The sequence below is a fragment of the Lynx rufus genome, unplaced genomic scaffold, assembly GCF_022079265.1.
Source record: "Lynx rufus isolate CCGP_SWC_20201006 ecotype Redwood Valley unplaced genomic scaffold, mLynRuf1.p SCAF_22, whole genome shotgun sequence".
NCBI classification, from domain to species: Eukaryota; Metazoa; Chordata; class Mammalia; order Carnivora; family Felidae; genus Lynx; species Lynx rufus.
Window position 1 is genome coordinate 8,474,627 of NW_025814837.1, and position 288,358 is coordinate 8,762,984.

Sequence of the window (288,358 nt, forward strand, 5' to 3'; positions counted from 1 at the left end):
TGGATTAAAAATAATAATAATAATAATAATAATAATAATGAATGGGGTAGTGACCTGTATACACGTGGACAGAAATTTTCCAAAGCTGGGAATGGCAACTTAATCTGTAAAAGACATGCTGATGAGCCACTCTGCTGGGACGTGACCTCCCCTTTCTGGGAAATGCAAGTAAATAATCCCAGAGAGAAAAGATAATCTGTTCCAAAGTAAAATAAATTATCACGATATAAACCACTGAGTTACTCAATTTGTTGCTGCTGACGCCGTTTGGCTTTTCCGTGTTGAAAAGGGATACTGCATCTTTCACCAGCTCTTACCGCACAACCAGGCAAGCCACACAGAGTTTGGAGGGACCTATGCAGTCGTCGTGGCAGAAGGCCCCACAGCCTTTGCACACGATCATGGCTTTCAGCCGGCAAGAGCATTTCAGTTCCAACTCATCCGCGTTGCTGCTGTCGGCAAAGTTCTGCACGGGCATCTGAGCATTCTGACCAGGCAGGCCCGTGGCAGGACTGGAGCCACTTCCCAAAATCCCAATGGACTTTTCAATTGCAGATGCCGCCCTTTTGAAGCTCGTGCTACCAAAGTGTATTGTTGGATAATTTCCACAGAGCTGCTGTTGTTGCTGCACCTGCATTTTCTGAGCAGCTAATTGGGTAAAAGGCTTTTGTGGCTCAGAAAGCAAATAGGAAGAGAAATCTGCATTTTTTAGCGCAAATGCTTTTAACTGTTCTTTCATTTCATTCTGGTCATAGGAAACTTGTTTCATGCCCAGTTCACAGCTGCTGCTTAAACCTTCCTCAAAAGAAAGAGGTTCCGATTTTATATTGCTACATATGCCCGTGGACTGTGGCCAACTAAGTCGCTTAGTGGTTTCCATGGCAACCGGCGGTTGCTTCGGATCGGAGGGGACTTCTGCATTCGGAAGAGGTGGAGGTAGCGGAGGTGGCGGTGGGGGAGGCGGGGGCAAAGCCAAGGGTGGGGGGGGCGGCGGGGGCGGGGGCGGGGGATGCACCAGTGCTTTGTTCGGCATGGAGTGCACGGCCCCTCCCACGTCATCGCCTTCTTTAATGGGCACGTTGGGGGATATCATGTTGGCTAACCTCAGCTGGTGAGGTGCTGAAGAAAGGCCAACCTCTCCCAACCCCTTTTGTTCGAGATGCCTATTGAAGGCGAACGCGTTACAGCCCACTGGGGTCTTGGCAGAGGCCTGTAATAGCGCGGCGCTGGGGACGGGGCCCCGGGCAGCCATGGGCATTTGGTAAAACTGCTGCCGGTGTGCGATGCCAGCCTCGGGGTGGAAGCTGCCATTCTTATCGACGTGAAATAGGTTCTGCTGGAAGCTACACGAGGGGAGCAGCCGCTTTTGCTGTTTGACCTCAGGGCTGTGAACAATTCTGTTCTGCATGGAGTGCTTGTTCAGCCACTCTTGCTTAAAAGGCTGGCCGTGTCCTAGCTGGTTCATGCCCGAATTGATGACACAAGGCACCCCTTTAACATCTGGCTCCACCAACAACTTCCCTGGCTCACATTTAACTTGCGTATGTTCCCCCACAGTCCTGGCGACTCTCTTTTTGGGGTGGTTTTCTCGCTTTCTCATTTGCAGCGGTGCAAGGGTCCCTGCCAGGTAGCCCTTCCCGTCTGGATTTGGAGAGCTGGACGGCATTTCTACAATGTTCCTCTCTGGTGCCGTTTTACCTGCTGAGGTAGTTTGAAGAGGCAGAGGAAGTCTGTTGATTTCGAGCTTGGCTCCCAATCGGGGCTGAGGCAACACTTTTTCCAAAGGCAGGTTGCCCTGGAGCAACTGTGTCACCAGTGGATTGTTAGCCTCCACGGATGAGAGACGGCAGCCGGAGCTCCCTGCGCTGGGGACTCTTTTCAGGGGGTCCACAGCCAAGGAGATGGCCTCTTCCATGGGGCCGGAGGTGGAGGCCTTCACGTTTTGTGCCTGCGGCACACCAGGGGCGACCTCTGCGGCTGGAGGAGGCAGCTCAGGGCCGGGGAAGTCTTCGGTGTCCATTCTAAAGCCCTTGTCCACTTCATGAGGTTCAGACTTCACCGGGAGAGGGACATTTGTCATGAGATTCCTGGGGTGAAGTTCTGACATGTGTGAGTAGCCAGCGTGTTCGCTTTTGATAGGCTTTGGACAGCTCTGCTCCAGGTAGTCTTTCTGTTTACTTGAACCAGAGTGACTAACCAGAGGCTGCCCTGGGCCCCTCATCCCCTCCTCAGTCCAGCAAATCCGGTTGCCTGGGTTGTACTGATTGCTACAGGTGGTGTCTGTTTCACTCTGGAAAGTGGCTGGGCCCCGTGCCTGCTCAGCAAAGCTATTACTAGGAGCAGTCGCCTCATTTAACTTATCTGGAACAACAAGGGGTCCTTCTCGGAGACCTGAACAGGCCGCCTGCATCGGTTTACAGTCTTGCTTTGCCGCGGGAGCAGCAAGGAAACTGGAAGTGTGATCTACGCCTTCGTTTGCAACTGGCTCAGGCCTGCTGATGACAGATACCTGAGGACATGCCACGGGCTGGACGGAGGCTTCTGTCCTCACTGACCTGCCCTGGAGGTCCAAGCTGGCTTCCGCGCTGTCGACGGAGACGGTCAGAGACAACGTGGAGGTCAGCGTGGTGCTGTGGTCAACGATGACTTTACATGGAATCGATCTGTTTATGGCTGCTGGTGCAAAGCCCCCCGGAGGCTGCTGAGGTTTCCCAGAACTGTCTGCCCTGTTTCGAAGCCCTGAATTTTTGTCCAAGCTTTCGGTGCTCAACTTGGGAGGACTCTCGTAAGAGTTTATTGTTAGCATGCTTCCAGTAAACATTGCGACATGTGGCCGTGCAGCCAGAGCGTCTGTGACTGCTACCGACTCCCTGCAGCCGAGGGCGGCTCTCACAGTGGTACCCAAGGGTCCGGGGGCCTGTTCTTCACTCCCAGGCATGGCTATCTTCTCAGAAGGGTATCTGCTATTAACTCCCGCTGGGGGAATCAAGACAGAGCTAGTGGACAGATGGCTGGGCAAGTTATTCCCGATGGAGGGAGTTGGCACAGAGGTGTACTGACTGGAGACTAAGTTACTAGCACTGCTGCTGGACAGTGGCGCCGGCTTGTCATCCATGGGGCTCGATCCACGGCAGCCCTCTGTCGTGAGGGGGATAGGAGTGCTTTCGATGCATTTTGGTATGATGGCTATGCACGGAGTGTCAGTTCCCTGGATGGTTTTTAACATGCTTCTATTACAAGCAGAAATCGTAGTGTTTGCACTGTCCACAGACATTAGAACGGAGGATTTATCAACAGAACTCACAAAGGGATGTTCTTTAACTGCTCCCGACATAGCAGTGCTGCAAACAGACACGGGGACAGAATTTTTATTAAAAAGCATGGGCACACTGCTATTTTCAGAAGAGGTAGATGAAACAATTTTCTCAGATAAATGCGACACAGGTACATTTTCGTCAGAGCTATGCACAGATAAGTCAGTGGCAGTTTCTGGAAGTTTAGCTGGGTTAAGAGACTGCTGCAATACAGTGCTGGTCTCCCGGAGGTGCGCGGACTTGTTGCTAGGAGATCTGCAGTTTGGATTGACAATAATCACGCCAGTAGACCCTTCGATTTTTGTTTCAGGGGCAGAAGAGACTTCTAAGCTGGGAGGCCCATCCTTTGAGCCGAGCACAGGCAACCGGGACTCTTTAGTGTTCTGGAACAGGTGAGCTCGGGCTTGATGCTTTGCAAAGAGCTTCGCCTTTGTCTGCTCTTTGATGTGTGCCAGGGTTCTCGCCTTTCCACCCTCTCCTGGGCTCCCCATGGCTCCGGAGACGATGCTGGCCGCGGCAGCCACAGCAGCGGCTGCCGCGGCCTCTCGCTGGGCCCTTGCCTGCTGGGCCCGGGCCTTGATATCTGCAAGGGTCCTGGCTCCTGTGTTCCTCCCACCGCCGACCGATGTGCTAGGGGATGCGCGAGACTCTGGTTTGGAGACTGGCTGGCTCTTGATAATAAAAGGTGGCCCAATTTTGGAAAGCTGGATCTACGGAAAGGGGAGAATGGAAAGATAAAGCGTTTGGTACAGGATCACAGAGGAGGCATGAGGAATGTGATAATGCAAGAGGAAAGAGGAGCTGCATTCTCTCTTAATGTGGCACCAACTACACCTAAATCCCTGAATGGGCCTTCAGGGTATAAAGCAACAATAAATGTAGCATGAACGTGAAATTAAAATTTCTAATCTCTGTTTTTCATCTACAGAAACATCAACCGGTGACTTCATTTGGTATGGAAATGAAACATCTTCTTAATGCCTCATATAAATGGAAACAAAAACCATGCTTCTTAAAATGAGGTTAGCTAAAAAAGACTTAGAGATATTTAGCTTTTAAATTATCTTCCTTGCTGGCATAGCAAACTGGGACCTTAACTCTACATGAGTTGTCCTCTTAATGTGACACAGAGAAAAAAGCCCTTAGCCAAGAGGTCAGCAGACTAGAATTTTCATCCTGGCTTCACTCAAAGGAAATCCGTGATCTTAGGCAACTCACCGTGTACCTCAGTTTCTCCAAGGACCTCCCTGAACCAGAGACCCTGTGGTTTTTAGGTACTCCCACTCCACCTAGCATGCCGCCTCATACATGTGTAATAAGCACACAATAAGAGTTTGCAAACTCATTTGTAAAATGAGACTAGTTATTTCTGGTCTATTTCCTTCACAGGGCTCTTAGAAAGATGGAATGAGACTGTATCTGTGTGAGTGCTCTGCTTTCCAGAGGGATTTGAAAGCATTATCTTTTCATGAAAGCAAGGGTGACTCTGGTTTTCTGCCTCTAAAAGCAACTATGGGTTGGGCAGTTTCTTCTGATACTGGTAATCCTCAATTTGCTGAATTCCATAAATATCCCAACCCACAGTGACCACCCCCTCATGCTAATGAAAGAGACTCAGTCATCACCAAATTCACAAGGCACAAGGCCCAACACCCAACATCTCATAGCAATGGCTGGGATGCGCCAGTCACTAAAAACATCCTTAGAGTCACAGATTTGTAGAGCTAGAAGGGTTCTGGTTAAGGCACCTCATTGTACAGTTGAAAAACTGAGCCCGTGGAGGCTGCCCTGGCGTCATATAACTAGTGAGTGATAGTGAGAGTCTTCGTGCTCCCCATTCAGGGCTGTTGACAGTACTGTGCTTCCCTTGGTTTTGCCTCTCTGGACAAAGCTTTTCCTAGAACACTTATCTCTCTTCTTTTTTTTTTTTTTTTTTTTTTAATTTTTCAACGTTTTTTATTTATTTTTGGGACAGAGAGAGACAGAGCATGAACGGGGGAGGGACCGAGAGAGAGAGAGACACAGAATCGGAAACAGGCTCCAGGCTCTGAGCCATCAGCCCAGAGCCTGACGCGGGGCTCGAACTCACGGACCGCGAGATCGTGACCTGGCTGAAGTCGGATGCTTAACCGACTGCGCCACCCAGGCGCCCCCACTTATCTCTCTTCTTAACACATGTGTATTTACACTATAAACCCCTGACACTTACTAGAGGATCCTTTCAGTCTCCAATTATGCTTTGGAACTTTGGTAGAAGAAATTATCTTACTGAGCTACTTATTTCTCATTTTCCACCTCGCGAGGTCTCTCTTCTAATCCAAAGGCTCCAAAGGAGGGGGGGGGAATGAATTTAGAGAGGAGATTTTGTTTTTTACTTTTAAATATTTCCTTCATTTAAAAAAAACAAAACAAAACAAAACAAACCTAAAAACATTAAAAAACAATTAAGCCTGGATATACTGAAGAGCTCAAGGTTGAACAAACATCAAATATACTTATGGTATCTATCTTTACATAAAGTGTATATTACATTGAAAACAAGCTTTTCACAAGAAAAATTAGCCTGCTGTGTTTAAAAATATTTCCTATGAAAAGTTTGCTTATATTTTTTCCCACTGCTTCAGAAATTAAAATGCACAGTAGAGTTTTAATTGCAGCTTAATGTTCATCTTTCACATCTCTAGAACCTTATTTAATAGGTGTTACTTTATTAAATAGAATAACTACAGCTACACTCTTCGAAGTCAGCCTTATGGATATCATGAGTCACATACAAAAAATAGATGTCAGGTTAGAGCAAAATAAAGAGAAAGAGATTAAGAGAAACAAAGCTAGAATATGTTTATAATTCTAGACCAAACCTATGGTGCAATAATCCATTTTATTGTAAGACAATATAAATGGGCTGAGATGAAAGCACCAAATAAATAGAGATTATATTGGGTAAGATTTTTTTTTATTATTATTAAACAGAGTGTTTCTTTTGAATTAACCTCAATTTTCAGTTTATTTAGGCAGAGTCAATTTATATAAAAGGCTTGTTTTCTCACCTTTAATTCCTACCTGGGATCAAAAGAAAATATATAAATAGGAATGCCTGACTACAGGCTTTATTATTTGTAAAGTTAAATACTTCTTTACTCTCTTGAAAATAAAAATAAATAAATAAATAAATAAATAAATAGGATCTGTATACCTCTACATCTACAGCATTTTCCCTCAGGGTGTGTTAAGCAATTTCACTGAGTTATTGAAGAAATATTTAATGAGGTTCTTCCATATGTCAGGTCCTTTCTGCTAGGCAATGGTGGTGGTCAATGTTTGCTGGAAAATAAACCGATTACCTATACCTTCACCTCCTTAGTGCACGCTTCTGACTTTTGACTACTTTCCATAGTCCTACTGGACTTTTCTAGGACACTGAAGTATCTTTCAACTTGCCCCAACTGTATGCAGGTCTCTGTCCTATGCCTTGGAGTCTCCGAAAGACCCTGTATCTCATGGCCTATAGGTTCCTCCGGGCCCTGTTCTCCCTCCTCATTTCTTTTTCCTTAGATGCTGAGGTCTAAGTACATATATGTGTGTATCTAAAATTATCATATGAGCTCAGCGCACAGCCTTAAAAAAGATCATTTAATATTAGACTGGTGTTGGAGTATTAGACTGTAAACTGCTACAGAAAACCTGGAGGGAAGAAAACCTTATTTAAAATTAGAAAACTAAGCATCTAAATAGGAAAAGCCTATCTATGGAATTGTCTTCATTGTTATTATTATTATTCCATACCTTGAGAGGTGGAACCCTGGGCTCCTCTCTGGGGGGCTGCTCTTTCTCAGGGGGGCTGCTGGACGATATGTTCCGCACTGACTGATCATCTTCTATCCTAGCCCTCTTTTCCTTACAGATTCCAAAACTGTGCTGCTCTGCTGTTTTCCTCTTTGATATCTCGGATTCTCTACTTTCATTTCTTATCCCGTCGGGTGACTTGGAAGGCTCGGACAACTTGGAAGAATGCAAGGTCTCCAATCGGTTCTGTGAGCTTCCTTGCTTATGGGTTTTATTTCTAGAGCCTTCTGAAAAGGAAGCCTTATCCACTGATGAGACATACTGTTTGTCCTGTAATTTAGCTGATGGAAGCTCGTTTCCCTTACTCTCTGTCTCTTCAGAAAAGACCGGTAACTCCAATGGTGAAGATGCCCCTTTCTTCTCTGTTCTTTGCAGGACATTATGATTTTTAACTTTTATCATTTCTATAGAAGGAAGTTCTGGAATCGAAGCAGGATAGGGCTTCTCAGTTTCAACGTGTGATTTACAAGGCTGCTGACTCAGAGTCTTACTGTGCAATTCTTCAGATGGAAATGCTTCAGGAGAAATGGAAGAACCCATATTGACGGGTTCAGGAGTATTTGATAGAGTCCTCTGTTGAGAGAGAAGGCTCTCGCCCAGGGGCTTGGCAGGGGCAGAGCCTTCATCTTTTTGTGGGGAGAGTGGTTCTTCAGAGATGGAAGGGGACTTTCTTTGCTGATGCACCATTCTGTCATTCATGGAAGAATTAGAAATTGGAGATGTTTCTGAAGGAAGAGGCAAACTGGATATAAAAGTGGTCTCAGATGTGAGAAGCATGGAAGACACTGAAGACGTTTCTGAGGTCAAAGGTAAATCCGACATGGGTGACGTTTCTGATGTTAAAGGTAAATTTGATACCGGGGATGCTTCGGATGTTAAAGGTAAATTGGACATGAGAGATGCCTCTGATATCTCAGGTGAAGTGGATACTGGAGATATTTCTGACATCAAAGATGCATGAAGGTTTTCATCAGGGGGGTTTCTCTGGTTATATTTGTCTGCATTTTCAGTGCTGGACACCTCAGAACAAAACGTTGTCTCAAGGGAGGCTGGAGTACATGATTCTTCTGAAGTGGATTGGGTTTCCCCTCCTGGGGATGTCAGGCTGGTACAGGCTCCCTCTGGGCTCTCGGAAGAGAAGGAAGTTTCAGAGATGCAAGCATTTTCAGAAAGCTGTTCATCAGGCTCACTCTGTAACTCCATATCTATGGCAATTCCTTCACTGGGAAATTGGCCTTCTAAAGAAGACGACCCTGTCTTTATTTTTGGAGTATTGGTCTCTACTGCAGCTTCTGGCTCCTTATGTTCTGTGTCACTGACATGAGTCACAGATGAAGTGGAAGGAACGAGAGAATCACAGACCTCTAGTTGATCAATAACAACCGACATTTCTTCCTGGGGAGATTCTGATTTCTCTTCCACTTTAACTTCAATATGAGGCAAAGTTTCTAAAACATCATTCATCATAACACAGGATTCCAAGTTATCTTCAGGAGGTGCTACCTGGGGCTCTTCGTGAGAGTTGGCTGGACTTTCAGACCCCTCAGAAAATTCAGGTATCGTCTTATGATTTTCATCCTGACATTCGCAGATACTAGTCTCTACCTCTTCAGCAATTTCCTCCTGAATCACAGATTCTTCAGGGATCAAGATATCTTCTGATTCCGATTCTGCCATTATGTCTTTACCTACATCTACCATAGCACAGAATTCCGGCTCTGGTGAAGTTGGACTTTTCATGCTTTTTGGCTGTTGCTCTTCCAAGGGAGTCTGTGCAGAAAGACCTGGGAGGCCAGTGGGTCCACATGAAGAACTACTTTCAGCACCATCATTGTTTGGTCCAGAAGTAAGCTTTATTGAGTCCTCTCTTGACATGCCCAACCTGAACAGAAATTAGAAATATTAAATTACTGCCCAACCACAAAACACGAAAGGGACAACTTGGAGATATGTATAGAGTATTCAACGGAAGTAAATGAATCAAATTGATTTTATAATCACTAAATAATACGCTTCATTTATGTAAACTGGTTGATGATGACTTAGTTTTTCTACTGCTTTTATAATCGTAACTAAAATAAACTCTCCTTCTGGTTAAGAAATGTATTATGCATTTTTATATTTATTTACCTATTTATCTACCAACTTATTTATTTTTGGTATAGATTTTTATTCTGTAAGTAAGGAGATACGAACTTTGCCAAGTGTTGGTAAAAGGAATAAAAAAAATGTACTACAAAAGATTAGAAAATATTGGACAGAAAAGCAAAAAAATGTTTAAGATCTAAAATTTAAAAAAAATTTTTAACATTTATTTATTATTGAGAAACAGAGAGAGACAGAACATGAGCATGGGAGGGGCAGAGAGAAGGGGAGAAAGAATCCAAAGCAGGCTCCAGGCTCTGAGCTGTCTGCACAGAGCCTGATGAAGGGCTCAAACTCACAAACTGTGAGATCATGACCTGAGCCGAAGTTGGACACTTGACCAATGAGCCACCCAGGCATTCCAGATCTAATTTCTTTCTTATCAGAAAGTAGCAATTCTAATTGAAAGCAGCACAGTCTTCAAAGGATGCAACATAAGCAAATAAGATCAATGGAAGATGGGTATGGTGTAAAATCTTGAAATTGAAATGATTTCCAAAGATTAACTTCTCTTAAACCAATGTAAGAGGTGTTACCTTATTTTAGCCTCTAAGTGTCTAACTTAAAAATAATATGGGGGGGGGCGCCTGGGTGGCTCAGTCGGTTGAGTGTCCGACTTCGGCTCAGGTCATGATCTCACAATCTGTGAGTTCGAGCCCCAGGTCAGGCTCTGTGCTAACAGCTCAGAGCCTGGAGCCTGATTTGGATTATGTGTCTCCCTCTCTCTCTGCCCCTCCCCCGCTCGTGCCCTGTCTCTCTCTGTCAAAAATAAACAAACATTAAAAAAAAAATATGGAAATTTCACTAAAAATAACAAACATATCTGGGGTCGACAAAGTTGATTCTACTAGGTTACATTTGTATGAGGCAATTTTGTATGAGGCAAAATTCTTTCATGTGATCACTTTCTGTAAAGATATTCCAGAGAAGATAGCAAAGAGTATCAAGAAAAAATCCAATCTGATATTCATGTCATAAGGAAAGTTCATCAGAGTTACAAAGATATTGTAAATCACTATTTCCTGTCATACTAAGTCATACTAAGTATACCATACTCAGTTATACTAAGTTAATGCACTAAGTTACGATGTCAGCCTCACATGGTAGAGAAATATGCTGTTCTAAATGAAGTTAAATTAGACTACAGAAAATTACAAAGATAAGCAGAAGACAGAACACTTCTCTCTTCTGGGGAAAACATATTTGAGCGAAGAAATACAGCTATAATGGTATCGAGACAGGAATATACCTCAGTGAAATCTTCTTCAACTGCTTAGCAAAATCCTCAAAATGAAAGGGAAATAAAGTTGAATACATTTTTTGGGGTGTCACTGCCTTCTTTACTAAAATTCAGAAGGTCTTAAAAGAAGACAGAAGATAGTACCCTCAAAGTTAGTCTCTTTTCTTTCAACTTTCCCTGAGATGGGTTCAAAGTAAGCTCTAATTTATAACTATCCTACACTGAGAGGAACAGAACAACTACATTACAGATAAATTTAAAGCAGAATAATCAACTAGAAATAAGGTCCCTTGGGGCTAGGCCAAGCATCGATAGTAGGTTAGGTGTAGAATATACAGTATCCATCCACTGGCAGCCAAATTTCTGCTAGTTGGTTGATAAGGATATAATACATGTATTAACTTGTATTAAATATAGTTAACATTAGTAAATATCATATATGTATATAATATATGCATATGTATATATGGAAAACAGCACCGTACAAAATATGCCTATGTCAACATTTTATTATTTTCTCGAAAAAAATAGATTTAAGATGGTACAAGGCATAGCAGGTTGATCTTCACAGTATAGCACATAACACCACAAAGGAAAACACTGAAGTCCAGAAATATAGACTGCAAATCAACAGACCGATGCCCATAATTCTCACTTAGCATATATATGGCTGATCTCTAACTAAAGAAAATACAGAACAGTACTCTGTTATAAGGAGAGTAAGTCAGTAAGAAACAAAATAAACAGCTCAAAGAGCTGAAAACCAAAGTAGACAAATCTTAACCAGAGGGGAGTTTGGATGGCAACGTTCCTGGGAACACTTAAAGCAGGGAAAAGGCACAGGTCAACCGAAAATTATCTGACACTAGGAGAAATAATCCCTCACATACTGGGGGAGTGTAGGTAATCTACAAGTGACCAAATTAGAAAGGCAGTCAATGAAATGTCCAAAATACACCTGTTAATCCAATGTGTAATCAAAGATAGAAAAAGACAAGGAAGAAGTTCAGTGACGTAAGCGGACAGAAACTCTATGGATGAACTACAGCAAGAAAAGGGTCAAATAAAAGAACTGTTTGTATTCAGAACTCCGGGATGATGACAGGGACCCACGCTTACTTACAGTATTGTAGCTGTCACTCCCCAGGGCATATGCATGAGAGTCTGAAAGCCCCCCAAATTTTATGTAAAAAATATATATGTGTGTGAATTTTTCTGAGAAGGAATTGCAGCATTAAGACACTGAGCAAATTACTGAACCACACTGTGTAAACCTGGGAAAAATAGTTTCATTGCATCTCAATTTCCTAAACCCATTTTTAACGTAAGAATAATAATGGTATCCATCTTATAGGACTGTTGGGCGGGTTAAGCGACATATTCTCTGAAAAGCTGTTAGAAACGTATCAGAGCCCAGCATGCTCAATGACGACCCGGATGAAGGAGAGCTCTCTGTAACACATGGTGCCTCGGGTACAGGCCGCCTGAGGACAGAGCCTAGGCAGCCCTACAAACGTCCGCACCTCAGTGTCTGGCACAGATGAGATGTTGGAACAATTTTTGCTGCATTCAAAAAAAGAAAAAAAAAAAAGAGGGCCCGACACTCAACAACAACTAAGGACCAGTGCTTTGGAGGTAACTGGCTCGGTTATCTTTTGCCAGCACTGGAAAGGATGCTTTCAACATTTCCTTTGTCGACAAAAGGTGAGGAAGCCTCCTGAATGGACTTCAGGGTCATCCTCCAGGGTGCTTAATCCCGCTCGGCACCAGCATGACCTGGAGAGCGCCTAAAGATGCATATTCCTGGGCTCAACTCCTGGAGACTCCCAATCATTATGTCTGGCATGGGTCCTGGAAAACTGTATCTATTTTTAAAAGCCCCAACGAGAGGGTGCCTGGGTGGTTCAGTCAGTTTTGTGTCCAACTCTTGATTCTGGCTCAGGTCACGATCTCACGGTGTGAGATCCAAACCCACTCCACGCTGACAGCAGGGAGCCTGCTTGAGATTCTCCCCTTCTCCTCGCCTCTCCTATGTGCTCTCTCTGTCCCCCTCTCAAAATAAACATAACATGACACAACACGGCACAGCACAGGACAACACAACACAACACAACGTAACATCTCCAATGAGGACTTTGATGCAGCCAAGCTTGAGCAATATGCTGGTGACAAAATACGAAGGCATAGAAGTAGTCTGCTGCATTTTTAATTTTTGAGAAAACACATGAATTATGTCCTGTTAGTTCTGTTTATAAATTTTTTTTTTCAACGTTTATTCATTTTTGGGACAGAGAGAGACAGAGCATGAACGGGGGAGGGGCAGAGAGAGAGGGAGACACAGAATCGGAAACAGGCTCCAGGCTCCGAGCCATCAGCCCAGAGCCTGACGCGGGGCTCGAACTCACAGACCGCGAGATCATGACCTGGCTGAAGTCGGCCGCTTAACCAACTGCGCCACCCAGGCGCCCCCTGTTAGTTCTGTTTAAATATGTATACGTGTCCATGGTTCTAGGAGAGCAAGTGAACACAAGCCTTCCTCCTTGAGGGTACTGCTAGTTAGGACACTCCACCAATGCTAGCCTCCTCTGAGTAAGCAGGCTGTTAATCATGGGATTACTTTTCTTTTTTGTTAAATGTTTTTTTTTTAACGTTTATTTATTTTTGAGACAGAGAGAGAGACAGAGCATGAACGGGGGAGGGGCAGAGAGAGAGGGAGACACAGAATTGGAAGCAGGCTCCAGGCTCTGAGCCATCAGCCCAGAGCCCGACGCGGGGCTCGAACTCAAGGACCGCGAGATCGCGAGATCGCGAGATCGCAACCTGAGCTGAAGTCGGACGCTTAACCGACTGAGCCACCCAGGCGCCCCATGGGATTTCTTTTCAAGAAGAGCACTCAGACGAGCCTCTTGACATCGTTCTCCCTGTTTACAGGGGGAAGTTTATGAAATTAGATCAAATGGTACGGATTTTGTTACTTGCCACCGCCTCAGTATCATTTACACAAAACGACAACTCTTAAGCATTAATTGTGCATATGGGAGTTCAAGCACAAATTCCTTTCTAAGGAGGATTTAAGGTCACTGTCCACTGTCAGCTCCTAAATCCTTCCTCCTCCCTTAGGGACCCTATGGTCTCGGAGGCTCTAATTCTGCTCCAGTAAGATATGTCCCTTCTAAATGTGAGGCAGAGGCAAAGCTACTTTCAATTTAATTCAGTCACTACCACACTTCCATGTGGCTTATTTTAAAAAGAAATGCACACACAGAAAAATAATAAACTAAAAGCTGATTACACTGAAAAAGGAAGATGGACAGAGTGAAGAGTAATACCTCAGGCTGTCCCCCAGAACAAGGACTAAACACGTGTATATGCACAGTCAACATTTTAGGAAAAAATGTGAGAATTGAATGTGTCTAAAACTATTTATCTCTGAAGTATCTGTTAATGAATATGCTTGGATTAAAAACAGGAGATTTTTACTAAAATCTAGTTAAGAAAGCCATAACGGACTTCTATCAGATTTCATGTGCAATTTTCAGTCCGAAATGAATTTTCATGGACAGGTTATAAACCCTTGAAAATGCATTTTTTAAAACTTTAAGTGCTGATACGCTGCTATAATTTTACCTGCGATTTCTTACACTGAGGGACTATTGCCTTTTATGGCAGCCTTATTAAGCTTTACAGCTTTTCGTGTGCCATGTGAAGCAGAGAATTACACTTTCATTTCCTTCAGAGAGAAATGAGAAAAAAATGCTCTCGTACTTACTTTTCTCCATAAAACCTTTCAAAGAATTTTTCTTTCCAAGGTTCTGTTTTCTTTTCCTTCTCAATTTCTTGCCTTATCCGCAACTGCATTTCTGGAGTAAACTCTCCTAGAAAGAAAATGTTTATGTATGGAGTAAGAGTGGCCATAGCTTCTGCCAATTAATAAAGAAAACACGTAATTAATTTGAGTAAACTTTTATGGATGTTGAAAAGTAAAAGGCTTAGTACTGATAATATTTCTACAGCTTCTCTTTTTATGAACATCGCTCAAATAGTCATTTAGCCCCAGATGAACTTTAAAACCCTCAGCAAATATACTGTATGGTAGGGGCTGCGGATGAAATAGCGTATATTCAGTGCCCTTAATGAAATCAGTCTGGTGGGAGAAAAGGCACACAAATTGACTATAATATAATGTCGAAAGCCCTGTATGGGCCATAAGAACAAAGGTAGAAGAAAAGGCACTTAATTCTGCCTGAATCGATTAGGGAAGACCACATACAGGAAATGGCTCTTGAGTTAGCTTCTGAAGGATGACCAAGCTTTTATAAAGTAATTAACTCACAAAGCACAGAGATATGAACATGTGTATTTATGTTCTTTTGAGTGGCCAATTGTAAGCAGAATGTAGGAGTAGGAGGAAATGAAATGGGAAAGGTAGGCTGAGGCCAATTAGCAAATACATGGTTTAAAGAGAGTTCTAGGGGCGCCTGGGTGGCTCAGACAGTTGAGCATCTGACTTGGTTCAGGTCATGATCTCACAGCTTGTGAGTTTGAGCCCCGCATTAGGCTCTGTGCTGACAGCTCAGAGCCTGGAGCCTGCTTCAGATTCTGTGTCTCCCTCTCTCTCTGCCCTTCCCCTGCTCATACTCTGTGTCTCTCTAAACATTAAAAAAGTTGAAAATAAATAAATCGAGTTCTACATTTTCCCTACAAGTGACAGAGGGAGGCCCTGATGGCATTCACTCGGGGAGAAATATGGCCAAATTAGTGGCTTAGAGACAAGATGAAGACACAAGAGAACTCCAGCCAGGAGGCTGTCGAACAGCACAGAGGAGAGGCAGAGAGGACAGTCAGGCCAGCGGCTGTGGGAATGCTCAAGGGGATTCAGATTCACAACACAATTAACAGTTCATGACCAAGTCAGCGTGGGGAGAAGAAGAGGACCAAAGAGATCATCAAGTTTCAAAGTGAGGAGCTCTGAGGACAGTGGTGACATTAGTAGAGATGGGGAACAAAAGGGACAGCAGATGGTAAAGGGAGGATGGTGAGGTTAATATTGGCATTATGGTTTTAAGGTGCATGCTATCGGCTAGGGTGATCCAGCAGGCATGTGGAATAGAACACAGGATTAGGAAAGAGGAGCCAAAGCCAGAAGGTTTTTGGCATATATGGGCCATACACCATGGTGGGGAAGGAGGCTGGTTAGCAGATGTGCACAGCCCCAAGAGAAAACACCAGAGAAGAAAATGGCAGAGACATCAACATGCACCATCAGACGGAAGGGCACAGCTCCCGTAGGAGGCTGAGGGATGGCTTTCAGCCATGTGGCCGCAGGAAACAATTTAAAATATATTATGAACATCTCAGGTACATGGTTTCAACTTGGATGAGGTTAAAAAAAAAAGAGAGAGAGAGATTGCAGAAGGAACGTGAAATGTCAATACTAAGAAGAGGACACTGCCTTTGCCATTATAAAGCCCTTAATATTCTCCAGGAGGGATTATTTCGGTTGCCACACCCACCTAGAACAATGTGAGCAGTTTAGGGAGTAGAAATGTGGAAGCACTGGTTATTTTGAGTCTTTCAAGAAGCTTAATGACTAACAGAAGAATAAGGTGAAGCGGTAGTTTTAGGGGAAGAGAGTATTAAACGAAGATTCTTTAGGCTCTAGGACATTAAGAGAATACATAATGCCTCAAACAAGCGATTAAAATTCCCATTCCAAAGAGAGTCGAGCTACATCAAAAATTGTTGTTCTGTTCCAGATAACCTCACGTTTCCTTCAAAAACATCAGACATCAAAAATGCCAAGTATAACAAAGAATTAGTGAAGCCATTTGGAACAGATCAGGAGTTTTTACTAAATTCAAGTTTACTTCAGGGGGAGAAAAAGGCTCGGAAATCAGAGAAAGGCGTGAAGCTCGGTACAGTGTGTGTACTCAAACATGTCAAATAATAATGGAAAAGAGAAATTTACCTTCTGCCAGTCGCTGTTTCCATCCTTGTGCTGCATATGCAAAGAATTCATTATTCAGAGCTGAAGAACTGAGGCGTAAAATTCCATCACTTCCCATCTAGGAAATAAGCCGAAGAAAACAAGATGCCATCAAGAATAACTCAAAACAAAAGTACACAGGAAAGAAGAGAAAACTGAGGGTGGGGCATGAGAGAAATAGCGCGGGGTAGAAGGGAGGACAGGAACCTTGCAGAAGGTGAATCTCCTGGTAGGAAAAGTGCACTCTACATCGACTATTATATTGACAAAAATACATGAAGTTAAAGGAACTCTTTATAAGGCATTTCCATCACAGGTGGTGAGTATAACCACCGATCCCGATGTGTGGCATTTCATCAAAAACAGTTTTATACCTTTTATCATTTCAATATGCCTTAAATGGTACCACATTAAAAATCAACATGTTTATACCTTTAGACTGTGTTTATAAATTAAGTTTTCTAAAATCTGTGGAGGCTAAAGAAATCCAATCTGGTCACCTGGACTCTTTTGCCGGCTGAGGTTTAGACAACAAAAAGTTCTTTTTTTTTTTTTTTTTTAAATTTTTTTTTTTCAACGTTTATTTATTTTTGGGACAGAGAGAGACAGAGCATGAACGGGGGAGGGGCAGAGAGAGAGGGAGACACAGAATCGGAAAGAGGCTCCAGGCTCTGAGCCATCAGCCCAGAGCCTGACGCGGGGCTCGAACTCACGGACCGCGAGATCGTGACCTGGCTGAAGTCGGACGCTTAACCGGCTGCGCCACCCAGGCGCCCCACAACAAAAAGTTCTAAAACATTAAAACAAATACACCCACACTGTCAGATATACCCCGCCCCTCTCTTCTCTCCAACTGGGAAGCACACACACAAAAAAACAGGTAAATAGTAAAGTGTAAAATAGGGGCAACTTTATGCTACTAACCTTTTTCCTCAAACATACTCCTCCTTTTAAAATTCACATGTAGAAGGGATTCGGATAAGCATCATCAAACTGGATGCTTTTACCTTTCCAATTATTTACTGCACCTTCCGTGTGCATGTAGTCTGCTTGCTGACACAGAGAATGAAAGAATCGGCCATTGCCCTTGGCTGGCCGCCCAAGTGGTTGAGGAGTAAAGATGGAACAGTGTTAACCATTAGGTGGGTGGGAATTAAGAAGGGCAAACAATAAAAGCTGAGGGATGACATCTAGGTGGACAAGAATGGTTAGGAAGAATGTGATGCCAGAGGCAAAACCGGTGCAGAGTCTTGCAAGATAGGATCTGAACAGAATGGTTTCAGAAATAAAGCACGTAGTGCTACTGTCACCGTGACCAACAGCTAGCTCTACTGCAGAGGCAGGACATCACAGACAACCGTAACGGGACCACGTAAGAAGGTGCGAGGTGCTTCAGCCTGCTGGTCAAAGGCCTGGCAAACTGTAGCTCCAATTCGATTTTCAAAGATTTCCTCTTATGGCCATAACACACTTCACGTGTACTAAGCCCCAATTGTCACTGCCACCTGAAAGCGTGCCCAGAGATTTCTCGTCCCCATGTTTGTTTGTTCGTGGCCTTTTCCACACTCCATGTTCACCCCTGAAATACCACCCCTTTTTAAAAATTTCACTCAAATGACACCTTCATGAATGTGTCAGCTGAAGCATCGTTCAGGAGCAAAGCAGAACACTGAATCTCAAAGTAAATATTATATAACTACTCTAAATTGGATAACAGTAGATCGAATTCAGAAGAGAGACACTGTGAATAAACATGAGGGATGTTGAATGCTGCCATCACGACATCCACAGGGAACCGCGGAGCTGACATTCTGAGTTTCTTCATCTAAGAAGATACTGATAACCATGCTAAAATATTCAATACACTTCACAAATCTCAGGGAAGACTCCATTCATTCATTGAACTATTGTTTACTCACTCACAGCTCCTTCAGCCTTTGTCAACAGACGCTTATTAAGCCACTCACGTGAACCCATGTACCTGGCTCTTGTATACAGTGGCAGCAGAGAAAAAGCCCCCGCCCGTGTGTCGAATATGTTTTACATATAGCAGATACTTCGGGTCCCCGTGTATCTCTTCCACCTGCCTGAGTTCAGCGTGGCTGTAATACAGTTATATCACCAAGCCAGTATCCCACCTCAATGTCCTCCCACAGCCCCAAGATCCGAATGGGTAAGTTACCCAGCCTTCCCATCTTCTGACTGGACAATTCTAGGACTCTGGCTTCTGGAATGCCGTATATATGCATGAACTGATGGATACCGTTTGGTCTTGTGCTCTCAGCAGCTGGACTACATGGGCCTGGGAACCAGGCACAAGACTGTGCCAAACCCTGTAAAATTAAAAGTCCGTGCTCCCGGGGGAGAATCATTTCTACTATGTCAGGGTTTCTCAGCCTTAGGCACTACTATCACTTAGGTCTGGAGACTCCTTTATTGTGGTAGCTGCCCTGCGTGTTATAGGCTGGTGAACAGCATCCCTGGCCTCTACCCACCAGATACCAGTAGCAATTGTGACAAATTTAAGTGTCTTCCAACATTACCAAACGTCCCTCAGAGGCAAACTCATCCCCAGGTAAGAATCATCGCACTATTGGACACGGGCTCCACTTGAGCCAAAACTCTGCCTGGTTACTTTGTGTCTCTCAGGTATCAGCGGGCAAGGGGAGGACTTACTGGACAGGTGGGATAATCAGCCCTAACCATCACGAGGGAGGGGGACCGCTGCCATAGTGTGGGGGTGGAGAGAAGGATGTGGGGGGGAATGCTGGAGATTCCCTGGGACATATGTTGGCGCTTCTGTGTCTGGTGGTAACAGTGAACGTGGATTATAGCAAGGACAGTCAGAATAGGAAAGGCAGCCAAGGGCTCAGACTCCTCGAGGATGGCAGTTGGGGCCACTGAGCCAGGCAAACTAGCAGAATTACTGGCCGAGTGTAAGGAAATTCAGAAATGGGTGTCAGAGAAGGGAAATGATAAGCTTCAATTACAGCCTTAAGACCAGCTTGAGACCAGTGGAGCCTGCAGCCGGTCCGCTAACCCCCTGGTCAAAAGTCTTGGTCTGCCCCCGCTCCCCGCCCCCACACCAAAGTATGAGCAGCCACTAATTAAAGTGACAGAGTGAACTTAACATGAACCACAAGGTCTGAGTGGTGCAGAGGTAGACCAGATGGGACATTTGTGATTCCACATCTAGCCTACAGGAATAATAATATCTGGGGCAACAAAGTGCACTTGCCCGGCTCATGCCTACAAAACTCTAGGACTTTCTCGGATGCAGATACAACCTGGAAATGCAAATCCTGGTCCTTGGGGCAACTCCCAATCTATGAGAGACGAGGGTTTGTCATGGTGAAAGGTCCTGCTTTCCTGCAGTGCTGGGACAGTTTTGGGACTCGTTCTACACATTTTCCTAGAAAGTCCTCCATAGAACCGAGACCTGGTCATCTGGAGGGTTTTTCCTCTCCTTGTCTTCGCATCATCTAATCCCTGGCTTCTACTTCCAAACTGACTATACTTAAGTTCTTATTCCAGGCTCCACTTTTGGAGGGAAGGGGCAGGGGAGGATCCTAAGTAAGACTGAATCCGAGGGGTTTGGGCTTTATCCTCTAGGTGGAAATGGTCCAGTCAATGTACCATATAAGGTAAACCTGAGCCTTGAGGCAGGGGTTGAATCAGCACGGTGCCTCAGGCTAGTGGCCTCCAGATCCAAGTTAGCCCCTTGACATACCCCTGTATATTAATTGCCTTTTTGGTGTGTGCCACAACGGGAGAAAGGTCTAAAGCACTGTTCTAGGTAACGAGAACTACCATTAAAAAGGTCTAAGCCTAGGAAAAGCCCCCAAAGATTTGTGCTTAAAATGATAATTCTGTTACCTTTAAAAAGGATGAAATGGAGAGGAATGTAGAGATGCAAAGGCATCGCTAGAAGGTAATGGAATCCTTGCATAAAAGATAATAAAAGAAAGGCAAATGTGAGATATTCAGGACTGGGTGTAGGGCTTCAGGACTGAGCAGGTAAAGGCAGCAGATGCCAAACGGGGTCAGTATGCTTCCTGGAAATGGGGTGGATGAAACGGCAGCTAAGCTTCAGAACAAGTCTTCAGGCAGTGCTATGAAAGAGGTCTGGCAAAGCCCAAAGGATGAAGAGAAAGTCCATCAGAATGATACCTCTAAGAATCCTGAAATGTTCTGTGAATATTGACTCTGAATGTCTGTGCATGGTTTGGGAGCCTTGAGAAAAAACTTCACTTAGGAAGACTAAAAGGGAAGAGGTTTTCTTATTGTGCAGATTTTAAATAGGACTAGTAGGTGGAAGGCAAGTCCCCTGAAGAGGTAAAGAAATTTACTTGCTATGAAGTGCATTTATAGAAGGTACAATGAACAGGTTCAAATTTTTCTAAATTTGAAGACATGCATGGTGCCTCATCACCTTCTATAGCCCATGCAATGCCTAGGTTGCCTAGATGGAAGGTACTCAAATAAATGTTTATTGCCCGCCTTGCTTTGTGTAATCAAAGATTTAAAATTTAACTCTGGTAGCTGATATGCAGGATTTTAGTTGTGTGTATTTCCCAGGCCAAGGGCATGATTAGTTATTAATTGAAATTTCGGCATAATTTTAAGACACAAAGAAATACCAGATCCAGATTAGCTCTGACAGAGTCTCGAGATTTCAGCGCATGAGGATGTGAGGCAGTGTGAAATAAACACATTCAAAAATATGGAAGCCAGCCCTGAAGGAAAATGTTTTTCTTTTAAAACAGAAAAATAATATTAACTGCCAGACTTCCAGCCTGTATGAGACAGTGCAATTAAACACTAGGGCTAAATTGGACCCAGGAAATACAAGCCAATAAAACTTTTAAAATACACTATTAATTTTATGGCCTTTAAGAAATACTGTCCAAAAGACATAACATTTTAATGAGCTGGAACAATAAACATTTCTGAAAGGTTTACTTATTTATTTATTGCTGAGCTATAAATTCTTGTTTTTCGGAATACCCACACTAGAAATGCTCATTCTAAAATCTCCCTCAACCCTCTCATAATGAAGTGTCTAACTAAGCTGTTGATAAATTATGCTTCCTTTTTAATTAGGAGGGGAAAAAAAACTTTGAACATTTTAGTTGTTACAGAGGAAAATAAATATTAGTAAAGGGAAATGCATTCATGCAGAGATCGTTTCACAAAGGTTTAAACTTCTTATTGGTGAGTGTATCATTTGCCTTTGATATTGATTTTAACAACACCCATTTTGTGGGGTGGATGTCAGTGGAATTCAGAGGGTTAAAATGCCAATGCTACTTGCACACTATCCAGTTTTTGAAGTTTGACACATTTTAATTCTGTACATGGATACATCTATGTTTAATGATAATCCTTTAAATGTCTAATACATTCTGTATCACTTTTTTCTTATTTTAGGTTTCTTGTAAGTGATTCAGAATGCATGATATGTGGGCTGCAAAGTGGAACAGTGAGAGATGTGTCGGGAGAGTTAGAAAATAGCCAGACAATAATGGGACACCGAGATATACTAAGCAATGTGGATTTCATTCTACAGACAATGGGTGGCCATTCAAAGTGAAGCCACATCATGCTGAGTGCACCCAGGTAAGCAGGCTGCTGACTGAGATGGGGTGTTCAGGATGGGCCTCTCAAATGCTCACGATTGGTACGGGATGTTCACAGAGGCACCTGGAAGCAGCAAGGAAGCAGTCATGCAGCCATGTGGGGAAGAGTGCGCTAAGTGAACGGGCCCAGAGACCTGGAAACATGCTGGGGAGTAGAGGGACAGGAGCTGCATGGACAGAAACACGCTGGGCATCAGACCCAGCGTACTGACTGGCGTTTCCCCAACGTGAGCTGGAAAGCCTTGGAGGGATTCTGGTCTGAGGAATGGGAAGTTCTGGCATTTCAAAAGGATAGCTCTACTGCTGTGTTTAAAAAAGACTTTAGAGTAGTGCCATCCAACAGCAATAAAAATGTCAGCCACATGTGTGATTTCAATTTTCTAGTAACCACACTGAAACAATAAAAAGAAACGTGAAATTAATTCTCATACTACCTTTTATTCAACCCAAACTATCCAAAATGTTACTGTTTCAATTTATAATCAGTATGAATTCTGATATTTTTCATTGTTTTTGCATAATAATTCTTCAATATCAAGTGTATATTTTAAAACACCTCAGTCCAGGGGCGCCTGGGTGGCTCAGTCGGTTAAGCGGCCGACTTCGGCTCAGGTCATGATCTCGCGGCCCGTGAGTTCGAGCCCCGCGTCGGGCTCTGTGCTGACAGCTCAGAGCCTGGAGCCTGTTTCAGATTCTGTGTCTCCCTCTCTCTGACCCTCCCCTGTTCATGCTCTGTCTCTCTCTGTCTCAAAAATAAATAAATGTTAAAAAAAAATTAAAAAAAAATAATAAAATAAAACACCTCAGTCCAGATTGGCCATATTTCTGTTGCTCATCAGCCCCTGGTGGCTGCTGGCAGCTACTGTATGGGACAACGCAGTTTTAGACGATAGAGGCTTCTCAAGACACACGTATGTAGTTACTGTGATAATCCAGAAAAAGATGACAGTAGCTTGCACTAGGGTGGCAACAGGAGAAATGATGAGAAATGCTTGAGTATGATTATATCCTGACTCAGGATCAACTCAGTTTCAACTCAGGTTGAACCCACAGAAGTTGATGATGGATTGGATGTGTGGTAGGAGGGAAAGAGAACAGGCAAGGATGCCAACAAAGACTTTTTCTTTGACTTTGTCAATCACGATTATGAAATTTTCTATTTACTGAAAGGAAGAAGACAGGGGAGCCTGGGTTGCTCGGTTGAGCTTCCGACTTCGGCTCAGGTCACGACCTCACGGTCTGTGAGTTCAAGCCCCGCGTTGGGCTCCGTGCTGACACCTCAGAGCATGGAGCCTGCTCCGGATTCTGTGTGTCCCTCCCTCACTCACATTCTGTCTCTTTCTCAAAAATAAACATTAAAAAAAGAGAGAGAGAGAAGAAAATGAGAAGAGGTTTGGTTTTAAACCAATTAAGGCTGAGATGCTGATTACAATTCCAAGCAGATACGATCTATCATTCTGCATACAGTGTAGGGGATGCCCTGAACATAGGCAAGTTTAGGGACAGGGACTCCTCTGTCAAGAATCATCAAGAGAATGCCAAGGTATAAATGATGAACTCTTAAGACTGTCAGGGAATGGGGGTGCCTGGGTGGCTCAGTCAGCTGAGCTTCCGACTTCGGCTCAGGTCATGATCTCACGGTCCGTGAGTTCAAGCCCCGTGTCGGGCTCTGTGCTGACAGCTCAGAGCCTGGAGCCTGCTTCAGACTCTGTGTCTCCCCCTCTCTCTGACCCTCCCCCATCCATGTTCTGTATCTCTCTGTCTCAAAAATAAAATAAAACATTTAAAAAAATTAAAAAAAAAAAGACTGTCAGGGAATGGAAGTAAAGAGAAGGGACCTGTTCAAGAAAAAGGTATAGGGACCAGACTAACGGAGCTGAGTGCATATGCAGTGGGTGGTAAATGAGACAAAGGTGTAAATGAGGAGTTCCAGGCATAAGTCCTGGATAATCTCGTGGATGGTGGTAGCAGAAATCAGGACAGGAAAAGGCACATGGAAGAGCAGTATTCTGGACAAAGAAATGACGGTTTTTGCTCTGGATATGCTGATATAAGGATATCTTGAAGGCATCTGAGTAAAGGTATCTAATCAATAACCAAGACTTAGAGAAAGAAGCTCAATGGCAAGGGATGAATCAAACAAAGAAAACTAAGAATTCTTAGCAAAGAACGTGCATTTGAAAACATGGATATGGATGAGACCATGCAAGAAGAATTTACCAAAAGAAAGAAAAAAAATTAAAAAAAAGGGGACTTTAAAGCAGAGACCTAGGAACACTAATCTAGAAGGAATGGGCAGAAAACATAGATCTTGCTACAAAAGCTGAGCAAAAGCTGTCGGGGGAGGAGGAAAATCAGAACAAGGGGCAGAGAGGCAAGGGAAGAAAGGGATCCGTACTGTGCATGTGCTAGTATTTACCAAGCCGTGTAGAATTATTTAGGTCAACAGTATGTGCAGCAGACTATAGAAGTTGCTGTGTCCAATAAAAAATTCCACAGAGTCTTTAGAGCAAAGACAAGCCAGGTAGAGGGAGACCAAACAGAAGACAAACGCCAACAGCCAAAGAGTGATGAGCAGACGAAGTATATAAGTTGTCATCACTGATCCTCTTATACCTGATCAAGCACCCAGGGCTCTTGTACTATGTATCCAGTAAGAATTAAAGTCAGTGTATTCATGGTCTCTAAAGGGTAATTTTTCATTTTTTACCTTATCATCTAATAGGATTCAGGTGACTCAGGAGACTCCAAACGCTCAAGGTTTATCCATAAGGGAAGATGTAATTCTTATGCATGAAGTTAGACATAAAAATGAAAGAAGGTTGCCGAGAGAGAGTGTCAGTAAGGGGAAGAGGACCAACGACAGACTAAGGACAATTTGGCCAGTAACTCTGGAATGCTATTTCCAAAACTGCATTAAGATAATATTCCCCAAACTGTATTTTGCAAAATAGGAATTTTAATAGGTAATTTTAATTCTAATGGGTAATCCATCTAAAAGGAAATGGATTCTGCCATCCAATAAATATGGCTTGTATTTACTAAATGTGATTAAATAGTTTTCTTTACCAAAAGTATTTTCTAATATACTATAATTTATTTTAAACACCCAAGAATATATCTATCATGCAGTCTTTCCCCAGTTTTTTAACCCTGTAATCCTCTGACAGAACAATGATCAATATCTCATGGAACAAGTATTCTCCAGAACATAATTTGGGAAATGATGCATTAAGAGTTGTAAGTCAGTCAGGAGCAATCAAATGAAATAAACCTAAGCACAATGAATTTACACAGAATAGATACTAAATCCCTGTTGAATAAACAAAAATTTCTCTCAGATCTGGACACAGGATAATTTTTGTTACATTGCAGAAATCACATGTCCAAAGTAAATAAATAAAATAGTGAAGATAAAACTGGAGAATATTATGCTAAGTGAAATAAGTCAGGCAAAGACAAATATCTGATTTCACTTACACGTGGAATTAAAAACAAAACAATAACAACAACAACAACAAAAAACCCACGCTCTTAAATCCAAACTGGTGGTTGCCAGAAGAGAGGTGGGTGGGGGATGGGTGAAATAGGTAAAGGGGAGTAAGAGGTACAAACTTGCAGTTATAAAAGAAATAAATCACCGCGATGAAATGCAAAGTATAGGGAACATAGTTAATATTGTAACAATGCTGTATGGTAACAGAGGGTGACTATACACATTGTGGTGACACTGAATAATGTACAGAATTGCTGAATCACTATGTTGTAGACCTGAAACAAATATAGCACTGTATGTCAACTGTACTTCAATCATAAAACAGAGGAGCAGCTAAGCAATGTTTTTTAAAGTAGTGAACACTTACAAAGAATGTAACGGATGATGTAATAAGCTTTAGACTATAGGCCTAAACAACTTCAAGTTCAAAGCCCACTTCAGGAAAACAACCATTTGGCATTTCGTTATAAAAAACACATCAGAATTTAAGTAAATACAACAACTTTTCTTTTAAAAAATAGAGATTGTGATTTTAAAGTTGTAACCAAGATGATTTGGAATTACATGGAGGTTAAAGAAGAAAGAATATCATACCAGGTCCATCCTCTTTCCACCTAATTCAATTTCCACATAGAATTAAGCTTAAACAAAAAGGAAATCTAGAGAGAATAGATTACCTCAAAAAAAAAATCAACATTTAGACAGAAAAGTAGGAGGCTTTTGTGTCATCACTGTTATGACAGGGCTTTAAAGGTGATTTTATCATAAAAGCCTCTCTTCTAAACTAAACTGATGCCTTTTCTATTACTTGCTACTCAGGGGATCACTGCTGAGAACCAGGACAAAAAGGACAAGGGAAGAAGTTCAGCATGGAAGGGCTTGGGGGATGGAAGCTCCCCCCTACTCTGAACGAGGCCAGGAGTAAGGCTTAACTAGAATGAAGTTCTTCAAGCAGAGGAATACAAAGGGAGTACATAGCACCAGTTAATTATTCAATGAGATTTTTGTGTACATAAATTGCAAAGGGCTTTGAAACTAAAGATTATAGGATGGCGTAATGGTAACTAATCCTGTGGGAACTGCTTACTGCCTTCTCATTAACAAATGCACAGAAACATATATGCATCTGAATCTGTGTATCTGTATCTCTACGAGTATATATGTGTATCCATGCATATACATATATGCATATAGGTGTGTGTTTGTTGGGTGTATACCATACACACCCAACAAACACAAAATTTTCTCCTTCCTCTGGAAACACAATTTGTAAGCATTCCAACCACTTGGCTAAGATAATGGTCCTCTTTTAAATTCTAAGAGAAAAGTTGTATCTCCCAGCAGATGACCTCCCAAGTCTCTAAGTCCACGGAGGAAATGTTCAATCAGAGGTTGTAAGGCCATCCCCTAGAGTACGACATGTTTGCAAGCAGTTTCTCGAGACCCAAGTAATGGGAAAAAGGAATTCCTTAGCAATAAGAGAAAAATAAAAATTTTCTCATAATTACTGCATATACAACCAGGAAAACCACATTTTTTGAGGGGAAATATATGAAGAAAGAATCTTTATATTGATTCTTAAAAGTTTTCCATCATTGAGTTTTAATTACTATACTTACATGGGAAATGTCTTAATCTTCCATACAATATTATTAACAACAATAATCATTTTCTAATGACTTTATTCTACGTTTTTACATACTGCCACCTTTTCTAAGAATCATCCCATTTTCAGATTTTAAAGGGAGGAACCTCTTTTCAAAATGCTATACTGTCTTTAATGTTTTAGCAGTTTGCTCAGAAGAAATAGAGCCTGTGATGAAACAGGTGAGAATAAATGAAATAAAGATGTCTGATGGCAAAAATAAAGTCACTGACAGATTAAGCTTTGTTCAACTTCTCAAAACTAGAGAAGTATGTTTTCATGTTTATATGGTTCATCTCTTTTATTTAATTTTGTGGATAATTGGGACAATTTGACAGGGCTTGATGAGAAATTATTTCTTTATACAAATGCAGATAAATAAAATTGGAACAAGTTTTATCATACGTGAGAATGTGTACATGTCTTAAAGGAGGATCTCTCTTATAACTGTATTTTCATCAACGTTCCTTCTGTGGGCAGGAAATAAAGAAAACTTCCAAGGTATCCAACCATGAAACAGAATACTAATGCTTTATTTAGTGAAAATCAAGCTCATGTTCTTGTATAGATAAAATAAGCTTATGTCATAATGTAGTAGGAAGCAATGACTCACTGTTTCTACTGGTAATACACTGAACAGCTGTGTTTAAGTGACTATCTATTAGTCACTCATTTCTTTAACAAACATTTCATAAGCATCTACTACGTGCCAGGAACCATGAAGTGGACAGCTTCTGCTGCCACAAAAGCCTAGCTCCTAGAGTGAGACAAGAAATGGTAAAGTCCCTTTCAATAGTATAGGACCCAGAGAAGAAAAAAACGCTATGAGAACCCCTAGGCCTGGGTATCTGGGATGTTTTTAATTCCCCCTTTGTAATCTGTTAATATTCATGCCCGAAGGTACCTCTTTCCTCCTCTCTATAGTTTAACAATGGCTCTCAATCCACTTTTGGTCAATAATAATAACTAAAATCAACAATTATAATAACTGTCACTAATTTCATACCTACAACAAATCCTGAGGGTAGGTAAGTGGTGAAGCAGGACTTAATCCCCCAAAATGATACCTCTTTATATCATATGGCTTCCTTTAATTAACATGCAGGCATTCATTCTTCCACTCAAAATCTTCATATGCTAGGTGCTAGAAATACACCAATAAAAAACATATGGTCCCGGGGCGCCTGGGTGGCTCAGTCGGTTGGGCGTCCGACTTCGGCTCAGGTCATGATCTCACGGTCCGTGAGTTCGAGCCCCGCGTTGGGCTCTGTGCTGACAGCTCAGAGCCTGGAGCCTGTTTCAGATTCTGTGTCTCCCTCTCTCTCTCTCTCTGACCTTCCCCCATTCATGCTCTGTCTCTCTCTGTCTCAAAAATGAATAAACGTAAAAAAAAAAATTAAAAAAAAATATATATGGTCCCTGTCCTATAAAGTTATAACAACAAACTGTGTTAAGATTCCTGAAGGAAAAATCATAAATACTCTAAAAGAATGTTCTAGGTGCAATTGTATGCAGGTAGGATTCTCTGAAGTATTGCTATCTAAGCAGAGATGTTTAAATGAAGGATGCAGAGGAATGAGCTCTGAGGTGAGTAACGTAGAAGTCCAACAAAATATTAGCAAACTGAATTTAAAAATACACTAAAAGGATCATAAACTGCAATCAAGCGGGCTTTATTCCTGGGATGCAATGATGGTTCAATATCTGCAAAGCAATCAATGTGAGAGACCACATTAACAAAGAATGAAAACTATAGGATCATTTTATTTTTTTTAAGTTTATTCATTCATTTTGAGAGACACAGAGATAGTGCGAATGGGAAAAGGGCAGAGAAAGAGGGAGAGAGAGAAAATTCCAAGCAGTTTCTCGCTGTCAGCGCAGCGCCCAAAGTGGGGCTCAAACTCACGAAACTATGAGATCATGACCTGAGCTGAAACCAAGAGTCAGGTGCTTAACCAACTGAGCCATCCAGGTGCCCCTGATCGTTTTAATAAATACATAAAAATCATATGACAAAATTCAACATCCATTTATGACGAAAACTCTCAACAAAGTGGGTGTAAAGGGAAAGTACTTCAACGTAATAAATACCATATATGACAAACCCACAGTTAACATACTCAATGCTGAAAAGGTAAAAGCCTTTCCTCTAAGATCAAGACAAGAATGCCCACACTCATCATTTTTATTTAACACAGTACTGGAAATCCTAGTCACAACAATTAGGCAAAATTAAAAAAAAAAAAAAAAAGGTAAGAAAAGTCATCCACATTGGAAAGAAAGAAAGTAAAACTGTCACTATTTGTAGATGACATGATTCCACAGATAGAAAACCAAAAACTCCACCAAAAAAGATGAGAAGAGGTACTAAATGAATTAAATAAAGTAGCAGGATACAAAATCTATATACAGAAATCTGTGACATTTTAATACACTGATAATGAATTATCAGAAAGAAAAATTAAGGAAACAATCTCATTTACACCTGACTCGAAAAGAATAAAATACCTGGGAATAAATTTAACCCAGGAGGTAAAAGACCTGTACACTGTAAACTGTAACACTGATAAAGGAAACTGAAGGAGACACAAATAAATGGAGAGATATTCCATGCTCATAGATTGGAAGAATTAATACTATTTAAATGTCCATACTACCCAAAGCAATATAGATTTAATGTAGTCCCTATCAACATGGCAGTGGCATTTTTAATAGGACTGGGGCAAATAATTTTAAAATTTGTATGAAACCAAAAAAGATCCCAAATAACCAAAGCAATCTTGAGAAAGAAGAATTAAGCAGGATGTATTCATGCTCCCAGATTTCAAAACACACTACAGAGCTACAGTAATCAAAACAGTATGGTATTAGTATAAACAGACATACAGATCAATGGAATACAATTGAGAGCCCAAAATTAAGCCAACACATATATGGACAATTAATTTACAATAAAGGAACCAAGAACATACAACGGCAAAAGGACAATCTCTTCAATAAATGATGTTGGGAAAACTAGACAGCCATGTGTAAAAGAATGAAACTAGACCACTATATTGTACCATACACAAAAAATTAACTTAAAATGAATTAAAGGTGTGAATTTAAGACCCCAAACCATAAAATTCCTAGAAAAAAACATAGGAGGTAAGCTGCTTGACACCAGCCTTATCAATAGTTTTGTGGATCTGACTCCAATGGCAAGGAAAAGAAAAGTAAAAAAAAAAAAAAAAAAACAAAATACAACAAAAACAAATAAAACCCTTACAAACAATGGTTTGTGTTTACATCAAACAAAAGTTTCCGCATGGTGAAAAAAACATCATCACAACAAAAAGACAACCTACTAAATGGGAGATTTTGCAAGTGATATCTCTCACAGGGCTTTAATATCCAAAATATATGACGAATTCATACAAGTCAACAATAACAAAATAACAACAACCCGATGAAAAAATTGGCAGAGGACCTGAATAGACATTTTTCTAAGAAAGACATACAAACGGCCAACAGGCACATGAATAGGTACTCAACATCACTCATCATAAGGGAAATACAAATCAAAACCACGATGAGATATCATCTCACACCTGTTAGAATGGCTATTATTAAAAAGAGAAGAAATAACAAATGTCCACAAGGATGTAGAGAAAAGAAAACCCGCATGCACTGTTGGTGGGAATGTAAGTTGTTACAGCCACTAGGGAAAACAATATGAAGGTTCCTCAAAAACTTAAGAATAGAACTACACTACGATCCAGATGTTCCACTTCTGAATGTCTATCAGAGGAATACAAAAATACTATTTAAAAAGAGATATAGACCCCTATTGTTTACTGAAGCATTGTTTACAATAGCCAAGACATGGAAACAACAGAAGTGTTCATCAATGCATGATAAAGATATGGTGTGTGTGTGTATATATGTATATGTGTGTGTATATATATATATATATATATACACACACACACACACACACACACACACACACAGACATTAAAATATTACTCAGCCATTAAAAAAAGGTTAAATCTTGTCATTTGCAACAATACGGATGGACCTTAAAGGTATTATGCAAAGAGAAAGAAGTCAGATGGTTAAAGAAATACCAAATGATTTCACTCATGTGGAATCTAACAAAACAAAACAAATGAACAAACAAAACAAAAACAAACTCATAGACACAGAGAACAAATTGGTAGTTACCATAAGCAAATGAGGTGGAGGTGGGTGAAATGCATGAAGGGGGTCAACTGTGTGATGATGGATGGTAACTGGACTTTGTGACCATCACTTTGTAGTACACATGAAAATATCAAGTTATACTGCTGTATGCCTGAAACTTATATAAAGTACCAATTTTATGTCGAGAGAGAGAGTGAGAGAGAGAAGCCACCAAACTCTGAAAAGGGAGGTAAAGAACCATGTTATAAAGGAAAATGGAGTAAATGGTGGTAGCTGAAGGAGTATGTGACACCCAGATTTGTTGCTATTGTTTTTGCCTGTTTACCCCCCCCCTTTTTTTGATGGATAGTCTTAGCTGACAAGGTCCACCTCTCTACAGTTTAGTTTCATCACATGTAAACTAAGAATTACCAACTCTTTACTTCAAAGAGCTTTTGTGATTATTAGCTCAATAAATATATGCATAATGCTTTGAACAGTGCTGGTTTAGGGAAAGAGGTCAAGAAGTGGAGCTGTAATACTAATCATCATTATTTAGTAGAAGGTATGGCAGACACACCCTAGGGTACCCTAGTGAGTCACACCTTTGTATAATCCCCTTCCCTTGAGTATGGTAAGAACCTGCAATTTGCTTCTTGCCAATTGAAAACAGAAAAGATGATGGGCTGTCACCCTCTTGATTATGTTACATACAACTCCATCTTAACCAACAGAGGCAGAAACACTCTCCTGCTGGCCTCAAAGAAGCAAACAACCATGTTGTGAATTGCCTATGGAGAGAGGTGACCTCAAGAGCTGGGGGCTTCAACCCTACAGCTGTAAGGAAGTGAATTCTGCCAGCAACCTAAATGAGCGGGGAAGAGGATTTCAAGCTGCAAATGGGAATGCAGCTAGCCAAGACCCTGGTTTCAGGCTGAACAGGGAAATCAGCTAAGCTGTGCACAGACTCCTGACCCATGGAAACTGTTGGGTAATAAATATGCGCTATTTCAAGCTGCTGAATTTGTGGTATTCTGTTACACAGCACAGAGAACTAATACAGGGGAGGTGAGGAAAATTTTTTTGATTGCTTCTTTATCAGTTGAGAGAAAATTATCTATTGGTGTGTGTGTGCGTGTGTGTGTGTGTGTGTGTGTGTCTGTCTTGGGGATAGGAGGAGAGAACACAGGAATAAAAGGATTATCAAAGATAATGGAATATAAGAGCAGACTGATCTCCATGAGGGCAGTGATTTGCATGCCATGACGGAGTACGTGCCTAGTAAATATTATTGAATGAACTACTTTGTTGCAGTTTAATTCTATTTATTACTTGATGCATCTATATGAAACCCTATCCAGTCTTTGGATCAGGCAGTGCCCACAAGACACTTTTGTTAGGATGTATAGACAACTGATTTTGTAAGGAACATACAGGTAGCAGAAGATACTTTGTTACTCTTTAATATAAAGTAACAAGGAGGAAAAAAGGCGGACAAAGGATTTCAGTTTTTGCCTAGGGATCATCAACACTACCATTATGTTAATGTAACATAACATTCCAAAGTGTGAACAATTTATCTCTTCAAATTAAATCAATCTGTTGTATGCAAACCAGAAAATGGAAGCCAAGTAGGCTTTAAACTGTGTGTATAACCTGGCTCCTCTCCTATCACCCTAGAAATTAAAAAAAATCTGATATATGGAGACCTTTTTGCTGGTATTCTCCTTAGGTAAGTAACCCAGCATGCCACAGTGGAAAGAGGGCAGGCTGGGTTTAAAGTTAGAAAATTGAGCTGCTGATCCCAGCTCTGCTTTTTTATAGCCACCTGAAGATGCTCCAGTTTTGTAATAGCTTTGAGTCTCTGTTTGTCTCATTATTCAAATGGGAAAATCAAACACACTTGCAAAGCTGTTATATGAATTCCAAGTAATAATTTTAAAGAACCCAATATACTACCTAGTGAGTAGTGAAAGTGTAAGACACTACATATGAAACATGAGAATTTAAAAGATTTTGTAATTTATAATAATGCCAACCGTTGTTTATACGGTGCTTAGTTTGTGATCTTTCAAATCGTGGAATTCTCAAGTATGTCCTCTTAAGTTTACATCACCTGAACACAGATACCGTGATATCTAAGAAACAACATTTGGAGGGGACTATCTACTCTGAAACTAGGCATCACAGCTGGAGAGGCATAGGCTTTGCTGCCTTACTGCTAGTTGGTCACATGACTTCTATTACCTCCCTGAAAACTCAGCAACTTAGCCAGGAGCAAAATCAGTTCTACTACCCACGCCACAGCTGATTGGCCATGAGACCAGTACATGGCCAGACAAAGCTGTCACAGAGGAACACAGTATGACTTCAGATAATCACCTTCTCCTTGTTTAAGGGAAAGAGATAAGGTCGGAAATACCAGAAGATATCCTTAAGAAGAATAAAGATACCCCAAAATGATAGAGCAAAAGAGATGAGAGGTTTAACTCCCTCTTCCTCCCCTGCAATTAAAGTTCCCCTTGCCCCCCATGGATCTCTATTTCTTGCAACCTGAGAAAGGCCAAACTAACATAACTAGAAAGTATTACACTGAGTAATCTATTAAACATTTTCCACTTTGAAGAGAGTGTGCAGTTCATTGGAGAAGGAAATTCCATTTGCAAAAACAGCCAAAGACCATGAAAAAAGTTGGACTGCAATGCAAATTAATAACGAGCCAGCAGCTCAACTTAAAGCACACTGTAAGAGTACAGTTTCATACAGATAAGGCTCTAAATCAGCTTTTAAATTTTCCTAACAACCAAACATGCCACCTAAATCACATGGACACCAAGCATCTAGATGAAAATCCTAAGACACACAACTCTCCTGTTGTTAGTAATAGAGAATGTCTGCCCGTCACCTAAAATTTGACATACTTATGTCACGGATTAGTGACATACATGCTAAATCTTCATTCCTTTATTTCTTCACTTCCCAAAAGACATTCTATGATAGCAATCCATGAGATGTTTCTAGGGAAATAAGAGATTTTATCACCAATTAAGTTTGAGAAGCATTGTTTAACACCAAGTTCAACAATTTTATCCACTACCGAGCTTTGGAGCCTTTACTATGCAAATGAGTAAAGCATTTCTCAGACTCCTGTAAAGCCAGAGCTACAGCTCTCTACTGGATAATTCTGTGGAACTGAAGTTCTACTGATTGTGTTCACTACAGGAAATGTTGCTTTACAGTAACAAGGCAACTACTGTGGCAACTACAGCAAGTTAGAGCACTGGAGAATCACAAAGCTAGACTCTACTTTATTACTCTATTCCTGAACTGACACATCTTTATAAATTCCAATTTAACGAACTCTCAATCTGTTGTCAAAGGCCAGAATACGAAATGACCTTTGTGAACTACATCCTCGCCATTTTTACAAAAATGCCATTGAAACATTATTCAAATGCTGTTTGGCACTTGCTCCATGTAAACCAATGACTCCTTTTTCAAAAAAAGAGGTCTGTCTATATGACTTTCTGTGCTTGTCTTTTGCCTTTGATCTCAGAAATCTTTAAAATAAGCTGTGTGCTCAAATTCACGGACTTCACTCAAGACATGCTCAGTAATGGCCACACTGTATTCCCTTTATGCTCAATAACGACCCTACCGTACCCCCTCTCTTTATTAGCTGCCATGCATCTCTTTACCTGTATCTCAAACATTTCACTTTTTAATCCTATGTATCCCGATACTTTTTAAATGTAAAGAGATCATAAAAAGTGAAACCAGTTTTAACATTCTTTATTTTCCTGTAAACATTTCATAAATACCAAGAAATATATTAACCTTCCTAAAACTACACATAAAAACAGAAACGTCATTGCTAATGACAACAATATTACTCACACAAAGATAATGTTTCAGGAATTAATCACATGTATTTTTGATAACTGTTAAGTCCACAGTGGGTCTACTCCCTGCAGAAAAATCATCTTTCCTCCAATTACTACGGCTTGAGAGATAATAGAAAGCAGAGCTGAATGCGATCAAATGTCTACATGATACATATGTAAAAGGTTGATGTGACAAGCAGAGAGATAATATTCCAGCTGATGCACAGGCCTCCTGTGAGGTTTTTTTAATACATTAATGCACAAGGCAGACCCGTATGTGCCAGATTGGTCTCACAATGTCAGGAATGAATTTGCAGGGTTTTTAGAGAATTTTCTGGTTCAAAAGCAGGAAACAGGACAAAAATCTGGACAGAAGAGACAGCTTAAGAAGTCTTGGTAAGTTCATGCAAATTTAATTTTTTAAATGTACACATGTGCACAAGCTAGTTAGCTCCGTGAACTCATGCAGGTCTGTAACATGGTACTTAGCACCAGCATATGGACACCATGAAGAGCTTCACTGGGAAGCAGGAATAAGTAAAAAAGTGTTGTACTCAACTTCTTCCCGGTTAAGTAACTTTGCCAATTATAAATCTTAACTAGACCAGTCATCAAAATGGACAAGGATCTTGAAAAGGTCCCTACCAAGAAATGGATTCAACACTAATGAGAAAATTAAAGCAAACCAAAATACAGTAGAGCTAACACAGGTCCTTCTGGTATCTACCTACTAACTCAGGAAACAAGTTGTGGTCTAAAGCCAAGTTGGGTAAAACCTGGAAAGAATAAAAAGGATGCCTGCTTCTCAAGGGAAATATGTAAGCAATAAGAAATACCCTTGGCCCACTTTAGAGTCAGAACTAACCATATGTCCTTGGGCAAGTTGCTGTAACCATTTGGAACTCATATAAAAGGTCTGTAAAATGAAGTGATTAAAATAAAAGATCGCTAATGTTTTTTCCAGACCCAATGCTCTACGGCACAGGTAGAGCAAAGGGGGGAAAAAAATGACAGTAATCCCAAAGATCAAGCCCAAAGAAGCAACAGTTAAAACAGGGTAAAATGGGGGTGGGAGAAAGTAGGTGCCTACAAGTGCAATGAGTGTTGTGATGCTATGAGCTGGTGGCCACATGTACCGAAGGTAATCTGAACACTTGAAGGTGGCTGTACTAAAACATGTGAACCCACCCTGCTGAGATGCAAAAGATTAGGGTGCGCATGTGTGTCAAGGACTGAAAGAGCAAAAGGCAGGATGAGTTTCTGGGGGAGAAACCTTATAAAAACAAGACATGCCACTTGAAGCGTATGTGTTGTGGGGGGAGGAGTATTTTTAACAATTATGGGGGGGCGTTGCTGGTCTTTAGCGGTCAGAGAGGAAAGATACAGAGGCCGCGTTGTGCGCGCACGGTCACACACACAATGGGGAATTTCCCTGTGCTCCACAGGCCTTACAAATGACTTAAGAGAGCATGTAAGTGTGGAAAACTTCCTATACAACTGCTAGGATGATCCAAGATTAGACTATCATTGCATCTTGCTGCATGGATTTTAATATATACTGTATTTTCTTTCTAGGAATGTACCTAGCATGTATGTTGAGGGAATACAGAAATCGTTGTGTTCAAAGCTTTTATAGAAGTTGTTCATGGAAAAATGCGCTGCTAGAGTTAACTCCCATTTTCTAGACGACCTATCAGTCTCCACCCACAGCTACAGCCACCACAGCCATCCCACATGTGTGTGTAGTAATCCTACTCCCCACCATGGCTGCACGGATGCTTGTGTCTGACCGCTGATGTACTGGAACATAGAAGGTTTAGTAATCATAATGTCTTTTTTTATTTCTCTCATCTATATGTTACTGTATGTTATTTACATGTTTAAAATGCGTGTGTGGGAAAATTACATATTCTGTGACTTTAAAGGCTGTCAATGGACTTTACAAAATATGTATTTTAGAATAGTGTCACTACCTTCAGAGCTTTCATTCTAAAATTTTTTTAAATGTTTGTTTATTTTTGAGAGAGAGACAGAGACAGAGTGTGAGCACGGGAGGGGCAGAGTGAGAGGGAGACACAGAACCTGAAGCAGGCTCCAGGCTCTGAGCTGTCAGCACAAAGCCCGACGCGGGGCTCAAGCTCAGGAATGGTGAGATCGTGATCTAGGCTGAAGTCAGGTCACTTAACCAACTGAGCCACACAGGCACCCCCAGAGCTTTCATTCTTTAATCACAGGTTTTACATGTTTTGGGTCTATAGTGGCTTTTCTGTATTTGGTAAAAACTACAGATGAAATCGGTAGTTTGTGTGTGACACGCTACTGTCTCCTAAGTATCCATTCTGTGCTTCATTCTCGTTTGTAACAAACACCTCCCACAAGTTTGAGCAGCATTAGCCATAATATTTTGAGATTCTTCTACAGTTCACTGTGACCACAGGATCGAGTTCTCATGTAAAGATGTAAGCAAACGTGATGTGTGCATCTTGTGGGTCACTTCTGTAAGCTCACCTTCCACAATCCTCGAGCTGGAACACACATGTGTGAGCTTCAACTGCGGAATGAGCCACTGTGAGGGCAGAACTATTTAATCACCAGAGGCTAACGAACTGTCTCCTCGTACACTGTTATGTAAGGGGAGAACTGTTACCCTGTTTAAGCTGCCCTTTTTTGGGACTCTTTGTTACAGCAACATAGCTTCTACCTTGACTGATGCATCCCGAAAACAAACAACAGAAAGACAAATTCACATGCACATGCATGCACATGCGCACACACACACACACATACTCACAGGGTAAAATGCGACACAAGACTTCAGAATTTCATAGAACTTAAAGCCTTTCTTGATGCTCTGAGCTAAAAACATGGCAGTGGTTGGGCACAGCTAAAGAGTCTCTTAGGAAAACTAGCTTAAAAAATATCAGAGGAGTTTTTGTTTTGGAGCAGACATAGAGAAACTCATTTCGTCAGCCAGTATCACAATCTATAGGTGAAACATGAGAGCTCTCTGAAATATAAAAGTATGATTCAATGATTGGCTCCTTCCCCAATAACCTAAATTCTTTCAAATCTCTTATCTCTATTTTCAGGCCTGCAAGCAAGAAATCTTAATGAATGCCACAGTGCATTTAGCTGTGTTAATGCAAATACCAAGTAATAATCATTTCGACTCTAAAACTGTAATATAATTCTTCTTTAAATGAAGGAAATTACTCAAATGCCATCATCCATATTCTTTTTCAGTCATTTATAAAGGGTGAGTTTCAAAAGCAAACATCTTACAGCAGACATATGAACTAGAAAACAAAGAGCCAAAGACAAACTTTATGATTAACCACTACAAACGGGCTTTAAAAAGAATACAAGAATTTTATCAAAATAATAGCAACTGTAAGATCAACATTAGTTCTCAAATTTTTGCCAAAACAATATTATGTTTTCTCTTTCTATATCTTTCTTCTATTATCTCATCATAGCAAGTCATAATACCTACAAAATGATCTATTGTCCATAAACTAGAAATTGCAACAGTATGTGGAACTAATGAATTAATTTCATATAGTATGAAAATGGATTGCATATTCTATGACTGTATCACCAGTTTTTCCAGCAACTGCAGGAATGGATAGAATTTTAATCTTTTTGACAGAAGTTTTGCATTGCTGAATGATACTCAAGTGACTAGACAACAAACGTGAGAACGTGGGAGCCCTGAAAAGAATTCTTAGGGAAGCAACACTGTAAAAATGCAGCACTATCTCTGCAAGAGATTCCTGCCCCCAACACAGAGTGATCCAATCATACCATATGCTCTCACCCACAGGACACATATGACCTATGTGCAAACAATCAAGTCAACCACCAAATTTTATTCAAATGATAAAGGGGAGAAATTGCTTTTAAAATTCCGAGCTGTTTAAAAATCAGTTACCAGTGACACAATTCATTATCATAATAACTGAAAAGTGTTTCCATCTAATTAAATAATAACTGTACACTGACAAGGTAGCAATTAGTCATTTGGGAATTCAGAGAGTCGATGGTATGGCTTCTACTTCATAAACAGGAATACAATGGAGTTATGAAAATACTGCATACAATTCAGGAAAGGGAGCCAAACTAAACTTTAGAAGAAAATCATGTGTATTTTGAAAGCCTGTTTAAGGCATATGGCACAATATCAAATTAAAAATTAGATGGGAAGAATACTCACCCAATTATAAAGACAAAAAAAGCAAATGCGAATGCTGAGATTAGAAATTAAAAAATGATGCATTTCGCCAAAAGGAATACAGAAATTATGGCAATAAAATAAATGCTAACATCTGTTTACAAAATAAGACGTAATTTAGTTAATTTAGAAATCAATTCAAGAAAACCATGATATCAACACATTCATCTCAAATGACAAAATTGCTCTGTTGGGCTAAAATACAGGAAACTAAATTGAAAATCTAAATGAAATAATAAATCTGAAAAAATGAAAAACATAACATTTTAAAACAACATTGTGGAAAACAACACAACGATACACATGAAATTTAACTGTGTTTTATATATAAATTTATTTTACCATAACATTTTAAAAATTTTTATGAAAGAAAGGGTTGGTAAAATATTTTTTTCAAAAAAAAATCAAACAAAATTTCCCAAGTATTCAGTAAAAGAAACAGAATCAAAAGTTCAGTGTGGTCAGAACAAAGTGAAATTTCATTTATTTCATTATATAGTTAAAGGCAATAACTTGAGGTACAAATCTCTTATGGCTGAAAGAAAAAAAAGGATAAAATGAACTTTGTTAATCTTCACCAAGAGACCCATATTTAAATGAGCAGGGAATTTTAAATTAGATAAATCAAGGACAAAAATTCCAGGAAATTTTACATTGGTTGGAATCAATACTATTTAAAAAGCCAACTGTAGAGATATATACCTTTAAAAGGACTAAGAGGGAGAATCTACTGTTTGTGTCTTTGAACATACATTCCAAAGCTCATAGGCATCCCTTTCAAAGTGAACTATGATCAGATGAAAGAGAAAAGACTCATTAAAAAAAAATGCTAATTTTGAGAAACATTTTTTGGTCAAGACATTCCAATGGCGGACACAATTTTTTAAACTGAAACTATTGCTAATTACACTTTCCTGGCTGGCCTTCATGAAGTACCCATGAAACAAGGTACAGCAAGGAGAAAAATAACACATTTCAACCAGAACAAAAGCCATGACTCAGCTTTTTAAGTCAGGCCGACCAACCTCAGGACATGGCAGGTGAGGGGTAGTGGTGGGTGTGGAGGTGAATGGGAAGTAATGGAGGGAAGGACAAGCAAGGTGACTCTAGTTGCATGTGTGACAGAACGGATAGGCTTACTGCACAGCCAAATTACGGGAAGAACAGTGGTTTTGTTTGAATTTTTGCAACTTTTTATTGAAGTGTAACATAAATAGAAAGTGAACAAATCACAACTACATAGATTGATTCATTTTCACAAACTCAACACTGTCATGTCACCAGCACCCAGACTGAGAAGCAGAACAGAACACCACTCAGAAGTGCCACCTCCCAGGTCCTCATCCCCAAGGATAATATAACACCATAGATGTGCTCTGCTTGCCTTTGACCTGTGTAGTGATGGAATTAAACAGCACATGCACTTTTCTACGTCAAGGACTCTTGTTCTACGTGTTTCTGCGATTCCTTCATACTCCTACGTGTAGCATTAGACTGTTCATTCTCACTGTGGTAAATTCAAACACTGAAATACTCTACAGAAATGTACCCATTCTGTTGATTGTGGGTATTTCAGTCATTTCCAGGTTTTGACTCTTGTGAACAGTATGGCTGCAATAAACATTTTTGCTCGTGTCTTTTGGTAAATTGTGTGTATGCACACACACACACACACACACACACACACACACACACACAATTCCACTGGCTATAAATGTGGGAATTTAAATGTTCAACCAACTTTAATAAATAGTGTTAAATCATTTTTCAAAGTGGTTGCATACTCCCACCCAAGTGACAGTGCTGTGTGCTTCACTTCTTAATCGATATTTGTCATGACCCATGAAGGGTGCTTTGTCTGTAATATTAGCTATCTTCCTGGGTGTGTCTTTGTACTGTGTCATGGCTCATTTGTGTTCGCTTGATGACTAATGAAGCTGAGCCCCCTTTTTAAATGCTTATGGGCCTTTCTCATAACATACTTTCTGAAGTGCCAACTCATGTTTTTTGCCCAAAGTGATAAAAATTATGAGGACTAACGAGAAAATGTAATGAAATTTTTAGATCACAATCCACCAAATTCAATGTCACCAATGAATGGCAGCCCCAAAGACAAAACAGAAATTTATCAAGATACTAGTATACACAATAGCATGAAAAATATTTTGGGATAAATAAATCCAAATGAAAGATGTATGAGACCTCTCTGCCAGTGGTTCTCAACCTCTCAGCCTTGGGAAACTTGCTCCTAACAAGACATTGGCAATATCTAGAGAAAACTTTTGATTATTAGCACAGGAAGTGGGGGACCTGACTGACATCTGGTAAAGGCCAGGTATGCTGACAAACATCTTACAATGCAGAAGCCAGTCCTCTCCAAGCCTCGCCCTCACCCCCTCCCAACAAAAGATGATCCAGCGCAAAGTATCCTTAGTGCTGAGGTTTTAAAACCCTGCAGTATACTGAAAGCTACAAAAAATTTTCAAAAATTAACAATCTAAGTAAGTGGGGGCAAGAAAGTATACAATGCTTACAGACTGGAAGACTTAACTATTATTCAAATGTCAGAAGGGTATGAGGAAATTCTTGGGAGGTAGTGAATATGTTCATTATCATCACTGTAGTAATTGTTTCATGGATATATACGTTTGCCAAATTTATCGCCTTGGACACTTTCCATGTGTGCAGGTTATGTTATGTTAATTATACTTCAAGGAACTTAAATTTTTAATTCTCACCAAGTCACAATTTACAAAAACTGACTGAATTTAAGAGAAGCTGTATATCTGCTAAAGAAATTGAATCTGTAATTTCAAGTTTTCCACAAAGAGATATCCAGACCTACATAGCTTACAAATTAATTATTCCAAACATTTAAAAAAAGTAACAATAACCTTATACAAACTGTGAATCAAACAGAATACTTATTAAGTGATTTTAAGAGGTCGGCATTACTTTTACCAGCAAAACCTGACAAGGACATTAGCAGAAAGGACTATGGAAGACCAAATGCTCCCTTGATCATAAATGTAAATATCCTCTACAAAATATCAGCCAATTGCGTTTATACATGTGTATTGTTTATTCTAAGAATACAAAGTTTGTTTGATATCTGAAAAGAAATCGGTCATTTACTACATTAACATGATAAAGGAGAAAACAATCATCATCTCAATGCAAAAATATACCCTTTGTGATTAAAACTCAGAAAACTAGGAAAAGAATGAAACCTCCTTAGTATGATAAAAAGCTTCTTTTAAAAACCATTAAGCATTTAGACGCATTAGGCTTCCTGCATAAAGCTGAAACAGTAAAATCTTTGTCCCTGAAGCTGAAAACAAGAAACAGACAGCAGCCAGCACCACTTCTCCTCAACACCCGTACTTAAGATATTATTCAGTCCAACAGTGTAATAAGGACAAGTATTTTAAAAGAATAAATAAATCATGATTATTATAGACAATTGTATACTCAGAATCCAAAAGAAACTACACTTTACAGTTAATGACTTAGCACATTCATTGGGAAAAATCAATACACAAAAGTTTAGGCCCATATTATCGACAAGAAGTAGAATCAATTTAGAACAGTAGCAAAAAATCAGCAGGCATGTAGGAACAAATCTATGGAAAGGTGCACAGGACCTTTCCTAAGGAAACTATCAATGATGATTGAGAGAAATTAGAGAAAACCTAATAATTAGGACAAAGTACATACATGGGTGAGAGGACAGCATGTGGTAAAAGTTTCAATTCTTCCCTAAATCGTTCTCTGCATTCCCTGATCAAAATCCATGCACTTTTATGGAAACTTACACTATTATTCCAAAACTTCTGTGAAAATACAAAGGGCCACTGAGAGCCAATGGAAAAAAAAAAAGTTGGTCAACTGCCTCTACCCGATATTAACCTACCAATAATCAAAATAAGATGATTTGGTGCAAGAAAGGACAAAAGACCAATGTAAAAGAAGTGTCCATAATAGCTGCACAGGTATCCGGTCATTTACTTTTTTTTTTTTTTTTTTAACGTTTATTCATTTTTGAGAGATGGAGAGAAACAGAGGATGAATGGGGGAGGGGCAGAGAGAGAGGGAGACACAGAATCCCAAGCAGGCTCCAGGCTCTGAGCTGTCAGCACAGAGCCCGACACAGGGCTTGAACTCCCAAACCCTGAGGTCATGACCTGAGCTGAAGTCTGATGCTTAACTGACTGGGCCACCCAGGTGCCCCTGGTCACTTATTTCTTTTAAATACAGGTGACATTCCATTGCAGTGGCAGAAAGGATTTTTTTTTTCATGATAAAACATGTTTGGCAAATTGAATATCATAGAAAATAAACCAAACAATCTGTACCTCATCTTCACAGTTATATTCAACTGCAGGCGATCTGTAGATCTAAATCTAAAGGTATCATAAGGACATTTTTCATCATGACACAAAAAGGCTTATTAACAAAAGTCAAAAGATAAGGGTACATTAAAATTAAGAACTTCTCTTCATTAAAGGACATCATCTGGAGAATCAAAAGACAAACCAAAATGTGAGATACCGCCAAGAACAGCCAGAAATCAGTAAGAAAAAGGTGACCCAACAAAAAAGGTGGACTAAGGACTTGAACTGGTAGTTCATGAAAAGGGATACCCAAATACCCAAAACCATTAGTAATCAGAGAAATGGAAATTAAAACCACAAACAAAATTATAAAGACTGACAATATCCCATCATGGTAAAGATGTGAAAGAGCCTGAATGCTTACCTACTCCTGATGGAATTAAGGTAAGCACTTTGGGAAGTTGTTGATTACTATTTTAAAAAGTTGAATACATTTAAACTCTGTAATCCAGTAGTTAGACCCACAGGCATCTACCCCAAAGACTTTTGTACTTCGGTAAACCAAAAACATAGATAAAAAAGTGTGCAGAGCAATACTACTCAAAGCCTCAAACTAAAAACATCCAAATGTCCACCAAGAGAATCAATAAGGAAATTATAATTACCCAGTGACATACTATACAGCAATAAGAATAAATTAATTACTGCTACACATTACAAAAGGTATGAACCTTGCTAACATACTATTGAGCTGAATAAAACAGACGACATACTGAATGACTTCATACAGACACAGTTCAAAATTAGGGGCACCTGGGTGGCTCAGTCGGTTGGGCATCTGATTTTGGCTCAGATCACGATCTCACAGTTTTTGAGTTCGAGCTCCTTGTCAGGCTCTACGCTGACAGCTCAGAGCTTGGAACCTGCTTCGGGTTCTGTGCAGCCTTCCCCCCCCCCCCACCATGCTTTGTCTCTGTCTCTCTCTCAAAAATGAATAAACATTTTGAAAAAATTTAAAAAAAAATAGACAAAACTGATGGGGACAAAAGTCAAGATAGTGGGTTTCTCGGGGTATTAATGGAAGGGGGCAAAAAACAAAATAAAACAAAACAACAACAACAAAAAAGAGTTCTGAAGTACCAGAATACGTTCACTCTTTTTTTAAAAGTCTGTTTGCCAATTCAACGGTGTGCTCATTTTTTTTTAAATTCACAAAATGACACAATTAACATACACACATTTGTGTGCATGCTACACTTCAGCAAAATGTTTACATAAATATAAAAGAATATGTTTTCTTTCCATTACTCCCTCAATTTCAGAAATAGCTGACATACAGAACAGCCAGGATTCCATAAAGAGGGTAACCAAGGAAGACCTGCTACTGATAAAATGAGAAATGACCAAAAGTACATTGGGGGCTTGTTTAGTATAACGTAGGCTTAACATTTTCTATAATTATCTGTAGTTTGGCCTATGTTCAAAAAAATCTAGAGTTCAAACAGTTTTGGTGCTGAAGATGGATCCTTTTATATAAAAGTAAAAGCTTAGAGTAGTTAACTGACCACATTTTTAAATCTAAATAAAGTTGCCAATCACATGTGGCATAAGAAGCATATAGTTTCAGTTATATATATAAAAAAATTGCAGTGTTATCTTCACGTTTTGGAAGTGGATCTCAGCGGTGGGATGGTATCCCAATACTTTTTTATTTCCCAATGAAACACACTCTTAATGGATGTTAAAAAACACAAAGCGGGGGGCACCTAGGTGGTTCAGTCAGTTACACCTTGGGCTCTCAGTTGCAGCTCAGGTCATAATCATAGTTTCTTGGGTTCAAGCCCCACGTGGGGCTCTGGGCTGACAGTGTAGAGCCTGTTTGGGATTCCCTCTCTCTTCTGCTATCTCAACCCCTCCCCTGCTCACACTGTCTCTGTCTCTCTCAAAATAAATAAATAAACTTAATTTTTTTTTTTTTAAACCACAATGGGGGTACCTAGTGGCTCAGTCGCTTAAGCATTTGACTCTGGATTTTGGGTCAGGTCATGATCTCATCGTTCATGGACTCTGAGCTGACGGCATGGAGCCTGCTTGGGATTCTCTTTCTCCCTCTCCCTCTGTCCTCTCTCTCTCTCTCTCTCTCTCTCTCAAAACAAATAAATAAACTTAAAATAAAAAATAAATGGTCGCTTCATATTGTTGCAAAGTAATCTTTAGTAAAATAAAATGTAGGCATATATATTGTAAGATATCCAGAGAGCAAACATATTCCTCATTTCTTAAGAAACAAATGCATATAATGTATTGAAATATATTAATATATCTAAGCTATTCAACATATCAAACAATATCTGAACATTAGTAAGAGTTTATTCAATTCTGTTTCATAGGGTGTTTTTTTTTTTTCTAGCATCCTTCCTTTCCTTTCAATGGAATCTCTGAATAGATAAAACATTGGATGAATAATTTAAATGAGAACACAGAGTACAAAAAGTAACATTCTGGAAACTATCCCAAGAGAAGATTAAAGAAAATGGGGAAATTGAACCACTTGAAGCATTTTCTCAACCGTCCATTAATGCATTCTTTCTTTCTTCCTTTCACTCACCATTTATTTAATGATCTTTGTGTACAAAACACCAGATTGAAATAACCAAAGTTTTGGCACTAAAACACCAATTAATAATAACATATCTATAAAGGCTTGATTACTCTAGGAAGAAAAATAAATGAAACATATATTCTAAGTGTCACTGTCATGTCTGAACTCCCACATTTCAATGGCATACTTCTGTTTTAGAACTTATCATACTATTTTCAAAGATTGTAAATCCTTGAGTACAGGCATCTATTCAATAATTTTATCCTCACTGTCTACCAAAGAAACAGGATACTTAAAAATAGGCTTTATGGGCTGCAAAATGCAATTTTATTGTGACCACTGAAAACCTAATATAAACTAATTACACCATTCTCCAAAGCAAATATAAACTCCCCAAAATCATGAAAAATGATGATAGATTAAAGGTACAATCAAAAGTAATATCCCCCTTCTTTGAGGAAAAAGTCCTTTAAACAAATACTACAGGTAATTAATATAGGTATTAATAATGGTAACTGCCAAGCTCTCTGCACTGTTTGCAGATAATCTATGTTTTAATACAACTCTCTCCTTATAAGCTTCTGTAATATAAAAAAAAAAAGCTTAGCAAAACTGCAACTTCTCACTGAAATATAAATGTGAAATATAATCTAAGATGATAGGAAAAATATAAAACAGGGTTTTTTTGAGGCATCTTTACTCTTAGAAATAAGATGTTAATATGAATTTCATTGAAAATATTTATTACCTACTACGTAATAGCGTATATCAAAATACCCATCCATTATTAATATGTCACTTTTGGAAAAAAAAAAGGGTGGTTTATTTAATGAACAACTTTGGCATACTTGGTAATCCAGCAGAAAAAAGCAATTTGAACCGAGTATTTATTACCATATATAAATATTACATTACAAATCTAGTTAGTAAATTTCCACTTCCAGAATGGTGTTGTGAGTAGCTGTATGAACATGTTTCCCTAGTGAAACAACCATAATAGTGAAAACTATGTTTTAAAAAAAAACTACTTAGGGGCTCCACAGTGACCCATTTGGTTGAGCATCCGACTTCGGCTCAGGTCATGATCTCTCATCCATGGGTTTGAGCCCTGCAATGGGCTCTGTGCTGACAGCTCAGAGCCTGGAGCCTGCCTGGGATTCGGTGTCTCCCCCTCTCTCTGGCCCTCCCCTGCTTGTGCTCTCTCTCTCAAAAAATAAAATGTTAAAAAAATTGTTTTTAATATTTAAAGTTTCTGGAATTTGTCCTAAGAACATATAGCAGATGAAGAAACAGTTACTCAAAACCTCTACGAAATCTTTGTAAACACAGCAAAAGTCTATGCCACTTAAGCCCCAGCACACTCCCTCTACTCAATAGGTTTCTGTGAGGAAATTCCTTTGCAGGTAGTTGTAGCCAAAAAGAGAAATCTCAGCTTCCAGTCAAGGAATGTAGTCTCTCAGAGGAAGGGGCAAGCCAATTTCATTTCTCATGCCCTCTGGCCCTGAGTTGCAGAGGCTAAATTCTTGAGAAGTATAGCCAAGGACTCATGGGGTCTTTTTCAGCACCTTTTCTAGGGTGGTGGCTCTACCACTGGCGTAACAGGCCAATTATAGTGGGGCGCCAAATGCCCTCACTTGGGCTCACCTAGAGGCTGAAGGTTCTATCCCAGCAGAGGCAACGTGACCACAGGCTGCCACACCTACCCAATGCTCTGCTATGAAAGCAGAAAGTCCACACCTGTTCCCAGCTCTGGACCAGTGGCTCTATGACGAGGCAGAGAGGGAGTTCATAAGAACAGAGTCTCCAAGTTGTCCCAAAAGGAACTGATTTTATTTAAAACAGAATGTAGCGGGGATAAAAAGAGACCGTAGGGAAGTTCAAGACAAAGGGTGCTCCTGAAACCAATGGAGGTTTTGCTGGTGAGCAATTAAAGGAGACTGATAGCTCTCTGAGAGCAACAAGCTAAACCAAGGCCAACTAATTTACCGGAGAGAACCAGGGACAGAAGTAGCTAAGAAGAGCCCTCCTGGGGGGCCAAACAAACCTCAAACACTGGTCTAAAAATTATCCCTGCAAAAAGGCTCTAATTTAATTGGATCAGACTCTGGAGAAATTTATGCCCCAGGGCATTGTTGAAAACAATAAAGCAATTAGGCAGCAATTAATGGAACCCAAGGGTTGGGTGTGATACCAAAAGAGACTGTAAAATTTTTGAGCACAGTCTGTATTTACCCATTAATTTTATCCCCCTTGCTTTCCAAGGAAACAGAACTCTTAGAACAGGCTCACAATGTTTATGAATGGCAAACGTAATTTCATTGTGACCATTGAAAACTTAATATAATTATCTCATTCCCCAAAGCAAATACAAACAAACCCCTCAAAATTATGATAAATAATGGTACAATAAAGGTATAAACAAAAGAAATACTCTCCTTCCTTAAGGAAAAACATACCTTAACATAGGTATTTATAATGGTTTAACAGAGAGATCAGGGAACAGGGAACAAGACAAAGAGAACTCCAGCATAACTGAGATCTCCGCCAAGGCTGTGCTCCTTGAGAAGCAATGTCAGAGGCTTCACACTGCAGGGAAAATCAATTTAAATAAAATAATCCAGCCAAGACTCTAAACAAATAAGTAATAAAACAACAACAAAAACATTCCCAGAGATGGGAGTGAGGGATCACTATACAGATTGTAATAGCTTAAAATGTTCAGAGAGAGAGAAGGGCAGGGAGAGGGAAAGGTAGGAGGGGGAGGGAGAGAAGTGCAAAGAAACAGGAATGACCCCCGGAATGGAAAACAACCAAGAAGAAACATTGTGGTGAGAGACCCTGACTTTGGATTCAACAAAAAAAAGGCTTCAAAAGCTTCAAATATTAAAGATAGATATCTTTAAATAACTAAATGAAACTTTAACTAAATTGAGGAAGGTATGATGAAAATGTCTCATCAAATAGAAACACATCTGGGGGCGCCTGGGTGGCTCAGTCGGTTAAGTGGTTAAGCATCTGACCTCAGCTGGGGTCATGATCTCACAGTTCCTGACATTGAGCCCGAGTCAGGCTCTGTGCTGACAGCTTGGAGCCTGGAGCCTGCTTCGGATTCTGTTTCTCCCTCTCTCTCTGCACCTATCTTGCTCATGCTCTCTCTGTCTCTCAAAAAATGAATAAACATTTTAAAAAATTAAAACAAAAAAAGAAAAACATCTGTGAAATAATAATTACGAAACAAACCAGTGAAAAATTCTGGATTGAAAAGTGAAAAAACTACAATGAAGATTTCACTAGAGGGGCTCAACAGGAATTTTGAACAGGCAGAAGAATCAGCAAACTTGAAGACACAGCAATAGAGATTATGTATTCTAAAGAACAGAGTGGAAAAAAACCAAAACACAAAAACAAACCAGAACCTCAAAGAAATGGATAAATACAGTAGGATAAGTACAGAGTCACAGCCAGACACTTCATAGTAACAATGCTGAAAGTCAGAGAAAATTTTGAAAGCAGCAGAAAAATGACTTATGTCCAAAAGGACTACAATGACATTATCAGCTGACTTCTCATCAATCCAAAAATGAAGGAAAAAAACAAACAAACACAACAACATTCGCAATAACATTAAAAAGAATAAAATAGGAAGGGATAAAATGAACAAAAGAAATGTAAAACTTACTCTTTAAATAAAACAAAACAAAGAGTTAAAGAAATTAAAGATCTAAGTAAATGGAAAGACATCCTATGTTGATAGATCAGAAGACTTCATATTAGGATTCCAATACTCTCCAAAGTGAACTACAGATTTAAGACAACTCCTATCAAAATTCTAGTTTCTTTACAGAAAATGACAAGCTCATCCTAAAATTCATATGGAAATTCAGGGTCCCAGAATAGAGAAAACAATATTGAGAAAGAAAAACACAGTTGCAGGAGTCACAATTCTAAAAATAGAAAGGGAAAAGTTTCAAAAAAAAAAAAAAGATTAAAATACTTTGGAGAATATTTTTTCTTTTCATATTGATGTAAAGAATATATTCTTGGGGCGCCTGGGTGGCTCAGTCGGTTAAGCGTCCGACTTCAGCTCAGGTCACGATCTCGCGGTCCGTGGGTTCGAGCCCCGCGTCGGGCTCTGGGCTGATGGCTCAGAGCCTGGAGCCTGTTTCCGATTCTGTGTCTCCCTCTCTCTCTGCCCCTCCCCCGTTCATGCTCTGTCTCTCTGTCTCAAAAATAAATAAAAAACGTTAAAAAAAAATTTAAAGAGAAAACCTCTTAAAAAAAAATATTCTTAAGCTAGACACCAAACTCCATAATTACAAATGAAAATGTAAATGTTTTGCAGAGATACTAATAACTAAAAAAAAAATTAAAAAGACTACAGACGTTTGTGGGAAAATAGGAAAATCTTTCAAACTGCTCTGTCATTATAGCATTTAATTATATGAATACTATGCAGACCCACCTCCCTCCTTCTGGCTTGCTTGTTCATACAGCCCTACTCGGACCATTCTTGACTCCTTATGACCTGCTATCCACTCATCCCTTTGCTTCCACTCAGTCTATTTTTCCTCTTCTTGCATCATTCCCTTCCTTTTCCAGTTGAGATTTTCTGATCACTTGTGTTAAGATTCTTACTCTTATCATTTGGATACACATATGACAAAGGTCCAATCCTTGGCGGACCTTACCATTCTACATCTACTTGTGGTAAAAATTCACTCTTCTAAGAAAACAGGTTTGAAACTTAGGTCTTCAACTCTCGGTCACTTATCACTCTCCAGCTAGCCTACAGTGCTTTTTCAGTGAACTCACTTTCTCACTCTTCAGTGACTTTTCCAAACTCCATTCTCCTCAAGCTTTTTACCTTCCTCCCTGTCCTCATCCTACCCATCACTACCTGTCCATGCTTTTGATTTCTACTTTTGTAGAGGAAAAAAAGAACCCATACTGATCATATAGGAAACACCCATCTTCTTCACCCACTTTCTTCGTCTCTTCCAGTTTTCCGGGAAATGGTGCACTGCCTCCTTTCTAAGGAAAATCTCTCCACTGGTACCTTAATCACTACCTTCTCTTCCCCTGCCTTTTAAGGGGTCACTATAGTAAGTAACCAACTTCCATTTTCATCTTGATTATTTAACAGCTCCCTCTCAACAGGACCTCTATTCCTTTGATAACTAAACATGCTAACTCCTCTCCCAACTGAACAAATAAATCAAATAAACAAAACTCCACCTTTATCTTTAAATTATGCTGTTTCCATTATCCTCATGATTATTCTACTTCATAACCACTTTTTTTAAAAGGCACGTGTCTATATTTTCTCCTTTGCTTCTTTAACTCAATCCTCATTGAACACTGAACTGGCCTTCTTAACTATCAAATAAATGAAACTGGTTCTAAAAGGTATACTAATTAGAATGGAGATATAATCCCCATTCTTAGTAAGTGATATGATTAGCTGGGAAACTCATGAGCATAAAACAAAAAACAATTGAAAGTTATCAAATACTGAGTAATAAGATGGCTAAGAAAAATACAGCTTTCTTATATACCAAACTAAACAACTGTATTATGGAAGAAAAGACCTTGTTTTCAATAGCAATCTTTTAGAAACACATTGGCCTCAATGTACTCAACAAGCAATTCTAAGATCTACTGCTCCACTTCTCTATTCACTTTACGTATAAGGGGGAAGATGGGTGTTCTATCCAAATTCTCTCCTTCCATTCTCTTTGGAAGCCCCTCCAAACTGGTATATCATCCCTACCATGCCTCCAAAATTGCTCCTGTCAAGATTATCAGTGAACTTCATTGATGAAATAAGTTAGTTAACTTTCAATCCTCATCATATTCAATACTTAAGTATCAATAAATCCCATCCTCCTTCTTAAATACTCACTCCCTTGACTTCAGTGATACACACTTGGTATTCAGGTCCCTTACTTCACTGGCTATTACTTGTCAGTCTCCTTTGCTACCTTAATCTCTTTTATTCAGCCATTAAGATGTGGAAATCACAAGCCTTAATCTTGGGCTCTCTTCTCATTCTATTCTATAGTACGTATCACTTATATCCATGGTTTTAATTAACGTCTAGATGTTGGTGGCTCTCAAATTTTTTTTAACTCCAACTTTGAACTCTATTTTAACCTTCACCCTTATACAACCAACTTCTTATTCGAAATTTCCACATAGATCTTTCAAATGCACCTGATACAACATGCTCCACAACTGAAAACATGCTCCTCCAGCCTTACCTACTTCAGTAAAACTCACCATCCAACTGATGGGCTAACAAGACACTGAAGCTGAGATAAGAAACCAAGGCAGTTATTGTTCACAGGAAGTGAACCAGAGCACAACAGAGAGAAAATTCTGGCATTCTTCCGCGGAGTGTTTATCGGTGTGAAAATGTGAGGAAACTACCAGAGGCTAGGCAAGAACTACTTGAAATGAATAGAGATGACAGGGCCCAGTGCTCACAGTGTCTGTTCCCACCTGTCAGTCTGGAAAAACACATGCCTCAGCTATGAGAGGAATTTGCCAAAGATTGAACACTGTTCTGGTTCCACCGAAGGTATCTTAAGGTTTTAAGGCATCAAACTGTTTCCATGTAACCCAACAGATGAGGCTCCCTCAGATGCCTCCTCAGAAGCTTTGTCTACAAAATTATATTCCCAGGGGCTCCGTGAATGTGCACTACTTCCAATGCTAGACGCTAAGCTTGATGAAGGCAGATACACAGCAGTCTCATGTAATATGATAGCCCAAATGGCCATCACATTGCATGGCCCACTGTAAATCTTCAATTAATACTTGTAAAAATTACAAGATTCTCATAAATCTCCTTGAGTTTAATAACAGATGTTGTCAAAATCATTTTTACCCTCTTTTAGTAACACTTATTCTTGTTCTCTGAATTGTCACACTGGGGCTCTTTTTTGAACGGCCGAATCTTTCCTGTGCTGCATTACTGATCCCTATCTTTCCATCCTGACCTCTCGGTCAGCAGGTGTCGGATCAGTATTAGCTGCTGAGATGGTTTCTAGAAGAAACTTTGTTGGATTTGGTCCAATCCCTTTGTTGGACTTGGTACAAAGGGATCAGGGAAAAGGACATGTTTACCCGATTGATGCTTGCTCAAGTACAGGTTTGGCAGATGTGAGGAGTAGGGATTGATTCTTTAATAAAGAACGTCTTAACCATATATTTAAGGATACATCAATGAAGCTAGGCCTCCCTTTAGCTAGCAAAACATCTATTGGACAGAGAACACAAGGCAACCCCCCAGCAAGTACAGACCGGAAACATCATCTGCAGTGGTAGGTTGCTGTTCAGAGACTAAATGCTAGCAAATATACTCAGAAAGCAGGCGTGAGTATAGAGATCTTTGCCTCTGGAAGGCTCCACCCACCCTTTCCTCTTGCCTGACCACTCATTGCTGGTTGTGTCTGAGAGAAATCCACAGCCCCTTTCAGTGAGACCCCACAGAGTGTTCTTCCCCAGGCAACCACTTTCATTTTAGTAATCTCTTAGCCCAATCTTGTCTCACCTTCCTTACCTCCTGCAGACCTTACTCCCGGGTTTTGGCATCTGGATGGCATTCTTCCTCTAGGTTTTGGACTGATAAAGAAATATACTGGGAAAAGCCAGTGTCATTTTAGTGAGAATTTAGAAGCAGCTGAGGGAATTATATAATGTTGCCACCTTAATCTAGAGCCTCAAACATTACTACACTGTTCACTTCCTGCTTACAATTGATTCTTTACTTCGTTACAACGATCTTTAATAAGTTTTCCAGAGGGCACCAATATCTCAGGCAACTACATTTTTTGAATAGGGTTTAATAACTACCAGGAGTTCTAAAGGTGATTTAATGAGTGAAATCCGTTTTCTCCTTTCTACCCTTGAGCCTAATTTAGGGGTGAGTCACTGTAGGACAACCATTTATCACAGTGTGTGGTGATCCAGGTATTAGGATGTCCCTTATTACAAAGACAGGCACTAATGTGCAATCTGCCATCTGCATGACTCCCTTTCTCAAACTCTATTCCCTTGTATGATAAAACAAAGGTAAACTTTTTTACTCTTTGTTCTCATATAAACCGAATTACGTGTTACACGTACACATATTACTTTAAATTTTACATAACAAAAAAGTAATTTTGTAACATTAGATTACAGAATCTAATACTTGATCATCCAGTATGCCAGCGGTAATTGATCACACGTGGCCAAAGATACCCTCTCAGGCCATGAGGGTGCCACTCAGTATCTTATACAAAGGAGGAAGAAAGTGGTTTAATGCATAGAGTAGGATGTTCTCCTGGTTAAATGAGTGTGTTCCTCAACTTCCTTATGCACAGGATTGAAAGAAACTCCATTTGTCAAATTTCCTACTGCATGCAATTGCTTGTACATATGTACTTCAATACAGTTTGCACATTATTTGACATACTTTGAAGCCGACACTGATAAACAGGATTTGATGTTAACTCTCCAGTTAGCTAGGAAATGGATAATATCCAGGTGGAATTACTTCCCTCCATAAGCATAAAGCTCAAATGGCGAGCATGGAAATATCAGGAGTGGCCTGCAAGGATATCTTTGGCCATGTATGATTTACTATCACCAGTAAGTGACTTGGACTAGAAGGAATATTGGATTTCCTAAGTACTTTAAGATATGCTTTCAGAAGCAGGGAAAAAGCCAGTGTCAGTTCCATTAAAATAATTACATCTCAAGTACACACTTACTTTAACCTAAAGGCTAAAGATACTAGTATTTTTTCATATCTTTAATACTTCTGAATTTTTATAATCTGTTAGGTAAATTGACATTTCATTATAAACGCTATTTGTAGAATAAAATAACGGTATAATTTTTAAATCAATATATACAGTACATAGAGCAATCTCTAAGAGGAGCCTGAGTTATTGCAAATGTATGAGCTATTTCCATGGAGGAAAAAGATGGAAAGCCCTTTCCCATTTGCATTTATAAAGGCTGCGTGACTTCTTTAAATATATACACTGATGCCAACAGAGCCATCAGAAATCAATAAATCACATTCTCATGTGCTGTAAAATGTCTGACACACACATTCATTTTCCTAGTCCAAAATTCTCTGCAAAAGGAACTGTGTAAATGTTCCATTTTAGTTTAATGACATTCTCCACAGTTAAAATTACGTGCATTATTGCCAGTGAGTGCAAAAACCTGAAGAGCACAAAGCTAGATAGGATTTTAAAGAGCCTACACAGTACATATCCTTCAGTGGCTAGTCATTTAACAGACCATAGAGACACAGATATGAATGCAGAACAAAATTGGGAGATTAGTAAGGATGGATTGAAATGCTGCAATTACCATTTGGAGAAAAATAATAGGCATAATTTATTTAGAAGCAGTTGGGGAATGGTCTTGTAAGTATTTGGAGAGACAGCCCTAATAGCCCCCAAACCACCAAATGGAGGCAGAGATGAACACCACTTACAAATGATACAGATGACAGAAATGACAACAACCTATTCATCAGTGATGTTCAATTTGAAAGTGTAATAAAAACCTAAATACGACTCCACTTTAGTTGACATTTATTCCGCCAGCTGCTATATATTTTTAAAAGGTCACAGAATGGTTCTATGTAGGTATAGTTTAGGAAGCACAAATTCTTAAAGAAAGGAGGGATCTGCTATGTGTGGTCGAGGAGGTTCTAAAAATTCCCCAACCATATTTTGCAGAGAACTATGCACAAAGCCATGTCTGGCTGCAAACACAATCACTGAACTTATTCAGGTAATATTCCTACATGGGAACTGAATAAAGAACTAGCTACAATTCTACCTGTTTACTAGCACTAACTAATGCTGCCCTCGCCTCTTGGTTTCTCTGCAGTTGATCTCTGACCAAAATGCTATGGCCAAAATATAGCTTTCGACCTATGTGTTTGCCAAAACCTGATCATATTGGAAATGTGTTATTTTGAGATCCTACACCACTTCATTCAACAATATATCTTTCTTCCTTTAAAGCCTTATCTTCCTCTCCCTGAGACCTCGCGACTGGCTCCAGCTCCTCTGACCTTAGCTTCTCTCCATACAGCCTGGACCCCATCATCACCACTCCAACAAGCATATCATATGTCTTCTAAAATCTCTCAGCTCTTTCCATGCGAGCCTTTGAAAATCTCTAATCTCGGCAAAACCCAACTCCTGGCACATCTATTACCAAACTAAATGCATAAATATTTAGCATCGCTGGAATGAACATCCTGAGTAGACCACGTGGATTTCCACTGCCATCTAACCTAAAATGGGGTCTCAATGCTGTTCAGCAAACACTTATGCCCCAGGACGGATCCACAGTACAACCCTTCAGGCTGCTTGCCAAAAGCTCTCCCAAGACCCCTAACCCTCTAGTGTCTGAGCAGGCAAACATACCACCACCCGGCTGAAAACCCCTCACTTCCCACTGTACCCTTCACATTTAGCTATTTCTCCTCTCCTTTCTTCCTGCTTCTCTTCTCTCTGATCTCAGAAATCAGTACTTTTTCCCCCCTTAAACCAGCCTCTTCCCCAATATAGTCCATTCCATCCCATCTATTCTAAAACTTGGTCAATAAATCAAATCCACTTTCTTCTATCTTCAATTTCTCCTATCAACTGCCTCAATTTTTAGGACAAAAACATGTTTAAGCCTACCCTGGCTTTTAAGACATAACAATCTTTTGCTATTCTCCAATGCACAATAAATACTTACTGCCTAAAATATATATATATATATATATATATATATATATATATATATATATATTCAATTCCGCCTTCTCATCCAAATCCAATTACCAAGTCATGATGATTTTATTTCTAAAATGTCTGTGCTGGATTGACTTGTGCACCCCACCCCACCCCCCAATTCCTGTGTCGAAGCGCTAACCTCCAATGTGTCTGTACTTGGAGACAAGGCCTTTAAAGATGAAATTAAGCATAAATGAGGTCATAGGGCAAGGCCCTAATCCAATGTGGCTAATGTCTTTATAAAAAGAGGAAGGGACGCTAGGGATGTGGGCACATAAAGAAAAGGCCATGTGAGGACACAGCAAAAAGGAGCCTCTCTGCAAGCTAAGGCCTCAGGGAAAACCAACCATGTCAGCACCTTGATCTTGGACTTACATCCTCCAGAACTGTGAGAAAATAAATTTCGTTTTTTCAGCCACCCAGTCTGTGGTATTTTGTTATGGTAACAATAGCAAACTAATACAGTGTCTCAGGAATTAGGCCTTTCTTTTTCATTCTTTAATGGCTTTGGCTAAAGCCATTGTTATCAGCCATGTTACACCAGCTTATAAGTGGATTCCCAGCCTATTTTCATTCATTCATTCGAAAAACATTTACTGAACACTTACTATATGCCAGGCACAGTGAATAGAAGAAAGCCACTGTCCTGGGGCTTTTATTCTCATGAGGGAAGACAAATGAACAACTACATAAGCAAGTAATTATTGACTATGGTTAAGTTCTGGGAGGGAAATAATCAGGAAAATAAGTCAGAGAACAACTGAAGAGGACACTTTGGATGGGAGGGAGGATGAAAAAAGCGTCTATGAAGAGAGGACACCAACTGGGTGGATAAGAATTAGCTGGCCTTGCCGAAAGATGCTGTAAAGCATTCCTAGCAGAGCTCTTAGGAAGTACAGGGGTTAGGAACAGGAGGTTTAGGTGTGAGGGTCAGGAAGGAAGACAGAATGGCTAAAGCACAGTCGGGTGGGGAGTGCCAGACCTCTCTCCTCTACTTCATGCTTTATTCCTTCAATGGAGTCCTCTTTTACAGTATACATCTAATAATGTCATGCTCCAAACATAAACCTTGGTATGTCCTACTTTGCTTACTAACACAGGAGGCCTTTTTTTTAAAAAAAAATTTTTTTTTAACGTTTATTTATTTTTGAGACAGAGAGCGAGCGATCATGAACGGGGGAGGGTCAGAGAGAGAGGGAGACACAGAATCCCAAACAGGCTCCAGGCTCTGAGCGGTCAGCACAGAGCCTGATGCGGGGCTCGAACTCACGGACCGCGAGATCATGACCTGAGCCGAAGTCGGCTGCTTAACCGACTGAGCCACCCAGGCGCCCCACAGGAGGCCTTTTTTAAAGATTTGTTCCAACCTTCCCTTCTAACCTCAACTTACCCACCCCGTACCCACCATCTCAAAATACATGTTGACAGAGAGCATATACTTTTCTGCCTGTGTCTGGGTGGGGGGCAAGGAACACCAGGTAGAAGAAAGAGCATGAACTTGGAACAGTCAGACAAATCTGTGTTCAGAATTTGGCTCTCATGTTTTTACTGGGAAGAAGTTGGGTAAATCTTTTTTTTTTCCCCCTCCCTGATCCTTATTTTCACATAGATAAAGTGGGGTTAAAAATACGAATTCTTTGGAGAGTTATAGTAAGGATTACTGATAATTTATGTAGGAGGCTTAGCACTATAAGTAATCAATATTACTACTGGCACATACTGTTTCCTCTATTTGGAAGGCCCACCACACTTCTTTTCCTGGTAAACTTCCTCCATCTTTCCAGATGCAGTCTAGAGGACACATTCTCTTTGAAGCATTCTGCAACGCCCATAAAATTATCTCTTCATTGTTCTCATAACACAATGCATATATTACCACCATGGCACAGTTCTGTAACAACACAGGCTTTTACATCTCTCTCTCACTTCTATAACCATCACTTCTCTCAGGGTTGGAACTGTGACTTATTGTACATTTGTATTATCAGTGCTTACCTGGCACATGATAGGTGTTAAGTAAACATTGGTTGGATGAATGAATGCATAAACTATATATTCCATTCCTTCCCCAAACCACTAGGCTTTGCCTATATACATAATATTCTACTTCTTCAGTAAATCTGTCAGTGAGGAGTCCCAGCAGGCACAGATGGCTAATTCAAGTTAGCATCATTTGAAAACAGGAGATTAAAGAGACTACTTACAAAGAAAGATATGGTCAAGGTGCAAACCACCAAGGATAGTGCAGTAAATGAAACCTAATAATAGGGAGCTGTGTTTGACCTGAAGGGTAACAGGAGAAAGAGTTTATCAGAACTTGGACAGACAGAGGGTTGTATGGAGAAGACCTTCTGATAGGAACTGGTTGATGTTTGCAGACTGTGCTGACCACACAGAGCAGGTACAGGGCTCAATCTCACTCTTCTTCCTTCACCCAAACTCCTGTTGAGGCTCCCTAATAGCTAAACCCAATTAGAATCCATGGGACCTTCTCCTCCCCCCTTACAAGTCATTCAGGCCTGAAACTTAAAACAATATAGGCCTCTGTGCCAGAAAAGCAGAGGGACCCATGATGCTCCAAAGTGGGATCACAGAGCCTATTTGGTGAGGGAGGTATCCACGGAGGGAAGCCTGGAGACGAGGTGCAGAGGCATTGCACAGTGAGGAACACCTGCATGGAGGAGGGGCCCAATATGCAATGTCAGAGGTCAAGCAGGAAGGGGAAGGTGCCCAAGCTGGATGAGTGGATAGGTGGCCTGTCATGGAGTCTGAGCCTGAGTATAGTGAAGGAGACCAACCACATGGAGCTGTATAGAAGCATGGCTACTACCTATAAAGGGATTAGTCAAATATTTAGATATATTAAGGGTAATAAAAACTGGGTTTCTCACTGTGTCAGCTATGGAAAGGGAGAACACTAGAATAAACCATGGGGTATCAGATTAGGACTGGAGGTATTAGTGTAAACTCATGGTTTACAAGATGTACACATACATATAGAAATAAGTGTCAATGGAAATTATGCTATGTTTATATATTCCAAAAGACTCATCCTCTTTCTTCTGTATGATGATCCTTGTCTCCAAGACACAGGAGTAAGGAGGTATTCACACACACACACGTACACACACACATGCACAAACTGTACATGTGCTGTGAGATCCTGATTCCTAAATACCATCGTCCACTAAAGGGAAACATGGCTCCTTGAAGAAAGGGTTATTCCAGTGTCTGGGCAAGAAAAGTATAAGACTGGAACAATGTGATGTGCTTCAAAGTAATGGAGTGATCAGAGGGAATGGAGACATGTCAGAAGACACAGGACTCAGCTTGAACAGGCTCCCAGGGACCAAGTGTGGGACAATTCAAGTGTAGTCATCTACTGAAAAAATAGAAAAGGCTGAACTCATACATATACAAATAAATGAATAAATTGAGAGTCTGAGGAGAAAGGATAGTTACATAATTTAAAAGAGCCTCTTCACAAAATATTATTTAATTACAAAGAAAGAAGAAGTAATTTTGGACTGGAGAAGATTGCAGATAAATTTTAATCAAATGATCAAATGAGCATCATCAATATTGGGACAAATCAAAAATATGTGCCAACTAAGAAGTTCAAGGAGAAGAATACATCATCATTTATCCTATTCCAGAGGTATTCTGAATGTAATCACAAGGAAATAGCACACAAACTCAAATTGGCTTATAATCTCCAAAAGTGTCAAAATCATGAAAGTCAAAGGAAGACTGAATAACTATTCTAGAAATGAGACTAAAGAAACATGACAACTAAATGCACTGACAGATTCTGTACTGGATCTTGCTGCTAAAAACGACATTATTGGGGCAACTGGCTAAATCTGAATACAGCCTAAGAATCAATCACATGGTAAAAATGATCACTGTTAATCTGATCTTGATTGTGTGGATTTTGCTTATGTAAGAGAAATGTCCCTGTTTGTAGAAAATAGAACCTTACCATTATAAAATATTCAAGTAAGGGGATCCTGGATGGATCATCAGATGCAAACTAATTCTCTAATGTATCTTCCAATTTTCTAAAAAGTTTATGATTGTTTAAAACTAAAAAACAATATGGGAGGCATAGGTCCTCCTGATGCAGTAGTTCATCCATGGTTTAGCTTCCTGGAACAAAGCAGGTGAAGAAGGCTGAAAGGTGGATCTAGGTGGACAAAGGAAAGATACCCCAGTTACTCCCCAGTGACCTCCTAATGTCCATTTGACACTGTTGCCTGTATACAACCTGCATGTGATGATCTCTTAAGAATTTGCTATTTTCTGTCCGTTCCCTGGTTCTTTGCCACACTCTTTCTTATCCACATCCTTTCATGAATATAAGTCTTTTATAGAAGACTATATCTCGCAGTCTTATCAAATCCCATAGTTGACACCATAATCTACGTAGATGTTCTATGTAGCTATAATCTAACTCCAACTTCTTCAGTTTTAAAACTTGAATATGGGGGCGCCTGGGTGGCGCAGTCGGTTAAGCGTCCGGCTTCAGCCAGGTCACGATCTCGCGGTCCGGGAGTTCGAGCCCCGCGTCAGGCTCTGGGCTGATGGCTCAGAGCTTGGAGCCTGTTTCTGATTCTGTGTCTCCCTCTCTCTCTGCCCCTCCCCTGTTCATGCTCTGTCTCTCTCTGTCCCAAAAATAAATAAACGTTGAAAAAAAAATTTAAAAAAAAAAAATAAATAAACTTGAATATGTAATTGCTTCTCGACATTTCTTATGTAGAAGCATCTCAACCCAACATGTTAAAACCAAACTCAATACCTATCCCACTACAGTGGGCATTGTTAATGGACTACCAAGATTCTCCTTCACCCCCAACTGCATATCCTCTAACACAACTTCCTAAAAACTAGATTTCTAAAGTGTCCTTAACCTCTCTCACAGTACACCATTTTACTTGAGGAGACAGTGAGCACACGAGGTTCAAGAATAGATCTAGCTGCTTTAAACCAATTTGCATGTTACATTTCCTTAGCTAGAAGTGTTAAGAAGTGTTCATGTTATCTAAGTAGTACCATTAGAGTGAATCTTAGATCTTTTCCTTTAAACACTGGGACAGAAGTATCTTCTCCATGAATATGAACCAAGAGGCAAGTACCCATTTTTTGATTCAGGTAACCATCCTATCACAAAGGGATTAGAATAGTACCAACAACAAAAAAAGACTATTTTTAAAATTAATTCATTAATAATGAAATGGGTTCTGGACAATAAGTGGATCCCAGGACCAACAACCAGAAACCCACTCTAACTTCTATCTTCCAATTACCTCAGTCAATAAATCCCTTTATATTTAAGTCAGTTTGAGTTTGATTTTGTTACTTGCAGTCTAATGTGTGAAGGAGAGTAAAATTAGATATAAAACTAGATGTGAAAATGGTATACAACAACTAGAAGTTAAAAAATACACATGTGTAATTTAGATATGATATAATGTGTGTATATATATGTATATATACGTGTGTGTGTGTGTGTGTGTGTGTGTGTGTGTGTGTTCTAGGATAAGCAGGCCTCTGTAAAAGAGAAAAAAAACTAGAAATATGGAAAAACAAAATACCAGACACATTGGCATAATGACAGTAGGCACTGGCAAGCAAGATAAATGGGAAACCTAGCTTCCATATTTTGGAGACATAATAACTGAATGATCCCCAGCTCTCTACAGTCCAGAGTCAGAGGCTGGTAGGGGCTGCTTCAGGGGAGAAATCTGGTAGAAATCTGGCAAAGGAAGGAAACGAGAAACCTGGGGCTTTCAAATTCTGTAAAAATATGTAAAGACAAGCTTTCGTACAAGCAAAATTGTGAGGTATTTCGCATAATTATAGTACTTTCTACTGAGTTCAAATAAATCTATGTAATCAGATTCTATTCACATTCCTTTTCTACTCATTCTGGCCCAGAAAATGGTGGGATTCATCCCCATTCGGATATTTCTAAGCTGTCGTGAAACAGCACTTTTGGGAGCTTGCTGCATCAGGTCGCCTGCCCCTTTCTGATAGGAGAGAGGGCTCAGCTCACCTCCAACAAGGCACACAGACACAGAACTCTAAATTTCTCAGTATCAAATGTTGATAGGCCCACAGAGCCTTTCTGTCCTCCCAAGTCGCCCTAGATAAAATCTCCAGTTGCCTTCTGGACCTTTTACAACCTTATCCCTCAGGCAATCTGTCATATATTCCTACTTTTGTAGGTTGAAACTATGTCTGGAATTCAGTCCTTTCTTTTCATTTCCAAGGCCAATGCCCAAGGCCAGACCCTTATCTCACATCTCAACTACTGCAATTGTTTCTTACCCAGTCTCTCTTGTCTTATCTTTCTGCCTGTCCTATCCATCATTTACAGGGCTACTAGCTCCTTAGAGAAAATATGGAATGCATTTTATTTACCCCTTTTTTCTCCCCTATGTCCAGGCACAGAAATATTTGCTTAAATTATTCTATGCATCCCATTTCTCATTTGAAAAAAATCTCTGACAGTACCCAGTTTTCAAGAAAAGTTCAAAGAACTTAATACGCAACCACATCATGAGACACTGTAAACCATACTCCCCTTTAGAGGAATATCTCACCCCTCTGCCCCCACAGGGCGGTCCAATCACACTGAACTACTAAATCTCCTCGAACACAAAAGCAGCAAATCTTTATAAATGATAGGCTCTTCCTCTACAAAATTCACTTTCCTTTGGCTATACTTACAAAACACCTATTAGTTTTTCAAGGCTCAACTTAAGTATCCTATCCACCATAAACTCTTCTCCAATACTAGTTTCAGATTAAATGTCATCATCCTCTGTGCCTTCAGAAGACTTTCTTTATACTACTATCTTGATGTTTAAGTTGTTCTGCTACATCATCTGGGCCAGGTTTACCCAGTTACGAGACTTCTTACCTAGTAATGAGCTAAGTCAACTGTATTTCAGCATGAAGTTAGCTGTTATTTCCCCACAAGATTTATTCTAATATCCTCTGTATTTAGCAAAGTGTATATAGTACATAATACATGCTCGGTCAGGACTGCTTGAATAATTTACCAGTGGACTAAATGTGGTATGAGGACAGGTATTGTGCCTTATTCATTGACACTTCTTATAGTGACTAGAAAAAAATGAGGAACAGCAACTGCTGTTACAAGTTGAATAAAATACTGGGCTTAGAATGGTCTTCCGGGTTACCAAAATATTCAACTAAGTCGAGGACAATTTGTCATTTCTTCATTCAAAAAGATTTACTGAGTATCTTTTACACGCTAAATCTTATTCCAGGAGCTGGGGATAGAATGGTAAGCACGAGAAACCACATGCACATTGAGGCAGAGGGAACAGTTCTGCAGCTTAGAGATCAGGCTCTCCCACCACCCCAAAATGAAGTTTTCCTTACCTCCTGAGCTCAGTTCTCAGCCACACAAATTTGAAACCCGTGAGTCATTAGTGCCTCCTCCCTATTTTATCAAGTGTTATTTGACAAAATGTAAAACTGCTACCACTGGAGGATGGTGGTGATGGTGATGATCACATGATCTTCCTCTTTAATTTCAGTGCTATTCTCCAAATCCAAGCCCTCATTTTGCCTTTTTGGAACAACTAAAATTGCTTCCTAACAACTCTTTCCACTTTTATGCTTCCCATCTCTAAATTTCCTTTCAATACTACCAGAACAATTTTCTTAAAAAGCAACAATCTTACTATATTATAGCTGTGCTCAAAAGCCCTCAATGGCTTTGCAAACACAGGGAGAACACTGTTCAGACTCTTTAGCCTCATACTCAAGGAATCTTCCAAAATTGACTTCCAATTTGTCTGTCCAGATTCTTTCGCACTGTTCCTCCAACAATCTAGACTCCCACAAAATTAGCTTCTGATTTTATATCTTTGAACCTTTCACTTGGTACATTTCCATCCACCTTATTCAAATTCTGCCTACATCTCAAGGCCCAATTCAAGGACCTTAAATTTGTCTCTGATTTTTCCCTTCCACATAGGAAAGCTCAATATACTTTGTGCTTTCCCCTCTAAGCACACCTGCTTCTACCTCATATTTTGATTATTCACAAATACAGCCTATGTATCCAACCAAAGCATATTTAATCATTAATAAATACTTCACAGGCACTTACTCACTTTCCATTACTCCAAAGCACCTAAAACATACCATATTGATAGTAAATATTAAACAAATTTCCATGGAACGAAAGCAAACTCTCAAACAGAAATGTACCCAAAATCAAAATAATCTTTTCCTAAATATGAACAATAATCTCCACCAAAAAGATACATTCGAGTGGTAGAAAACCATAGCTCATCACATTTTAAATATATATGAAAGGAGACAGCTAAGTTAGAAGAAAATAGAATCAAATAAAAAGCTAAGAAAATTTATTCAAAGTAATATGGAAATATTGAATCAATCTCACCCATTTCAGTATACGGATGTATCTCTCATTTTGCGATGCAAATACATAAACACACACACACACACACACACACACACACACACACACACACACAATGTCCATCAACTGGAAACTACACATGGTGTCAAAATTTATTGAAATAAGAATCACAAAGAAATTTTTCCTAGTTGCCATTTAATAACTTTTGTGAAATTTAATAAAAGTTTATATGATGAAATATTTTTTCCTTTTCTTCTCTAAGGAAACAGCTTTAGATGATTGATGCCTGCTATTATGGGTCTATATTTGTATTTCCTTATTTTAGAGGCTTTTCAAAATACAAAAATAAACTTAAAGCATTTCCAGTTATACTAAAAAGAAAAAGATAAAAGGTGATTATTTATAGGCAATCATATTCATGATGATAGACTCTCAGAAGGCAACTGCAAACATAAATTTTAAATGCTTTTTGGAAAGAGTTGAGAATAAAAACATTTACATAATTTCTTAGAAACCCTGGCTTTTTATTGCTGCACTTCAATATTCCCTCCAGGCAAAGGAGCAGCTACTTCAAAGATTTATTTGATAATGGAATGTTTGATTTCTTTGTTTCCCCCTTCCAATGTGGAAAGGTCTGTTGTTTTCTCTCTACAGCAATGTGCTGTATTTTAAAATTTGAACTGGCTCTCCGCTGATAATAAAAATGGCTCTGTTTTGGTAAATTAAAGAAACACACCAATGCTAGCAATGAATATATATATTATAAATACACTATATTTTTATAAAATGGTCCATCCATGTATCAGTCATCTTTGATAACAGAACTGCCATTTCACAATAATATATCTAGTGACTAATATCAAATGTCTAAAACTCCTACTTACCTGCCTATCCACTTCTGGGAGCAAAAGCAGGAGGTATTGTTGAAAATGCTGAGGTAAGGAAGCAAACGTATGTTTATTTATTAATGCCCTCAAGTTAGTGTTGACAAGAATAGATCCTGGGGTTTCTATGTCAATGTCCTCAGCTTTGGTCCATTTCAAGTGTCCTGTGATAAACAAGCAAGAGCATTAATTCCCTGTAGATTGGGAAAGACATGCACATGTACGTACACATATATGTACATATCAACCATATTCGATAGTATGTTTAATTCTGTCACTTTTAAAAGTGGCATTTCAGAAAAACTCTCCAAAGCTTCTTTGGGTTCCTGTCTTGTCTTAGTTGTCTTTTATTTTCACAATGTATACTTCACTCCATACCGTCCATATAGTTTTTATAGATGCTACTCAAAGTAGCACCAGGTCTAGATAAGGAAGTATTTTAATTATGGTCTTCCAATTAACCAGAAGTGTAAAATACTGTGGGAGCATAAATGGTAACAACTACAATTTTTATAAATTCTATAAGACCTAGGATTAAGAACGGATCTATTAATTTTAACAGAGATACTGATAGCTAGCTGACAGCTGTGTGATTCCCCATGTATCAGGTGGAACACTAAGCACTGGGTTGTTTCAAAAGATTCCTATTCAGGGTAGTTGGAGGGTAACAATTTAAAAAGTGATTCTTTATAAAAAATACTAGCTTCGAGGTCTAAAGCACCAATGCATTTTGAAGGATACTTTTACAACTCAAGGTACACTGACCTCCAACAGAAGGCTGTGTGTAGAGTTCACAACTCAAAATTATAACATACAAGAAAATAATCCACTGTAAGGAATAGTCAGTTGATGCATCAAACAGAAGAATTGCCACTTTCAGTTACGTGAGTTAAAAGAACACCTTGAATGTGAGTTGTTTTATCAGGGTATGTTTTAAATCAAGGGTCAGCAAATTATGGTCCATGAGCTATATCCAGTCCGATTTTTGTTTTGGTAAATAAAGTTTTACTGGAACACGGTAAATGCCCAATTGTTTAGCTACTGTCGAGGTCTGCCTTTGCACTACAATGCAGAATTGAAGAGCTGTGCCAGAAATAGCATGACCTGTATTTACTCTCTAGCCCTTAACAGAAAAAAAACTGTCAACTCTGGTTTTAAATAATTAGAGACAAAAGACAGAATATAGCCATTATTAATAAACAGGAAACCATGATAAAAGAACAGGCAGCTTTGAAACAGAATCAGACAGAACGTCCAGAAATGAAAATTTAGTTCTTCAGTTAAAAAATGTAATGGACACAATAAAGAATTACTAAATAATTAAAATACAGAGTTGATGAAAATAGCTAGAATGGAGCATAAAAAAATGATGAGTCAAAAAACAGGAGAGTGAAGAAATATGGGGATAGCATAAACAGTCAGAATGAACATCTATAGGAGTTTCAGAACAGTGGACAGAAGACCGGCAATATTTGAAGAGCTAATGACCAAAATTTTTAGAACTGAAAAAATGGCAAGAGTTCTCAGGTAAAGCGATACATCAAATCTCAAGAAGGACAAATACCCACTTTCGTCTGATGTGTTGACATTATAAAACATCGACAATAAAAAGGATATTATAAAACAATTTTAACAAAAATAAATTATGTCCAAAGAGATGACAATAAGAACACAGAAATCTTATGACTAAATAACAGATGGCAGTGGAATATCTTCAAAGGGCCAAGAGAATGTGAGCTACAATCTAGAATTTCATTAATAAGAAAGTCTCTCAAAAATGGCAATGATGGCAATGAGAAAAGAACATTTTTGTATCCAAAATGGAAACTATCCTTTAGAGAATCTCACTAAATAATCAGTAGTGGATATTCTCAACAAATGAAAAATTAAATCGAAGAAGGAATGAACGGGTTGCAGAAACAATGGTAAACTAAAAGACTAATAGATCAGAGCAACTCCAAGTAAATATTAATAGTGAAAAATAATACTAATAATTAGTAAGAGTTAAGTAAAGAAAATAAATAAGTTAAAGAGGAAATAAATTGGAAAATAACTGCATGCAAGATGTGAAGATGTGATTGAAATAAGAGCGCTATCAAACCCTGGCATTATTTGAGAAGGAAGAGGACAATAGCCTAGTTCTTTACTTGGTTAAAATTGTATAGATCTCACAGTTCACAAGTATGAGCCCCGCATCGGGCTCTGTGCTGACAGGTCAGAACCTGGAGATAGTTTCAGATTCTGTGTCTCCTTCCCCCTCTCACGCTCTGTCCCTCTCTTTCAAAAATAAATAAACCGTAAAAAAAAAAAAAAAAAAAAAAAAGAAAAAAAAAAAACTTCTATAGGTAACCACTAGAGGCAATTAAAAAGAATGATAACTTCCAAATAAATGCATGGAAGGAAATCTCAATGAATCAAATGGAAGGCATAAAAGTAGAAAAACAATAAAAATTAAGTCCAACAAAATCAAAATAATATAAATGGATTTTCATACTTGATTTACAAAGTAATGCAATCCACCTATGTGATGCTTACAAGAAATATACTTAATGATCATGAGGAATGGATGAAAATGAAATAAAGACATACTAGCCAGAGACTCAAAACAACAAAATAATACAACAATATTAACATCAGACAAGATACACAAAGGTAGAAAACCTTATTGGGGATGAGAAAGATCACTCCTCAAGTATAAAAGGAATAATTCACTGAGAAGATATAATGACCTTAAATCTGCATCCATTTAAGCAGCACATCATTCAAAAATTAAAACTGAGAGAATTAAAAAGAGAAAGTGCCATTACACAATGCTAGTGAGAAGTCTTAACATCTCCTAGCAGAAACTGAGACATCAGACAAAAAAACTTGTCTTAATACAGAGAACTTTAACAACTCAATAATCAATGTTGAACTAATGAATTTAACATAGGTCACTGCACTGAGCTGTTAGAGAAAGCAATGTTTTGTCAGCACTCAAGGAACAGTAAAACAAACAAACCTGACCTATGAGTCTCCACGAACACTGATGAACAATATAAAACTTCATCTAATTAGGTAGCAATAACACAAACACAGCAACTCTCCAATCCTCCCATACCCATTATTTGGACATTCAAAAGCATACTTTTAAGTATTTCATAAGTAAAAGAAAAACAATTCAATGGAAATTAGAAAAAATTTGGATTCTAAATGACAATGCCAAAATTTGTGAAACACAGCTCGATTTAAAGGTAAATTTTACCAATTATAGAATAGAAAAAGAATTGAAAATTCAAAGTTAAGTGTACAAATGAACTATGCAAAAACTTGAAAAAAAAGGATTACAAAAATAAGAGTATACATTCATGAAACAGAAGGACAATGAAGACCATAAACAACCAAAAAAGGGTTTTATGTCTCGTTTTTTTTTTTTTTTATTAGGCTAATAAAATAGATATACTTCTGGTGAGAGATCAAATAAATAAAGAGGAATGAAAGGTAGGGCCATAAATCTAGATATAGCATACAAGGCAGATATAATGAAAAAGAGGTGTTAAGTGGTATAATACTATGAATTTATCCAATATCTTTGAAGACTATTTTTAAGTTTATAAATACTCAAATTCAAAATAGAAATCCTGAATAAATTTGCAAAACCCTTTAAAAAAATGGATAATTAGGCAACCTCCCCTACCCCACATACACACAAAACACATAAACAGCTCTAAAGATGACTTTTACCAAAACATTAAGGAGCTCTCTTAGCACTTCATTTTGTACATATTCCAGGGAATAGGTAAAGAAACAAAGATTTCCAATTCACTTCATGAAGTTAATATAACCCTTTATTCTAAAATAAGGACAGGGGTGCCTAGATGGCTCAGTCAGTTAAGCATCTGACTCTTGGTTTCAGCTCAGGTCATGATCTCACGGTTCGTGAGTCTGAGCCCTGTGTCAGACTCCACGCTGACAGTGTGGAATCTGCTTGGGATTCTCTCTCTCCCTCTCTGTGCCCCTCCCCTGCTTGCTCGCTCTCTCGCTCTCGCACTCTCTCTCTCAAAATAATAAACTTAAAAAAATAACTGGGCACAGGGGTGGCTCAGTCGGTTGAGCGTCCGACTTTGGCTCAAGTCATGATCTCACAGGTCATGAGTTCGAGCCCCGCATCGGGCTCTGTGCTGACAGCTCAGAGCCTGGAGCCTGCCTCAGATTCTGTGTCTCCCTCTCTCTCTGCCTCTAACCCACTCGAATTCTGTCTCTGTCTCTCTCAAAAATAAACAAACATTAAAAAAAAAAAAAAAGAACAAGGCCAGTATAAGAGAATATTCAGCCAACCCCACTTACAAAGACACAAAAAGGGTACAAAAGTTGTATCATTTAAAAAAAACCTAAAGCAAATCTGACATTTATTTAGTCAAGGAGATAGGTATACAGGTGTCTGCTTTATTCGTACTGTATCTGTATTTTTCTGTATGTTTGGTCTTTCACAATTAAAACAAAAAAAAGTCCACAAGGAGAAAAGAATTAGGGAGACGTTTCTGTTCTCAGCAACGGAGGCAAAAGCAAAACCTAGAGACGAAAAGGGTGACAAATGTAGGAAAGGAGTCTACTTAATTCTCATTTATGGCCTACATATTCTCATATGAAGGAGTTGAAGTCATTTACCAAGAGTGATTCTGACTGGGAGGAAGGTTGGGGAAATGAGAGAATTATAAGACTTTGAACCATGTTATAAGCAATATGAGAAGCAGGACCTTTGTGGTTGGTTATTATTTAGTATGGTTCAAAATCTTTAAGAATATCATTGATGAAAGAAGATTCAGAGAGGTATATAATCTTTTATGACAAACCCAAAAGATCTATTTCAAAGATGTCCAACTAAGCAAGAATATGTTCTATAATTTTGGAACAAAGACAGAGCAGAGAAACTTCTTGCTAAATTTGTAGCCATACAGGATGTTTAATTCCATTTTAATTATCCTCACACACTTACTCTTAATTGGCTTAAGAACAATCCAATTATATCTGATTGTCTTATCTCATTAAAGTTGGTACCTCATCTCCCTACAGCATTCAGAGGAAGAAAAAGATGTCATTTTAGTGTCTAATTCCTGGACACTAGAGACTATCAAGTAGCTGCAGTCTGGAGAAGGAGGGATGAGAAGCATCAGTCGCCAAACTGCCAAAGTGAGAGTCTATGACACACACAAAGATACTAGGCTGGCCGCATGATAAAAATCATGGGGAAATACATCCAATCGGGTCAGGGAAATTCTCTATTATTTTGCCCAAGGGGAGTTCAAAGACCACCAATCTGAGTAAAGGCTGCTGACTGGAGCAGTTGATCAATGGGTAGTCTGTTGGCTTAAAGACTCCTATTTCGAAGAAGGGAACCCACAGAGAACTTATGCATAAAATGCACAGAGACACAGACATAACACTAACCCAGAGGGAAGAGGCACATGCAAGAAGCAGACCAGGGTCTTTCGTTAGAAGAGGCACTGCCCAAAGAAATACAAAAAGTTCAAAATGAAAGAGTTCTTTATTGTCGCAAAGAAATAAGAGAGGAATGATTCTAAAAGAGCACAGAGAATAAAAACAGCCGTTCAAAGAGTCAGTGTAAGGTAGAGGGGATGGAGAGAAATTATCAGAGGACAAAAGCTAATCATCTACAATGTGATTCAATGTAAACTTCACAAATGAGGCAATTGTATAAAAAAGTCTATCGAGTAGCACTGAATCTATTAAAATATAGTACTGACATTAAAAAACTATGGGGATTATTGTTAAAAAACAGAATATAAATGTTAACAATGTTGATGTTTAAAAATAATAAAACTAACAAAAATATGGAGTAGGAGGGACTATAATTATTCCCCTGTCCTTTATACTATATTGTCCGAAATTATAACGAGTAATCAAAAAAATCAGTTTTTCATGGTTTAATATCTTTGGAGACAACTTGTAGCAATGAACGTATCTTGTGGCGATGTTTAGCAATTTTGTTTTTTTGGTTTTATTTCTGTTCTTTTTATTATTCAGCTAAAATTAATTAAATTTAGCACTTTTAATTAAAATGGTTAATACAGTTTTTCTAAGATGATCTCTGGCTGTAGATACACATTAAGCAATGTAAAATCACCTTCTTCCACCAGGTGAGGATAAGAGAAATCTGAGTTACAAGAGGTCCTTCACCCGACTCTGCTGGCACCCTGACCTCAGACTTTCAGCCTCTAGAACTCGAGTTAAGAGGCCAGAGTAGCAGGAGGACTCTATGCTTGCCTCGTAACTTGAACACTGCTAGATAAATAACTGGATCATTCTGAACACCCAGGAAATCTGTCTAAGGACCTACAGAACAAGCTGCATGACCAGGAGGAGAGAAGAGGCCGCATGGCGGAGGGTAGGTGGTGAGGAGATGTGATTTGGGGGAGAAAAGGATCATGGGTACTGCGGAGAGGAGGGAGCCCTGATCACGGAGAGAAGAGACAGAGAAAAAGACAGAGGGAGCATCGCACAGGGGCTCACACAAGGAAAACTTCTCCAATGCCACTGACTGGAAAATGAGAGGGGCTGATTATCTTCAGTGTTTACAACCAGCAGAGCTCCAAGACTGGAGTTTCAGAGTTCTGCACCATGGATGGTATGGAGCCAGCAGGCACTGCAGTGCTTCTGTGGAGAAGGCAGGCAGAAGCCCAGGAGTAGATGATGCGGTCTGAGGATCCCCTGGGACACACTGGGCGAGACGTTTCCCCTTCTTGGAGTGCATCTGGGAGAGGTGGCGTTGCCACACAGGGGACAAAAGAACTGGCAGGCACCATCGTGCTGCCCCATTCATTGGCACAGGCATAGTGATACCTGCTGAGGGTGGCTAAGCTGGACTCGGGCTTTTTGCTGTGCTTTCCTCTGAACTCCAAGCTGCTGCGTGTTGGTGTGACTGCCCTTCTAGGATAAACCAGCATCAGCTCTGCAGTGGCATGACCTTCCCCCAGAGGACCAGCATGGTCTGAGCCACGCTGGATCCCTAAAGTTTGGAGTTTTGAAACTCACCAGCAGGTCTGATAAAACATGGGTTTACTGTGCTGCTAAGCGAGCAGACGGCCCTGACACAAATGTCTCAGGTCGCTGGGACTCACGAGGGGAGACCGTCTGCTCTCCTGTGAGGACTTTTCAGACAGTGGCGGGTGTGAACTCACCGGGGACAATGGAGAGGGCTGGTGCCATTCTTCTCCCCTGCCCATCGGCATGACCGAACGAGAGCGACCAGCCCAGCACCCACAGTGGAGGCCAGAGCCACTTAAACCAAGCCCTGTCCCCCTGCACTCTGCAGGTGCTTCTTTACTAGGGCAAATGAGTGTGAGACACAGAGCAGCAGGTTCCTCCCCCAGAAGACCAGCACAAACTCCTACCAAGCCTGCTCACCACAGTCTGCTGTAAAGCTTCAGCTCTAGTGGCAACAGATTAGGCCTCTTAACAAGCAGACCAGAACACACCTAGTTAAGATCTGGCACATTCTGGACAAGGTCCAAACACTGCCCACTGCAGGCAAGGAGACGTTCTCCAAAGGACTGACCTCAGAGAAAGAGCAGCCCAACCACGGAACATAGCATACACCAGAAACATCTCCTAAAGCACCAGGCCCTGAGAAGTATATGACCTCTTCTTAATGAAGCCATTACTCCCGGGAGCAGGAAACACAGGCTCTCCCAACACAGCGAAGAAGACAAAGGCCTAGACAAAGTGCCAATATTTTTTCCACCTGTGCCAACTCACCATGTTATCGTATCTACTCCATCAGAGAGATACTCAGGGAAATGTTCTCAAAATTTTCATACATAACCACGGTCAAGAACAAAAAATAACCAAGAGAAGATAAAAAAAAAAAAACCCCTAAGTCGCAAGTAATGGCCTCCCATTCTGAGTGATGCATTTCTTTTAAGTTTACTTATTTATTCCGAGAGAGAGAGTGCATGAGAGAAACAGAAAGAGGCGGGGGGGGGGGGGGAGGGAAAGAGAGAGAGAGAGAGAGAGAGAGAGAGAGAGAGAGAGAGAGAGAGAGAGAGAATGAATCCCAAGCAGGCTCTGTGCTGTCAGCACAGAGCTTGAAGTGGGGATTGATCTCACAACTGTGAGGTCATGACCTGAGCCCAAATCAAGAGTCAGACACTTAACTGAGCCACTGGGTGCCCTATGATAAATTTCTCATAAAAGTTTCAACACTGGGGTGCCTGGGTGGCTCAGTTGGTTTGAGCATCTGACTTCAGTTCAGGTCATGATGTCACCGTTCATGAGTTCACGCCTTGCCATTGGGCGCTGTGCTGACAGCCTGGAGCCTGCTTCGGATTCTCTGTCTCCCTCCCTCTCTGCCCTTTCCCTGCTTGCTTATGCATGCTCTCCCTCAAAAACAAACACTAAAAAAAACCCATTTAAAGCAAAAAAGCTTCAACCTCACCATCAGAAGAACTAGAATGACTGAGGGATACTAAAGCTCAATTATTTTTTATTGTGGGCTCCTAACCCTCTCCAGGGAAACTGGCATATGAAGGGACCTGACAGAGGTCTATGGTGCTTTCTTACTGCCGTGTCCTCAGGGAAGCACACCAGAATCCCTTGTGCCCCGGGCTACATGCATGAGCTTCCAAGACCCAGGAGACATCTATACCGGAATAGGGTGACTATCTTGTAGTTTGACTAGTTAAGTAATTGCTAGACAGCAAAGGAAGCACCTAGGGGACAATCAGAAGAACTGTATATCCTGCTAAGGAAATCTCACGATAAGGATGACAATTGAGACTGGATTTGGACTGGATTTACTTTAAGTTAGAACAGACTTACACCGTTTGTTTTAATTCAGAATGATAGCAACAGGAGTTTTATACATTTACTGCCACCTAGAGAAGGCAAAGATAGTTAAAACTAAATGTCTAAAACTGTATGAATTAGAGGTCTAGCTCTGATGGGGAAAACGCTCTTCCTGTCTGGCTGGCTCCTGGGTGTTGGCTGGGTTCATCTTTCCTTGCACTGGTTCTGCAACTCTACAAGAATGACCGGAACCCCACGAGCACAGGACCATTTTTATTGAAGGATATGTAAGTATGCTGAAGCCTGTAGGATGCCTCATTCATCCAAACTTACAAACCCATTCAGCTACTTATAAATAATCCACTCAAACCTTATCCAGCACCTGCTAAACCAGAGGCATATAATGGGTGTGTGAGGACCTCAAAGACAGACATGAAGGTCCCTATTCCCAAGGAATTAACAACTTAGTGGCAAAGAGGGAAGAGCAAAATACAAATAAATATGCCTGAAGAACTATTCAATACTATCCTGATTCTAAAATGCTTCACAGCATGGAGAATCTTTTACTCTGTAAGATTCCTAAAGTCACAGAACATCAAAAATATTTTGTAAAGTTTTTATTTATTTTGAGGGAGAGCCAGCATGCATGAGAGCTGGGAAGGGGCAGAGAGAGAGGGAGAGGAAGAGTCCCAAGCAGGCTCCATGGTGTCAGGGCAGAGCCTGATGCCGGGCTTGAACTCATGAACTGTGAGATCATGACCTGAGCCAAAGCCAGACACTTAATCGACAACTGACTGAGCCACCTAGGCGCCCCCAAAACATTACTTTCTTAAAAAGACGTGGGTCATTGTCTAGAAATGGTTACATTAAGGCTCTTTCTTTTATTTCATTTACATTTTTTCACTGTTTATTTTACAGGAGGCTTCATAGCACTGCTGACTTCACTTGCACAGGATAAGCTATTTCACCCTGTTGGCTGGTTAGTCATCAGTCACCTTTCTTTCCCTGTAATCAGCTTATTTTTGACAGTTTTTTACCTTAATTGACTTAATTTTAAGTGCTATCTTCTTCCTCCATCTGCTTGATTTTACAGGATCAGCCAGGATGTCTTAAGAGTGGCTAGCTTTCGCTTCACGTGTAACTAGTGTAGCTGCATTTGAACACTGACAGCAGACTCATCCTGTCACAGAGTGTCCTGCTGCTCCTCAGTGGGGCCTACAGGTCCAGGGCAAGGGCTAGATGATTTGACATAGATAGCCAACATAATGGTCAAGTCCAGAGCACGGGCTAGATGATCTGACATTCAGATACCCAACATAATGGTCAAGTCCAGGGCATGGGCTAGATGATTTGACATTCAGATACCCAACATAATGGTCAAGTTCAGGGCATGGGCTAGATGATTTGACATAGATAGCCAACATAATGGTCAAGTCCAGAGTACGGGCTAGATGATTTGATATTCAGATACCCAACATAATGGTCAAGTCCAGAGTACGGGCTAGATGATTTGATATTCAGATACCCAACATAATGGTCAAGTCCAGAGTACGGGCTAGATGATTTGATATTCAGATACCCAACATAATGGTCAAGTCCAGAGTACGGGCTAGATGATTTGACATTCAGATACCCAACATAACGGTTTAGACTCTGGAGTTAGCTATGTCTTGGCTTTTATCTTAGCCATGTCATTTACGGGAAGCCTCCTTAACCCTTGGGGCCTCAGCTTCTTCAGCTGAAAAATGAACATAATTCCACTGTACATAACTGAAGGCAGTATTGAATGAGATAACTTCTGTCAAAATACCTAGACCATGGCATTAAATATGGGCAGTGAATATTATTTCACTTCTACATTCTTTCAATGATGTAGCTTCATTATTCTACTACTTTGCAGTCTTAAAAAAAAAGGTTAAAAAGAACTCGGTGGTCTTCTTTATCACCTTTTTAATTTGCTAACAAGCCAGCTGAAAAATTCTGACAACACAATTTTTAACATGTAAGATGTTTACTGCCATGCAGGGCTTCTAGGTAACAATAGCCGGAATACAAGAGATCCTGACTAAAGACCTGAACACCTGACAGGATCCTGATCACCTAATACACACTCCACTTGACTTCCAGTACTGAAGTTAGCTAAGTAATTAAATAGGGTGGCCCCTGTGCCTTGAATTTTCTTAAACTCATGATATGGCATTGGCTTTACTGAGGTTGGTAGCAGGCCATTTTTAACTGAAGGTCACTGACTTTTAAATTACTTAGGATACAATAACATGACTTTTTTTTTTTAGTACATTCTTTACATGTCACTCTCCCAGTGTAGTTTCCTATTTTAGAAACTACTTCTATTAAATTACAAACTTTACAACACCCAAAAGACTAGAAAAAAAAACAAAAAAAACCCCATCAGTATATATGTAACTGAGGTTATACACAAACACATATTCATGCATTGGGGCTACACAAAAATTATAAAATTATTTAGCCTTGGAAATAATGCAAAAGAGGTAATTATACTACATGCCAAGAATGTAAAACAAAAATAAATTCTGCTTCCCCAAAGAGATCTTATCTGAAGATATATAAATCCTATTCAAAGACTTTTTATTGAAAGCAACAGGGTGCCAGGCTGGCTCAGTTGGTAGAGCATGAGACTCTTGATCCTGGGGTCATGAGTTTGAGCCCCATGTTGGGCAGAGAGATTACTTTAAAAAGTAGAAAGAAAGAAAGAAAAAAAGAAAGCAAGCTCCCAGGATTTAGCAAAATTCCTGGTATATATGATTGATAGGCAATCAATAAACCCAGATCAATAAACCTTTCCTACAAAGTTACTAACCTGAACTTTATTCTATATGTAAATATAGAATCAAGTTATAAAGTTAAACACTTGCTTGAATTCTATAAACACATGAACTGCAAATAAGAATTACCCTAAGTTGCCAAGAAAGTAAGTGGCAGAACCAATAAAAAAGTTCAGGTCAGTAACTTTGTAGTTTCTACCAACCATTTCACAAAACATTACAATGATCCAGGTCATTATCGTTACCCTTGCTCAGAGGTGAAATAACTGAAAGAAAGAAGCCATTAGGTCCAGACATCCAACAAGGCAGATTCGGTAGAGAATTACAATGTTCAGCCCCAGATGTGTTTTTTTTTTCATCTTTTTCATTCTCATATTACGTTTTCCCTGAATGCTGCTGTTGAATTCCTAGTGAAAGTTATCAGGAAGGAAATCTGCAGAGGAAAACCCGGTGCTGAGTCTCAGGACCCAGGGACTGTGTCTCCCACACTTGTCGGCAGTTTTACACTGTTTTTCCGACAGGCACTGCTGAATATTTCAAGCAGCACAGATGACAAGCGAGGCAGAGCAGTTTTACTGCAGCAGGACCCCACTGACAATGTGCTCTATGGTTCAATGAACTCTTTACAAAAAGTTGCCTTTTTCCCCCAATACAGTATATCCCAATAAACGGAAACCCGGCTGCAGGAACAAAACATGGCATAGGAGATAAAATCATGACTTGGCAGATAATTTCTTGAATACACAGATCGTTTTAAATCTCCAACCTTTAGCCTCTGCTTCACCCAATAATATCGTGTACAGATTCAGCAATACACTTAAGACCAGTCTGTTGGAACTGTATTTTCTTATTTAGTATCTTTTTTGGTTTAAATAAACTAGAAAGAATTTTAAGTTTCCTTGTTTATCCATTAAAAAAATGTCCTAAGAATTTTCTGTAATTTCACTGAAAAAGATACAAATCTCTAAAACGTGAAATGTCATAGGCTATTGAACACTCACCCAAACCAGACTTTTTTAATCGTTTTAAGTGCTGACTTGTTTGTTTTCCAGTGGGAGATTTTTGCCCATGTTTCATTTCTTTATCTGAACTGTCTGCTTCACCATTTTTAGATTCGGAGCCTAAAAAAGGAAATAGTTATTATGTCATTATCTTCCTCTTGCTGTCCTTGAAAAGAAAAATCTAAAATTGTTTCAAAAACCATAGATATAATCTCCTTTTCTATAAGTTAATTCACTACCTTTGGCCACAATCTGATTCCTCTACTGGATATAAAGAGAAAAGCCCAATAAATCAATCAAACAGAACAAAAAGCAGGAACAGATGGCCTAATAGTGGAGTCAAAAACACGTTCTCTGATCTGATAGCTTTTAAAAGAAACACTCAGATCTTTTGTAAAAACACACGAATAAGCTTCAACAATACTATACCATTTAGAGACCATGCAAGACAGAGACGGAAACATGAAGGCAGAAGAGAGGCTTGAAGAGAAGGAGAGAGCAAACCTCTAGAAATAACTTTATGCTGAAACAGGAACAGAAAATACACACATCAATCTATAATAAATAGAATGGTACATAGCTGATAAAGTGACAGAAGGTAAATTAGAAGAAAAGGTCAGGGCTGCGCTGAGGTGAGAAGAATGTTCCCAGAACACAGAAACTAATAAAGGATGCCCGATTTTGCAGAAGACTGAAAAACAAATTCACACTCACGGAAGAACTGCTTTTGATGGCATTACACACCAGCATGGGGTCCACCATTAAAGTTCAACATTCAAACAAAAGCCAAAGCCACAACAAAAAAATCCACCTAGCAGTCCCACACATTTTCTTACACCTATTGACATCAGCAAATGAAGTCCTTTGATGATGAATGAGCTGGTGCCTTTTATTTTCTTAAGAACAAAATGCCCTGTTAGTTTTGAATCACTGAAAGAGTCAAAAGTATAAAAAAATTAAAATGAAACCTCAAGTAGAAATATTATTCAGTTGCAGAGCAAATCTGTGACATCTCTCACAGTGAGGAAGTCTCCTTCGGGCAGAAACTGGCCAAGCATACAATATTTGAGCTCTTTACCTGAAGGCGAATCCGACTGCTCATCAGACACCTTTAATGGTGTCAAAACAACACGAGGAACAGTCTTGTTTACCATCATTGAGACTCCATTTCTTCTTTTCTGCTGCTGCCTCAAAGCCTACAAAACATGATAATAAAATATAACATAAAAATATAGCCAAAATGATTTCTCATGATTGAATTAAACGGTCCATTTGCCCACCATTAGATTCCACCTCTTAAGAGACTTAAATTCCACAGAGTCACTAATTTATCCTGATCCTTAATGTCATTTTCGTGTCATTTTCCCTCAAAAGCATAAAATCAGGCTTTGGCAAAGGGTATCAACCTGAGAGCATTTTGGGGTATAATTCTGAAAACAAAGCAGCACTTAAAGGTTTGTTCTACCTCGGCAGCGTGGCTTGGGAGCCCATGGAACTTGAAGCCATGGCTCCCAAGTAAAATAAATGTAAAATAAATGTTTCAAGACCAGGATAAAAATATATGTGTCTGCACTTCTCTTGCAGGTGCGTCCTCTCCAGTGCACTGCTCAGTCAATCAAGTTAACACCGAGTGTCATCAGTATGTACAGCAGGTAAGGACTACAGTATTGATGCACTCACTCAGCCGTGGGGAGCGCTGCACAAAATCACTGAACATGGCAGGAATCATTTATTTCTGTGAAGGGAATCAGTCCTAATCTTGGAAACCTTGCAGCACTCGGCTTCTGTCTGCTTGACTTTGGGCATTAACCTTCAGAACACGAACATGACGGCGTTCTGGCAAATCCAGGAAAAAAAAAATTGATACGAGAATAAATCTCTCCAAATGGGAGTGCTTTGTGTTTCATAAATGAATCAACCACAGCGATGATAATGTAATAAAAGACATTTAAAAGTTCTGAAATACAGCTTATCCAGTGGATCGCTTTACACAGAAAATTACCTGTAATAAAAAGGGTATTCAGCACACGAAACTGAAGAGACATTAAATTCCCAGTTACAGGGAGGCTAAAATTCCTCAAAAGGTTAAAAGGCTGACCACAGACAGTCTCAAACATTTTTATTCCTGGCTTCTGTGTCATTTCTACCAATTTTATAACAACTCAGTTACTTGATTAATGTTCTTCGACCAGAAGTTGTCACAACCTCCTAAAATACTGCACCGACTATATATCCCCTGCTGTCAGAAACAATGTCACTGTATTTGCAAAGGGTATTAGTTGAATGTCCAACTTGTAGACCATAAGATTTAGCAATCAAATAATTACAGAAGTGAAAAATTAAACACCACTTAAATGAGAGAAAGCAGATTCAGATGAGATTTAGAACCAGATGGCAAAGCGAGTGGCTGGGGGAGTCTATTACGAACGATACTGTTGGCTATTAGTAACACAAGCAACTTCCCTTCAATTCCTACATCTCCTGAGCTTTTGTCAAATACCAGGCACCATGTGGGGACAAGAGATCAAACCCGAATAAAATGCCCTCCTCCTCACCTTTTGCTTGCTGTCAATAATATATTTAATGAGAACATGTGTGCCATAAAATATTTAGGACATTTACTACTCTTTTTTTCATCAAGGTGTACATAACCACATAAATGTCTATAGCCTGGTGTAAAAGCTCAAAGCCATTTATAGACATTAACCTATCAATCCAATAACAAAACAGAATGAGGCAACACAGTGCCTCAAATTACAATTAAGACCATTTTTGCCTATTACGTAAGACTTCACAAAACAATACCTGTGTACAAAGAATGATTAATTTTTAGGAGTCTATACATCATAGATTTCGACTATTTCCCTTCGCAATCCAAGTGAGTATTTTAAAAAATATTAATTTTATGTTAGGGTGGATAGGTATATATTTGAAAATACTGCTTAAGAAAAAAAAATTAAACATAGGTGCTACCTAGAAACTGGAATCATAAAGTTAAAGATGCCATGTCTTTTCATAGCATTTTTGGTAGATAATAACTAAAGTAATAAACATTTTGTCCTGAGAGGACTCTACTATAGAAAAATTAGCAGCTGGACAGATAGCACACATGACAGAGATGGAGGAGGAGGAGGAGGAGGAGGAGGAGGAGGGAGAGGGGGAGGCAGGAGGAAGAGAACCACCACCACCAGCCACGCCAGCACCACCCAGAGCGTCAAGGTGCAGCCACGGTAGGGATAAAGGAATACTAATCAGTATTGAGACCATTTCAATGATTTTTTTAAATAAATACGTACACAGAAATTTGAATGAATATTTCTTAACACAGTATTTTTAAATACTGAAATGAAACAACGTCTCTCGGTGACCAAAACTAAATGTCCCCCAATTAAAAAAAATTATTTTAAGTGTATTTAAAATATGCACACTTTCCTGTTTTACTTCTGAAAAACATGCATTATATTTGACCCCAAGTAACATTTCTACGGGCAGATAAACAAAAATTGGGGAGTCTTTGTTTACTGCGAGGCCAGTCACAGCAGTGAAGCAGTAGGCTATGAGGCAAACTCAAGGAGTACCACAGTTCAGTTATTAGAAGGAGCATCTTGATCACATTTACTAGATTCATAGTCACTTTAGGCTAACTTGCAGATGCCAATTCACTTCCCAGAAAGCAGGATTTATTTGACTCTGGACACTAAGGACACCTTCCAAGCAGATCAAAATGTGGATGGAGGTAGAGGCAAACCGTGCTAAGTGAGGGATTTGGGATCGTGTGGGCTCCAAACAAGAAAACTCTGGCGCTGGTCATGTCCATGAGGCTGGCTGTAGTACAATGGTTCCTGTATTAATAGTGATCCCTGTTTTCTTGTTGTAGGGTGTTCGTCCTGTAAGTAACGAAGCTAGTCGTTCATGGGTTGTTTGGTTACATAACTCTATTTCCACAACGGTGGGCACATCCACCACTCACACATATGCTGCGTGTCTCCTCACAATCCCTTGAAAAATGTGCAGTACTTTTTTGGAGCACATCGGCTGGGGTGAGACAATGACAGTGGGACACGGAAGTGAGTGGGAAAGCACATATCCCATTGGAAGAGGCAGTAAGTACTCAACAGATGCAACACAACTAGATTTTTAGGTGAGTCTTCCTGTTTTTAAACAATGTACCAGACAAAACAAAGATGACTGAGCTAAACTCGGGCTGAGGGCACCAACCTTCGAGACCTACTATGCACCGATCCCAATGTTCCTCACCTCACCAGATAAATGAGTCTAACCATTGCCCAGCAGAGGGCTTATAATGTGAGGATCTGTAGAGGAACAGGGACTGGCGCGGAGCCATCTTACTGACTGTGTGGTGCACTGGGTAAGGGCAAGGTTGCAGAGGCAGAGAAAGAATTAACTAACCAGCAGAGTAAGGCTGGGTAAATTACTTGGGCAAAATGTCCCTATAAAACAGAGACAATAGTGTTGGTAAGATGTTTTAAATACGAAATCACAGAACAATATTTAACACTATTTGTAGCACATAGTAAATATTCAATAAATGTTAATTATATCTATCTAATTTACTCATTCTGTAATGAATGCATTTTTTGAGGACTTACCGTTGTAGTCCAGTATACGCACTACTGATCCATAGCAATGAATAAGACAAGAACATTTTTGTCTTCATTTTTTCACATTTTAGCAAAAGACTGACAAGGAATCACGGAAAATAAACATCATAGTTTTACACACACACACAAGTACTAAGAAAATTATGCCAGGATGATGAGGGAGAATAACTGGGGTGGGAAGGAAAACCTCTTGGGGGGTGACAGTTGAGAGGAAATCCAAATGACAAGAAGAACCAGCCACGTGAAGATGGCAGAATCTCCAATCAGTTTAAAAAACAGTATTGAGACCCCTATCAGGAAAATTCTTTGGCAGTTCAAGGAATAAATAGCCAGGGTAGCTGGAAAAAAAGACTAGGAAGATTACAGAAATGGAAAAGAATTCCCCGAAATGATTGCCAAGGGTTTATTAGGAACAGGGGATTTATGGCCAAAGCAAAGGCAGCTGTACAACCCCAGTCTCTTCCCACAGCCTACAGTGACCACACTGGTACTTGTGCACTGGAGATGTGAAAGAGGCCTCGCAAAGAGAAAGCACTGGGTGTCTTCCAAGAAATAAGTGCACTCTGCCTTTACGCACTTCTTCGGCATACAACTATAAGGCTCCACTGCATGCAGTACATTGCACCCCACACCTTGGACAAGCTTCCCAGCAGTTCTGAGCATTTTGAGCCCTTTAGGGAAGGGTCCTTTAACACTCCAGTAACACTTCTGCCTCAGATCCTCTGCATGAATTCTTTTCTGTGCATGTACGCTCTTCCCTCAGGCATCTGAATGGTTCATTTCCTCATATACTTGAGTCTACTCATTGCCTTTGCCCATCTGGGCTGCTAGAACAAGATAACACAGACCAGGTAACCTGTAAACAACAGAAATTCATTCTACACAGTCTGGAGGCTAGAGGCCTGAGATCACAGTGCCAGTGTGAACCTGTGAGGGCCCCTCCTTTAGACTATGGGCTTCTCTTTGTATCCTCTTGAGGCAGACAGGGGCTAGGGAACTGTGGTAGGGTCTCTTTTGTAAGAACACTAACCGCGTTTAGGAGGGCACGGCCCTATTGGCCTAAACACTTCCAAAGACCTCATCTTCAAATACCATCAAATCGAAGATTTCAATTTATGAAATGTGGGGGACACAAACATTCAGGTCACAAACTCTTACACTGCATTTCCCACCATATTCTCCAGCCCCAACATCCACTATGCCTTATTCTCCTCCCATGGAAAGTATATTATACTGTGTAATGTCATTTTCTCTTCTCTTCCCAACCTAGAATACAGACTCTACGAAAGACAAGGATTTTCATCTTTTTTTTTGTTCACTAACATATTCCCAGTTACTAGAAGATGATATGGGCTATACTAGGTGTTCAGTAAATATTTACTAAGTATAAATAAAAAACTCATAAAAATAATTTTAATAAAAATAGAAAAGCTCTCATCTATTTCTCTGTAAATTATATTACTGGTTTATTCAAAAGGCAGAGATTGGCATGGAACAATCAAGAAATAACTTTATTTTCCTAATGTTGCCTTCACATGTGTTCTGACCAATTTCCCTTTTCCATTTCTGGACAATACTTTACATACAACATACAGCTTTTCGGGTCATCTTCAAGTATTTACACAGTCTCATTTTTCAGGCTTAAAAATATGAGTTTGACTATAAAGCCTTCTTTCTGCTCTCCCAGATCACACCAATGCTTCGGGTCAAAAACTACCTTAGTTAACAGATTCCTGATTTTACTCTTCCTCCATTTTCTTCCTCTATTTCTGGGCTCCCCAGGATTGGGAGTTGAAAAGGAGGTGAATAATAGGTCAAAGTTGTCTCATCCAGCATTACCACAGTCACAGAATTACAATCTTTGGGGAGGCAGGAGGCCAACTGCTAGATTTAGATGGCATACGTTATCTAGTTATATAGATAACGTTACCTATGTACTTATCATCTAGTTATAACTATATATGTATACACACACACACACACACACACATATACACACACATATAAAAGTGTGTATGTACATATGTATATATGTAGGTGTGTGAATACAAATAAAAATAAACATATAAAATATAAATGAGAAATATATATATATACATATATGCATATATATGTATATACACATACATACATATACATACATATATACATACATACATATAAAATCCCATCCTTCATGAATGTTTCTGTCCGAGTCTTTCTCTCACTTAGACTGTGCTTCCTTTCACCAAGAGAGAGGATGTAGCAGAGCTCTATACACTTTAATAAAATCTCCTTGGTTAATACTCCTCCAAATAAATCTTGAGCTATTTTTTTATATCAACTATTGATCCATGATCAAGGGCCATCTAGGCTTCTTTCACTAAGTCCTTTGAGGTTGTGTCTGGCACCTCTCTTTACAACAGGTATATGTGTATCCCATTGTCCTCAGTTTTGAGCTTTAGCTAAAATTCCAGAAGAACAAGAAAATTCCTGTTTTATACTCTGCTACAAATAAAACAGAAGTTAAATGTAACTTAGTTTATCATTATCTAAATTTGGATATCCCAAAGCCTGGACAATAGAAAGCCACATAATAGATTAAGAAAATGAGACTAGGAGAGTCACTTTAGATGGTGGTGGGACGTTTGTTCTTCACAAGGGTACCCTAAAAGGGAGATTTTATTTTGTGTGATAAATTACAAAAGGTGGCTTTTTCTACTTCACACCAAAGGTCTCAATTAGCTAGAGGCAGCCCTGTTGATCAATCTATAACATTGCATTATTTTGACACTGACATTATGTAATGTCTTAACGTATTAGTCTTGATTCATTTTAGGGGGATGATATCATTGAGGTACTTCCAACTAATCAAGTCTTAGCTATACTTTGAAATGCTAATGGAATATCTCATTGAACAAGTTTAAACCCTGTAATTTTAAAGCCAGGAACACATGTTATCAAAACGTAAGAAGATGGCAAGTGTAAATAAGTCTACTATGAAGGAATATACCTCTCAGCTGTCCACGTATATAATGTCCAACACACCCAAGCTACACAGAGTACATGGCACCAACCAAGTTTAATACTTCCAGGTACTATTCAGTATGGAAAAAAACAAAAAACAAAAAACAGGCTTCAACTTGGAAATGAACTCACTTTCTAAAGTAAGTTCTAAAGGAAAACATAACAGGAAACAAACATAACAGAGCTAAACCAGTCAGGGAAAAGTAAAGATCCTATCATACATCAATTACAATTCTGGCTTTAAGCAAAAGGAAAGAAATCAAAAGATGCTGACTGAGCATCTTTTTCTCTAGAGATGTATTGTGATATTCTCTTGTAAAAAGAGACCCAAAAAAAGCCTTTAAATAAACATTTCATTTTGTAAACAGAAAGGCTTGTCAGATAACTCTAAAAAAAACTGAATGGTTCTCGTTTTTACTCTAATGAAAAATAAAATAAAACCTAAAATCACAGGCTCTGCGCTCACTTGGAATTTGCATAAACCAGTAATGCCTGCTTTATTTTAATAGAGAAACAACACTAACAATGTAACTTAAGAATGCACTGAATGCAATAAGTCCTTTACTGAAAAATGTGAAAATACCACATGCTGTGAATGCTAAAATAATTAGAAATACACACATACAAAACAGCTGGCTGTGTCAGGCACCACCAACTTGCATTGTTGCTAGTATGATAAATGTCAACGCCCATGTTCAGAAACTGCCATCATGCAACATAACCTTTGGAATTTCACAGTAGTGGTCAAACATATAAAGCTAAAGCAAAATACCAAGACTATATCTGCTTTGTGATATGAAGAGGGAAACACTGCCTAAAACTGCCACTTTATGAAAAAATTCTACCACCCTAAATAAATAATGAAGGAACTCAAATAAAACAACAGCAACAGCATAGAAAGGTTCTACTCCCCACCATGTTACATCCCATAACAGACTCATCCTTCCTTAATGTTACATTTGATTCTGCTGTTTAAAAACTTCCAAAATTTAATCTCTCTTAATTATCCTTCTTTAAAATTCAAAATCTAATCATTTCATACTTTTTAAGATCATTACAACTAAAAAAAAAAACAAGGTGGAAAGAAGACAGGGAACAAGGTAATAATCAGCAATCTGCTACTCTCCAGAGGCTTCTATGTTTTATTTGGAATATGCTTATTCAGAAAAAAATAATCTACTGAGATGACAATATATTATTCAGGTAATTGTATCTAACATATGATGCTAACTAACATTTTGATGATTAGAAAGTAAAAGGGACCCAAATGTTTAGGAGCAATGACAATATTCTGTATCAACAGGCAAGGGACATTCTAGCCTCCCTATCGTCCAGCCTATAATTACACTGCAATCCGGAGTGCTGCGAAGTACCAGAGCCACTCTCTATGGCAACATGCTTCAGGTGGGGGTGGTGGTGGGGGCGGAGACAGGGCCTCAGATCTGAGAAATCATGTCTGGCTTAGTTTGCATGAAGGCTTATTTTAAATTATTATTATTTTTTTTGCTACATTTAGTCTTACAAAGCTACTGGGTTTTGTTTATTTTCTTTTTTTCCACCTACTTCTTTCTAAGATTCTACATGGGCCAATATACACTTATATTACTAGAGTCCTACTGACTCAGAATATACTTCTAGTAACAAAAGAGATATATATTTGATATAGTTGAGTGTCTACCATTATAAGTGTTGACGCTGAGCATAAGCAGTCTGTGTTCGAAAATAATATTAATGACTTTGCTGTCTTGCTTTCCTTACATTACACAAATACTGAAGAATGTAAATGTCCTTGGATATCATACTACATACTACATACCATATGCTAAAAGGCAGTATTCGTTAAGAGGGAAGAATCTAAAACTATGATTCTGGGTTCAAATATCATCTCCCAAACTCACTAGTTGGACAATTGTGGGCAAGTTAGCTAAAGTCTCTGGGCCTTATTTTCCTCATTTGAAAAATGGGAATACTAGTACACACATTAAAGGATTTCTATAAGGATTCAATGACATAGTATATATAAAATGCAGAGCATAATGTCTAGAATTCAGAGAAGTAAATATCAGCTAATGTAATTATTATTAGGGTCATTCAGCTGGCCCTGCATTCATGAGATTATGACTTATACATGCATTTATACACACAAGAACATATTCACAAGTAGAGAAAACACATATATATATACATACACATACATACACTTAGAGCGAATTCTATTTGGTCATAGCTATCCAACTATCCAAAAGAAAAGAAAGCTGCAAATTTGCTGAGGCTGCTACAATTTAAAATGCTTCATGTTCAGTCAATTTTTGAAATGCTGTCTTAAGAAATTCAGCAATTACAGGGAATCTGGGCAAAATTCTGCAAGAACAGCTTTTTTCTAAATGTATTTCCAATATGAATTTGATTATTAATCTAACATTAGCATATCTTTTACATATTGTGCCATATTCTCACTGTAGCTAATTTGCTATTTGGTTATATAATATGAAATCTTAAGAAATTAATACTCTTCTAGGACATGAAGAAGCTTACAGGACAGGTTTCTTAAAACAAGGCTTAAATCCTAAGCAAGCAAGTGGCAGTTCCCATGAGCACATGCTCTACAGCAAAACAAAAACACTAACTCAAAGTTAAAAAATGTTTTAGTAATGGCAAAACATGTTCCAGTAATATGAAGCCTAAATGAAGAAAGTAAAAAATAATGGGACATAACAATACATGGATTTGAATCTCTATCTTTACATTCATATACAGGGATGTTTCATAGTGTACATAGTTTTTAAATCGCTGCCCTTCAAAAGTATGACTTTCATTTATGATTGTATCTATGTTTCTTAAGTGCTACAAGTACCAGTATCCAGCTTTGCATCCTTTGTTCTATCCCGGTTAGTATTTTACTATCTGCATCCTATTTGCCGCCTGAATGAGCCTTTTCCCAGACTTCCCTGTCATCCATCCTTTATTTCATCAATTAAAAAGGGATCTCAACACTGAATTCACTTTTGTTCTTTGATTTAAAACATTTCACAAGACAGAAATGGCAAGCTCACCAAAGATTATGTGATGCAACACTAATTACCTTAAATACAATACCAATGAAAGGAAATACTGCAATTTCGATAATTAGTAGAGAATAGAAAAGTAATTTTAAGTCAGTACAAAAATGTTGAGTTTCTTTCCTAAGTGTCCTTGTTTGAAGTAGAGGAGAAGGTACATGGAGACATTCTAAGTCTAGGAGATTGCATATGACTATTAAGAACTTTACTGGTTAGTGAGACTTAAAAAAAATTAACTTTATTTAAAAAACATGATTTCTCGGGGTGCCTGGGTGGCTCAGTCAGTTGGGCATCCGACTTCAGCTCAGGTCATGATCTCACGGTCCGTGAGTTTTAGCCCCGCGTCGGCATCTGTGCTGGCAGCTCAGAGCCTGGAGCCTGCTTCGGATTCTGTGTCTCCCTCTCTCTCTGACCCTCCCCCATTCATGCTCTGTCTCTCTCTGTCTCAAAAATAAATAAACATGAAAAAAAAATTAAAAAAAACAAACATGATTTCTCTTTCCTTGTTATAAATTTATCACTAGAATGATACTTCTCTTCCTAGACTTGGTAAGGGCCTGAAGGAGGTGAGATTGAGGGGGCTGTCACAGAAGGATCAAAACAGGAGTGCCTGGGTGACTCAGTCAGTTAAGCGTCCAACTCTTGATTTCAGCTAAGGTCATGATCCAAGGGTCATGGGATCGAACCTCGTGTAGGGATCCACAATGAACATGGAGTCTGCTTAAGATTCTCTCTCTCCCCCTCCCTCCCTCCCTCCCTTCCTCCCTCTCTCTCTCTCTCTCTCCCTCTCTCTCCCTCTCTCTCTCTCTCTCTCTCCCTCTGCCCTGCTCAGGCTCTCTCTCCCTCTCAAAAAAAAAAAAAAAAAAAAAAAAGGATCAAAATAAAATATGTAAGAGGAAAGCAGTTAAACAAGGGAAAGCCATGAATTTTCACATGAACAGCCACATACATAAGCTTTCCACTTACTGACAGTATTACCATCCTGCAATGTCCCCATCTAACCACAGCATCTCCTCTCCTCTTGCACACACAATTCAGAATCTGCCAGTGTGGCAGCAATAGCTAACATTTACTGAGTGACTATAACGGGTCACTCATTGTACCATGTGCTTTCAACTTCTCACCTCACTTGATCCTCAGGTCATTCCCATGTGAAAGGTACTATTATTTTCCACCATTTTCTAGAGAAGAAAGTCGAGATTCAGGGAAGAAAAGTGTCTTGCCGAGAGTTGCAAGAATTCAGGCCAGGGTATCTCAAAGCCTGGAGGCCAATCTTACAACCATTCCCTCCCATCACCATCTCAGGGCAAGGATGCAGAATTCAAGACTGCTTATGTAATATCAAGATGATACTGCAAAATTAAGCAAACACTCACTGATGGACATTCTTGCTCAAAGTAAGCCACAATTACTGTTTTTCTTATTTGTAACTTAATGCATCTCAGTAACAAGAAAGAAATTATCTATTTATTTTTTTACATCAGCTATCAGTTAGACATGAGACCACAGAGGCATTATTCTCAACATATGCAAAGCATTTATGAACCCAGTATGTTTACTATAAACCTTACTCAAGAAAATCTTAATATAAGTTTTTATGATTCCAAGGACATTTTCCCTCTTCTTTTTTACATCAAAGTTCTCAGCCAAGCCTCTCCTAGTTTTCAGCACAGAGTAAAATTAGTGTTAGAATATTATGGAAGTGGTTGAACGTAGGACACGTCTGTTGCTTTCTGATTGCTGTGTTCTTATCTACTTTGCTTTCTCCACATAACACCTTAAGAAGGTAGAACAAAGAACAAATGCCAGCTCTCTTACCTGTTTAAGAGCCTTTTTGGTGTGTTGTTGAAAGGAAGACACTAACTTGCTCTGCACTGCTGTGTTAGCAAGACTTGAATCTCGAGTGGAAGATGCTTCATCAGTTACCTGCTTTGCACAAACTAGAGACACAGAGAGATAATGATATTACTAATTTGAATTCCTTTTTTTATACCCACTGTAATTAACTCACTTGGAGCTTCTCTCCAATTGAGAATGGATACCTAAAATAAAGCCAAATAGCACAGTAAAAAGAAGAGCATCTAGATTTGAGAGAAGAGATTGGTTAATAACTGTGTGGCCACAGTTTCATGTAACCTCTCTACACCTCCGTTTCCTTACCCACTAATTGATGATAATTTCTATGTCATGGGGCTGTTGTGTGGACGTAAAAAAGAAAAACATAACATGTGCCTCAAGACTTGGGCAATGCATAGTATTTTTGAAGAAACAATGTAAATTAACGAAACTGTTTCAAATCTACCAACCTCCATGTTGTTCTTCAATTTACCAGCCCTCCTTCTACAGACTCTATGGCCTACTGTGACACGTTTACCTTCTCCTATGGGCCAAGACATCTACCATGGAGAAGGAAAAATAAAATCCGAGATTCTGGATGTCAATTTGAGACAACTGTGTTCAGGGAAACCGTGCCCTCTTTAGATTACCACGTAATCTGCCCACTTGTACCAGAGTCAAGCTTTCCTGTCACCTATTCTACAGAGGACATTTACTTCAAAAAGGCTGCAGAAGAGCCAATGTCTTGCTGTCATGGGTGACAAAGGCCCACATTCACTTTCTTCTCTATGATGCCTGGATTATAGCTAGAACTCTTCTTCAGTCCTCAAACCTTCCACCCGAGAGAAAAGGTCAACCACTGAGTAACTTCGGCAGCAGCACGGACGCTGGCCCTTTTCTATGCACAACAGAGGGGAAAGAGTTATTTGGAAAATCAAAGTAAGGAAGCACTGTAATTAGTGGCAGAATGGAGGCATATGTCAAAGGCAGGAGGCAAGAGGAAGTTAGATGGAAAAAAATAACTTGAGAACATATTGGAAAAGCTCAAAATATGACTTTTTAAGGGCACCAGGGTTAACATTAATCCAAGAAAATTTCCAAGGAACAGTAACTTGAGAGGATTCTGACCTGAGCTCTAGAGGCAGGTGGAGGAGTAAAAATTGTTCTAGTCAAAAATGGAAGCATATGCACGTGCATAGTGTTGAGAACACTAAAGCTGCTTTAGATAGACTCAAGCACATGCTGCCTAGAAATTAAAAATGTGGTTCATGAAAGAGAATGTTAGGAAAAAAAAGAATTAGTCAAGTTTTTTTTTAATACAGAAATTAATCAAGGTACTGATTACTAAACAAAATGAACAAGTTTTGGACCATGAAATAATTGTTAGTTATTAATGCCAAGCACTTTACATATGTGATCTCATTTCACCCTTGCCACTTCCTTGCTGCTTCCTTGCAGCAATGGAAAGGCATTGTCTCTGTTTTTGAGAGAGAAAACTAGAGCTTAGAGAGGCTCAACTACTTGTCAATAGTATCACAGCCAACAAAATAGCAGAGATGGGAGCCTGGGCCAGACCCATAGTTTCCCACTTAAAATATTCGGCCTCAAAGCCCCACAACTGATGCAAAAACTTAGTGTCTAAAGAAGTTTAATTTAGTTGCATCCTGTTGAAAGTGCTGTAACAGGAAGTTAATAAGGGCAGGGAGATCAAGTCATTTAGTCACCGACATGAAAAAACATGAGAGCGAACGGCTCAGAGAGTACTAGGGTTGAAGACGCAAAAGGATTTGCCCCTGGATGGAGTCAGAGAAGCCCCTGAATTAAAGATCAGGTGATAGCATATGACATTTTTCCTTAAAACACTCTAAACGTTGTAGTTAAGAAACATTTTAGAACACTGCTTGCATGAACTATGGCTCCTAGGTTTTTCTCCCTGAAATGATCACTTAAATCTTAACACACTGCCAAATCTTACTCAAGAAAGATTAGAAATCAATCATCGGTTTACATTCCAAAGATAAATTGACTTTTATAGTGATTATACACATGGTCTTTTCGATGTTCTGAGGTCTCTATGAAGTGTAACAAACCGGGAACTGAGAGGAATGTGGCCAACAGGCCAAATGATGCCAACTGCACAGGCCTCAAAGCCGAGCCACAAGCAAAGTGGGCATTAACAAATGCGTCTCATTACTTCACGTTCTTAGACTAGTATTTCCACCTAGACAAATGGAAACTTACTGATTAGTTAAAAAGGAGAACAAAACGCAGTCCATGGATTTTAGGGAATTTATGGAAAACAGGAGAATCCTTCTGCATATTGAACATCTACACAAATTTACCAATTTGCTTCTTAGGAAGTACTTTTATTCCTAAGTCTTTCAAAGGTAAACTCCAGTGAAGCAGGATCAAAAAATGACAAATGCTGGGGCACCTGGGTGGCTCAGTTGATTAAGTGTCCAACTCTTGATTTCAGCTCAGGTCATGATCTCTCGGTCATAGGATCGAGCCCCACATGCAAGCTCTACACTGAGCATGCAGCCTGCTTGGAATTCTCTCTCTCCCTCTCTGTCCCTCCCAATGAAAATTTTAAATTTTTTTTAAATGACAAATACCGAATTAGTACGTAATTGAAGCCTGCTATTCCCCTCCTATTCTTCTGACTGCAGCAATAAGCAGTATACAGCTCTCCTTCCTGAGGATGACAGGTACCTTACAACTCACTCTATTTCTCTCTGACCTAGGAAGTCACTGAATATCATGATACCTATTTCAGTATCAGAAAATATATTGCATTGTTGGATTTAAATTCACTACTGCGCTATGTCAATAGTGATTCACATGTATTTTGTGCTTCCAAAAGGAAGATTCTGCTCAACTTAGAGCCCAGAATTTCAGATGGAGGGCAGGGCGATAAAACGAAACAGCATCAAGGAATCCTATGAAGTTTTTTTTCTCAAAATGACTCATTTTCCTTCCACTAAATTCTATTTTGCTCTATCTTCCAGTCCATCCTACACTCGAGAGAAGCATCATGAGGACTCCTTCCTATATAGTTTATTTCCTCCCTGATCCCCTCTTTTGGAACTTGCTCCTATCTCCTGGGACAAAACCATTTTTCCCCTAATTATTTATTTCTAGTAACATAATTATAGAATCTTTAAAAAAGTAAATACAAGGGGGCACCTGGGTGGCTCAGTCGGTTAAGCATCAGCTCAGGTCATGATCTCACAGTCCGTGAGTTCGAGCCCCGCGTCGGGCTCTGTGCTGACAGCTCAGAGCCTGGAGCCTGCTCCAGAGTCTGTGTCTCCCTCTCTCTTTCTGACCCTCCCCTGCTCACGCTGTCTTTGTCTCTGAAAAAATGAATAAACGTTAAAAAAAATTTTTTTAAGTAAATGAAATAGGAAATAAAATCTCTAAGTGAGTGTTCCTTTGGGTTAAAAAAACCAAATACCTTATTTTTAAGGAAAAACATCAAGAATAAAATGAACAAAGACAGGAAAGACTAAAATGCCCAATGCAGTGCATCCATAAGCTCCAAACAATGCACCTGCATGTGTGGTGTGTACGTGCCTGTGTGTGCTGTGTGTGTATATGTGTGCACTGACAAAAACAGATCCTTAGCACGCGCATATGAGGATTTTATTCATTCTTCTTCCATGTATCTGGTGAGGGTGGCTGAATCGAAAAACACTCACTAAGTAGCTGGATTGTGGAGGTTCACGCAGATTCATATTCTGACAAAACACACGGTTTTCACTTTTATTTAATTCTTGCAGCTTTCTTAATAACAGATGTGATAAATAAATAATACAGGGCTCATTTTAAACAGTTGCCTGAATATTTATATAAGGGACTGAGTCTGGCTTATGAAATACAAGCCAAAGAAAAACTAATGTTAAAGGAAGGACCAGGGGAAATCCCTTGTATGTGAAATTATAACAGAAACCAGGAAACTGAAGAATTAGGGCAGATGTTTTATCCAATAAATATCAAACACTGACATGCAGCTTAGAAAGTGATATGTTCTTGGTATTCAAAAACGAATGCAGATTTTTTTCCCCCTAACTTCACTGGCATGATCACAAAATGAATGTCAGGATTTATACCTCAAAACCCTCCAAGACTGCCTGCCCTTCGCATAGGTGGAAAAACCAAAGACAAGAAGACATTTTTTTTAAAGGTACAGAAGTATTATTTCTGTCTACGATTTGCTTGGCTGCCAAAAGTAGGCAAAGCCAAAGACATACTTAAATGCTCATCTGCTGGCTTTAAATTCAAACAGGCAATGAGATTATCAGTATTTGTTCGTCAACCACTTCCAATCTCACTAACACACACATTCCCAAAGCCCTCATTCAAAATATTCTACTTAGGGGGCGCCTGGGTGGCGCAGTGGGTTAAGCGTCCGACTTCAGCCAGGTCATGATCTCACGGTCTGTGAGTTCGAGCCCCGCGTCAGGCTCTGGGCTGATGGCTCAGGGCCTGGAGCCTGTTTCCGATTCTGTGTCTCCCTCTCTCTCTGCCCCTCCCCCGTTCATGCTCTGTCTCTCTCTGTCCCAAAAATAAATAAACGTTGAAAAAAAAATTTTTTTTAAATAAAAAAAAAATATTCTACTTAGAAGGCTCAGGAGCAAAGAGAAAGGGAGGATTACAGGTCATCATGAAATAGTCCTGAAGGCTGGAGAAACTGGTGACTGGCCAGCAAGACTGGATTTCTGACTCTAGAGTCTCCATGCTGTCCTCCTCTCTCCCCTTTGTCATTCACCATTCAACTTGAAAATGAAATTGAATAGAAAATACAGGTTAGAGCTCCTATTTTTAAAGCTGCATGACAGAGAGAAGGTATAGGACATTCTCCCCACAATGTAATTACTAATCCACTGAAAAGGGTACAGGAGGGCTTTGACCTTTAAACCGAGGCCTAAAGAAGGGAGAAAACAGAATGCCACCTTGACTTTGTCTCTCTTTCTAGTTTCACATCTTGTCTGCCTCCCCAACTCCCATCGTCTCGGATCCAGCCAACTGAGACCCTGTGGTATTTCCTGAACACAGTGACTTGCTGTATTTACTGTGCTTGCTCTAATCATTCCTCATTCGAATCCCCTTCTCCATCTCTTTGCCTAGCAAATTCACCTTGGCAGACCAAACTCAAACAGCTTCCCCCAAAGCCTTCCTGACTGTGCCAGTCTCCGAGGTAGGCTTACTCCTCCTTCCTCCATGTTTCCTTGGAACTTAGTGTATGAATTCATGGCATTCACCGCAACTGGTGCTTCTGCCTGCCTCACCACCCACAGCTTCAGCAACTCAGGACTTACTTATGTGCAAAGATAGGCACAGAGCAGCTGATCTATAAAAGTTTATTAAACTAAACTGTGAAATTTGATTTTCATTACATTTATCTAAAGTATTTTTGATGTTAACTTTCAATTATGGCTTTTTAAATTTTTAATGTTTGTTTATTTTTGACAGAGAGACAGACAGACAGCATAAGCGGGGGAGGGGCAGAGAGAGAGGGAGACACAGAATGTGAAGCAGGCTCCAGGCTCCGAGCTGTCAGCACAGAGCCCGACGCGGGGCTCGAACTCACAGACCGTGAGATCATGACCTGAGCCGAAGTCGGACGCTGAACCGACTGAGCCACCCAGGTGCCCCCAATTATGGCTTTTAATAAGAATTCGTGAATGGGGATGTCAGCAAAGCACAGTTTATTGTTATGGAAAAGCATACACAAGAAGTGAATTTTTTTTTTATCTTAGGAAACTGTAATTATCCTAAAGTCAATTAGGGAAAATATGATAAACCAAACCACAAAACATCCTATGAAGGTCAGTGGAAAGTCACATGACCTGCCATTCAATGCAGATAAACTCCCTTCTGCCATCCTTACTTGTTGCCTTATTTTAAAAGGAAAGTCACAGTTTGGAGGTTTTGCATAGTGGAATAAAAATAAAGATAATTTAAAAGTCAAAATTAGAAATCACAATGCTTACTTAAAATGGCAGGAGCTATAGGAGGGCAGAACTACAACACAGACCAGGATCTGTGCACGATACAGTCACTGCAACAAAGACATTAATTGCCGTATCCCACTAAACCACACAGTAAGTAACAGGCTATCAGAGGTAACTGGTGTTCGAAGGTCTAACTCAGGCAGGAAGAAGAGCAGCCTTTGATCCATTCCATTTCTATCAGTTCTCCCTCCAATTACTCCCTTTCAATTTTCTGATCAAACTAGATGCTCTCAAATCAAAACAGTTTTCTGTAGAAATAATCCTGCTATACACTATAAGCTTAATACAGGTTTTATAAATAAACAATTTAAATTGAAGAGCACAGAGTATGTTAGGGATAACACAGTGACACATGGTTAGAATTCAATCACATTTCAAAAGAGAACGAAGTCTTAGAGGAAGCTTATTTATGAATCATTCATTTGGTCGCAAAACTTTTACTGAACACCTTCATGCCAAGCGCTGTTTAAAATGCAGGGGGAAAGCAGTGAATAAAACCCAACACCTGACTCTGAGATGATAAAGCTTTTTAAAAATGTATTTTTTCTAAGAACAAGGATATAAAGATATTAATTCTATGTGAGGAAAACCAAGTGTACGAAAACCTACCAGTGATAACTAAAATTTGTTCTGAAAGATCGGTAAGTAAATAATTCAAAAGTATCCCCACATGACAAGTAATAAAAAAAAGCTTATGTTTGGATTATGTATGGTTTATGTATCATACTTACATTTGAAATTGTTCGTATCAGACGTTCCAGATATACATGGCAACAAAATACATGCCAAAAACTTTTAAATGACTTAATGAGGACCAGGCAAATCCATTTGACCCCCAAGTCACATCCATTTGACTCCATTTCTTTCAGAGAAAAGGTAATTCCTTAATTATTTTTGGATCCAGACTAAGGAGAACTCCCCTCTCTAAAAGCATTCCTTATTGCAAGATGGGTATAGATATCTGGATTTAAACAACTTCCCTCATTGCAATAAAAGACAAAACTCAAAGTGGATGAGTTGCCAAGAAAGGCCAGAAATTAAATAGAGAAACACTAGCAATAAAATAAAGGAAACAGCAATTTTTCCCTAAGAAAATTTCAAGGGAGAAATTGTCTACTAAACACTGTAGGTATTGATACTTGATAATATTTGCACTATCATCTATGAGTAAGATATAGCTAATATAACTGAAATTTTTACTGTATCATTAGCTCAAAAATGCCCTCTCTTTAGTCAGAAGAGGTTTGCAGAAAAGGGAGCAAAATAAAACAAAGGGAACGGTGAATCATATGATAATTACGCTAGCAATGTCTATCAGTGACAACATGCTCCAACAAGATGTAATCAGGCTGATATTATAGGCTGCAAGTGATGTCCCTCTGATATTATGGAACTGGACAGACTGCAGTTTCATTGCAATGTCTGTAAATGGTTCACAGATATTTCGGTTTGCCCTGGACACGACACTGAAGCTCCACAGGTAACTAGGAGGAACATTCGCGCACTGAAGGTACAACTATGGGAATCCCTTCCATGGGCACTCAATTTATCACCAGAGCCTTTCAGTTACACTAATATCTCTGGATATCCATAAAAAAAATATCCTTTATAGTCAAAAGAGAAACTCAAACCAGAAGTAAGGATTTAATAGGAAAAGCACTTCCTATAGGTACTAGCCTTTCACCACCTAATCCATTCCTACCACAGAACCAATATAAATCCCTTTCTCAGAATTAGGGAGAATAATAACACAATGAGCTGCCTGAATGGGGGGGGAAACAGTAGAAGCTATTTCTTTTACACTACACAACACCTGTGATCTTCTACACTGTATAAGGTTCTTGAAACATCTACAAAGAAATACAGCAAAATCCACTTAGGAAATGAGAAATATCAAGAAGCAGGCAGGGAGAATATCATTAAAATGTTGGTACAGGTCAAGGGTAAATGTTTCCTTCACTCGTGGGCATCACGACTAAGTACTTGATACTTTGACACATAAAAGATAACTCCAGTACACAATAAAAAGGGAGCTAGATAAGGCACTGAGGTGGTTTGCTGAGAAATGGTTATACACTGTTGCTTTAAAAAGGAGAGAATGGATAATCTGGCATCAATGAAAAAAAGTACTTTACTCTTTAAAGAATAGGTGCTTTGTTCCTATATACTAATTATAAACTAATAAATCAGAAGCTTCGCTAGTTAATATGAGTAACTGAGGGAATACCTTTAATTCTGGTTTTATTTGAGAGGGAGTTTGCTTTTATTATGAGATCATACTCTCTTTCCAATCTTTATATTATGAAATACTTTTCTCATAGCATGAGAAAAGAAGGGAAAAGTACACTTAAATGGGTCATTTTATCTGCACTTAGAAAACTTCCTTTTCTTCCATGACTCTAGGCTATTAAAAGTGACCAAAATCCATTTATACAGGAACAAAGTCCACAGTTCAAGGGGAAGTATGTAACAAAAAGAAGTCCCTAATGGGTAAAAGAAATGAAAAATAGTATCCATAAGTAATGTTTAAAAGAGCTGGGATAAGTTATTTGGAGGAGATGAAGGGGGTGGGGTCTAGATGATGTTCAGCTGTTCATCATCAGAGAGTTAAAAAAACAACAGAGAATGAGTTTAATTAAAAGCAAAAAAAAAAATCAGCATAAGGAAAAAATTCTTGACTCTAAAGCTTATCAACACAGAGACAAATATAAAGGAGACTGTGAGATTCCTATCCCTCTGGACACTTACTATTAGAATAATGTCTAATTGAATTGACTGGTTTAAGTCAAATGCTGGCTTGAGAGCCAGGCTGCATGAACTTGAAGTCATGAATGCTGTGGGCTGGGATGAAAGAAGGAAGAATAAGAAAGAGGAGGCAGAGGAGGCTTGATATCCTGCCAATGGTCATTTCTGACTGTGAAGAGTATTCTCTTTCCCCCGTATTTCCTTCCATACGTAACTAAAACAATATAATTTTCACATACTTAAGTTTCTCTAGGCCACCAATGTAGAACAGGTGTCTCCAAGAGCTAACAAAGCTGTTGAGGAAAAAGAAATGTGAAAGAGAAGACCAATTAGCTTAACCTAAGAAAAGCAGGAGACCTGGTCCAGTCATTGAAAGCGTCATCTGCAAGATTCCCTCATCTGCCAGATTCATTCTAGGAATGGCTGTCAGGTAGAAATTAATCATGGACACAGAGGCTATCCTATGTAAAACCACACAGGAGCAATCACAGACTAGCTACTGAAAAATCTCCAGAAAGACCCGACCAATACCACCACAAGGAAAAAGACACCACCTACATTAGCAAAATCTTCCAAAGTTGCTCAAGACACTGCCTTCACAGCTCCACCGTCCCCTCATTTTCTTCTCCCCAACCCCTTATATAAAATTGCCACTGATAAACTGTCAGTGTGACTGCTCCCTGAGGGCACCTACAGCTTCATTAGTACACTTCTCACTTCCTCCAGGAAGCTCCTCATCTGTATGTAATTGATGTCTCAACAGAGATCCTATCCACACACTTCAGGCCATCTTAAAGCACTTTTCACTTCTGAAAAAAGACCCCTTAAACTGTGGCCTCTGAGCCAACGAAAACAAAGAGTGAGCTGAATAATGTTTCATTAAGTTAACACAACTCTGCCAAGAATCATACAATCAGAAACCCACTTATAAAGCTGGCCATAAAGAATAATGAAAAAAGACCATATAAAATTCTTCAAATGTTGGAATCATTATTTACTCTGGGATCTAAGGGCTAAAACATAGGATATATGTTCTCTATAATTTTTCCCCTAAATAGAGACTTTTAAAATACTAATTCCCCTGCTAGAGTGCTGCTTCCTCCCTGAAAGCCATTAGGGTTAATAACAAGCAGAACCTTTTTTGATCTCTGTGGATGAAAATTGTACATTCTCCAGTTTTTTCCTTTTAAATAGTAGGATGGTTGCTTTTGATTTTAAACATGCAATATAAATTAGGGCCACGAAAAGAGAAATTCATTTTTTTCTTGTTAATAACAAGTTATAAATAGAAGGTGAAAAGAGTGAAGGCTCTGTAGTGATACGATCATTTCATATAAAATATGTATGGGTTCTGCAGCCAGCAATGCACTGTAAGTCAACTTAATATGTGTGAGCAAACTCATGATACACCAATGTATTATCCTCAGAAAACAACTCAGACACAAATATACCCATAAATCTCTGACTAAAATAGCCCATAAAATTCAAAATATTTTCTTTGGGTGACATAGATCTATACTTATATTGGCATAAATGGTCATGGGTTGTCAACAAAGATATATCAAGTGATTCACCTAAATCACTCTTCAATCTCTATAGCTTAAGCCTGTAAAATCTGAAGAGTTTACCTTCTTGAGTCTGCATGTCTAATTCTTATTAACTCGACAAACTGTTTAGTAGGAGTCAAAGAAACGTAACTATAGTTCTGTGTCTTGTAAATTCTATAATCAATAATATACCACTTTCGCCACTCTGTAAAATTTTCAACAGAACTTTAAAACAAAATACCTTGGCAAAAGATCACCCATTTAATAAGAATGTTTCTCTGGCCAACTGACTGCAAGAGGAGGACTAAAGCATTACTGTTATTATCTCAAATCTAAAGATTCAAATATTACTGGGGCGCCTGGGTGGCGCAGTCGGTTAAGCGTCCGACTTCAGCCAGGTCACGATCTCACGGTCCGTGAGTTCGAGCCCCGCGTCGGGCTCTGTGCTGACGGCTCAGAGCCTGGAGCCTGTTTCCGATTCTGTGTCTCCCTCTCTCTCTGCCCCCCCCCCCCCGTTCATGCTCTGTCTCTCTCTGTCCCAAAAATAAATAAACGTTGAAAAAAAAAATTTGAAAAAAAAAAAAAGATTCAAATATTACTGACTGGAATCAAGCTGCTAAGATTTCTTATTACCACTTTTTGTAAGGGCTTTTTAAAACAAATGCAAATTTAAAATATATTAAAAATACTTAAAAAATATTTCTCTGCTTACCCTCTTTAAAGGTGCAGCGGATGTCAGTTGATCTTTATTAATTTGAAATAACTCTATAATAGCTTATTCTCTGGATTGCCACAAGGCGATGTTACCGATTGATAGTTATTATTCACATCAGCACTTCCGGCTCTTTCATCCCAAAGGAGGAATGAGAGAGGAGAAGAAAAAAACCAGATGGTGGGACCCTCCCCTTTCCCTTCCCCTCTCCCCTCTGCCCTGGCTCCCAGGTCCACACATCCCCACCTTCACTCTCTGATTATATTTTCAAAGTATATTTGTACAGCTGTAAGAAGTGCAGAACTTGCATCCATTCTAACTTCTGGTTCAAATATGTATTAGAAACAGATTCAGCAAGGAAACCACCTGAACTGGCTCAGGACTTTACTATCAATTTGTAAGAAATCATGTGATACCCTACTCCTTAATTTGGATAAGCCAGGGGTTCCTCTTTGTCAAATTCTCAAGTCTATAATCAGAATAGATTTAAACAAATGTTGGAAAAGCAAACTGTAGCAATGACTCCTGGCCATTAGTGTTCCTTGTGATTCCAAGAGAGTTCACAGTGGTTAGAGCCTGGCTTTTGGTGTCACATACATCTACCTGGCTTACCACTTGGATGAGATATTTAACATACCTAAGTTTGTCTTCTCACAGGTGAAAGAAAGAAAGAAAGGAAAGAAAGGAAAGAAAGGAAGGAAGGAAGGAAGGAAGGAAGGAAGGAAGGAAGGAAGGAAGAAAGAAAGAAAAAACAGAGAGAGAGAGAGAGAGAGAGAGAGAGAGAAAGATTCCTTTCCTTCCAAACAAGGAAGGAAGGAAGAGAAAAATAAAAGTAACAGAGCCTAGAAAGATTAATTATCTCATAAGAATGTTGTGAGGATTAAACCATATACATGTAAACAACTTACAGAGGCTGGGTCTTAGAGGCATTCATATTTTCAATATCTAAGTCTGATAAGGTTCGTGGGCTATAAACAGAAGAATATGGTATTTACATGGATAGGAAATATAGTTAAGCTAAAAGAAGCATTTGTGGTTTGCCATAAGATGCAAAAGTGTAAAAGTCAAGGAATATTCAAGGAAATAAGCTGTTTACTGTCCGTTCAGTGATTCCCCAAAGCAATTTCTCTAATGCAACTTCAAAGGAGAAACCAGAAAATCTAGTCTCGGTCACATTAGCTGGAGATGTGTGGGTATGTGTTATTGTGTGAAGTACCTATCCACATTTCAAATTAGGGGAATTTACTCATCCTGCTTTGTTTTGGTTATTGGCTGAGTGCTCTCACCCTGTCTCCACCCCTTTCCAGCCGCTAAAACCCTCCCACTGTTTCTTCTGAAATTCCGAATTAGTCATTTAGCAAAATCTCCCATTAACCTCCATCTCTTCTCAGAATATTCCACTCACATCTTGGATCTACAAAAAAACCTGACTCTCTCCGGTGAACACTGCCACTTTCCCTGGAAGCCTCTCAGGCAGAAGTCCCTCTCTTTTCCATACATCTTGCACTACTGGGACTGGAAATGGGATAGGTGGTCTCCGTTTCCCCTTGCTGCTTATTAGACGCCTCCAGCATGCTATCTCACTCCATCAGGCCATAGTAACAACTACCGCTCCTTCCTGCACTCATCTACCAACTCGTGGGTTACCCCTCTTCATGTTTTGAAGATTTTAACTCCTAAATGTCACACCCTTTCAATGCTAGTTCTAACATAATTGCCTGTTTCAATATCCACACAGATGATTCTCTAATACTTTACACCTGGGCTACCACCAGCCTCTACGTCTTTGTGCAAATAAGAAAAAGCAACATTTCCTCCAAGGAGATCCAGCTCCATCCCATAGCACTAGGCTGAGCAAACAGAGGGCTGCTGAATTTCAGCCACTGATAACGGTCCCTTCAGTCAGGCCACTCTGAAGAGGGCGCACACTGCCTAACCATTCATGACAGCCTTAAACCTAGCCCCCTTCTTTCTTTCCTCTCATCTCAGACATAAATTCCATAATATCGTCCTAACCTCAATTTCGTGCATTCCACTCACATCACCTATCTTTCTAACTCATTTTCTCTAGAACACCAAATCAAACAATCTTATAAGGCCAATCTCTTCATCCAGTTAATAGATCCCATTTCCTCTCATCTAATCAAGCACACGGCCACAGGTCACCTTCCTCATTATCAAATTCTCCTCCTCAACTGGATTCTCCTCATCCTCATCCAGTTGAGGATATCAACTCAATATCCTCATTATCTAGAATAATTAGAATTATTCTAATATTTATCTCTCATATTAAAAAAACTTTATTTTTTTAAAAAATGTATTTATTTATTTTGAGAGAAGGGGGAAAGGGCAGAGAGAAAGGGAGAGAAAATCCCAGCAGGCTCTGCACTGCGGGGCTCAAACTCACAAACTATGGGATCATGACCCGAGCCAAAACCAAGAGCTGGACACTCAACTGACTGAGTTACCCAGGTGCCCCAAAACAACTTTCTTTTGATTTCACTTTCCCTTCTAGCCATTTTCCCATTTCACACCTTCCCTTTATCTCAAAAATCCTTGAAAGAATCATCTTTTGGGGACTCCAATTTCTGTCCTCCTATTCTCTTGAACCCACTCCACTCAGGCTTGCAGTCTCAGCAGTGGACAGAAATTGTCATTGCCAAGTTCATCACCAACCTCACAAAGCTAAATCCAATGGTTATTCTCAGTCTTCACTATAAGCTGATCCATCAAAAGCATTTGGCACATTTAAGGTGCTTCCTCCCCAGAAACACTTTCTTCACTTGGTTTCCAGGACAGACATGTTCTTCTATCCATTTATCTTTAGTCGCATTTGTTGTAATTATTTCCTATAATTTCTCCAAGGTCTTAAAATTCAAGTGCCCGTGAGCTCAGTCTTTGGGCTTCTTCTCTTTTCTATCTGCCTTCAGTTCTTTGGTGATCTCATCTGTTTCTTATCTTTAAATATCATCTATAAACTGACCACTTTTACATGTGTATGTCCAGCAAGATCTTCCCCATGAATTCACGACTGATAAATCCAATTATTTAACACATCCACCTGGGTGTTGAAAATGAAGGTCATACTTAGTATGTCCCAAACTGAGCTCCCTATCAACAATTCTGTCTCCTAAACTAAGTCTCTTGCAGATTTTCCATCTAAGTTAAAGATAATGCTAATTTTTCTACCTGCTCACACTCAAATTTGGGGGTTATCTCCAGCTCCTTTCTTTATTTCATAGCCATACTAATTTTAGCAGCTCCTGTTAGATCTAGCTTTGTATATATCCAGAATCCAATCACTTTCCAGCATATCCACTGCTACTCTTTTTATTCAAACTCTTATCTGATTATGGCAAAAGCTTTCTAACTGGTCTCTGGTTTTTGTCCTTTTTCCCCTATATATATATATATATATATATATATATATATATATATATATATAGCACTAATTACAAATATATATATATTTGTAATTAGTGCTCCTGCTATACTTTAGCTTCTGCTAAAACCTATATGAGCTCATTGCCTCTCTAGCTCAAAACCCTACAAGAGTTGAACATCTAATTCAAAGCAAAAGGCAAGATCAAGGCACCATAATATCTGGCCCCATAACTTCTCTAACTTTGTATCTTACCATCCTCTCCTTTGCTCACCCTGGCCTCCAACCACACTAGGCTCTTGATGTTTTTGGAATATTCCAGGAACTCTCCTGCTTCAAGGCCTCTATAATTGCTGCTTCTTCACCTAGAACTCTTCATCCTTAGATACCTGCTGCCTTCCTTATTCCCCTCAGATCTTTCTCAAATGTACCCCTTTCTTTGACTCTTATCTCATTTATTTTGCCCCATATCACTTTTTTGGAACTGAAGAAGCTATACATTTTACATATTTATTTTGCTTAATGTCTGTATCTCTACCCATCTAAGACCCAGGGGAGGTCTCTTTTTGTTCTTGTTTTTACTGCTGTAACTGCAGTGTTGAAAATAGTCCAGGACACATAGAAGCTCAATAGTTTGAGAGAGAGAGAGAGAAACACAAGTGCCCATTGAAGCCAGTAGTGCAACAAGAGGGATAATCCAGTAAGATTCCCCTTCATCTTTCTGAAGGAGAACAGTTTGCTCCATTTAGCAGCCCTTCCAGAAGGCCAGAAGTTGCTGTGCATCTCTGCCTTGTTCTCTCTGTAACCACAAGGCCCCGTCAAAATTCACAGTACTACCACAACGATAGATAGCATGGGGGTGAGGTGAGTTTTCAAAAGGTGTAAGAATAGGGACCTCAAATTCAGTGAGAGTTGGTTTTCAAAAAAAAAAAAAGTCCACAAAGCTAACTTCAGCCCTTTTATTAAGAATCTGTGTTTCCTACTTTAATTCACAACCTCTGTTGCAGATCAGATAGGCACTGAAGCAAAATCAGTCTCCTGGGGACCATCAGAAATCATACCAACTTACAGGGCAGGAGTGTCCAGTCAGAATACAAAGGGACTATGTGTGGCCGTTAACAAAATGAATGGCTTTGGGCCATTACTGAAATACGATATTTCTGCAAGGATCCTTTAAGATTTGTTTGTGTAAAGATAATTTACTGATTTCTATGAGTCCACCAACAGAGGCTTTAATGACACAGTCTTCCTCTTGAATCATGATCTGGATCCACTTTGTGGGACTAGTGGGTAAGGTAGGAAAAAGTACAGCAGCATTTGTGGAACAAAGATTCGCTAAAACTGCAGTCCAGGAATTATATACACTAATGCAATCATAATGCACATGTCTTGAGAAAGATAAAAATGAATTAACAAGGGCAGAACTCAGAGGCAGAAAATGCCCCCTTAGAATTCTGGAAGGGTTGCTCACTTTTCAAAAGGGTTTCACAAGAACATAACTTATTTGGCCCTTGTTTCATTGTTAGGAATACTAAGATCATCAAACAACTTGTGATCACAGGAAAAAAGAAACACAATCAGAGACAAAACAGCATTCTCTGTCTCACATAAGAATAAAACCACTGGATACCCCCAGTAACACCCTCATCTTACAGGAGAAATATACTGAGAGCACTTGAGAATATTACCCAGAAAAGTCCATACTTTAAAAAATAACTAAAACAAAAAGCAAATAAATGCAAATTTTTCTTAGGTGATAATCTTTTGAATAAAAATTACTTGATGCTGAATCTAAGCAGGTGGTAAAAACGTAGAGAAGAAATTATATCTATAACGGTCAGGAATTCGATCTGTGAATTACTGGACTTCTATGTAATTTCTAAGAGTAAGGTTTATATCTTAAAGTTCATCACACTTACCTCCATTTCCTTCTCCACTGGCATTGGCCTCTGCCATTTCTGCGCCATCCAGTTCAGACTCACAGCCTAAATCCAATGTTCCATCAGCTGGGCATGACGACTCCTCTTTCTATATTATTTTTAAAAAATGATGATTTATGGAGATGTACTGGCAACTGAAAACATTTAAAATACTTTCAGAGTCCTAAAGTATTACTACTGTTACTTATAACTTGGAATTTCAACAGATTTACTTAATGTAAAATCAGTCCTTCAAAAAAAAAAAACTAGGAAAAGCACGCTGCCACAGATGATTTTTTGTAGATAACCTTTTAAAATCTATACAAAAGTGACATATGCTGCTTCCATTTTTTTTTTCAATTCTACATTCCTCCTTATATTAGGAAATGGCTTAACAACTCAGAATTTTACCAGTACATTAAATACCCAGGTACCTACAAAAAGCAACTGAAATAATACAAGTCTTTTTGATTAACCTGGGTTATTTTGTGAAACGCACACAGTGATGAGGGCCTAATGCTTAATGGCTGAGAAAGAACCTTTGCTTCTTTGCCAGGTATAACGTTTAGCATTAAAAACAGCCTTCTCAAAGGAAATTAATGACCTTTAAAGGTAATCCATCATTTATTAAAAACAGTGACTTATTTTTAAAATATAAGAAAAATACGTTGACTTATTATTGTTCCAAGTTACACAACCATTTGGAGACCATCGGCTTTTATCCTCTGGAACTTTGCATCTTAGATAACACTTCTCATTCTAGTTGGGAAGGGGATTACACTAAATTAAGACTCAATTATCTGAGTCTTTTTATGTCATTTCTCTATTCTTCTCACACAACAAGAATGCATTATTTAAAATTCCCTTGATATCACTGTTGTTTTAAAACTGAATGATTAATTTAAATCAGCAACTTTTCAAGAAGGATGGATAAACTTATTTTTATAAAAGACAGAAAGGCACACAGGTGTGAAGTCTGTATATCAACTGATGGTCATTAAGTCAAATAGTTTACGGCAACTGTGATCATCTTAAGCTCTTGGCTGATGCCTCATGGCACTCCTCCATGTAAATTTTTAAGAATCAAGAATTTTAAGGAAGCCACAACTATTTTCCGTTACCATATGTTAGACTGAAACCACAGATATGCTTTCCTTGAAGAAAAATGTCATTGTTTATTCTTAATATGAAGTCACTTTTAAGACATCTGAAAACATTTAAAAGGCATAGGGGTCACTTTTCTACCCTTCACCCAAATCTAATTTTGTTTACCTTCACATGTCTGAGAAAACGCATGATACGCAGTAATAACAGACATAATACGCAGAACAATCCAACTTACTTTGAGAGCATAGAGGCCTGACTTTCCAGGGATTTTGAAGAATGTTCCATCCCCTATTCGAGTGTTAGTGTGAAGCATTGCATTCAGACAGGCTAATGGAGAAGTTCCACTAGAAAATAAAAGTGTGCAAAAATGAAGAGTCTGAGATGCAGTTTCTGTGGTAAAACTGTTCTCAGTCTCTCTCTCAAAAAAAGACCTTCTCACATGCCTTTTTAAAATATCCTTCCAACCCTGAAAACATCTACATTACAATAACAGGCCAGTCCAGTTTTGCCAAAGTTAATCAGATGCATCTGTCTTATAGGCTTCAGGCAAAAAGTCTCCTGAATTGAAATTATGCTTTTTATTCATAAAGCAACCAACACTCTATTTCCAAGAAACCAAAGCCCAAACGTTAATGTGCTGCTATTTTACAAATAATACCACGAAGCCTCAGTTTTTAAATATTACGGGCAACTTGATGGTTGCACTTGAATGATCAAATAAACCAAGTTCAAGGACAGCTCCATCCTATAGGTTGAAAAGCAACAAAAGAATAATAAGAAACCAGGGAAGAACTGATTTGAAATTACAAGTATTTAAGTTACTCACAGGACTGCATTTCTCACACGGCCAAATAAAAATGTCTATCTGTGTTTATACCTCTGATACAGCTTCTACAATGACATCAGTTGCTCAGATTCGTCAATAAAAAAGTATGTGTTTGGGAATTCTACCCAGTTAATAATTATGTTCTGTAGTAAAACTGCAAGTGACTGAATTATGAAAACAGATTTTTTAAAGAAGTCAAACAGAATTAAACTAATAATTAAAAATATCAATGCACATATGTACAAACATTGAAATGTATTCATTATACTTAGAAAGATGTTTATGAACATTATACTTAGAAAGATGTTTATTTTCTGGAGTAGACTTTAGAACCTTTTTTTTATTTGCAAACTAGTATTTTTGCAAACCAGAAGTTAGAGCTAGTATTATTACTTTCATTTGTTAATGTTTCCATTTACATTTTACTTCCTAATATGCTAAAAGATTGATATTTGATTGAACCAATATTGATTAGAAGCCCTACTCCACCCCATTTGTGTCATATGGGTTCTGGATATTTAATCCAAAATATTCTCAGAGAAGAGAACCTCTAGGATATTAAGGTTTTGAAATTTGAATTTCTATGACAGAAACATAGTTTTATGTTACTAAAAGTTTCTAAAAACGAAGACTATTAAATCTGTTACCTACTATGAAAACTCACAATAAAATTAAAAGGCTAAATTTGCCAAGTTGCAACAGCATGTGTGTGTCTGTGTATATACACACACACACACACACATATGTGTGTGTGTGTGTGTGTATTGCATATATTGTGTGTGTGCACATGTGTGTGTGTATTGCATATATTGTATATATTGCATATATATACATCATAGTCATAAAGGTTTATGAGAATTACAATAAGAAGAACACACTCATTTTAGGAAGAGGCTTCTCTTTGCAAACATGTCAGTATGATCCCATTGGATGTGACAGGAAGCAAGAGCCCTAACATAAATTTGGTCATAGAACAATGCAGTGATAACACTAAAGCATACGTGGTAATTCTACTGTGTGCATTTATGTAACATCTTTCCTTGGGAAGCTTCTCCAAGTTTACAGACCGAATTTCATTATTTTTCCTCACAAAAGATTTTTTGCTCATATTTCAAGTGGGCCAGGCATACCTTATACAGTAAAATATATTCATCTCTCCCAGAAATATCTCTGTTCATGAACAAATTCCAGATAAATAATGCTGTACATGTTATACTGAACACTCCAAAATACCTATTTTTGTCATTTTCTCTTTAGATAAAAGCACAGACAAATTGAAGCTGGGAAATTATTACGCCAGATTTGTGGAGTTTTAATTTAGTGAAACTGTCAGAAACACAGACTTTCCGTAGGGACTTGGCAAGAAAATGTTAACACTATAAGTAAAATAGAATCCAATACATAGAAATGAAAAAAAATGCAGACTTTTAAAAATGTAACAATAAAATTGCCCACCTAACAGCAAACCTCACACACATTCTTCTTGCTTTTTCCTAAAGTCCTAACACAGATTTAGAATATGAAAGAATACTACAAATTTAAAGACAAAAAGTGCTAAACAAATGCAATTTAACATCACTATAATTTACATTTTCTTTCTAAGGTGCAGTAAATGAAGATAATTGTAGAAGATAAATTGACTACTAAGTAGCAGTTTAATGCTATGCTTGCTGCAAATGTAAGTGATAAGCACCCAGTTTCATACAAATAATAAGCTCTGTGGAGCATGAATATATTATTAAATTATACTGTTTATTAATTCCATAAAGTAAAGATTTACTATGGAAATATTTAAAAATATGTACTTCACAATCACATGACAGTGTATCCCCAAGTCTCAATGACTACCGTCATTCTCCCAAATCATTCCCAAAATAAACATATGAAATCTGTTTTATTTCAAAACTAAACAACATTTGCATTTTAGAAGAATTAGAAAATATTTTGCAATGAAATGCAAATTTTACAACTCAAATCACTGGCTGATTAGTCACTTAGTTTTAAGCTTACAACCTGCATTTCTTTACAGAAAAAAAAAAAACCCTGTATTAGGTCTATTTAAAAAAAAAAAACAATAAAACATTAGCATCAACTGTTTCATCCAATGCAGAAGAGACATAGGAAAATGCATTTTTAAAAAATCCTTCATACTATTTATTTATTGCTATTAGCCTCAACAACCCCATACAGTCTAGAAATTTGGATTGCTTTTCCTGAAGAAATGAATGTCTTAATGAACTATTACTGAACAGTAGTAAATAAAAGTCTTATTTATGTTTTTATTAATTTCATATTAAAAAAATAAATCTAGCAGGCATGCCTTGGCCTGCTTTGAGGAAAATATATTTATATCCATACATATTTAAATATATTTATATATGTTTATGTATTAATATATATTACAATGACTTACTGTGGGCATGAAAGAAGATAAGGCAAATATATGTTAAAAATGTATTCTTAGATAGCATGAACAACTTCTACATAGCATTTCATATTTGTAATTAACAAAAAAACACATTTCGTTCACAGTTAAGGCAAGCGTTAATTACCTCAGTTGGAACTTTAAAAGTTAAAAACTCTATAATAAAATATGCATGTGTGTATATGATCTGAAATAACAAAACAACATTTTAACAACAAAAAAAAACTCTGAACTTTCAAAAGTTACTTACTTTCTAAAAAGATGAGTTGGAAGAATCGTGATATCCCGAATTATAAAAGGAAAACCAAGAAAAAAGGAAGAAAAGAAAGTTAGTTTTCCAACTTTAAATACAATTCTGCATCTTACCATTTCAATAAAACAGGGGAATATACAAGACACACACTGAACTTGTAGTTTTGGCTGCCAAGGGGGAGGAAAACCTGGGGAGCTGGGGTAGAAGGTGACTCATACTTCCTTCCCTAATGCCTCCACAACGTTTTCATTCTGTCCACAATGCACATGTATTTCTGTATCATAAATATAATTAGAAATAAATAAGAAGGACAGTATTTGTCCCCCGTTCTTTTCTTTCTGCCATTCCCTTTAATTGGGCCCTTTCCTATACACCTGCCAGGGTAGATATACAGCTTATTCTACTTGTTTGTTTTTCTCCCTCGACTGTAGGGTTGTGGAACCCTTCTGGTTTGTTTTCATTTCCCACAACCCCTGAAGCAGAACAGGGGTGGAATTTGGAGGCAGGGGAGCAGGCATAATTTAAACTGTCTAGACATCAAAGAACCCCCAGAGATGCTTTGCAGAGCCCTGGTGCTGTGTGAACTACAGAAAACCCATTGCTTTATCACATCAAATTGCTGACAGAACACATAAAATTTTACTAATAGTGCACACTTAGTGAAGGGAATGGATAGCCTATCTATTTTAATAATTTTAAAAACCACATACACACACACACACGCACACGCACACACACACACACACACACACACACACACACACACACACCCAGGGAATACAACTGGAAGAAACATATACCCAGGGAACACAATTGGAAGAATATTTATAGACATGACAAAGAAAATATCATAATTGTGGTACTCCATTCCTTTATGTATAAAATAATAATGCTATACAATATTTAAGTAACACAACTTTTAGACTATTTTACTAAGTATCTCTTAAAAATGTCAGATAAAAGCTATTCCCAAAAAACATTTTTAATCTAATTTTTCAAATATGGGAGCATTAAAAAATTAACCCTGAACAACGTAAGTCTAAAAACTCAACAAATTCAAGAAGCAGCTGTTAACAGCATTTATTGTGTTATTAACAGTTATGTGCTAAGTACTATTAATATAAATTAATAGAAACAATTATACATTCACTCTCCTTTCAAAAAAATTCTTAATAGCTCCTTTCAAGTACTTCCAGTATTGATGGCTTAAAGAAAATATCTTAACTGTAAAGGCTATATTTTTAAGAGGAAATTATGTGGGCCTCTGGGGTGCAAGTAATATTTTAGCTCTTGATACAGGATCTTTGTGTTCACTATGTGAAAATTAAATTGTTTACTTAGGATTTGTGCATCTAACTATAGTTATACTTCACCAAAATGTTTTTAAAATCATAAAAATGAACAGTTCATTTTTGGATTTGTCTATTCATTTACATATTCAATGGGCAAGTCATTACTAGTGGAGAAGAATAAACAGTGAGTGTTGATGACTCCTTAACACATACAGGCACACTGTACATCTGATAAATCAGTAACCTACATGATTAAAAAAATTCTAGAAAGTCAAGGCCAAACTAACTTCTTACTCTTGAGAAAAATTACTACCAGCCTGGAACTCTTGAAAATGACTGAAAATAAAAACTTAAAAGCTATATACATTACCTAAATAATCCCAGCACATAAAATTTAGCCAAAGAATGACCTAACGCAACCTTGAAATTTGATTTTGAAGACAAAAACAGTGTTCCAAACTCTTATAGTGCCTCTAAGAAAATCACTAATGAACAGTTTTAATCAGCACAGACATGAGATATGTCTTAAAAATATAAAAATAAATAGGAATAACCAATTAACTCGAGAGATGTGTCATAAAAGGAAGATATTTTGCATATTTCCATGTGAAGAATATCCACATGATTTTCAAAATTCAACATGTCTCTATGGTAAAATTAGAAATGCAGCACTGGTACTCTCAGGAGGTAGATATATTGAGGAATGAAATAATTACCAAGTGACATATGTCATGCAATTCTCAAATCTAGAGAAACAATTTCCAAACCTAAGCATGTCTCTGATTGGCCTGAACAATACAAAAAGATATTCTTCTTAGGATAAACAGGAATTTGAACTTAGATCTTTTATTACTTTGGAGACCTTACCCAGCTACCACCAGGTAGACTACAGTGGTTCATACAACCACATTCATTAAAGTGACCTTTTGTTTTAGGAGGCAGGGTTCCCAAAACATTAATACAGGGACAAAAGTATGCCCAGTGTTATTTTAAAATAGTACCTATAAGGAGAAAAAAATAGGCCTCTACAAGTGTCAATTAAAGCCTATAATCCAAATTATAATTTTTAAAGGCCCCCAACTAAAATCTGAGGTGAGGCATCTATAAATCCAGACACTGAATAACAACACAGCACACTATAGCTGGACGTTGACAACTGTCTCTCCCCATGCCATGTTACCACTGCTATACCAGGAGAGACAACAGAGCACAAGGAGTAAGGCTGGGGCTTCTGGAGCCTGTCAGCTTGAATTCAATGGAGGCTAGACCATTTACTAGCTGTGCGACTTTAGAATTGACCACTCTGGGTCTCAGGTTCCTCAACTACAGAATGTGGTAACAGGAGTCACTATTTCATAGGGGATTATTCTGAAGGAGCAATGACTTAAAACATGTAAAACACTTAGAAATGTGTCTGGCATACTGTAAGTGTTCAAAAGATTGTGAACTATCATTTTTATGAATACTCCTCCTCCTCAAAGAGACCAACATCGAGAGGTACACAAGATGGCAAATGGAAAGAATTTAAATATTTTGTAACTTGTCTGAAGAACTGGTTCAGGTTAAGATTTGGTCTAATTTCACTTTCATTTCATTAGCAAAAATAAGTGAAGACGTGGAATGCATAAACTCCAACCCCATCGCCTTTCACATGTGAATAACAGTGAAAATAAGATCTGCAATAAAGGTAGTAGGGAAAGAACAATAATAATAAATATCTGTTATTACAGTTACCATTTACTGAGCATTTCGGATGTGACTGGGCTTTCACAACTATTATTTATATTCCATGTAGCCACCATGAGAGGTAAGCATGATTTCCAGTTTCGCAGATATAACTGAGGCTGAGATGTGAAAAATCTTACTGCAGTCAAATAACAACTAAGTGATACAGCTGAAATCCAAATTCTATTCTGATTCCAAAGCCCATGCTTTTTCCACTCTCCCACATTCTTCTCCCCACAGTTGCCTCCTCCACTTAATTAACCCTGGATACTAAAAAAGAAAATTTAGCACTTGAAGGAAACACACAAAGAAAAGCCAGATGCTGGCAAATGATAAACGTGGTTGGTTCCATCCTCACTCAATGCCACCTATAGCAATGACGCCCTCTGGGTAGATTCCATTATTCTAAGAACTAGGCTGCAGAAGATGACATCGCCGTTCATCTTCCTTAGGTAATGCTACCTCCGCAAATTAAAGAAGAAAGAACTTTGAGAGAATATGGTAGAGAATTCAGGTCCATGACTGAGAGGACTCTGTAGAATTGGATCATTAAAGAATAACACAATCCGTTAATTGAATAAACATTTATTGAGCACGTTATATATGTCAAGTTAATCTTGAAATAAATTTGCACTCTGACAGCGCTTTGCACATAAAAGAAATGCAGACTGAGCTCAGCTGAATTCTCTGAATACATACAAAATGACAAGGGATTTAGGAGAAAGGAGCCTTGAGGCATGTGGCACGACAGGAGGAAAATCATTTCAAATTTAAATGTTATCCTTAGTTTATTCCAAGAAGATGACTGAGATGGGTTCATGTGCCAATTTCTTATGTCACCAACTCTAATGCAGGGGCAACCAACCCATGGGCACTGGTGGCTCTTCAAGACTTTATACTATTTCTCCGTTACCACAATCTCAAAGAGAATATTTTCAATTAGGCCGAAAAGTATATCTTTCAAAACAAAATGGTGAACTTCATACATTAAAAAACAGACATTACTTCTATTTGGTATGATAAATTAGTTTAAATAATGATTTAAATTTCTATATTCTACGTGTACTCTTCCTCCTCTCCCAACTCGTTAGCAATGGCTAATACTACAGCATTTCTGAATGTGTTCTGTAGGATTTTAGTCCCAAGTGCTGTGCCCAAAGACTGTCATATGAATTTTGGAAAAGCAGCATACTGTATGCTTTGCAAACTCACCAAATACATTATTATATAATAAAGTCTGTGAAAAAAAATCCTCCTTAACTCAAGAAACCTCCTTAACTCAGTGTTGCCTAAGCATAAGCAATAAAAAAAAATCCCACCATAGTATTTAGCAACATACCCTATTATAGTATGCCAAGAAATATACTTGGGAAAATGCTATACTATATTTATGACTAGGATCATTAGAAAAATCTACCTAGCAGTTGTAACTCCCAGGAATGTTTAATTTTATTAGCTGAATGCTTAAAATCTTATTTTAAAGGTATACAAAACATGTGTTACTCTGTGGAAAAAACAATGCACTGTGATGAGTATTTTTCACTGTGTATACTTGTAAAATTGAAAAACATATCCAGGGACTTGAAATAGCATTGAATAATATAACGGAAAGTACTATATATTTGCAGTATTACCCAACATAAATATCATCTTACTCATCCTCCCACTGGAGATCTTCCTCCTGATCCTCTATTTCTCTCACTATCCTCCTCATCACACAGGACTGAAGCATTTCTCAGACCCCTCAAATTATTGTGCCTCAACAAAGTTCATCTCTCAATTTCCCTTTTCACTTCCTCGCATCCTAATTCATGCAGTGTTTGCGTCACCGGTGGACAGTGCTACAGCTCCCCTAGCTCTGCCTTCAACATCTCCCTGCTCCCACGCAGCCTACCCACTGGTGCCAAAGCAAGGCTTCTATTCAATTAACAAACAAAAACACTGCTTAGACTCCTCAGGCAAGGCCACACACTGGATTTTATTTATTTAATTTTAAAAACGGTGGTTTCAGAAGCACAAACTCCCAGGCTGAAATCACAGTCCTACTACAGTGTGCTTGGCACCAACCTCATCTTCTCCGCCTCCCGGATTACTCTCAGACCACTCTCCTATAATCGGATCCAACCCGGTAAATCATGTGCCTCCACAGTCTCCCATCTCTCGTTTGCTTCGTATGAAACCCTCTGTCTGCATCCCACTCCTTGCTCCATTTATCACTCAAAATAAAATGTTTAGGGGTGCCTGGGTGGCTCAGTCAATTGAGCATCTAACTCTTGATTTCGGCTCAGGTCATGATCCCAGGGACATGGATACAGCCCTGCGTTGGGCTCTGCACTGACCATGGAACCTGCTTGGGATTCATTCATTCTCTCTCTCTCTCTCTCTCTCTCTCACTCTCACTCTCTCTCCCTGCCTCCCTCTCTCACTCACTTTCTCTCTCTCTCCCTTTGCCCCTCTTTTCAGCTCACATTTTCTCCCCCCCTCTCTCTCTGAAATAAAAAAAATATTAAAAATAAATAAAAATAAAACCTTTAACTACCACCTGTATGGTGACACCATTTGTGATCCCAGGATATCTGTGTATTACAATCTCAACACTTCGAATATCTCACAGTTTCTTGTGCATCAACACTTTTAAACTTCTAACTTTCCTGCCCCTACTACTTACAAGTTTTGGAACTTCATAGGGGATAGGCATATATTTATCTTTGTACTATCTGACAAGCAATACCAATGCACTCAGAACATGTTTGTTGAGATGATCACTGCTATAAAGGTTGCTACAATCATGCATTTGTGGACCGGCAATGAATATCATCCACAGTCTATTTTAATTTATGACTATAATCATGGGTGTCAAATACCCTACACTCCACTCAGCCACACTGGCCATCTTATACATGCATACCATGCATTCCTTTCTCTTAGTGACTCTCCCCGCCTCAGTAATGTGATTCCAGGTTTGTTATTAGTGAAATGGTCCTAATTTCCCCACTAGGAAAGGCTAGCCAGACTGAACTAAATGGTCAAATGGTGGGAGTTTGGGGAACTGATAGAGAAAGAAAGAGGAAAGAGCATACATTATTTTCCATAGAAATACAAGCTGTAAAGGTACAAAAAAAAGATTAGCTGGTGTCTACCTCTGCCTCCACAAGTAGAGCCTGCCGAGAATAAAGCTAACCAAAGAAGAGCAGAGCAAAACATGCAAAGAAAAGAGTGAGGAAAGGTGGTACACTTCGACTCCTGCATTATCTAGTCATGCTGAAGATCAACCCATCAGATGTCCAAGTTAAATAAGCCAATAAATCCCGGCTTTTTTTTTTTTTTTTTTTGACACTTGTCTAATAGGCTAAATGATTTCTACAAGCTGATCACATTTTTCTAGGCCTCAATCTTCTCACCTGTAAAATGATGAGTTGAAAATAGGTATGCTTTAAAACTCTGCTAATTCCTTTCTGGCTAAGGTTCTAAGGACAACACAAATGGTGTGACTGCTTACTATTCATTCCAGCCATGCTACTTCCTGCTCTCTTTACCTTCAATGCCTTCCATTCTCCTCTCTTCCTATCCATTTGTCAAGGTCCCCTTGCCTTCATCTCCTAAAAACCTCTAGCCACTTCTCCAGTCCAAGATCATCTCTGAATTTCCAAAGGCTTCATAGCCGGTCCCACAATTGCAGCATTTAGCTCTGCGCATCTAACTGATCACCTTGCTTGATGGCAACCAGCTCCTTTCAATGGCAACCAACTTCCTTAGGGTTTTCTGTGTTCCCCTCACAGGGCCCTACCAGGCTGGGACACTCATGAAACGTTCAGGGGCTGCTGATAAAGTAACATTTCACAATTCACAGAGTAGAACAAAATTTAAACCTTGGCAATACCAAGTACTGCTTGAAAATGTCCAGAAATAGAAACTATGAAATACCCTGGTGAGAATATAAATTGACACAACCAATTTGGAAAGACATCTGGCAATATCTAGTGAAAAACAAAACAAAACATAAGTATGCATGCTCTACAGACCAGCAATTCCACTTTTTGGTATAGGTCCTAGAAAAACTCATGCACGTTCACAAAGAGACATGATTTAAGAGGGAAAAAAATGTCAATAAACTGAATATTCAGCAATGGATTACATCTATAGACATAGATATACTTTTACCTATATATTCATAGTAAAGCTATAAATTTCTGAGCTACAATAGTATACAGAAAATCTCTGACACAGATTGCCTCTGAGAAAAAGAAGGAAATCAAAGAAGCTCCAGTTCTTTCTGCTAGACTTAATTTAAAAGAAATCCAAAGCAACTACGACAACATGTCCACAACTGTGAACTCCAGCCACTGGTTGTTGGTCTGTGGCATTTTATTGCATTTTCAACATTTTTCAAAATAGAAAATCACTGATGATTTTGTTCTTCTATCTGAAATTTGGCTTCTCTCGAAATCTATCAGATTCTTCCCTTGTGTCCACTTATGTTATTGTTTACAGATTTTTATGCAAGCAAATACACACATGGAAATTATATGGGAAGTGTAAAGGTACATTATCACACAGAATTCAAAGTAACGAGTTCCTCTTAGGGCTCCTGTCACTAGAGCATGCAACCTGGGATCTCAGGGTCTAGGTTCGCACCCCATGTTGGGTGTAGAGATTACTTTAAAAACATAAAATCTTTAAAAGTAATGAGTCCTTCCCAACTTCCTCCAACTGTACCTCCTACTTAAAATAATGACTATTAAGGATCTATCATGTTTTCTTCCAGAGCTTTTCCTATTTGCATTCATATATGCCTGTATTAATATATTTTAAATTTATTTTTGGTATTTTTAATTTTATTTTCAATACAAATGAGAGAGAACAGTCAGTGCATACTGATAGGTACATGCTTTTTACTTATTAACGCAACCAGGAGATTTTCTCACAGAATATCTTCTCCTCTTAACATTGTACAGATTACTGAATATTCTTAATATTCATATAGTACTTTTAATACCCCATAGAGTGGGAATATCATAAATTTTTAAAGTATTCCCTTATTTAATATTTGGTTTGTATCTAATTTTACCCATTAAAATAGTGCTTCACTAAATAATCTGGTATATACTTCTTTATATATATGAGGTATAGATTGAATGTTTGTGTCCCCAACCTCCAAAATTTGTATGTTGAAACCTAGTATCCAAAGTAATGGCATGGGGAGGTGGAGGCCTTTATGAGGTCATTGGTCATGAGAATAGAGCCCTCGTGAATGGGACTTGTGTCCTTATAGAAGAGACTCTAGACAGTTTCCTGCCCCTTTCCCACATAAGGACTCAATGTGAAGTAGGATGTCCAGTGGGCCAGAAAGCAGGCCCTCCCAAGACTCCAAATCTGCAGGCACCTTGATCTTAGACTCTGCTGCAGCCTCCAGAACTGAGAGAATCAAATTTCTGTTGTTTATAAGCCACCCAGTCTATGGTATTCTGTTAAAGCAGCCCAAACATACTGAGAAAATATGTATAGCTATGTCCTAGAATAGATTCCCAAAAGAATTTTTAGATTAAAAGGATGATTTTAAAATTTTGATAGTTACTTCCAAACTACCTTCCACTGAGAATAACTATTTTCCTCACCCTGGTAAATGGTGGACAGTATTAATCCTTAAATTTTTGTTAATCTATCCAAAATGGAGGTGAAGAGGTGATTCCAGGTAGAAGCAGCAGCATGAAGAAGGCACAGGTGGACAAAACTGAATGTGGTGCACAGAAACATGATTAGTTCTTTGATATTTCCAGAGAGTGAGTGGAAGGGAGAGTAGGGTTGGGATCAGCTTCCAGAGGGAAGATGTACGCACCATGCCATGCACATGACATTTATACCACACTTTAAATCCCATGGCCAAGAGCTTAGACTTCATGCGAGACACGATAAAGAGCCTCAGAGGACTCTAAGGAGGGAAATGCCCTTGTCCCTTTGTTACCATGAGGATAGATCTAGAATGAGACATGCCTAGAGACAGATCAAGTAGGAGCCTCAATACTAGACTGCAGGGAGGATGACAAGAACGTCACCAGAGCAAGGATGGTAGGGCAGAGATGGGGATAAAGAGTGAAGAAATGCATGAGAAGAAATACAGTGTGAGGAGAGATCAGTGAGACATAAACACTAACTAGATGTGTGAGATAAGGCAGGAGAAGGAACTTGGGATTGCTTTAGCAGCTGCGGCGGGGGTGGGGGTGGGGGACAGTGGTACAATTAGTTAAGACAGTTAATAGAGAAGAGATTGGTTTGGGAAAGAAACTATGGTGAATTTAGTGCTGGACTTGCTAATTTAAAGGTATGCATCCAAATTCAGATACATACATGCATCACAGAGTTAATGCTGGGGTTAGAGATAAACACTGGGGAACCATCAGCATATAGGTGATATTTAGAAAGGTGAAAACTGATAGGCACAGATGTAGAGTAATAAAAAAAGAGAAAAATGACTGACTTGAGATTATTATATTCCAACAGTCAGAAAACTACATGAGAAAATATTTCTGAGATGACAAAAAGGAAAAAAAAAGAATCTTATGAAGGATTTCATTATAATAATGAAGTGTAACTCTAACCTCAGGACATGATGATTTTAGAAGTCAGAATAAATCTCTGTATTCATAGGTAGAAATAAGTTATAAATAGGAAATTACCTAGATCTCACCAGCAGGAATTTTTCTTTTAAATACAGTTTTTCTTTAAAAGGTAATATAAGAACATTACAAAATTATCTGTCAATGGATAAAAAGATGAAAAACAATCACTCAAAATCTCCTTAAAACAACTCTGAGCATTTTATAAATTTTCTTCTAGCCTATTTTACTGGTATGCTTCTATTTTCAAGTTATAATTTGACTAAGTATTGAATTACAATATTTCATTTTACATGATACCCTCTCCATACTATAAAACCATTGTAAATATATCAAATGGTTAAACATATTCTATCAACTTGTTTCAAACCATGGCTTTCAATCTGGCTATATCTTAGAATTTTTAGGGCAATTCTTTTAATGAAAATCTTTAGGCAACTCCAAACTAATTATTAAGTAAAAATTTCTGGGTGGCGCCCAGGTATCAGCATTTTCTTATATCTTTCCAAATGATTCTAATTTACGGCCGAGTTTGAGAACCACTGATATCACTGGTAGGCATTTAAATTATGTCCTTTGTAACTGAGACAGCATTAATATGAATCTCTTAGCACATGTTTTTTTTCTTATTTTCAAAAATATTTTAAGATAGGCTTGCAGAAGTGTCATTATTAATTCGGGATGTTTAAGTTATGTAATGACTTTTTGCAAAGCCAACTGGCTTTTCAAATGAGTTATTTTGGTTTACGCTCTCACCAGTAACATAGAGCGGGAAACATCATTCGGAGTCGAGGTGAAGTGTGTGGACTGATTAATTCATCAGGCAAACGAAGAAACAATCTCCAGTGGTTACTTTACCTTGCATTTCTATGATTATTGGTAAGATCAAATGCTTATCCACATACTTGTTTATTCCTTAGTTTTCTATATTGGAGCTCTTTTGTTCATGTCCTTTTACCATGATGCTCTGAGGTCATTTTTTTTTCTTAACTGTTTTAATAGTCTCTTTGTATCATACCTTCAGCATATTAACTGAAAATGTTTTCCCCACTGTCACTGAATATTTTTGATATGAGCACATAAAAATTTCTGTAGTCACTTATGCCCATCTTCTTTTCCTTTGCACTTTGTTCTATAGCTTTTAACTGTGAAAGTCACTTCTCTATCAAAGGTGGATTCACACATGAGATTTGAATTTTTCTAACCTTCTTCCAATTATATGACTTTTCGTTGGTAGGTTTTCAGCCACGTATGTATCTTCCTCAACATAAAATACAACTACCACCATTACATGTTCAATAAATATTTCTCACTTTTCATGGCTTTCTATGGCTCAGAAAGAAGAGCAGAGTTTTCCTGCCCATATCTGATTCATGTTCCTATTCCTTCTCTGCGGAAGAATCTGGTACTAGTCATGGGAAATTCCGTGGTCAGCAGAATGTCAAAAGAATTCAGCTCAGAGTTTTGCTGGCTCTGGGGAAATTTTTACCTTTAAATGTTTGATAAAGGAAATGTCTAAAATTAACTACACCCACCACTACTGTTAAGATTGCCATTCACACCACAGAACAAATGTCAACTTAACTTAGTTGTGTTCTCTCCTCCTTCCTTCTTTTCCTCTTTCTTTGTCCACTTATATTCTCAAGACAATTTGTTCAGTGGTAGTTATCTGCTTTAATTAGAACTATTACCATAGAAAGATATTAAATAAGCACAGCTTTCTGCTATAAAATAGAAGATTTGTGAAATTCAGCTATCATAGTTACTTGGAAGGGCACGAAACACATCCATAGAATTCATATCGAATTATAAAGTAAAAACAAACTTTACAAAGGGCCTAACTTCTAGGCAAGATCTCTTATGGAAACAATATGCTTTGAGAAAGGAAGAGTAAATACAAAGACCAGTGAAGTTAAGCATCCTTTCCTTCCCCAGACTTAGTTTTGACACTTAAAAATACATCTAAGAATCTGGCAGTAAGCCTAAAAGAAATTTAATACACCTAGTTCTTTAATTTCACCCTCAGGAAAATATAATTCACGAGAGGCAGAAGTTGGGAGCAGGGATGGCAGAAAGGCTTATGTTTCCTACAGGCCATATTGATACTCATCCATATAGGAAAAAAACCCAGTAAGATAAAGTTAAGAATACCTAAGATCAATGCAAATGTAAAAAGAGAATAAACAATGCTGTTTCAGGCTAATGGTTTTGGAGAACTATAAAATTATACACACATACATATTAATAAATTCCAAAAGTAATGGTACTAATACGTTATATATGCGTTACCTCTGTTTTACAGAAATAAACATCTTCCTTAGGAAAAAATGCGCATTTTGATGACCCATGGGGAGAAATGTATCTTTAGACAAAAGAAGATTTCCTGTACATTATTTTACCGCAATATCAATGTTCTAGCCAGACACACAGAGACCCTCCAGACAACAATTCCAGTGACAAAAAGGGAGAAAAATATGTAAATGTAATAGGAGTAGAAAGGAAGAGAATTGGCGAGCCACAGTAATTCAAGAAAAATTATTTTCAACCTGGAGCCCTATTTAATCAACTAACTAAATGGTAACTGATTAAGCAGTTGTTAGGATTATAGAGAACTATCTATGTTTATGCAACAATAAAGGAAATAGTCATCTGCCTTCCTTCATTTTTCAATGTTTCAAAAAACAAAACTTGAGATATCATGGCTTCTGGCCATTTGGCAAACATCTTAAGTAAGCACAACTCCAACCCACTCATTTAACCTGAATTAATATTCTTGAGGTTTTATATAGCCATTTAAAGCTTTCAGGAAATAGTTCCTCGATGCACCTGCCACCTAATTCCATGAAATCAATATTTCACTAAAGCTAAGTCAGGAAATCTTAAGGTGCTGAATTCAATTATGACTGTTACTTCATGAGCCACTAGTAGATAAAACATATCATTGAAATTGAAAATCATTACAGTTAAAGAGCTTTACCTCCTTTGGGGGGGTGTTTTATTAGGTACCATTTACATAATTAATAACAGTATATCACGTTAGGATAACAATAACAACTTTAATACATGATACAGTACTTTCCTATTGCCAAATGCCAGATAATAAGCACAGAGACAACATTCTCTCTGGCTATGCCTGAAATAAATCTATTGTGATGTGGGAAGAAGCTGCCTGTCAATATGAAAAGGAAAACTGATAGTACTGATTCAAACTTCATTCAAAGATGAAAACAAGTATTTACCAAAACCCAGATATATTACTATTTAAGCAGAAAACAAATATTCACATCTTTAGTCATAAGCACATTACACATGAAAGGCAATGGTAAGCTGGGGTTCCACGTAGAAAAGTTTTGTAGACACATTAAAAAAAAAACAAACTTTTGTAAACAGTAAACACCTGGAATTGGTCTTCAAATGCTGTCTCTTTTCAGATAATTACTAACTACCTGACTGGCCTCCTTGCACTGATCTTTATAATATTCTGGGATCCAATGTGGGGTATCCCAACTTCATTTTCAAAACAAAAGAGAGAATGAACAAATGTTCAAACAGATAAAAATCTAATGTTCTAATCCTATTTATCCCTTAAGTGGCAAACCTTTGGTAATTCTAAAATTGTTCATTTGTCGCCTAGCTTGTTAAACTGAGTTTCAAGAAAACTCTAGAAATTTTCAAAACAATCCTGATGCTAGTACATTCCTGTCTTTCATTTCCTCCTTGGTTTGCTCAGGCCGTGTGATAGGCGTTCTTTCTCTTCTTTTTTTCCCCCTTTGGGACCCCCACTTCAAGTCTAACATTTGCCTGTGGCTTAACATTTCACTGTGATGGAAAGAATGAGCTTTGGAATCAGCAAGACCCAGACTGAAATACCAGATCTTCCACCTATAACTGTGTGAAGTTAGGCAAAAATACCTAACTTCTCTAGCATCAGTTTCCTCATCTGTAAAATGAACAAACATCACCTACTTCTCAATGTTACTGTGTGGATTAAGTGAACTAAAAAATAGAAACTGCTTGGCTTAGTGCCTGACACTGATCAGTTACTGCATAAATGTTAGTTTCCTGCCCTTTTGCCAAAATGCCATTCAACAGACAGTTCTAATGATATTTACAGACACATACATCTGTGTTTCTTCTTTTCAGTTTTTTACCTGTATTCTACTATTAGGCTTAATAAACTTCCTCCATGTTCAACACTCAGCAAGCTTTTCATTGCCCTGAAGGAAAATAACTGAAGTAATATTTCATAAATAAGCAATAGCCAAGAAAAGGCACCAAGTTTCTAAAGCACATGCTCAAAAATTGAAGAAACTCTAGCATATTCTCTGTAAAAACTTTAAATGCCTAGGCAATTTAAAGAGAAACAGAGACAGTATTTGTGCTGCAAAACTCCTTAAAAGTACAACCCAATTTGATTCTTAGGAAAACAGGGTTAGAATAACGAAGTGCTCTCAGTGAAGATAAAGCAAAACATTTACTGGGAAAACCCAGCCATCACCCTCCAGAATATTTATTAATGTAGTCAGGCGACTTCGCTTAGAAGAACCCCAAGGACAAGGGTGAACAAGCAGACTACAACTTCAGCAAGAAAGATCACGGAGATGCAGTCAACGTTCACAGGGAAGAAGGGTCAGATATGTAACGAAAAGCAAAATAAAACATTTCTATCTAACGTTGCGGTAGGATTTGCATGTACAGATAAATTGGTAGTCAAAATATGGCCACAGTTTACACAAACTGTAACTCAGACAGAGGAATTAGAAAGCACACCAGGGCCTCCCGAATTTTCCCTTTCCAACAAGTCACACTTCTCAGTTTCAATTCTAGTCTGCACTAGCACACTGACAAAACAGAAAAAACGTATGTGAGCGACATCCATCTGGGAATCACCCTCATAACCTTCTACACAGTCATTCGAATCACACTGCCTGGCCTTCAGGCGTCCAGTTGTCTTCTCAAACCCACTCAACATGAACAGGGGAATGAGTGACAACTACGCGGTTCCATACAGGAAGACCCTCAATGTCCATTTTCACCCGTCACTAGCTGGTACCTACCCGGAAGGAATGAACGGAACCACTCCAATGCAATCCCAGCCACTCCTGCTAGTTCAAGCATTCGGTTCAGCATCACCTCATGACCAACACGAAAGCAGCTGAGGCTCTAATATAATCATCATGGAAAGTTGTCCCAAATCCTTCATTCGAGGAAGATCCTTCATACACACCAACGCTGTCTCCAAGCCATGCCGGGGTCTGAAACCAGACTGGAAAATATTATATATGTGTATATATAGTAAAACTCCCACAAACCACTCTTCTACTATGTCATATTTATTTATAGCTGCTTAATCCATCCTATATATATAAATATATGTATGTATATGTATATATGTGTATATATATACATACATACACACACATACTGCCTTCTCAAAGTGAAATATGAACATTCAAGGAAAGATCCTTTTCATAGTAGAAGGTAAACTGAAAGCATATGAAGAGCTGGTGCTGCCTGGCAAGGTAGTTGAGGTGGTCCCAAATGGAATATACTCTGTCCTGAAGGGGAGAGAGAAAACACAGTATTGGTTTCTGAGGCTAATCTTCTAGGCTTGGTATATAGGATCACACTATTCTGATGCTTAAAAAAACAACAAAACAAAAAACCTTGGCTTTTTCGAGAGATGAGAGAGTAATGCCAGATTAACTCTTGACACTGTTTCATATTACCAAACATGTGCCTTCTTACTCCTGAATCCCAAAGTGGACACCACTTTCATAATCCTGGCTACCACTGCTTTGACTGCATTATCAGAATCTCTACTGATCAAGGAACCCTCTACTTGCTCATCATGCAGACAGAACCAGAAAACTTTCAATGAATATCAACTTCAAATGGTAGGAATAATAATAATAATAATAATAATAATAATAATAATAATATCAGTGGAGCCCCAAGAGCTATTATATGTTAAAGAGCAAGAAAAAACCAACCTATTTAAAATATCAATTTCCCCTCTCACTTCTCAATGAATAGGCTCTTAAGAAACAAAGAGATAGAGGGGCGCCTGGGTGGCGCAGTCGGTTAAGCGTCCGACTTCAGCCAGGTCACGATCTCGCGGTCCGGGAGTTCGAGCCCCGCGTCAGGCTCTGGGCTGATGGCTCAGAGCCTGGAGCCTGTTTCCGATTCTGTGTCTCCCTCTCTCTCTGCCCCTCGCCCATTCATGCTCTGTCTCTCTCTGTCCCAAAAATAAATAAACGTTGAAAAATAAAAAAAAAAAAAAAAAAGAAACAAAGAGATAGATATTATATAGAGTTTTCAAAATTAAACCAGAGAATTCACTATTTTTATCTTCTTGAGACCTTTATTACAATATTAAAGACTATATATTTCCTTTTGGTACCCCTCTCTCAAACTAATGCTGAAAACTAAAACTTTCAATTGCAGCACAAAATCTTACTAAGTTTCTCTATTTCCAGAATGTGTCTGGAATACAATTAAATGGGTTAAATCACTGCAGCATTATTTTCTGTGTACTTACCCTCAATTATTATTTGCATTAAGCAAATGGCTATCTGTTTGTCATATATAATTCCATTTAAAATTAATAGAATTCTGTCTTCTAATCTCCATTTCACTTGCTCTACGGGCCAGACTAATCCCATCCTTGTCAGCTACATACAGTAGACACTAAAATGAAAAATCTTGGTAATGTCCATCCAGTGCACTGCCTCCTCTACCCACTCAGTATTTACTTTGGTTCCAAAGCCAACTATTCCATTGACATCAAATATCCAGAAACCTGTTAGATAGGTTTGGATCTGAGGTTCCTATCAAACATAATACTCACTGTGTTTTTTCCTGGACACTCTCCCACTAATTTCACTGCATCTCATAAAAAGTGACATAGCTCTCAGAAGGAAAATGCAAAACCTAAATGGATCACCTAGGCAAAGGACTTACAAAATACCATACCGAAAAGGAGACCAGCTGGTTGATAGCTCAAACTTACAGTCCACTCGGTGCTCAGCAATATACTATGCTTCTCCTAAAATTTTAAGTCCTCTTGTTTGACACATCAACCCTCTGTTGTATAACTTGAGAGGCTGACCAAATGCAGTAAGTATAATAGTCTTCTCAAACCATCCCTTATACAGATGTCAGCTGAAGATGTGTATAATTAAATATGTTCTATAGAATAAACATGTGCTGAGGTATGCACTATGATGTAGGAACTACACAGGATATACAAACATGAGTGAGACAGGTCACTAGCTATCTTGCAATTCATAGTTTAGATGGGAGAAAGACATATAAACAAAAACAACTGTGGTAAAGATACATTTAAAACCCCCCTTTAAATACAAAAGAAGGAACCATATTTCTGCCTGGGAATCATGGGGAAAGTTTCCCAGGGGAGATGACAATTTGCATCTTAAATGATAAGCAGGCAGCAGGGCAGCAGTAATGGTTAATAATCAACAGAAGCTAAGGCATCAGCATACATGTAATTTAGTAGAATCCTGGAAATCAGATCACTACTCAAAAGTAAAATATATTCTGTCCTATATTTAGTGTAACAGACAGTCAAACTATTTCAGCGTAATGGAAAACTCCTAGTATACTATGAACATTCAATAAATATTAAATGAAACTGTGAGAACCTTAATGACAGAAGCACACAAATAATCACACAGATTTTTTTCATAAAATTAATCATTTCCTACATGTTCAAATGGAGACCTCCTCAGAGATAGCAAAGTGGATTTTTCAGTAAAGTCTATTCTCCAAAATTTCATTTGGTGTATTTGAGGCTTCACAGTCACATTTCAAACCAAATTTGGATGACAGTGCAAAAACACAGGACTCTGAGACACCTTTCCCCTCCAAACATACCAATTAGATACTCAGGAGGAGGTACTGTCAGGACACCACATGTTAAAACAGGGAAGCTTAGAACGTGGGAAAGCAGAAGAAATATCACATTGATATCATTTGCTCAAAGGGTTAAAGTGGCCCAAGTATGAAAGCTAACTAAAGAAATACAGTTTCTCAGTTACAAACAGGACCTCCCCAAAGCACCTCATTTGACTAAAAATTATTTACTTGCCAGTATATTGTAAAATGGGAAAACCCTTGCCTACCTAAAGTTCCAACATTGGTCACTGGCAGATACGTTAAAAACGACTCAGGATCTGCTTAATCAAGTAACAATGGCTTTCAATCTTATCACTGAGTCTGAGTTAAGAACATAAACTAAAATCCCATTTGTAACTTCTCATGAAATTTTAGATAAAAACTTGGGTATTAAATAACATTACATACTTCTTATTGAAAACAACACTTTGGCACCTGTGTGCCAAAACATTACTGTGAAGTATCTTAGAATACAAATTTGACTTGAAACCCATCTAATCTTGATTAATTTCTCCAAATTCTTAATAAGGCAGCAAACAGTAAAATCTCATTAATCAAATATCTTACAATTGACAGCACATTTTCCAAATTATATTATTTTCATAACAATCTTAAGATGCAGATAAAGAGGTACAATTTTCCCCCCATTTACTGGAAAGATTAAAAAATGACTGAATGACTTATCCAGGAGAACGCATTATGTTAGAAGCAGAAATGGAGAATTAAAATTTCCATTCACTCAATCAGAAAATATCATGAGCCTATTATATGAAGGGCACCATGGGGAAGAGACAAATCAATGAGACATGAACCCTACCATTAAGGAAATTGCAGTCCTATTATAACAAGAGAAAATCTGAGCGCGTTTATTAGATGCTATGACAAAGGAACACACACATTATGTTATGATGGAATAGGGTGGATAAAATAATGAATTAGAGCCAGAATTAAACAATCCTTTACTGAGGAAGTGGTATAGGAAACTGGAATTGGGCTTTGGAGGTGGGGGATGGAGGACAAGAAATTGGAGGTCATTGTAGGCTGAGCAGAGACTTGAAAATATATGGAATGTTTGCATAAAGTCAAGTGTAGGTAATTACTTTTTCAAATGTCAAAAATGATACTACATATTTAACCTAAATCAAGCCCAAGAATGAGATTTAATTTAAAAATAGATATAACAGAAGTTGGTCGATTTTCCTCAAAAACTACCTTTCTCTATAGTTAAGGCTCTTACATTTTAGCTGGGAACACGCCTCCTTGCAACAGACTATTCTCCAGCTTCCCATTCAGCTAAGTGCAACTCTGTATCTGGCCAAGGGACAAGAGGAAAACCGATGCACTCAACTTTCCAAAGATATCAGTAAAGGGACTGCATGTGTCCCTTCTCCCAGCTGCTTCTTGGAACATAGATTTGGTGGCAAGCCATGTTAAGACCATCAGGATGAGGACAAAATCCTAATGATAAGGGAGCAATAAGACAGAAGGACCTGACTTCCTGGATACCTTGATGTACCTGAACTCAGCATTCCTGGACTACCTACCTTTAGAATGTCCTGTGAGAAATTAACTTTTATTTTTCTTAATCCCTTATTTCGACATTCCATGATACCCAGGCAAACTTATACACTAGCTTATATAAATAGGCTATGCTGTAAACACAAATTAAAAGTAGTTTCTTGGATCTCAATTCTCAAAACCTAAGAAAAATAATCTGAACATATTTAAATTAATTGCAAAGGGTTTAATATAATTAGCAACATACAATTTTAATAGGCTTTCAAATCTATTTTTACATTTTAATCTATATAACAACCCTAGGCAGAGTAAAAGTCAGAAATCAATATTATCATATTGTAAGTGAAGAATATCATGAATTCATTACAAAAAGAATTTGATAGCTCCAAATTGTATTGAGTTTAACCTCACTTAATCCATAAAATAATCATTACATATATTCCATACTGCACTGATATACTAAAAATCCATTTATAAAGAATGTCAAATGATCTATCAATGCCAGAAAAAAGAATCAATAAGTGAAAACCAGATTTTTACTTTAAGTTCACATTAGTTTACAATTTACCCATTGGACTTCTCAGTCCACTCAATTTTATTGTGATGACATCTAAATATTTAATTGCCGTCCATTTTTTTAAATAGAGAACAGAGGAAAATTTAATACGTAAACAAAAATATATTATCACAGTGTGAATGAAAAAGCAGAGCAAGTTGTAAGAGCCCAGAGGGAAAATAGGAACAGAGAACAATAGGTGCTGGATGACCTGTTCGCATCAACTTGTCCACACGCAAATCCATTCACCCTTGTTTCACATATTACCACCTCTGACAGCCATTCCAAAGAACTAGAATAAGAATATTCAATAAAATGATCTAAGGCATTTGCTGAGCTCACTGGCTGCCTACATCAGCCCACAGAGGAAGGAACGTAAGGTGATTGCAACCTCTTCCCCTGTTCTTCCCATAGTCCTTTGGGCAAGGTCTTGATGGCAACAAGGAGCCACTGAGGCCAGATTCAAGAATCTTAGATCACTAGCAGAAGTATAAATGACAGTACAATCTCTCTTGCACCCCTAACTCCTGCCAACAGTGTTACAAATATGTACTATAGGAGGCAAATAAAATCAGGTAATAGAGGGTGACTGGATCAATGAAAACCCATTGCTTCAGGAAAATCAATTGAAAGACATGTCCCTTCTAATAGTACCTTAGAATGGAAGATTTATCTTTTCTTTACACAGACTTACCTTCACTTACTACTAGGCTTTTGCCCCTTCTTCTCAAATTCAAAACTGATTGGTCTCTTCTAAGTTTTAAGATGAGTCAAATATCTATTAGTTTTATTATAATGGACCACTCATTTTCTCTAAGCCTTAGTTTATTGATCTGCGAAATAAAAGTTTAAGACTATACGATCTGCAAAGTCCTTACCAGAAAGAAAATGTTATAGTACTGAGTTAAGCTTCATCTCATCTTACATTGCATCTTAATGCAGTAGAGACTGCTCTGAATGCACTATTTTTAAGGAAGCTTGCTTCCAAATAAATTCTCAAAAGAAATGCTTAAAGTTGGGATAGTAAAGACAACAGCAAATGACCCCTTGTGTACAATAGCCCTGATGTTACCAAAGGCTGTAATTCTTCAACTGTTAGGAATTATTCAGCCCCCTATTCTTCTATCACAAGAAACTCTTCTAGCTAAGACTAGTAAATTGCTAGAGTGACCAGGTGGTTCAAAACTGGGCTAAGGGAAAGACTAGATTTAAAATTTAGTTAATTATCTGCTCCTACTCAAACTTCTATAGACACTATTTCACAATTTTTCATCACACTTTTATGAGAAAAGAAGAATATACCATTGTATCCTACATAAATACTAATTTATAAAACTTTGAAAATTAAGTTATAGGTGGCTGACTCAAAAGGGTGGTATCTAAAAATAGCAAACTAAATAAATTCTAATTTAAAAAAAGTTAGCATTTCTAACATTAAGGCTGGATAAAATAAGTGAGCAGTAAAATCTGTTCTAAGTAATTCCAAATAGTACTTTCTGCATTCCTGATTCAGCACTTTCCTTCTTAGGGTGGAGGTGTAGGGGAATTCCAAAGTAATCTTTGCTAATCCTAATGCTTCAGAATTTAAGATGTGAGCCATTGAGATTTTCCCACTAGCAACAACCTGTTCCAATACATCTTCATGAATGTTATTTTTTTTCTGTATCTAGAACCAGCAGGTCACCTTCAGTAAACACTAATTAAGCAACAAATTGAATAATAATCATTGTACAAATTGTTGTATTTCATGCAGACGTGCTAGAAAAGAACTAAGTAATGAATTCAGGCTAGCTGTAGTGGCCTGACGGAGAACGTGCTCTGCTTGGAAATCTTACATCTGTCTTTTGAAAAATGAAAAATAAAAACAAAAAGGAACGAGTAGCATTTTTACCCCTCCCAGTGGAAATACAACAGATGGATGAGATGAAGAAGGACGGATAAATGGTTATGATACAGATTACCTATGACAGTAAAGGATATCTGATCATTCTTTGCTTAAGATAATTTCCCGCTGCTTCTGAAACCATACTCACTTATCCATTTTTTTTTTTTTTTAATTTTTTTTTTTTCAACGTTTATTTATTTTTGGGACAGAGAGAGACAGAGCATGAACGGGGGAGGGGCAGAGAGAGAGGGAGACACAGAATCGGAAACAGGCTCCAGGCTCCGAGCCATCAGCCCAGAGCCTGACGCGGGGCTCGAACTCACGGACCGCGAGATCGTGACCTGGCTGAAGTCGGACGCTTAACCGACTGCGCCACCCAGGCGCCCCCTCACTTATCCATTTGAGCCTCCTTTTCTTCCCCTAGATCCATCTCTTAGAAGGAGAATGATGATGTTCCTAATTTAGCCTACCCCCATGGAAGCATAGTTTACTCAATCCCATCTATTTCCATTCAGTTGTTTTACAAATGGAATAGGCGGCACCCTCTAAGATTGCCTTTCGGGTTATCTACATTTTGTTAGCAATTATGCTTTGACTGGTCACAGTCAGGAAGCTCCCCAGAAACAAGTTTCAATCTGTAAGTCCAATATCAACAACAGAGTGAGAATCCTATGAAGCCTTTGATCCACCCCTTCCCTGAGGCAGGTTTCCCATCCTCACAGCACTACCTTGGAAAACAAACAGGAAGAGGGCGCATCCAAATATGCCCTGCTCCTGTCTGTGAGCCCAAATCTTCACTCATAGTTATCCTCCTCACACTGGACAAGCATAAGAGGTAAAATTCATCTGCCGCTTTGCATTCTCCAAATGTAAATGGGTTATGGAAATGTCTTTTTCACCCTTCAATCCTATTTATAATTAGGTTATAAGCTAGAAGAGTCTCAATACACCTATCTATAGGCTAGACTTTAACCTCAGCAAGTAATATATTAGACACTCAATAATTAGCCCAAAAAGCTTCTAATGGGGATATGTATGTCATGAGGGGGGAGGGTATTTACTTAATAGAATCACACAACCAGTACTTTCCTGCATCAAAATTGTTTTAGGCTCAGGCTACAAGTATTGTAAAAGGTTAAATGCAAGTGGTTCTGAATCAGACATCAAATCCCACATCTGCTACTTGCTAGCTGGATGAATTGTCTCAAGTTACTTAACTTCACCTGCCTCAATTTTCCTATCAGTGAAATGGGAAATACAGTGCACCGCAAAGTTTTTAAAAAGATAATTCATGTAAAGTCCTTAGCATTGGGCTTAATATAAGCAAATGATTTTTTTCATTAGGAATTTTTTTAATCATCAAGCCCCTACTCATTAATTTGCCTGGCATACTCCATAAAGCATGGTGTCTCAACTCTATGCCAAACAAATTAATGAACACATAGATGTGTATTCCTTGCCATAATGGCTTTATATTTGTGATGGAAAGACAACACTTCTTGATATGTTAGAATATCATTATGTTTTATGAAGAATCCAAGAGAGAATTAGAAATCCCTAAATTTAAAAAATATATGTGTGTGCATCTATACATATACATATATAAGTATGTGTGTGTGTATATATATATACATGTGTGTGTGTATATATACATATATATATATATGTATATATATATATATACATTTAATCATCATGCACTAGGATGAAGACATGCGTCACAGAGAAGAGATTAAAGACCTAACTGAAAAATGACACAGAAAAATGGTCTGGAACCAGGTTGTTAAATCCTCAAAAGCAGGGACTACATTTTATTCATCGATTAATCCAGCAACTTCTACAGTCCCAAGAACATTGCATGAGCTTAATAAATGTTGATAGCATGAATACATGCCTTAAAGCTTCCACAAAACCTCAGGACCTAACACTGTCTGCTGAGTAGGCACTTAGTAGGTGCTGAGTTGATTAACATCATGTTATGATATCTATATCTCCACAACTTTATTTTTATTTCTCTGATGTCCTAATTTGACCACCGATTTCCAGACAAAGCTCTCACCTACACACCTGAGTACTGTGAACCTGGTCAGACTGAAGAGTGCGTACAAGCCTCGCACAGCACCTACAACAGATCTTAACTTCTTTAAACGCACACACACACACACACACACACAAACACATTGATAGAAATCACCCAAATTGCTGGCAGAATCCCAGTCCACAATTGTCAATTTGATTCTGCACAGGCATCTCAGGAGTTGTAGGATAAACAGTCTCTAATTGTCCTGAGAGAACTAAGGCTTGTTCTTAGGAATTACACACTGTAGCTTTTAGAAAACCTGGCTTAACAAAATGTCATAATTTTTATTCTTCTGAAAACAAATGAACTATAAAAAGAAGTCCCCATGTCAGCATATCAACTGTTTTGCATTTGAATTATGTTGTCAACTTCAAAACAACAAAGCAAAACTAAAATCATTTAGGCATGTGGCAATTAAGAGCACAAGCAATGAAATTAAGAGATAAAGAGAAAAATACCACTTAGAAAAAAATCAAATAAAATCACCCCAGTTTAATGTCTATTCCTTTCCAAAGGTTTTCATCTGCATAGGATACTTAGACTCACATACAATGTAATTTTACATCCATTTCTGCTTCTATTTCTGTACTGAAATATTTATAGAGAGCTCAGTATTTCTGGAGTAAATTATACCTAGATCTTGATAAGGCTGAAATCACCTAAATTACCTTTTTTTTGTTCAATTATTTGGAAGAATGGAGAAAGAAAGCTTGACAGAATAAAAAGATGTATTAAGAAATGGCTATTTCAAAGCTATAATTGCATTCCTTAGTGAATATTGATGCCTTGAGGGTTATATGCAGTCACCAGAGCTATTTTTACCAAAGGTTGCAAATAAAATCCAAATCAATTTATGTTATATGAATATACACATTATATTTGAACACAAAATTTAAGCCAGGTATTCTATTGGTTTACACATTAAGACTAATATATGAAAACACATTATTAGGAGTATATAAAAACAGAAGCACAGTACAGTGTTAAGCATATTGTTATGAATACCCTCCAAGATTAATCAGATACTCAAAGTTCTAGAACATAATTCTTATGTTATGCCATAAATTCTGGCAATCTAAAGTTCCAAATTCTGAATCACTATTATGAACTGAAATTTTGTGTCCCCCAAATTCATATGGTACAGCCCTAGCCCCCAATGTGGTTGTATTTGGAGATGGAGGCTCTAAGGAAGTGATTAATGTTGAATGAGGTCTAAGAAGGATGGAACCTTGATCTGATAGGAGTAGTGTCCTTACAAGAAGAGACAGCAAAGAGCTCACCCTCTCTCTCTGCACACACACACACACACACACACACCCAGGAGAGGACATGTGAGGACCTTGAAAAGGGGACCATCTGCAAGCCAGGAAAAAAGCCAACACCAGAAACCTACACCACTGGACCCTGACCTGGGACCTTGAGCCTACAGAACTTCGAAAAATAAATTTCTATTGTTTAAGCCACCCAGTCTAAGATATTTTGTGACGACAGCCTGAGCAGATTAAGCCAATCACTATTAATTTGACTTCAGTCAGGGAACTAGGAAGAGGCCTGTTCCGAATTTATTACATTAGCGTGAGGCATTCGATCTGAAAAGTGCAACCTCTCCATTCAGCGACCTGATCTTACAGCCTCTTACGAAACAACGTGACAACCAGTAGAAATGCACACAAATGTGCATGCACACACCCATGACACAGCTCATGAACGCCTCATGGGGCTCTGCTTCTAACTTCCAAAATCACGAGAAGCTAACGGGGGAAATGTGAGAGCCAAAGGCACGTAGTCACCTGTGGCTGCAACATTAGATGCTTGGCTGTTAAGGCTTTAAAGCTGCCGAAGCCCAGTTTGATTAGGTAGTGCCAGGAGCCAGAACCTTGTAGGGTAATGTTTCACACAATTATTTTTTAACTTGGGAAATGCTTCCAAAGTAATATATAATCTTATTCCCCTGAATCATGTTTTCACAATAAGGAAAAAAAAAGCAGGATGGAATAGAAGAATAGGATCAAAAGTTATAAATTTCCTGTCTTAAAAAAATTACGTCATGGAGGTTACAAGTACAGCATAGGGAATATAGTCAATAATACTGTCATAACGTATGGTGACAGGTGGTGACTGCACTTATGATGAACAGAGTAATGTAGAGAACTATCATATCACTATGTTGTGCACCTGAGACTAAAAAAAAAAGTTAAAGTTTAATTTATGACAGATTGCAAAGCTATTTTTAAACAATTAGTGATATCTACGTATAAATGTTAAATTCTTTTTTTATTCAGTTTTATACCATTTAATTTGAAACAAGTTAATTATGCACAATGCCAATGACTGACATTTTAAGTGACATATTTTGGGAAAAACCAAACGTACATATAAATGACTGGATTGGAAATTCAAAATCCCAACTATAAAATGTAATGTATGTTTTCATCATTCGCATCATAAAGCCTACGTTATTGGAATATCATGCATTTATTCAGATAACATGTAACTAGAGAAAAGTACCATACCCAATTTCATCTAATTATCACCAAACATACAACTGACAATATCTTTTGATTCACAGTTTACTAGGTGCAATATATTCTCTGGAGTATTTAAATGGCAGTGTTTGTTTCAGGGGAAAAAAGTATTTAAAAAGGGGGAGACTGGATTTGAAGAGACAGATAAGAAGATACTACAAGTGAAGAAATTATAAGTGCAAATTTCTTAAAAGAAGTTAAGAAACTATAACTGCAGAACGAAAGGCAAAGAGTAGGGATACAAAGAAGGAAAGATGTAGTTAGGCAGTAAAACTAACACTACCTAAGAACCAACTGGCAATGGGGGCATGAGGAAGGGAGTTGGGACTGACTGATTGAGACTTCTAATCTGAGTAATGATGAAGAGTAAAATTTTATGTCAGCTAAGAGGTAAATTATTCTCAAGTCTTGCTTACACACTCACATTCACACACCTATACACATACGTAAATAAATGCAGATTGCCCTATGTTTCTGTTTAATAACACCATTGTCTCATTTGCCCCCGCTAAGTAGCTGACTGTGCACACCATTTACACAATGAGAGGATTAGATGTTAGCAAATGGCAGGGGTAACACTGTGAGTTCACACTATAATTCTAAAATGCCTCAGCACAAACTAGACCACCATTTCAGTGTGAAAGGAGGGATGCCAACATGGAGTCTGGAGATAAGAATTGATTTTGCAGTAGAAATTATTTGTGTTTCTTTCTTATCTCTAGACAAAACATTTCAGCAGCAACAAAGAATCATCTCCTATAGTACTAATTAGAAACGTAAATCTCACCAAGAGAAATGCCAAGAAATTTTATTGTTTGTCACTATACATGGTAATAGAATTTTCTGACATTTATCCCCCTAGAAAAATGCAACATCTTTAATAAACAACAGTATGAAGTGGAGATTCTAATTTCAGCATATCATAACAGAGATTGCAAAACAGAAAACATGCAAAACCTTAAGGCTAGTAGCTCAAAACAAATTTATTCTAAGAATTATCAGTAGGAATAAAAAGTTCTCATTGATACCAGAATAATTACAAAATCTTGGGTTGTCAATTGCATGTTCCACATTGCAAAATCAAAATCTTGGGTTGTCAATTGCATGTTCCACATTGCAAAATCAAAACTATGTCCATATTCTGAGCAACACTAAACACAACAGAGACTGTTTGTAAAGCTTTTCAAATGTCCCTACTGTGGTATGTGATTATAGACTGTTGCTCTGCAAATGGCTGATGAAATCTAACAGATTTAAGTATGACATCTATAATCTTGTAAAATGTACCTCATAAATATCACCCTGCCCCCACCCAACAGAGGGTTTTTTTTGTATTTTGTGTGTGTGTGTGTGTGTGTGTGTGTGTTTATGATTGCCATACCTCCACCTCCATTAGAAAACTATTTGCCTATTAGCAAATAATATGAAAACCAAATCAAAGTTCATGTTATATTAATAACAGCTATCTTGTAATGATAACACCCAGCACCTAAGAAATTATCCCTCACTGATGAGTGACTGTTCTGCTCTCATGATGTAAGGGCTGCAAGCCTTACTCCCTGACTTTGTGGCCCCTGGATGTGTCACTACTTGAAAGCACATACTTCTTGGGAAACATCACTTTAAAAATTACATGTGCAGAGAAAAACATATCCTCAGGCATTAAAAATCCCTCAGTCCTCTTTGTAAAGGAATTATAACTTCTGAAAAAGCAAACCATAAACAGAAAAGCAGAATTAGGACAACCCCAAATGTCATCCAAACCAACATGGTAACTAAAGTTACTCCTCTATTTCTACAAACATATTTCTAATTACTGGATACAGGTGCTCGCTTTGGCAGTACATACTAAAATCACTGCAGACAAGACCATATTCTACAGAAGCACCCTAACTCCATGAGGAGGTGGGAATGTTTAGCCAAGCAGTCCAAACAGGCATATCAAATATCCATCCACAAAAGCAGATTGGAATATGCATGTTTTAATCTCCTCTATACAAGCAACATGGCTATTTGATTGACTCTGAGATTCTGATCATCTAAACAGCATGCCAAACAGCTATGCCTTATCAATTGTTCACAACTCATAAACACAAAGTGATAAAAGCCTGGAAATACTCAGAATCAGCAAAGCAAACATAGATGGACCAGAGGAAAACTGTATTGATAAAAATCTTCTATGTTATTATACAGAAGGGAATTAAAACCTACCAAATACATTTTCATTAAAAATTCTAGGCAACCATGCCATGATGTTATTTCTTTCAACAAAAACCATATGTCCTTCTGACCTTTTTTAGCCACATGGAAAGAACTTATTTCAGTCTGGCTTTCCCAAATAGAATTTAATCACACACTACACAGTTCATCAATAACATGAAAAAGATACACAGAGCATGATATAGAAAAGCTGTCGTCTTTTTATCATGTCTACTTGAAAAGTATGCAATTTAAAGTGTCAGTTGAAAAGAGGAAAAGATAGCATAAAACGTCAAGAATTTCATCACAGTCAAATAAATTAACAATATCACATATACTGAACACATTCAAATACTCATATCAGCTTTGCCAAAATCATTGGTGTATTTTTTGTAAATTACAAGTTTAAACCAGAGGCACTTAACAGCGTTTGAAAACAGGCAACCGTACAATAACCTTACTTGCTCACATATAATCTGCCAAAGACTATTAGCATGCATATATTTAATGGGGTTCCCACAAAACTGTTAGGTTTGTTTTGATTAAAACACACAAACTATTAAATAAGATGAAAAAATACAACACATAATGCTAAAAAGAAGCTTCTGACTCTAAACGGAAGCCAAGTCATCACCAAGGACCAGAAAACTAACATTTTTTAATTGTTTTAATGCCTATTTTAGTTTTGAGAGAGAGACAGACAGACAGAGCACGAGCAGGGGGTGGGGGTAGAGAGAGAGAGAGAGAGGGAGGCACGGGATCCAAAGCAGGCTCCAGGCTGCGAGCTGTCAGTCCAGAGCCCGATGCGGGACTTGAACTCGTGAACCATGAGATCATGCCCTGAGCCGAAGTCGGCGTTTAACCGAATGAGCCACCCAGGTGCCCCCAGAAAATTAACATCTTGAGAAAGATTGTTTACTCAACAAATATTTATTGACTATCTGCTGAGTGTTGGGAGTGTTATATACCCTGCCCCTGGAGAGCCCACAGGTGGGCGCAAGTAGACAAACAAGGACAAAATTACAGGACGGTGAGGTCAGCCCTACAGGAGAGCTGTCTGGCACCCAGAATGAAGCCCCACCCCCCATGGTACTTGAAACAAATGGCATTACTTTAAATCCAGGTTCACAATGATGATGCATAAAGACCCAATCTCCCTTTTCTGGAAATGCTAGGTACAAGGGTGAACTGTTTGGGGGAGGACCACTACCATCACCTCCCACCCACAGAGACCACCAGAAGGTCATGGCCACCTTGGTACCGTTCACAATAACTCCCCTCCATTTTATCAGGTATATCACAAATCTGCATTTCTTGGAAAACACATTAATAAATACCTAGAAATTAAGCAGCTATGTATGACCTTATGATGAGGGAATTTCCAAATGTAACTTAAGAAAAATAAATACAGTTATACTTTGTTTACTCAGCTACCATAAATATTTGGAAAACATTTAAGAACTCGGGAGGTAGCAAAACAGTACATTAAGTAGGGAAAATAAATGTCAGAATCTGCTCCCTAAAACAACACACATAACAGGCAGGAAAGCCCAAAACTCACTGAAATCATGTACTTTTATTTTTGAGATGATTCCAATAAGCAAACTAGAAACGAGGTAAGAGTGGTCACAGACACACTGGCCATAAGTAACCGGTCACAATTGGCAGGAGAGAGGAGAGTCAAAGAAAGTAGAAAGAAATGAGAACATAAAATGTATGGCTGGAGGCCCTTCAATGCAGAACTGATTTTACAGAACAGAACTTAAATAGAACTCTGGTCTCTTTCTTTGCCTGTGCCCTTGCCTATTTAACTTGTGAATTCGTTGCAGGTACTTTCACTACTACCATACTGGTTTATCAGTATTTGTAACAACAAATATTTTTTTTTCTTTACGGAAGGACACAATAACCGGGTGGAGGGGGCAGAGGGAGGGCTATGTATTCTGAGAAATAGCAGGTTACGTCTTCCATTTCAGTGTTCTTCACTCTTTAAAGATGCTGCTTTGCGTTTTGTTAACTACATATGCTTACAGCCCTTTAATATACCATTCTGGGAAGACCAGCATTTTGAAAAATAGGAAATAATGCTGTTACAATAGTCAGTGTAATTAAAATGCTGTTCAGAGGCATGGTACAGGAATTTTATATCTCAAGGTGCATAACAACTGATCACAGAGTAGTCACTCCTGTTGAGAAGGATACCATAATGAACAAATTTCAAAAGCCTACTTCTAGGAGATGCTTTTTATGTCTATGTTGGCAGATTCCACTGGCATAGAGCCCACATTCAAGAGGAGTTGATATCCTTAGATTTTTACCTCCTCTTTTCTTTTGGCTGCTGCACAAACACTTTCAGTGCCTTCTAAATGGCACAAATATTTTCAGGGTTTTTGACAGCAACAAGGGGAAAATTAATTTCCAGGTGTTCCCATTTTGTTCCCTAACTCCTCACACTGATGTCCGGCTCTGAAGAACAGGATTACCCTTACCAGAGCTATCAGGCTCGGTCAGCAACTTCTCTCCCCACCGTTGCCTCCAGTTTGCTGGGGGAACAATGATCGCAAATGGTGTCATTACATTATCTCAGGTTCTGTCTTCAGAATGGGCGGGAAAGGCCTCCAACATAGAGATGAAAGTTTGAGCCTAGATGTCCTACACCCCTCTAAATTGTGATGTTCATGGATCAAACTTGCAAAGGATCCATTTTAAACACCTAAAAGCTGTTGTTACTCACCCTTTCCAGCAGTAAGAGTTACAGGTAATACCGATTTATTGTTAGGAAAACTTGGCCTCAGGAGGATATTCATTTCTCTCAGTTCTATCTCAGTCTCAGTAAAAACATCCGAAAGGTAGTTCAGCAGCTTTATTTTCACCAAGCTGCAAATACTGTCTGCCAATGGCTTGTAGGTAGACAAGTTCATACAAAAAAACATTCACTCTATGTAACATGGATGATTACACACTCAGATGACAGCTCAATGTTTATTTTACTTTGTAACCAACTTCTTTTTTCTCCTTGAGTGGTATCATCAACATGGCCCTAAACTGATGGCTAAAGCCCAAATTGTCAAATTTGGACAATCAAAGACTGTCCTAAATAGAGAACAATCACAGATAAACAAAATGCAGTATGCGTCCATACAATGGAGTATTATTTGGAACAAAAAGGAATGAAGTACTGATTCATGCTACCACATGGATGGACCTTGAGGACATTTTGCTAAATGAAAGAAGCCAGACACAGAAGGCTACACACATACTGTATAATTCCATTTCTATGAAATGTCCAGAATAGTCAAAACCAGACACAGAAAGTCAAATCGTGGTTACCAGGGGCCGGAGGGAGTAGGGAATGGGCAATGATTACTTGCTGGGGATGAGGTTTCATTTAAGGTGATGAAAATGTCCTAAAATTAGATAGTGGTGCTGACTGCACAACTCTGTGAATACACTAAAAAACCACTGAATTGTACATTTTAAAAGGGTGAATTTTATGGTATGTGAGTTATATCTCAATAAAACTGTTATTTTTTTAAAGACTCGAAATAGCTGATCAATGACACTCAAAGTAGGAGAATTCTACATATAAGGGGGCTAAATTTGTAACCACAGTTATTGGCACTTCAGGTTTTATCAGAGTGATCCTGGAATCTATCTCTTAAGCCTGTAAAAGTGGTCCTCTTATTCATTTTCAGAAACAAAATCTCCTCTTACAAGAGACAGAGAACAAGGAGTAACTCCAGTGAAGGGCTAATTCATGCAGCAGGGCTCTTTGCGAACAAAGTACATTCTATATTAACCTGCTGAATGTAATTTATTAAGCCAACGGGCAGTTCCAAGGAAATCTTGGGTCATCTAAATATTTGGCAATCACAAAAGAATCTGCAGGTAATTACTTAATTCACAGTCAACTACAGCATCAAAATCTAGACACATCTATTGCTTTGCAATTAATAGCAATTACTAATCAATGAAAATAGAAAATGTAAATATGAATACTGACCTTGTTTCTTTTAACCCTTCTTTCTGAATGACTTCTAATATCTGCTTCGCTGTCATTGGTGAGTTGGGGTGTTTTTCTAGTGCCTGCAAAATAAAAATAAACATAAAATTCCTAGATTATCATATGGAAATGTACAAAATGAAAACGTATGTGAATCATGCAATGCTTCTTTAAAATTTTAAAGGGGAAGGGGCTGTTGTATCAAAATAAGTTCCAATTTTACAGTTCAGGTGTCCAAAGAGAGAATGTAATTCTTTTCTGGACATTTATGGCAATTTCTGCAACATGGGGGGTCATTCCTCAAAAAATTTTCACAAAGGCATACACACCAAAAAAAGAAATGTGAAAACAGAAAAAACGCAAGTTAATAAATGTATATAATTTCCTTTATTAAAAGTTGCTAATATTTATACTTAAAGACAGATTTTCAGGTCATTAAAATGTGTCCTAAATTTCCAGGACCTTGGAAACACGGAGCCTGGACAATACTAACAGCAGAGAACAAAGTGCTGGTTAGAAATAACCTCACTGGATTCACATTTCGATCAACCTCTTTTGTATTAGGGGAAAAAAAAAAAAAAAAAAAGAGGGAAAAAATTCCTTCGTGGCCAAAATGGAAAAAAGCATACAGAAACCCAAGTAAGTCATTACAGTGTGTGTTTTCCAGTTCAGCTCAGTTTCCTTTCTTCTGCCTTTTCCAATTAATTTCAAGTAAACCCCTTCCTCTTCCCATTCAGCCCATCTCAGTTTTATGAACTGAGTCCCATTTTTCTTCCTCTCCCCTTCTGGCCTCCTTATTTTTGAGTGAAAGGGACTTGTTTTAAACAAAGTGTGAGGGATACATGGGACATGGCTAATTATTTCCATGGTCATTAGACCATCAGACCCGGAAATCAAGTTCCTTTATTTACCCAGGAGTTTAACTACATGCTGGGAAAGCAGTAAACAACAGTGCCCACGCTGTCACCAGCACAGACTACAGGGGCCACCTCTGGGTATAAGAAACAGGTCTACACACATCTTCACAATGACTTCCTCCAAGGGTAGACAATACCCACTTAAAGATGCTGTACAGAAGCTTCTGCACATTGTAGAGTTCTAATTTATGATTATTTACTGGAATGATCCTAATTATTAAGAATTAACAGAGCCACCTTAACAACTAAAAAGGCTTCTGAATCTGTTCAAAACAGCTCTGTGATTTCTCCTACTACCATGGCCAAATTTCAACCAGGTCACTAGCAAAGGTTCTATTCACCAAAGGTTCTCTGGTGATTGACATACAGCCTGCCCCACTTCACTATTAGGGCCCCTTTCCTGTTCTCCCCTCTCTCGTTCCCAGGAAATGTCCCCATCTTTCCCAGTCCAGATCAGTCCCTTAGCCGTTGTGGTATGTCCTTGAAAGAATACAGAAATGTGAGCTACACTAGAAAGAGGGGACGGCGACAAGTATGTCAGTAGGAAAGAAGGAAACCTGTCCTCACAGAGGAGGCCGCTGGAGAGCTGAACTGAAAACTGGGAAGGGGGATAAAGAAACATAGGCATAGCTGTATAGGGAAGAGGACTAACGTGTAAAAATGTTCGTTAAAAAAAAAGGCAAGAAGGAAACTGCATCATAGAGCTGAAAAGGGGGAAGACTAGATCACAAAGAAAGGCGGGAAAGAAATAGACGTGAAAACAAAACAGCTGACAGAATTTGTAAAATGAGAACTATAAGTAGAACAGTGCATACTTATGAATTACTGAAAGGCGATGCTGTGGTCACATGGACTATATATAGGGTGGGCATCAACCCAAATGATAGGCGATGCTGGGGACACTCATGGGCTCTCATAAAAGATACGGGCAGAAGGTCAATAGACACAGACATACACAAGTAAGCAAGCAAGGAAGAGGGAAACTGACGGGGAGAGGCACAGGATGGCAGAAAGAGGGGGAGAGGGGACAAAGGAGAGAAAGGGGGAAAATTGAGCTGAACTGGGAATGTCCAAAAGGCAAACTGATTAAATCTAGAAAGGGCCGAAGAGGAAACTCTAGTGTACTGGGCAACGTTTTAACGGAAATTTGGGTGCACTCAAAAGTGGGGTTACTCACTGTGGAGGATTCCCTGTTTCTCTTCCTGAGTACAGGCCCCTCAGCACACCTGGGCAGCTCCTCCCAGCAATTGAGAGAATTTGGATAGCCCTGTCCCCTTCTCTATGACATCACATCCTACTCTACAAAGGAAGTAAAAGTGCCAAGAATTACATCATGAAGTGGATGAGAGGCAGGAAGGAAATGATGAAGCCACAAAACACCAGAAGCCACCCTCCGTTCCTGCAAGACAGAGAAAGGAGACAGAGAAGGAAAGTTCCTGGTTGTGAACAAGCTTCACTGAACTAGCTGTGTGAACATTAACAAAGGAGAGAGAGAAATTACCTTCACAGAACAAAACATTGATACCATCAAAATAATGTGACACATGGTGGAGACACGAACCAGACTCACAGGCAGCCATACTCAAACACTACAGTGGGAAGAAGCCACAGTCAGAGTGAACCAGCACCCTAGGCTATCCGCAGACTGAGCAACTGCCCATTGCCCCAACACTCTCTTGGCTATGAGGTGTTATGTTCCCTACACCCTGCAAAATTCAACTTTCTGAATTATCCTTCTGACATTTTCAAGCACAACTAATATCTGAATATGTCTTCATGGTTACGTAACACTCGTTTTGATTTTACCACGTTCCTCCAATTTGTTTCCCATCTTGTGCCTACCTCTTTAGAAACTGGGGTCAAGGATGCATTAGAGCAGGGAAGAGAGTAAGATTACTCACAATTTTTAAGACAATCATAATAAGATTATATAGGGCCAATAAATATTTCAGATTATCATGACAGGTTGAAACTGGCTAGGGCAATAATGATGTTAATTGTGACAAAACAGAAAATATAATTCAGAAGTTTTCTATGGATAATAATCATTTAAAATGACCTTATTTGGGGCACTTGGGTGGCTCAGTGGATTAAGCATCCGACTTTGGCTCAGGTCATGATCTCACAGTTCATGAGTTCGAGCCCCAGATTGGGCTCTGTGCTGACAGCCTGAAGTCTATTTCAGATTCTGTGTCTTCCTCTCTCCCTGACCCTCTCCTGCTCACGCTTGTGCTCTCTCTCTCTCTCAAAAATAAATAGACATTAAAATGACCTTATTTTCAGATAGTAAAAATTAGAAAAATGCAAACTCATACCTATATTCTAGAAAACAAAATGCACCCATAAGCCTACAAACAAGAATACTAACCATTCCTAATATTTGTTTTCCTTCTATTTTCTTTCTATCCACACACAGCAATTTAATATAATTATAAAAAATATGTGCATATATCATTACCTATCTTATCTCCATATAATATGAATTCTTCAAAATGGGCATCATAATTAACACTTCACCAAGGACAGGCATTTATGCTGTTTTCAAAATTCAATAAATAAAGAATATATTGAATGTAACATTCTTAGAGTATTATTGAGTCAAAGGATGTGAGCTCTGTCATGTCTCTTGATACACTGCCAATTGCTTCCAGAAAGATTTTAACAATTTATACTCTCACCAAGCAGAACTAAATCTGCCTCTCATAACTTTGCCAGTATTCAGCGTTATCTTTGAGTAGTGTTTGACAACTTAGTAGGTCAGAAAAGTAATGGCTTATTGTTATTCTAATTATACTTCTGTAAATACTAATGAGGACAAAAGGGTTTTTTTCCCCAAATGAGTATCATATGGGATAGACACCAGATATTTGTTTTTCCTTATTAATGTATAAAAAGTTCTTTATATAGTTAAGTAATATTTGTTGTTTTGAATATTAACAATATTCACATATTGAATATTAACAATATTCAATATAAGAATATTAACAATAGCTATTATTTTTGTTGCTTTTGGGGATATTTTAGGGACATATGTAAAGTTTTCTATTTTCACATGAACAATTCCATCAGTTGTTTCCATCGTGACTCGTGTCTTATGTTTAGAAATTCCTTTTATCCAGAGAGCATGCAAATATCTACAAATATGGTTTTCATATTTTTATGGTTTCACTTTTTTTTAATGTATGTCTATTTATTTTGGGGGGGGGGAGAGAGAGCATGCACGCATGTGCTCATGTGAGCAGGGGAGGGACAGAGAGACAAGGAGAGAGAGAATCCCAAGCAGGCTCTGTGCTGTCAGTGCAGAGTTCAACACGGGGCTCGATCCCACAAACTGTGAGATCAACGATCTGAGCCGAAATCAAGAGTTAGACACTTAACCGATTGAGCCACCCAGGAGCCCCTGGTTTTACTTGTTAATTTACCTGGATTTTACCATTTTGTAGCATGGTGAAACACTAACTTATGCCCCACCACCTATAAATAAGATTCTCCACCATAATTTGTTTCATAAGTCAATCTTGGTTATTGAGTCACCCTCTACTGCATATTAATATTAGGACAATGAAAACTCTTTTGGATGTGAAACCAAATAAATGTTGGCATCCAATATATAATATCCACAAAAGCAGAGCTATTCTTGCTAAGGTAGAGATGAGAATGCTCAGAGCCCCCATACGTATTGCCTCTAATGGCCAAACTATAAACCACTGTCCCTGGGGCCTGTCTGGGGGCCTGTCAGATCCCCTGATCTTTCAATCAACTGCTGTGCCAACACCACACCGTTTCAAATTGCTCTGATATTATAATACACTTTACTATCTGGATCGGCCACTGCTCTCATTATTCCTTCTTAAATTTTTAATTGTTCACTTCTTTATATTTCCAGATGAAATTTAGATTGGAATTAAATGAGACATCTAATTAAATTTTCAAGCAATTTACACAGTGTTCCATGTGTTTAAGTTTTGTTTTATAAACTGTAATAAGCATTTTATTGTTTATATTTTTAGTTGCGACTATGAATACACTTTTTCATATAATATTCTTGCATTTTATTGCTAAGACATACAAAAGCCACTGAATTGTGATAATTATTATCTATATAAAGAGCTAATTGAATTCTTACTAGTTCTCACAGTACAGAAATACAGAATCATATTTTCTACAAATAATGTGAATTGGGTCTCCTTTCTAATACTTCTATGTTTTCTCTTTCCTATATTATTTACTTTGGATAAAAACTGATCCTTTCTAGTCCCATTAAAAAAAAAAATCCGCTGAAAACTGAGCTGCTTTGGAATTTATCTCCTCAAAAGCAGGCCCCCAAAACCGCCGAGTTTCCCAAAGAACACCCTTAGCTGGATCTATCAGAAACCTCTGGCCAGATATCAAGGTCTCTCCTATACAAATCAGTCTGCCACAGTGTTCAATCTTTACATAAAATGCCCTTTCTTTCTTTGTAAAACAAACTGTCCTCCAGTGTTAGAGCTGTGTTTGTGAGTCCACTTCAGGCTCACGGTCTAAGAGCTGGGTCTTGCAACTCTCATGCCCCTGCCCTAAACACTAAACTCCTTTCAATCTCCGTAACCTCCTTTCTTCCACAGGGCTGGTCTGCAGTAGGTTTCAGATTCAGCACTACTCTCCAGAAAGGGGGATTTCCATGGCTCGGGACACAAATCTGTATACAATCAGCTACCTTCAGAGCAGGGGATCCTCTTGTATTTTTCAGAGGACCTGAACATACGTGTAGGACTACACTACTGGATTTCATCCTCTCTACTTATGTGACTATCTCAGAGCCTATCTCAAGAATATCTAGATGCATGCTACTGTCAGACAAGACAGACATCCCAGAAACCTCCTCCTCCAGACATCTACATGTCCCAGGAGGAGGGAAAAAAAAACTGCAAAGAAAGGGTGGTAATACAGTTAAGAAGAGAGAGATGGCTTGCCATTATCATTAAGGGCACAGACCAACCTAGGAATGGATTTTTCTATGTTTTAGGTTCAAATATTTTCATCTAATAAATGTTTTGAACATTTTAAGGATTACTCAAGATTTCCTGAGTATCTCTTAAAACACAAAAGTCATCTCAAGTATCCCTTAGATAAACACATTAGACCAATGTTCATCTGATGGTTAAAATCTCGATCCTTCAGACCCTAAATAAAAATTTCTGAATTTACTTATTTTTAATTTTTTAAATGTTTTTGTTTTTGAGAGCGAGAGACAGAGACAGAGACAGAGAGGGGAGGGACCAAGAGAAAGAGAAAGAGAGACACAGAATCCAAAAAGCAGGCTCCAGGCTCTGAGCTATCAACACAGAGACTGACACGGGGCTTGAACCCATGGACCACGAGATCTTGACCTGAGCCAAAGTCAGACGCTCAACCAGCGAAGCCACTGAGATGTCCTCTGAGCTTACTTATTTAATTGCAAAATAAAAAGATTTCTACAATTTAAAATCACGTCATTGATACATGGTGAGATTTGTAGAATCCTAAGTGAGTATCCAGCACCAAGCTCTCTCCCTTTTTCTAACATTATTGCATCTTCCCTTAATCCATGCAGGCAGTTCATTTAAATGTTTAGCTGCCTATGGTCCCATGTCTTAGGTAAATGGTTTAGGGGTTATAACAATAACCATTATATAGTTCTCTATATGATTAAAGAGTGCTTTCACATAACGTATTTTCCTTGATGTCATTCAATGTATATTATTTTATTTGACCCTTACATCAACTCGGTGAGATACATAGAGGAGGCAGGATTAACTTTCTCGGAGATGCACAAGGTGGAAGGGAGTGGAAGTAAGTGGAAGGACAGGACTTGTACACATTGTAATCCTGATGATGACAATGTTTAAATGGAATAAGAACAGTTAACACTTATTAGATAATTCTGTGCTAAGTCTGTAGGAGCTTTACATATATTGCAATAGACTCTGGGATTCATATATTTAACATTCCCTACTTCCACTCTTCTTGAGAAGCCTCAAAGGTCCGTGTCATTCTGACGAAACATGAATCTGGATCACTGGTAGGATTCAGATGAGGAAATCACTCACATAAAAAGTGACAGCACCTTTCCCAACTGCCCAGTATCTGCAGCTCAGTCAGCTTGTTCTCTAACCGTAACGTATGTGGTTACCAGTTAAGGGTTTAAAGATGATCCAATTTTTCTATTCTACTTGCATGCATTTTATGGGGGAAAGTACATGCTTCAATAGCATTTATGAATGTGTGACTTAAAAGATACAGAAATTTGGTGTTAATACCCTTGAGAATCGGGATCACTTCACTCAAAAGAAAGCAGCCTCCAAGAAGATCAAGTGCCCCCAGGTTCAGCAGCCAGTAAATGATGGGTCTGGCCCATCTGACACTGAAGTCTGACTTCTTCTACTAAGTTAAACTGTTTCTCTTCATGAGCACAGGGGTTTTACAGAAACTGAGGACCTACAGTCAAGATATTACACACAGTATCCACCTCATAATACCCACTTCTGCAATCTATCACTTAAAAAACATTGAGTATTTCTTTAAACTCTCAGATAATGGTTTAAATTGAACCTTCCCTTGGAGCACTTGTCAAGCAGTCATTAATTAGAATTACCTGTTTAATGATATTCTTGCTGCTACACTGCAAGCATTGGTTCTCATTCAGGTCCACCCTCCGCCCCCCGACCCCGGCTGATTGCAGCACTACTAAGTAAGCTTACACAGAGACCAAGGTAATTTGGGGAGATGTTTTCAGTCGACCTATATTAGGAATGATTATAGAATAATAAAGAAGGTTATGGGCTTTGATGTCAGATGAACCAAGAACCCCTACTCACTAGCTATCTGATCTTAGATATCTAACCTCCCTGAATCCCGGTTTCTTCACTTGCTCATTTATAAAAATGCTCTGAGGACAAAATGAGATAATGAATATAAAGCGCTTATGATTCCAATACGCCAAATGACTGCCTGTGGCAATATGTGCTAATAAACATTAGTTAATACTATTGGTTTGGCAGGGAGAGCTCTGAGAACATCCTAACATGAGGAGAGCTATTAAAAAAATGATGGACGTTAGATATTGTCTCTCTTTGAGATTTCCTGCATCAACTGCACTTGAGCTTCTGCAAATAAGGCTAGCTACACAGCACCATTCCTCATCGTGTGACCACAGCCAAACTTGTCCCACAACAGATTCACAGGTAAACCTGCACACGCTGTGCCCGGTTTCATCATCCAACAGTCTTTCTGTGTTTAACAAGAGGGGTTATACAATATGGTACTCTTTTAGACACCGCTCTGTTACCTGGAAAGAAAAGCACACTACAGGGACAAATTATCCTGTTATGTTTGTATTACAAATCAAGTAAAAATACTGAATATCAACAGTAACAACTTACTTCCAACCATACTCACTTAAAGACAAACTTTCAAGTAACTATAAGTAGTATCATACAATATCCATGAGGAAAAAAAATCTGTCAAATGATTTTACTTGACCAGCCTCATAAAACTGACACAACTGAGAGTAGAAAGATGGCTTTCTAAGGCCTAAAAGAGTTCAAAGCGTGATCACTGCCTGAATTTACAGATAAAATTCTATGCAACGGAGAGGTGACTTCTAATTTTCTGTGGGATTTTGGTAACTTTGTTCTGCCTCATTGAGTGTCTAATCTTTTGAAACAGTTACCATTACTTTTAACACAGAGAGAAAACAAAGTGAGAGATACCCAGAATTTCTACAATGTTCTCAAAAATGTAGAAGAAAAATATTAAAAACTACTTAAATGATGTGCATGAAACCTGTTTTAAAAGTAAAACATCTCTTTAATGAAAACGAAATACTTCTCCCACAGAAATCTCCAGGCAGGGTACTCTATTCAAACCCACCAATTATTAAAATGCCTTTTCTGTGAATCAAGTAAAACTTCTGCTTTCCTATGACTTCGACAATAGTTCTGGCCTTTGCCTTTGAATGTCGCAATTATTTAATGTTAAATTACAAATGCTTTCCTAACATGAAAGCTTAAAGTCAGGTGACTGTGTTATGTGATTTGCAAAACGGGGCCCAATCATTTACTCATGATACACTGCCACCTGTTTGAATACACTGCTAAGAGCCCCGTCTTCTTTTATCTCTAGGCTAATGGATCCTCAGTTTCTTCCACCAATCCTCACATAAAATAGTTTGCAGACACTGTCTCGCACATCACTCTTCTTTGAACATTGAGTCTGCCGATGTCACTTCTAATTTACGTGCCTGAAGAATTATACTAATTGAAATAAATCAGCTAAATACCATTAATAAATGTTCTAAATGTAGTTTGAGTGAAACATAATATACTGAAACTATGACTTCCCTTTCCCTAACTCGTTTAATTACATTAATACAACCTAATAGGACACTCACTCTTTTTTAGCAGGCCTCATGCTGTCAACCAACTAAAACTTCCAGATCTTTCAACATTTGTTTCTGCAATCACACATATAATTCTATGGCATGTATTTCCAAACATGCTGGACATAAATGTTTGCTTTATGCACTAGTGTTTGTTTCAATTAATTTTTACAGGCTCTGAAATCTTACTATTCCCAGATTTCTGATTATTCCAGGTTCCAGTTAAACTTTATGGTATCCACAAATTTTAAAAGTATTTACCTCAAATTTCATCTCTTTAGATGAAGGTTGTTTGTTCAACCTTATAAAGTTCTTTGGGAATCATCATTCTCTTGTTCAACTGTCCGATTCCCCCTATCTATTTTGTGACATCCCACACATTTGACAAGCATCACTCTGATGTAGTCCTTCAAGTCACTCATGATAGAGCTGAACCAAGCAATGGAAAACAAAGCCACAACCATGCAGCTGCTGTTGGAATCTCCTTTCAGACTCATCCCAATTAGCCAATCAACATACTTGGCTATAGATGTTCAATCTTCTAGAAATTCATTTAATTATACCCCAAATGACCAGCTGAAACTCAGCTCCAACAGGAGCATCCTCTTGATATGTAAGTCTAATAATCCTATCAAAAATAAATTAATTTAGTTTGACATGAATTAACTTGGAGAATCTATAATGCCTTCCAGGGATCACTACTTCCATCTGCAAATGCTTACAGTCATCTATTTAATAATACAGTCTAGAATTTTCCTGAGAATGGAGATAAAGCTCAATAATCTGTGACTTCAAACACTTTCTTATATCTCTTTTTATAATCATCACAACAGCAAATACTTACACAGCGGTGACTCTGCATTAGGCATTATTCCAACATGTATATAAACTCACTTAATCCTCATACCAACCCTCTTACTGTGGAGGGACTGTTATCACCCTCATTTTATGACAGATGAGGTAACTAAGGTGCAATGGAGGTTATTTAGCTCTCCCAAAGTCACACAGCTACAAAGTAGTAAAGCCAAGATTTGAAGGGCGGTGATTCAGTTCTTGGACAATTCCTCCCCCATTCTCGGTGATTTTCCCCATGATCATCATCAGCAGTCCTGAGCATATCTGCAGATGCTTTACGTGTCTCGTCCCCAAGCTCATATGTCATCATTTCATATCCCATCTAGATTCGATGGATATAATTTCTATGTGACTTTATCACATCTTCTTTAAAAGAAATTTGCACTTTATTATTTTTTTCTGCACTATTTTAAAGGGGAAAAACATAATGACATATTTCAAAGCTGAGAAATCATGCCCAGTAGTAAAGGTGCTACCACTCTGACCGTGAACATCAGACTAATTCCATGGCAGTTAAAACGCACAGGCAGTCAGTTAACTCCTGTTAGTTGAATGAAGGAAATATTCACTTGTCAGAGGTGTTAAGGTTTTACTATTTCTAAACTAAGAGAATTGTCTCCTATGGAAATTCATATAGTCGCATCAGTTGGTAGTGAAGAAGATCTTCAATGAGTTTCACAAAAGCAAGCATAGAACATACATAGGTTTTGTTGTAGAACCTCTCATAAAAATCTAAACATAATAATATAATTGAGCATAATTAGGTAAAATAATCCAAGTAGTCTTCCCAAGGTTCAATATGATTAAGATTATATACTCTAATGAGTTGGGAGTTTATTTTTTTTATTACTATAGACATAATAACTCTAAAAACCTGGTTTGCAGAGAGGAGAATACAACATTATGAAAATTAAGGATCTTAATGTGTATTTTTGTCCACACATGGGAAGCTAAATATTGTCTACATGGAAACCTATGGACAAAGCCAGCATTCTCCTCAAGATAACATTCTAAAGCAGCAATCGGCTGAGACCCCAAATTTCCTTATTTTCGGAATTCTTACAGGGTGTTTGTGTTAGTAACAGAGGGTAGTAATAATGTAATGCTAGAAGGCATTCTGTAATAGAAACATGCTAGGTACTTTTGCAAGAACTTGAATTATGTTAACATATTTCATTCTTACAACCACCTCTCAAGGTAGGTACTGGTGTTACAGAGAAGAGAACTGAGACACAGATGTATGAGTTCATTTACACCAGGCTATTCCCAAGTAAGAAGTCAGCCTGGGATTCCAACCCATGCCCTCAGACTCCAAGTGTTTCACCATTAAAATATACTCTCTTACAGCAAATGGTGCCAACTTACTTGGAGGGTAATTCAGCAAGACTGCTAAAATGTAAAAGGTAGGTGGTCCCATTTGTTCACTTTTAGGAATTTTTCTTACAGAAATCCACAGCCCATTCTGCAGGTTCAATGAAGTATTGTTTGAATTTTTTAAAGCACAAGACATAATCTAAGAGGGAGATAAGTAAATAAATGAAGGCACACACATACCATAAAATAATATACTGCCATTGCAAAGAAAATACGCACTGACATAGAAAGATGTCCACGAGAAAGCGATGAGTAAAAATAAACAAGCCGAAGAACAGGATGTATAGACAAAGCATGTATTCAAATTACGTGGTGTCCTTACACACATACACACGCCCACACACGCATCCACACATTAAAATATTCTAGCAGTTAACAAATATTACTCTGGAGAGTGGTAGAAAAGTTCAAGGAGGAAATGGCATACTTTTATTTATATTTGTGTATGTAGAAGCATAAATGCCTTTCATCATCTTTAAACTGTATATTAATACAGTGTGTCATTTAGCTAATTTATGCCAATATTACATAATATAAGTTATATAACATATCATCTATATAACATATAAAATAATATATACCTAATAAATAATTTAAAAATCAGTTCCAAACATAATAAAAATGAATACTCAAACAGCAACGAAAACCATTAGGCACCTTATACTGAAAAGCACAGTGGAGAAAATAAAATCTAGGTATATTGAATTTTTTCTAAAGCAAATATTACTCATCATTCAATAGGAGTCAGGAAAATTCTTCAGTGTTATACTCACAGACTCGTTTGAAATGACACAGCATCCAGATGTAGCTGCCAGAAGGAATTAGTTGCAAAATATATCTTGAGATAATTGTAGAAAATGACTTTGTTATACAGAATGATTTGATTCTGACCACTTAAATGTTGAAGAATGACAAAGACAATGATGCTTTCTTTGTCCCAGTTAATAGTAACCTTTTTCTCCTGACTATAGTTACAAAACAACATCACCTCTTCAATAATTCATTGATTTAACAAATATTTACCAAGCACACACATACACCAAAATGAAACACAATAAAACGTGTCACCACCACCTCTAGAGACACCCATCTTCTGGTTTACTATAGTTAGGGAGGGGAGGGTGGCAAACAGCTAATTTACTTAGAAATGGATTTAAAATAAAAGGAAGGAGACCAGGCCATATGCCTTCTTTCATATTCCTTCAAAATGCTAATTTAGTCTATATAGAAAGGACCCTTGCCTACCCCATTTCCAGTGGTGGTATTATATGGAAGTAGTGATAATCATCATGGCATTTTTTTTTCTTTCTGGTCACTGTTTTATTTCTAGTACCTGGCACACAGTAGGCACTCAAAAAACTTGCCTAATGAATGAAAACAAGATGAACAAATGACAAGGAAGAACTGATGTACTGAATTTACTGTCTTGTGGACACAACTCCTTATTCTCCTCTTCTGAAAAATAACCTTTCCTACTCTGATTTAAATGCATATTCCTATAGATACTTAATGATGGGGTGGTGGGATGGCAGGGGTCAGGCACACAAGGAGGGCCAATCATTGATCTTCCCCAGGATACATTACCTAAAAATTCGAGAAAACAAATCTCAGTTCCTTTCTGATATTAACCCTATGTGATGAGCGCCTCAGATTTGGTAGAAGCCAAGTTTCTATCTATGTGAAAGAAACCAGGCTCAGAAAAGAGGCTTCTGTACAGAAACAGAGATGAGGGAGCCCTGGACATGTTCACGCCTTCTTTTCAGATGTTGCTAAGGACCTTTGTTCTCCTATACCGGTGTAGGTTTATACACGTCATCCAATAAATTCTTCTCACTAAATTGGTTAGAGTTGGATTTTAGTCACTGTTCATGACCAACTGTTCATGACCAATCTGTGTGTTATACTAATTACTAAGCCCTTAGTTGGTTCCTTTCACAGGATATTTTTCAAAGTACAAAATATATGTCTGTAAGCCTGACATTAATTTTTTATTCCCTTAGAAGATAAATAAAACAGTACCTACTGCTAAAACTTACTTCTTCTTCATCGGAAACCCAAATTCTTAGTGAAATGAAACTTGGGAATGCAGAATGTTTAGCGCTTTGTGAAATACGCACTTTGAACCATCCAGAGACACAGTTAAAAATTTAAAACAACTGTATAAAAGTGGGAACTCACCAGGCAAAGCTAGACATAATTCTAGCAGTAAGAGATTTTTATCTAGAACACAACTTTGATGAGCAATAGCTAAAAAACATTCCTCAATCCCAGGCTTCAGCAAAAGGGCCAACATTTTAAAAATATGAAGCAGGTATCCTAATATTTTAGCGATACGACCTAGAGGCCTTCTGAAGGCCAAAAGGCTTATGTGATATGTGCGTCCCTGTTTCTAACTGGAATCATGCAGAAAAATCCAGCATAACTGTTTATACAGAAACCGAGTCAAAGATCTCCCACCAGATTCACTGCACTCAATTTACTTAGAATTATGAAGACATAATTTGAGTATCTGCACAAAGATTTATGTAAATACGTTCGTGCGGCAATTACTTTTATATTCCACTTGATGTACTACCCACCTCAGTATTAGCCAAGTTTTCCAACCCTCTCCATCCTACCTCCCTTTCTGTCCTGTTTCTTAAACTATGTGCTGGAGGAATAAAGGCCATATTTATCAGGGCACAAAGGAAACAGAACTGGTTTCAATCAGCCGATATTTGTTGATATGAAATATGGGCTGAGTCTCTTTAAGGAGGTAATGGAGCATTAAAACTTACCTTTGCCAACAAAAGACTCTTTATGAAATCAGATAGTCCCTATTGCTTTTGAGACTTCCTCAGTCCTGATTTTACCAGTTGGGTTCTGCAAACTAGTAGGCTGGGAGCTCATTATACTATAATACCACATTTAGATGTCAGAATGAAGAAAAATGATTAGCTCTGATGTGATCAAAATATCTATTCCTTCGAAAGAAACACAAATACGAATTACCTATTAACCAACTCTAAATTAGTGGTTACATAAAGTCGTACTTAGATTTTTCCCAGAGGTTGCCATTCAGCATTATTAAATTATGCCTGAAGATAAATTAGGCCAGATGTTTTTCTCTTAGATTCACTCAACTACAACAGGAGGCATTAGCCCCACAAAGAATCAAATCCTCCCTGCAGAAGCTATCTGTAGGAAAAGTGTTGAGAGTTCTATTAACTACTCTGACATTCAGGTTTTACGAGATAACTAAGTCTGCCATCAGGTACAAAGAACATACAAGAGAACAAACATTGGGATACTCTGTAGGTATCCTAGTGCAAAGGGGAAATAAACATAGAACACATTATCTCCATATCACTGCAATTAAAACAGGAAAATGAAAGTCTGTTTTGTGACCACAGCAATTCAGAGGTGGCCTTGCCTATGATAATTATAATTAACATGCCCCCATATAAAAGGCCAAAAAATTTTAAAGATAAGGAATACACTGTGAAAATCAATGTCTCCCGCAGATAAAATTGTTTCTTAATGAACAATATAATTTAATATGTATGGGACTATGCACTAATAACTCCATCCCTATTTGAGCATAAGATTGGTAGAAAATTGGTAGGAAATCTGGTTTTGAGTTTTTGCTTTAGAGCATGGAACAGATATGGTTGTGCACTGGTGAGCCGGAAGGGCTGGACAAACATTGTTCATCTGGTTTTAAGATGCATATGGTCAACACATTCCTTGTGGTGTGAATGGCCGCAGGCTTTCAAGACAAGTTTTCTTCATTTTCCCCCCTTTTCCTACATGAAGGAGTAGGGCTCAATGGGGAGTCTGTCAGCTGTCAGGAGTTTCTGTATGCTATATCTAGAGGAGAGTGGAAACCGGTGGGAACAGCCCGAGGGTGAATGAGCCCTCAATGGAAGGGAAATGTAGACAGGAATCTCTGAGACAGACTGGGAAATATAATCCCTTAGTGGGGGTGCTCCCTCTACCAGCATTGCCCTAGGCCAAAAGAGACAGAGAGAGAGAGACGTAGAGAAAGAGAAAGAAAGAGGTGTTATTACAGTGTCTGCTTTCCTCTTCTCAATGGTTTGGAAATCTGGTCATACCTTTTCAATGAAGCACAATTTGTCTGCAATTGGAAACTTGAACTAATTTAAAATGTCCAGGTGCCCTTTTTCTATCTTTTCAACTATCTTGGAATTCAATTCTCTATTAACAATAATTGTTCTACTCCTTCTGGTTAGAAACTTTTCCTCCTCAGCAGACTGATAAAATGAAAAGCAATTATTTTATAAAGCAAAAATATGAACAGAATTATCTTAAGATAGAATGTAAAAGAGTTTTCCTTGTAATGAAAATTCCCTATTGTTTACTGGTTTAAAAATATCAAAGAGTACATACTAGAGAGGATGATTTTACAAAGCAATTTCATGTAATGGAGAAGAAAAAAGGGATTTAACCTTCTTTGCCTCACTTGCCTCTTAAGCATGTAATTATGCATTTAGTGTCTCATAAACAAAGGTAAAAGGTGCCCTGCAACAAAAACACCCATTTTGCTATACAGGCTGTATCTGTCAGGATAGGCAAGGATACAAAACAGGAAGAAAAAACAAAAGAAAAGAAAGAAAAGAAAAAAAAAGAACCCTAAAATCTCAGTGGATTAAAACAAATGCTTATTTCTCACTCAACATTTCTATGTCCAACCAAGGACCGGGATGACTGAAATTCCATCTTGTCACCAGCTTCTGTGATCAACACAACTGAGCAAAAAATAAGGGGAATAAAACACTAGCTAGAGGGGACAAAACAACTCACATGGTTAATGCCTAACTTCAAGGGGGCAAGAAGTGCAACCCTACCATTTGTCCCCAAGGAGGAAAAATGAAAGAACTGTGTAGCAGTCTACAGACTAACAAAATAGCCAGTCAACCATTCATTAAAGACAGAGAAAGATTGTTTCAAATAACTTAGAAGACCATCTTTTTTCTGCCCTGTAGACTCTATCCAACACAATTAAAGATAATATGAACAAACACACAGAAAAAAACTGTAACAAAACACTAAAGTTTATTAAAGTCCTATTGTTTGTTTCTTCATCATCCATTTTTCTGGATGACACCTTTCATGGCTTGGGGTTGCTCTTTTCCCTCAAACTGCCTACCATTATCACCTAGCACCAAAGAGAATGAGATAAAATGTCATGAGAAGATAGAGCGGGAAGATGTGATGAATTAAGAAAAAACCTCATTCTTCACTGCAGCTTTTAACAATGGGAAAAAAATGTTTAACTTTCATGCATCTTGCATTTCCTACTATGAAGCTGAACTCAGTAAACAGTGAAGTCTGGAAAAAAAAAAGGCAGAGTCACTGGAAGATTTTTAAAAATGCAGTATCTGTATTTGTTCATCCCCCCCACCTCCCGCTAGCAGTTTTTCTTATTCAGTTACTGGAAGTTGGCTTGTAAAGATAGCATTAGCCAAAAAGTGACAAGATACACGTGTAAAAATTGGAGAAAGGATAAGAACTGGGAATACTTTTGCATTTGTTTAGTAGTGTCTTTCGTTCTTCTCATTCCCTAATCAAACATCCTGGTGGATTAAAGGTGTTCTTCTCTTTATACATAGTACCATCTCTGCCTAGAGCAGACCACACAAACATTAACACTCAGGACCATCACCTTCATCCAAAATGAGAAAGTATGGCCAAATTTCCACAAGACTGAGGGGGGAAAGGAGGACATGGGGGCAAAGGAAAAGAAGAAATTTCCTGAAGTACTATCTTTGTTTCACTTAAGCTCTAGAAGAAGAGAAATAGCATTAGATGAATAAACAAGAAGTGACAGCAATAAGATTGTGATGCCCATATAATTCTACATGATATAAGGCTCATTCTGCTGATCTCATCTCAATATTCAGAGAAATAAATGAGGATTTACACTACAGAGAAGTTTGCTCTCTTTTGCTAAGCTCAGATCCTCCAAGGGTCATGGTCAACACCATAAAGAAAAGTTGGAATTTAGTTGGTGAATAAAAATATTTACTTACATCCAGAAAATACCTGGAAGCTTCATCCAGAATTACATATTTTGTGAATTCAGATCCTAAATTGCATTAAACTATGTTATAAATGTTGTATATAGACTATTCATATCGAATGCTAAAACTGGTCTGTGAGGGAAAATAGAACAGAAACCATCTATGGTAGTTTTTAGCCTCTAAGTCAAGAAAATAAATTTCTGAGGAAACAGATGAAAGAAATCTTTAGAACCTTTGCAAAAGCTGCCTTGGCTTTAATATTTTTTAAATATGAAATGAATGTCATAAAAATAATACCAGGACAAATGAATGAGGAAGTATTTATACTAACACACTTAAGGACCAGAGCCCAAAAACTGGGCAGATGTGGATTTGAATCACTGCTCCACTACTTACTAGCTCAGCAAGTTAACTCACCCTCTCTGTAGTAAAGACAAGAGCATTTATAATTTGTTTTCCCAGTATACTTTCCATTTGCTTTTTATTGGCGCTTTTGTGTAATTTTCCTCTGCTCCATGTGATCCTTGTGTGGCAATCAATCATGTTATCTGATCCTGGCCACTGCTGGGAGGGATGAGTACATCAGCCAAGTAGGGCATGGTGAAGACTTCCCTGGGATTAGCATTGAAATAATAATAATAATAATAATAATAATAATAATAATAATAATACAATTAATAATGAGAGAAAGATTGATTCCTTTTATACTGGTGTGCTAAGCTTAGAGGAGGCAGGTCTGGGGTGCCAGGTACCACCTTCTCTTGCCCAAAACTTGTCTTAAACTCTGCCTGTGTATGAAGACAAGCAAAAAGAAAAACAAAAGTGTAAAGAAAGCAAATACTTTGATGGCATTCTCTAAATGTCTCCATCCACTTAGAACTGAAGTCTACCCTTGGATTTCTCAGTTATGTGAGCCTTTTTACTTAAACTAGCTTGAGTTAAATTTATTTCACTTTCAACTGAGAGAAATTCAACTAAGAAACATTCTAAGTCTAAATTTCTTCACTTAAAAAATGTGGTTAATATTATAATGTGTCTTTGTAGGTTTGCTCTCAAGATTAAACAATATAACACATATAACAAGTTAGGGCAGTGTCAGGCCTATCAGTACCCAATAAGCATTATTTCTTACTAGCCATTATTATTAATTAGTGTCACTTTAGTAACAGCAATATTTTATGACAATTGACATACTAAGGCTCATTCCTTTGTTATACAAGATTCTTATACTCTTAGAAGGAAGCTATGACACCAAGCTTATAAATATTTTACTTATATGTAAAAGGAGGTTATTTACTCTGCAAACATTTCCAATCTTCACTGTTAATCAATGTACTAGAAAATTCTTCTGTTGGTTTAGAAGTCATAGCAAGCCTTTATAAATCATCATTGTACCTTATTAAAATCAAATACAGAAGAAGGTCACTTTTAGGCTATTGAATTCCTACTACACTACATAACTTTAAATTTATAGCAAAGTATCTCTTGGGCCCTAAGAGGGTTTTTTTTTTAAGTTAATTTCCCAAAGGTCAAGGTCCATATCTTATTACATTCCCAAGGCACCTAACATATTAATGGCAGGAACTGAATATTTTCCAGTGCCATTAAGCATGATGACTATCAAATTATTATCCCAAAGTAGTAAAAGGTGCTAGTGAGCTGAAAGTAGACACAGGCTTTCAAAATCCATCAGCTGTCCAGTTGATTCTTGGGAAATTTGATCCCTTCTCTAGATTGTACAGTGCCAATTTAGCATGGCACAGAAATAAATCAAAGAGACATAAGTTTTATAGTTCTACAAATCTGTTGCAAACTTTTAGACTTAGCTCTAACAGCTCCCCTGAACAACCCTCTTTATTCAACTATAATCAGCAACATCTTAAAATAAGGTAGTGCATTAGGCACTCAGGAAACAATTATAAACAAGTAAACAACTAATTATAAACATTGTCACAACTACAAAGTGCTTTCAGAACACATAAAAGCTTCTCAAGGGAGACTGAAATCTGAAGAAAGCACAGGAATTTACCAGATAAAAAGAAGAAGGGGTGGGTGGGGGATGTTACACAGAGAAGAAACAACGTGAACAAAGTTAAGGGAATGTATGATAAATTCGCAGTATTTTATATGACCAGAGAAGAAAATCAAGCAATGAAACTGGAGAAGTATGAATGAAACAAGCCTATAAGATGTTGACACAAGTGGGCTATACTCCTAAATAAAGGAAAGCTAATAAAGGTTTTTTAAAAAGTTGTACTTTGTATATATTGTATATGCCCATGTGGCAACTCCAGATTCACTCTCTGCCTTCCTCCACCCAGCTCTGTGACCCAGCAGACTGACATTTATACATTTTCTCAACAGAGATCCTTGTCCTCTGACTTCTGGATGGGTTCAGCCAACAGGAGGTCAAGTGGAGATCAGCAAATAGAAGGGAGAGAAGTCGGCGTACTGATGTGATGAGTGCCCCCAGTAGGGGTGAGGGCTGGCAGTGCTGATATCCCACTACCTCTGGTCACAGTTTGTGTCATGCACCATTCTCCTATAATCACAGCCCACATCACTGCAGTACCTACTCCCTACTCTTTTTGGTCCCTCAAGTCTAAGGGGGGTGACAGCCTCTTGCTGGTGATATCCCTGATTTGCCTCACCCTGATTTGTTCTTTTCTTTAACTGTGCCCTAACTTTGCTTAATCACCCCTTTAAGATAATGCCATCTGTTTCCTACAGAAACTAAGTCAGCCTCAAGGGGTACCATAAGCCAGTTTCACCTTTAAAGAAGCGGTTATGGATGCAATAAGAAGAATAATTCTGAGTGGAGGCAAGCCCGTAGTCAGTGAAATCAGTTACAAGGTTGTTACAGCCACTTAATGAGAAAAGGAAAACTACCAGGCATGAACATTAACTGGCATCTTCTAATGTCAAAACTATACTAAGTACGTTATACACATTACCGTATTTAAATATTTCAACCACTCTTTTATGTTATTCCCTTTTAATACACAATGGAAAAATTGAGAAATGTTAAATAATTTGCCCTAAGTCAAATACATAGTAAGTGGCAGAATTGAGACTGAAACATTATCTGCCTGACTTTCAGGCCTGTCATTACTCTATATTCTTTTCCTAACCTATATATGCCTGTATCAAAGCAAATTACAGTGGAAACGGATATAAGTGTAGGATGTAAGAACAAGGATTTGAAGATTTGAAGAAAAGGAGGTAGAACTGTGGAACTCAGTGATTACTGGATAAAAGGGAAAAAATACAAAAAGGAATTAATGATGACAAGAATGTTTCTGTCTTGAACAACTGTGAGGATGGCTTTCCCTGAGAGATGAGAGGAAGAGCAGACTTGCTGGGAGTAGGAGGTGGTGAAGAAATGAGGCATTTGTTTTTAATCTTGTTGACTTTATCACTGCTATGAAGACACAGATGGAGAGGTTTCTACCATGGTACTGAAAAGGCCATATACACCTTTTCATCAGTGCCTAATAACTGAGGTGTAGATACAGGAGCCAGAGTCTGACAATTAAATTCATCTGCCTGTGATTTGAATCTTGAACCTGGATGCACTGGCAACAATAGCAGTGTCCTATGACAATGCTAAGTCACAGTGGTGACCATTAATGATGCCCATAGCAATATCCCAACTAGGCTATTCTTGTAGCATGACTGTGTGTGTGTCTGCTACCCAGCCTCTATTGATCCTTGCCTATTTTTCCAGCCTGGTGTTTGGATCTTTCTGAATAATTATAGGAACTACTTTATGGTTTCCAAAAGACTCTTTTCTACTTAAGTTACCAAGACTTGTTTTCTGTTTCTGTTGCTTTCAGCCTGTAATTCTGACTGATAAAGCTCACACATTCATTGCTGTATCTTGTTCAGTATTATGGAGGTCCTTTTTGCTTTGTTCTTAAAGCATTTCCAAACCATAAGCTGAATATACTAAACTATTAGATGTTGAGTCAACTCTCAAAGATTTCAAAGAATTCATGATCTGGTGGGGATGCAATGCAAAAATTAAGTTTCTGTACTACAACATGATTAAAATTTTAAAACATAAAAAAGCACAAGTATACTCTAAAATACACACACACAAATACACACAGTATCATGGAAAATAAATAAATCTATCCAAAAACACTTAAGATAGAGTATTAAAACTACACAACTTCAAGGATAAAGAGAACTTGCAAGAACTCCCAGACACAAAAGCATATCACCTCTTAAAAACTAACAAACTCACCTCAGCCACAGTATCACAACCACTGACACAAGAACATAATGAAGAAACATTTCCAAAATATTAAGGGTAAAAACTGTCAGTTAAGACTTTTGTAACTAGCTAAATTATCACTCAAAGGTGACAACATTGTACCTTTTAGTTTTTTCCTATCAAGTTCTCTACTTTTATTTTAATAAAAGATGTGCTGAGGGGCACCTGGGTGGCTGAGTCGGTTAAGTGTCTGACTGTTGATTTCCGCTCAGGTCATGATCTCAGGTCCATGGGTTCAAGCCCCCGCATTGGGGAATCTCTGTGTCTCCCTCTCTCTTTACCCTTCCCCCTTTCTTTTTCCCTCTCTCTCTGTGCCTTCCCTACTCTCTCTCTCTCAAAATAAATAAATACTTAAGTTTAAAAGAAAAAAGATGTGCTGAGCTGTGTTAGAGATCGCTTTTTGAACTGTAATCTACATATTTGGGGGATAATCTTCCTAAAGGCTGCTCTTGGCCACTTTTATACACCCAATCTGGACTGTGTTCAGATTAAATTTATGAGGATAGGAAAGATTTAGGGAGAGAGTATGAATTACAGGGAGAGAATGTAGCAATTTGCTCATGGTTCTCTTTTTTAATTCTTATAACTTCATGGGAGTCTATAATTTCTTCAAAATGTTAAAGTATAATAAAAAAAGATTTCTTAAGGGGTGGGCAAAACAAAAACATTTCAGATATACAAAGACTGTTAACAAACCCAGAGCCCCTCATTAAAAAAAGGCGGGGGGTGCCTGGGTGGCTCAGTCGGTTGAGCGTCCAACTTCAGCTCAGGTCATGATCTCACAGCTTGTGAGTTCCAGCCCCACATAGGGCTCTGTGCTGACAACTCAGAGCCTGGAGCCTGCTTCAGATTCTGTGTCTCCTTCTCTCTCTGCATCTCCCCCACTCGTACTCTGTCTCACTCTCTCTCTCAAAAGTAAATAAACATTAAATTTTTTTTTTAATTTAAAAAAAGGCTGTTACAGGAGGCAATTTACCAAAAAAAAAAAAAAAAGAGAGAGAAAGTATGATTCAAGAAAGAGTTGAGCACAGAGGCAGATAAAATGTTGAAAATTCACTTCCTCTTGATAAATTTAATTAACTACCTCTGTTGTGTTTTAAAAGAATACAAAATAGGGGCGCCTGGGTGGCGCAGTCGGTTAAGTGTCCGACTTCAGCCAGGTCACGATCTCGCGGTCCGGGAGTTCGAGCCCCGCATCAGGCTCTGGGCTGATGGCTCGGAGCCTGGAGCCTGTTTCCGATTCTGTGTCTCCCTCTCTCTCTGCCCCTCCCCCGTTCATGCTCTGTCTCTCTCTGTCCCAAAAATAAATAAACGTTGAAAAAAAAAAAAGAATACAAAATAAATCTACATAAGGCAGAAGTTAGAACATTTGTTGTGATGTATAATGGACATGTGAAATTCTTCATGTTATGAGGAAAAGCAATCACAATTGTTTCCAATATTGAAAAGGGCTTCCTATGACCTGTTGTTCTTTAACATGAAGATAATCACAAGAGTTTTTAAGCAAAGGAATGATTCAGTAAGATCAGATCTACTAGAAAGAGAAATACAGCCTCTGTAAGATTTTTAAAAGTAGAGACAAAATTAGTTGGAAGGTCAGAACTATGTAAAATTTAGTGAATGAAAAGAGGAAGAGCTAAATGTGAGCTATAATTAAGACAGAATTTACAACTCCCTGCAGACACCATATGTTTAGGTACACATAGATAAGTTTCCCCCATCCCAGACAAGAATGCGGTCACATTTCTCTTTGTGTGCCCAACGTACACTTTTGTGGGAAGTATCTAATAAATGTTTGTACTAGATACATTTCATCTAAAATCTCCAGAATATGTGGAGATACACAAAGGATTTGTTAATATAAGTCCAAAATATAGGGAAAGCTCAAAGATGGAGCTCTCATCATGAGAGAATTGCCACCGAGGAAGGGTTAGATGGCCAAAGGAGAGGAGGAAAATGAAAATAAAAAGGAGAGGGAAGGCAGCATTCTGAGATACACCAACACTAAAGCGGAAACTGAGAGAAGGAGAAGCAAGCAAGCCTAAGAATAGTGATGGAAAGAGAACAAGGAGAGTATCAGAGAGGTTTGTTGCAAAATGACTTAATTTAATTTCTTGGATTGTTTTAAAAGAGACAAGAAATTAAACAGAAAGGATTTAGGAAAAGACTGCTTCTGGTTGCAAGAATTTGAAGATATAACATATTTTCAAGTAAAGAGATTTTCTTATAAATACTTTTTAAAATAAGATCATCTATTGTGTGCGCCTGGTGGAGGGAAGTTTAGGCTGGAAGGGGTGATTTGGTCTTTGTCCTGTTTTGGCAGAGAGCTCCCAAAACCTTGGAATTTCTTGTGTTGAGAATGATAAAAGAATCTTTCATGACGCTAATGAGGTACCTCCTGGAAAGCACCTAACGATGGGGTCTGGTTGGCAATAGAGCCAACCGTATGATTAGAAGGTTGGAACTTTCAGTTCCACCCCCTGACCTTGGGGAAGGGAACAGGGGCTGGAAGTCGAATCAAGTGCCAATGACCAATGACTTAACCAATCGTGACTATGTACTGAAGCCTCCAGGAAAACCCAAAGGGGCAGAGTTCGGAGAGCTTCTGGGTTGGTGAGCACGTGGAGAGGGAGAGTGCCTCACCTGGAGAGGCATGGAAGCCCCAAGCTCTTTCTCCATATCTTAGCCTATGCATTTCTTTCATCTGGCTGTTCCTGACTTATATCCTTTATAATAAACCAGTGATCTAGTAATTAAAATGTTTCTCTGAGTTCTGTGAACTGTTCTAGCAAATTAATCTAACCTGAGAAACAGGTCATGGGAAGCTCTGATTTACAGCTGGTTATAAGTACAGGTAGCAACCTAGACTTGCAACTGGCCTCTGAAGTCCATGGAGTCATTGGAACTTCCAGTCTATAGTCGGTAGGTCAGTCAGAAGCACAAGTAACAGCCACCGGGACTTGCTCTTGACTTCTGAAGGGGGTAGGGGACAACGCTTACAGGACTGAACCCTTAACCTGTTGAACCTGATGGTGTCTCTGGATAGATAATGCCAGAACTGAGTTGAATACTCGGATACCCTGATAGTGTCTGAGAATTGCTTGTTGAATGTGTGAGGATCCCTTCCCTCACTGAAACTGAGTTTCAGAGCACTGAAAGGGCATCATACAGAGTCCTGATGGTCCAGACAACAACTCAGTTATTCAGCCTTGTCAACAAGGTCTTGACAGGAGTGCCTGGTTAACTCAGTCAGTTAAGCATCCGACTTTGGCTCAGGTCATAATCTCATGGTTTGTGAGTTTGAGCTCCATGTGGGGCTCTGTGCTGACAGCTCTAAGCCTGGAGCCTACTTCAGATTCTGTGTCTCCCTCTCTCTCTGCCCCTCCCCCACTCATGTTCACGCTCTCTGTCTCTAAAATAAATAAGCATTAATTTTGTTTTTAAAAAAAGGTCTTCATATATGTACAAATTATATATGCAGTCATTTACCTTTGACATTAAAAAGAAACTAAGAATAACCAATGGCTTCACTATATCATGCATTCTCTATGACTGATCTGAAAAATAAGCCCAAAGATCCTACCTCAATTTCTAACTCTTTGAAACTGTAAAATAGGTTCTAATGCCTTATAGTTAACAAAATCTTTGAAATGTCATGTCTTCTGAATAAGGTGAAGAGGGTCCATCCTATTTTCCCTCCCTTAAGTCATAAATAATATATTCAGAAATCAACAACCACATAACTGAAGAATAGAACCCTTGTCAAATAGCAATTTTGGAATTCTTTTAAACATCATTACATAGTTTTTCATGGACTAACTTATGCTAAAGACATGCAAAATAAACCCATGATAAATAACTATTATAAAATAAATTATACATCTATATACCTAGAAAAATTTTTTGCAAGTTCTGTGTCCACTAAGTATAGATTGCACTGCCTTGCAAGATTCCTGAGGTTCTAAAAGTTCCACCAAAGACTAAGGTCTTGGATGTCATTTAAGTTATACATTTTAGCTATTAAAGCCAATGTTCTGACAAGCCCTTTGGCTCTAACCCCAGGGCATGCATTTGCCTTAAACCACATAAGAATGTGTCAGAGGGCTATATGTCAATCAACGAGGAGAAGTGCCTATTCCCAATTTAATGTTGTCAGTTGCTGACATTAAAACCAGCAACAGTTAATTGTTACCCCTTCAAGTGGGAATACTGAGGGGAGAAGAGAGGTAGGTGTCTAAGTTCAGGCTGATAAAGCTGTTAATTGCTACCCTTTTATGTAGATTTGTTTAATAATGAAAACAATGTGGCTAATCATATAATGTTTCTATTTGTTCCCCAAGGGCTCTTCAGGGAAAGTTTCAATCCGGGCTAGATTTCCACAGCTACCAACTGTGCAGGGACAAAAGCAGAACAATCAAGGCACTCAGTGCTGGCAAATAGCTGAAAGTGGTTCTATACAGATGCCCCTCCTCCTTGCCCTATCAGAAAGGAGCCAGGATCTGCTATGGACAACCTTTGCAGGAGGGGTGCCGGGAGGATTTTAAATTATAAATTAATGATAATAATAAGTTTGTGCAGATACTTAATGAAAAGGAAAGAGAGAGAGAGAAATGAAAAGCAGGCAATCTGAAAAGCAGGAAATAGTAAGTCTGATGTAGGCTTGGATCCTCCCTATGTCTCCATGCAACAAATCAGTTAAATTCACATCATTTAAAGTGCCTGTGTTAGTTTCTACAAATCAGAGAGACACGACACAGTATTTTTTTTTTAATCCTGTGCCAGCCTTGCTCCTTATAGACAGGGTGATGATATTGGGCATATCATTAAACCACACATTTGGAGACTGAATTACTGAAATAACCCTAGCTACCTACTGATCTCAGGAGACAGTGCCCTGTGTATGTTTTCTACAAACGGAATGCATATTACTCACTGATGTTTACTTTGCATCATTTGGCAAAGGCAATGGACAGAATAAAGTTGTGTTATTTGAAATAAAATATTTCTAACATCAATTTTGTTTTCAGACTCTATTATCAAGTAACGGAAACATTCAGAGACATCCCCAGACCACTGGTGTCCCCTCTCTGTACAAGAGACAGTCATTCTATTTTGTGTTTTTGAAAAAAAAAAATCCTACTTCTACTAGCACCTATCGCACCAGCCCCATGCAACAACTTACACGGTCCAACTGTCCTAAAATTACTTGCAAATCCCTTCCCCCCAATCTGGCCACAATGTAATTTTCAACTTTATTAAGTGCCTACCCTCTCAAGTCTTCAGATATTTCTAGACCTGTCTGCGCGTTGCCTCCTGAACCCGTCCTCTGGCCTGCGGGGCTCTCTTCTTAGAATGTGCTCCTCTCATGACCTGTTCAATCTTACTCATATTTCAAGGACAAGCCCAATTTCACCTAATCCGCTAAGCCTTCTGCAGTCACCTCATACCACACGGCTTCTCCCTTCTGTGAATCTGTAAACTAGCACCTGCTTGATCATTCATGTGACACCTACAGATGGTGTCTGCACAGTCTTCCTCCAGTGTTCCTCGTCTCCTCTACTGAACTCAACACTCCTTGAAGATGTGTATCTTCGTATCCTCCCTAGCATTCGAGCTGCCTATGGAGAAACCCTCAAAAAGGTTAGGGACCATACCGCACATTCCCAGTGCATTTCAGTGAAAGTTGACCCTATTACATAATTAAACATTAAACTTCATTACTTTGTAAGTTTGCTTTTTGCTGGTGAAATTCCTTTACAGGTATGACTCTACAAGTCTAAAAGTGACAGCATGCCAAGAGTCCATTTCTGACATCCGAGGAATCATCTGCTACCAAAGAATTTCTTGAAGAAGAGAAAAACTTAAGAAACAATCAATTCTTAAAATTCCCTTTCATGTCAGCTGGAAATAAAAAATTAACAACCTGAACACTAGGCCTAAGTTCATATTTCTCATTTATTTCAAACATGTTTTTCCCAACTGGAAACTCAAAACAGGCAGAGAGACTGCTAAACTCTTTTCCATCTTTCAAATTGCAAAACGAAAATTTAGGTTCCACATCTGAAAGAAGAGATGATGAGATGCAAACATAAAGAGATGATGTTACATGTACGGATGATAGAAAACAGCTGAATCAAACCAATGGAAATGTAAGCGAATGAAAATAAAACTCCATTTGCCAAATACGTTAGCCAGGCTCATAAGCCAATAATCACCGTCACGATTACGCTCATGTGCACCTTTGGGGCTTACCTCAGATCACAAGTCAAAACGTTCTCAACTGTGAAGGCCTGATCAAAACCTGAAATCTAAGCACCAGCAGCACAGTGAGAAAATGCCAAAACCAGTACCAATGCTCTCTCCTCCATCCCATGTTCATCATTCCTGAATAATTATATTTATTTCTAAAACACAAAGACAAAAGACAAGGCAACCAGTTAAGTTAACAATTATGAATTGTTTTCTATTTTAACAGCTACCAAAGCCATTTGGCTTTATTTCACAGAAACCCTAAGAGTTTATTTAGCATATAATGCATTATGCAAAAGAATGTCTGTGCTAAAGATTCACACAGATTTCCTTTAATTAATAACCCCCACTTAATTTTTAATAGTATATGATTTACAAAATTTCAATTTACTTAAAACCTTCAGTAACTCTGCTATGGCATAAAGAGATATGTATCTGTTTTCTCCTAAGAATGAGGCAAATTTGCCATTAAATTTTTTTCCCCAAAGGTCACCTTGAACTACAAAAAAAAAAAAAAAAGCCCTACTAATAGTCATTATCTTTGGGAATGTACCTAAACTACAAGCAAATAAATCAGCCATGTTACCAAGCACAAAGCTATTGAAGATTGTTAAGATTTATTTTCAGGTGCCAGTGAGACTAAACAAAGATTGTAAGGAATGAAACAAACAGAAGAAACCCAGGGAACAAATTAATACATTGAATCATTATCTTACCAGCAGCATTCCCTATAGAACAAAGTGATGAAACTATCAAAAAGCACTTCTCAAAGCAACAACATTTTCGCATGTCAAAAAAAAAAAAAAGAATTAACCTAGAATAAATATATAAATAACAGTATGTTCTGTGTTAAGCCAGTAACAAAGAAACCCCTTAGTGCAGTAAAACAAAGTCTTGTCAAATCCCCATTTTTTACAAAGAAGCATGAAGATCCTTTCACAATGGTTTAAACTGTATTTATAGTAACAGAGTGAAGACTTGAGATAAAAGTCAAAAGGATTAAAGTCAAAGCCCCAGCTCGACATGAGTTATGGTTTTGATTTTTATTCTTATTGTGGTCTACAAATATTAAGACAGAAGATACTTCCATGTGATTGTGGGATCCTCTGAGACTCTATAACCTTAGAAGAGCAGATAAAACGAATGAAAATGCATCTGGTTTGGGAGCAGCCTCCATATTAAATGGCAATGCGCAAAGTAACCACCACAACTGCAGAAGGCTGAGGGGGAGTGGGGAGGCTGAAGGCTGAAATATCTGCAATTGATGCAGGGCAGGAAAAAAAAATGAAAAGAAGAAAGAAAAGAAAAAGAGAAAGAAAAAAAAAGATGTGGTATTACTGCTTTAAAATGGCACCCTGTTAATAATCACGACATTCCTGAAAATACAGAAAAATTATACTACCATTCCTTCTTTCCTGAGCTAAGCAAGCTCACCACATACACACACTACATACTTCTGCAAGAAAACTGGTAGGGCTTGATAGCTGCATCTCTATCTAAAGCAAAATCCCTGGAGTTGCCACTCAGAGTTTGCAGATTTACGAACCACACACTTTTCTCACAAAGAAAGAAAACAAAATTTCTGTTGTCGACTGGAAGTTCTTACTCTACAGAGAACCATTCTTCTTCCATATTTTTTTTCTTAAAAATGAATGCAAAACTACATTTAAACATAAGCTTTTGGTCACAGTTCAAAAAATGTATTTTGCATTTCCTCTCCCGAAACCCTCTCTTTCAAGATAATCTCTCTCTCACACACACACTCCAGTAGGAGATATATATTATATACTGTATGATTGGAAGGTTATTCTTAATATTAATTTGGATACTCTCTCCTTTCAGTTTCTATATTGCAAGAACCACATGCATATTTTCCGTTCATCCTTAGTCTCTACTTTTAAAATCAGACACCTGGTTTAACACTTGATGTCTCGAGAAAAGGCTAAAAGTCCTTAATAACAACAACCACAGCAAAAGCAGCAGGGGCAGTGTAAAATATGTAACGATAGTTTTTTTATATCACAGAAATGCCCTCCCAAAAGGCATTACTTTTTAAATGAGTGTAAATTAAAACTATAATTATAAGAGTAAAAATGGTTTTCATGCAAGTTGGTAAGAGAGTTTAAGTCTATATGTATTCATATAATCATAAAGAAAATACTTAAAAGTCACAATTGCCCAAATGGATCCTTTTCTCTTTTATTCACGAAGTAAGCTAAGAATGATCATAAAGCCACAATTACAAATCACAAATTCCTGAGAAAGATATTTCCGGTACAATTACTTGCTATTTCATTCAGTATTTTATTTCAACTGTCACATTTTGAATACATACACATTTGTGCAACTACCAGGGGAAAAATAACTTGAACCAAATTGAAAAATTACCATAACTACTAGTTCAATATGTCTGGTTAAAATAGAGACATCTGGTCTATCATTAATTCTTTTGTGTTGATGACTCCTAGTGTGTCTTTTCCCATCAATGAACTTTGCAAGAGGAAAAGGCAACTTTTAACAAAAAGATGCGACTGAAAAATCCATCTCAAGATTTATCAATACAGATCTATTATGATTAGATCAAATAAAGCACAGTCCTTTCAGGAACAGTAACAAATACTGTTGAATACAAATGGTTAGCTTTAAATTCCATCAGAATAATGTTATTTATTAAATAATTCTCTGCAAGCAGATATAGGTAATTCATGAATCATTATTTTAAAATATTTATAAGTCAACTCTTTCGCTTGTTTAAAACACATACACTGAAGCTCTATAATAATACTTGATTGCCACTCCAAGGAAACTGAATAATGCATTTTCAGAAGCCCTGCACACCCCCACACAATTCTGAATTAATGGCTGAGCAAACAATAAGTAATGTACTATGCTCTAGCAAAAATTCAGTGATAACATCAATCTGGCATCTACTTAACACGTACTGCTTACTTTTCACATATTCCTCACAGATAAGTTTCCTTTCCCAGATGCAGTTCATTAGACAATGACTATCACCTGCCCATTCATCCACAGACAGTGAGTGATTCAGTAATTAACACAATCACAGATAAGGGGAGAAATCATAACATACACTACTACAAATTAAGAGATGAGGTAAAGGGGCCTAGCCACTCCAGCTTCCAATAACTAGACTGCAATTAAAAAGGACTTTTGTCACTTCTTCCTAGGGTAATAGGGTCAATTATTTAAAACCCCTTGCTCCAATCCAGAGACAAACCAGTAAGGCCCTTCAACCAAACTCAGATAATTACTTTTGACAAATGTTCTCCTTGAGCATGATGTAGTTACTCAAAAGCTTTAAAACAAAACAAAACAAAAAACAACCCACAGTCATAGTAAAACAATCTTTACAAAGTCAACCCAATAACATGTTCTTTGGTCTCGCCCCCTCTCCCGCCCCCCCCCATATTGCATGCAGTCTGCCTTCTTTCAGCCAATTTATAAAAGATAGTAAGTTGCTAAGTAAATATTTAATTTATGCAGCCGAAACCCTGAAAGGCTGAGCTTCAAATGTAATGCTTTGCATTCCCGTGAGGCACACAGTACAGAAATATCCTTTTTAAAAATCCGTTTACAGCTGTCCTTTAAAAGAAGAAAAAGAAGAGAGAGAAAGAAAAAAGAAAGAAAGAAACCCACACATACACATGCATCAAACCAAAGACGCCGACGCCCCTCTGCCAACCAGCATTTCTATAGAGACATTCTTTCGATGATTAAAACGTAAGCTCCGAAAGGTTAAAGAAAAGCAGCCAAGTAACACCGCCCAGGAAGCCAGCATTAAAACACACCTAGCTGCACACTCTTAATAACCTCCCACTACAAATGACACTGACCCAACTTCACCAAACACACACACACTCGCCCCGACACACACACTCACAAATTGCACACACGTGCACAGAATGTACACACAAACATCGAGCAGAACACAATACCTACAAAACACAAACGAACTTGATCCACACAAAACATGCACGTATCAGTGTGCATACATAATGCACACGACGCGGCACACGGACACGCACGACCTAGCCCACATGCACACGCCCCACAAGTCCGTGTCGGACACACACCGTGCATGCACGTGTAAAATGTATGAACTCACAAACGCCGAACACACACACAGACCGTGCACAGAGAGTTATTGATGAAATTCCGGGAGGTGGAGGGGCCGGGAGGGAGTGGTAATTGCCACACAAAGGTCTCCGGAGCGGCAGAGAGGGAAGTCGAGCGGGCCGAGCGCTCGGAAATTCACCCGTGGCGAAGGCACAGCCGAGCCCCGAGAGCGAAGTACCGGGAGAAGTGTCCCGGGCGGTCCCGGGCGCCGCTGGCGCGGGGCTCCCCGAGATAATCGCTGCGCCCCTCCGCGCGCGCACGCACACACACACACACACACACACACACACACACACACACACAGGGGCCCCTGGGCGAGCCCACTCCCGCAGAATAACAAAGAGCAGGAGCCCGGCGAGCGGGCGGCGGCTCGGGCTGGAAGTGGCCGTCTCCGCCGCCGCGGGCCGGCGCGGGGCGAGCGGCGGGGCCGGCGGGACGCGCGGGCGGCGGGCGGGGGGCGGTACGTACCAGGCGGGCAGCCTCGGCCCAGGTGCGGTCCTTCTTCTTCCTCTTGTCTTTCATGTTTGCATCTCATTGATGGTTCTGATGATGACGTGGGGGATTCCACGGGGTGCTCGGGGTTCGGGCGCGGAGACAATGACCCAGTGACCCGGTGACCCGCACTCGCTCCGCGGGGGGAGGCGCGCGGGCGGCGGCGGCGGCGGCGGCGGCGGCGGGTGGGAGGGATGGAGCGAGGGGGTGGGGTGGGGTGGGTGGGGGCGCGCGGGCGGCGGCGGCGGCGCGCGGCGGGCGGGCGGGCCGGGGGCGGGGGCTGGGGCGGCGGCGGCGGGGCCGGGGACAGGGGCGGGGGCGGCGCCGGCCGGGCTCGCTCGTGCGGGGCTCGCGCTGCGCCGCCGCCGCGGCCGCCGCGGTGACAGCTCCGGGGATGCTCCGCTCGGCCCCGCTCACAACAATACACTCTGACGTCACGGGGAATGGCGACGCGGCCGCACACTCGCCGCGCTCACACTCGCCGCGCTCACACTCGCCCTCTCGCGCGCGCACACCCGCGCACACTCGCCGCGCGCCCCCCACTCCAGCCACGCCCTGAAACCCTCGCGAGACCCCTCTCCCTCCAGCCCAGCCCCCCAAGTCCACGGGGCGCTGCCCGCTGGGTGCAGGCCGTGGCCCCGGGGCCCGCGAGGGCGGAGAACCGGAGACACGGTAGCCTTTGGAACTTGTGTACAAGTCCGTTCCGCAACTCGAGGCTTCTGTCCTGTGCGCTCACACTCACTCACTCACACGCACACACACACACATTCTCACATACTCACTCCGCACTACTTCCCTCTGCTGGACTCTTTTAACCCTTTTCTGCTTGGCTGAGTGGATTCCCAGAGCCTTGCTGCAAGGGTACAAAACCAGCCTCTTAACAGAACTCATATCGAATGTGCAACTTGACTCAACATTAACCATCTACATGGTCTTAAACAATGCAAGACCAGAGAGATGTGGCCGTGGAGCGGTGCCTTGCTGTGCCTAAGCGCTAATTATGTTTAAATATCGTACGGTCATCATCCCATAGCGTAAAACGTGAGGCATATGTAAACAACGGCACAGCTAACGCTTGCGTGTTTTTTAAATTATTTATAATTGCCGGGTTTGGGATGCATGAAGAGTTGGGTTGTTAACCTTGTTAGCGAACTACAAAATGTTATGTTAAGACTTGAAAGTTTATTATAACCTTTCCAACTTCTTAGACCACTGGTAAATTGTTTAGGTCAAGAAAATTACTGTTAAGCAAAGAAAAGAAGGGGTCCTATGACCTACACATTAATTTTGCGTGTATTTATCTTAAGTATCTAAAAAACAAAGAGGGCACTCATACTGGATTATTTATGTAAGGTTATTTCCTAAATGTGATAATAATGGTATGTAAATAGTACTTGAAGTTTTTTCATATACATTATCTCATTTGACCCTTTCAAAACAAGGCGGTCAAACATAGATCTTTATGTCTACTGCACGGAGGAAGTGAAACTCAAAAACATTACATTGCACGTGAGATCTCGTGCTAAATCAGTTTTAAGAACCGAACCCAAATCTTTTGACCCTACTCCCATGCTGTTTCTATTACTCTAAACTGCAATACTTAAAAATAAATACCCCTAACTAGAAATGAACATCTACATCTACCGAAAAAACATATGCCCAAGAATGAGAACGATACTAGTAAGGTGATTCCTTTGAGAATAGTGTCAAATGACTGAAGTAATAGAAATGTTCAATTACTAAAAATTAAGCAGAGGCCATTCACAACCATAAAGAGCTGATTATTTTAATTCTTTTAAAATATTTACTTTATTAATTCATTATAATAGGAAAAAGCTATGCATCCTTTGAAGGAAACATCTCAAAATTACCTCCAGTTTCCTTTCTTTTTTTAAAAGGATTTAGAGAACACACTGAAGTTATCCCTAGGGGAAAAATTTACCCATGCAATTTGCATAACTCTATCCAGGTGTATTATATTTTTACTTTACATTTCAAATATATTAAATTTGAATCACGTTCACATCTGCTTTTATTTTCAACAATTCTCTTTATAACTAAAGTAATTGATACATTTCAAAGTACTCTCATGCTAATGTTTTTTCTTCTATTCAGAAATACCTATTTTAAGCAATCAGACCGTAGCATATAATTTGTTATTTTCAGTGAAATAGTGCTTAATAAAAAGTTTTGCAGCCAGCTAAAGGAAAATACTTCTTCACTTGCTTTGCGGTAACTTATTATTCTTTAATAAACAATTCTGGTTATCACAGAAGAGAACATATATCATCCCCCTTAAGCGATGTAAATTGATTATATGTTAAAAAAAAAAACACCTAAAACTAAATGCCGTTATTCGTGTATCTGTTCTTTGACATGAGCTAAATATAAATAATCAATATTCTGAAGACTCTTAGATTCTATCTCTACTTTTGGATATTTGAGTATAAATAGTCTGTGGTAGGTATGTCCACTTAAAGACTTGTGTTCTATGCCAAAATAATTTATTTCACAGAGCACCAGAACAGAGGTGGGCCACCATTGTCTAGAAGTTGTTGCTGTTGTTATATTCCTTTCTTCTACATTTACATTTGCACATCAGGCCATACTTTTCCTTATGACAATCTCTCAATAAATGTAGTGGAAGGAAGGAGCATATGAATCCATTACAGTTCTTTTACAGTTTAGTAAATTATATGAGTATCTTTTTAGAAGGTAGAAAATAGTGAATGTCACAAACGTACAAGTGAAATTATGTGAAAATTAAGAAAAATAACTCTCCGCTGTGGACATTAAAGAAGGCTTTCAGAAAGAGATGTCCTTTAGAATGGGATTTGAAAGATGGGAAGGATTTGAACATTCACATTTGTAGGCCAGGGGAGAAGCTTTTCCAAATAAAGTGCAGTAAAAGAACAATTTAGAACTAGAAAAATGCTCAAATGGGTAGATGAAATATACCAAGTGGTGCTGGCATTCATTTCAATTTCATATAAGATCACTTGTATTTTAAGAACACTTCCTTAAAATGAGGAGGAATAACACAAAGAACAGAGGTTCCAGTGAGAACTGCCCTATAGATTCTTCCTTTTCGGAGCTCTCCATCCAATTAGACAGAATAGGGATAGCTCCAAAGTTCATTTGGCATGTAACAGCTCCTTCTCTGCATTACCCAGCTTTCTTTATTCCCATTCCTGCTTTTAGATTCAAAATTCAACAATTCACACTCCCGTTGTGCATGTCTACCTTCAACAATCCCAGCAGACCTTTTCATCTCCAGGAACGTTATTTTTATATTACGAGATGTGTAACAATTGATAAAGACTCAATACCAACCAAACCCAAACAGTAATAAATATCAATTTATATAAGACAAAATACAGGTGATGCTGTGCTGGATAAGGGTTAACGGTCATATGAGACTCCAATACTAAGAGAAGAGAGACCTAAGAATTTGGGGATGGAAGTATCAGGACTGGTCTCAGGAAATACAAGGTTTTACCATGAATCTTCATCAAAGTGTTGACCAAATGTGAGGGAGTTGAGGCGTGTTGCAGTCAGGAATAAGAGGCAGGGTTTGCTTTCATTGCCAACCCACACACCCATTGCATGTGGAAGTCTAGAATTAATGGAAGTCTCTTCCACCCTCCCCCCCCCCACATGCCAGCCAGCAGCACAATATGGAACAGAAGGTGGGGTGGGAAAGTAATAACAAAAGTTGAGAGGAGAGAACGGAGGCAAGGGTTGCCAGGGGGATGGAAGAGTTCAGTGGTCTTGATAACCATGTAACCTGAGTTTTGTTTCTGAAATATATTTATTATGTATAAGCTGAGAATCTCTGAATTCTTCAAATAAGAACATTTAATAAACTTATTTTTCCTAAACATCAATTGTTAATGATCAATTAGGATCTCACTTGTCTGGAAATTCCATGAAGGTGGACACCTTGTGTACTTTGTCTGCTACCCAATTCATTGAATTTCTAGCACGAAACAAATTACTTGTCATCATCTGGTCCACAATAAATATTTACTGAATAAAAAAAAATAAGTGATTGGGAATTTAGTAAATTGATCCCTTTTATTGTAAATACAAGTCCAGTCAATCAAAATCTATTTCTTTTCCTCATCATAGCAAAATGTTTTCTTTTTCTGTCCCTCTCCTATATTTCACTGAGCAGATCAGGAATAATACAAAGCGAGGTGAAATAAAGCCAAATATCAGCATTATTAATTATGTATAGTCAGATATTACTGAGTGGAGCTCCTAAAGGCTAATGAATTATGACCTTGTTTCTCCTTTTCTAATCCTGCATATGCGATGTAATGCACTTTTCAAGGCTCTCAATATATTCAAAGTCAGTTTATACTATGAATATAAACATTAGCTGCACTCCAGGAACATACAGAAGTGTTTTAACACTATTATCTGAGACTAATTTTATCAAAACTCATGGCAATTCTTCCACTAGGAAATAAGTGGATTAACTGTGATTATTTTGTTTCTTTACTCGAAATCTACAATAGTTCAATATGCTGAGATTTTAGTGCACTATAATTATATACATGTAGCTAAAAAGAAAAAACCACTTGTGAATTTTCTTCAAAACTTTTCTGTAGCTGATTTTGTTTGCATTCTCAACGCATGTAATTTTTTTTTAGTTGATTAGCACTATTTTGACACTCATTTTAAATTCTCTGGTCAATCTGTATTATTATTACATTTCATCGCACTGATTAAAAAATAAACATTTTCATGTTTTATGTGGAGATTTAGGCATTCTTAAATCTGAGGAGAAGTAGAATAAAGTGGCTCACGTATTTTCATAGTTTTCTTCTTTTTCACTTAAATTGCTCTTTTTTTTTCTGCTTTATCTACTTCCTTTGTGAAATCACACACTGCTTCTGAGTAGAGCCCTTCATTCAAGAATTTACCTTTTCCCCCTTTAAACCCTTAATTAGGCATAGAGAACACAGTCTGATTTATGGCCTAGTGTTTAACAGGACTCACGCTTAATCCATTACACAAAGAGGGATACACATATTCCCCAACAGCACCACTCATTAGTTTATACAAAATGAAAAAACACTTAGGAAATGTAAATAAAGCTTTGCTGGATACTATCTTCTTATGCATATGTAACGTGATCAGAATATCAACATTACGGTCTAACAGCTTTTTGCTTATTTTCAAAACTACAAATTAGATTTCTCTAGGTAAACTCTAATTCAATCCCACATTCAGTGGATAAGAAGGAAAATTACATGCTGCTAAATTCATCTTTGTGTGGAAAGAATGTTTTTAGTTCACAAAGGAAAAGGCTAGAATTCTGATTACAACTGTTGTCTCAGACTCTAATTCACAGGAAAAATGGCCGTGTTACTGATATTCTGCTTGCCTCAGTTTCCACTTGTGATCTAGACATTTTGGATCTTTACTACAGAGTTAATCACCTCTTGGTCTAAAAAGGAGGAGAGTCTCCAGAGAAAAGAATTTTCTGCTAAATAATGCGCATTGATCAAAGTTCTTACCAGCTGATTCAAATGATTCAAATTCACATTTAGGCAAGGTATCCCCAGGGAAAAGGATCAAAGATAGTTATGACCTTTAGATAACAAAATAATGAATCATGCATTTGAACAATGGGTGACTTACCAAAGGGTGACTTTTGTGGTTGAGACACCCGAAACAGAATTTTGGAGGAATCACTAACAAGTAATTTCTTCCAGTAATTTTTCACCTACCTGCTGTGGTAGGTTGTACCGTAAGGTATATAAAGTATACACCATAGGTATTAATCTAGTAGCGGAACTTCCTCTTCATTTGTGCCTAGCACTGAAAACTCAAAGGAAGATACAAGGCCATTCTGCAACTTTTACAAGGATGGAGTGAAGTGGGGAAATAGAGTTCCTTTTGTAACTGAAGAATTCTTATTGCTTTCCCGTTGAGTTTTATTGCAGGGGACATGGCTGATCATCTTAGCCAACACACTTCCAGTAACCATGGGGTGACATGATTGATTAGCCAAATAGCGGGAATAACTGGAAGATCTCTTAGGAGCCCATTGTAGCCAAGGAAATGCCATCCAATTGTCTACTGGTTTATGTGACGAGAGAAAAGAAGTTGGGGGGTGGGGGTGGGGAGTTGCACAGAAATTGCCACCTCCACTCAGAGTCTCACCTAGCAGTGAGGAAAGGCAGCGGAATGGTATTTCAGAAGAGGGAACAATGACCCTGCAGTGTCTGAAATCTGTCCAGGATTTTCATTGCCCCAGTGACGCTTGGGGTGGGGGGTGGAGCTAAACGTATTTGCCTTTTATGCGAGAATAGAGAGATCCAGAAAAAGAGATTCTTGTTCACCCACTCCCCCTGACTTTCTCTATCACATTTAGGCAAGGTATCCCCAAGGAAAAGGATCAAAGATAGTTATGACATTTAGATGTCAAAATAATGAATCATGCATTTGAACAATATCTGGATTGAGTTGCTGGTAAGAACTTTGATCAATGCGCATTTTTTAGCAGAAAATTCTTTTCTCTGGAGACTTTCCTCCTTTTTAGACCAAGAGGTGATTAACTCTGTAGTAAAGATCCGAAATGTCTAGATCACAACTCCTCTGCCTAACCCATAAACATTTATTTAATTTCCATCTCATAAAACTAATTCCTTCTCCCTTTCTATTTGTGGGCTTATTACCGCATTCTTTAAACAGGTAAGGAGTGTTTTGCTCTTGTAAAAAAATTTTTTAAAGTCTTTTTATTTCGGTTCTTTTTTTTTACTTGAGGTATAATTAACATATAATAAAATGCACAGCTCTCTAGTGTTTTAATGACTTCTGATAATTGTATACACCTCAGTAACTATCATTCACAGCAAATGCAGAACATTTCCATCACTTCCAGAATGTTTCCTTACGCTATTTTCAGTCATTCCTCACACCTCAGAGAAATAACCACTTTCAGACTTCAATCACCATAGATGAGTTTGGCCTGTTAATAGCCTGTTAATATTTCCCCCTGCCTGTAGCTTGTCTATTCATTTTTGTAATGGTGTCTGGCATTTAATGAGGTCCAATTCCTGATTTGTTTCTTTTATGATTAGGGCTTTTGAATATTGTCCAAGAAATCTTTGCTGACCCCAGCTTCAAGAAGATATTCTTCTATTTTTATACCCAAGTTTTGATATTTTCTTATACTTTCAGAAATCGTATTTGAATTTTATTTGGGAGCTATTTACTGATGACATATAGAAATAAAACTGGTTTTTGAATGTTGATCTCATAGTGTCATCTTGCTAAATTCACTTACTGGCGTTATCATAGATTCAAGGAAAATTTCTATGTCCATAATTATGTTGTTTACAAATAACAGAAGTTCTACTGCTTTTCTGATTTAATGCATTTTATTTTTTCTTGCTTTCTGTAGTACATGCAAAGCTATTAATTCACCCTACTGTTTCTCTGAATCCATTTTATTAAAGTTTTATCAATTTTATTGAGGTCTAATTTACACACCACAAAGTTACCCAATGTCATTATAAAGATGGGTGCTTTTACTTTTGTAAATTTATATGGCTGTGCAACCATAAACTTAATCTATTTTTAGAAACTTTTGATCACCCCCTCAAAGTACCCTCATGCCCAGATGAAGTCAAACCCTGCTCTTACCTCTAGGGCATGTAATCACACAATGTGTAGTCTTTAATGGTCTGGCTTCTCTCACTTAGCATAATCTATTTTACATGTGTCCATTTTGTTGCATGTGTCAGTACTTTGTTTCTTTTTATTTCCACCTGGTATTCCACTGCATGAACATACATTTTTGTTTGTCCCTTCACCAGTTAAAGGACTTCTGGAATGTTTCCAGTTTTGACTATTGTAAATACTACTCCTATGAATATTTTGTATGGAAATCTTTATGTGGACCTATATTTTCATTTTTTCTTTATAAATACCTACAAGTAGAGCTACTGTATCTTCTCATAAGTATATAAACTTTTAAATTGCTATATCTTAGTTTAAATACATGTTTACATTTTTAAGAAACTGTCAAACCAGTGTCCAAAATGGCATTCATTCTTTGAGGAAATGAATATCCAAATATTTTTCCCATTTTTATCGTGTCACTTATGTTATTATGAGTTTTAAGAGTTCTTCGTATATTCGGGGTGCCTGGGTGGCTCAGTCAATTAAGCATCCAACTTTGGCTCAGGTCATGATCTCACTGTTTGTGAGTTTAAGCCCCGCGTTGGGCTCCGTGCTGACAGCTCAGAGCCTGAAGCCTGCTTCAGAGTCTGTGTCTCCCTCTCTCTCTCTGTCCCTCTCCCATTTGCGTGCTCTCTCTCTCTCTCAAAAATAAATAAACATTAAAAAAATTTTTAAAAGAGTTCTTATATATTCTTTATATGAGTCCTTTATCAATTATGTGATTTATAGTATTTTCTCCCAGTCTATGACTTTTCTTAATTTCTTAATGGTATCTTTTGAAGAGCAAAATATTTTGACTTTGATAAAATCCAATTAATCAGTTTTTTTTTTCTTTTATGTAGTAGCTATACGGTATCATATCTAAGAAATCTTTGCCTAACCTGTGGCACCTGGGTGGCTCATCAGTTAAGCATCTGACCTTTGATTTCCGCTCAAGTTATGATCTTACAGTTCATAAGATCGAGCCTCGCATCAGGCTCTATGTTGACAGCACAGAACCTGCTTGGGATGCTCTCTTTCACTCTCACTCTGCCTCCCCCCATTATGCTCTCCTTCTCTCTGTCTCTAAATAAATAAACATTTCGGGGGGGGGGGAGAAATCTTTGCCTAACCTAAGATCACAAATATTGTTCTTATGTTTTCTTCTAGTTTTCTAATTTCAGCATGTAAATGTTTGTATATGATTATGAGTTTTAGTGTAGATTTTGTGTATGGTATGAGGTAAAGTTATCAGTTCATTGGTTGTGACATATGGATATCCAATTATTTCAGTACCGTTTGTTGAAAAGAATATCCTCTCCTCCATTGAAGTGTATTGGCACATTGGTTGAAAATCAATTGACCATAATTATGTAGATATTCTTCTGGGCTATTATGTTACATATATATGTATTTTTTATCTCTCTGTTGAGAGAGATCTAGATCTAGATATTCTCTCTATATACATATTGTATTTAATATATATATTTTTATACCAATATCACATTTTGATTATGATAGCATTATAAATTTTGAAATCAGGTTGTATAAAATCTTCAGTTTTATTCCCCTTTTGAAGGTGTTTAACCTATTCAAAATTCCTCAAATTTCACCTAAATGTGAGAATCAGCTTGTCAGGTTCTGCCAAAAAAGAGGTGGAAGGAAGCTGCTGGTATGCAGCCCCTATCAAAGCTCTCCTCTGTTTTCTCCCTTGTGTCACTTTTGATGAGAAACCTGCAGTAGCCCTCATCTTTGATCTTGAGCAACTTTAGTATAAAGTTTTTGGGTAGTTTGCTTTGTGTTTCTGGTGTGAGGTTCATTGAGCTTCTTGCATCTGAATTCACAGTTTTCACCAAATTTAGGAATGTGTCAGCCATTATATCTTCAAATGGTTTTTCTACTGAGTATTTAACCCTCACCACCCTCCCCACTAACTGCACGTTTTCTAAAGAAAGGGGTGATGTCTTTATTGCCAGCATCATAGCATTATGATTAGCCCAGGGTTCAGTACATATCAGCTGTTAAGCAATATCTGAATGAACTAATACACGAACTGCTAAGCACAACAAAGACAGCATTTGTTCTACTCACTTGTTTTGATTAAGTAGTGTGTCTCCGAACATCACATCAGTGGGATCATATACCATCAGGTGGATCTAGGGTTGCAAAATTAAATCCAACCATCAAGCCAGGACACTCTAATAAGACCTCACCATTTTCCCTTGCCTTTTTTTTTTTTTTTTGTAAATGCTGTCATTCTCACATTTGAAAAGAACAAGAAAAAGAAAAGGGAAAAGTGAGAGAGAAAGTTGTGAAAAGGGAAGAGAAGAAAGGAGATAGACTTGGTCTTTCCTTTTCGATGCCTTAATGACCAATAAGGAATTTTCGAACCATCACATCTACAAAGCTACATTAAGAGGACTTTTATTGATTTATTTTTATGGATAAATATAGTCAAATATTTGTCCATGTTAAAGACTATACATATGTGGAAATGGATGGTTCTTAGGGTTGTTCCAATTGTAACAATAGTCACCGTTTATTGAGCACTTATGCCATAGGAGCTATTATAAGGTCTTGTCTTGTAATTTGCAAGAATGTTATGAGTTATACAACATTATTATGCCCCTTTTAAAATGAGAGAGTGAGATTGCGGAGAGATTAAGTAAATCTTGCAAGAGTTCATACAACTTGCGAGTGACAGAGCTGAGATGAAAACTTTATGCAACGAGTCAAAATTTTCTCCAGTTAAGTGCACCTCAACATGTCAGTGTGCATTTTTTCTACTATAAAATATTTTCCTCTTCTGTTTAATAGTGAAAATAAGGCTACATATTTTTAGGATATCTAGGATTCTGCTGCAGTATATATGCCACAAAAAAAAGATACTGAGTCAGTTAAATTATTTAGATAACTTATCCATATACATTAGTAAAAGAAGCATGTGCTTCCCTGTTTTCTTCATTTTGTGTGAGTAGGTATGTTTATTTAAAATAACATATGTGTGGAAAAACACCGAGGACTCAGAAGGGATTCACTCCCGCGTGTCCCCAGAACCATGGCCGAATACTCCTATGTGAAGTCCACCAAACTCGTGCTCAAGGGAACCAAGGCTAAGAGTAAGAAGAAAAAGAGCAAAGAGAAGAAGAGAAAAAGAGAAGAAGATGAAGAAACTCAGCTTGATATTGTTGGAATCTGGTGGACAGTAACAAACTTTGGTGAAATTTCAGGAACCATAGCAATTGAAATGGATAAAGGAACCTATATACACGCACTTGACAATGGACTTTTTACACTGGGAGCTCCACATAAAGAAGTTGATGAGGGCCCTAGTCCTCCAGAGCAGTTTACAGCTGTCAAATTGTCTGATTCCAGAATTGCCCTGAAATCTGGCTATGGAAAATACCTTGGTATTAATTCAGATGGACTTGTTGTGGGGCGTTCGGATGCAATTGGACCAAGAGAACAATGGGAACCAGTCTTTCAAGATGGGAAAATGGCCCTATTGGCCTCAAATAGCTGTTTTATTAGATGCAACGAAGCAGGTGATATAGAAGCGAAAAGTAAAACAGCAGGAGAAGAAGAAATGATAAAGATTAGATCCTGTGCTGAAAGAGAAACTAAGAAAAAAGATGATATTCCAGAAGAAGACAAAGGAAATGTTAAACAGTGTGAAATCAATTATGTAAAGAAATTTCAGAGCTTCCAAGACCACAAACTTAAAATAAGTAAAGAAGACAGTAAAATTCTCAAAAAGGCCCGGAAGGATGGATTTTTACATGAAACACTTCTGGACAGGAGAGCCAAATTGAAGGCTGATAGATACTGCAAATGACCAGAATTTTTGTTTCTGTCTCCCCCTATTGTTTTTTTTTTTCTGAATAAAATAATCAATGGAAGTGTTTTTACAGAAAAAAAAAATAAAATAAAATAACATATGTGCAACTTAATGAAAGTGCATTCCATAATGTAAGGAAATTACAGTAGTTTTATTTTCCAGCATAGCAACAAGATATAAATAGATACTAATAAGTAAAATTAGGTTAATTGCTGAAGAAAGTATAATTCTTAATAAGGTTGCATTATATAAATGTGTGCACATGTAAAAGTCCTTTAATACACATGGACTTTGCTGCATCGGCGTGGAAAATTGTCAGCTCTGCCCCTCCTAGCTGTGTGACCACAGGCAACTCTCTTCCCGTTTCTGAGCCTCAAATTCATTGGCTATAAAATGAGACTAATAATTTGTTACTTATGATAAAGGACCAGATAAGGTAATACGGGAAAGAGCTTTGAAAACTGGGAAGCACGATACTTTCCTTAGGTATTTAATAATTATTGTGACCAATAATCATCCACAATAAAAATATATTCAAGGAAAAAAATTAAATAAAACTACATAAAATTAAAAAAAATACCCAACACGTACTTAACTTTCTTAGGATCTTTGAGACAATTACTTTTTAATAAACTTAGCATTTTAGAATAGTTTTAGATTTATAGAAAAACCAATGATAAACAGTCTCCACATGCCCCACACCCATTTTCATTTGTCACAAGTGATGAATTAATATTGATATATTGTTATTAATGAAAGTCCATACTTCTTTCATATTTCCATAGTTTTCTCCTCACATCCTTTTTCTGTTCTAGGAACTCATCAAAGATTTGACCTTACATATAGCCATCAAGTTTTCTTGGCTCCTTTGGGCTGTGACAGTTTCTCAGACTTTCCTTGTTTTTGATAAACTTCAGACTTTTGAGGACTTCTGGACAGATATATTTTCAGGTATTTTGTAGGATGCTCCTCTCCTGGAATTTGTCCAATATCTTCCTCATGCTTAGATTGGAGTTATGGGATTTTTGTGAGGAAGATCACAGAGGTTAACCACCATTTTCATCACATTGTTACAAGAGTACATGCTATCAACGTGATTTATCACTGTTGTTGGCCTTGATCATCTGAGATGGAATTTGTCGGATTTTTGCACTGTGAAGGTTCTTTTTCCCCTCTTTTCCATACTATACTTTTTGAAAGGTTGTTAGTATGTGCAACCCACACTTAAGGAGAGATAGGTACATTATTGGATATTTCTGCGTAACAAATTGTATATCCCCCACATTTTATTTATTTGATCATTATGAATATCATTAAAGTTTATAAACCAAAGGAAATTTATTTATTTTTGTATTCAAAATGTTCCAAATTGGCCATTGGGAGCTCTTTCAAATGACCTCTATATCTTTTTGATATACCCCTATTATTGTATTTTTTTTTAAATCATATCTCTACTTTCTAGCACTATAGGATGTTTTAGTCTCATCTTGTATATTTCCTGTCCCGGTCATAGAATCAGCCACTTCTCTAAGAAATCCTCATTCTTGTATGAGAGAATGGTATTAGAAACCAAGATTTGAGTGCCAGGTGTGAAAAACACCTGAGGTGTTTTTTCTAGCCCTTCTCAACTGACAGAGTAAGGAAATATATGTGTGAATACTAACCTAGGTACATACATGTATCTCTATATCTGAATGTAACCATCTGTATGTATGTTAAGCTAAACATGAATTCATGTAATTAGTCTTCAAGAAATTAATTACCACATGGATCATTCTAGCCTCCTCTCCTTGGCTATTTATAACCTTCCACTACGACAGTGAGAAACCTTGCTCCCACCATCTGCCATTTATTTATTTAATTGTTCAATTCTGGTATACATGAAAAGCTATATTAGAACTATTACCAAGCACTGCCATGGGGGGAAAAAACCGTCAACAAAAACATAATAATGTTGCCCTCTATCCCTTTAATGACATTGTTTCGTACATTTGTAATAAAGCTAGATTCCTTTGTCGTATTCTGCATTCCACTTTGTTATTCTATAATGTCATGTATCCACCATTATGGGATCATACTGTAAAATTCTTAAAAGAATTCTCTGTGCTTCATGTATTCAAACCACTGGCTCATCCCCTGAATCCCTGGCAAACACTGATCAGTTTACTGTCTCCATAGTTTTGCCTTTTTAAAATGTCACGTAATGGGAATTGTACAGTATATAGCCTATTTATCCTGACTTCTTTCACTTAACAATATGCATTTATACTTCATCCATATCTTTAATTGGCTTGATGACTCATTCCTTTTTGTATATTCTGAATAATATTCCATTATATAGATGTATGACAGTTTATCCAATCATCATTCAGAGGGCATCTTGGCTGCTTCTAGTTTGGGGTAATTATGAATAATGCTACTGTAAACACTTGGGTTTTGTGTGGACATACATTATCAACAGATTTGGGTAAATACCAGGAGTGCCATCGATAGATCATACAGTGAAACTATTATTTCACTTTGTAAGAAACTGCCAAAAACTGTGTGCCAGAATGGCTGTAAGATTTTACATTCCCTCCTGCAAGGAATGAAAGTTCTTGCTGCTCTAAATCCTCACCAGTTGTTTTTCCGGGTTTTAGGCATTCTAATAGGGGTGTGGTCATATCTCATTGTTGATTAAATTTGCATTCCTCTAAGGACAGACAATATTGAGCATCTTTTCATATGCTTATTTGCCATTTGTATGCCTCATTTGGTGAATTGTTCATACATATCTTTTGGCCAATTTTTGTCCATTTTTTTTACTGTTGAGTTTTAAGAGTTCTTTGTATATATTTTTTTATTTTAATTTTTTTAATGTTTATTTATTTTTGAGAGAGAGAGACAGAGAGACAGAGCATGAGTAGGGGAGGGGCAGAGAGAGAGGGAGACACAGAATCCGAAGCAGGGTCCAGACTCTGAGCTGTCAGCACAGAACCCGACGTGGAGCTCGGACACACGAACTGTGAGATCATGACCTGAGTTGAAGTCAGACACTTAACCAACTGAGCCACCCAGGTGCCCCAAGAGTTCTTTGTATATTTTAAATAGAAGTTCTTGATCGGATATTATTTCGACGCTAGGTTCTCCCAGTCTGTAGCTTGTTTCTTCATTCTCTTAATAGAGTCTTTCTTGGGGCAGAAGTTTTAAATTTTTAATTAAGTCTAATCTACCAATTTTTTTCTTTCACAGATTGTGTTTTTTTGCGTGTGTTGCAGCTAAAAATTCACCACCAAACCTAAGGTCACATACATTTTCTCTTTTTTTTTTTTTTTTTGCTGAAGTTTTATAGTATTACATTTTACATTTAGATGCATGACCCAGTTTGAGTTAATTATCATGAAAGGTGTAAGGTCTATGTCTAGGTGCTTTTTTTTTTCTTTTTTTGCATGTGGATGTCCAATTGTTCCAGTATAATTTGCTGAAAAAGACTATTCCTTTTCCATTGACATATCTTTGCAACTTTATCAAAGATCATTTGAGACACAATTATTTGTTTGTAGTTAACTTGGTTGTTTAAAAGATGGTGCCATGAGGTCAATATTGAAGTCTTAGATAAAGCAATTTGGATTCATACAAACAAAGTGTTTTGAATATATGTGTCTCTGTATGCTGGGAGTTTTCTAGTCTTCTAACTCTGCCTGCTGATGCGCAGATGTACATTCTTGCTTATAAAGAGATAATATTGTAAGTAGTTTACTCAGGTAAACCCAGTACCACCAAATATATATTGTGAAGATGGTGGGTTTTTATTGCCTTGCTGGGCATAAATCAAAACAAAACAAAGATACCCAGGGGATAGGTAAGTATGTGCTGAATTAGCAGCCAAATAAATGTTGAATACTCTGGAAGTCAGTTGTTCTTTCCCAGTGTGCAGCAGAATCGCAGGCTGCTTTTCATACTGCAGCACATCATCCTGGCTCCTGGAGCTAGGGGGAAGGGTGCCATGAAAAACTGAAGGAAAAAATATATATATTCTGCTGCTGGGGTGCATTATTATCCCAGTGCTTCTCAGCTCCCAGCAGTGAGGAGTCAGCCTCTTGCCCTAAACTTTATGGCTATAGTAACTTACACTACCACACCCCACCAACGGATGAAAATGTTTCTGATCATCATCAGGTATCTTTTTTCCTCCTAATAAAAGAAACACCATACCTTGGAATTCTTGCAGCAATAAAAAAAAAATTAAACCACAAATGCCTAAACAAAACAACAAAAACCCTATTCACATTCATTTTTGCAAGATAAGTCACTTCTATTTAAAAGCAAATAAAAATAGCATCAGTCCAAGCTCTGTCCTGCTCCATAGCTTTGAAATACAATTGAATAATAAAAGAGGTTATGATGATGTCTATCTCTGAAAGTGCAGCGTCTCCTCCTTGAATACACAATTAACACAAAGGCAATAGGTACATACATAACGGTGAGTTCATAAAACCCACTTCGGAGCCCAAGTCAATGTCAACAAATTTCTCTCCTGTGAGATGTGCTCCTTTAGAATTTTGTTGGCTTGTCAGCTGTTTCATTAATATTTTATAACAGAAAGTAAATGTCTTGAGATTCCAGAATCATCACAATCTGCCCCAGCTCCACGCTATTGGTTATTATAATGTCATCACAATCCTTTGATATATGTATAGAAGCCTCCTTATAGGGAATAGTTTCTATTCTCAGTTTATACATATGCAGAAGTGAGAAAACCTATAAAATTCAACTTTAATGCAACTGAAGGTTTGGAAGGCTGTTCTGGAAATGTGTGTACATTTTTGTCTTCTGCATGGTTCCCATGGCGAAAGGTATTCAGCACCTTTTTCAGGCAACTTCAAGCCTCTTGAGTTTTTCATCTTTTTTATCTGGCCTCCTGTTTACAAATTGATAAAGAAAATATTAAAATGGAATGAATATAAATAGCAGCTGTAGAATGTATTCTGCCAAGAATACATCCTCTGTTAGAATTGCTAATGTATTAGAACTGTTTTATAGGGGAAAAAATACTTTTTATGACATTTCTTAGTGTAGAATCCACTCTAGCTGTAGTTGAAACAGGATTGTCTATATATACAGAGAAATATAGATTAAAGTGGGAAATTTAGGTAAATAGTAGGGAAATTTCCTTTCAAATACACGTTTTCATATAGCAGGGGTCCAGTAATTACTAATGGAATAGAAGCGATATTTAGGAAATAAATTACTATTAAAAATTAATTTTTTCATGCTAGATGTATGCATAAAGAGCTTTAGTCTTCACCTTTTTTACCTTAAAAGTGTTTAAACAAAGCTAAAAGCTGAATGAATACACGTACATAGTCCACTTAGATTCAATAATTAAAATTAACATATTGTTATTTTTGCACTTGCTCTATGTGTATGTGTTTGTCTCTTTATGTGTAAATAGCTTTAGCATGAATTTGTGAGTTTGTGATGAGGAAACTTGTCTCCTGTACACATTGGTGTGGAGTCTTCGAGTACAATTAGCTTTAGGCAAGACCCAGTGGGCACTTACAGGGTCAAATGCAGGAGTTTTGCAATACATTTTGCTAAGCATACGTCCCAAAGAGTTTAAAAAAAAAAATCGAAATCCACTATATGTGCCACTATACCACTATATGCAATATTTATATAATAGCAAATCTATGTATTACTAAACATACATAAATTACAAAATTAAAAGAAATTTCTAAAGATTAAATAAATAAAAAATAAGGATTAAGTAAAAAATTTAAACCACAAATACCTGAACAAAACAGCAACTTATTATTTTATTTTCAATTTAATGATACCAAATGTTTTTGCTGTCATCGAATATCAAATAATCAATATTAGTATGTAGTGAGAGCACAATAATTAAGAATATTATATTATTTTTAACAAAACAGTTTAAATCTAAGCTAACTTCTTAATTAACTAATTTAATTAGAAATAAGGCTAGATTAGTTCTAAATTAGGTTTACTTCAAGCCCTATTTTCAATGGCTATAGAACTGAAAAAAGTACTTCACAAAAATGCATAAAACTAATGGAAGAAAGATTTCATTGGCTGCATTTACTAAATTATGATACACATCTTTCAACTACATTTACCAATAATGAAAAGGTTTTTGCTGAACTTCACCTAACATATTTCCATTTTCTTCAATGCCAATTAGTTGCCTTAGCAAACTAATTGGAAGGTGTTGATTTTAATCATTTTAGCAAAGTGGTTAAAAATAAATTCCTAAAATTTTTCACTTGGAAGATTAACAGGTTAGAAAATTCTGTTTCCAAGCTTTGCTTTGTTTTTAATTTGACCAGATATGAACATCTTTTCTTTAGAATTGAAGTATTTAATATTATTCCAGCAAAAAATTCACTTAATGATAATATTTTCAAACATCTATTTTCAACATTCTCTTTTATTCTATGAGATTCTTTTGAAAAGTAGCTATTTTATCAATTATTGTTAAGATAGTACCTTAGAGCAATATAACTAAGTACGTATATTTTTTATGTTTTAATCTCTGTAGAGAGTATACTTTAAAAATTTTATTTTAAGTTTACTTATTTATTTTTGAGAGAGAGCGCACACATGTAGGGGAGAGGCAGAGAGAGAGAGAGAGAGAGAGAGGGAGACACAGAATCTGAAGCAACCTCCAGACTCTGAGCTGTCAGCACAGAGACCAACGTGGTGGGGCTTGAACTCACTAACTGTGAGATCATGACCTGAGCTGAAGCCGGACACCCAACCAACTGAGCCACCCTGGCTCCCCTGTAGATAGCATACTTTTGACAGCCATGTATTATTATATAAAAAATCTACAAAATTGGAACATATTTTTTTTTCACAAGGAGTTAGAAAATTTACTACAAGCCAAGGTTCTAAATGTATGTTGTGCCTGATGCACTCCCTCCTTAGAACTGCGGGGAGGAGAGACACTAAGGGCAGTTGAGTGATCTTAAACACCTCCCTGTTTTCTTTGTCGATGGCTGCTTCAAGCCAAGAAGAGTCCATAATAAAGTCACCTTGACCATCAACGACTTGTTTATGCTCTCAGAACCTTTGCTTTTTTTACAAAATATAATTTACTGTCAATTTGGCTTCCATACAACACCCAGTGCTCATCCCAACAAGTGCCCTCCTCAATGCCCATCACCCACTTTTCTCTCTCCCCGACTCCCCATCAACCCTCAGTTTGTTCTCTGTATTTAAGAGTCCCTTATGGTTTGCCTCCCTCCCTCTCTGTTTGTAACTTTTTCCCCCTTCCCTTCCCCCATGGTCTTCTGTTAAGTTTCTCAAGATCCACATATGAGTGAAAACAAATGGTATCTGTCTTTCTCTGACTGACTTATTTCACTTAGCATAATACCCTCCAGTTCCATCCACATTGCTGCAAATGGCAGGATTTCATTCTTTCTCCTTGCCAAGTAGTATTCCACTGTATATATAAACCACATCTTCTTTATCCATTCATCATTGATGGACATTTAGGCTCTTTCCATAATTTGGCTATTGTTGAAAGTGCTGCTATAAACATTGGGGTACATGTGCCCCTATGCATCAGCACTCCTGTATCCCATGGATAAATTCCTAGCAGTGCTATTGTTGGGTCGTATGGTAGTTCTATTTTTAATTTTTTGAGGAACCTCCACACTATTTTCCAGAGTGGCTGCACCAGTTTGCATTCCCACCAACAGTGCAAGAGGGTTCCTGTTTCTCCACATCCTCGCCAGCATCTATAGTCTACTGATTTGTTCGTTTTAGCCACTCTGACCGGTGTGAGGTGGTATCTCAGGGTGGCTTTGATTTGTATTTCCCTGATGACGAGTGACGTTGAGCATTTCATGTGTCTGTTGGCCATCTGGATGTCTTCTTTGGAAAAGGGTCTGTTCATGTCTTATGGACTATTATGGATTATTTGTTTTTTGGGTGTTAAGTTTCATAAGATCTTTATAGATTTTGGATACTAGCCCTTTATCAACTATGTCATTTGTGAATATCTTTTCCCATTTCGTCAGTTGCCTTTTAGTTTTGTTGATTGTTTCCTTTGCAGTGGAGAAGCTTTTTATCTTGATGAGGTCCCAATAGTTCATTTTTCTTTTAATTCCCTTGCCTTTGGAGATGTGTCGAGCAAGAAATTGCTGCGGCTGAGGTCAAAGAGGTTGTTGCCTGTTTTCTCCTCTAGGATTTTGATGGTTTCCTGTCTCACATTCAGGTCTTTCATCCATTTCAAAGTTATTTTTGTGTATGGTGTAAGAAAGTGGTCTAGTTTCATTCTTCTGCATGTTGCTGTCCAGTTCTCCCAGCACCATTTGTTAAAGAGACTGTCTTTTTTCCATTGGACACTCTTTCCTGCTTTGTCAAAAATTAGTTGGCCATATGTTTGTGGGTCCAATTCGGGGTTCTCTATTCTATTCCATTGGGCTATGTGTCTGTTTTTGTACCAGTACCATAAATATTGTTAAAATGTCAATATTACCCAAAACAATCTGCACATTCGACGCAATCCCAATCAAAATTGCACCAGTATTCTTCTCAAAGCTAGAACAAACAATCCTAAAATTTGTATGAAACCACAAAAGACCCCAAATAGCCAAAGCAATATTGAAGAAGAAAACCAAAGCGGGAGGCATCACAATCCCAGAGTGTAGCCTCTACTACAAAGCTGTAATCATCAAGACAGTATGGTATTGGAACATATTTTTATTAAAAAAGGAAATACATAGCTCATCTTTAAGCTCAGTGATTCTTTTAAGTACTTCTCTATGGATTATCTCTTGGATAATCTTCCTGTATGGTATCATGGTCAGCCCTGATAACTTTATAAGGTGTTACAAAGATTTTACTATTTAAGATCGTGTATGCTTTCAGTCCATTACTTCACAGTACACTAAATAACTTAAAACTAAATAAATGATTTAGAGGGCCCCTATCAGGCCCTTCATGTCATATCACTATTTTTCTTCTTTTCCTTCATTCTTTTCATACATACACCAGCATCACCCTATGCATTAAAAATAGGTACGTGTATTATTTTTTCCATTGTCTTTCTTTGATCAGAAAAAAAGCTATAAATAAGGACAACCTAATTGTTTCCAGCTCCTCCATACCATGATCTTACAGGTTCCCTGGGACATGTGCATCCTTTTGTAAAGACCACAGCTATAAAGGATATTTCAAACTTGGATGTGATTCAGGCAATCTTTAGTATCAGGAAGTACAATAAGTCTTGAAGAACATCTATTTCATGAAGACTTACCTTGGATCAGGGTTCAAGAAGGCATCTTTCAAGGAGATCTGCCAGGAGTAACCCACCAGACCTAGCCCTCTGGAAAGAAGGTTGGCAAGAAAGAGCATGATAATACTTCAAACAAACTGTCATTTATGCTGTAACAGAGTATTGTACCATGCAGCTCACAGATTAAAAATCAAGATGATAGCAATCAGATAGAGCATGCAGAAAACAGAAGCCAAGTATGCCTGAAGGGCTTGCCCCGGCATACCTGATAGATCTTTAGCTCACAGTGGAGAAGTTGGATGGGAAAGGAGTGGGAAGGACTGACAGAACATAGTAGCCATGGTGGGCTATTAGATCCCACATATGAGTTTGACTATTCCAATTATAACACATTGGGTGTTATAATAAATGCTATGCTATGTACTTTTTCCCTCGGTCAGGATTGGCTCCAAATTTTAAGGAGATTGCACCTGTAGCACTTCCGAGAAAGAGCCAAGAAAGAGACGTATAACAATGTAGAAGAAAAATGCTATAATATCCCGTAAGATATTATTTAAAATATTTGTGAAGCCTTTGAAAACTAGTATGGTGAAACTCAGCCAAACTTCACATTCAGTGTAATTGTCAAGTTACTTTATGTGCTTATCTTTATCTATTGCATTATGATTTCCTGCAGGGACTACTGAATAAAAAGAACTTCAGATTCTGACCTAGGTTTGGAAGAAAATCCCACCATATACAACTGTGTGAACTAAGGAATTTATATAGCCATTGTGAGTTTCCATTTCTTTAATCCCTACCTCACAGGTTTCTTCTGAAGATTAAATAAAATATTTTAAAATTCTTAACACAGTGTTTGGCAGATAATAAGTGCTTAATAACTGGTAGCTATCCTTAGTGTTACTTTTAAGATCTCAATATTCAATAAATAAAAGAGTGAGTATATCTAATTTCAAATGTTCATATTTTTAAAACTATGTAGGCTTACACTGAACTGATCTATAAAATAAAGAGGGTAGTTATGGGGACTGCAGATTCAGGCAAGATACAATAGATAAGGTATATTTTTCCCCATTCCTCTTGCAAACTACAGCTAAAAACCGTGGGCATTACATAAAAACCAACATAGAAGACTCTAAAAGGTAGAGAGAAGGAGAAAGATTGGTAAGAAACTTTGGCACCCAAATCCCAAAGCAATGAATTCCTTCAGTTTTGTTTTTGCCTCATCTACTCCAAACAGGGTATTGGAGAAGTAAACTACCCAGAAACACCAAAGGCAACAGGGAAACAAACCAACAAACAACAACAAAACAAACAAACAACAAAACCATCAAGGTCAAGAGAAGGTCAAGCTAGGCCAGAAAAGGGACAGTCTAGTAAGACAGACTACTTTAAGAGAATTACTGTGCTATTCCATTCACATACCCCAAGAAAAAAGCTATTGGCTGCATCACTATCCATGCTAGCAAAGGCCACATAGGGAGTCTATACTTACTCTCACCTAATTATAATGAAGTGCCGCAAACCCCCTTGTCTCTTATCTCCCCTGTCTCAAGACAAGGTTGTGTCAGAAAGCTGAGTGGGAATCTGGGACTTTCATCCATTCCAAGTATTAAAGAGTTTCCCTACTTCTGCAATATTAGTAAAAACCATAGAGGGAGCCCAGACCTTCTCTCTCCCCTAACTGGCCGTAACAAGTTACTCTTTTCCTTCCCTGTTTGGGTGGTGTCAGAAGAGGCCTAAGGGAGACAGTCAGGACTTTCACCAGGGCTCAGAGTTAATAGCCACACCCTCATTGCAGAGGCTATATGGAGAGCCTGTACTCTCACCCTGTCCAACAGTAACAAGGAACTCCTCCCCTCCACCAGGAGGCTGAGTGAAGAATCTAGACCTTCCAGGATCATGTGGCAGTAAAGAGGCTGAGTCTTTCTTTCCCCAATGGGAGCAGTGTCAGAGGAGACCTGATAAAACACAAGATTCAAATACTTTTTGGGGTGCCTGGGTGGCTCAGTTGGTTAAGCATCCAACTTCCGCTCGGGTCATGATCTTAACGGTTCGTGGGTTGGAACCCCGCCTCCGGCTCTGTGCTGACAGCTGAGTCTGGAGTCTGCTTCAGGTTCTGTGTCTTCCTCTCTCTCTGCTCCTACCCCGTTCACGGTCTGTCAGTCTCTCTCTAAAAAAATAAAAATAAACATTAAAAAATTAATAAAAAAATTACATTCAAATAAGTTTTGTGTCTTACAATACCCCAAATGTTCAGGTATCCATCAAAAATCACTCATACTGGGGCACCTGGGTGGCTCAGTCGGTTGAGCGTCTGACTTCGGCTCCGGTCATGATCTCGCGGTCTGTGAGTTCAAGCCCTGCTTCGGGCTCTGTGCTGACAGCTCAGAGCCTGGCGCCTGCCTCGGATTCTGTGTCTCCCTCTCTCTCTGCCCCTCCCCCGCTCATGCTCTGTCTTTCTCTCTCTGTCAAAAATAAATAAACATTAAAAAAAATCACTCATACCAAGACTCAAGACATCTCAACTTGAATAAGTAAATGTAATTAATAGATACCAATGCAGAGATGAAACAGATGTCAGGATTATTTAGCAAGGAATTTAAATCAGTCATCATAAAAATGCTTCAATGAACAATTATAAGCACACTTTGAACAAATGAAAAAAATATTCTCAGCAAGAAATAGGAAATATAAATAAGAACAAAATGGAAATGTTAGACCAAAAATATGTAACTGTAATTAAAAAAATAAAGGGACGAGTTAAACAGCAGAATGGGGAGGACAAAAGAAACAGTGAACTTGAGAATAAGACATTAGAAATTACACAATCTAAATAACAGAGAATAAATATACTAAAATGAGATGAACAGAGACTAAGGATATGTGGGACTTTAACAAAAGATCTAACATTTAGTATTTGGTATTCTAGGAGAGAAGAAGTAGGGTAGAGCTGAAAACAAAACAAAACAAAACTCAAAGAAATAATGGCTGAAAACTTCCCATACTTGGCAAAAGAAAAAAATCTACAGATTCAAGCTGTGTGAACACCAAACCCAAAGTAATCCATGCTAATTATGCACATCATAGCCTAACTTCTGAAAATTAAAGACAAAAAGAATAAAATCTTGAAAGCAGCCAGAGAACTAATGCATTACTTACAAGGGAACACTGCTTTGAATGAACAACGAATTTCTCATCAAGAACCATGGAGTCTGGAGGGAAATAACACATTTTTAACGTGCTGAAAGAAAAGAATCCTCCAGAATCCTCTACCTGGCAAAAATACATAAGACATTCTCAGATAAACAAAAACTAAGAGAATTTGTTGCCAACAGACCTAACAAAAATGAATGGCTAAAGGATGTTCTCTAAACAGAAAGGAAATGATAAAAGATGGAATCTTTGAATATTAGGAAGGAAGAAAAAACACAGTAAGCAAAAATATGGATAAATACAGTAATGTGATACCCAGAGTAACCACTAAAAAAAGGCTATATACAAAGACACTAAAAACACTATGCATAAATAAAAATGGAACTCTAAAAAATGTTCCAATATCCCCAGAAGGGCAGGAAAAACATGTCTTTTTGTAGACATATATAAGATTATTCTAAAATTTGTATGGAAAGGCAAAGGAATTACATATATTTTGTTCTTTTATTAAAAGTGGTATGTTAAAAATCTTTTATTATTAGCATTTATGTCTAACTAACATACTAAATTTTGTTTTTAAAAAAAGGAATAAAGTATGAAGAATTAGTTTACTCTATTTCATAAATTTTACAGCTACACTAATAAGTCTGGGCGCTATTGACAGAGGGATAGATCCATAGATGGAACAGAATAGAGGGTTAGGAAATAACCCAAATAAATACAGCTAAGTAGTTTTTGACAAAGCTTTAAATGTAACTCAATGGAAGAAGAATAGTGTTTTCAACAAATGGTGCTGGACCAATTGGATATTCATAGGCAGGAAAATCAGCCTCGAAGCTCACACCTTGTATGAAATTTTCTAAGAATGGCGAGCATTTCATGTAGATAGTTGTAGATCTAAAACTAAAACAAAGGTGGGGACAGGAGTAAAACAATAAAACAAAATAAAAACAGAGCTTGCAGTTCTGATATAAAATAAAGTAGAATTCAAATAAAAAAGCATTAAGCCATGAGAATAAAAGACACATTTCAAAGTCTAAAACCCACATTTTACAACATCAATATAGCTTTTATGAATATTTATGCTCCAAATAACACAGTATTCACCTTTAAAAAGCAAAAGATGGAAAGAGAAATAGACATAAATGCTAATAATAAAAGATTTTTAACATACCACTTTTTTTTTTAATTTTTTTTTCAACGTTTATTTATTTTTGGGACAGAGAGAGACAGAGCATGAACGGGGGAGGGGCAGAGAGAGAGGGAGACACAGAATCGGAAACAGGCTCCAGGCTCCGAGCCATCCGCCCAGAGCCTGACGCGGGGCTCGAACTCACGGACCGCGAGATCGTGACCTGGCTGAAGTCGGACGCTTAACCGACTGCGCCACCCAGGCGCCCCTTTTTTTTTTTTTTTAATTTTTTTTTCAACGTTTATTTATTTTTGGGACAGAAAGAGACAGAGCATGAACGGGGGAGGGGCAGAGAGAGAGGGAGACACAGAATCGGAAACAGGCTCCAGGCTCCGAGCCATCAGACATACCACTTTTAATACAAGAACAAAATATAAGTCAGTACGCAGAAGACCTAAACATCAAATTTGACACCATAATAGAGATTAAAACTTGTTTTAGATCATATCTGAGAGGATGTCTGATAAACAAAAGAAAATAAAAGTAATTATCATGATATGAAGTAATGATGTTTACACTGTGTTTCCATGTCTTCTTTTTTAATATTCAAGACTATTTATTTATCTATCTTCAACCTGAAAGAACTTATTGTGTCTAGTATCACACTATAAAGACTTGAAAAAAACATTAGAAAAATGATGAATATAAAATAGGATGAGTTTGAACAGCTAGATATAGAGTTGATGTAAAATATGAGGGGATCCTAGGTGGCTCAGTCAGTTAAGCATCTGACTTCAGCTTGTGAGTTCAAGCCCTGTGTCAGGCTCTGTGCTGACACCTCAGAGCCTGGAGCCTGCCACTGATTCTGTGTCTCCCTCTCTCTCTGCCCCTCCGCCACTCACACTCTATCTCTCTGTCTCTCTCAAAAGTAAATAACACATTAAAAAATAAGAAATATATATATGATACAATTGCAGCATTGCAAATAAAGGCTAAAGCTAAAGTATGTATTTTCTATATCAAAGACACAGAATGGCATGCATTATAAAATCCTTAACTTTGAAAATAAATCATATAATTTCTGTTCCAGTATCCAAGTAAGGATCCCATGTTGCATTTAGTAGCTGCATCTCATTAGTCTTTTCCAGTCGATGACCGCTCCTCAGTTTTTCTGTCTTAAAACATATTAAACATAAATTTTGCAAAAATTAATCATAGTTTGCAAAAAGGGTATCATCGATTTTCACAGAGAAGTGTCATAAACAATACTGTCATGCAATACAACCATGCATGGCGTTTGCAAGGGGCTAGGTGGATGGGAAGTAGGGAAGTATTAGTCAAAGGGTATAAAGTTTCAGTTATGCAAGATGAAAAGTCCTAGAGATCTACTGTACAGGATAGTACCCAGAGTTAATGATACTATATTGAATACCTAAAAATTTTCCAAGAAGACAAATCTTATGTTAAGTGTTCTTACAACAAAAATAATGATAACAATAATAATAAAGACGGCCGGAAGAAACTTTTTTAGGTGATAGATATATTTATGGCATTGTTTGTGATGGTTTCATGGAGTATATGAACCTCCAAACTCATAAAGTTGTATGCTTTAAATATGTACAGCCTTTTGCATGTCAATCATAATTCAGTAAAGTGGTTTTAAAAGAAGAGATTAATGAGGGAAAGCAGGAAAAGTGAAAGCTCTAGTAGGTAAATAAACTTTGTTCTTTGAAAAACGACACAATATTCAAACTTGAAGCTAACTTAATAGGTGAAGAAAACATTGACTTACAAAATAAGAAACGACATAGAGATAAAGACACTGAAACAGAAGAACTATTTTAAAAAATAATGGAAGAGGCTACTTGGAAAACCTCTATGCAAATAAATTTGAAAACCTAGTTTAAATTAATAAATATAGGAAAATAACATCAATATCGGTCCCACTAGAGACAGAATCTTTAAAAACATTAATTTCTGTAGAAATTTTTAAAAAGTTAATAAGGAACTACTCTACAATAAAGCACCAGGTCCAGTTAGCTCCCCAGGAGAAATCTGCCAAATATCTAAAGAACAGATATTTGAAATGCTGCATATAATGTATTAAGTGGAGTAAACAAACAAACAAAAAATGCCCTCAAATTTTTTGAAGCTAGTTTAAAATTGATAATGAACCAAATAAAAATAGCACAAAAAAGAAAGTTACAAACCAATGAATAAAAAATTCATGAAGATAAATCCATTATGTAATGACAATAAAGCGGCATTTATTTCAAGAATGCAAGGTTGGCTATCCCCCTCTCATGGTATCCATATTCATAATCAGGAAAAGGGAAATATTCCCACTCTCCTTTCTATTACTCATCTCTGTACGGGAGGTGTTGCTCAAGGCAGTTAGAAGAAATCAAACAGAGAACTATGAGCTAGGAAAGAAGTAAAAAATTCTCTAGTAGCAAAAGATACGATAGTCTACCTAGAAAACCTGAATCAATAATCATATTGTCAAACAATAAAAAAAGAGTAAGGTAGCAGGATGCACAAATAGTATACAAAAGTCAATAATCTCCATATATATAAATAACCAGCCAGAAGATAAAATGTTAGTGGAAACCCCATTTTTAGTCATTGAAGAAAATTAAATACTTAAAAATAAATTTAATAAGAAATGAGTGAAACCAATATGAAGAGGGGCTTGAAATATTTCTAACATCACAAATATAGGTTTGTACAAGGGAATCAAAACAGAGCCAGTCAACATCATAAAGATGTCAGTTCTCCCAAAAGTAATTTGTAAATTTTATACAGTTCAATAAAGTACCAATAAACTAGTTTTATACAGCTAGAAAACTTGATACTAAATTTCATGTGGAAAAACAATCATGGAAGAATAGCTAGAAAAACAATGAAAGAGATCAACTCTAAGGAACTTGCCTCACAAGACATTAAAACATATGAGATAGCTTCTATAATGAAAGCAGTAGAGTATTGGCCCATAAATAGACTAGTGGATAATAGAAATTTCAGAAACAGACCGGAGTACATATGAAAATAAGTACATAATAAAGATGGGATCACAAATCACTGGGCAAAGATAGGATTTTTAATAAATGGTGCTGAGATAACTGGCTAGCCATTTTGAAAAAGATGAAGATACATGTCACAGACCATATATCAGAAAAAACCTCCAGATGGATCCGGAACCTAAATACAAAACATACGTACATATGAGTAGTGAAGGAAATATGCTTAAGTTCCCCAATAACGTGGGTATAGAAAGGGCATCCTAAATAGGACTCAAAAAACAGATGACATATTGAAAAATCAGTAAACTTCACCATATTAAAGAAAACCTTGGCATGACAAAAAACAGTAAGGCAAGTCTAAAGACAAGTGATAAACTGGAGAAAAATTTACAATTTACAGCACAGCCAAAAGGCTAGTATCCCTACATGAAGAACTGTGATTGGCTTCATAGTGACTGTATTAAACAGGAAGTGTTGGAGTAATTATTCATTCGTTTCTGAAACTTCCTTGCATTAATTGTGTCTTTTATATGGAATCATCCATGTGGTAGTTTTAAGAAAACATGCACTTCCATGATTTGACTTACAGTTGGGTGTAGCTATGCTAAGGACTGTACCTTAGGCAAAACTGTCTTTTGGAAAATTGAACTGAGAATCATTTGATTGCAAAAGTCATAAGCACAGCCTGATTTGATGTTAATTGGCCAGGTGATTCAGGTTTTAAAAGTAAACTCCTTTGCCTCATCCCCTAATCAATTCACTGCTCTGTCTTTGAAGTTCTTCTACACATTCTGGACTAGTCTCTGGGTAAATCCACCACAGTCTCTTTGACTAAATGGATGTTAATGAAAACAATATTGAGCCCTTTCTTAGCTAAATTACCTCTAACAAGACATTTTGGAGTTAATTTAATGAAGTGCACTAGGAAGTTAAGTAAGTGGCTTTTTTCATTAAATGAGGCAAATTGGAAGAGAATAAACACAATAAATACTGTAAGGTGTGAGTGCTTTTATTGTCTACAAAGTATTTTGAAATCCTTCAAGTGAAAATGTATACTGCTGACATTAATCACTTCTTTGTCTTATCTCCCTGAATATTAAGTTGACAAATTTGTCTATTGCTATTTTGATCTAGGATGATTTTAGTAATTCCTTTAAATCATATATTAATAGTATATGATGTTGCCATGTAACCTTAATAGATGTATCCAAATAGTATCCTGAAGTAGAAAAGGTTGCATTTTTAATTTATTTTACCAATAGGAATACATGTGTTATTTTCAAAATGTGAGTTAGAGATAAGAGAAATTGCTTGGCTATCTGTCCTACTTCTAAGAAATGCCTTTCACACACTATATTTGCATATTAATTTAAAGTTTACATAGCACTTTCATGTACATTACCTTTTCTGATTCTTACAACAAAGTTGAGACGAAGAAGTAATTTTCTTTTCTGTTTTAAATAAGAAAACAAAGGATCTAAGAGATTAGAGGGCATGAGATTATATTGCTGGTATTGCTGAACTTTTCCTATAAAATAGAGTGCTTTTATGTCAAATAAAGTTTATTCATTAAATGGTCTGGGGATAAATTATTGCTACAGGCATAAAACAAACAGCTGACATTGCCTATTTAATATAGACCGTCCACTATCCCTTTGTGGAATCGACAAATGCTTCACAGGAAAGATTTCCTGATATTTCTTTAAGTAGTCTGCCTGAGTAAGCTTCAGCGGTACTTTAATTGAAGTGCATATATACTTTCACCAAATACTACAATCTATTTTTAAAATAGGAAAGACACAGTGATACACTCAGTCCCAAAACTTGTCGACTTGTCACACACACATGCTGTACTATTGTGTTGTATTGGAAGCAGTGTGTTTAACCATTGGCTCTCCAGAAAATCAGAAGTCCTGATTTGTGGGGTTTGACAGTTCTGTTCTGTAAATCTTCTCACCATGTCTGATTTCTAATTTCTGGCATGGTCGTCACTGAAGGCAGAGTTGGAAAAAGATGTGAACTATTGGCTCTTGTGGGTTAGTGCGATCCAGCCCCAGCACATCACTGGTTGGAAATTGCCATCAATTTCAAAGAGTCTGAAGGTAATATTTGGAGAAGTAGTGGAGCATATCCTTTTGGATTTAGATTAGCTTTTGTATCTTGCTTGGGTCACTTGACATTTCCACCTGATCCACAACCAATGTAAGACCAGACAAATATAAAAATACAAAGATGATTGCTTCCTACTCCCATTTCACCAGAAGACTTTCAGAAGTAGAGCTCTGAAGTAATCAGGAAGCTAAGAATTTAGTCCTCCTGGAGGCACCTGGGTGGCTCAGTCAGTTAAGTGTCCTACTTCAGCTCAGGTCATGATCTCATGGTTCATTAGTTCGAGCCCCACATTGGGCTCTCTGTCAGTACAAAGCCTGCTTCGGATCCTCTGTCCCCCTTTCTCTCTGTCCCTCTCCTGCTTGTGCTCTCTCTCTCTCCAAAATAAATAAGCATTAAAAAAAAAGAGGAATTTAGTTTGCCTGTGCCACAGAAAATATGACAGCCCACAGAGCTCCAGTGTAACAGAGTTTGAGTACAAGAGATCTTCCTTGTACTGCACAAATAGGACTTCCCTCTCAAAAACTCATAGCTTAGTTATGGTCATGGCAAAATATTAGACAAGTTGGGCATGCTCTGTCCTTCCAGGATCTACAATCTAGCTGGGAGAAGGACTCAAACACAAGTAGCAATAATACATGTCTTAAGAGGAGGCATTTGAAGTATAGCTTTGATGTAATAAATGTCTAAGTGCTTACCCACTGGACATCCATTTTTGAGATCTCCTGTTTCTTGTCCTTTCTTTTCACACAGATCAATAAATTATTTGTGGTGGTTAGAATAGTGATTAATTTAGATTTTTCTCTGGTTTGATATGTTCAACATGTTCTACTAACACCAACATTGGAGGAAGCTGGCACATTGCTTCTAAATGATAACTCTAACTGTATTAACCTGAACTATCCTCCTTAAACTCATACATTCTCCCCAAAACTGACCTTGCTATACCTGGATGGTCCTATGTGATGATAATCCATGGCAATTCCAAATGGTTTTCTGAAGATCTTCCTGGAGGATCTGATGAACATATCATCCTGAGAATATCCCCTTGACCTCTGAGTGCTTTATGTCTAAATATTGGGAAATGTCCTTCAGTGAGGAGAAATTATCTTTCTCCTCTGTCTGGGTGACCTCCTGATTTTCTATCAGCAAAAAGTGAAGGTTGAAAGTAGACAAGATAAACTCTGTTAAAATAGCTAGGTGAAACTCAGAATTTCCATTATAAAATTGTCATTGTTTAACTATGTGCTTCCCATATATCAATGATTTTCAAAGTGGAAACCTCAGAGCAGAAACATCAGCACATGGGAACAGAGTCTCAGCCCCATCTGATATTTGCTGAATTAGAAATTTTAGAGGTACAACCAGAAATCTATGTTTCAATAAACTGTCCAGGTGATGCTGATGCAGGTTTAAGCTTGAATGTCACTGTCTTAGAATAACGATCTTTAATGTGGAAGGTCTCCATCCCCCATCCCATGGGTTTTCTTCCACCATTGGTTTATTGAGTCAAATTTGAGAAAACACTATAGACAAAAATTTTCTTGATGTTCTTTCCGTATCTGGACAGATTTTTCCCCCTGATTCTTTTTTCTCCTATATTAATGAAAATCTTCAAATGCTATCTACCTGTTAGCTTTTAACTTCTATGAGTACTTCAGGATAAACTCATTTTATTGAGAGAAAGTTACCTGAATCCTCTAAGACTTCTGAGCCAGTTTAAGTAGATTTCATCCCACTTTAAACACAGCACAAGTAGATTTGAATAAAACGCAGCAAGGGAGTTTTAGAGAAGGTTTTATTTTGTAGCTAATAAAGGGTGAGGGGAGAGGATACTAGGAAGATGGCGGCGTAGGAGGACGCTGGGCTCACCGCGCGTCCTGCTGATCACTTAGATTCCACCTACACCTGCCTAAATAACCCAGAAAACCGCCAGAGGATTAGCAGAACAGAGTCACCGGACCCAAGTGCAGACGAGAGGCCCACGGAAGAGGGTAGGAAGGGCGGCGAGGCGGTGCGCGCTCCACGGACTGGCGGGAGGGAGCCGGGGCGGAGGGGCGGCTCGCCGGCCAAGCAGAACCCCCGAGTCCGGCTTGCAAAAGCGGAGGGGCCTGACGGACTGTGTTCCGACAGCAAGCGCGACTTAGCGTCTGGGAGGTCATAAGTTAACAGCTCTGCTCAGAAAGCGGGAAGGCTGGAGGACAAAGGGAGGGTGAGCTGCGGAGCCCCCGGACGACAGAGCTCAGTTTGGCGGGGAACAAAGGAGCTCTCCAGCGCCATCTCCCCCGCCCATCCCCCAGCCAAAATCCCAAAGGGAACCGGCTCCGGCCAGGGAAATTGCTCGCTTCGCGCGAACACCCAACTCTGTGCTTCTGCGGAGCCAAACCTCCGGCAGCGATCTGACTCCCTCCGGCTGCACAGGGCCCCTCCTGAAGTGGATCACCTAAGGAGAAGCGAGCTAAGCCTGCCCCCCCTGCCGCCGTGCACCTTGCCTTCCCACCCCAGCTAATACGCCAGATCCCCAGCATCACAAGCCTGGCAGTGTGCAAGTAGCCCAGACGGGCCACGCCACCCCACAGTGAATCCCGCCCCTAGGAGAGGGGAAGAGAAGGCACACACCAGTCTGACTGTGGCCCCAGCGGTGGGCTGGGGGCAGACATCAGGTCGGACTGCGGCCCCGCCCACCAACTCCAGTTATACACCACAGCACAGGGGAAGTGCCCTGCAGGCCCTCACCACACCAGGGACTATCCAAAATGACCAAGCGGAAGAATTCCCCCCAGAAGAATCTCCAGGAAATAACAACAGCTAATGAGCTGATCAAAAAGGATTTAAATAATATAACAGAAAGTGAATTTAGAATAATAGTCATAAAATTAATCGCTGGGCTGGAAAACAGCATACAGGACAGCAGAGAATCTCTTGCTACAGACATCAGGGGACTAATGAACAGTCACGAGGAGCTGAAAAACGCTTTAAAGGAAATGGAAAACAAAATGCAAACCACCACAGCTCGGATGGAAGAGGCAGAGGAGAGAATAGGTGAACTAGAAGATAAAGTTATGGAAAAAGAGGAAGCTGAGAAAAAGAGAGATAAAAAAATCCAGGAGTATGAGGGGAAAATTAGAGAACTAAGTGATACACTAAAAAGAAATAATTTACGCATAATTGGTATCCCAGAGGAGGAAGAGAGAGGGAAAGGTGCTGAAGGGGTACTTGAAGAAATCATAGCTGAGAACTTCCCTGAACTGGGGAAGGAAAAAGGCATTGAAATCCAAGAGGCACAGAGAACTCCCTTCAGACGTAACTTGAATCGATCTTCTGCACGACATATCATAGTGAAACTGGCAAAATACAAGGATAAAGAGAAAATTCTGAAAGCAGCAAGGGGTAAACGTGCCCTCACATATAAAGGGAGACCTATAAGACTCGTGACTGATCTCTCTTTTGAAACTTGGCAGGCCAGAAAGAATTGGCACGAGATTTTCAGGGTGCTAGACAGCAAAAATATGCAGCCGAGAATCCTTTATCCAGCAAGTCTGTCATTTAGAATAGAAGGAGAGATAAAGGTCTTCCCAAACAAACAAAAACTGAAGGAATTTGTCACCACTAAACCAGCCCTACAAGAGATCCTAAGGGGGACCCTGTGAGACAAAGTACCAGAGACATCACTACAAGCATAAAACATACAGACATCACAATGACTCTAAACCCGTATCTTTCTATAATAACACTGAATGTAAATGGATTAAATGCGCCAACCAAAAGACATAGGGTATCAGAATGGATAAAAAAACAAGACCCATCTATTTGCTGTCTACAAGAGACTCATTTTAGACCTGAGGACACCTTTAGATTGAGAGTGAGGGGATGGAGAACTATTTATCATGCTACTGGAAGCCAGAAGAAAGCTGGAGTAGCCATACTTATATCAGACAAACTAGACTTTAAATTAAAGGCTGTAACAAGAGATGAAGAAGGACATTATATAATAGTTACAGGGTCTATCCATCAGGAAGAGCTAACAATTATAAATGTCTATGCGCCGAATACCGGAGCCCCCAAATATATAAAACAATTACTCATAAACATAAGCAACCTTATTGATAAGAATGTGGTAATTGCTGGGGACTTTAACACCCCACTTACAGAAATGGATAGATCATCTAGACACACGGTCAATAAAGAAACAAGGGCCCTGAATGAGACACTGGATCAGATGGACTTGACAGATATATTTAGAACTCTGCATCCCAAAGCAACAGAATATACTTTCTTCTCGAGTGCACATGGAACATTCTCCAAGATAGATCATATACTGGGTCACAAATCAGCCCTTCATAAGTTTACAAGAATTGAAATTATACCATGCATACTTTCAGACCACAATGCTATGAAGCTTGAAGTCAACCACAGGAAAAAGTCTGGAAAACCTCCAAAAGCATGGAGGTTAAAGAACACCCTACTCACGAATGAGTGGGTCAACCAGGCAATTAGAGAAGAAATCAAAAAATATATGGAAACAAACGAAAATGAAAATACAACAATCCAAACGCTTTGGGACGCAGCGAAGGCAGTCCTGAGAGGAAAATACATCGCAATCCAGGCCTATCTCAAGAAACAAGAAAAATCCCAAATACAAAATCTAACAGCACACCTAAAGGAAATAGAAGCAGAACAGCAAAGGCAGCCTAAACCCAGCAGAAGAAGAGAAATAATAAAGATCAGAGCAGAAATAAACAATATAGAATCTAAAAAAACTGTAGAGCAGATCAACGAAACCAAGAGTTGGTTTTTTGAAAAAATAAACAAAATTGACAAACCTCTAGCCAGGCTTCTCAAAAAGAAAAGGGAGATGACCCAAATAGATAAAATCATGAATGAAAATGGAATTATTACAACCAATCCCTCAGAGATACAAACAATTATCAGGGAATACTATGAAAAATTATATGCCAACAAATTGGACAACCTGGAAGAAATGGACAAATTCCTGAACACCCACACTCTTCCAAAACTCAATCAGGAGGAAATAGAAAGCTTGAACAGACCCATAACCAGCGAAGAAATTGAATCGGTTATCAAAAATCTCCCAACAAATAAGAGTCCAGGACCAGATGGCTTCCCAGGGGAGTTCTACCAGACGTTTAAAGCAGAGATAATACCTATCCTTCTCAAGCTATTCCAAGAAATAGAAAGGGAAGGAAAACTTCCAGACTCATTCTATGAAGCCAGTATTACTTTGATTCCTAAACCAGACAGAGACCCAGTAAAAAAAGAGAACTACAGGCCAATATCCCTGATGAATATGGATGCCAAAATTCTCAATAAGATACTAGCAAATCGAATTCAACAGCATATAAAAAGAATTATTCACCATGATCAAGTGGGATTCATTCCTGGGATGCAGGGCTGGTTCAACATTCGCAAATCAATCAACGTGATACATCACATTAACAAAAAAAAAGAGAAGAACCATATGATCCTGTCAATCGATGCAGAAAAGGCCTTTGATAAAATCCAGCACCCTTTCTTAATAAAAACCCTTGAGAAAGTCGGGATAGAAGGAACATACTTAAAGATCATAAAAGCCATTTATGAAAAGCCCACAGCTAACATCATCCTCAACGGGGAAAAACTGAGAGCTTTTTCCCTGAGATCAGGAACACGACAGGGATGCCCACTCTCACCGTTGTTATTTAACATAGTGCTGGAAGTTCTAGCATCAGCAATCAGACAACAAAAGGAAATCAAAGGCATCAAAATTGGCAAAGATGAAGTCAAGCTTTCGCTTTTTGCAGATGACATGATATTATACATGGAAAATCCGATAGACTCCACCAAAAGTCTGCTAGAACTGATACATGAATTCAGCAAAGTTGCAGGATACAAAATCAATGTACAGAAATCAGTTGCATTCTTATACACTAACAATGAAGCAACAGAAAGACAAATAAAGAAACTGATCCCATTCACAATTGCACCAAAAAGCATAAAATACCTAGGAATAAATCTAACCAAAGATGTAAAGGATCTGTATGCTGAAAACTATAGAAAGCTTATGAAGGTAATTGAAGAAGATTTAAAGAAATGGAAAGACATTCCCTGCTCATGGATTGGAAAAATAAATATTGTCAAAATGTCAATAATACCCAAAGCTATCTACACATTCAATGCAATCCCAATCAAAATTGCACCAGCATTCTTCTCGAAACTAGAACAAGCAATCCTAAAATTCATATGGAACCACAAAAGGCCCCGAATAGCCAAAGGAATTTTGAAGAAGAAGACCAAAGCAGGAGGCATCACAATCCCAGACTTCAGCCTCTACTACAAAGCTGTCATCATCAAGACAGCATGGTATTGGCACAAAAACAGACACACAGACCAATGGAATAGAATAGAAACCCCAGAACTAGACCCACAAACATATGGCCAACTCATCTTTGACAAAGCAGGAAAGAACATCCAATGGAAAAAAGACAGCCTCTTTAACAAATGGTGCTGGGAGAACTGGACAGCAACATGCAGAAGGTTGAAACTAGACCACTTTCTCACACCATTTACAAAAATAAACTCAAAATGGATAAAGGACCTAAATGTGAGACAGGAAACCATCAGAACCTTAGAGGAGAAAGCAGGAAAAGACCTCTCTGACCTCAGCCGTAGCAATCTCTTACTCAACACATCCCCAAAGGCAAGGGAATTAAAAGCAAAAGTGAATTACTGGGACCTTATGAAGATAAAAAGCTTCTGCACAGCAAAGGAAACAACCAACAAAACTAAAAGACAACCAACGGAATGGGAAAAGATATTTGCAAATGACATATCGGACAAAGGGCTAGTATCTAAAATCTATAAAGAGCTCACCAAACTCCACACCCGAAAAACAAATAACCCAGTGAAGAAATGGGCAGAAAACATGAATAGACACTTCTCTAAAGAAGACATCCAGATGGCCAACAGGCACATGAAAAGATGTTCAGCGTCGCTCCTTATCAGGGAAATACAAATCAAAACCACACTCAGGTATCACCTCACGCCAGTCAGAGTGGCCAAAATGAACACATCAGGAGACTATAGATGCTGGAGAGGATGTGGAGAAACGGGAACCCTCTTGCACTGTTGGTGGGAATGCAAATTGGTGCAGCCGCTCTGGAAAACAGTGTGGAGGTTCCTCAGAAAATTAAAAATAGACCTACCCTATGACCCAGCAATAGCACTGCTAGGAATCTACCCAAGGGATACAGGAGTACTGATGCATAGGGGCACTTGTACCCCAATGTTCATAGCAGCACTCTCAACAATAGCCAAATTATGGAAAGAGCCTAAATGTCCATCAACTGATGAATGGATAAAGAAATTGTGGTTTATATACACAATGGAATACTACGTGGCAATGAGAAAAAATGAAATATGGCCTTTTGTAGCAACGTGGATGGAACTGGAGAGTGTGATGCTAAGTGAAATAAGCCATACAGAGAAAGACAGATACCATATGGTTTCACTCTTATGTGGATCCTGAGAAACTCAACAGGAACCCATGGGGGAGGGGAAGGGAGAAAAAAAAAAAGACGTTAGAGTGGGAGAGAGCCAAAGCATAAGAGACTGTTAAAAACTGAGAACAAACTGAGGGTTGATGGGGGGTGGGAGGGAGGGGCGGGTGGGTGATGGGTATTGAGGAGGGCACCTTTTGGGATGAGCACTGGGTGTTGTATGGAAACCAATTTGTCAATAAACTTCATAAAAAAAAAAATAAAAAAAATAAAAATAAATAAAACAAAACAAAAAAAAAAAAAAAAAAATAAAGGGTGAGGGGAATCCTTCCAGAAATTTCTGCCTGAATTTCCAGTCTAACACTTTTATGTGAGGGGGCTCGTTAGACTAAATTTAAGTACTAAAATGTATGTGAAATCCTCTCTTTCCTAATCTTCAGAATGTGGTTTAACTTGCTGGCTCCCAGGTATTTGGAAATTATTTTAGAAGAAAGTGCTTTACCACATGTGTGTTTACCTGAAGATCTGGTTCCTTCCTGACATTGTTAGCTGCACCCATTTAAGAGAAGCCAGTTTTTGTAACTACTTAAAAAGTCAACAAAATCCTGGCTTAGGAGGCATTTTTCTCCTCTTTTTCAGATATATTTGCTTCTTTCTTCCCTGCTTGGATTCTTTCCCAAACTACCTCTCTCTTTTTTTCAATTCCAACTTAGTTTTTATTTACTCCTTCTCTCTTTTTCTGACTCTACTTTTTGCTCTCCAGGTTTTATCCTGGTCTCTTTGTCATGCACTGGCTGGCTCCAGTCATGGAAGCCTTATATTTACTCTTTTGAGATCCATATTTGAAAACAAGCTCTTTGACAGAGAAGTCCACTTTTCATAACTAGACTAATCCCATTCAGAGAAATACTGACTTTACAAATAATGAGATTACTGGTTCTGGTTTCAGACAAACAGGAAAGGAAAAAACTTTGCCCTGTTGGGAACTAGCCTCCTGGAGTTTTTTCCCCTGGCTTGCTGGATGGATTGTAACTTTTTGAGGGTAAGTTCTCAAAAACAGAAAGCTTTAATACTATCCTCTAATGGATTTCTACTCACTTCTCATCATTTCGTTTACCATTCTTTACAAAGCACAGATAATGTTTTCCTTGCTTCCTTAAAAGATGTTATTCAGATTATTTGAAGGGCCTGGAATCCAGGAAACACTGTAATTTGCAGTGTTTTAGTATCTGAATTAAGACATTTTTGATTTGTTATTTTAATATCTGAATATCCTACATAAAATCACAATATTTTGCTCTACATTTTCTTCGGCCACATAAATGGCACATATCCCTGGAGATTGTTTTGCGTTCTGCCTGAAGTTCCTAGAACCTAGGTCTACTTTCCCTTCTGCTGAGTTACTATGATGAAGTACTGGGCTGATGTATATCACCCTCTATCAGTAAAACTTGCCATCTCATTTGCACGCAACATATGGAATGCTTATTTTAAAGGTCCTTAATTTGAGTCTTCTAGTTAGGTGAAGCACGTCAGTGTCCTAATCTAACAGTGCTTTAAGGTTGAAATACTATTTAATATGAAATATTCATTTATCAGACCACCAGTTCTTTGGTCCTTCAGTTTGTAGGTGCTCTTCTAATATGCAAATATGTGGAGGATTATCCTACAGCTCCCCTCTCCTGTCGGTGGAGTTGAGAATTCCAAGACACTTTCTTGGCACCCTGTAGATTTTGTGTCTCCAGATTATGCTTCCTGCTCATCAATTTCGTTGAATAAAGTCATTCTATTCTACATTAAGTAAAGAGGCAATGTGTTCATTTTGGTTTTTACTCTCACCTGTGGGTATGAGAAGATAATAGTTTCAAATATATAAGGATTTAGTTATAGATTCTATGACTGACCCAATTAAATAGATTTTTAGAGGGGCGCCTGGGTGGCGCAGTCGGTTAAGCGTCCGACTTCAGCCAGGTCACGATCTCGCGATCTGTGAGTTCGAGCCCCATGTCAGGCTCTGGGCTGATGGCTCAGAGCCTGGAGCCTGTTTCCGATTCTGTGTCTCCCTCTCTCTCTGCCCCTCCCCTGTTCATGCTCTGTCTCTCTCTGTCCCAAAAATTAAAAAAAAAAAAAAAGTTGAAAAATAAATAAATAAAAAAAAATAAAAAGATTTTTAGGTTTCTGCACATGTAAACTTTGAAGAATATAAGTACTTAAGTATAATTATAAATCAAATAAATTTAAAATTATTATTGAAAAAATTAAAAAGGAGAAAAGCAACTGTGCACATACTAAAATTAATAAGCATTAGCATCCCATGTTATCTGCTTCACAAACCTGAACAAAACAGAAATTATAGGTACAGTTAAAATTTCCATTGTCAAAAAACAAAACAAGATAAAAAAAATAAGAACAAAAACGTTTCCATTGTCCACCACTTCCATCCCTTCCTTTCTTCATTGTTATGAATTTGACCTAAGTTCTATCAGTTCTTATTTTATATTTTCACATATTTATGTGCATCCATAAATAAAATATAACTTGTAGGTATTTTAACGTTTTATATAGATAGCATATTATTCAGTCCTTCTGCAACTGGCTTCTAAAAACTTTATTCTTGGGGCACCTGGGTGGCTCAGTCAGTTAAGCATCCAACTGTGGCTCAGGTCACGATCTCGCTGTTCGTGGATTCGAGGCCAGCGTTGGAATCTGTGCCAACAGCTCAGAGCCTGCAGACGGCTTTGAATTCTGTATCTCCCTCTCTCTCTGCCTTTCCCCTGCTCGTACTCTGTCTTTCTCTCTCTCTCTCAAAAAAATTTTTAAATAAAACAAAATAAAAACTTTATTCTTGCCAATGTATAGAACTACCTTATTTAAATTAAGTCTATTTATTTATTTTTGGGAGAGAGAGTGAACAGGGGAGGAGCAGAGAGGAAATCCCAAGCAGGCTTGGTGCTGTCAGCACAGACATCATAAACCAGCACAGGGCTGGAACTTGTGAACCGTGAGATCATGGCCTGAGCCAAAATCAAGAGTCAGATAGTTGCTTAACCGACATACCATCCAGGTGCCCCAAACTACCTTATTTAATTTACTGCTATATACTATTCCATTTTGCTAATCTTCTCCTATTTTTTTTTTTTTTTTTTTACTTATTTACTCATTGGCAGCCAGGTTTTGCTCTTATAAACAATTTTACAGTGAACAATCCTGTATATGTATTACCCTATGACCCAACAATTTTCAAGATACCTACCCTAATGGAAAAATACTTCCTACATGGTAATAGAGACACAATACCAAGCTGAACAAGGTGTGTTGAATGAAGTGCCAATGTACATTTCTACATGAATAGTTCCAGTTTCCTTACTTATTTGCCAACACATAATGGTGTCAGACATTTACCATGGGTCAAAACCGAGTGAGAGATTTCATTATGATATTATTTGCACTTTTTCTGATACTCAGACTTTTGCTTTCTGCATTCCCTACTCAAATACTTTGTTTCATTGCATTTTTAATCTTTTAAAATCTATCTATAGGAAGTCTCTATATATCCTAGGTATAATATCTTTGTTAGTGTGCTGCTTATGTTTCAAATTTGATTATAGGATTTTATATACATGACTTTTAAAAAAAAATTTAACTCCAGTATAGTTAATATACAGTGTTATATTAGTTTCTGGTGTACAATATAGTGATTCAGCAACTCTATACATTACTCAGTGCTCATCATGGTGAGTATACTCTTATCCATTATCTATGCCACCCATGCCTCCACCCAACTACCCCCTGGTAACCATCAATTTGTTCCCTATAATTAAGAGTCTGTTTTTTTCAGCTTGCCTCCTTTTTTCTTTGTTCATTTGTTTCATTTCATAAATTCTACATAAATCATATGGCATTTGTTTTTCTCTGAATGACTTATCTCACTTTGCATTATACTCTATAGATCCAACCACATCATTGCAAATGGCAAGATTTCTTTCTTTTTTATGGGCTGAGTAATATACATGACTTATTTTTAATTATTAAAAATATAGACTATAATGTCTCTTCTGATTGATCATGAAAGTATAATTATCAATGATTCCTGCTTCAGTTCTTGACTTAAAATTCCAGCTTAATATTCAGGTTGAAAAGAAGTACTTTAACTTTTAGGGAAAATGTATTTGAAAGAATGACCTTATTGGGAATATAGTTATTATGCTTCTGTGAATAATTACATCAGTGAGCTTTGAATTGTTAAAAGATACAGAACTTTAAAAATTATATTCACAAACTTGCGACATTTTAGCACTGAAAGGACCCTTTAGAGATCATCTTTCTCCCTTTGCACATGATAGAACTAAAGTCCAGAGAACGTTGTAGCCATAAAGCCAGTATCCATGGAGGTATATGGGCAAAATCAATGTCTGTTTATTCCCAGTTCAGGTCAGTTTCCATTAAATCACAACCAAAGCAGCTCCAAAAGCCAATGGATGTATTTCACTTTTTAGAATCCAAGTGTATGGTATTTCTAACTAGTGGGCTTCCTTTCTTTCTGGTAATGAGTAACACTGGACACTTAGGACTCTGATTTTAGATAACACCAACCTTCTTTGTAATGAGGGAAGAAAAGAACATGATTAATATTAGGCCCTTTAAAACAGTGAGTTAAAAGGAAGGACAAGTACGCACATTCCTCCACACACACTGCTCTTCCTGGTGACTCCACTCAGCAGGGGGCAAGGAACAGAAATGACTCTAACTTGAAGAAGTTTTCCCTAATTCAGCCCCTAGAAAACTGTTTTCACATTTAGAGAAATTCTCTTGCAAAGGCTGAATTAATTCAGTTTTCCACATGCAAAAGTTAAGTTTTGGATGTTGTTCATAACATGGAGAATGTTAACCACGGAGTAATTGCAATGTAATTGTCCTGTTTTAACTACTTACTTTTTCCTTTAGAGTATCCACATGACAGATACACATCCATTCAGGACTCAATTTATCCATTCAGTTTTGTTGTTACTTTTCCAGTCGAAAGAACCTGTGGTTAGTATAGGAATTAAACAAATAAGACTAAGAATACAGCTTTGGGTCAGTGTGCAGCTGTTTTGAAGAGTAGTTGAAATACTCTCAAACATAATCTGAGGTTTTTATCTCCTGAGCAGTTTGTAAGAAAGAGTTCTTTCATCTTTTTATGCCAGTTCACCATTTATTTACATCTTTTAATGCTATATTTTATTGTTCTTACATCAAGGACTATACATCCTTTCCAATTTGTTCATTTTCGATCAAAATAAAACTAGAGAGTATTAGAAGGAGAAAGGAAAAAAAAAGAATTATCTTAACACTGTAGTAGGCTCACATAGGAAGGAAATCTACATGACAATCAAGTATGCATATGCAATCTCTATACCATAAAGCACTTCGAGTCTTAGAGGTCCGTTTGTGTCTCACATGATATTCTCCAGTTGCCATGGCAATTACTCGTTTTCATTGGGTAACTGAGCGAATGGCCACATCTGTTCTTCCTGAGCTCTCTTTTCCCCCACCTAACACAGAGCTTAGGGAATAGATTCACTTCTTAGTGCACAAAGATTTACGTGCAGAACTGTCTCCACATCAAGGAGAGACCATAAATCTCAGGTCAGAAAGTCACACTTGCCCTTGAGTGCCTTCCTTTTTTTCTGCCCAAATGTTCCTCTATTATTCTACAAACACAACTAAATATGCATTTATTCAATAGAAAAGGAGACATAACATTCCCCTGAGGCAATAAAGAAACATATATATTTGTAAATATATCGAAAAAATGGTAATTTGTGCTCTTGGTACAATGATATTCTGGAATTTGAAATAGAATATTGCTATGGGTAGACTTAGATAATTGTTTTTTTTCTTTTAAGCAAATGTCTTAATTGATAAAGTCCTCTTGGTAAGTATTCAGATATTTTAATTTGGGTGTCAATTGTAACCAGAAAACATTTTTGCACCTTGATAAATCTGTATTGGCCTCAATGAAATAAGTAACAGTTGAACTGGATCAATTCTTTCCTATTTCCTGTACCTCTGGAAAGAGAAAAGCGATAACAAAGATGCATAGAGATATTCAGGCCAACATTTGACTCACTAATACTGAGAGGCATGAAAGAGATTTTTTTTTGGTATTTCTTCTATATCTTTTTTTAAATCTGAGAATTATAGGATACCAGCTGAGAGAAGAGACAGCATAGGGCTTCTATTATTCCCTCTAGTAGTAAGGTACTTTTCTAGGGCTAAAGCCTTATATTCATATCCTTTTAAAATGGTAGAACCTACTCTGTCTCTTTTGCTAGATTTTTCTTGGGAGGATCAGGTTGAATTGTCAAGATCTAAGAAATATTCTAATGATGGTGTTGTTCTGGATGATATAGAGTTTTCTTGAATAATTCTAGAAAGATGAGGGAAGTCTGAAATTCTTTGGTATAGGAAATCCTAATGGCCAACTACAGTCTACCTAATTTGAGGGTCAATTGTTTTTCCAGATATTTTCACAGGATATTAAGGCATAGAGTTTAAGAAGCAGAAGGACTCCATGGTGATAAAAAAAAAAATTCTAGCTAAGAAACACTGGACACCTGTTCCTCTGCTGACCTTACAGTTCAGCCACACCTGAGGAGATAAAGGAGGCAAGATTAAAAAAAATAAAGTGAGCATATGAGTACACAGGCAAGGATGAGCTTGCTCCTAGTGAGAGGATCCAACAATGGTATCAAGCTAAATTCAAGATTCAAGTTGTTCACCCATATAGGCAGGAAATTCAGAGAGGCCTAGGCATGTCATGGTTTAATTCTTCTTCCTGAGGAGTAGGTCTGACCAAGATGTCAGGTAACACTGGTTGAAATGCAATTCCATTAGCATTACATGTTATGGTTACCTAAAGTATCCAAGGTACTTGGAAGGTGAGCTCAAGCTATGACTTGGAGAGTATTGAGGTGGAAGGATGAGAAATGAATTCTCTCCTGAGCATGAGGCTAGATTCAAGAGACCAAATCAAAAGGTCAGAAGCCAGATTGGCGCAGAGAAGTAGACTGTTGGAAAGATGAGCATACCGAAGGCATCACTCCCAACAGGGCTAGTGTGCCTCTGAGAGGGTCAGCCTGATTTAGTTATTTTATTATTTTTTCTTAATTTTTCTTAATTTTTTTTTGAGAGAGAGAGACAGAGCATGAGCAGGGGAGGGTTAGAGAGACAGAGAGGAGACACAGAATCTGAAGCAGGCTCCAGGCTCCAAGCTATCAGCACAGAGCCCAATGCAGGGCTCGAACTTATGAACAGCAAGGTCGTGACCTGAGCTGAAGTCAGTTGATTAACTGAGCCACCCAGGTGCCCTGGGTGAGCCTGATTTAAATGTACAATATCCAGCTAGTCATTTGGAAAGTTTGAGGGATCCGAGTAAAGAGCTAAGAGACTACTTTGTCAGTCATGGTGGTTAGGAAATTTGCACATTATAGGCATTCATGTTCCTCTGCTAAATCCACACCTAAAAAATCTTTAGCACTGGCTAATTCATGGATTTTGTGATTATCACAGAAAATAGGCCAAAGAGCTAAAAGGCAAAAGCAGATTCCTCAAGTCACCATTACTGTGGGAGTCAGAAGGCATGGGGTTTTATGTACTTAACAACTTGCCTATCAATTGTCACTCGCATTTAATATTAATAAGTAATATTAAGCTAATATGTTGGGTTTCTCCCCTCCTTTCTTCTTTCATTCATTACAGTATGTATACTGTGTACAAGACAGACAGAATGCTAGGTGACATGATGATGATACACAAGTAAATAGTAAGTAAGACCCAGTCCTTCCCTCAAGGTGCTCAGAACCTTGCAGAGAGAGATGGTACACAGCTCATTCTACCAATCAGGACTCTCCTTAATCACTTTCTCTGGACTATCTCTATTTCTGCCTTTTTTTTTTTTTTTAGCCCTGACCCATCATCTATGCATTTTCCATCTCCTTTTACTTTTTTGATTAGTACTGCCTTTCTTGTCCTACTCTAGAGGCTCCCCTTCATATGTGCCCCCCCAGTCCTTACCCTTGGCACCTTTCGGTTGGTAGTTGGACTCTTATGAGAACGTGACAGGATAAAATGCACAGATTTACATTTTACTTGAGTTTTCAGATTGGTTTCTGAGGAACAACATTGACTGGGGCTGATGATGGAGATAGGTAGGTTGAAATGATTGTGATTTAAATATTTGCTATTTGTGTAATTAGAATATTTCCCTAAGGTTGTTCTCAGATCCCATTAGACGGTAATTCTGCAAAGGCAAGGATGGGGTCCCTTTTATTCATGTTTGTAGCCTCCGTGCCAAAACAGTGCCTCACACATAGTAAACAATATTTAATGAATGAATGCATGCATAAATGAACAAACAATTTAATAAGTGAATAGTGAAAGGCAGGGGAAGGGAGAAACAGGAGGAGGGACTGGAAAGGCATTACCGATGGCTCTTGGGGTGAACACGAGAGTGCCTTTGTTTGCATTTGGGGCATGTTATAGGAAATGAAGCATTAAAGAGCCTTGAAACATGAAACCAAAACTTTGTCCACTTCAGTTTCTCTTGGAGATGGTCCTTGCTCACCTTTACAGAACTCTGAAGGAGTTCTCAGAAGGATCAAAACACTGTATTTAGTCATCTTGCAGGCTTTGGAGTCAGCCAATCCTGGCTTTGCACGCCATAGCTCTGCTTTTATTAATTGATCTGGGGCAAGTTACCTCATCTTCTTGATCCCCAGCTCCTTTATTTGTAAAAGCTGGAAAACAATAATTACCTGCCAACATATCTGTGAGGGCTAAAAATGAAGTGCCCAGAATCATTCCATATAAATGCCAACTAGTGTTTTCCTTCTTTACAAGGCTCCGTGTCCCTCCTGCCCCTCCCCACTGGCTCCCCACTCATCATCAGGCTATTTTATTTCCAACTCAGTTCATATTTTCTTTGTTGATGGTAAAAGTAAGCTATTTAAATAAATGATAGCAATAATAGCACATTTGAATTTTAAAGAGAATTCTGACAAATAAATTCCAAATAAAATGTGTAATTTCAAAGACTAGAGCCAGTCAGAACCAATAACAGAAGACAAATAATATGAGCAAACATCTGTAATAAAGAACTGAAAGTCTCAAGTTGTTCTTTCAAAGAACCCTCAGTTCTTATCAGTCATAAACTTATATTTACATAATAAATGTAAAAATGAGGGTTTCAAATGATTTCATTAACATTAATCCATCTTCACAATTGATGCTATTTTTTTTCCATTTTCAGACATAAAAGCTAGTTAAATTACAAAAGAAATAAGACATTCTTCTTTGCTTCTAAGTTTGATAGATTTTTCTGAGAGAAATCTCTGTGATTTATTTAAAACAATTCTTCAGGTGAAATTAAATGTTAATTACCATATTATTAGTTCACATTTTAGCCACATCGATGAATACATTTTTGACACAGATTTATAAACTTTTCAATGAGCAATGGCTCAATTGTTATACAACAGGGTATTTGTCTTTCATATGTACGAACCAATGAAAAATGAACAAGTTTTATTCAATAGTACCTTTCTACATTTATCTTCATTGACTAAAAGTATCCCCTTGATTCTTCTGTATATTGATCAAAATATTGTGACAATGACGTAGAGAAGGAAATTATCCTGTTTAAAATACTGGTAAAAACATAGTTACTCTGCACCAAGCTTTAATGGATATGTCAAATAATTATCCTTTTAAAAAAACCCTGTTTTCTTTTAAAATGCCAAGAAGATACAGTGAATTTACTACCACATCCTGCCTAAATGAACTAATAATACTGCATTAAATATGAGAAGATAAAATTATATTGGAGATTTGTATGAAATTATCTTTGTGTACTTATTTTATCTGTGAGTAAAAACTCTAATTCAAGTGAAAGGTAAATAAAACACAAGTTGTAAACTAAGTAAAGGGCAATGCTTTCACCTGAAATTTTAGATTTCCTTTTCTTTCAGGATTCAAATCTGAGGCTGAAACCCTATCATCTCAGAGAGAAGTAGGAATCATAAAGTGATCTGGCTGGTTTTTTTCCCTTTGTTTCTTTTTTTTTTCCTGAGTATAGTAGACACAGAATGTTACCTTATTTTCAGGGGTTCAACATAGTGATTCAACAACGTTTGTGCTGGGCTCTCCACAAATGTAGCACCATCTGTCGCCATACAACTCTATTACAATACCATTGACCATATTCCCTATACTGTACCTTTTATTCTCATGATTTATTTATTCTATAACTGTAGAATCTAAAAACCAAAACCAACAAATACACAAACAAACAAAAAGCAGAATCAGACCTACACATACAAAGAAGCACTTTGTCTTCAGTGCTGTTACATCAAGGCTTTTCGGCAGGATTGAAATGACAGTGTCTCCAGGCCCAGCCTGCCCCGTGTTCCTCATCACAGCTCACTCACTGTCTGCAGTCTTAAGATGTAACTCGGATATAAAGTATTTAGTCAATTTGCCTACTCTACTTTTTTTCTCTCTCACACAAAGTACATTGTGAGCAAAAAAGTTGTTTCTCGCAATTTCTTGAAGTTAACCCACTGTATGCCTTTGAAAATGACAAAGCCTATTCTTCTTTTAGCTAAGATTGTTCTCGAAGAAAAAGTGCTTTCTCCCTAGCTATGAAACGGATTGATGTTTTTAAAACCCTCAAGGAACTTCTGCTGGCAGCTAAGGTTGCAGTTTCAAAGATGAAGTAGATGTAGTATGTGTTTTTACGTAGAAAAATGTTCTTGATTTCTACTTGAAGAAGCAGAATCGCTGTGCAGCAGGTGCGGAAAAGTCAATGCAATTCATCAACATTTAAAAATTGATTTTGCTAGTGCTTAAATATTTTAAAATTTAAATTATGTTATTTTAAAATATCAGTACATTTTTTAGGCCACTGTAGCATTGCCGTAAGAGGTGCTCCAGCTACGAATGATCACACTGCTGTAATTTTTAGGAGGTTGTTTAGAACTGGAAAAAGCATTAAGAACCTATTTAATGGAGATGAAACACATTGGAATATCTAGACACATACATTGGAAATCTGTCTTATGGGAAGAGAAGTGAAGGAATAGAAGGGGGAAGAAAGCAAGGGAATAAGAAGAAATCAGATTTTTTATTACCGATTTAAAAGCGATGTTGTCCTCTGATCTGACCCAAGCCAGGGTGTCCATCTAGAATCATGACCTTCTTCAATAATCCCAGGTAGGTGAGAGCTTTAGAGACCTTCCCCACAAATCTTCTACGATGTTGTATGCTGCAATAAAAGCAATTCTCAGACAAATTCTGCCACAATTAAATATTTATTAGTGGGCAAGTATAAAAATACTAAGCAACTATTCTTTTTGAATTGGTGAAGTCCCACCTCTCTCTCCTTAAGGAATTGTGATAAGTACTTTGCATGAAACTTTTATTGGAGGCAGATGTTCCAATATTCTAACAACACGATAAGATCATCATCTAGCCAGTTGGGTGGGTACAGGATCCTCATGCTTAAATGAACTAACAATAACAGCTATTATAAATATTTCAAGATAACATTATATTGGAGATTTTTAAATGAAATTATCTCTGTGCTTATTATGTTGGGGAGTAAAATTCTAGTTGAAATGAAAGGTAAATAAAACACAAGTGTAAACCAAGTAACAGGCAGAGCAGAACAGAGTCCTAGGAGACTAGATCTCCTTTCTGAAGAATCTTTAAGCAGGCAACAGGGCAGATACTCGTACAATATTACTAACAATTCAGTTTGATGACAAAATTAGTAAGTACATCGGGGTAACAAGAATTTTAACAGTCTCAGTTTCCTAATCATGAACTTGCATAAAGACCATTTCCTAAAACCATATTGATTCTTCTTTCTCATGTGCTCTTCACCCACTCAGAAACTTAACTTTGGTGCATTGTCCTGAGATCAAATCTGAATGTTTAACAAAAGGACAATATAAAATATTGTTTTGACAAAGTGTCCTTTTAATTTCAACAGGGACATTTGCCTATAACGTTCTTTTTTCTTTTTCTTCTTTTGTAATACAGTTTTCTGGTCTCAATATCAGGGCAATGCTTTCTAATTAAGGCACATATTCCCCTTTCCTCTATGGTCTGAAAGATTTTGTATAGGAATGGTATTATCCCTTATGAACTGTTTCACAGAATTTACTATTGAAGCCATTTGAGGCAGTCTTCTTGTGAAAAGCTTTTTACTTATAAATTCAGGTTTTTTTTTTTTTAATGTTTATTCACTTTTGAGAGAGAGAGAGACAGAGTACGAGCGGGGAGGGGCAGAGAGAGAGAGAGACACAGAATTGGAAGCAGGCTCCAGGCTCTGAGCCCGATGCAGGGCTCGAACTCACAAACTTCCAGATCATGACCTGAGCCGAAGTCAGACGCTCAACCGGCTGAGCCACCCAGGTGCCCTATAAATTCAATTTTTTAAAGAGACATGGGGCTATTTAGATTTTCTATTTTTTCATTGGAAACGTGTTTTAAAGATTTTTATGGCACATTGATAGTGCCTTCTCTCTAAGATTTAGCCATCTACTAACACACACCCCTTCAGGGTCTCTACCGAATGCCTTGGGTGTTCACAGATTCTGTTTTCTGACTGACTAGAATATGCATGTGTCTAGCTCTGGGTGAGCTCTATGAAATATCCAGCTTACTTTATTTTTTAGGCTAATTTATTTTAAGAGACAGAGAGACAGACAGAGACACAGAGACACAAAGTGGAGAAGGGGCAGAGAGAGAGGAAGAGGGAGAGGGAGAGGGAGAGGGAGAGGGAGAGAGAATCCCAATCTCACCATGAGATCATGACCTGAGCAGAAATCAAGAGTCAGATGCTTAACTGACTGAGTCACCCAGGCACCCCCCAGCTTACACCTTCTTGGTTATTCTTTGGACAGACTTAACATCTGGAGCCCTTTTCCTGCATGGTTCCCTCCTCTGTTCCAATGACTTTGTTCCAATTTCTCCTTGGATTTTGATCTCTCTCTCCTCCACTCAGTAATACTGCCTGCCATGGTTTTAGCTCCCCTTCCCACTATCACATAGCAGAAATGCCTTTAGGCAAAAAGCTGGAGAGATAGTGGTACCTAACAAAGTAGTTTATACCCTGTGTGTATATATTACTAGGTTTTAAGTACAATTTTCTAATAGTAGGTTTACCTAAATCAGATTTCTTTTGATTGCTACTCAATGGAATGTTTTCCCTTTTTAAAAAGTTTTTACTTTTGGGTGTCTTTATTCTTTAGATATTTCTCTTATACACACCACATACCTTGATTTTGTTATCTTCTTACTCCAATTTGAAAATGTCTTTAACAGACAATTAGTTTATTTCTTAAGATACTTTATCTAACTCTAATATTTTGGTTTATTACCTTATTCTATGTTTTCTATGTCTACTTTAAATTTATTTTATGTATTGTCTTCAACTGTTATCTGTGTCTCTCATTTCTGACAAGATGATCTATTTACCATACTTTCTCATCCCTCTGCCATGCCTTCCCTCCTTCCTTTTGAGTTTGATGTCATCTAATTTTGGGTTAATATGTATACATTTTCTTTTCTCTGATGCTCACTTGTGTTTTTAAAGAAAACAAATTTTACTGACTGACATATTTAATTTCTTTTCATATTTCTTGTAATATCTCATAGATTTATTGAAGGATAAGAATATGATTTAAAATGCTACCAAAAATATTATCCAAAACTCTTTTATTTATTTTTTTATCCCATTCCCATTTTATTTTTCTTCAATTTTAATTCAAATTTCAGTTAGTTATCATAGAGTGTAATATTGGTTTCAGGAGTAGAATTTGATGATTCAACACTTTCATATAACAGCTCATACTCATCACAAGTACCTTCCTTAATGCCCATCACCCATTAGTTCATCCCCCACCCAGTCCTCTTCATCAATCCTCAGTTCTCTATTGAGTCTGTTTTATGGTTTGCATCTCTCTTTATTTTTCTCCCCTGTGTTCATCTGTTTCATTCTTAAATCCCACATATGAGTGAATTCATATGGCATTTGTCCTTCTGTGACTTATTTTGCTTAGTATAATATACTCTAGCTTCATCTACATCATTGCAAATGGCAAGATTTCATTTTTGATGGCTGAATAATGTTCCATTGAGTGTATGAAGATTTTATATATATATATAAATTGAAGATTTATCATATATAAATATGATAAATATATATCATATATATTCATATATATTCATATATATATTCATATATATGAAGATTTTATATATATATAAATTGAAGATTTATCATATATAAATATGATAAATATATATCATATATATTCATATATATTCATATATATATTCATATATATATGAAGATTTTATATATATATAAATTGAAGATTTATCATATATAAATATGATAAATATATATCATATATATTCATATATATTCATATATATATTCATATATATATGAAGATTTTATATATATATAAATTGAAGATTTATCATATATAAATATGATAAATATATATCATATATATTCATATATATTCATATATATATGAATATATATGAAGATTTTATATATATATATAAATTGAAGATTTATCATATATAAATATGATAAATATATATCATATATATTCATATATATTCATATATATATGAATATATATATGAAGATTTTATATATATATATAAATTGAAGATTTATCATATATAAATATGATAAATATATATCATATATATTCATATATATATGAATATATATATGAAGATTTTATATATATATATATAATCTTCTTTCTTTATCCATTTAGTCTATAAACACTTGGGCTCTTTCTATAATTTTGCTATTGTTGATAATGCTGCTACACACCAAAGCTATTTTAAATGCAAGTCTTCTTTGGGAAAAGCCAAAGTTTTGAATTCATGTGAATATTTTTTACCAGGTCTTCATATTTGAATTCATTTGGTTGAGTTTAAGAACCTGTGTTCAAATTTCTTTCTTTTGATACCTTCAAAATACTCTTCCATCTTCTTCTTGTTTCCACTGACATTGAAAAATGTATTGTTGATCTGATCTTTTCCCTTGGTATGCTCTCTCTTTTTAAAACTTTTAGAAGTTTCTTGTCTTTGATATATTCTTTAATTCCCAGGGTTCCCCCGCCCCAGCCATTATTTTCTTCCTTTATTTATTTTATTTTAATTTTTTAATGTTTATTTATTTTTGAGAGAGAGAACATGAACAGGGGAGGGGCAGAGAGAAAGGGAGACACAGAATCCAAAGCAGGCTTCAGGCTCCGAGCTGTCAGCACAGAGCCCGACACGGGGCTTAAACTCACAAACCATGAGATCATGACCTGAACCGAAGTCAGACACTTAACCAACTGAGCCACCCAGGCGCCCCTATTTTCTTCTTTAAATTATCTGTGAATGCTTGCAGTATGAATTGTTTCATTTATTTTTCAATTCCAGGCATCTTTCTCCATTATTAAAAAAAAATGCCTCCTTTCAGTTTCTATTATGCTCTCTTTCTTGGGTTTCATTTTCCATATATTTTAAAATCCTTTTATTCTATTTTCCATATCCATAAACGTGTATAAATATTTTCTTTTTCTTTATCTTTTACTTCTTCCTTCTGGATATTCAAGTGAGCTTTCCGATTACTAATTTCTCTCTCACTTATATAACTTCAACCTGTATAGTCATTTTGCCCTTTATATCAACCATATTGTTTTCAGTTTTTCCTGTTTGCTTTTTAAATGTACACTTATTATATTTCACATTTAAAATACCTTATCTTTTAATACACCTTAGTTTATTAGATTTGTTTAAAATTTTTGCTTTGTTCATTGTAATGCTTTTGTTTCTGAAAGACTTTCATGCAGTGCATTCTTTTGCATTGCAAAAGTTGTTCTCTTCAAATATCTTGTTTCATTTTGTGAGGACATTTCCTCTGGGAGGTATCAGTTTTCCTGTGTGATAATGAGTATGAAAGGTCAGACCTCAGGTTATAAAACCCTGTACGTTCCAAGGGAGGAGAAGGATATGGTCTGTGATTACAGAGGGTCCAGACACCAGAAAACCACAAATAATTACTCTTCATTTGTGAAAAATTTTCTTATTAGAGTTTCAAATTTTGTCTTTTGGATAGAAGTCAAATTAAGAGGGATGACTCCTTATGTTGTTCTATTAACTGTTAAAGAAGGTGCATTAAAATCTACATGACATTGTTCTAGTAGCTATTAAAGAAAGTTCATTGAATATGTTTGGGTCACCATTTAGTTTTGTCAGGTTTTGTTTTGCTACATAACTGTGCACACATAAACTTAGGATTTTTATGTCTATCTGCTGGATTGTCTTTTTATCATTATCAAAGGTCTCCAAGTAACTGCTAATGCTTCTCATTCCTTTATTCTCAAATGTTCTGTGTCACAGCATTTATGATGTATCTCTTCTAATTACCATGTTATTTTTAAAAGTGGAGTCTGATACCTTCCTTAAATGAAATCTTTGCTTCATTTAAATTTAATAATTCGTATACATGGAGCAACACCTACCACCCTGCAATCTGCTTTACATGTGACTGATCTCCTTATGTTCCCTTCTCTATCCTTTCTGGTCTTTCTTTAAATTAATAAAACATTTTAAATCATTTTATTTTTCCATCCTTAACTGGCTATGCATTCTTTCACTATTCTTTTAGAGATATCTTAGAGAGCAGATAGGCAACTTAATGCATCCAAAAAAATGACTAACTTTATCATTTCCCTGATAATGCTGGATTCTGGGACACTTGAATTCTATTTACCGATCTCTCGCCGTTGGTCCGAATATTGTCACACAGGTTAATTCTGCATGCATTTTGAATTCCACGACACATTACTATTATTATTTTGTATAGTCAGTATACTTTTACAAGTATACTTTACAAGTATACTTGTACAAGTATACTTTTACTTACCATTTTATTGCTCTTCATCGTCGTCCATTTCCAAGTAGCTGTTTAGAATCATTTTCCCTTTGCTAAACATTTTTTTCTTGGTTAGTCTGGCTAGAGGTTTACACATTTAATTGATCTTTTCAAAGAACCAGCTTTTTGGTTTCATTGATTCTGTCTATTGATTTCCTTGCTTTTGATTTCATTGATTTGTGCCTTGATTTTTCTTTTCTTCTGCTAACTTTTGACTTAATTTGCTTGCCATAGCTTAAACTGTTTTCCTTTCTGTAATTTCCTAAGGTAGAAGTTCAGATTTTCTATTTTAGGTATTTTTCTTCTCTAATATGTGCATTCAATACTATAGATTTCCCTGTAAGCATCACTTTTGCTGCATCCCACAGATTTAAGTTGTATCTTCATTGTAATTTAACTCAAAATATTTAAAAATTTCTCGTGAGACTTCTTTGATCCCCATGTTATTTAGGACAGTATTATTTGATCTCTACTATATATTTGTTTTTCTGTTATCGATTTCTAGTTTAATTTCACTGTGATCTAAGAATACAATTTGAACGATTACTATTGTATTAAATTTGTGAAGCTGTGTTTTGTGGCCTAGAATGTGGTCTATCTTGTTGACTATTCCATGTGAGCTCGAAAAGAATGTGTATTCTGCCATCATTGGATGTATTATTCTATAAATGTCAGTTTATAGACTGAGTTGATTAATGGTGCTGTTCAATTCAACTATATATATTTATTGATTTTTTTCACTGTTGGAATTACTGATAAGGGAGTGTTGAAATCTCCAACTATAAGGGTGGATTTGTCTACGTCTCCTTGTAGTTCTATCATTTTTTGTATTGTGTATTTTGACATTCTACTTTTAGATACATACAGGTTAAATATTGTCACATCTTCTTCCAGAATTGACCCTTTCATCATTGTATAATTCTTCTGATTGTCCCTGATTAATTTTCCTTGTTCTGAAGTCAGCTTTGGGTGAAATTAATACAGCTACGCCCATTTTCTTTTGATTAGTGTTAGCATGGAGCGTCTTTATCTTTCTACATTCGTTAACTTTTAATCTGTCTGTGACTTTATATTAAAGCAGCTTTTGGGGGATAACAGGTAGTTGGGTCTTGTTTCTTTTTCCTCTGACAGTTTCCATCTTTAAATTGCACATTTAGGCCACTCACATTTATTGTTATTATTGATATAGTTGGATTAATGTGTACCACGTTTGTAAGCATTTCCAATTCATTACAAGTTTTCTTTCTTTCTTTTTTTATTTTTTTAAATGTTTATTTATTTTTGAGAGAGAGAGGGAGAAAGAGACGGAGTGTGAATGGGGGAGGGACAGAGAAAGAAACGGAGACACAGAATCTGAAGCAGGCTCCAGGCTCTTAACTGTCAGCACAGAGCCCAATGTGGGGCTTGAACTCACAAACCACAAGATCATGACCTGAGCCAAAGTTGGACATTTAACTGACCAAGCCACCCAGGTGCCCCTCTTCCTTCTTTTTTTTTAAATCTTCTCCTCATCCTCTTCCTTCCCTGGTTTTAACTATTTTATATTTTTCCATTTTCTATCTTCTCTTTTTTTTTTTGACATTTATTTATTTATTATTGAGAGACAGAGAGAGACAGAGCATGAGCAGGAGAGGGGCAGAGACAGAGAGAGACACAGAATCAGAGGTAGGCTCCAGGCTCTGAGCTGTCAGCACAGAGCCTGACATGGGGCTCGAACTCACAAACCGTGAGATCACGACTTGAGCCGAAGTAGGACGCCTAACCGACTGAGCCACCCAGGCACCCCATATCTTCTCTTGACATTGAATATACTTCCAAAAATTTTTTGTTGTTGCATTAGAATTTGCAATATACTTTTTTAACTAATATAAGTCCACTTTCAAATGACAGTTTATCACTTCCTGAGTAGTATAGATACCTCAAAATAGGTCCTAGACCACTTGAATACTGTAATACTATATATATTCTAATCTACTATAACGGAGTAGTCCCAATTTCTTTCCCACCCTTTACAACATCTCTGCCATTCATGTTGTTTATCCATTAACTATAATCACCCAATACATTGCTACTATTATTACTTTGAACACTTATTTAATAGCTAAGAATAGGAGAAATAAAAGGTTTTATTTTACTTTGACTTATGCCTTCTATAACACTTTTTCTTTCTTCATGTAGATCTGGGTTTCTCTGGGTTTCTGACCTACATCATTTCTCTTCTCTTGGAAGAACTTCTCTCTTACAAGGAAATTCTACTGGCAATGAATCCACTCATTTTTGTTTGTCTGAGGGAGTCCTTATTTCTCTTCATTTCTGAAGGATACTTTAGCCGGATATAGAATTTTAGGTTGGTATTTTAAATATACCACTCTACTCTCTTACTCCTTCCATTGTTTCTGATGAAATCATCATCTTTTCCCCTATATATAGTACGCCCCCTTGTCTCCCAGCTTTTTTCAATATTTTCTTTTTCTTTAATTTTTGGAAGTTTGTAGATGATAGGCCCAGGTTTTAGAGATAGAGACAGAGATAGAGATAGAGATAGAGATAGAGATAGAGATAGAGTAGTTATCCTGCTTGATGTTCTCTGCAATTCCCAGATCTGTCAGATCTCTAATTTGGTGTCTGACATCAATTTTGGAAAATTCACAAAGATTATTACTTCAAATATTTCGTTTTGTTTTGTTTTGTTTTCCTCCTCTGGTATTTCAATTACATGTATGTTGTACCTTTTGTAAATGCCCCACAATCTCATAATTGCATATTCATAATAATAATAATAATAATAATTATTATTATTATTATTTTCTTTGCATTTCACTTTGGGAAGTTTCCACTGATGTATCTTCAAACTGCTGGTTTCCTTTTTGTGCAACCTACTGATGAGCCTAGCAAAGGCTCACTTCATTCTTTTACAGTATTGATTTCTAGAATATCCTTTTGGCTCTTAGAGCTTCCATCTTTCTGCCTTAATTATTCATCTACTATGCATGTTATTTCCTTTCTCACTAAAGTCTTTAACATATTAATCATAGGTATTTTAAAATCCCTAATATTTTCAAAATCTGTGTCATATCTGAGTATGGTTCTGATGCTTGCTTTATATCTTTAGATTGTTCTGTCTTGCTCTTCAGCATAACTTGTAACTTTTTGTTGAAAGTTGAACATGGTGTATTGAGTAATAGGATCTGAGGTACATAAGCCCTTAGTTTGAGGATATATATTAATCTAGACTCATGACTCAGGGTTGTAAGGCTGAGTCCCCCATTGGGCTCTGCACTGAGCATGGAGCCTGCTTAGGATGCTTTCTCTCCCTCTCTGCCCTTCCCTCACTCATGCTCTCTCTCTCTCTCTCTAAAAATAATATATAGATATAGATATAGATATAGATATAGATATAGATAGATACTAAGTAAATTTTAAAAAATTGGGCTGTGTTTAATGTTTCTTGTAGCTGTATACACAGAGACTTCAGTTTTCTCTAGTGTTTTTGTGTTTTCTTCACTGTTGTCTTTGGGTTTCTCTAAGAATTCTTTCTTGAACAGATTCTGGATCTTGCAGCAATTTTAGCTGCAATTCACTGTTCTTATACTGTAGGCCTGTTGATGTGGTAGTAAGGTGAGGAGGAGGGGAAGCCTTCTATAATCTTTTAATTAAAATTGATCTTTAAGTGGGCCTAAGCCTCTGGGCTGCGATCTGGCAGGATCCATGGAGGGAAAACCCATGAAAGTGTGGGGGTCCCCAGGAGTGTCTCACCCTAAAGCTAGTGAACCCTCAGCCTCCAGCAATTCATTAAAATTGCCATTTAAGTGTTTCCACCAGATTGGGCTCTAGTATCTTCAGCTCCAGGTAAGCAGTTCTGAATTGTGACTCTCTGTATCCACGTCTCTCTCTAGTTTTCTGGGTGGTGTTTTGCTCTGTATCCCCATTTCTACCTTGAGTCTATGAAAAGTCATTGGTCCTCAGTATGTTCAGCTTTTGTCTTATTGTAGGGACAGAACTGATGACTTCTAAACTCTTTACACAGCAGAGCTTTATAAGTTTAATTGTTTTATATTTTTAGTGAAGGTTTGCAGGCAACATATAGTTGCAGTCTCTATTTTTTTTTTTACCTTCATAAAGGTATACTGAAGAATATTCTCACTGGGTAAAAAATTCTAGGTTGGCAACTTTTCTTCTCAGTTCTTCAGTTGTGTCACTTCACTGTGTTCCAGGGCCCATCACCACTATTACTATTCCTTCTTTGAAAGTAATATGTTTTTCCTTTCCCCTCTTCTACCTCCCCCTCCCCCTCCTCCCCCTCCTTCTTCTTCTTCTTCTTCTTCTTCTTCTTCTTCTTCTTCTTCTTCTTCTTCTGAAAGAGTATGCTACACATCCAGTATAGAGCCTGACACCCCCTGGAATCATAACATGAGCTGAAATCACGAGTCTGGAAGTTCAACCTACCGAACCACCCAGGCACCCCTCTTTCCCCCTTCTTGCTGCTTTTAGCATTTTCTCCTTCTCACTGGTGTCCAGCAGTTTTACTATGCTATGCCTAGAATAGGTTACCTTTTATTTATGCTTTCAGGGACTCTTAGAGGTTTTTGAGGTGTTTAGTTGTGAATTTTTTCTAGTACTGTTTCTGGTCCATTCTCTCTCTTCTTTTCTTCTAAGATTCTTATTACACATTTAATAGACTTTAGGCTTAGGCATTATGTTTTATGTTCTAGAATCTCAGTTATGTATTTTTTTCTTCTTTAGTTCAAGTGTCTGGTGAAACTCCCAACATTTTCATGTATTTTCTACAACTTTTTCTCTATTCTCCAGAATAGGTTAATTATAATTATTTGAAAGTCTTTGTCTGCTGACTCCAATATCTGGGCTACATTTGATTCTTTTATTATTTTATATTCATTTTTCCATGGCTTGGTCATATTGTCTTATCTCTTGGCATAGCTAATAATTTTTTATTGACTCTTTCTGATGATGTTATCATATCCAGAGTATTTTACCTTTTCTAATGCTAGGCAGCAGAAGTTGGGTGCTTGGTTGCCATTTTAATGAGCCTCAGTCTACCTCTGGTTTGTCCTGACACAAGAGCCTAGCCTTCTGGGGCTTTTCAATGACAGCATGCTTGTGTTTATCAGGACTCCTTTTGCTGTTTAATCTTTGCCCTCTTAGCACTGCAAGATGACAGATAATTCTGTATCTCTTTGAGAGGTTTTTGGCTTAACTTTTTAATTTTCTGCACTGAAGAGCTTCAGAATTATGTGTTTAAGACATCAAGACCCCACATTTTTTTGCCTTTGTCTCTCCAATCTTGTGTGCTTGCTGAACGCTTAGCTTTCCCTGCAAAGCCCCTCTGTCCTGAGAAGCCAAGAGTCAGCCTATAGCACCAACTCCCCCATATCAGTAAAATCTTCCCTTGGTAAAACTGGCTTCTGATCATCAGTTCACTGGTCCTGGTATATTCACCGGAGCCACTTCCCTGAATGTTCTTTGTTTTTGTGAGATTGCATACAATTGAGCTCTGGTTTCTATTACAGCTTGTTCGCTTCCTATCCCAGATAGCTTCAAACTTCAGCAAATGTGTCATCTATTGAGACTACATTTTTTTCCACTTCTGGCTAATTTAATGACCCAAAGTTCTACTATTTCCCTGTGGGAACTGCCTCCTGCAGACACCTGTACCAGAACTCTGCATCACCCTTACTGTGACAATGGTGGGGCAACGGTGGGGAGGAAGCAAAAGCAGAACTCCAGCTACACTATTCTTACTTTTTTCTCCCACCACAATCCCAGGCTGCCAACTCTGTCCTGGCTAAAGTCTAGAGTCAACAGCCTCCTAAACACACAATTGCAAAACAATCCCCTTACTACCCTAGAGGACTTTTACACTTCTCTTTCTTTGGTATTTTCCCTATCTAGTTTGTGTGTGGTTACTCTTGGAAGAGGGAGCAAACTATTATAACATTTTAACATCTTATAAGAAAACAGATCAAGGGATGCCCGGGTAGTTCAGTTGGTTAAGCATCTGACTTTGGCTAAGGTCATTATCTCATGGTTCGTGAGTTAGAACCCTGCACTGGGCCCTGTGCTGACAGTGTGAAGCCTGCTTGGGATTCTCTCTCTCTCCCTCTCTCTCCACCCCTCCCCTACTCGTGCTCTCTTTTTCTCTCAAAATAAATAAACTTAAAAAAAGAAATATTAAAACAAAACCGATCAAGAACTAAGTTCACTATATTAGTTTATTTTTTGTAATAATGTGATAAGTTTATAAATTTATGTGTATTGCTATCTATAGTTAATACACCTCCCTACCTAACAATGAAATAACTATTTTAAAATAAAATATATATGAAGAAAATATTCAAATAAATGTTAACTCTCCAATAGATAACAATTCTTATTCTTATCAATGTTTTTACTTATCTAAGCAATGTTTTTTAAGTGTTCTTTACCCAGTCTCCTGCGTCATAATGTACATTTCTCTGTGTGTATATGAGTGTGTGTACATGTGTATGTGTGTGTGCAAAGAGGGAGGAGGTTGTTAAACCCACGTTCATGGGCGCTTTTCACATCTAATGAATTTAAATTTCTGGAGGATGGGACCCCAAAATTTACATTTTTTTTTTATTTTTGGGACAGAGAGAGACAGAGCATGAACGGGGGAGGGGCAGAGAGAGAGGGAGACACAGAATTGGAAACAGGCTCCAGGCTCCGAGCCATCAGCCCAGAGCCTGACGCGGGGCTCGAACTCACGGACCGCGAGATCGTGACCTGGCTGAAGTAGGACGCTTAACCGACTGCGCCACCCAGGCGCCCCCAAAATTTACATTTTTAACAAGTCTTCTCTCTCAAGGATATTCCGTTTCGTATTACATCTTAAGAGCCACTAATCCTTAATCCCCAATATACACATATTTCTTTTCTAAAGTGTTCATACAAATGCAAATGCCAAATTGTTGTTAACATCATTGTCATAATTAATTTAAAATGATTAATGAACATGGCTTTAGTTTTCCCGGTTTAATTGTTTGCTAATGACACTAGTTTAATTAATTGTTCATGTCGACAAATATATGATTCCTGTTTCACAGCTTTTCATAATCCCATCCAGAAAGCAGATCTTTTATCACTGAAAGGCATGGCCCACCTGTCACCAATTTATATTGCACTGACTTACTAATTTGATACTATCTGAATAGTGCTTTATTCATTTCTATCTTCAACATTTTATTTGGAAAATTTTCAGTCTAAACATATCCAAAGGACTTATATCTAGTAAATTTGCCTAAGTACGCACAATCATTGACTCCACCAGTGAAAATGAGCACCTGTAGTGACTCAGATGAACACACATTTCTTAACAGATGGGGTGGAGAATGTGGAATTATATTCTTCATATGGAATCCTCTCCTCAGAGGTAAAATACTATTTTTTTTTCCTCAAACCTTAGAACAACAACAAAAAAGCCTAATTACTTTAACTTTCCCTGGAAAAGTGAATTGAACAGTTCATTGCTTCCAAAGTCCCTAAACTTACTCCTTAGAAAACAAAGGGATTTCTTCCATGATTCTCTTGTGGTTTTTGATATCTCTGTCTAAGCAGAAGATTAAAAAACAACAACTAAACATTTCATCTCTGCTGGGACATCCTGCTACAGATGCATTATGTGTGTGCTTATTCGCTTAAAGTCTTCAGACCATGCCTGTTTTGTTCACCTCTTTACAACTAGCCATTAGTACAGTCCTTAGACCATGATAGGTACTCAGTAAATACATCTTGAATCTTTGAAGTTTGGGTTACTTCTTACAGTTTTAGAGATATTACACTGTCATCCCTATATATAACCTACAGCAAGATATATTTTCCTTGAAATATTTTCCTGCTGAATTTTAAGCATGTAGCAACTAATTATCTTTACCCAAAAGCTTGTGTGTAAAACAAAGTACTTACTCATTTTCTTTCCTGTTTATTAATTGCCATGATTTTGGCACTGTGTATCTATCTCAAAAGGATGGTGGGAAATTTCTCTCTTATCTCACTGCTATTTTTACTAGTTCAGGAACCAAAGTATGAACTCAGCAAAGCATTGGGAACTGAAATGCAGATTTGGAGAAGAGAAAATTTAAAGGCATAAATGACTGCTGACATATGAATAAAATTGTATCTCCCCCAAAAGTTCAGCTAAGTATTACCCCACATATCTGGGAAAGACATCTGGCTTCAAGATGGCAGTCTAAATAAATGAAAAAGACTGAGTACAGATTAAATCTTGATGCTATTAAAAAATCCGATCCTGCATGTATATAAAAATTTAAAGCAAACCACTATTCTAGAAATAGACTGTAAAACTTCTATATATAGAGAGAAGTAAATAGAACAAAAAATGCAATCAGACCAATAATAGAATGTTAAAAAACAAAAGAAAAAGAGAGTATCATAAATATGAAACACCAAATAAGACAGCAGGAATAAGTTCAAATTAACAATAACAATAAATAGAGTTTGGTTAAAGCATGTCAGTTCTTTGTACTAAAAATACAACTATATTTTGTTTACTGGACTCATGTCTAAAACAAAATGACACAGGCTGGTGGAACATACAGAAATAGGAAAAATATCCTAGCAAATACTAACAAAAAGAAAATAGTTTACCTATTCAAGGTAATTCAAGGCAAAAAGCTTATTAAAAGGATCAAAGAGAGATACCTTTTTTTTATAAAAGGAACTGTCCTCAAAATAATTTTTAATTTATTATTATTAAAAATATTTTTAATGTTTATTTTTGAGAGAGAGAGAGAGAGAGACAGAGCACAAGCAGAGGAGGGGCAGAGAGAGAGGGAGACACAGAATCTGAAGCAGGTTCCAGGCTCGGAGCTGTCAGCACAGAACTTGATGTGGGGCTCGAACTCACAAACCATGAGATCATGACCTGAGATGAAATCAGATGCCCAACTGACTGAGCCACCCAGGTGCCCCAATTTATTATTATTTTTAATGCTTACTTATATTTGGGAGAGACAGAGAGACAGTGTGCGAGTAGGGTAGGGGCAGAAAGAGATGGAGACAGAATCTGAAGTGGGCTCCATGCTCTGAGCTGTCAGCACAGAGCCTGACATGGGGCTCAAACTCATGAACCGTGAAATCATGACCTGAGCAAAGTCAGACGCTTAACCGACTGAGCCACCCAGACGCCCCTATCCTCTTCAAAATAATATAGTGGTCGTGATCCCTACAGAATAACTAAACTTACAAAATTCAGTGAAAAATAGTACAAATTCAGTCATATTGGAGATTTAAAAATATTTTATTAGTAGACATGAAATATATTAAAACACTAAAAGTTTTGGATATCATAAATGAGTTTGATCTAATTGATAGCTACTTATAGAATTATTTGCACACAAAATAGATGCTATAGTTTTGTAAGCACTCAAGAATTTTAAAAGATAAAAGTAACTGTAGTAGCATCATAATCATCTTGAACAAATTACAAAATAATTGAGAAATAGCCTATGCATTATATATATTGACCAGTTAGCAATAAATATAAAAATGAACCACAAAATGAAAGCCTACATCTTGCCCGATAACAATGTTGTCCAGTGAACTTAGGAAAAAAGAAGAAGTCATGGGCTAAAGAAAACATCTTACTGGAAATTATAAAATTTAGATTTAAAATAAATGACAGCTAACTACCTATATATAAAATGTGTGCAAAACTGTAGCTCAGAGAAAATGTAGAACTTAATGGTATTATTAGAAAACAAAAAGATAAATAGTAAGTAAATTGAGACTTTGTTTCTGATGTCATGTGGGATGGTAGTAATACGATTTTGCTTCCATGGTAATACCAACAGCTATAGCCACTGCCAGGTGAGGAACAAACCCTGCATAGGTGAACACAGGTCTGCGGCAAGTTCTACAGATGGAGGTGAACATCAAGTCTGAGTTCAGACAAGTGGAGACTCAATCCGCTTTAGATGGATAGACTGCAAGAATAGGAAGGCATCAACTGGGTTGGGGAAGCCTGTCAAGATCTGGAAGAACCCCCAAACCAAATTGAATCGGTCAATCCAACAATTCTTTCACAACAGATGGCTTCCCTTCCCAAATTCTACAGAGAAAACAGGAGTGGAAAGTGGGATCAAACCAGAGGGAACTTGCTTAGTCCTGTGCATTCTGTTGTGGTTGAATTCTAAGGCCCTAAGCTGAACTCACTGGTAAACTGAGTGACTCAAGTATGCAGCTACCCTCTCCCAGTTCAAATAGTGACTACATTACAGAGGCAGATGTGAGAGGCTGGGTATTCAGGACATAACTGGAGACACCAAACTAATTAAAACTAAAGAAGAGCATCAGCTTAGCTTGACTCTAAGAGGAATCTAAATAATCGGTCTTTCATCTTGGCTGCACAGTCTCTGAGGAAAATAAGCCTACAAAATGTTACACTTCAATCTCCATTGTTTTTGTATCCACAATGTCTGAACTAGAATAAAAATTTATGACACATGCATAGGTGCATATTTGCCTTTAGTGCTTCAGATATGGAGCACTTGAATATATTTGAATATATTTAAAATATATTCTTTGAATATATTTAAAATAGCAAATTTTAAGTCTTTGTCTAGTAAGTTCAATGCCTGGGTATCCTCAGGGAAAGTTTCTATTTATTGCTCTTTCTTCCTGAGTATGGCCATATTTTCTTATTTCCCTACATGTCTTATAATTTCTTTTGAAAACTGGACATTTAAAATAGGTTTGTTGCTGCTGTTTGTTGTTATGTTGTTGTGTGGTAGCTTTCCTGGATAAACTCTTTAAAGTCTGTATTATTTTAATATACGGCCAATGAAGTCTATGCTCAGTTATCTTAATGGTTAGCTAATGACTGCACAGAGATTTCTTTAAATGCCTGAAGCAACGAGTCTCTGAGATTTTATGAAAGGTCTCTGTGCCATTTGGGGAGCATTACTTTATTGTTCAGGCAGTCAGTTTACAAGTCCACCTTAACTTTTATTCCCCATTGGTGCAGAACTTCAAGTTCATCCAGAAGTGAGAGGTTAGGGCCCTCTCAGGTACTTCATGGCCATGCCCAAAGCATGTGACCTTCCAGATTACTGGAAATCTCATTCAGAAGCTTTTAAGATTTTGGATCTGTTTGATATTTTTCCTATTTGTGATTGCCCTCTCAGGCATCTGGGATATTAAACTATTGTGGCTGATTGTTTTTTGACAAACACTTCCAAGACAAAAGGCTGTTTTCATTGGTTCAGCTCTGTGTCAGGCCAAATAAAGACAAGCCTTGCTAGTGGGATTGCTGAGGAAATGTCCAGACAGGTCAAGTAATAACCCTTCTCTAGGACCTGGGCTTTTGAGAAGATCTAACCCTATTCTTTCACCTCCAGAGGCTATTAGGCTTTGCTTTCTGGCACAATTGTGGAAGCAATATTTTTCAAGGTTACCATAGGGCTGATGAGAGAGTCCTGGAGACTAAGAAAAGCAAAAAATCACACAACCTATGGAGGGTTTATTCAAGAAAATTGGTTGAATCTTGGTTAAAACAAAAGTTTTGTTTTGTTTTAACCAAGATTCAACCAATTTTCTTGAATAAACCCTCCATAGGTTGTTGATGTCTTTGGTCAATTTTCATGGTTCTGAAAATGATGATTTTGACAATTTTTTATATTATCACCGCTTCTATGGGCAAAAAGATTGTTGGAAGTCCTTACTGCACCCTTTCTACTGACATCAAGAAAAAAGTTCTTACATTTGACACCAAAAAGCACAATCCATACAGTGAAAAAGTTAATATGTTGGACTTTGTTGACATTAAATCCTTCCTCTGCAAAAGACTGCTAAAGGGTAGCAAAACCAGTCACACAGTGAGAGAAGTTTCTGCAAATCATATATATGAAAAAGGACTTGTATCTAGAATATATAAAGAACTCTCAAATTTCAGTATTAAAAAAAACTATCAAATTAGAAAGTGGGCAAAAGACTTGAACAAAGATTTGAACAAAGACTTGAACAAGATTTTAACAAAGAGAATATACAGATGGAAAACAGGCACATAAAAATATGTTCAACATTATTAGCCACTAGATAAATTCAAATTAAAACCTTAGTAGGGCATCACTACACAACTACTAGAATGGCCAAAGAAAAAATAGTGGTAATACCAAAAGTTGATAAGGATGTAGAAAACCAGACTCCCCCTACATCACTGGTGGGAATATAAATATTATAGGTGCTCTGGAAAAACAGTCAGGTATTTTCTTTTAAAATTAAAAATGGACTTACCATATGACCCAGAAATTGCACTCTTTTATATACCTGCCAAATTAATGAAAACTTATTTTATGCAGAACCTTGTACATGAGTATTCTTAGCAGCTTTATTATAGTAACCCCAAATTAGAAACTATCCAAATGTATTTCAGTGGGTGAAGAAAAGAAAAGCTACTATCAAAAGAACAAAATCCATGGTTCCATTCATATAACATTGGTGAAATAACATAGTTACGGAGATGGAAAATAAATCATCAATTGCTGAGGGGTAGGATGGGGAACAAGAGTTAGTGTGGCTATAAAAATGTAAAATGGGGGAGTCTTGTGGCAATGGCACAGTTAAGTATCTTTATTGTGGTAGTGGTTACTTAAAGCTATGCATGTGACAGAATTGCATAGCGCTATAATCCCAACCCTCACCAACAAATGGGTGCATATATAACTGGGGAAGTCTGAATATGTTCTATCAGTTGTGCCAATGATGATTGCAGAATTACAAATTAAATATTAGCTGTTCATATCAAGCAATGTGTCAAAAGAACAATGTTTGATGAAGATAAGAAGATAATTAGTTATCTACTAAATGCTTGGACTCTTTTTTCTCTAGTAACAAAACCCTAATTTTAATCTAGTCCTTTTGAGCACCTGGGTGGCTCAGTTGGTTTAGTGTTTGACTTTGGCTCAGGTCATGATCTCACCTTTCATGATTTTGAGCCCTGCATAGGGATCTGTGCTGACAGCTCAGAGCCTGGATCCTGCTTTGGGTTCTGTGTCTCCATCTCTCTCTGCCCCTCACCTGCTCATTCCCCTGCCCTCTCAAAAAAAAAAAAAAAAAAAAAAAAAAAAAAAAAAAAAGTATATTCCTCTCAATTTTTTTGGAGGTTGGATAGCTAATGAAATTCAAGAAGAAATTGTGGTTTAGGACTTCTGAGAAATTGTTATGCTACTTCTCTCTCTCTCTCTCTCTTTTTTTCCTTGCGTCTAGTGAGGACAAGTTGCCCACATATCCAGTGGTAATCTTGGGTCTATGAGGAAAAACCAAGAGAAGACAGAGACTTGCTCCTTTATATCCTTAAGTTGCTCAAACAATGCCAGCAACTACTTTCCTCTAGATTTGATTACTTCAGAAATATGGTCCTCAATGTGCTTACTCTAGTCACGTCTCTCTTACTAGCTAGGAGCTGAGTGCAATTCTTAATTGATACAATAATCAAGGCTTATCCATGTATTGTAAAAATGGATCAACATGAGAAATTGTTTCAAAGGAATTCTCTTTGTTTAGAGACTAAAGGAGAAAACCATATATTTTAATGGATGCTGATTAAGAGTTTTATAAAATCGAATACAACAAACATTCATGATAACAATTCTTAAAAAGTGACAAGTAGAAAGATATTTTCTTAATCTATTAAAAGCTATCTGATAAAAACCTATGCAAACACATTTAATAATGAAATATTAGAAACATGCTCAGTAATGTCAGAAATAAGAACAGAATACTATCATTACTATTATTGATCATTATGTGAAAGTGTCAAGCTAAAATAATCAAAGAAAAAAATGGTTCAAAGATTGGAAAGATGGTGGCTTTCCTAGAACATTTAAGAGAATCAACTAAAAAATAGTAGAACTAGTAAAAGAACTTAGAGAGTTGATTGGGTAAAACCCCCTATGCAAAAGTCATTTTTTTCCTATATTAAGTTGGGAGACTTAAAAGTAAAATAGAGAATAAGGAACTGTTTATAATAGTATCCGAAATATAAGATACCTAGTTTAAAAAACCTGAAAAGGGGCGCCTGGGTGGCTCAGTCAGTTAAGCGTCCGACTTCCGCTCAGATCACGATCTCGTGGTCCGTGAGTTCGAGCCCTGTGTCGGGCTCTGTGCTGACTGCTCAGAGCCTAGAGCCTGTTTCAGATTCTGTGTCTCCCTCTCTCTCTGACCCTCCCCCGTTCATACTCTGTCTCTCTCTGTCTCAAAAATAAATAAACATTAAAAAAATGAAAAAAAACCCTGAAAAATGCAAGATGTTTATGAAGAAAATAATAAAACTTTATTCAATTATATAAATAGATCTAAATAAACAGAGAACCATGCTATATTCATAAGTGTCAATATTCTATGTTAGGAAAATATCAGCCTTCCTCCTACCCCCAACGAGTCTAATTGGAGAAATGTATATAAAAAAATGAGATGATTTTCTGCAAAATATTTTTTAAAAGTCTTGCAATAAAAAGTGTCAGTAAAAATGTGGAAAACAGCTCCCTTTCTATGCTATTTTTAGGGTATGAATACATTGATTTACTCACTGAGGCAGAAATTTGAAAGTACAATTAAAACTAAATTTTCTGAGCCTGTGACCTTGCAGTTCTATTTCTAGATATCTGTGCCTGAGGGCAAAAGAATGTTCACTGCAGCTTTATTTGAATTATCAAGACATTGAAAACAAACTTAATGTCTTTGCTAAAGAAGTTTAAGTCAAATAAGGAACATACATTTTGTGGAATACTGCCTACGAATTGAAATAAATAATTCACAGGTATCAACACAGATTACTCTAAAAGGTACATATTGTACAATTCATAGCATATGATACAACCAAAATAAAAACAAATACATTAAGTGATTGGAAATCCACACATATACACTAACTAAAGGTTAAAAAAAAAAAATTAGAAATGTGCACCAAAGACATACTATTGATTACTTTAGGGAAATGTGAGAGGATACTGGAATTGAGACTAAAGGTCAAAGGGGATTTTAGGTCTAATTTTTTTGAAAATGTAAACAGGAGGGGCACCTGGGTGGCTCAATCAGTTAAGCATCTGACTTTGGTTCAGGTCATGGTCTCATGGTTTATGAGTTCAAGCCCCATGTGGGGCTCTGTGCTGACAGCTCAGAGTCTGGAGCCTGCTTTGGATTCTGTGTTTCCCTCTCTCTTTGTCCCTCACCTGCTCATGCTCTCTCTCTCAAAAATAAATAAACATTTAAAAAATTAAAAAAAATGTAAACAGGAATTGGAATTATGCATTAGTTGTGCAATTAAAATTGAAATTAAAGGGTCTGGTGAATATTTGTGTTAGTGGATTGTGATGGTGCTCAGTTAAAGGGTAGAACATTTTGGATCATGCTGAATTAATACTGGTATATTTGTCAGAGATTTGCATCTGACACAGGTGGGGGCACCAATAGACATAAGTCACCAAATAATGTAGTAAGTGCTATGACAGTATTGGGAATAGAAAAGAGGAAGTTGTTGGTTTTCTCTTAGGAAATACGAGGAAGTAAATTTAAGTCGGAATTTGAGAGAAACAAGAATTTTCAGTGAAGAGGGCCAGAGTGAGCTGAGTAATTCCAGGCCAGAGGAGCAGCGTGTATGGAGGATGCAAGTCCTGAGAGGGTCTGATATGTTTGAAAATAGTATGATTGAAGGCTTAAGCTTATATGTAGAGGAAAAGGCCAAAACACCGTAAGGAGAACAGAGACTGGAGAATAAAAATTGGTGCCAGACTGTGGGGCCTTTCTTCGGTGGAAATACCTATGTTATTTTCCTGATCTCCAAGTTCTTCCCACCATTTTCTACTGTTTCTACCTATTCTCAAATTTCGAGTTCGGATACCATGATGCTTTCCTCATCTACCTCAATCCATTCTGAACTTTCTTTTTCAAAATGTTTTTAGTGCCTATAGTCTGTATCCATCCTTTTGACACTTAAGCACCTTCATTCTGGCAGGTTCTTATATTGTTTCAGGTGTCTTGATTATAAAAAAAATAAATAAATTGGGTTATGTAATTTTCTTGTATCCTGAAATAACTAAAATGGGTGTTGGGAACATAATAGATTCCTGTATTTTCTAAGTTGAATTGGGAGGAGATGAAGTGGTACTTTCTAGGCATTCCAACAAAATTAACCATTATTAGGGTGCCTGGGTGGCTTAGTCGGTTAAGCGTTTGACTTCAGCTCAGGTCATGATCTCATGCTTCGTGAGTTTGGTCCCAGTGTCAGCCTCTGTGCTGACAGCTCAGAGCATGGAGCCTGCTTCGGATTCTGCGTCTCCCTCTCTTTCTGCCCCTACCCCCCTCAAAAATAAACAAACATTAACAAAATTAACCATTATTATAGGCAATAGTGCTACAAAGGGTAAGGGCACAAGGAGTAATTCATTTTAGCATCCATTCTGTTTATTACTTAGCTCTGGTTCCTAGGAAGGTTGTTTACTTTCTTTGTGACTCATTTTCATCATCTATAAAGTAGGGGTGATAATGCATTTAATTTCGTTGACTGCTGTATGCTTGGAATATTTTTTTGTTAAATTATTTTAAATCACATAACAGGTACAAATTGATAATATGACACATAAAATACTTGTTACATTTCTTTGGTTTTTTAAATCAAATCAAATCTAGCTTAATTCCCACCTACCAGGTTTATTGTTTATTCAGAAAATATGTTTTCTGAATATGTTTATTCAGAAAAAACATTCTGAATAATCCTCCACCTCTCATTTGTGGAATTAGTATGAACTTTAGGTTTCCACAGAGAAGTCCAGAGAAGTTGGACTTAGTCTGTATGTGTATCATTTAACGTGCTTGTTATTCAGTTTTAAAGGCCCATTTAAAGGCTCAAGGCTTTGCAGCTCTTGACATTTATTCCTTCCATTCCTCCCTATCCAATTCAGCAATTAGCGCTTTGCTGTAAGCCAGTAGTTCTCAGTGTGGGTGAGGGGAATGTGGTCCTCCAGGAGACATTTGGCAATGATGGCAGAGATTTTGGGTTGTCACAACTTGGAGGGGAGATGCTAATGGCATCTAGTGGGTAGGAACCTGCTAAATGTCTTACAATGGGTAGCTCCTGACAACAAGAATTATCCTGCCCAATGTATTAGTAGGGCCAAAATTGAGAGACTGCTCTCAGGTACCACTGGTACTATAGACAGACTCATGGGAGTGTTTCTCTTTGCTGAGAACCAAGGAGTATGACCAGAACTAAACTGGTCCCAGAATCTGCTAAGCCTCCACCTGCTTCAGATAGGGCTCCAACGCTTCCCCTCCTCCTCCCAACTCTGCTAAAATTGTGGGTTCCTTTCAAACAAATACCAGTTTGGTTCTTGCAAACAAAGATAGGTTGGAGATCTTCTTAAAAATGGATCTTGAAACTCAAAGCAGGTAGTTACTTTTGTAAAGGAAGCCCAGAAAACAACAGATTGGCTGTCCATCCTACTTCAGGAAAAACAAGATTGGAATTAATATCCCATTAAGTGATCCTATCATAGTTTCCAAATAGAAAGCTGAGACTTGAGAGCAGTGAGGCTATCCTTATTTATAACCACTAAGTTATTAAAGAGCTGTAGCCACAATGGAAAGCTAAGTTTAGCAGTCCAATGCTATCTTTGATAAGAAAGGATCATGTCTAACTATGAAGTTGATAGATGGCCTTAAGTCACTTTCAAGATCACTTCATCCAGGTAAACTTAAAACACATGAAAAATAATACATGTTCCCCTGTAGCACATGTTTTATTTTAAAATATTTTAGTAAAATACAAAAAATATATATTAATGAAATATAATATACACACTCAAAAGCACAAATATCATATGAGTACAGTTTGATGAATTATTACAAATTGAACCTATCAATGTAACCAGTAAGCAGATCAGGAAACAGTATATTACCAGTGCCCCAGAAGCCCTCTTGAGTTCCCTTCCAGTTATGAGCTCCCTCCCTCCCCCAATCTAATATAGGTTTTCATATTTAGATTATCTGCAGGTGTCTCTCAGGAGTCCATTATACTACCAACAATATCAAATTCTATTTTGTCTTTTTTCATCTCTCCCTTTTCCCCCCTCTCTCCTTCTCACCTCCTTTTTTCTCCCTCCTCCTAATCCCTCCCTCACTTCCTTTATTCTTGGCTACCATGAGTTCTCTACATGTTTTCTTCCATTACCTTTAATAAATTTGGACAAATCTAAAGAAGAATAGATATGAAATAGAGAACTATTACAGCAAAGGGAATATACTGCAAAGTTATGCCACTATCAGAGTAATGCTAGTTGCTCATCTAAATCCATTACTACCAAGTGTCTGGGTCCTATAGAAGTTAGCATTGCAATTATGAATTTTAGAATAAAGTGTTGTGTTACTGGAAGAAAACCACATAGATTTCCAAAAACAGTAAACAGAGAAATGGCAGGCAGTATTAAAAAACCAAAAACTGTCCCTCCTGGATTCTTCTTTCTTATAGGCTGCTTTGGGGTGTCTAAAATCAATAAAAATTAAATAAATAACTTATCACTTCCAAATTAAAAAATCAATAATTTATCACTCCCAAATATTCCATAGACCAATTTCCCCTCATATAAGTAAAGCTTGGTAAATTTTACACAATTAAGGAATTGGCATAATATTTGAATTATAGATCATATGGCCCTCTTATTTAACAGTGAGGCTGAGGAATGGAAGAAGTAGGAGTTACACTTGTTTTATAAATTAATTATATTGCAACAGGGCTTTATGCGAGGCAGCTGTTCTGTTTCACAGGATGATTTTGATGAGTGAGATACCCAAATCTGGGGAGTAATCAGCCATATGAAACTGGAAGTTTTTCTTGTTTGTTAAAAAATGCAATCTTATTTCTAAGAACAGTCAGTTCTTCAAACTAAGTGAAAAGCTCTGCCAAACAGAGGCCTTGCTGACTCTAAGGAATAGAATAAGGGCACATCTATCTGTAATTAGCACATTAATTGCTTTAGTACAAATGGTGAATACCACAGTATTTGAAAACAATTGCAAACAGATTAAACATTCCTAGGATCTTCCTTACCTGTCAATTTGTTTAGCCCGTCCTTTCTTCATAAATAATACAAAACCCGAGTTTTAGTAAAAATATCTTATATTTGGCCTAGCGAAGCTTCTATTAAGTGAAACAGTCCTATAAAATCTGTGGAAATTGCCACACTTTCTAAGTGCCTGGCCTACCAACACATTAGCTGTTTTTCAGTTGATTTAGCTTCTAAGTCCATCTTAACGTGGCATAATCTAATTAATGAACCATGCTGTGACTGAATGGACCATTAAGACGGCCCCAAACTGTCCGAATTTGGATCTTAGGTCTTTCTCATTGGCATGTGAGGAAAAGTTAGTTGACTATTTTTTTCTACAAAACTTTAAAGTATCTGTACTTTTGGAGCACAACAATTCTGTCAAATATATTTATGAAATATTTATGAAATTATTCTACTTTATAATTATTTATCCATCTTCATTGAATAGTATATTCTAGTATTTTTTTGCTCTGACTGGGATTTTGACCCAGTCAACCGCTCAATTGATGGCTCAATTGATTAACCGCTCAATTGATGGCTTCCTATAGGGTATAATTCAGCAGTCATTCCTGATATTCTTAGAACAAAACCTTATTTTCATAATTCATAGGTACTTCATTACATCACCTCTTATTTTTTAAAATAATAGGAAATTTAGGGACCCTGGGTGGCTCAATCAGTTAAGCGTCTGACTCTTGATAGGCTCAGGTCATGATCTCTAAGTTTGTGAGAATGAGTCCTGTGAGAACCTCACATCTATCAGCATGGAGCCTGCTTGGCATTCTCTCTCTACCTCTCTCCCTGCCTGTCCCCTACTCGCACGTGCTCTCTCTCAAAATAAATAAATGAAAAAGAGGAACTTTATACTAAATAATAATTCTACAATTTCTTGAAACAATTTTGGTTTCTCAGCTGGTAATACATGAATATTACAAAGACAAATATCAATGCATTGTATTTAAGGTAATACAATTTGAACTCAGATTTTCAAAAAGATAAATCATAGCCTTTAACAAGATTTTTCTGGGGCAAAAATTGAGATTCTGTATATGGAAGTATGTGGAGAGTGCTCAAAATCAATGCTAATGCTCTGTATTTGTCCTGTGGCTTTGGCTGTGCTCCCAGCCCAGACTGCAATTTAACAAGCATGGTATTATCTATCTTTACCACCTCACAGCTGGAATTAATCTTCCCAGTTAACCAGCCAGTGACATAGGAAGACCCTGAACAAAATGGGACAAATTCACAAGTGCTGGATTTGGGAAGGGCCTTCAGGAAAGTTCCTGAGCCTGTGGCCTGACCTGAGTGGTGAAAGGGATGAAGAGACCCCAGGATTTGGGTCTCTGGGTAGTGAGAGATAGTACTCATAACACTTCAGTTTAATATATTTTATAGTTTTGTCTAAAGATGATCCAGAGCAGATGGCTTCCCCGTGGTGCACTGTATGATTGCACTGAGCAGGACCTAACGAGATATCTCATCTAGTATTTATTCATAGAATGGATTCTCAAGAAGCACTTGACTGAGGAATGAAGAAAAGAAGGAGAAGAAAAGAAAGGAAAGGAAAGGAAAGGAAAAGAAAGGAAAAGAAAGGAAAAAGAAAAGAAAAGAAAAGAAAAGAAAATGAGAAGAAAAGGCAAGGCAAGAAAAACCTCACACATTTTGAGGTTTTCATTAGTAAAATATTTGAAAAATGTCTTCTTTATCTTGTTTGTTCCTTTTATTGGCTCCTGGAAATAAATTTACATGAAGGACATACTATCTAAGCCAAATGCTTCAGAATGAGTTTAGTACACATTCTAATTATTCATTGTGTCCATTTTTCAAATACTATTAAGTTAACTGAGATTTATAACACTGTGTGTGTGTGTGTGTGTGTGTGTGTGTGTGTGTGAATTCCAACTACCCAATTCCTACTTCCATTCTATTAATAAATGTGACTATCACTTGCATTAAATACTAAAAACTCTCCTCGTTACACTATAGCTTATATTGGGAGGGAAAACCTGAAGCAGTTTCATTTCCCTTTTCAAATGTTTTATTTTTCTTTTCATGGCATTTGTATACAAAAAATAGAAGCTCTTTCTGTTTTATTTGAATAATAGTCACATCAGGTTGTGCTTCATGAATACTTTTCTCATAATCCTTATTAAAGAAATTTCCACGTTAAAATTTGGTTTAGTTGTTTCACTTACATCCTATGTTATTTTTAAGACTTCTTTCTTGAAAGTGCATTTATTTAGCTCAGCAATGTTAATGAAAGACTGCATTACGGGCATTTGCAGAAGCATCTGTAAATCATGAGATATGATGAGAATGTTTCACAAATACATATTCATGATTAATTTAATGACATCGCAAGATAATCCAAATCAGATACCTATGTATGATGAATAATTAACACTGTTGCTCTATTGAAAACACAAGTTTAACAAAAATAATTTCTAGCCACGATTTATAGTGAGTAAATTAATATGCTGTAATTACTTTTGTTGAGCTTATTTTTTTTGTCTCTGCCTGACCATAAAAAAAGGAATGGATCTTTTATAAGGAAATTATCCCCAGAATGTGAATCTACCCACTGATTTGATACCCCTTTCTATCTCTTAGAATTGGCTGTTATCAAACAACCCACTGTTGACATAGCTGGAACACAATAGAACAGGATCCTTCTCCGTAGCATCCCGTTGGATTTGCTGTTGCTGAAAGCAAGCAGAGGGTGGCACTCTTCTCCACCAAACTCTCTGAATGTGATCAATCAGGCTTACTCCAGAGGGCTGTTTGTGAGCCGCAGGAACAGAGATGAAAAGGATTACATGATGGGCTGTTGCCATTCAGGGTATCACTTCAGTTATAATAAAACGGACTTGTTATTTTCCCCTTCATTCTGAAGTGGGGTCATTGCAAAATTCTTCTCTAAGTAATTCGCAGTCTTTTTGATTGTGGTTATTGAATTGGACAGGTTTTGTGTGGTTACCTGTGTTACTTTCCTCCCTCTTCTTTTATATCAGCAAATCACATCTCTCTCTCTCTCTCTCTCTCTCTCTCTGGATTTTTAAGTTTTTATTCTAATTCCAGTTAGTTAATATACAGTGTTATGTTAGTTTCAGGTGTACAATATAGTGATTCAACAATCCCATACATCGCCCAGTGCTCATCACCACAAGTGCACTCCTTAATACCCATCACCTATTTAACCCATTCCCCCACCACCTCCCGTCTGGTAACCATCAGTTTGTTCTCTACAACTGAGAGTCTGTTTCTTGATTTCTCTCTCTCTCTCTCTCTTTTTTCCCCTCTGCTCATTTGTTTTGTTTAAATTCCACATATAAGTGAAACCATATGGTATTTGCCTTTCTCTGACATATTTCATTCAGCATCATACTCTAGCTCCATCCATGTCATTGCAAACTGCAAGATTTCATTACTTTTTATGTTTTTTTTATGGCTGAATAATATTCCATTTTATGTATCACATCTTTATCCATTTATCAATCGATGTATACTCGGGCTGCTTCCATATCTTGGGTATTGTAGATAGTGCTGTTATAAATATAGGGTTGCATGTATCCCTTTGAATTAGTATTTTTGTATTCTTTTGGGTAAATACCCAGTAGTGTGATTGATTGACCATAAGGTAGTTCTATTTTTAACTAAAAAAAATTTTAATGTTTATTTTTGAGACAGAGACAGAGTGTGAATGGGGGAGGGGTGGAGAGAGAGACAGAGGGAGACTGAATCCGAAGCAGGCTCCAGGCTCCCAGCTATTGCTATCAGCACAGAGCTCGAAGACACAGGGCTCAGACTCAGGAAGAGTAAGATCATGAGCTGAGCTGAAATCAGACACTTGACTGACTGAATCACCCAGGCACCCCTATTTTTAGCTTTTTGAACCTTGATACTGTTTTCCAGAGTGGCTGCATGAGTTTTCCACTCCCACCCTCAGTGCATGAGTGTTCCTTTTTCTCTACATCCTTGCCAATACCTGTTGTTTCTTGTGTTGTTGATTTTAGCCATTTTGACAGGTATAAAGGTGATATTTCATTGTAGTTTTGATTTGCATTTCCCTGATGGTCAAGTGATGATGAATGTCTTTTCATGTGTTTGTTGGCCATCTGTATGTCTTCTTTGGAGAAATGTCTGTTCATGTCTTCTGCCCATTTTTATTAGATTATTTTTGGGGTGTCGAGTTTTATAAGTTCTTTATATGTTTTAGATACAAACTCCAACAGATATGTCATTTGCAAATATCTTTTTCCATTCCACAGATTGCCTTTTAGTTTTGATTGCTTCCTTTGCTGTGCAGAAGCTTTTTATTTTGATGTGGTCCCAGTAATTTATCTGCAAATGACATCTCTTTTTTACTTAAAATTTTTAATGTTTATTTATTTTTGAGAGAGAGAGAGAGAGAGAGAGAGAGAGAAAATGAGAGAGGAGGAGAGAGAAGGAGAGGGAGGAAAAAAATCCCAAGCCCTGCCAGCACAGAGCCTGACTTGGGGCTAGAACTCACAAAACTTGAGATCATGACCTGAGCTGAAATCAAGAGTCCGATGCTTAGCTGACTGAGCCATCCAGGTGCCTCTGATTTAAAACTCTTTGGATTCAGAGATATACCTGGATTGCCCAGCTAGGTCCAATGTGATTATAACATTCCATATAAGAGTCATGCAGTAGTGAGAGCTAGAGGAGAAGACAGGTGATGATGGAAACAGAGAAATGCATTTTGAAGATGGAGGAAAGGACCACACGACAAGGAATACACTCAGTTACTAGAAGCTGAAAAAGGCAAGGAAATTGATTCTGGCCTCAGAGTTTCCAGAAAGAACCAGCTCTGCCAACACCTTGTCCAGCGAAATTAATTTCAGACCTATGATCTCCAGAACTGTAAGAATATAAATTTGTGTCATTTTAAGCTACTAAATTTGTGAAAATTTGTTATGGTAGCAATACCGATCTAAAGCAGCTTTCAAGGAGAAAAATAAATCACATACATTAAGAATCTGGTAGTAACACACAAACTGTAAAAGAAAAAAAATAAAAACTATTAGAGACTAAGTATTGAACATTGAGTGAAAGATTTTCCTGCCAAGCAAGGAATTCGATCCAGCAGAGTCTAGGTAGGCCGTTGGCATGAAGTTAAGCATAGGAGAAAGTAGTAGGATCTTAAAGGCAAAATGTCATGAACCACATTTGCCCCATATTAAAAAAGGGAGATCTCTGAGCGAGGCAGATTGGCTGCAGACCCAAGTTTTCCAGCTGTGTAAACACTGTGCTGGTAGGCGATATACCTGTCTGGGGATGACAGCCTCCAGATACCTTGTGAGGTAGAAGGTCAGGGTTTAGGAAGGCAATAGTAAGGAAGAGGAGAGCCATATATAAAGTGTTAGCAGCTCCATTAGAAGGGAAGGGGAGAAATAGGAGGAGGGAAGTAGAAATAGGAATCCTAACAAAATATGAGCTAACACTTATGAAATACTATCTGCTAGGAATTTCATAAGTGTTCTGCATGTATTAAATAACTTATTACGCACAACCATATTAGGGGGATATGGTAATTACCACATTTTATAGGTAAGAAACCTGGGGTTCTGAGAAGTTACATAATTTGGCAAAGGTCACGGAGGCTCTGGCCAAACTAGATTCAAACCCAGGCATGCCTAACTCAGAAACTGAGCTCTTCCCTTGTCATCCATTGAAAGAACTTGTTTTGACTTTGAGTATTATTGGAGCTCATTCTATCTCTGTTATTTGTTTACTGTGTGACGCCATTAAAACTTGGCGCCATTGAAAACACCCTATAGTCACACTTCCGTGGGACTTTTAAGAACTACAAACACTTCTGTTAAAAGATAAACTGAGGCATATTAAAAATATTAAGAGTGTGTTTTTGTAAAAATCTGGTTTGGAATCTGGTTCCAAAGTGTTCAGGAGCACTCCACTGAGAGGAGCTAAGGGAAAAATTTTTAGAGAAGAGGTGGAATTAAAGCAAGGAAATCATTTGCTTGGCTGCTTAAGTGGTCACCTTATTTGAGGAAGCCTATTTGGCTGTTTATGATGGGTTGTCCTCGGGTTTTGACTTCTTAACTTTGATGCATTAGAATCTCAGGTTTTGGTTTGCTTACGTAGGCTACTAAGGCACTTCAATCTAAAGCCTCCGTGTTTAATTAATTTGACATTTCATATCAGAGCAACACTCAATTCTAGTTCCTGTAGATTCACAAGGTTTCACTCCTAACTTGATTGATATAAACTGCTATAAGTATGTAAGATCAATACAAACATATTTGGTCTTGCTTCTTTTCTACTGTATTTGTAAAATGAAATTCATGGAGCTATATTTATATTTGGTACCCAAACTCAAAGTTATATATAGCAGAATTCATCATTATTTAATTACTTTATTTTTGTTGTTGTTGGAAAATCCAAATTTTATGTATTTGCTTTAAAATTCATAGTTGTAATCATTTAAATTTCTTTTATTTATTTTTTTAATCTTAATTTTTTAGAGAGATAGAGCATGCACAGCAGGAGGTGGAGAGAGAGAAAATCTTAAGCAGGCTCCACGCTCCACATGAAGTCCAGTGAGAGGCTTGGTCCCAAGATCCTGGGATCATGACCTGAGCCTAAATCAAGTCTGATGTTCAACTGACTGAGCTACCCAGGCACCCTGTGATCATTTAAATTTCTAGTTAAGAGAGTGAGACATAACTGATGTTTTGTTTGATCATGAAACATTCTTCAGACAAATGCTGATTACTTAAAGGACACACTGGGGGCGCCTGGGTGGCTCAGTTGGTTAAGCATCTGACTCTTGATTTCAACTCAGGTCATGATCTCACAGTTAGTGACATGGAGCCCCATGTCGGGCTCTGTGCTGATTACGTAGAGCTTGCTTGTGACTCTCTCTCTCTCTCTCTGTCTCTCTGCCATTCTTCGTTGCATGCTCTCTCTCAAAATAAATAAATAAAACTTAAAAAAAATAAAGGACAAATGAATACATATAATTAGAAAATGACACTTTTTTTTCTGCTTCCTCCTCCCTTCTTAAGGACAAAGGTGGTAAAACGGATATAGAAACCACAGGGTAAAAAGAGAAGAGAATGGGGTTCCAATGACTCTCTCCAGTGACTCTAATGAGATAGTCTCATAGTACCTACAGCCTACAGTGAAGAACCTTCACATGCTAAGAAACTGGACTAGAAGTTGGAATGATCAAAACATATTTCAGGTCCTCTGCATCCTTCTCCCACCTCATAGATTATGTTTAGTTTGGGAAATAAAGCAAAACTGAATTAAAATAATGCTGTATACATATTCTAGACTATCTGTTGGCCTGACTAGGAAAGCTATATATTTTTTGATTATCCACCATATCCTTTGATATAAGAGTGGTTTCTGTGATTCTATGTGTAGATGCAGAACCAAATACTTTACATTGTGAGTAGGTTCAAGAAAGCATTGCTTTGACGATCAAGAAGCTCCCACTTTTGAGAAGAGCAGTTAAAACTGATTTACTTAAAACCTCCAAGACTCAGCCGAGGTTCCAAGATGTTTGTGACACAACTTTTCCAGAAGAATGTTAACTTAGTTGAACATGTAAAGTCTTTCTGTGGCTGGTAACTAGTAGAAAATAAGAAATAATTTAATAAAAATGTGAGCAATTCTGGAAACTTAGGAATGTGTACACATCAGTGACTTCTTCTTTTCATTTTAATTAAGTAAAACGGAGTTTATTAAACTTAATGCAGCAAGAACACTGTCTTGACAGTTTTAGTGGTGTCTTAAAAAGGAGGAAACTATGGAAGGGTATTTATAAGATTTTTAGGGCCATGACAGGGTAATATTTTTATATTTAACTGTTTATTTTGAGATAATTATAGGTTAACATGTAAGAAATAATACAGAGATCCCATGTATCCTTTACCCCAATGGTAACATCTTGCAAAACTTTGGTATAAAATCACAACCAGTATAGTGACAAGGATACAATTCACACATCTTATTCAGACACCTGCAGTTTTGTTTATATTCCTTTGTGTGTTTGTGTGTGTTGTTTTATCACATATGTAGGTTCGCGTATCCACCATCACAATCAAGACACAGAACAGCTACACCACCACCAGGATCCTTCCTATTGCCTTTTTATCACCACTTACTGCCTTCTTATCACCACACCGCCTTACTACCACTTCCAGTAAGGTATGGAAACCTTACTTCCTTTTGGGTCCCTTTACCTTCCCCACTTATATTCTTATTTTACTTTATTTTTTATTGAGGTATAGTTGACACACGATGTTACATTAGTTTCAGGAGTACAACATGGTAATTCGACAACTCTATTTGTTACGCTTGCTCACCACAAGAGCAGCTTCCATCTGTCACCATACCACGCTATTACTGTATCATTGACTGTATTCCCTATGCTGTACCTTTCCTCCCTGTGACTTCTTCATTCTGTAACCGGAAGCCTGTACCTCCCTCTCCCCTTCGCCCATTTTGCCCCTTTCCCACTGCCCTCCCTTCTGCAACCATCAGTTTGTACGTTTTCCACTTTTAAATATCATTGTCTTGACTATCAGCTGGTATAATATTTGTTTCAGACATCAGTTATGATTTATAAAACTCATGAGAAGAACTGTCTGTGCCTATATTACTGCTCTTTCCAGTGTTCTTTCTTCCTTTTTGTTCTTGTTGCCCCAAGATTCCTTCTTTTATCATTTCTTTTCATTTCAAAGATTTTCCTTTTGCCATTCTTTAATGATAGGTCTGCTTGTGACAAATTCTTTAGTCTTTCTTTGTCTGAGAATGTCTTTTTTTCCCTTTATTCCTGAAGGGTAATTATGCTGCATACGGAATTCACACTTAACAGGTATGTTCCTTCCTTATGTCCTTCACAGTTTCAGATGGGAAATCCACTGTCATTCGAATGGGTGTTCTGTCGTTAATGTGTCAATCTGATCTGGATACTTGCAATATTTTTTTTTTCTCAGATGTAGTGTCGTTGTTTTTTTTAACGTTTATTTATTTATTTATTAAAAATTTTTTTTTTCAATGTTTTTTATTTATTTTTGGGACAGAGCGAGACAGAGCATGAACGGGGGAGGGGCAGAGAGAGAGGGAGACACAGAATCGGAAACAGGCTCCAGGCTCCGAGCCATCAGCCCAGAGCCCGACGCGGGGCTCGAACTCACGGACCGCGAGATCGTGACCTGGCTGAAGTCGGATGCTTAACCGACTGTGCCACCCAGGCGCCCCTTTAACATTTATTTATTTTTGAGAGAGAGACAGAGCACGGGCAGGGGAGGGGCAGAGAGAGAGGAAGGCACAGAATCCAAAGCAGGTTCCAGGCTCCAGGCTGTCAGTACAGAGCCCCATGTGGGGCTGGAACCCACTAACGGGGAGATTATACCTGAGCTGAAGTCAGATGCTTAACCAACTGAGCTACCCAGGTGCTCCACTGATGGAGTGTTTCAACGTTTAATTATATGGTGTCTTCATGTGGATTTCTTTTGGTTCTCTTATTTGGTTTTACTCTGCTTTTTGAATGTGTAGGTCTATTGACAAATCTGGGAAGTTTTCAGTCATGATTACTTTTAAATCTTCTTTTATTCTCACTCACCTTCTCCTTCCCTCTAGAACTGCAATGATTCAAACACTGTATTTTTTGCTTTTGTCCCTCAAGTCCCTAAGGTTCTGTTGATTTTCTCTCTCTTGTGCAGAAAGAGTAACTTCTATTGATCTACCTTCAAGTTCACTGATTCTATCTTTTTATTTTCACTCTATTATTGGCCCATCTAGCTAGTTTTTAATTTCCGTTGTATTTTTCAGTTCTATAATTTCCATTTTAAACATAATGCCTATTTCTTTGTTGAGGTTTTCAATTTTTTAAATGCTTCAAGATATTTTGTTTATTGAAAACTTTTCATAATGGTCACTCTAAAATCCTTCTCCAATAATCCCAACATCTGATTCATCTGAGCATTGATATCAGTTTGTTGTATTTTCTCATTCAAGTTGTGATTGTCTTAGTTTTCGGTATAATGGCACATAGTCACCCGGTTTATGTTTGGCATGCATGTCCTGGTTAATTTCTTGGGCTGTGGTCCCAAAGGAAGTTTAAGTTTAGAGCTTTTGCAGCGCTAGTTTGGTGTGTTGCATTTATCTGGTATTGCAGAGGCTCTCCTGGCCTTTGTTAGCGCTATTTGAGGGAGTGGAAGGAGTTTCCAGACTAGGCTCGTTGGTGTCTTCCCAAGCTGGGTGCTTTCCGGGTTGGGTGCTTTTTGTAGAGGGACTCCTCTTTACCTGCCCCTACCCCACTGTCCCAAGGTCTCTTGTTGGACAGAGAATTCTCAGCCTAGTGGGGAAGGAGAGCCCTTCCTGGATCTGACATTTGCTTTGGTGGGACTTACCTGCCTGCGAGAGATGAGAGATGGAGAGCACTTCTGGGTTAGGTCCCCATTTCCAGTGCTACATTGCCACCTGGTTGTTTTATGGTGGGGGAGGGAATCTTAGGAGAACAACTGTACTTCCCCTGTCTGCTATTGTCAGGAGGGCTCTCCATCTATCACTCTTGCCAGTGCTGTTGGGTTTACCTGGTGTTGGTATTGGTTTGATTTAGGGGAGGAATAGGCATCTCTGGGCCACATGCTGTTGTACGAGTAAGAGTCACAAATGTTAGAACTGAGATGCCTTATTTTGTTGAATGGGGCGGGGGGGGGGCAGCCCCTATGATGCTGTGCTGCTGCCTTGTTCCTTAAGTCTAGGGGTCCCTAGTCAGTTTGTCTTTATCTTCACACCTGTCATAGTTCTCTGTTGGTTGCCTCTTGAATAATTTTCAGAGTTCGTAGTTGTACTTGGCAGAGAGGCGCAGAGAGAAACAAGTCTACACCCTATCCAGTAATCTCTTTCTTAACCAGTCTCTAAAGAACTATCACAACCGGCTCGGGAACTGCTGGGTTAGTCAATTATTTCATATGATGCTGCCAGATCTGAAGGGAGGGCAAGTGTGCTACTTAGTTTTTTCCAGTACCTGACCTGAACTCAGGGGTCAGTGGCAAAGGAGAAGCCAACAGGAAAAATGCTTGTCTTTTCTCACAAACACAAGTTTCCTATCTCTGCCTGAGGGCTTCCTCCAGCTGCAGAGTGTGCTCTGTCCATTAACAGGGCAAGTAGGAAATGCATTTGATTGTATGTAAATTATACTTCCATAAAGCTGATTTAAAAACTAAGTAAGCCCAAGATAAAATCTGATTAAATCAGTTGCTTCTATTATATCAGAAAGAGAATTTAAAATTTACATTTTAAAGATATGTCTTTAAAGCTTGTCTTTAAAGGTACAGCTTCTGTCTGATTGAGAGGAATTTAATCTGAAAATAATCTAATACATAGGAAGCTTACAGTTTTTTAGGCAACTGTTTCCACAAGAAGGTTACAAACTTGGACTAAAATGAACTTAAAGCTTCTCATAAGCAAACAGGTGCAATTGTTCACAGGAAGGAGGGCAGCTCGGAGGGCTGACTTAAAAGTACAGAGGGCAAAACTACTATAGACTAGAGGCATTTCTAGAGAGAAGAACCAGGCCTTAATCAGGGTGCATGCTATATCCCCAGAGTAAGGGAACCTTGCAGTATTTTTCCAGGTGGATTTCAGAATTGTTATGGACCAGGGATTACATAATACCTCCCATTCCTCTTAAATTTTTTTAAAGTTTGTTTATTTATTTTGAGAGAGAGAGAGAGAGAGAGAGAGAGCATGAGGAAGAAGCAGAGAGAGAGGGAGAGAGAATCCCAAGCAAGTTCTGCACTGTCAGTGCAGAGCCCAATGCAGACAGAGCTCGAACCCAAGAACCATGAGATCATGACCTGAGCCAAAATCAAGCGTCAGATGTTTATCTGACTGAGCTACCCAGGCGCCCCTCCTCTCGTTTTGAAAGGAGACTTTATAGTGGGTATTCTGTTCCTATCTTACTATTGAATTTTGGATGTATGGAGACAGATAGCTTTACTTTTTGTTTCACAGGTCTCTGGATCAAGAGCCACATCCAGAGAGCTGTATGTAGATTTGATGCAGGTCATATGATCCTGAACTACTACACTAATGCCATACTGGACAAGATGAGACAGTGAGGATCCTAGATTGAGATGAACATGTTTTGCAATCGGGAGAGATGTGAAATTTGTGGTTAGAGAGCCACTGTGACTGAGTAAAAAATGGCCACACATTCCTTTCCCCCATCATAAGTAGAATATATTTACCACTCAGTGAATCTGTTTTAGCCACTGGAACATTAACAAACACACCAAACAGAGGCTTAAAAGGCATTTGTCCTTTGTGGCTGGGGTCCTCCATCCTCTAATTTCCAAGACATATTTTTAACTTTCTTTTGAGCTCTCACTGGCAGCATGCTTCATCCTAACAATCAGTTCAGGGCAGTTTACGCTTTCTCTATCATGTTCATTAAAATCCATCTAGTTATCACTGTGAGATTCCTAAGTCACTCTCACATTTTCATGTATTTGTTATGGGAACACTCCATTCCCAGGTACCAAAATCTTTATAAACTATTTGTAATAATTTAACATTTACCTCAAAATTTGGCAGTTACCAAAACACACAAAATTCTGGACGTGACTTAACTGGGTCCTCTGTTTTATTGTCACTAGCAACACTGAAATCAGAGTGTCGGCCACAGGACTGAAGCTCTACTGAGAAGGATCCAATTCCAAGCCCATGTGGTCATTGGGGTCATCCATCCCCAATCCATGTGGGATTCAGTTCTTTGAGAGCCGTTGTACTGAGCACTTCAGGTTCTCACTGGCACTTGTCTGGAGGAATCCCTCAGTGCCTTTCCACGCGGGCTTTTCCAACATGGCTGCTAGCTTCATCAAGGTTTGCAAGTTGAGAATGCAATGGGAGAGTCAACCAGCAATAAAGAAGTTAAAATGTTTTGTAACTTAATCATTACATTTTTGTGGCATTGTTGGTTAGAAACAAGTTATTAGGTTTAGCCCACACTGAAAGGGAGGTGGTTACCCAAGGATGTGAAATCCAGGATGTGTGGATCATTGAAGGTTCTCTTAGAAGTCTGCCTATCACAAGGAGTCAGAAAGACAGAAGGTTGGAGTATTTTTTGTTGTTCTTGTTACTCCTTCTCTGCTTTGAAACACATCCCTGCATTAGTTGCATCTCTACTCGTGGCCTGTCACTACTTCGTGGTTCTAGCTCTTACTGGTCTCTAGGAACATTATTTCCTTCCCTTGCCCTTCAAACCAAGGGGTGAATGTTTTGCTATCATGGGTAGACTCTAGTTGCTAAAGCCCTTCCATTGTTTCTCTTAAACCTACCCTCTTTTATACAAGGTTCATTCATTAAAAACTCTTCTAAATTCACCTGAGTTGAATTCTACTTTTTGCTGGAATTCTCATGAAGACAATTTTTGCCATGAAGAAGTCTTTGTTTTTATGGGATCAAATTTGCCAATTTTGATTATTTTGTTTCTTTTTTATTGTCATATTTTGAAAGGCTTTCTCTTTCAGATAAAGAGGATGTAACAAAAATTGTTACCTTTCTTCCATATCTATCTCTCATGTTTATGTTTATTTATTGGGCATTTAAATCTTTGATCCACTAAAATGCATAAGCAGTGAAATTGTTTCCCTGACGACTACCCTCTCATTGCAACATTATTTATTGAATAATATTTATTTTCCCAGTAATAAATATCACCCATATTACATAATAAATTCCCATATATGTTTATTTCTATTGAAAATAATCTCTGTGTTTTAACTAAGATCAGACAATATATAAAAACGAAAATATTTTTCAGTTCAGTCTATGGAGGTGATATAATGCCAATTCCCCACATCCAAACACGAAACTGTTTCAATTCTGAATATATATACAAAAGTCCTATATTAAATGTTTATAAATTAAAACTAGGACAGTGCATATAAAAACAATGAGAATAAAATAAAATTTATTCTGCAAACAAATATGATTAAATACTAAGAAATCTTTCATCAGACTTTATGATTTCTATATTTCTTGATTATGTCATGAGATACTAAAAATGAATTTGTTATAATGTAGTAATTATTTTTAATAAAATGTTGAAATATGAATAAGAAATCTATTAAATTTATAAAAACCGGGCGCCTGGGTGGCTCAGTTGGTTGAGTGTCCAGCTTCGGCTCAGGTTATGATCTCCCGGTCTGTGAGTTCGAGCCCCACATCGGGCTCTGTGCTGACAGCTCAGAGCCTGGAGCCTGCTTGGGATTCTGTGTCTCCCTCTCTGCCCCTCCCCTGCTCATGCTCTCTCTCTCTCTCTCTCTTTCTCTCTCTCTCAAAAATAAACATTAAAAAAATTAAAATAAATAAAATTAAATAAATTAAAAGAAAAGAAAAAAATCAGTATCCTGGCTAGATATAAAGTAAATATATAAAATCAATATGTTTTCTCTATACAACAAATAAGCACCCAGTAAAGCAAATGGCAAAAATAATTCATGCAGTATTGGAGCAAAAGTTACAAAATGCTTAGGATAACTTAAAGGAAATTGTGTATGACATATATAAAGTCATTTATAAAATACAATTGAGCTGCATAAAACCAAATCTAAAAAGATAGATATATAAATCTAATTAATTTATTAATTATTCATCTTTTAATAAAATTATTCATTTGTTATTTCTGAATGAGAGAGAAAGAGAGAGAGAGAGAGAGAGAACGCGCACACACAAGTGGGGGAGGGGAAGAGAGAGAGGGAGACACAGAATCTGAAGCAGCCTTCAGGCTCCAAGCTGTCAGCACGGAGCCCGATATGGGGCTCGAACTCAGAAACCACGAGATTGTGACCTGAGCCAAAGTCCTGAGCTCAACTGACTGAGCCACCGGGGTACCCCTAATTATTTTTTTAAACAGAACCCCCATAAATTTTATGGGATTTGAATGGGTAAATGGATTTCAAATTTCATGTGGAGAACTAAAAATCTGGGAATTGCCAAAAAATAATGAAGAATAGAGTGATGGTAGACTGTTTCAATGGGATTAAGCATTTGTTATAAAGCCATTGTAATGTAACAATTTCTACCCAAGACTAGCCATCAATAGATCTAAGTATAAATAGAAATTTAATGTATGACAAGATGACATTTTAATTCACTGGAAAAATAATATTTAGTCAGTAAACTGTAGTTTTGCAATTGGTCACCCATGTGAATATACATCAATCAAAACCTCTATCATACATTATATTCAAACAAATATTCCAGATGTGTGAAGGGTTCAGATATAATTCAATATGATAACTTTAAAATTAAATTTCAGAAAACATTTGTATAAATTTGGTTGGGGATGACATTCCTTAGCAAGACTTGAACCCCATAAACTATACTTAAAAAGGAAAGACTTATCAGAGATAAGAATTGTAAATTTAGGTATGAAAAGCTATCATAAAAAAGCCTGAAGACCAATAATGAACTAAGAAAAAAAATGACATTTCATATTATGTACCAACAGAAAAATATACTTAAAATAAATACTTAATAAATATACTTAAAATAAAAATAGGTACTTAAAAATATACTTAAGATAACAAAATGTCCAAATACTTGTTAGAAAAATAGAGGCTACAAATTAGCAATTCACAGACAAGAAAATATACTGGCCCAAATAAAAGAAAGCTGCTTGGGGCGCCTGGGTGGCGCAGTCGGTTAAGCGTCCGACTTCAGCCAGGTCACGATCTCGCGGTCCGTGAGTTTGAGCCCCGCGTCGGGCTCTGGGCTGATGGCTCAGAGCCTGGAGCCTGTTTCCGATTCTGTGTCTCCCTCTCTCTCTGCCCCTCCCCTGTTCATGCTCTGTCTCTCTCTGTCCCAAAAATAAATAAACGTTGAAAAAAAAAAATTAAAAAAAAAAAAAAAAAAGAAAGCTGCTTAACCTCAAAAGTTTTTAGGAAAATTTTAATGGAAGCAAAAATTAGATAATTTCATCTTTCAGACTGGTTATGATTTAAAAGAAAAATGATATATAAGTGCTAAACAATAGGGAGATTGGAAAACTGTTTAGCACTGAGAGATCATTTTTCTTTTAAAATGCAAATACACACACACACACACACACAATAGAGGTACAGATATACAAGGATGTTTATTATAGCATTATTTTTAGTAGCACACATTATAAACAAACACCTAAAGGTTTATTTTTTCATTTTATTTTTTTAATGTTTATTTATTCTTGAGAGAGAGAGAGAGACAGAGAGAGACAGAGAGAGACAGAGAGCGGGGGAGGGGCAGAGAGAAAGGGAGATACAAAATCCAAAGCAGGCTCCATGCTATCAGCACACAGCCCAACATAGGGCTCAAACTCATAAACCATGAGATCATGACCTGAGCAGAAGTCAGATGCTTAATTGACTCCAGCCACTCACATGCCCCAATATCTAAATGTTTAATACAACAGGCAGGCTGGATACATTGTGGCATATGTACAGTATGGACTATTAAGCAGTTATTTAAAAAGAGTGAGATATATTTATGTTCATTTACCTGAAGGAAGGTCCTTGCTGTAGTGTTAAGCATAGTAGTCGAGAAATATATGATTCTATTTTGCTAAAATCTAATGAACAGCAATAACACACTAAAATTCTACGTGTGTGTGTGTGTGTGTGTGTGTGTGTTTGTGTGTGTAAAAAGTTGGTGAAAATACATACTAGGCTAACATTTATATCTGAATGGGGATGTGATTCTAATTTTTGTTTTGTTTTTTAATTTCTTCTCTTTGCTTTAATCTGGTAAGAAAGAATTGCTATGTTATTTAAAAAGTTACAGTAACAGAAATATATTAAAATAAATTGTAGCAAATTATTCACTAATATGTCTTATGTTTTATGAATAAAATGGTCAGCATTTGAATGATTCTAAAGGGGAGGTTTTTTGTTTGTTTTGTGTGTGTGTGTGCGTGTGTGTGTGTGTGTGTGTGTTTGGATTACATACACATTAAGTACAGGTAATTGTTAATGGCCAAAAGTGTGGTTGAAATAGTGGGAAGTATTTGCAATCTTACAGAATAGGCAATGCTGCTGTGTACCTGATGTTTCATTCACGTTCCTCTTTCCCTGACATTAGTGCCTCTGTTACAAATATACTGTGAAGTCCATTCTTGAAAGAACTCTGCCAGGATTCTGAAATTTGAATTTTCTGTCCAGTGTAGCTGGGTAGGCTGGGCTAACCACTAGACCTCTGTGAAGGGATTGAATCAGCAGCACATACCCAGTTGAGGAGACAGATAAGGGGCACTCATAAACAGTTTTTTTCTCTTTAATTGGTTGTTTCCTAGTCCTTCTCTGACTTTAGAATTTTCCCCTTTCTTTGTGTTTTTAAAACCAGTGCAGGATCTGATGCAGAACTTTCAAGTATATAAATCCAGAACAATCATGACTTACTCTGCATGCTTCATTATCTTCAACTGTTTCTGATAAATATTTCTTTTTCTTCTGATTAAATCATGTTAGTTTGGCTTAAACTTTTTCCAGGCCTCAGATTTCAAAGCTTCTTAACTCCATCTCACTATTACTAATTTCTTTCCATCTCCTCTGCTCAAACATATATGGTAAATATTCTTTTGGAATATGGGGTTTACATTTAAATTTTTCTTTTTTTTTAAAGTTTATTTATTTATTTATTTTGAGAGACAGAGAGACAGAGAGAGTGCACATGAACAGAGGAGGAGCAGAGAGAGGGAGAGAGAGAATCCCAAGCAGGCTCTGTGCTCTCAGCACCGAGGCCATTGTGGAGCTGGATCCCAGGAACTGTGAGATCGTGACCTGAGATGAAATCAAGACTTAGATGTTCAACAGAATGAGCCACCCAGGTGCCCCATATTTGTCTGTTTTTGATAGGTTAGTGAGGTCCTCATAAAATGAGTTGAAAGTATTCCTGTTTCTTCTACTTTCTAAAACTATTTGTGGAAATTGCTATTATTTTTCTTTTTAAAGTCTTATAGAATTCACCAGTGAAATCATCTGGAATTCAGGCTTTCTTTGGGGAAGGTTTTTATTACAAAGTCAGCTTTTAAAATACATTTAAACCTATTCAGACTATCTGTTAACTTCTTTTGGTAAGGCTTTTCTCCTCCCTGCTAATTTTCCCATTTGGTCCATGTTGTTATATATATTATCATCTAACATATAGATGATATGATCTAAAATTATCCTATTAATATCTATAGGATGTCTAATATTATAATCTTTTCAATTCTGATACCAATAATTTGTATTTTCTCTTTTTTTCTTGATCAGATTTGCTAGGGATTCATAAATTTCAGAACAAATTTTGGTTTTGTTAAATTTATTGTTCGATTTATAGTAACTTCTGCTTCTTTACAGATAAAGAAATTAAGGTTTGCCAAAATCATGTAAATGTGAAGTAGTAAACTGAAGGTATAGAGATTCGGACACAATTCTTTTTGACTCTAAAGCCTGGTCTCTTTTCATTGCTTTATGAGATTTCCTACATCTCAATTAGACTTTAGTTGCAAAAACTGCAGCTCTGTACTTTTTATTTACAGTATAATTATGCTAGATACTCTTATTTTTGAATTTTTTTAAATGCTTATTTAGTTTTTGAGAGAGAGAGAAAGAGAAAGAGAGAGACAGAGCATGAGTGGGGGAAGGGCAGAGAGGGAGACACAGAATCCAAAGTAGGCTCCAGGCTCTGAGCTGTCAGCACAGAGCCCAATGGAGTGCTTGAAACCCACTAACTGTGAGATCACCATCTGAGCCGAAGTTGGATGCTTAACTGATTAAGCCACCCATAGATACTCTAATTTTTGGAATAGGTCTAGGATGGCTTCATTTTAGTTTACAGAATTCACATCTTTAGCAATTCTCATTGTAGTTCATGACTCAGTATGAAAAAGCAAAATAAGAATAAGAGAAAAATCATGACTCTGCTCTAACATTATCTACCATTTATTTTCTTAGAGCATAAAATATATAAAGTGTTAATGATGCATTGGTTATCCTACCTGCCTATGTGAAACAATTTAGAATTTCTATTCTCACATGGAGATAGCTAGGGGAGAAAATGGTTCTTAGCCAAATCAGGGTATCAAGCTCAATTTAGGAGGTTTTAATCTGATGCCTGCCATTCAATTCCCATCTGCTAAATAAAAAAATTAAGGGAGGGGGTGAGCTCCTGGCATGTATATTTATATCTAATGAGTGTAATATGCTCCCCTGGAAAAGAATCTGCCCAATTAGTTAAAAAGTTATTCTATGCATGAGGTGAATTATGTTATATGTGCTATAAGCTATTATAATTTATTAACAATATTTATTCCTTTAGAGTTTTTTAAATAGTATGCACTATTACATATATGAATGAGACTGGACCCAAGATTTAGAAGTGGCACAAAATTGGCTAATCTAGCACAAGGGGTCTGATCCAGCACTATTTCAGAATATTGATTCCTATTCACCAAGAAGCTAGTAAGCCAAATGGAAGACCCACACTAATCTTAGAGTAACCCAGATAGAACCTCTGAATGAACCTCCCTTACCAACTTCTCCTAGGAGAAGACATCATAGTACATAGTATAGTACACGTCTAAGATGAATTTCCTTCGGGCCACACTTTATCTGGCAAGCCTTTTGACACTATTATATTCTAAAAACTATATGTTAGAGTTATTGCTTATAACTTAGATAGCAAACATAGTATTTTAATAAGTAATGTCTCAGTTTGCATTATAATTAGTGATACTTCTATTGAATTCATCATAGGTAGGTGAACATATCTATATTAAATTACTTGTAGAATACACACAAATGTGTTGGAAGTGAATTTTTAAATGTTTACTCTCTTACTTCCCATAGACATATGAATCTCAATTAGTTTTGATAATAAGGACAAATGAAATTGAGGATTAAAAATATAAATGAGAACAGTGTATATATTATAATATTTATAGCTTTTAAAAACTTTTTTAATGTTTATTTTTGAGAGAGAGAGAGAGAGAAAGAGAGAGAGAGAGAGCAGGGGAGGGGCAGAGAGAGAGAGAGGGAGAAACAGAATCTGAAGTAGGCTCCCAGCTGTCAGCATAGAGCCCGATGCGGGGCTTGAATTCACAAACCATGAGATCATGACCTGAGCCTAAGTCGGACACTTAACCGACTGAGCCACCCAGGCACCCCAATAATATTTATAGTTTTAAATACATGTACAACCAAAATAAAGGTTTTGGGTTTTTTTCTCCCTAAAAATAGAGTTGCCAAATAAAATACACTACTTAAATCTGAATTTCAGATAAACAACAAGCAACACTTTAAGTATTTCCCAAATATTGCACTGAACATACTTATATTAAAATATATACCTGCGGGCCTGGGTGGCTCAGTCAGTTGAATCTCTGACTCTTGATTTTGGCTCAGGTCATGATCTCGCGGTTCCTGGGATCCAGCTCCACGTTGGCCTCTGTGCTGACAGCACAGAGCCTGCTTGGGATTCTCTCTCTCCCTCTCTCACTGTCCCTCCCTCTCTCTCTCTAAATAAATAAGTAAAATTTTAAAAACGTATTCCTTATTTCTCTGATATTTACATCTTATTCAGCATCCTGTTCTCCCCCCTAAATATGGGAACCCCTTTGAAAGAGAAAAAGAAAATGCTTCCTTTTCAAAAGTTACTTAGGATATTTCATAATGTTTGTTTTTAACTAAAGACTTTAGGTAACTGACTTAACTATAGTCTTCTTTTCCTTAGTAACTTGTTACAATTTAAATAGGGCACACTTGAGTTAATATGAAACTTCCTCCTTAAAAGAAAAAAAAAAAACTTCACAACTGAGTTTTTTCAAGATCTAATTCATCAAGGTCACTTTCACCTACAAAAACATTTTCAAGTAATTTAAACAGATGGGCAAAGATGTTAACCACATTCAAAGATTTATCTTGACACAGTTTATAGCTCCTGATAAGCTTTTTCTGTGGTTCCTTTCTCCATATGACTTTGTGAAGCCATTGTCCAGAAGTCAAATGCCAGAGTTCTCTGACATTTTGAGCCAGAGAAAGGTATTTTCTTCCTTCTTCCCCCCAAAAGTTTCTGTTGGTACAAATCTAAGCCCATATGAGATAATGTGCAATCATCTGCAGAATGCAGGCAAGAGCAGCAACCTAGAATAAAAATGCCTCCTTCTATCCCACTCATTAATTTTCCCCAGTGAAATCACTCAAAAATTAAATTATGCTCTACATGCTCTGTCTCAGATCATATTTTGGATTCTACATTCCTTATTCAATATATGAGTAGGATATTAAGAGAAAGCTAAATAAGTAATCTATAACCCAATATTTTACATGTTAAATGTAGGAGCTTTTACTTGTCACCCACAGTGTCTTTGTGATTTGGCTGTGAAAACAAATTTTTTTTCCTGTGAATGCAGAGAATATAGCCTCCAGTTCTTTCTCATCCTTCTAATTAAGTACAATCTGAATAGACTTGGATCTTAATTGAAACCTAATTATATTATCAACATTCAAAGTAAAATTAAAAAGTACAATTTAATCACTGCTGCTTGCAAATTCAGTAACCATTCCAAAAGTGAGGAATCTAAGACTGCAATATTTTAATGTTTTTGGACATAATCAAAAATCAAAAATCAAAAAGCTCAAAAATCGATTTATTCATGGGCTTGTATTGGTCATAATCTGATAAGCAAAGCACCTAGACTTTAGCACTTCTGTTGACAGAAGCTAAAAGTGGTATGCAAGTGGCATTTCTCTTTCCCTAAGAGGAAATTACAAAATATTCTACATTGGAGGATTTCAATATAGAACAATATTGACAGTGTTCTTTATTATAATGGGCTCAGCATACATTTTGCTTAATAAAATTCTAAACATCACATTAGAGATCACCCTTTTTTCTACCCCTCTTTCCTCCTTCTAGAGTTACTCTTCATTTGGTCTTAGGTGCATGCTCTTCCTTCATTTACCACACGTATCCCTCTGCATTCTAATTTTTGGTATATTTCTCCATTTCCCACATCAAATCATAGCTAACATAAGGAAGTGTCATTGTCTTTCATGTACAGTAAAAGAAAAATACATGCCTATGAGCCAATCACAATACTATTGGCTAATTAATAAGAGCAGCTCAAGTGATAAGTTTAGTGGAGTGGGAAAAACAGAAAAATTATAGTAAATGTTAAATCACAATGAAAAAAGATAATAGATATTTCATGTGTGCATAAAAGTAGTTATGAGGTCATAATTTTGGTAACTGTAGAAATAAAATCTAAGGGATGATAATTCTGCTTTTAATAAAGGACAGAAAGTCTTAAATTAATTATTATTTCAAGAGTTGAGAAAATTGAGAGCATATATATTTATATGCATTAATATATGTTTATAGATGTTAAATATATATTAAATGGAAACTATTTTTATTTATATATGTATATATGTTACATGTACATATATTCTGTTTATGTACAAATACCTGTATATTCTGTATACATATACACAAGAGAAATAGTCTCTCATTAAACATATCTCCCCCTCTCCCCAGAATATTTCTATCTCTGTATCTAATGAGTTCTTGACATCCTCACACATTTACCTATAAAATTCTATATAATTCTGTTATAAGATATATTTCAATGGTAATATTTTTGTTGATAGAAATTTGGAAAGTACAGAAAAAGCATTCACAGCATGAATATTTCTCTGACTGGTTGGAAGTGATAGGAAAGTGGGCAGAAAGACTCTGGTATTTGAAATTCAAAAATATGTGATCCTTTTTAAATGTATTGATTGAATAATGGATCTTCCTCTTGCATCCTGGACATGGACTGTGTGCAAATCTGGACTAGAGAGTTAAGAAATATATGGGAAGAGGAAAGTTAATGGCTGGTCTTGTAGTCTTTCCTCAAGACTCATCTGATGATGTCTGGTAAATCTCTCACATCAACTCAAGAAATTGTTAGTTGATTCCTATACTTGATCCAAGACAAATTATAATTGAGTCAAGTTCTGTATTTTGGAACAAGCCTTTTTACTTCCTCGTTGACATTGAGTAGTGAGCATTGACATTGAGATGAAGCTCAGAGAATTGGGACCAGCGCAGTACAGCTCACAAGCTATGTTACCAGGTAATCAAGAACACTTGGGGAAACAGTGTGACTAGCTAGTCACGTAAACCTAAGGCAGGACTGTCCAGGACGAAGTACGCTAAAGCCAATTGCATCTCTTAGCTTAGATTTTTCCACCCACACTCAGCCTCACCTCTCATAATCACACATATCATGAGAGTGGAATGCCTGGGAAACTGGAAGCTATGTCTGGATGTCAGGACACTCCTGCTCTGCTCCTGCTGTGCACAGTGTATCATTTACTGCCCTTTATCTTTTTACAAAGTCAAGTGAACTTGATGCTGGGTGAAGCTTATTATGCTTCATTAGCTTAATTATAGAAAAATTAAAATGATTGGCAGATAATGGTTATCTCTTAATGATTTTTAGCAATGCACTACAAGAAGGGGATAAACTCAGACTAGAGGTAACCTGTCTAAAAGCCAGAAAGGTCAGAAAACACAGCTTTTAAAAGCTTCCTGAACTGGTAAATTGAAGCCATAGATGTTAAAAAAAAAAAAAAGAAAAGAAAAGAAAAAGAAAGAAAGAAAAGAAAAAAACCCAAATTTCCTACTCCAGGCTGAAAGTGATACCAGCAGAGGCAGGAAAGTCTCAGCCTGAGAAGGATATTAGGCTGGGATCCTAAACAGCAAAAAATAAGATTAATGGATTGCCTTCCCACTATATCCTAGACTTTTAATATGCATCTAGTTAATGGCCATTAAGCAAAAGAATCAGATGATAGATAGATAGATAGATAGATAGATAGATAGATAGATAGATATAATGGTCTGCAGGTAATAGATAAGATTCTTCAAGTTTATTGACTATATTTAGAACACATCCATGTTTGCAGGTACTTGAAAATGACACAGTATAAAGAAAATGGAAGTCTAGTAATTTTTGAAGGAGAATGGATTACTGGATTGCCCAAAATCACCAGGCAAGGCTAGCAACAGCCTGTGACTATTAAGAGCTAATGGTTTTCTTAAAGATGGTTCAGTTTTGGACAGGAGGAGTTTGAAGAACTTAGGTATATCATAAGTGTTCATATCTGGCAAGAGCTGGATTGCTACTCTTCCATGAGCTCAAACTTGCTGAAAGATAGAAGTTTGTAAATGTCGAACAATAGACGGTTGTGAAAACCAAGATAATGCATATATTTCAGTGAGAGCCTGTTAGGTTTGAAGGAAAGGTAGTGGCAGAACAGAAGACTGCAGAACATAAAAATTTAAGGGTCAAGTAGAGGAGGTTATGAAAAAAAAAGGCATGGAGACGCTGAAGCTATAGAAGGAAGATATGAGTATATTGGATGAACAGGGACACAAAGGTATGTCCTCATTTGTGTAAAAAGTTATTAAATTTCTTGAAGGCTTATTTATGAAAAGGAAGGAATTCAAGTGGAGGAATTGATCTAGAATAGGAAGAATACCTCATGCTCATATATAGGAAGTAAGAAGAAAAAAAAAGTGCAGACATAATTTCCTGGAAGAGGGGTGGCAGAAATTTGAGAATGTTAAATATAATCTCCCCCCCAAGTAATTAGTAAGGAAGTTAAGGATTATAGGTTATATAGGTAGTTTTAGGTGAGTATTGGTGGTGTGAGTGAGAAAGGGAGCTGAAAGGGACAAACAAAATAATCTTTGAGGGGTGTGGAGTGCTCAGCTGATATGAAAAACCACAAAAGGAATCAGCAAAAAATGCGAATATAATTTGCTCCTAAAGAGATTTCTATTTCTTTACATTATTCCAAAAAACTTAAATCAAAATGTAGCTTTTTCACTATCTGATTTTCCTCTCCCTCTACTTTTATTTAACATGGAACACTAATGCAGGATGACTTTATAGCTATAATATGGAGAATATATATTATATTTCTGGTGAATTAATGTTTTTATTATACATAGAGCAATTCTTTTATCCCAAATGGATTTGCCTGTTGATATATGTTTTGTCCTCTCATGTCAAAGCATTTCTGCCAGTGGGCATTGCTGTGAACAAAACTGATTACTAAAAAGAAATGAAATTCTTCTTTCTCCACATACACATACAGGCACATGCGCACACACACACACACACACACACACACACACAGATGCTCACACAATTTGCATATATCTTTGATGATTTTGAGAATCGACAAATAGAAACCAAAGTGTGCTGGGGGAAATATTTACTATTTACATTTTTAAATAGGCTGCCATTATTTATACTACTGTCATTTTGTGTTATAACTGAATTTGTCTACTGTACTTCATTAGTGGCTTAATAGTACAACACTTTCCTGAACCTTTAGTGCTGTGATGATTCAGGGTTCTTGCAACATTACTGTTCTTACTATATTTAGGATTATAAATTTAGTATATGAGACTATTTATTTTTTCATAGCCCTTCTTCAATTAAAGTAATGTGCAGCAGGTGAAGAGTGGTTTGGGAGCAGGGAAATGATGTGGTTAGAGCTGTGCTTTAGGAACATTAATCTGTCAGGATTATAGAGTACAGAATGGCATCTACATGACTTGGCAACCAATTGGATGCTGAGCAGAGTAGGATGGGAGGTGGTGAAGCCAGGAGTCTCCAAATGTGTCTCCAATTCTTTTGGAATCTGACTCTTTTTGGAGACTTCAAATGTGATTCCAAGGTCTTGAGTTGTAGGCACTATGAATATTAGTTTGTATTAATCACAAAAAGAAGGAGAAGAGTATCAGAGATGAATATCAGAGACTTTGGGGGAAGAGACTTAATAGTTTTTAATATAATCAATTTAAGAATGTGTGAAGATATTCAGAGTATTAGAAAGTTTGGAATTGAGTTCAAGAGGGAAGCTGGGCATAGTGTAGGAGAGATCCTTCACTGAACTTCATAAACTGGTATATTTGCAATAAATATTAAGATGATATGCTGTCTGGATGGTATAAATAATGCAGTAAATAATCAGTGAAATGCCATAAAGGGGAGACAGAAACATTAGTGTCAGAATAGGAAGTCATACAGAAAATGTAATCAAAGCAAGGCATCTTTTAATGTATTCGCTCCCCATATCAAATGCAGGCCTTTCTTTCACGCTGGTTACTATTTATCCTTAAAAGTAGGTATTTTCAATATCTAGGAACTTTCTATCAGGGTCTACCAGGGTTAATCTGTTACTCTCTTTCTTCTACCCTATACTTTTTCTAGTTCTTTCCTGGCTAAGCCCTTACTGCTTAGGGACCACGAGTATCTCTACTCAGTGACCTCACAATAGTGAGTTTTGTGTTTGGTAATGATTCTTCATGGTCTGTTACATACATTACAATAACCTCTCTTTCTAGATTTTCCCACTATGTCCAACACCTATCAATTCCCTTGTGGAGGTACAGACCAGACTTCTGCCCATTCCATGCTGCTCTCTGTTTTCTGCTATCTTGATCCATAAATTAATTGCTTCAGTAGCCTTGAACAAGTTCCTGCTTAGCCCAATAAGACTGCCACCACATTTGAGCTTCAGCTTTCTGTGCTGGGAGGGACTGATCTGTTAGGCAGAGAACTGGGCAAATGTGCAGCTCATCTCTTATTTTTTCCTTCCTTCATTGATTGTGATCCTTCTTTGCCTATTTTCTAATTCTCAAAAAGTGAGATGCCCTTTACATTTTGTCCAGTTTATATTTGCTTATGGTGGGAAGGAAATTCCTTTAGTAAATGTGCCATCATGGCTGAAAGCAACACTTCCTGAAGATGTAAAATTTTAACAAATAAATGCTTCTAAAATATCCAAATTCATTTGTGTGTTGTGGTCACTGAGACCACCTGCATATTCGGTGATTCTCTAGGAAGACTTATCATATAGTCATATGATGGCTATGATTTATCGACATTAAAGTAAAAGGATACAAAGCAGAATCACAGGGAAAAGGCATGTGGGGCAAACTCTCCTGAAACCAGCCACAAGCCTACAGGAGTCCTCTCCTGGTAAAATTACAAAGGATCACTTAATTTCTCCAGCAATGAGTGACAATAACATGAGTGAAATGTCTATCAGGGAGACACATTAGAAACTCAATGCCCTCTGCCTAGCATGTATCAAAGATCCAGACTCCCAGAAGGAAAGGATGTGTTCAGCATAAACCACACTACTTGCACAAATGCTTTGGGCCAGTGAGCCACCCTATTATTCAAGGAATAATGGAAACACTCCTGACGTGTTAGCGTTCAGATACCAGCCAAAGGCCAACCTTGCAAGTAACTAAGAATAAAAGTCTCAGGCTTACTATGTGAACCCTTTTCCTGCACAATGCGGTATCTCTAATTTAAGCCCCCAATGAGACACAGAACTTAACATGATCTGCTTAATTTATGAACAGTGTCCCTCCATCTTGTTTTTCGTCCCTGAAATTTTGTTTTTACAGAACAAACTACTTATTTTTCAAGTAGCAGTAAACTATACTGATATAATTGAATATAAATAGATGGATATACAGTTAATTCTCATCATTCTCAGATTCTGTGTCTGCGAATTCATCTACTCACTAAAGTTTACTGTGACCCCAAAATTCCTACTCCCATTTTCGTGCTTATTTGTGGACTTGTTCAAAGTGGTGAGAAATTTGAGTCCATCAACATGCACATTCATGGCTGAGGTCAGACAAGGCCAGTCTCTGCCTTCTTGTTTCAGTTCTCATGCAAAAATGACTAGAGGCTAGAGATAAGAGGGGTCAGGGCAGTCAAGTACCAAAACTCTGGCTCAGAGTCAGCTGGATGGGGTGAGATTCCCAACTCTGGCCCCATTTAGTGAAGTGGCCCCAGGCAAGTCACTTGTCACTTTTGAACGTTTTCTTTTTTGTAAGATAAATAGAATTTAGCAGAATAAGCTATTTTTAGGATTTAAAGGTTATAATCCATGTGAGATGTATACGTATGTATTTCCCTTGGGGGCAGTGGTTCAGTATTTCTGAATTTCGTGTTCCCGTGACTTTATAGAATATAATTACTGTGAATGATGAGTATCAGCTGTATGCATTTTTATCTCATTCCTCCATTTTGTGTTGGATTGTCTTCTTGCTGAAGTTCATGTTTTATAGATTTTAGTGTGGATCTGAGAGTAGCAATCTATATTAATCTTTCCCATCATAAGGTGACTTAATTTGTTCTCCTTCTAGAATAATAATTAATAGGGTATCAATTTTAGGTTTAGGTTGACAATTTGCATATATCATCCCATTTTCTCCTGGCATGAATGAGGTGATAAGAAAACTGCCGTAGGTATATTTATTGTTCCTTTGTAAGTCATCAGTTCTTCAGAGGGCTTTTAAGAGTATTCTACCTTTGATATTTTGCAGTTATACCATAATGTACCTACGTGTTGATTTATTTTTAGTCCTGCTTAGGTCTCTGAGAGTCTTTTTGAACGGAGTACTAAATGAATTTCTTTATTCCTGCGAACTCTTTACCTTTACTTACCAAAATACTGCTTCCTCACCAATTCCTTTTTGTTCTTCTAAAAGAGAGATTCGCAAATGAACCACAAGGGCCTAACTGGCCTATTGTCTGTTTTTGCAAATAAACTTTGGTTGGAACACAGCCACCTGTTTGTTTACAAATTATCTATAGCTGCTGTTGCACTATAGTGACAGAGCGGAGACTAGCCTGCAAAGTCTAAAATATTTACCATTTGGCTCTTTATTGAAAAAGTTTGCTGACCTCTGTTCTAGGGCTCCTAGTAGATGTGTACTGAAGCAGCACTTAGTCTAACTCTTGACTGACTCTTCTTATTTTCAAAATGATGTTGCATTTCTGTACTAGTTTTTGGTTTTCCCATTTATCAATTCTTTTAAAGTTTCCAATTCAGAGTTTACTCATTTTTTTGCAGGTAAAAAATTTCAGTGACTATTTTCTTAGTTCCAGTATTTCAATTGATTACTCTCAAAAAGGCTCATTTCTTTTTGTTCTATTTCAGTTTCTTGCACACTTTTATGGATATAATGTCTTCAATTATCTCACTCACTGAAATTTAAGCTCCATGAAGGTTATGATTTTTGTGTGTTTTGTTTTATGAGTTCTATTCCCAGTTTCATATAAGCCATAGAACCAACCAGTGGTCAGCAGCTTTTTTTTCAGCATCTGTTCGAAAGTTGGGTAAGAGATAGGAAAAGGAGTTTTAGAAGTAAGCCTGGTTTTGGTCACTGATTCTTAAAAAGTACTTTAATCATTATTACTTAATATAACTTAATTTCCAGATGCTTCTGTTGGTTTCTGGAGGTGGGAAGCTCACAACTTCTGCTCCTGGAACAATTCGGTATCTTGTTCTGTTTCATCTCATAGGAATGTCTAGCTTGCTGTGAGACCAGCTATCTGTATTTTTTTTCTCTTTTTATCTTCTGTGGATTTTACCCTCATCGTTTCTTCAATGTGTAAAAAGATCATGCATTTCCCCCTTATTCTTTACTTTCACTTATTTGTTTTCCATCCACATTTATCTCACCCCTGTCTGGCATCATTAAGTGCCCTCTATGCTGGACCATTTCCATTACCATGGAAAGAATGCTGTAATATTTCCCATCTTACTAAAACTCCCCCTTTACCTCACCTCTCCCTCCAGCTAAAGCTCATACTCTTATTTTGCTTTACACCGCACACCTCACACGTCTATACTGGCCAACTCTATGTCTTTTCCAATTCTGTCCTCCAGGTACTCTATGGCCTTCACTGAAGCCATGCAGGTCAAGGTCCCAATGACTCATGCAGCCCAAATTCACCAATTGTTTGTCAGTCCCCACTTCACCTGACTCATCAAAAGCATTTGACATGACTGACCGTTTTTCCCTTCTTAAAACAGTTGCTATACATCAATTTGGTGACACCCCCACTCTTGTGAATATCCATTGCCTCACTTTGACTCACTCCTGAAGTCTTTCTGGACCATTGTCAAGTTTCTTGATTTTTTAAAATTAATACCTGTTCCCCAGGAATCAGACTCCGACATCTTCTGTGTTTATACTTACTCCCCAGGTGGTCTCACCCAGCCCCATACTTTCATACGCTAGCTATATATTCCCCATGCAATTATTTATAATTCTAGCTCAAACTTTCTTCTTGATATGGGACTCCACAACCCCTCTTGCATTTCTATTAGGTATTTCAATCTTAATTTGTCCAAAATGGGATTGTTGATTCCTTTCTGAATCCCTGTTAAAATTATCCCTCACTGTGTGTGTTCCATTCCAGACAATTGCATCTATATTCAGTGGGATCAAGCAAACAACAACAAAAAGCTTGTAATCCTCCTTGACTTCTCCTTTTTTCTCACAACCCACATCTAGTCCATCAGAAAATCCTGTTGGCTCTATCTTTAAAAACAAATTCACATTCTGACCTTTTATTATAACAACCATGGCTCAGTGTTTAATCTGCCATAATCTCTTACCTGAATAGCTACTTAACTCAGTTTGAGTTTTTATTTTTTGATACCTAGATGCTAACTAGTCTCTACACAACTGCCAGAGTGTTCCTTCTAAAATAGAAGGCAGATTACTGTATTCCCCTGATAGAACCTTCCAATTGCTTCTTATCACATTTACACAAGAATCTAAAGTCCTAAAGTCTGTATGATTTGCCCCTGGCTGCCCTATCTAAGATCTATAGGATTTGGTCCTGGCTACTTAGCTACTTATTTTATGTTATTTCCTAGCACTCCTGCTCATTCCCAGTGACTTCCAGACACACTACTCTAATCTTTCTTCCACAAACGCACCAAGTTTTGACTTTTCTCTACAATCCATGTTTCAGCAATGCATATTTGCTTCTATTTGATTGGTGAACAAGGTAATGATGCCAGCACAATGCTAAGTTGCACTGGGTCTATATGTGATCTTTTCCTAGGCAAGGGGAACCAAAATAAGCAAGAAATGCATTATAACTATTTAGCCAGAGAGAAAGTTTCCCTTCACTCAGCCGCTGCACTGGGGGTATGAATAAGCAAGGCTCCTGTACCAGCAACCCCCACCCAACCAGGTACACCCCCAACCTTCTGTAGCTCGCACCTATGTGGGTTGCACTGTCCCCCAAGCCCACTTAATGACTGCCCCATGCTCTTAGAACTTTGTTTCATCCAGCACTCTTTCAGCTCTTGCCAGCTCTGTTCTGATATTAAGCATTGCCAATGATCTCCAATTTATTGCTTCTGCACACTTTAAATATTCATGGTGGTGGCCTCCAGTCATTCTTGACTAGTTGCCTGGATCACTCAGTTTGGGGTACCAATGACTGTTAAATTCTCCAGTTTCACAGTTGGACAGATACCATGTGATCTGCTCCTAATCTTAACTCCCCTTTAAGCCCATATTTTTGCAGAAAAAACTTTTACCCTCCACCACTATTATAAATATACAAAACATAGCAGAAACACCTCATTCTCCTGCTCATGAGCCTTGGCATTTATCGTTTATTTTGTCAAGGACACTCTACCCCAAACAGCTTCATTGATTTGCTTTCTCAATGACACCTTACCCACAAGGCGTTTCAATGCAACACACCTAAAATAACACCCCCCCTCAGTACTCTATCCCTTTAACCTCTCTTCACTTCCTTCTTAGCTCCCGATAATTATATATTCATTTGTATATGGACGAATTGTCTGCTTCCCACACTAGAATGTAAGCTCTATCAGGGCAGGAATTTTATGTTTTGTTTACTGCAATAAAAATATTTGGCAAATACTTGGTGCTCAATAAACATTTGCTGAATTAATGAATAAATGGCTCAATGAGTGGATAGTTTCCTCTTCTAATAAACACTTTCCACAGTCTTTGATGCAGACTACTTTGTGAAAATTATTTCTCATTTTCAACTACATATTAAATAAAAGAAATCATTTTAAGACTAAGAGTTAAAGTAATTTCATGAGTTAATACATTTAGCTATAAACCAATGCTAATGACTTAAATATAATTGCTAAAACTCTTTTAACTAAAAAGAATTGCTTTAGGACGTTTAATGTTGTCATTAATAATTTCAAGAGAGTAAATTAAAGCTCTGTGGCATGGTAGAAATTCAAGATCTCTGAATAAGAAAAGTTAAGTCTGAGTATAGCAGCATGTATATATTTGTTTAGTTACATTCTTTTATTTTCCAATGGTATATTTGAAAGGTTAAGTACTAGGTGATACAAACATCTAATCTCCTCAGCTCTTCTTTTCAAGATTGGATTTCACAACCTGTTTTTGTTAACCTATTAATCTTCCTTATTTTTCAAGTGTCAGGTGGAACGGGGCTCTCATTTCCCAGTGGTAAAAACTCTGTAGGTGAAAAGGCTTGACCCTTATCAAGCAGAATTAGAGTCATCCCGGAATTTACTATCCTGTTTATATATTCCTGGGGCTAGAAAGACCTCTATGGAAAGTGGTGGGAGTGGAGACGCATGTAGGTGTGCAGTGGGAAGAAAGGAGAGGTAGGTGAGAGTGGTCATGGGATATGATTACATAAATTATACTTAAAAAATAGGAGAGTGTGTGATGGTCTGTGTGTAACTTTCCTGTGTTTTCTCATATGTGAGGTGGCCCAGCAAAGCGGCTAAGAGTGTATCTCTATAACTTGGCTGCCTGGACTTGACTGCTTTCTTTACCACCTACTGGTTGTGATATCTTGGGGAAGTTTACCTTTGTTTAGTCACCTGTAAAAGTAACTGCTCCAAAGAATTATTGTGATAATTAAATAAATTAATGATGTAAAGCATTTAGAACAGTGTCTAGTATGTAATAAATATTGTGTGGTGTTTGCTATATTTCATTCTTCCTCCTGAACAAGGTTGCTAATCAACGAAATGAACAGCAAAGAATTTAAGAATGCCCAAAGAGAAAGAGCTAAATACAAGTTACTTAAGTAAAAGGAGAGAGCCCTTATTTTTTTTATATTAAAACAAGGAGAATATTAATCTTTTTTGATGTAACTGTTTTTTTTTTAATTGTAGTTGACACACGATGTTATGTTAGTTTCACGTGTACAACATAGTGATTTGACAACTCTATGTGTTATGTCACGTTTACCACGATGAAGCCATTAGGCCATGTGGCTTTGGAAGCACTAGTTTTCATTAGTGTGTATTTCTAGCTAGGTGCATCAATTTCACAATGAAAACTAGATCTTGAAGCAGATAAATTTAATAAGATAGAAACTATAAAAGAACATTTTAATAGGTTTTATGACATTAAAATCAAGAATCATTTTTGAGTTTCTAAATTATTAATGAAAATAACTAATTTGACAAAAGCCTTGCAACTGTTGTGTGTGCACAAAAGAAGTAACAACATTTCAACTATAAAAATTTCTCCTTAGGATCTGGTGACTTGGTCATAAAAAATTGTCTTGAGACTGAAACCTGGCATATGTTGTGCTCATTTGAAGCATAAATGGCTATTAGTTAGAAACTGTCATCATTATATCTTGAAAAGCAGGAAGAATATTAGTTTTATATTTCTCACTTATTAAGCTCTAACAGAAGGTAGAGTTCTCTTAAAATGGACATTTTTGTTTTAATAGTCATGACTAAATTCTGAAGACTTCAAGGCAATGCACACACATAAACTACATGGGAATTCTAGATAATAATTAACAATAGCATGTCGTGACAGAGGGAAACCATGAAGGCCAAATAAGACATGTGGTAATAGTCACTGGTTGGGCTGACACACCACAGGGGCTTCATTAAGGATAACTGTGCTATTTCTCTTGTAAAATTTATAAATTTGAAGTATACAATCAGTTAGAATTAATCTCAGATTCAAGTAAAAGAAAATAACTACAAATGTGCTTGCTGCTTTAGAAATATAACTTTTTAATGATATTGAGTTACAGAAATATGTGAAGAGAAAACTTGGAACACTTTAAGCTGAGTGGTGCTGATTAGCCCAGTGGGCCATATGGGTAAAATATTTTGTTGGAATTCAAATGAAATGTCTGATGATAATCACAACAGAACTGTGGATATAGGAAATTATCTGTTCATCTCGATCTAAAATTTTGCTCAAATTATGTTTAGTGGAGCACATTACGTGGATATACTACATATGTATGTGTGTTTAAAGCTTTCCGGTAGGAATTCTCCAATCATATAGTCAGGTGGCAAATGTAACTTTTAGTTGTCAACTGAACAACCTCTACTTTGGACACCCATTTTTATTGATGGTTAATAACTGAATCTAACTAATTTCAAGTTAGCTGACATTCCAATATTTTTCATTTCAATTGTACTCCATCAAAACAGAGTAGACCAAAGACTCTTCTTCCCACTGTGGTTTATGGACAATTTGTCATTGAGGGGTGTGGCTTATCTTCTCTTCTATGCTGCCCAACTGAGACAGAGTGCATCAGGTCTTTGATTCTTAGCACTTGGTCCCACTGGCACCTGAGGCCACATTTAAGGTCTCACTGTGGCTTTTATTGGTTGGCTGTGGACACTTGTAATTATTTGGAGGGCTTTTTCATTTCTTTCAGCCATCTCAGACTTCCCACAATCTTCTCAAAGAGGGTGGTGAATATAGAAACATTTCAGTTGCACTTCCTCCTTTTTCTGTTGGTGTGACAGACTTGAGTTGTGACATTTAGGGGGCTGTCTCAGATTATCTCCATATGAAATAGCTGTGTCACAATTTCTAATATGCCATTATACCATGTTGGTTTAAGAGGCTTCTCTTTGAGGCTCAGCATCTTCCTGAGTTTCAACCAGAAAGTGAAGCTTATATATCCTTCTACTTTTATATCTTTACCCAAAATATCTTAAAATTTTGCTATTTTCTATTATCCCTTATCCTGAGGCTAGGTCCACACTGGGCCAGTTTGGTTCAGGGTGCCTTCTTAGATATCTATAAGAGCATGTAACACTTTACTGGATACTTTTCATTTGCTCCTCTGCACCCATTTCTGCACCATTCACCACCCTGCTCTGTATTTGAGAAGGGTGAGTTATTTGGATTAAGTCAATTGGAACCCTTGCTCTCTGGATTTTAGGTCTTCATGGGAGACACCAGCAAGAGACTGGAGGGTAGGAAAAGAGTGATATTAAGGTATTTATTCTTCTACTTTCACTCCTACTAGGTTGCTGAAGGTGAGAATTCTTGTTAGATGATCCTCTTTTAGGGCTTTGCGTGGTTCTGCTAGTTTCTATTTCCCCTTACATCATTAGACTGTGGTGGCAACAACTACCTTTTATGTTATTCCTAGAATTTTTCACCAGTCATTTGGTTTCCCTTAAACCTTTAATTACATGTTGTAAATTATCCTTTTATTTAGCTCTCCACATTACCACTTTAGAATGCCTTCTTTTTGCTGATACTTTGATTGTTACAGTGTTTGATAGCATAATAGTACCAGGAAACATAACTTCGAATTGGGATTCTGAAATTGGCGTTCTCACATAACTAAAGAGCACTAGTGAGCACTGCTCACTAGACAGAAATGTAACATAGTAATCTGAGTCATGTGATGGCATTACCGTAATTCAAGTTATTACCAGTGGCATGGGATGAGGTTGATATGGAAAGTAAGGTGTTTGGAAATAAACTGTCTTTGTTAACTAGTCACTGTTGGAATAATAATGAGTACAATGGCTGAATGGTCTGTTGACTTTTCGGTTGACCCAATGCTAATTCAGAACATTAATGGAAAATGAGAAAGCTCCTATGTTAGCTTTCAAGGAACTCCTTATCTCCTAAAGTCAGGGAAAATATGGCAAAAATCAAGCCCACAGCTTGACTCTAATGAAGGCAGGGATCCAGTACCAATTAAGTGCTTAACATTTCTAAATGTCTCATGCTAAGTTAAGGGCATTGATGGAGAAGCAGAGACTGTTCAGTAAAAAGAGAAACATTGGACAGACACAGACAAAGCTATGGAATTTGAGCCCCCAAATCCCAATGAACTTCCCTTCATGTCAGAGCCATTTTTCTTTTGTAGAAGCCAGGTAGATGCACTTTGCTGTCAGATACAAGGTAAGGGCAGTGATCACAATGAGCAGCACCAGCAGAGTGACAATCACAGGAGACGTCCCATGGGCAACTGTGATGATGTCCAGTTGCTTGTGAGGTATATAGGAATAAAACAGTTGGGCAGCCTATGACATACTTCTTGATACATATAGGCAGAAAGTCTCTAGATCTAGTGGGCAAAAAACCTAATCAGGTCTCCTTAAGGAATGCATACACTTGTACCTACTTTTAGAACTCAGCCACTTCCCAAACATAAAATACCTTAGATGAGGAACCGCTAGTATAGTATGTGACTCTTCCTCCAGACCTTGCCCAGAAGGACCAAGAGGCATGACCACATGTATTAAGGAATTTACCCAGAACTTCCGGGCATTATTAGGTCTTGCTTCTGAAATGATGCTAATCTCTAGAGACCCAAAATGCCACCACAGTTCACTAGTTAGAATGAAGATTATGGAAATGCTTCCTGCTGGATTCATTGAAATCATATGCCAATCATATGATTATTACCCTAATTCTAGAAAGTACAGTGCAAATGGATATACTTAACATTTAGTGGAATCCCCACATTGGCACTGTGACCAATGAAGTGGGGGTTACTATGGTATAAAAGCCAAGTAGAAGCCCCCGTTGCTAATTCTCTTTCTGAGAAAGTAAACCAAAAGTAATAATGCCACGTCTTGGGGAATTTTAATGAGTAGTGCCGTGATCAAAGACCTGAAGAAAATAAGGTACTGATCCCTATCCCATCACCACTTTTGTGCAAAGTCACCC

General features: G+C 37.8%; 2 protein-coding genes across 2 annotated transcripts; one reads left to right on the top strand and one right to left on the bottom strand.

The window, feature by feature from the left end:
• Window positions 1-313: 313 nt before the first annotated feature.
• On the bottom strand, window positions 314-177,747 carry ASXL3 (ASXL transcriptional regulator 3). Its single transcript, XM_047086869.1, has 16 exons — window positions 177,550-177,747; window positions 172,353-172,457; window positions 156,529-156,625; window positions 153,091-153,158; window positions 146,278-146,508; window positions 144,994-145,076; window positions 109,411-109,519; window positions 108,069-108,177; window positions 91,732-91,853; window positions 80,305-80,422; window positions 79,227-79,346; window positions 66,638-66,801; window positions 16,514-16,610; window positions 14,315-14,420; window positions 7,101-9,042; window positions 314-4,024 (listed from the first exon to the last, which is right to left on the bottom strand). Exons 1-16 carry the CDS (start codon window positions 177,745-177,747, stop codon window positions 314-316), a joined length of 7,380 nt encoding a protein of 2,459 aa, XP_046942825.1.
• A 10,663-nt stretch (window positions 177,748-188,410) lies between these two features.
• Window positions 188,411-189,301, top strand: LOC124517592 (protein FRG1). The gene has a single exon (XM_047087001.1). The coding sequence runs from the start codon at window positions 188,456-188,458 to the stop codon at window positions 189,230-189,232; it is 777 nt and encodes a 258-aa protein (XP_046942957.1). The 5' UTR covers window positions 188,411-188,455; the 3' UTR covers window positions 189,233-189,301.
• The last annotated feature ends 99,057 nt before the right edge of the window (window positions 189,302-288,358 follow it).

Excerpts from the sequence above, each read along its gene's own strand:
- ASXL3 (XM_047086869.1), bottom strand. The coding sequence starts at position 177,747 with ATGAAAGACAAGAGGAAGAAGAAGGACCGCACCTGGGCCGAGGCTGCC. Across the intron at positions 172,458-177,549 it reads CTCTTTGTTATTCTGCGGGA|GCAGCTCGAATGCTAGGGAG; the intron begins GTGGGCTCGCCC and ends GTTTCTCCATAG. Across the intron at positions 108,178-109,410 it reads CAGGCCTCTATGCTCTCAAA|AAAGAGGAGTCGTCATGCCC; the intron begins GTAAGTTGGATT and ends AAAATAATATAG.
- LOC124517592 (XM_047087001.1), top strand. The coding sequence starts at position 188,456 with ATGGCCGAATACTCCTATGTGAAGTCCACCAAACTCGTGCTCAAGGGA.